The sequence below is a fragment of the Arvicola amphibius genome, chromosome 12 (genome assembly GCF_903992535.2).
Source record: "Arvicola amphibius chromosome 12, mArvAmp1.2, whole genome shotgun sequence".
Taxonomy (NCBI): Eukaryota; Metazoa; Chordata; class Mammalia; order Rodentia; family Cricetidae; genus Arvicola; species Arvicola amphibius.
In genome coordinates this window covers 166,422,050-166,710,407 of record NC_052058.2, presented here as the reverse complement: position 1 = coordinate 166,710,407, position 288,358 = coordinate 166,422,050, and the positions used below count along the sequence as shown (strand labels likewise).

General features: G+C 43.2%; 8 protein-coding genes across 14 annotated transcripts; 2 read left to right on the top strand and 6 right to left on the bottom strand.

The window, feature by feature from the left end:
* Positions 1 to 6,531: 6,531 nt before the first annotated feature.
* Dnajb13 (DnaJ heat shock protein family (Hsp40) member B13) lies at positions 6,532 to 20,231 on the top strand. The gene is made up of 8 exons (XM_038314238.1): positions 6,532 to 6,599; positions 11,658 to 11,761; positions 12,609 to 12,770; positions 15,960 to 16,117; positions 17,145 to 17,258; positions 18,768 to 18,881; positions 19,487 to 19,563; positions 20,078 to 20,231. Exons 1-8 carry the CDS (start codon positions 6,532 to 6,534, stop codon positions 20,229 to 20,231), a joined length of 951 nt encoding a protein of 316 aa, XP_038170166.1.
* A 3,910-nt stretch (positions 20,232 to 24,141) lies between these two features.
* LOC119802732 (mitochondrial uncoupling protein 2) lies at positions 24,142 to 30,634 on the bottom strand. Its single transcript, XM_038313825.2, has 8 exons — positions 30,478 to 30,634; positions 29,606 to 29,767; positions 27,207 to 27,428; positions 26,871 to 27,081; positions 25,906 to 26,100; positions 25,733 to 25,834; positions 25,271 to 25,451; positions 24,142 to 24,528 (listed from the first exon to the last, which is right to left on the bottom strand). The coding sequence occupies exons 3-8, from the start codon at positions 27,330 to 27,332 to the stop codon at positions 24,414 to 24,416; spliced, it is 930 nt and encodes a 309-aa protein (XP_038169753.1). The 5' UTR covers positions 27,333 to 27,428; positions 29,606 to 29,767; positions 30,478 to 30,634; the 3' UTR covers positions 24,142 to 24,413.
* Positions 30,635 to 38,133: 7,499 nt separating this feature from the next.
* On the bottom strand, positions 38,134 to 43,374 carry Ucp3 (uncoupling protein 3). Of its 3 annotated transcripts, XM_038313967.1 has the most exons (6): positions 43,249 to 43,374; positions 42,561 to 42,762; positions 42,191 to 42,391; positions 41,129 to 41,230; positions 40,555 to 40,735; positions 38,134 to 38,248 (listed from the first exon to the last, which is right to left on the bottom strand). In XM_038313967.1, the coding sequence occupies exons 1-6, from the start codon at positions 43,372 to 43,374 to the stop codon at positions 38,134 to 38,136; spliced, it is 927 nt and encodes a 308-aa protein (XP_038169895.1). The 3 variants fall into 3 exon arrangements, with proteins under 3 accessions (XP_038169895.1, XP_038169896.1, XP_038169897.1); XM_038313968.1 differs by lacking the exon at positions 41,129 to 41,230; XM_038313969.1 differs by lacking the exon at positions 42,191 to 42,391.
* A 6,957-nt stretch (positions 43,375 to 50,331) lies between these two features.
* C2cd3 (C2 domain containing 3 centriole elongation regulator) lies at positions 50,332 to 156,563 on the bottom strand. Of its 4 annotated transcripts, none has more exons than XR_005283484.1 (34): positions 156,398 to 156,563; positions 153,776 to 154,045; positions 149,126 to 149,283; positions 140,053 to 140,276; positions 139,038 to 139,285; positions 132,387 to 132,519; positions 131,456 to 131,578; positions 129,179 to 129,326; positions 117,422 to 117,573; positions 116,427 to 116,648; positions 115,655 to 115,767; positions 112,284 to 112,402; positions 108,780 to 108,902; positions 105,164 to 105,652; positions 103,413 to 103,564; positions 100,986 to 101,232; positions 97,909 to 98,089; positions 95,157 to 95,340; positions 93,959 to 94,131; positions 92,576 to 92,699; positions 90,435 to 90,703; positions 89,754 to 89,843; positions 87,816 to 88,418; positions 84,745 to 85,059; positions 81,491 to 81,629; positions 79,413 to 79,477; positions 77,926 to 78,131; positions 77,159 to 77,292; positions 71,352 to 71,513; positions 69,248 to 69,450; positions 65,863 to 66,745; positions 61,171 to 61,282; positions 50,799 to 51,050; positions 50,332 to 50,741 (listed from the first exon to the last, which is right to left on the bottom strand). XR_005283484.1 is itself a non-coding variant. In XM_038313628.1 (34 exons), the coding sequence occupies exons 1-34, from the start codon at positions 156,450 to 156,452 to the stop codon at positions 50,901 to 50,903; spliced, it is 6,969 nt and encodes a 2,322-aa protein (XP_038169556.1). In that variant the 5' UTR covers positions 156,453 to 156,563; the 3' UTR covers positions 50,332 to 50,900. The 4 variants fall into 4 exon arrangements, 3 of the variants coding, with proteins under 3 accessions (XP_038169556.1, XP_038169555.1, XP_038169557.1); XM_038313628.1 differs by adding an exon at positions 61,140 to 61,160 and having other exon boundaries at positions 50,332 to 51,050; positions 61,192 to 61,282; XM_038313627.1 differs by having other exon boundaries at positions 50,332 to 51,050.
* Positions 156,564 to 156,949: 386 nt separating this feature from the next.
* Ppme1 (protein phosphatase methylesterase 1) lies at positions 156,950 to 204,754 on the top strand. Its single transcript, XM_038313777.2, has 14 exons — positions 156,950 to 157,181; positions 178,194 to 178,287; positions 178,658 to 178,750; positions 186,817 to 186,874; positions 187,185 to 187,236; positions 189,447 to 189,601; positions 191,712 to 191,802; positions 193,501 to 193,566; positions 196,642 to 196,765; positions 198,830 to 198,959; positions 200,204 to 200,248; positions 202,218 to 202,282; positions 202,777 to 202,844; positions 203,609 to 204,754. Exons 1-14 carry the CDS (start codon positions 157,081 to 157,083, stop codon positions 203,625 to 203,627), a joined length of 1,161 nt encoding a protein of 386 aa, XP_038169705.1. The 5' UTR covers positions 156,950 to 157,080; the 3' UTR covers positions 203,628 to 204,754.
* LOC119802693 (40S ribosomal protein S26-like) lies at positions 187,493 to 187,747 on the bottom strand. The gene has a single exon (XM_038313778.1). The coding sequence runs from the start codon at positions 187,745 to 187,747 to the stop codon at positions 187,493 to 187,495; it is 255 nt and encodes an 84-aa protein (XP_038169706.1).
* Positions 204,755 to 208,371: 3,617 nt separating the features above from the next.
* P4ha3 (prolyl 4-hydroxylase subunit alpha 3) lies at positions 208,372 to 234,337 on the bottom strand. Of its 2 annotated transcripts, none has more exons than XM_038314026.1 (13): positions 234,138 to 234,337; positions 229,682 to 229,824; positions 229,067 to 229,290; positions 224,754 to 224,903; positions 223,290 to 223,341; positions 220,401 to 220,564; positions 220,013 to 220,189; positions 217,770 to 217,834; positions 215,082 to 215,241; positions 213,407 to 213,469; positions 211,020 to 211,087; positions 209,441 to 209,531; positions 208,372 to 208,773 (listed from the first exon to the last, which is right to left on the bottom strand). In XM_038314026.1, the coding sequence occupies exons 1-13, from the start codon at positions 234,335 to 234,337 to the stop codon at positions 208,597 to 208,599; spliced, it is 1,734 nt and encodes a 577-aa protein (XP_038169954.1). In that variant the 3' UTR covers positions 208,372 to 208,596. The 2 variants fall into 2 exon arrangements, with proteins under 2 accessions (XP_038169954.1, XP_038169955.1); XM_038314027.1 differs by having other exon boundaries at positions 208,601 to 208,773; positions 209,441 to 209,537; positions 211,019 to 211,087.
* A 14,758-nt stretch (positions 234,338 to 249,095) lies between these two features.
* On the bottom strand, positions 249,096 to 284,457 carry Pgm2l1 (phosphoglucomutase 2 like 1). The gene is made up of 14 exons (XM_038313840.1): positions 284,112 to 284,457; positions 269,165 to 269,332; positions 267,996 to 268,102; positions 267,133 to 267,217; positions 264,100 to 264,183; positions 259,035 to 259,228; positions 257,511 to 257,700; positions 257,182 to 257,279; positions 256,260 to 256,437; positions 254,299 to 254,392; positions 253,518 to 253,647; positions 253,110 to 253,299; positions 251,985 to 252,118; positions 249,096 to 249,693 (listed from the first exon to the last, which is right to left on the bottom strand). The coding sequence occupies exons 1-14, from the start codon at positions 284,220 to 284,222 to the stop codon at positions 249,591 to 249,593; spliced, it is 1,866 nt and encodes a 621-aa protein (XP_038169768.1). The 5' UTR covers positions 284,223 to 284,457; the 3' UTR covers positions 249,096 to 249,590.
* Positions 284,458 to 288,358: the final 3,901 nt, after the last annotated feature.

Genomic DNA, 288,358 nt, shown 5'->3' with positions numbered 1-288,358 from the left:
GGCTCTAAAAATTTGAAAGATGTTTTGATCTCCTCAGCCTCTTGGTTCATCGGCAAAGTAAGGCTAAAAATGAGATAATGGACAGGAAAGCTGTTGGTATATCAGTATTTTTGAAATATCAGTAATTATTATTATTGTTGACTCTCAGCTGATTAGAGTAGACAGAGAAAAATGAAAAATCTTGCTGAGACATTGTATTGGTGATTTTAAAAATATCTCATTTAAGCAGTGTTGTCACTCAAGTTATAGGCATTACTATTTTTATTTTTTCTTATAATTTTTAAAACATAGAATCAGTATGTTCATAGCTACAAAAATTGAAACAATACTGAGTTATACAGAATTAAAAGTCTGCTCTAAGAAATTAGGATTAACAGTTTCTTATATCTATTTTTTTAAATTGATTTTACTTTATATATATGGATGCTGTGCCTGCATGTGCATGCCTGGTGCCCTCAGAGGGCATCAGGTCCCCTGGAACTGGAGTCACAGACAGTTGTGAGTTTATATGTGGGTGCTAGGAATCAAACCTGGGTGCTATGGAAGAGAAGCCATTGCTGTTAATCACTGAGCAATCTCTCCAAATTCAGTGGCTTCATATATATCTTTTTTTAAAAGATAAGCTCTCAAATTTACTAACCCCCTGCCTCAGCACACAAATGCTGAGATGAACTACACTTAGTTCTATATATGTATATTTCAGGAAGTTTGTTTTTGTTTTTCAAGACAGGATTTCTTTGTGTAACAGCCCTGGTTATAGTCAGCTGTTTCTTTCCCACCTGTCTATTTCCAACTACCTGGCAGCCCTTCCCAAATGATTGACTCAAAAGCTTAATATTACTTATAAATGCTCAGCCAATAACTCAGGCTTATTACTAACTAGTATTTTGGGGGTTTGTTGTTATTGTTGTTGTTGTTTTGGTTTTTAGAGACATGATTTCTCTGTAGCTTTGGAACCTGTCCTGGAGCTAGTTCTCATAGACTCAGACTCACAGAGATGAACCTGCCTCTGCCTCCCAAGTGCTGGGGTTAAAGGCGTGCGCCACCACTGCCCAGCTACTAACTAACTCTTGCATTTTAAATTAACTATATTCCTTATTTATGCTCTGCCATGGGGGCAGTAACTTTATGAGCATGGCACATTGATCTCCTGCTCCTTTTGCATCTGGCTGGTGACCCCTGACTCTGCCCTTCTCCTTCCCAGAATTCTCAGTTCTCCGCCTAAGTTATTCTGTTCAGCTGCTGGCCAGTCAGCTTGTTTATTAAACCAATCACAGCTACAAATCTTCATGGTGGGACGGGCAGTGGTGGCACATGCCTTTAATCCCAGCACTCAGGAGGCAGAGGCAAGCGGATCTCTGTGAGTTCGAGGCCAACCTGGTCTACAAAAGCTAGTCCCAGCACAGGCTCCAAAGCTACAGAGAAACCTTGTCTTTAAAAAACAAACAAACAAACAAAAATCTTCACGGTGTACAAAGGAATTATTCTACAATACCTGGGTGTCCTGGAATTCACTCTGTAGACCATGCTAACCTCAAACTCACAGAGATCCACCTGCCTCTGCCTCCCAAGTGCTGAAATTAAACATGTGTGCCATCACTGCCTGGCTATATGTGTGTTTTTCATGTTTTTGAAAATTTGCCACCATATGGTCGTGGCACATGCTTTTAATCCTAATACTCAGGAGGCAGAGGCAGGTGGATCTCTGTGAGTTCAAAGCCAGCCTGGTCTACAAGAGCATGTTCCAGGACAGCTAGGACTGTTACACAGAGAAACCCTGTCTCAGAAAGAAAGAAAGGAAGAAAGACAGAAAGGAAGGAAGGAAGGAAGGAAGGAAGGAAGGAAGGAAGAAAGAAAGAAAGAAAGAAAGAAAGAAAGAAAGAAAGAAAGAAAGAAAGAAAGAAAGAAGAAAACTTGTGCTTGCATCTGTGTACTTATTCATTTACATAAACAATGTAGCTTTATCTTGGCCTATGTTATACATAATTGGGTCCATTCTATGTTTGTCGCCCTCTGGTTTATCCATTTTCACTTAATATCTTGGAGTTTTCCCAAGGTAAATGCACACAGATATGTTTTATAACTCATGCATAATGTTCTATATCTATTCCTGCATGTAGGGGTGTAGCCCTCCCCTTTAAGCTCAGTAACATAGTCCAAGTCTTACTGAACTAACATATCATTCAGTTTTATAAAGGAGGAAGCTGAGACCCAAAGGATCAAGGAAGTCACCATAGGTAAAAATACTACTTCATGACAGTATAAATGAGATTGTTTTATTTTTATGGTACTAGTGGTTCTACCTTTCGTTGAGAAATTAATAAAATGCTCCTCAGAGGAAAAAGCATACAGTCAGAACTTTATGCATACAACTTAAAGATTCAGAGAGACAAAGCCTACTGATGTGTGTGCCCCCTCACTTCCCCAGGAGCTGACTCTGCACTGAGCCATGGACAAGAATAGCTGGTTTCATTCCCCTTGTGATAGTCAGGCCCTCTGTTCTCTTCCATAAGAGCACCATTGATATTGGTCAGAGGTGCTGTAAACATGTATTGATGATGGCCCCTCTCTTATTCTCTTACTCTTCAGGTCAATAAATTTCTCAGACTCAGGTTTGGCATGGTGGTGCACAACTGTACTCCCTGCACACAGAAAGATCAAGTCATCCTCAGCTACAGAGTAAGTTTGAGGTCACCTTGGATGTAAAACCTTATCCCCAAATAATCCCTTGGATTAATGAAGGTTAATAGCAGGGTTCTACGTTTTATTTATTTATTTATTTATTTATTTATTATGTATACAATATTCTGTCTGTGTGTATGCCTGCAGGCCAGAAGAGGGCACCAGACCTCATTACAGATGGTTGTGAGCCACCATGCGGTTGCTGGGAATTGAACTCAGGAAGAGCAGGCAACGCTCTTAACCGCTGAGCCATCTCTCCAGTCCAGGGTTCTACTTTTTAAATTGCTTTTTATTTTTGTTTAAGATTTATTTTTATTTCTGTGTGTTTGTATGTCACCTGTGTGGGTGCCTGTAGAGGTCAGAAGAGAGCACTGGATCCCCTGAAGTTGAAATTACAGGCATTTGTGAGCTGCCCAGCATGGCCCTCTGCAAGACAGCAAGCGCCCTTAACCAACAAGTTATCCCTATAGTCCAGGGTCCCATTGTCTGAGACGAAAGAATACTAGACTTCCTTTGAACTGTTGCCACATGGAAGAATCAGATTTGCATGTGCTGTTCAGACAGCCTGGTATGACATTATCACTTCCAGACCTCTGGTCTCTTAGAAAGAGAAATATTGGTAAAGAATACAGGTCCTGACCAATGGTAAGGGGACACACCATTGATCCTTCTGCCTTATTCATTGGGATAGGGTTCTCACAGAGCAAGCGCTTAAAACCCAAGCCATTTCTATCTCTCCAACTTTCAGATTTCCTTTATAAAACAAAACAATGCCAAGCAATGCTTACACCTTTTGGACCCTCTATAAATATTAACCTATTGGTACAAAAGTAAAATCAATTCATATTTGGTCATCTGGAATTTGTTTTTATTAAAAAAACCAAAAAGACTACTAAATGCAAAATGCTATGTAAATCTGGGAATTTGCTGCCAACTTTAAGGTGTTAATTGAAATATGTTGTAGAAAATCATTTTAAGGTATGTTGATTTTGTTTATGCTGCATTTGTTTAACTCTGTGAAGTTGTGATTCCTTGCCATTCTAAAATGCTTGATGGTCTAATAAAGAGTTGACCGGCCAATGGCGAGGTAGGAGAAAGAATAGGTGGGACTGACAGGAAGGTATTATAAATAGGAGGAGAACTCTGAGAAGAGGAAGGAGGAGCAATGAAAGAGCAAGGGAAGGGCTGGAGAGATGGCTCAGTGGTTAAGAGCATTGCCTGCTCTTCCAAAGGTCCTGAGTTCAATTCCCAGCAACCACATGGTGGCTCACAACCATCTGTAATGAGGTCTGGTGCCCTCTTCTAGCCTTCAGGCATACATGCAGAAAGAATATTGTATATATAATAAATAAATAAATAAATAAAAAAAGAAAGAAAGAGCAAGGGGAGAAGGGCGTCAAGGGCCAGCCACCCACAGAGTAAGAATGAAAGTAGAACACAAAGTAAGCCTCCATGTGTGATTTATTTGGGAGCTGTGTGGCAGTCCCACATGGGGCTAGAGTAGAAGAAAATCCAGCAACAGTTTGGCATACCAAAGTGAGACTCTCATTTTTCCATATAGGGCCTAAGAAAGCTGGGGGAAAGTATACGGCTCTTTTAAGAGTTCATAACAAGTTCCCATGAGATTGTAAAAGAGTGGGGAGTGGTTTCGTCAAGATGGCTCAGTGAGCAAGGGAACTTGCTGTCACACTTACTAACGGGTTGATCCTTAGAGTGTGCATAACAGACAGAGAGAAACGGTCTCTGCTTGTACACCCACACACACTTGTGCATACACTCCAACACAAAGTAAATGTAAAAACATTTTTTAAAAATGGAACTGGAGCAATGGTGAACCAATGAGCAAAGTGCTTGCCACATAAGCATGAGGTACTGAGCTCAGATCTCCAGCACATTGTAAAAAGCTAAGCAGGTCAGCCTGTACCTGGAAGCCAATTGCTGGAAGGTAGAGAGAGGAGGATTTGGGAAACCTGCTGACCAGCCAGGCTAGCCAATCTGTGAACTCCAGGTTTAGTGAGAGACCTTGTCTCAAAAAAAAAAAAATAAGATGGGTTTGTGTGTGTGACTATGTGCAGGTGAGTACAGCTGACCATGGAAGACAGAAGAGGGTGTTGGATTCCCTGGAGCAGAGTTACCAGCTGTGATGAGCTGCCCAATGTGGGTGTTGGGAACTGAGCTCAGATTCTGCACAAGCACAATAGATGCTCTTAACTACCGTGATGTCTCTCCAACCCCAAGAAAATTTACCATTTTAATGTAAAATATTAATAGGGGAAACTCTGTGTAGGGCATATTAGAACATTTTAATCTTACTTGTTTTTCTGAAAATACAAACTATTCTACAATTTTAAAAGCTCAGTCAAATAAATTTGTTTTTGAAAAAAAGAACTTACTACATAGCCAAAGCTAGCTTCCCCCTCACTTTGTAGCCCAGGCTGGTCTCAAACTCAGGGCATTCCTCTTCCTCGGCCTCCAAAGTGTTTAGATCATAGGTGTGAGCTGCCATACTCACCTTTTCTGAAAAAACAAAACAAAATCAAAAACCTAAAACCAAAATAAAAGTGTTTTTTGTTTTTAAAGACAAAGTCTTGCTATCTGGCTCTAGCTGTTCTGGAACTAGTGATGGTGAACATTGTGTTTAGAGGATACTTTACTTGTGCTAGGCTTGTGAAAACAAAATGGTTTTAGCTTGTATAACCCGTGAGGAAGTTGCTCCTATCTCGAATGTTCCCTGTCAGGAGGCTGGAGATGGGCCACTTGCTGGTGCAGTTGGGCTACTCTTAAAAAATTGCTGATTCGCCGGGCGGTGGTGGCGCACGCCTTTAATCCCAGCACTCGGGAGGCAGAGGCAGGCGGATCTCTGAGTTCGAGACCAGCCTGGTCTACAAGAGCTAGCTCCAGGACAGGCTCTAAAGCTGCAGAGAAACCCAGTCTCAAAAAAAAAAAAAAAAATGCTGATTGTTACAAAATATTTCACTGCCTCAGTGCTCCCTACAAGGTAATGGTCACAGGAGTCAACAAATCAGCTGTTAAGTTCTGCTTTTGTTATGAACTTGGGGGCTGAGGAACCTGCTGGACAAAATCAAGCCCTGGGGTGGGGGTGGGGGGCGGTGGGAGATGCACACTTTTAACCCTTTGGGAGGCAGTGGCAGGCAGATATCTAAGAGTTTAAGACCAGCCTGGTCTACAGAGTGAGTTCTAAGATAACCAAGGCTTCACAAAGAAACAGTGTCTCAAAAAGAAGAAGAAAAACCCACAAAAACAAACCACAATCAAGCCTTGCCTGTATCCAGACAGGATCTGAGTTAATTTGGCTCCCCAAAATTATAACTGTGGGTTTTGGCTTTATAATCTTTTGGCTAACAATGACCAGTGCCTTACTTAGGAAACTCTTTGGTTTGGTTCTGGCCAGTCTCTTTTTAATAAAAAGCCTCTAATTTACTAAAACTGAAACTTGAGTCAGATCGGTGGATCTCTGAAGGACTTTAGACCCACAACGAATTAACTGTGTAAATCAGGCTAGCCGCCAGCCCACAGAGACCCAACTGCCCCTGCTGAGTGCTGAAATTAAAGGTGTTGCACCACTACACCCGGCTTTTTCTGAAATTTTAAAAATTCATGGTAGCTGCTGTACTAAAAAATAAACAAAGAAGTGCTCAGGGACTCTAGTTTCTGAGCTGTGTGACCTTTATCGGTTCACAGAACCAACTATGAGCACCCTAGGGCCATTGTTTTGAAACGGAAAGACTACAATTCCCAGAGTGCCCTTCGTGGTTGCCAGGAGCAACCACAGAACGCAGACGAACAGAGGCTGGAGTCGGAGGAAAAACTGATCCACTCCTGTCAGCCATGGGGATGGATTACTATGCTGTGCTCCAGGTCAATCGCAACTCAGAGGATGCCCAGATCAAGAAGGCGTAAGTGGACGGAATCGGAGCCTGGCTCCTGCTGAGACAGCCCCACCCTGATGCCAGCCAGATTGCTTCCCTGTGAAGCTTAGGGCAGGAAAGGGGCACCTCTTTCCTCTTGTATACCACATCCTGGCTTTGAGCTGGTCAGAACACAGACTGGAAATTCAGACACACCTGTAGTGCACCAGTGGGCTCCCCATGCCCAATCCTCCGCCCCACTATGTCCTATTGGGTCATGTTCGAATTCCTAGCTATGAAATGAGGACAACGGATAATTTGGACCTTATCCTGAGTCTCATAGAGATCACAGAACCAGAAATGACTTGAACAAGAGGATGTTACAGTTTCCATTCTGGCCATTATATGGGTTTTTGTCACTGATTGATACTCATCTCTGAAAATCTCTGTCAAGTCTCAGGGACTCTGTGAAAGTCTAGATATGGGTGTGATGGTACCTTCCTGTAATCCCCAAATAGTTGGTGCACAGCCTGAGCTGCATAGGCTGCACAGCAAGACTCTGTTCAAAAAAGAAAAGGGGTGAGTAAGTGTGTTTAGGGGGGCATCCAGGACAGAAGTCAGACTGTATTGTTGAAATTTTTTGATCTTTTAAATTTTTTTCTTTGAAAAAAAGTTTTGGGCAAGAATTTATTGAGCACTAATTTCAGGTTGTGCACAGTGCAGGCCATTGTCATGGAGTATGTATTGTTATAAAAGAAGTACCCGGTGCTGTCTTGAGAGGTGAACGGCTTCTTGGGAAGCTGTCCTGATAATTAAGCCAAAAGACAAGGCTTAAAGGAGGGTTAAGGCTCTGTCATGGGCTGGAGAAGAAGAGGAGAAACTGGAGTTGACAATTGATTGTGCCATTAAAGATATGAAGGAAAAGGAAGCATCAAGGCAACTCGAGGTTTGGGGACGTGCTAGCTGCTTGTACTGGACGTGGAGAAGCTGTTCTGAGAGCTTTCTATCAGTTTTACTTAATCCTCAAGTGACCCTGAGAGGTAAATGCCATTGTTAGCCCAGGAGCTTGTATGTGACGAATGGAATCAAAAATTAGACACCATCCCTACCTCCCTAGGTCAGGTTCCTGTGTGGATTGAAGGGAGTGTCCAGTGGGGATAGAGAAAGATGATAAACTCATTTAAAAATTGAGAACAATTTGGTACAGTGGAAGATGCCGCCCACTGCTCAGGGCTTTCACTGGCCAGTGAAAGGCTCCACTATCAAGTGGAAGGTTTCCATGACAGAAAGCAGGTGGCCAGTGGGACTTATCAAACGAAAAGTTACCAAACAGACAAGCACAGCTTAGTTACTGGAAGACCAACTGCACTGGCTAGTTTTATGTCAACCTAACACAAGCTAGAAACCCTTGAGACACCAAGAATGACATACTCAGCCAAGTCAACCTTTCTGAACCTCAGTTTCTATCTCTAAAAGAAGCAAAAGTGTGGAGAAGGAGACAGACCAAGGAGAAAGGAATATGGCACAGTTGGTAAAATGTTTGCCGTACAAGCTAGAGGACCTGAGCTGGATCCCTAGAACCCACATTAAAAAAAGTTGTGTTTTGCTTGTAACCCTGGCTCATGGGAGGAGGGAAAGGTAATGAATTCCTGAGGTTGCCTAGACAATCAACCTAGCTACTTGGAGAATCCCAGGTCAGTGAGAGACTGTGTTAATAACTAAGGTGGATAGAGGAACAACAGGAGAGGTTGTCCTCTGACCTCCACACGCATGTGCCCACATGTGTACCTGCACAGACGCACACATATGCAAGTCACACACTTCTTAAAGAGCAGGAGTTGTGGTATTAAAATAGGATCAGAAGAGATAATGTGTATGAAAATGCCCAGAAACCTGGCATATGGACTCATGGAGATAAGAGCAATAAAAAGAATTGTATGTTCCCAATGATAGCCCACAACTCTTCTACTATAACTACTTTTAAAGTCTGAGCCTTGTGTATGCTACACTCTCTCATGGGGGTGTCTTGAGACAGGCGGATCCTTAGCACTTGAGAATCAGTAGCTGTAGCAGAATTTATGAGACAGTGAGAGATTATCTCCCCCCAAAAAAGGTAGAAAACTAAAGTTGACCTCTGACCTCCACATACATATGTATGCATACACACACTCACAAAATACTGAGTCTGTATAATAAAGAAAATCTCCATGCTTATTACTGATCATTGAGTTAGCACCTTCTTCAGTATCACGCGTCCAGTCTTTTATTAGCATATATCCATTCTATTGAATACGTGTTTCATTATGACATTTGCATATACTGGGATCAAACACACACACCATTTGTTTGTTTGAGACAAGGTCTGTGTAGCCCTAGCTGGCCTGGAGCTGGCTATGAAGATCAGATTGGCCTCAAACTCACAGAGATCTGCTTGCCTCTGTTCCCAGGTGTATACCACCATACCTGGCTTCATGACACACATTTTGAACCATGACTTCATCCTTTCTCTTCTATTCAAGACAGCTGATGATTGAAGAGGTGTCATTGTATAAAGAAAGTAGGGGAATGAATCTTAGCTTGAGGTGTCTGGATTGTCTGCTGAAGGCAACGGGGAAATGAGTGAAGAGATTCAGTAGGAGAGTAACGTCAGAGTATTTTAGAAGAAAGAAAAGGGGGAGAGGAGAAAGAAAGGAGGGAAGAAGAAAAGGAAGGAAGGAGAGAGTGGAGAAAGAGATACAGGGAGAAACCCATTCACAGCGTGCAATAAGAACTGGAGAGGGCTCTTGTGGTTACAAGAGAAACAGCTCTGACAGTTGGAGGAACGAGAGGCAGGACAACACAGTGTTTAAGAAGAAAAACTGAGGAGATTTGGTGACTAATGGGACAGGAGTCAAAGATTATGCTTAGATTTCCAGCTGTGACACCTGGGGAGAAATGAGGGTCCTGTTTGGTCTGCGGATCTGGCATGCTTGGGAGAAGATAGGGAACAGCAGTGGCAGGGCACAGATGCCTGCAGCTCAGGGAAGCAGGCTGGTAGAGTGAGAGATGAGCTGAGCTCAGCCTGCAGAGTGTGTGAAAGGAGAGGAGATACTACTGAACTCCAGATGGCTGTGTGGGAGGGCTGGGCAAGGACAAGAGCCCTGATCAGACCCAGCAGGGACTGTGTGGGGTCAAAATGGGACTGAGTGACTTGGGCTTCTGGGATCAAGGTTTTCTTTTCGCCCTCCCTGCCAGGCCCTGTAGCAGCAGATTTCCTTGCCCACACACCTCCCCTGCACCTCCTTCTAAAGGGGAGTGAAACAAGAGGAGAGAAATTTCAGTCTTTACCTCACAGCTCTATTCCTGTGGGCACTCTCTATGCTACTCAAATCTCTTAATTGATGGTCTCAGCTCCTGCCAGGCCATGTCCGCAACCTTCAAGGTTTCAGTCCAGTTCCCTACTGTCACTCCTAGAGGTCTGGATGCTCAGCATGTCCTAGCAGGTCCAGGCATGTTGCCAACAATCCCTTATTAAACTCACCACAGAGCATCCACTACATGTCATCAGATACTGCAGGCATCCCGGGACTGAGGGGTGGGATGGCAGATAGTAAATAGGACCAGAACGAGCACAGAGGTGGAAGAGTACCAGGGCCTTATGGGACCTGAGGGCTCATCATACACCTGAGAAGCGTGTGTTAGTTCTGGTCCTCTGTGAAGTAGACACCAAGATAGAATTAGATGTAAACAGTGTATGGCAGGAACCTATTCTGGGAATAAGCAGAAGGAGCCTGCAGACTTCAGCAAAGGTCCAAGACCTGTGGAAAGAAAGGGATGGTGGTTTTTAGGTAGAGAGAGCTAAGTGTGGCTTGCAGGGAAATTGTCAAGCCAAGTTGATAGAGGATGTTGTGTTGAACATGGAGAGTCAGGCTCATATGTTAAAGACTTGACTTCTAGCAAACAACTAGCTCGTGAGGGTATAAACTTCATCATTAATTAATTGATGGGTTAATTTCTTCATAATGGAATAGGCTATCACAAGGCAGGGAGTATTAGAAGCAGCACATCTCTGGAGGCTGGCCTTTGATGTCTTGTCCTTGGACCCTCCCTCACCATGTTTCTCTTTTCTTCTCTCTCCTCTCCCTACTTTTTCTTTCCTTTCCCTTCCCTGTCCAACCCCATTTTCTCTGCTCCCCCTCCCCCTTTTTCCTCTCTTTTCCCTTTCCTCGCTCACCACTTTTCTTTCTGGCTGTTTTTCCTGGCTGTCATTCAGGTAATCAGCTTTGCTCTTGTTACGATGTTCAGCCTGAAAGCAGCAGTGCTAGCCAACCATGAATGAAAACTATTCACCAAAATAAGTTCTTCCTTGATGGAGGACTCTCATTGGTTAATAAAGAAACTGCCTTGGCTTTTTGATAGGGTAGGATTTAGATAGGTAGAGTAGACAGAACAGAATGCTGGAAAGAAGGGAAGTGAGGCAATCACCATGCCTCTCCTCTCTGAGACAGTCGCCATGAAGCCAGCCACCAGGTCAGACATGCTGAATCTTTCCCGGTAAGCCACCGCCTTGTGGTGCTACACACATTACTAAATATGGGTTAAAACAAGATGTGAGAATTAGCAAATAAGAGGCTAAAACTAATGGGCCAGGCAGTGTTTAAATGAATATAGTTTGTGTGTTGTTATTTCGGGCTTTAAGCTAGCCGTGCAGAAACCGAGTGGGATGAAAAGCAGGCCTGCCCACCTCGTCACTACTCTTCCTCTTTTTAGGTGGTTATTCTCAGTTATGTTGTCCCAGTGACACAAAGCTGGCATTGGGGGTGTCCCGTGTCTCACAGGTGAACCATCACTAAATCTTTGCTGCATTAGGTCTCGGCTGTGGGAGCTAAGAGGACAAGCAGACTTTGACAGTCGTCTAGGTGTCAGCTGTCAGGGCTGCTGGCCAGTTGCACTCTCTACCCCAAGATCTCTTCCAAAAGATCCAAGCAGCACACCCCACAGCCACTGATATCTGTACCACTCTCCACGGTTTGTACCAAAGCTAGACAGCAAAAGTCAGCCCTGAGTCATGCTCCAGCCCTCAGAAGCAGGTCAGAGGCAAGGGCTTGCATTTTCTCCCTCATCTAGGTACCGGAAACTTGCCCTGAAGAACCACCCATTGAAGTCAAGTGAGCCATCTGCACCAGAGACATTCAGGCAAATAGCAGAAGCCTACGACGTGCTGAGTGACCGTGAGTGGTGGTGGGGCTGTCACTTGCCGCTCCATTAGGGTCATTCCTCGCGTGTCTAGGCTGTCAGGTTTTCTACAGAGAACAGTAAAGAGTAAGCAGCCATTCTCCCTGCCCAGTATCTAGACAAACTAAGAGCAAACCAGGCCATCAGGTGGGTGGGCTTATTGCTTGCCCTGCTGAGGCAGTTCAGAAGTGGGGCATGTTCCCTTGCCTCCAGCCAGGCAGAGAGGAGCCTACCTGAGGTTCGGAGGAGAATGCTGGCTTCTGGGGCAGAGGGCTGAGGAGGAGCAGGCACTCATTTATCCTTCCCAGACACAGAGAGCCTTAGAGCCATAGGAAATCAGTTGTGCAGGGTTAGGGTGACTCACAACCCAGCAAAGAGCAGCAGCCCAGCAGGCCTCCTTAGGGCTGCTTTGGGGACTGTGATTGTGGCTATTGTTCATGAGAACAGCTAAACTATGACTCCCAGCCCTGACTTTTCAGAACTCTAAAATTTGCAAGTTCAGAATTCTTAGATTCTAAAATTTTAATTCTAGTCTCCCTTCCAAAAATGAACTAGGCCAAACCAGGTACATACCTGAACTTCCAATTCCAAACCAGGCAAATTTTTCTCGTTGCTTTTCTGGGCTGTCTGGCCATACTATAGACTCTATAGGATGGACAAATGACTTGGAAACTCACACAGTGATAATGATACTGAAGCTCTAACTTCTAAACAGTCCCAGGCAGCAGGATGCAGGAGATAAGGCTGTCCTAGCCCATCACCTTCCCCAGCTTGCTCACTAGCTCCCAGCCTCTCCAGCCTCACAAGCCCCATGTCCCTCCTCAAAGTCACATGTATCCACAGCCGTGAAGAGAGGCATCTATGACAAGTTTGGCGAAGAAGGCCTGAAGGGTGGGATTCCTCTGGAGTTTGGATCCCAGACTCCATGGACAACGGGCTACGTCTTCCATGGCAACCCTGAAAAGGTGTTTCACGAGTTTTTTGGAGGAGATAACCCCTTCAGTGGTAAGAATCCCACCCTACCCCTTGCCTCACTGGGAAAGAACACAGCTGTAGAAAATACCTTTCTTGGTGGTTATGTTTGGTTACTTTTTATTTATTTTGTATTGTATTATTATTATTATTATTTATTGAAACATGTATCCCACACCAGCCATGGACTTGCTGTTTAACCAAAGATGACCTTAAACTCCTAAATCCTTGCCGGGCAGTGGTGGTGCACGCCTTTAATCTCAGCACTCAGAAGACAGAGGCAGGTGAATCTCTATGAGTTCAAGGCCAGCCTGGCTACAAGAGCATGTTCCAGGACAGACTTTCCTTGAAAAACAGAGAAATGCTGTCTTGAAAAAACAAAAAATAAAGGGGGGGGGATGGAGAGATGGCTCAGTGGTTAAGAGCACTAACTGCTTTTCCAGAGGACCTGGGTTCAATTCCTAGTACCCACATAGCAGCTCACACCAGTTCATACTTCCTGTTCCAGAGAATCTGATAGTCTCACACAAACGTACATGCAGGCAAAACACCAGTTTAAATAAAATACAATTAAATAAATTGTTAAAAAACAAAACAAAACAAAAAACTCCTGGTCCTCCTGCTTCCCTTAATGCTGGGATTATAGGCATGTGCCACTATACCCAGTTTTCTTTTTTCTTTTTAAAAATTTTATATTTGTTATTTTATGTGTGTGACAGTTTTGCCTGTAGGTATGTGCACATGTGTGTGCTTGGTGCCCAAGGAGGTCAGAATAAAGCAGCAGATCCCTGGAACTGGAATTAGGGATGGTTGTAAATCACCATGTGGGTACTGAGAACTGAATTTGGGTTCTCTGCAAGAGCAAGAAGTGCTCTTTTTGTTTTTGTTTTTTAAAAAAAGTTTTTTGAGACAGGGTTTCTCTGTGTAGCCTTAGCTGTCCTGGAACCAGCTCTGTAGACCAGGTTGGCCTCAGACTCACAGAGATCTGCCTGCCTCTGCCTCCTGAGTGTTGAGATTAAAGGCATGTGCCACAACCGCCTAGCACCAGAAGTGCTCTTAACCACTGAGCCATCTTTGCAGCCTCCTAGGCTTGGTCTCTGTAGTGCATGTAGTTCCAAATTCATTTTGTAGTCTAGCTGGCTCGGTATTCATGGTGATCCTGGATTAGCCACCCAAGTGCTGGGATTACAGGTGTGAGTCACCACATTCAGCCTGGTTTTGTCTCTTTGAGAAATAAACACAGTACGTGGAGGGGAAAAGGATTACTTAATTATCTAAGTCAGGATCACTCTCTGTAGCCCAGGCTGGCCTCAAATTCTTCAGCCTCCCAAATCCTGGATCACACATGTAAACCACCACACCAAAATCAGAATGAAACTTACTGAAAAATATTCTAACCCGCCGGGCGGTGGTGGCGCACGCCTTTAATCCCAGCACTCGGGAGGCAGAGGCAGGTGGATCTCTGTGAGTTCGAGGCCAGCCTGGTCTACAAGAGCTAGTTCCAGGACAGGCTCTAAAGCTGCAGAGAAACCCTGTCTCAAAAAACCAAAAAAAATTCTAACCCTCCATTTCCTTTCCTCTCCTAAATGCAGCTACTTGTCATTAACTTCTCCCATGTCCTTCCAGATATCTGTCTTTAAAAATAGTCTGTGATGCTAAGAATTGAAATTGGGGCCTTGTATAGTCAGAGCAGTGGTTCTCAACCAATGAGTCACAGCCTTTCAACAAGCCTCTAATCCAAAACTATTTACATTACAATTTATAACAGTAGCAAAATTACAAAGAAGCAAAAAAAAAAAAAAAGAAATTTATGGTTGGGGGTCACCACAACATGAGGAACTGTATTAAAGGAAGGATCTCAGCATTAGGAAGGTTGAGAACCACTGCTCTAGGCAAAGACTTTATCATGGAACTACGTTCTTGATCATTTTTTAAAAAGGACTTTTCTTACATTTATTTAGAGAGTGTAAATCAAAGGACCACCCTCAGGAGTCGGTTGTCTGCTTCCACCTCAAGGAATTGGTCACAGTGCCCTTATTTGCTGAGCCGTGACGCAGGCCCCCGGACCATCACATCTTCAGCCACTGCACATTCCCTACTCTTGAACATTCACCATCTAACTTGACACATTCATCCCATGACATTATCATGAGAAACTGGGTACATAGCAGCCACCTCTGCAGAATACAAAGGGCCCTCTCACTCCACTCTACAAAGGGCCCCACATGTAGCAATATATCATAGTGACCAAGGCTACAGATTCTGTGGACAACTGGTCCTGTGGTAGAGGTCCTAACATCATTACTCACTAGCTGTGGAGATGTGAGCATTTTGTTGACCTCTCTGGGCCAATAAGTAAAGAAAGTCACTGGGTACAGAGCCTGATTCACAACAGGCTCACCCAAGGTTAGCTGTTTCTCATCTTAATGGTATAGATAAGGCAAGCATTACCCCATACCAAAGACTAAGGAACTGAGATCCAAAGAATTAGTACTCTACACAGATCAAGAAGGGTATCTCTCTTTTGCTGCATCAGGCTAAAGGCAAGGGCATCAGGCAGGTAGGGGTAGATGAGGCATGCTGGCGATCACTCACTGTTGCCATGGACCATCAAGTCCTTCTTCATATAAACTAGTAACTCTAGAGCACTTGACCCTAGCTTGTCTAGAATATTCATGGGAGAGACAGAGAGGGGCCAGTGGGGTCTAAGGGTAGAGTAGATGGGCAGTTCAAACCTACTTCACCTGAATGGAGTCTTCTCTGCTCTACCAGGATCTCCCCCTTAGAGCGATGTCTCCATGTGTTCACGCAGCAGGAGCTGGCAGCACCTCACTCCGTGGGAGTCCCAGGAAGCACTGGGGCCTGTCAAGCCTGATGCTCACTGGTCTGAAGCTAAGGGTAGCTTCTTAAAGCCAGTGTGGTGGCTCATACCTGTCATTCCAGCATTCAGGAGACTGGGACAGGAGGATTTCTTTGAGTTCAAGGCTAAAACCAAAATGAAATGAAATGAATAGCCCCTTGGTCTGTAGCTCTGAGAAGTGGAAACGTTACACTGAAACTTAGCCCTGGGTCACTGAAGAGGTTGAAGGGAATATGCGTGCAGCGTGTGTGTGTGTGTGTGTGTGTGTGTGTGTGTGTGTGTGTGTACCTGTGTGTCTGTCATCTGTTTGATTTGTGTTTTCAGACATTATTTCTGTTACTCATCTTCCCATCTCCTTTTAGAATTTTTTGATGCAGAAGGAAATGATATAGATTTGAATTTTGGGGGGCTTCGCGGCCGAGGAGTCCAGAAACAAGACCCTCCAATCGAACGAGACCTCTATTTGTCCCTTGAGGACTTATTCTTTGGCTGCACCAAAAAGATTAAGATCTCCCGAAGGGTGCGTATCAGCTTGCTCCTCTTATCAGGCGCCTTCTAACCCTACAAACCTCCCTATCACCTCCCCTTCCCCTAACTGTTGGGAAACTTGGTAATCCTTTCTGACGGAACCATTGGATCTTAGACCAAGAGACTCAGCAATTTTAGATTTTAGATTATAGAATCTGACATTTGAAATGAATAACAGAGAGGATTCACCCTTCCTTCTGGTGCAGAAATCACTTCTACAGCCTCCTCGTGGGGACAGAATCCTTCCCTTTTCAGTCCAGTCCCACCATTTTGGAAAGTGGAGGAGTAGGAGCAGGAGGAATCTCCTACAAGTTCCATTCCTGGACATTTCCAGACCACATTTCCAAGAGTTTGTGTATGGCCACAGGGTGGACATGGAGGTGGGCTGGTACAGTCTCTAAGGTGACAGCTTAGGGAAGAATCTTGTGAATATCTGTTGCAGTATTCATTCAGTCCTTGGCCTGACCATGGTCTGTGGTCCAGCCCTCTTCTTCCCTTTGCTTGGGGGAGATGGCCACTTTGACCATGCTTCCCAAAGGCAGTACTCTGTGCTCATTGGATTGGGGACAGCATGGTAGGATGCTTTGTATGAGGTTCAATAGCTTACCTTCAGAAAGTCTGCTGCACTCTTGTGACCAGCCCCTATTTTCTTCTTATCAAGCAATAATTTAAACTATAAACTGAAGTCTGGGGTCTCTAGTGGGCTTGTACTAGACAGTAAGATGCCATGGAGCCTGGAGAAGGGTTGGGAGAACTCTGAGATAAGGTCAGACTTCTGGGATTTGGAGAGAGGGACCTTTCACTGTGTTCTTGTTGGTGACTGTTGTCTCAGGCCACAGCTTCATCAGTCTGAGGACACGCTTTGCCTTGGAGAGTCACAAGCTCTTAGATCCAGTGGCGGTGGGAGGGGAGTGGGAATGGCTCTGGCAGTTCACCCGCATTGCTATGGGTACCGTCTGAGCACAAACCCCACAGAGACATCCCGAGTCGACTCCTCACTCCCACCTCTATTGCTGCAGGTGCTAAATGAAGATAAATATTCCTCCACCATAAAGGACAAGATTCTGACAATCGATGTGAGGCCTGGGTGGAGGCAGGGCACACGCATCACCTTTGAGAAGGAAGGGGACCAGGTGAGAGGGTGAGGAGCTGGCTGGGGTGAGTCTCCAGGCTCACATGGTGGGAGGACTGAGAGGGTAGGAGACCATGGTTTGTTTGTTTTGTTTTGTTTTGTTTTTCCTGTCCCTACAAGTTCTGGTCTAGTAGAATGAGGTGGTCTCTAGAGTTCCTTCCCAAGGACAGAGCCTCAAAATGCTTCTGTGGATGCAGTTTGGGGTTATTACCATTTTACACAGTGGGAAAACTAGGGCTCCACATGGAAGGGACTTGCTCAACATAAGAACACAGAAAGCACCAGATAGTGGTGGTACACACTGTTAATTCCATCATTCAGGAGGAGGGGCAGGTGGGTCTCTTTGAGTTCGAGGCCAGCCTGGTCTACTAAGTAAGTTCCAGGCAGCCAGAGCTGCACAGAGAAACCCTGACTCAAAAAATACAAAACCAAAAAGAAAATAACACAAAAGCTAAAAGAAGGGTTTGGGGAGGAGGTTCAATACCAGCAAGGATGGAGACCTGGACTTGATCCTCAGCACCACTCCTGTAACCCCAGTGCTGGCAGACAGAGAGACAGAAGGGCCCTCAGCCTCCCCTCCAGTGTTCTTGGGTAGTAATCCCTAAGAAAGCCCAGGAGAGAGGCATTCTGAGCCCAAGGCTCAGAAGCATTCCATTAATAATGATTTGAAATTAAAATACCTATCTGTGGGAAAACATGGAATTACTGTGCTAAGGATGCTGAGATGAACTGAAATAATGGAGCGCTCAGAGCTGAAAGAGATTAATTCCCTTGCCTATACCCACTCTCTTTCTCACCTGCAGAATACCTGCCTCCAACAATCACCCTTCAACATGGTTCACTGGGAGTTGAAGCTACTCAGGAGGCTGAGGCAGGGGGATCATTTGAGCCTAGGAGTTCAAGTTCAGTCTTGACTTGGTGACTGTTTCAACTTGGGCTACAGAGCAAGACCCTGTCACAAGAAAGCAGGCAAACAACAGATACCCAGAGCCAACATCCCCTGCTCTGAGCAGCATTTCCCAATCTCCCCATATGGCCCTAGAGTCTCCTCAGAGCCCAGCCTTTGAGCCTCCCTTTATCCTGGTCTTGAGCTTGCTGAGGAATAACTGTAGGGTTGTTTCTCACACTGGGAGCTGCAGAAATAGCTTTCTTTCTGTCTACAGAAGCCAGAAGAGAGGTTTGAGTTCAGGGTGCCTCGCTGAAGCAGAGAAATAATTTCTGAGTTACTGACCTGCAGAGAAGTTGTCTGGGCCAGCTCAGTGTCCAGCTGTCACACAAGGAAGTCCTTGCCCCATACTGAGTAGGTTTATATGGGCATGCTCAGTAGAGAAGTACTTTGGGAATGGGGAGTGAAACAGGGTAGGCTTCTCTAGGAAGTGGCCCTAGGCCACCCTAAAAACTGGGCATAATTCTCCATTGCACAGGGGAAGACATGGAGGCAAGCAGAGGCTGAAACCTGGCAAAAGCGTGTAAGCAATAAACCTGTTACCCCTTGGCTTTTCCTACGCAGGGCCCCAACATTATCCCTGCTGATATTATCTTCATCGTAAAGGAGAAACTGCATCCTCGCTTCCGCAGGGAGATGGACAACCTCTTCTTTGTCTACCCCATTCCTTTGGGCAAGGTGAGTGGGTACAGTGCAGAAGAAGAGCATGGAGACTCAGAATGAACCCCACTTGTAGCAGCTTAGGCTTCATCTCCACCAACCAACTTCTAGAAATCACAGGGTCTTGTGATTCCCACCACGTGTGTCTCTCTCCTTGGCGCTGGGTGGATCTGTGGAATAGCTCCTCCTTGCTCCCTTCCTCATTTTTCTACACACTGTCCTGACCCTGCCGCTGTCCCCACTGTCTCTTCAAGGTGCCCCGTTGACTTGTTCTTTGAACTTCAGACTTCAGGGTGAGCACTCCTGCCTGGTTGAGACACTTTCATACCTGTCCCCTCACCCTGGAGGCTCTTCAGTTGCTGTTACTGCTGTATGGTCCTCCTCCCACAGAACCTGCCATTACTGCCTCACAAAACCCTTACACTCTGTTATCACCAACCCGACCTACCACACTTCAAACTAGAAGGCAGGTCATGACTCATTCACAAGTAGTTCCTGAACAGCCTTTTGCCTCCCTGGTGTCCAACTCAGGGTTGGAACCCAAGTAGGCTCCTGAATGCCTTTAAAATAGAATGGCTGTGGTGACAATTCTGCATATCTACCTCTCATTCAAACCTCTCCAGGCTCTCACCTGCTGCACTGTGGAGGTGAAGACCCTAGATGACCGTCTGCTCAACATCCCCATTAATGACATTGTCCAGTGAGTATATCCACCTGGTAACAAGAAAGGATGGACTGAGACTTGGAGGGTGGAACTGTGCAGGCTGCAGCCACAGGAGGGCTCCCTCAGGCTGAAACCCAAATCCACCTTTCTCTATGAGCTGTGGGGCTGTGTTCACCATAAAGAAGGAATGCTTTTCTCTAATATGTATGAAGCCCCTGTAGAGGCCCGAGAACCCCACTATCGGTCACTCTCTTGCCTCCATTCTCCAAACTTCTCATCAGAATATGTAGGAGAGGCCACCAAGTGTTTTTCTAAGAAAGGCCCTGACAGGAAAGGTTTGATTCCATCCCCAGAGTCTGCTCTGCTCCCTAGGGAGTGTCGCACAGTTCCTGGGGTCTCTGCTCCCACCCATTCTGGCATGTAAGAGCTGTCCTGTCCATCTACTAGGAAATTGCAATAACAGCCCATTCCTGTGGTCCTGTGAGTTAGGGCGGTGTGGACCCATTGGACACTCTCTCTCTGAGATTTCTACACTTCTTTCCTCTCTCAGTCCCAAGTACTTCAAGATGGTGCCAGGTGAGGGTATGCCACTGCCTGAGGATCCTACCAAGAAGGGGGACCTCTTCATTTTCTTTGACATCCAATTCCCCACCCGCCTCACACCTCAGAAGAAGCAGATGCTGCGCCAGGCATTGCTGACCTAATTCTGGGGCACCTGGACAGTAGCAGGGATGGAGAGGGCTAGCTGGGCCTTACACACTCCACCCCCACAGTGAAGATGGCGAAGTGTGAGACCTTAGGCCAATATAATAAAGATTCCTTTCCTATCCTCTATGACCTGAAGTGTGCTGGAGAGAAGCTTCTTGCTTTGCCTTCCTTTGGACCCTGAAAAACTAGGCACCTGGGGCCCCATTTGTCTTCCTAGGTGTGGACTATTCCCTGAGGGTTTAGAGCCTCTTGCTTCCATCTTGGTACATGGGGCAGGGCTATGTGACTGACCCTGTCGAAGGTCCCTCTGCTCTTGCCATTTCACAAGATATATGTGCAAAAGGAACCTTCTAGGGACTGTGCTGCTTCGGGAAACAGGAAACAGGAAGCACAAAAAGATGGCACTTGTACCTGCACTCCTGTGTCTATGGCTGAGCTGCCATCAGAAACTTAGGCCAATCTGTATAGACTCACAAGCTTCAGTTAAAGTCACACCCAGAACACAATGCCAGAAGAGCTCTGTCTGCCTCTGGCTCTGGTTCCGGGTCTATGAGATGGGTCTCAGGCTGCCTTTGGGCCAGTGTTCTGGGAGGCATGGCACTTGGGCTCTGTCACTAACTTGCTTAGTAGAGCTTACATCCTGCCTACAGGTATGAGAACTGGGTCTTTGGTGTGAAAGCTCTTGGTAGACTCATGGTTAGATTATAGAGAGGGTCACTCCAGGTGGCCTGAAGGAGATCCCAATTCCGGGTGCAGCCAGGGCTGTGTGGCTCACACCAGTACCTTCAAAGTTGACAGCACTGTGTTTCTTTTCCATGCTGGTATTTGAGTTTAGGCTGTGATGAGGTCTAGGCAACAAGCAGATTCAATGACTTCTGAGATGTGAGAAAAAAAAAAACAGATTATCCATATTGCTTAGAATCCTGCCATTCAAAGTGCCATATTAGCTTAAGGATTTGTCCTTTTGACTTTAAAAAAAAAAAAAAATGGTTTTCGAGATACAGTTTCTCTGTGTAGCCCTGGCTGTCCTGGAACTCGGTAGACCTGCCTCTGACTCCTGAGTATTAGGATTAAAAGTATAAACTACCACACCGAGTTTTTGTCCTTTTAAATTTTGAGGCAGGGTTTTCAGGTGGCTGAGGCTGGCTTTGAACCCCTGATCCTCCTGCCTCAGCATTCCACACACTGGATTATAGGCATGTGCCACCATGACCAACTGAAAGATTTTTTGTTGTTGTTGTTCATTGTTAAAAGTGGGTGTTCAGCTCTTGGCAAGCATTTTGTTTTTGAATATGTTCAATCTTGTCCCTGCTGGCCCCAAATCCCAGAGCTTAAGTCATCCTACTGCCTGCAGTCATCTCTGATTCTTTTGTTTTTTAAGACAGGGTTTCTCTGTGTATCCTTGGTGCCTGTCCTGGAACTCATTCTGTAGACCAGGCTGGCCTTGAACTCAGAGATCCACCTGCCTCCCCAGTGCTGGGATTAAAGGTGTGCACCATCGCCACCTGGCTACAGCCATCTTTAAAACACCATGAAGGCAGCAGCAGTTAAATCTTGAAATAGGGGGTTAAGGGTGGTGGCGCACGCCTTTAATCCCAGAATTTAGGAGGCAGAGGCAAGTAGAGTTTAAGACTAGCATGATCTATAGAGCGAGTTCCAGGATAGCCAGGGTTTATACAGAGAAACCTATTTCAAAAAACAAGCAACAACAAAAAAATGAGATCTTGAGATAAAGACTCTGGGACTGGGGCTCCAGGAAGCATCTCAGGATGGCAGTCAAATGTGGGCCTTAAGTCAGATACCAGGGCAGGGCAGGTCACTTCACTTCTCTGGGTCCTTTTGTTGTTGCTTTGTTTTTTGAGATAGAGTTTCATAGTGTAACCCTGGCCGTCCTGGAACTCACTCTGTAGGCCAGACTGGACACAAACTCATAGAGATCCTCCTGCCTCTGCCTCCCAAGTGCTGGGATAAGAGGCATGTGCCACCACCACCAGATGGTCCTTTTTAAAAAATAAAGTCTTTTTGTTGTCTTGAAGTGTTTTTCCTACATTTGTTGGTGTACCATATGCATGCACTACTCTCAGAGGCCAGGAGGGGGCGTCAGATCTCCCTGGAACTGGAGTTACAGATACCGGTACTGGGTCTGCAAGAGTAGCTAGTGTTCTTGACTGCTGAGACATTTCTCTAGTCCTCTGAATCCTTTTACAGTAAGTATCTCAACCCCTTCATAATGACCTTGGAAAGCAGATGGCAAGTGAATCACTGCTCTGTGGAACTGACAACTGACTGTGACTGCCTGCTGTGAGGACAAGCCTCGAGTAGGACTTCGGGCCACTGCTACCCACCCTCCTGAAGGGCTCTGTGGGAAGCCTGGCTTCCACCAGACCTGAATGAGATTCCTGTCACCTCAATAACTGGGATATCTAGGGGGCAAAACAGGGTTTTTCATCCACTCATATGACTGAGGCTTCTGCTACATTTTTAAATTGCCTTCCCCTTTATCAGATCATCTAATAGCATTCTCTATCATAAATCCAGTGGTCTATCCCACATCTATCCCACATGTCAGAACACATGGCTGGCATATTGTGTGCCCTCACATGACCTGTTTGTTAGCTGTTGGTAGACATGCCTAGGGTAGTAACTGTTCCCCGAAGGACTTAATACAATGGCCAGACCTCCATTTGTTGTGTCCTTGTGTGGTGAAGCAAAGAGCCCAGGTTGCACTGCTAACCCACCCTCATTGTGGCTTGTTATCAGGCCTGAGACTGTGGCTGGAGTTATCAGAATCCGAGGACTGGGCACACTGTTCTCTGGGAGTCAGTCTAACATCCTGGCCTCTTGTCCAGCACTGGGAAGGTGCAGCTCTCTAGCTCTGCTCCGCATCCTGCTAGGGAGTGGAGGTTCAGAAGGCGGAGCAACTTTAGGGTGGGAGGACATCCTGTTGTCCAGGCCTGGCTTCACAGTGGCCAGACTCAATTCCCCAAGGAGCCCCAGTACTGTATACCTTGTCCTGGCCCTCATCCGAAACCTGTGTAAGATGGGCCTCGGAGACTTGACACAGTCCAGATCTGGGACCTCACAGTCCCCGCTCCTTGAAAAGAAGCAGCCCTGCCTCGCTCCCCTACCTGAAGACAGCTGGAAAGAGGACGAAGTGAACAACCTAAGCCTTGGCTGGTCGCCAACCTCGGAGAGGGTAAGACTTCCAAAAGAGGGTCCTCAGAAGTCAGTTGTGGTGCTGTAATCCCAGCACTTAGGAAGCTGAGGCACAATCATAATGAGTTTGAGGACAGCCTGGACTACAAAGTGAGTTCCAGGCCAGCCTGGGCTATAGTGTGAAACCCTGTCTCAAACATCAAAACAAAATCACTACAGGCTGAATGTTTGCCAGGGACCCAAGCCCAGTCCTTCAGTGTGTCAGAGCACACCTAAGGGTGTGATTATAGTTAAGGAGAGCCTAACTTGCTCTCAAGAGTCTATGACTTGGGGAGGTAGGTTACGTGTTTTAAAACAAGCCCCTCCAAATGGAAGGTTCTGGAGTTTGTCTACATCTCTCAACAAGCTGATGTTCGGGGACAGGAGTATTTTCACTGTGTGGATCGGCAGGCCTGGCCAGTGGGGGTGAGGATGGCAGCTCTAGAGTGGCCAGGTGCTGAGTGACAGCTTACAGAGCCCCGAGGGAAGGGCAGGTGGGCAAGGGTTCTGCTGTTTCCCTGGACTGTTCCACTGTCCCCTCAATGTAGGCTGGGTCTGGAGGAATGGACTAGATGACCCCATGAACCCTTCCCCTGATGTTACCGTCATCCCCTTTTAAAGTCATTGGCTTCCTCCCCTGTCTGCCAAGGTGCTGAAAAGGCCCATTGGCCCAAGACCTCTAAACACAGTTTATGAGAGATAGAAGACACCAACGTTGAGCTTGCTTTATGGGCGGAGGCTGGCTGAGCTGGGTTGGGAATGAAGGCAAAAATTTGGGTTTAACTGTTAAAATGACTAAGGGCTCAATGACTGGTGCCAGGCCTTCTCACTGTGGGGCCATCAGCACTAGGGCACAGGGAGATGATGTGGGAAGGGAGTAGGGGTGAGGGAAATGAGGGACCGGAAAGGTGTGGGGCTGGGCAGAGGATGGAGGAAAAGGCAGGGCAGAGAGGGAAGCAGGGTCCAGCATCAGTGGAAGAGGCTCAAAAGGGTGCCTCTCGGGATCCGTAGGCAGCCATCAGAGCCCTTTTGAGCTGCTCATAGGTGACAAACATCACTACGTTCCAGGACCCCAAGCGGAGGAAGGAAGGCATGAACCTAGAAAGAGAAAATACAAGTCATGGAGGTACCTTCACCCTCTGCTTCTACCACGGGGCCTAGCCATCCATCCAGCCCATGGACTCTGTCTCAAAGGGCTGAGAGGACCTGGAGAAGAGCCCCACAGCTCTGTGCCCAAGAGCAAGAATCCCCAGCAGCCAACTCACTAGTTTTGCTGTACTGGTGAGTAGAATCCTCAAGCATGCTAGGCAAGCACTCTACCACTGAGCCACTCCCCTTCCCCTTTAAAAAACAGAGGTGAGACCAAGGTCCTCCCAACTCCCCCCAGGTCCAGGAAGGTGATCCACCAAGCTGAGAAGGCTCCCACAGAGCCCGTCCATGAAGAACAATCAGAGCCCAGAGCCATTGTCCTTTGCTTCTCAGTCAGCCCCCGCTGTTGGCCACATTCAGAGAGTGGGAACCCTGATGGCTCCTTGGCCTTGAGAGGGAGGGAGGGGAGGTATGGGTGGAGGGGAGGGGAGGGAAGGGGGAGAAGGAGGGGAGGGAAGGGGGAGGAGGAGGGAAGGGAGGGGGGAGGAGGAGGAAAGGAGATGGAAATTTTTAAATATAAAAAAAATAAACCATGAGGGAAAAAAAAATAAATAAATAAAATAAAAAAAAAAAAAAAAAAAAAACAGAGGTGACCACAACTTTGGGGTGTTTGGCACTTGGCTGCATCTCACTTCCTGGTGGTTCCCTCCCTTCTATGAGGCCTGGAGTTGGGTGGGGATCAGAGGCTCACCCCTTGTAGAAGGCTCGGGGTCCCTCCTTCCGGAGCATGGTAAGGGCACAGTGACCTGCGCTGCGGTACTGGCCCAAGGCAGAGTTCATATATCTCGTCTTGACCACATCGACGGGGGAGGCGATGACCGTGGTGCAGAAGCCCGCCCCGAAGGCGGAAGTGAAGTGGCAAGGGAGGTCATCTGCCAGAGCAGCAGGAAAGGCAGTCAGCTCTCCCCAGCCCCCCCGACCCGTGACTGCAGCAGGAAAGAGTTGTAGGGAGAGGTTTAAAAGACACAGACTGCAGCTAGGATCCCTTAGAAGGATTTAAAAGATTCTTTTGGCCAATCTAGCCTGTTCTAATATGTACAAAGTGAATTTGAATGGTGAGAAATATAAACTATAAGCAAAAGGCAAACAAGATGAGAAGATGTGGTGTTTAGAGAACGATACCTGCCCCCAGCTCTTACCAACCCCAACATACCTGTCATGAGGTTGGCCTTCAGGAGAGTATCCTTGATGAGGTCATAGGTCACTAGCTCAGCACAGTTGACAATGGCATTACGGGCAACATTGGGAGAGGTCCCTGTAGAGGAAGGAGAGTTTTTGTGAGCCCAGGGTGTGAGAGAAAGGAGGGGAGGACAGGAAAGCACACACCTTTCCAGAGGCCCTGGATGCCCTCCTCTCGTGCAATGGTCTTGTAGGCTTCAACGGTGCTCTGGTATCTCCGACCACTGCCAGCCCGGGCCTGAGCCTGGAAGCGGACCTTTACCACATCTGTAGGTTGGGCCACAGCGACAGCTAGGGCACCTGTGGTGCTACCTGCCAGGAGGCGGCTCCCGATGCCTGCATCTGTGGGCACACAAAGGGTCAGTGGTCAGCCAGGCTTGTACTCACGTACACCATACTCCTGCCAAACCACCATGCAACTAGACTACTCTTGCTCTATATAGTCCTCACAGGGGTATAACAAGGAGTAACACAAAACGGAGACAGTACTTTCTCAAATGTGCTCATTTAAGCTACTTTGCAGTCTTGGGAAATCAGTCAGTTCCATCTACCAAATGTGAAACCCAAGACCAAGAGAGGTGACTTCTCCTAGGAGAACTGGAATGGAGACAGGTTCTCGGTGGAGCTCTACCTCTTCCTACAATGTCATCCTGGGAAAAGCATCCTTGCCGTAGGTGCTCAGTTTCCTCACATGTCACATACTTAATGTCAGCACTTGGGAGGCTGAGGCAGGTAGAGATGGCCTGACTCCAGGCCAGCCAGGGCTGTACAGTAAGAGCTTATCTCAACTCCCTACTCTCCAAGGAAAGCTTATTAAGGAAATAAAAGAATACAGGCTATCAGGGCAAAAGGGTGTGGTTGCTGTCCAGTGTGCCTTTGGCCCAGTCCTTCCCCTATTTCAAGCCTCAGGTGACCCAGGAGGTCACCTACTGCCGTGGTGGTTGTGAAGACTCTCATGGGCTCATACCCTGCTCATAGCCTAGACAGCCTTGGTGGGGTCCCTTCCACTTCTCCACTCCTCTGATCCTCCCAGGGGTCTTGGGAAGCCTAAAGGAGCCATTCAGCTAAGCGAACTAAGGTCATAATCGGCTGAGTCCTAGCTGCACACTCACGTTCTGAGCCCTTGGTGTAGAACTGCTTTACAGAGTCGTAGAGGCCAATGCGGACCGAAGCAAAGCTCATCTGGCGTTGCAGGCCGGCGACCAGCCCATTGTAGAGGCTGCGTGGACCCTCGGTGCGCACCATGGTTAGGATGGTGCCCAGCACGCCACGGTACTGGGCGTTGGCTGCAGTGCGCACTAGCCCTTGATTTTCTCCTTGGATCTGAAAGGCCAAGATGGAGTGGCTATAAGCACTGGCGGATGGTTCTGCTGATCTCATGCCAGCTCTAGAATTCTCATCGCCCCTGACGGGTCTGACCCAGGGAGGGAGCTACATTTTATCCTGACCTGCAGCCGGACTTTGGCGGTGTCTAGAGGAAATGTGATGAGATCTGCAATGCAGGCAGCTGTCCCAGCTCCCAGGAACTTTACGGTGGCTGTCGGGGGCACATCTGTGGCCTTGAAACCAACCATGATTCTGGTCTCCTTCTACCTCCCAGAAGATGGAGAAAAATCGGAGAAGTGGGAGCCTTCGATCAGCAAGACGAGACAGAGGAACTCTGCCGGAATCTAAGCCAAAAGAAGAGAAGACCTTGGGTAACAGCGTCCCCCAGCCTCCCTCCCTCTCTCCGCCTACCTACCCCTGCCCACTTTCCCTATAGTACCAAGGAGGTCTCAGGGGTTACAGGAGGGAAACCAGAGGAGAGATCCAAGAGTAGTCAGGCAGGGTCTGGGAAGCAATTCCTGCAAGGAGCTGAGATTCTGTGAAGGGTTCCCTCTTATTTAGTGTAGGGACAATGGCTTCCGGGTCATTCTGAGACTGCCTCACAGCCACCAATGGGCTCCTGATCTGCTGGCACAGACTGCAAAGAGGAGGCCCACATTCCTGTTCTGTGGGTCTATCCCAAGGGCTACAGAAGTAAGGGAAAGTTCTGCCAGAGCAGGACCTGGCAGGTCAAACCCTACAGGGGAGGTTCTGGCTGGTATGTAATTACTGAAGAGACATGTTAATATCATCCTTGCTAGCCCCCACAGCTCAGGTCCTTTGCTTCCACGGGTGTAGGTTTACAGAGGTTCACCATCCACCTCTCCAGGTTTACTGGCAGGCACAGGGGAAAGACGGGAGACCCGGTCCACCAGGAGGCCTGTTTGTTTTCCTCCAGTGGGGGGACATTCTCAGTTCTTTGTGGTGGGATGGGAGGTGCAGGTCACAGCTATGCAGAGGAGATACAGGAAACCAAAAGACCCATTTTGTTCTTAGAGTTGGAACACCACCCTTCTCACTGCCCCAGGAGGAAGTGAGCCCAGCACCCAGTGGGGGAGGGTGACCTTCTTCTTCCCTAATTTCACTTCTCTGATTTCATTGGCGCTACTGTTCTGAGCTCAGCTTGATTGGCTGCCTGTGTTGCTAGGGCTCAGGAGGAGAGCCCTAGCTGGGGGAGGGAGGATGTGGTGGTAGTCACCTGTGAACACAGACAACCATGGAAACAAAACAGCTGGGACAAACAGGGCTATCAGAGCAGCTCACCATGACAACGGGTTCTCCTTGAGTCTCGGGCCCCTGGGGCTTAGTGAGACTAGGAATCAAATGGCAAACTGTAAGGGTGAAGGTGCTCCTAGACTCCAGCAGACACCTCCTGAGAGCAGCCCTCCCTAGCTCATGTCCGCAGGCTCCACAGCTGCTCAGTTTGTTCTGTCTATACTGTAATGCCTCAGTTTTCTCAGTCCCAGGCTCTGAGGGGCCTCTTCACAACAGAAGCCCTTTCACGCCAATCCAACAGTTCTGAGATGCTTTGAGCAAACCTCTTCTCCAGGCATTAGTGGCATGATGCATGCATGAGTGCATTGCACGCATGTCTGCCTGATCTGGAGCTAAATGGTAGCATAGTGGGAAACCCAGGAAGATGAAGTTTCAGTTGCTGTCCAGACAAAAACATGAGGCTCAGCTGCCATTATGAATGCTGTTTCGGGTTTTCCAAAGGTCAGACCCTCAAGGGTTGGTATAGCAGCAAAGATCATCTGTACTAAAGCTATTGCTACAACTAAAACCCAGGCCTAGAAAGTCAATCGTGCTAGGCATGGTGGTGCATGCCATTAGTTCCTGGACTTGGGAGGCAGAGGCAGGCGGATCTCTGGGTTCAAGGCCAGCCTGGCCTACACAGGTCAACCAAAGATGTGTGGTGAGACCCTGATGACCCCCACAAGCAAAACAAAACAAAACAAAAAACCATTTGATAGGACCAGACAAGTGAAACTGTAGGTAGTAAAAACCTAATCTCATTTACAGGGATGGTCATGGGTAAAGGTGGGTAAAGGTGCTTACCACTGACCACTGAGGAACTAAGATTGATGCCTGGGGCCCATACGGTAGGTTTTGTCTTCTGACCTCCATCTACCTGCCCTGGCACCCACATGCCTTCACACACACACACACACACACACACACACACACACACACACACACGGACAAAATACAACAAATACAGAACCAGACGCCCAATAAACTCCTGCCCCCTCTGCTGCTGACTGTGGAGTCCGGTCCTGCTTGGGTTAGGCTTTTCCTTTACACACTGCAGACCGCCATCTTTAAGGGCCAGAAGGCAACCAGGGTGGTGAGAGTACGTACTGAATTATGAAGAGTCACTTGCCAGGGTGGAGAAGGGTAGTTTTGAAGACCTGTTGACTGCAGTCCTGGACTACAGACAGACCTGAGAGAGGACAGCCGGCTTCCTTAGCCTGGCTCTTACCTGGCGCGGAGCTTTGAGGTCTCACACTGAGGCCTCCAGGATCAGGCTTCTCTAAAGGTGTCCCTTTCTTCAAAACTGCCAGTGGCTACCATGGCCTGATCCCCTCGATTTTCCATAGAAAGTGGCTGGGAGACAAAACACTTAAAGATCATACTATGTGTCCTGTGGGTGAGAGGAAAGAAGCCAAGTTTAGAACGGGTTGTTCTCTTTGCAGGAACACAGCCTACAAAGGAAGGGTCACCTGCCACACAAACCCTTTCAGACAGCCTGCTGGGAGGGAGGGACCCAGGGCCTGTTTCACTCAGGGTAGCCACGTCTCCCACACTCTGGCTGAATTCCAAACTTCTTTCCCCCACAGTTGTGCAGATAGGCAGCCTGGCTGTGCTGGGATACAGTCACTTGACTGTTGAGTGGAGAATTGTGTCTCTGTGTGCGACCATGATAAGCGAGCTCAGTCCCTCTGTGAGTCCCTACTCCCACCTCTGGTCTCAGGCAGATTGGAGAGTCTGACAGTGTCCAATTAATTTCTAGGCCTCCTCCAGGCACAAACAACCCCAGAAACCAGAACAGGTTTGAGGGCACATGGCACAGAGCAGTCTGGTGACAGTCATTCTGGTGACCGCTGATGAGGAAGTCCCCTACCCCCACCCCCACAAAGGCAGGCTGTATGCATCGTGGCCAAGGGGAAGGAGTGGACGGATAAAGGCTAACCTACAACCAAATGGACGCCAGAGACACAGAACAAAGGGAAAGAGAAAGAAAGGAACAAGAGAGGGCAAACTAGGCCTCCAGGGAAGGGAAAAAGAAAGAGCAGAGAGAGATGCAGTGGGAGGGAGCAGGTGCGGCCGGCGCAGGGCTGGGGCCACGCTCACCGGACCGCAGGAGAACACGCTAGTGAGGGCGGCGGTGTCCGACGACGACGGGCAAGTGGTGGCTGCCTAGGAAGCGCTCGATCCGAAGGCACTGCGGGCGGGGCTGACAGTGGCTGCGAACCCGCGGCTGAGGAACTTAAGGCTCGCGGGCGTGGTCGGGGCGTGGTGTGGCCGGGGCGGAGCCAAGGCGGCCCACTCCCCCGGTGAGAGGGCGTTTCCAGCTGTGGTCCCCCGGGCGGCCAGGGTCGCCCTTGTTTCCGCGAGGGCAGATAATCTCCCCAGAGGGTCCCGGCCTCTGGGCTCCGCCTCTGTCCCACTGTGCGGACAGCCAGCCAGACTGACCCCACGCCCTGCAAGCCACCTGCGGACCGGGCGGGGCGCGGGCTCCAGGGACCGGAACCAACCCGGGCGCGGCGGCGGGGTGAGGCTGACGTTCCCGCCTTGTGCCGCGCTCCCCGGGGACCCGGGTGCCCAACGGCTGGGGTGGGGCGAGGGCACCCGGCCTCCCCCTCTCCGTGCGCTCCGCAGCCAGGCCGGCGCCCCGCAAGGGAGACGGCAGGGCAGAGCCCAGCCTGCTGCAGTCCCAGCCCGGGAAAGACTCAGCAGGTGGACAGGACCTCAGCTAGATAGTGTCCACGCAGGGGTGACAGACATAAAAATAATACTTGAGCCCTGTGTCCGGACTAACGGGCGTTGTGGGAGGAAGCAGGTCTCAACTTATCTTTGGACTGTGTCCCTGCTTTGGTACGCGCCAGCATTTCTTCTTTTGTTTTCATTCGTGTCTGCCCCAAAGATTCGCTTCAAAGAAGTTAGATCAGGGCGTGGAACTCTTTTTTTTTTTTTTTTTCTTGCCAAGGAGTTAGTTTGGCGCCCTAAGGACAGGAAGCCGGAACTAAGGGCCTGAATATTCTGTAACAGGCTCAAGTAGGTTTGGTTTGCTGTGGAAAGTGCAGTGGGAGGGAGAGTGTTGAGTGAACCCTTGTAGAAAGCAATTGCTGTGCACCAGGTAGGTGTGGACGCCTCATTTAACCCTTCCAGGTTGTTGTTAACCTTTATTTTCCAGAGCAGGAAACTGTAGCAGTCCTCCGACCTTTGTAAGCCCTCAGACCTTAGCACAACTGACTCCATGATGGAAGTGCCATTCAGGCTTTAACAGCACCATCCCAAAATGAAAATAAAGGCCTAATCCATCAAAGTCCACAGTTCTTCAAAAGTCTCTAAAAGCGCTAACCTTGCCTTTTGGCTTCTGTCATTCAGCTTCTAGCTAGTTTTGTAAACTGAAGTACGCCAACTCTGAACCATTTTTGAGCTTAAACGCTCACCCAGAGAATGGTTTTGTGCTGCACTGGGATAGCTACCCAGTGTAATAAAGCTGGGTAGTAATAGGTATGAACCATCTTCTCTAGTGGATATTCCACAACAAAAACAAATCCAGAAAGATTAAATAATTTTCGTAATGCCACACAATGGCGCACTCTGGCTTAAACTTGGCCACTTGGGAACCAGGTATATAATGTGCCGCCCCTCCCCCCAATAAGCTTGAGCTGGGAGGGGCTGGATAACTAGTACTGCAGGGGATAAGGCAGACAATGGTTTCTGTCACTGTGGCTGGAGTCACCTCTAGAGTCACCTGGCTGGAGACACCTGGTGTTCAGCTTTTGCCTTGGGTTCTGACTCCAGCTGTGGTGAAGAGACCCCAGTGTTCTTGGCGAATCTGTGGTGGAGAGGGAGATCCAAAGGGATCCAAAAGACTGCATACCAAGGTCTTGTTCTGCTAGTTAGAAAGAGAGAATTTCAATGCCGAAGATACTCACCCTACTGTCCTTCGGATGGATTCCGAGATTATCTCTTCTTTTTTTTCTTTTATAAAGTTCAAGAGATTGTCAAAACACACAAAAAACAGAGAAAATTGAAAATATACGATAATAAACACCAGCATGAGAAGGTCAAACATTTCCAACGTATCTGGTAATTCTTGTGAAAAATATTGAGTGGATGCTGTCAGTTCCTCTCCTCAACATTATCTGATTCTTTTTCTTCTTCTCCACTACAGCCTGGCAATTGTACTTAAGTCAAGAAAATTTGGTGAATATATACATAAAGTTGCAAAACAAAACAAATAAAAAAAATCTGTTTAAAACCATGTCTCAATATGCAGCCCATGATGTTCCTTAATTTATAGTCATGCTGCCTCAGCCTCCCAAATGCTGCCACCACATCTTGTTTAAAGTTGAATTAATTTTTCTTCCTTATTCTTGCTGTGTAGCCCTAACTGGCCTGGTACGGGCCATGTAGTCCAGGTTAGCCATGAATTTGAGGCAAACATCTTGCCTTGGCTTCCCCATTGCTGGGATTATAAGCATATGCCTCCTGTCTGGCAAAAGTTGGTTTGTTTACAAACTACTAGCTGGGCATTGGTGGTGCACACAACTTTAATTCCAGCACTTGGAGGCAAACGCAGACGGATCTCTGAGTATGAGGCCAGCCTGGTCTACAGAGAGAGTTCGAGGACAGCCAGGGCTGGCTGCACAGGGAGACCCTGTCTTGAACAAAAATTAAAAACAAAATATGTTAGATAATGATGCTAATCTTAAAATATGTCTGCTAGTTTTTGAAGTTTTAAAGCTTTGGGCAATACAATAGAACTCCGACTTCCAGCTGTCACACTGGATAATGATACACAGAGGAACCCAATTAAGATGGACTGGATTCAAAAGGGAAAAGAGCCATGGCAACAAGCAGGAAGCAACTTAGTTTTGTTTTTGGAGGTTTTTAATTTTTAAAAATTACATTATATGTTGTAGGGTGCACAGAGTGTGATATGCCTGCCAAAGTCAAAGCAGGCCATAAGTACATGTACCTGATAAGCCGTCTTGTCAGCTCCAACATGTAACTTTATTAGATCTCTACTGCAGGTTGCAGGGTCTAAATCAAGGAAGCCTCCCTCCACAGTATAGGAGACTTGGGAAAAAAACTGAGTTGTTCTTACTTGTGAAGTTATATTTTTATTATGACGTGGACATGGAATTCTGCTCCTCAAAATCTCTTTGTATTCCATACTTGTCCCTTGCCAGTGTTTTGAAACGTATGAGTTCTTTGTTTAGGAAGCTGCTAAGATACTAAAATTAGAGTTTGACAATTGTTGATGAAAGATTTCCTATCAAAGAGTTGAGCCAAATGGCAAAGCAGCTTGTGGGGACTCACACTTTTAATCAAGCATTTGAGAGGCTGAGGCAAGAAGGTTATACAAAGACTCAGTTTCTGTCTGTCTACTGATCTATCACCTATCTATCTATCTATCTATCTATCATCTATCTATCTATCTATCTATCTATCATCTATCTAACTTTCTGTCTGCCTATCATCTATCTATCTATCTACATCTCTCCTTCTTTGATGCCATGTGCCTCTGCATCACCACCGGCCTCCAGAACACCTGGGCCAAGTGAGTGAGTGGAAGCCTATGAGACACCGTCTCCTAAAGTTGATTTATTCCGGGCATTTTGGGAGAGTGTTGGAAAGATGACTAACAACACTAGTCATTAAGGAAATCCAAACCAAAACCATGATGGGGTGCTACCTCATACTTATCAAGATGGCTATTATTTCAAACCCCCAAAAATAATAAGCTCTTATTAGAATATGGAGAAAATGGAGCCCTTGTGAGCAAGTAGGAGACAGTCAATGGGGGAGGGGGGACTGTTCTCCATCTTTAAATTTTTTTTTTCCGTTTTTGAGACAGGTTCTCACTTCATAGCCCTGACTGGCCTAGAACTTGATATGTAGACCAGTTGGCCTCAGACTCAAAGATCTCCCTGTCCCTGCCTCCCGAGTGCATTAAGGCATGTTCTACTATGTTTGTCTTAGTTTTGAGACAGGGTCTCACTGATTTGACTAGTCAGTCTAGTCATTGAAGACCAGGCATCCTCTTGTGTCTGCCTCCTCGGCATTGAAATTATGCAATTGCAGAAGTGCAGGAGATTCGAACTCAGGTCTCCATGATTTTGTCACAGAGCACTTTACTGACTGACCCATCTCATCACCGCGTACTTCTTTTAGAGACAGGGTTTTACATAGCCTGGGTTTGACTGGAACTAAGAAGCAGAGACTGTAGTTGAGCCACCAGTTTGGTTCTCTTCTTCTAATGGCTGAAGCTACAGGGGGCAGGCATTCAGCTACTTGATCAATAGCTGCCAAACCCTTCTCCTATGTTGGCTGTAGTGGTAGTGACCTCAGAGCAAACCCTACATCTTCCCCAAAGAAGGCAGAGATCAGAGCCCAGTTGGAATTATTCTGCTGTTCCCACGTCCAGTAGACATGTGAGCCATGTTGCTGTTACTCTTGAAGTTAAGCAGTTGGTAATGGTGTGTGTAGGGTGTGTGTGTGGGGTGAGTGGGTATATGTGTAGGGTATGTGTGTGTGTGTGGGACACACAACTGCTTTGACCCAACCATTTTTGTGGAGACTGTAGGAGCTGTCAGTTATACAAATACTCCCAGGACTCCTCCAGATGCTGTCATGGGAACCTTGGCTGCTTTTAATATCCCATAGGTACCCAGAAAGACCTTGATTCATCTTCAAATGCCCAGTTGTTTATATACACAATAGAGCTTAACTTCCAGTGTGTGTGTGTGTGTGTGTGTGTGTGTGTGTGTGCCTGGATGCGTGTTTGTGCGTGTGGGGTGGAGGGATGGGTGGGTGGGGTAGCAATAAGATATAAAGGAGAAACCAGACCATGACAGGAGAAAAGGTTTAAGGAAGGGATGTGGGGAGCTGGGCAATCAAATCAGGTGACATGGTGGTGGTAAAGGGGCCTGAGCAGAGTGTAGGGAAAACATGGAGAGAAGAGCAGGGGAGGAGGAGCAAACCAAGTGTATATGAAAGATCCCAGCACAGAGGAAGGTGGACCTCTGTGAGTGTGTGTGTGTGTGCAGTGCACAGAGGAAGGTGGACCTTTGTGAGTGTGTGTGTGTGTGTGTGCAGTGCCAGAGGAAGGTGGACCTCTGTGAGTGTGTGTGTGTGTGTGTGTGTGTGTGTGTGCAGTGCACAGAGGAAGGTGGACCTCTGTGAGTGTGTGTGTGTGCAGTGCACAGAGGAAGATGGACCTTTGTGAGTGTGTGTGTGTGTGTGCAGTGCCAGAGGAAGGTGGACCTCTGTGAGTGTGTGTGTGTGTGTGTGTGTGCAGTGCACAGAGGAAGGTGGACCTCTGTGAGTGTGTATGTGTGCAGTGCCAGAGGAAGGTGGACCTCTGTGAGTGTGTGTGTGTGTGTGTGTATGCAGTGCCAGAGGAAGCTGGACCTCTGTGAGCATGTGTGTGTGTGTGTACAGTGCACAGAGGAAGGTGGACCTCTGTGAGTATGTGTGTGTGTTGTGTGTGTGTGTGTGTGTGTGTGTGCAGTGCCAGAGTAGGACGGGGCGGGGTGTCAGTTCCTTTGGACCCAGAGTTACAGGCATTTATGAGCTGCCTGCCATGTGAGTGTTAGGAACTCTGATCCTCTGCAAGAGCAACTTGTGCTCTTAATTGCTGAGCCATCTTTCTGTTCTCCTCCCCTGCAAGGTGTTTCTAGTGGGGCAGGGGTGTCACTGACAGTTCTCCGGGAGGACACTGAGAAGCAAAGGTTCTCTGTGGCTAGGTGGCTAGTCCAGTGAGGGAAGATGAGGCTTGGAGACTGATTCTGCTCTTTCTTTTTTCTTTTCCAGACCAGGTCTCACAGGTCTCAGGGTGACCTTGAACTCCTGATCCATGCCTTCCTCTACCTCTTGTGTGCTGGGATCACGGGAGAGTGTCACCACGTCTGGTTTATGTGGTGCTGAGGGTCACACTCTGGGATATGCATGCTAGGAAAGTGCTCTAACAGGTGAGTCCATCTCCAGCCTGGAGCTCCTGACTTCCATCAGAGCCAACAAAGCTCCGGAGAAGCAAGATGAGACATTATATATCACATGTGTAACAGTGTAAAACAGCTTAAAAGATGTGCACTGTCTTAGTTACTTTTCTATGGCTGTGATAAGACACCATGACCAAGGCAGTTGCTTAGAGAAGGAAGTTTTATTTGGGGCTGACAGTTCCAGAGAGAAAGCGTCCGTCTTGGCAAGGAGGTCTGGCAGCAGGCACAGGGGCTGGAGCAGCCACTGAGAACTCACATGTCAAACCAAAAACAGGAAATAGAAAAACTGGGAATGGCACAAGTCTTTGGATTCTCAAAGCCAGTTCCCATTGACACACTTCTTCCAGAAAGGCCCCATCTTCTAAACTTCCCCAAACAGCCACTAACAACTGGGGACCAAGTATTCAAATGCCTGAGGCATCTGGGGGACCTCCTTCAAACTGCCATGTGCAGTTAAACTTTCTTTCTACTCATTCCTCTGTTTGTTGTGTTTGTACATATGTACATCACATGCATGTATGGGTGCTCGGGTGGTGGCCAGATGACAACTTGCAAGAGTGAGTTCTCTCCTTCCACCACTGAACCGTTTTTGTTGCCAGATGCACAGTCTTAAGCTTGGAAATTGGTCCTGTACTCAGCCATCCCTTTTGTAGATGGAAGGCTGAAGGCTTATCAGGTACAACATTGTCTCTGCAGGCAAAGGCAGTGGGAGAAGAAGGAAGTCTAGGAGGGTGGAATTGGGTCTGTTGCTACCCTGACAAGCAGGACTTGAGAAAATCTGTCAGGGAGAGAAAGCTGGAAAACAGTCCTTATTTTCCTTAAGGTGGGAATTCTTTTTATTGAGGCATAACAATTTTATAAAGATTGTGGGTCCTGACGCTTTGGACTGACGGACAGGCAGCCCTCTGAGGTCACCAGACAGCAGGTTCCCATGGCTTCCGTCATTTGTGGTCCTCACCATGCTGGTGTGGACGGCCTTACCACAACAAGCGCATTTCCTCAGGCTTCCTCTTTGGACAGAACCTCTCCTAAACCATTGTCTTCACTTTACATCTGCAGACGAGCATTGTTTGTATAAAGTGCTTCCATGCCCTGCTTCTCTCTAGATCTTCCCAACACCCTGAGGTAGATAGGGAGGGGCTGTGATCCACCGTACATCTTCAGTCCTCTAGTGTCCTGGGTGGGCCGTCAGCCTCGCTTGTATGGGCTCAATGTTTTCTTCTTCCTTTCTCATTTTCCCCCGCATCTTACTGGAGTCCACTTGGCAGATTCCGTACGGAAGGGCAGATGTCCCTGGGTGACTGCGAAGGCTGCCGTCACAGCTTTGTAGTGAAGTACAGCTATCCCTGGGGTATCCAGTGAGCTGATCTTCCCAAAGCTTGCAACCTTTCCTGTTTTTTTTTATTTATTGTCTAATCCTACATTTCAGGGAAGCTGGCAAATCTTCCTTTTGTCCAAAGGAATCTGATGTTCTTTTTTTTTTTTTCTCTTGCCTAAATGTTAGGCATCAGACCGGAAGGGTTTTAAAAATTAATATAATTTAATTCCCATCAGGCCAGTGAAAAACAGAGGTGTTTTAGGACAAAACACGAAAGGCTAAAACTTGCCTCCTCTTTTAGTTCAGTTTCTCAAGTCAGCAAGGAGCACAGAGTTCTGTGTGGGCCAGGATCCCCTGAGTCCGCTGGGTCCACCGGGCAGAGAGCTGCAGTTTGATTCTATTCTAGGTAGCCTCGTATGAGGAAAGTAACAAGTGGCCCACTTGCCTTGTTCAAAATGGAGATTCTCGCAATACCTGAACTTTCATCAAGGCCCGTTTCAGCTGCTCGTAGGTTACAAACATCATCACATTCCAGGCTCCCAAACGCAGAAAGGAGGGCATAAATCTGAGGAGAGAAAAAACTACCACATGAAGAGGATCAGGCTAGGAGGCACAGGCACACCTACCTGTGATGTCTCCATGCTATCTGAAGGCTGCTTGTCACAATTCTTTTCTGAGACCCGTTTTGGCTTTGATGTCACTGCTGAGGGGATTTAGGCAGGAGTTGGAATCAGAAAAGGAACAATAGCTCTTTGAGGCAGGTTACCGTGTTTGGAAGTTAATTCTCAGAGGTCTGTGAGCTCACTCTGCTGGCTGCTGGCCCTTTGTTAGAAACTGAGGCCAGAGAGGCTGAAGCCCTCAAACCACAAAGTTGGTAAGTAGCACTGTAGGGTTGAGACACACTGTCTGACCCAACTCATCCTGATGCTAGGAGCTTTAGGCTCATTTACATCCAGATTTTCACCCAGAGAAAGCCCAGGCTAGGACATCAAGAAGTGGATGTGGGGCAGGGTGGAGGGACCATGGCACCAGAAATCAGCTCGTCTCCAGAAAGCTCTGCTCAGCCACTACCTGGGGGAGAGGTTCATCTGACCCTGCTTCTCAGAGGCTGGGAGGATCCTGGCCTCTGGTCCCTCAGCTCAGTCACTGTCCAATTGCTCCCTCTTGGTCCCCCTGGGTTCTGTGGGATCAAGTTATCATGTCCTGGGTATGCCAGGCCCTCTTCTGTCCCCTCGGTTTGGATTGTCTTTCCAGTCTGAAGGGCTGCTCTTTGTGCTGTAGGATTCATTTGGGCATGGCAACCAAGTACCATGGCATTTCCTTTGTTGGGAAGGGTATGGGAAGGCTTTGTTATGTAGTTCTGGCTGGACTTGAACTCAAGGCAACCCCTGCTTTAACCATTGTACCCAGCTTGTCATGGCTGTTCTTGAACCTTCATGTAAGGATTATATCACTGTGGCAATATTATCTACACACCAGAGTCAAGCCAAACCTGGGCTAAAATCCTAGCTGCTCCAACTTCAGGTGCCTTGTCTTGGAAGTAAAGACAGTAAATCTGGGTGTGCCAGCGCCTTGTCTATGATTCTCCGAGGAAGGCATAGAGCAGATCCTGACGCACACACAATGTTCAATAAATGTTTGTCAAGTGAAAGAATAAACTGAGTCACAAGCTGAAAATACTCAGATGAACAGTGTCGGGTAACAGGTTGAGTATGCCATTTCCAGACATGAGAACCTCTGTGGCTTCTGCTGGTCTGCTGCGTTCAACTAAACATCACACACCAGAAAATACTAGCTGAAGGCAACGATGTGGGAGCCAAGCAAAGACCTTACCAGTGGGATAGGGTGTGGCCTTGGTGTTGGGGCTCTGCCATTTTGTGATCTTGGGTAGCTTACCATTTTGAAGCGCATTGTGGGGACTACTACCCAGTTCAGAATGCTGTAGCAAAACCCTACATAAAGTACCTCATAAGAGGCTCAACGTAGGGACTTGGCTTTCAGGATGATGGTGAGCAACCCACACTATTGAATAACTGCTCTGTGTTTGGATTTTCAGATGATTAAAAATGGATGAGTCACTAGCCTCAGCTCCAAGGAGCTCATGCACAAGCATGAAGATGAATTTAATTTTGTAGGAGGTAAAATTACACTAGAAGTAGATCAAATAGTACTACTGAGGTTCAGGGAGAGGAGGGAAACACGTGTGAGGGAGGAGGTGGCATTTGGACTAGTTGGCAAGAGTGGCTGGGATTAGATTATACAGATGTTGAAGGAAGGCATCCCCATGGGTGAAGGTGCTGTGCACACGAATGCACACCCTTGGACTGAGTTTGAACTCTGGAACCCATGTAAAGGTAAAAGGAGGGCACCAACTTCACGACACACACACACCACACACACACACACATACCACACATAACATGATTATAGTGATAATGATAATCCTTCCATGCAAGCACAGGAAGCCTGAGTGTTGGTGTGGAAGAATGGCACTCACGTTGCCATGACTGTGGTGGTGAATGGTCAGGGCAGCAGGGGTGGAAAATCTCCCCTGCCCAAAGCATTCGGAGACAATAATTTTATCTAGTCATGGCCTACTTTTTCTTAGGCTTCTGGGATAAGAAACCCCCCAAAACCAGGTGTGGTGGTATAACCCCTGCACCAGGTGTGTATGCAGGGTTCAGAGGTGGAGCCAGGGGGATTGAAATGTCAAGGTCATTGTTGGCTAAATTCTAGGTTGGTCTGGAATTCACGAGACTCAATCAGAGGAAAAAAGGGAGAAAAGGACAAAGAAGAGAAGACAGAGAGAGAGGAAGAGAGAGAGCCCAAGTTTTCTGGAAAGAGTGGTAGAGGCAGAAGGTGGCAGCTTACCCTTTGTAGAAGGCTGTGGGGCCCTCCTGCGCCACCATCTTCAGCATACAGTGTAGCGGGCTGCGGTACCTGCCTGGGGGAGCATTCATGTATCTGGTCTTTACCACATCCACTGGGGAGGCCACCACGGTGGCACAAAAGCCAGCTCCAAAGGCAGAGACAAAGTGACAGGGGAAGTTGTCTGTAGAAGGGGAGGGAAGAGCAAATTCCAGGAATGGAGTAGGTTGTAAGCTTTGCAGAGGGAGCACTGGACACCTCCCGCGCAACCTTGACCCGGAGCACAGTACTCAGCTCTTGGTTAGTCTTCACAAGCTAGAACCTAGCATCTCTCATTTCTGAGTAAGAAAGCTGTGTAGTTTTTTTTTCTTCTTCTAGGAAACTGAAGTCAGAGAAGGCAAGTGACTGTCACAAATACACTGAGTATGGTGCTGGCCCTGGAACCCAGGGCTCTGGCCTCTAGCCTAGGCCTCTTTCCTCATCACAATCCTGAACTGGGTACTGCTCCTTGCACTGTTTTTCTGGATCCCTGATGCCTCTGAGTGGTACCCACTCCTGTCTCTCTACCCACTCTCACCAGTGAACAGGTGAGAGTCCAGCAGCTTCTCCTTGATGATGTCATAGGTCACCATCTCAGCACAGTTGACAATGGCGTTTCTCGTGATGTTGGGCCAAGTCCCTGTTAGGAAGGCAGGGAGGACGGATGAATACAATGCTCCAGCTTGGGTACTGAGCTCTATAGCAGTGGACTTGGCCAGAGGACCACACCTCAGCCAAGTAGATCCCACTTTCCTTCTGTAGTTATCAGCTATCAAACTCCTGTACCTTCACAGATGCCCATTGCTTGGCGGGCATAATTTGCACTCTGTCAACATTTCAACATGCCTCCCGGAGACCCAGAGCAGTCAGGAAAGGAAATTTTTCATGGAAGAGGGAAGCTGAGTCCCTAGGACAGTGACAGAATGAATGACAGGACCCTGGGAGGCAAGATTCACCCAGGAGAGGACAGCCTTGGCATGTGTGGGACACCAGCAAGAGAGTGCACTGGCAGCACTGTGACTGGGGTGTCCTACTCTCAAACACCACAGGGCCATTTTTCTCCTGCAAAGATTCATGGGAATGGTGGTCCAAGTGCAGGAGGGATTCTGGCATTTGCCAAGGGTTAAACACAGGGGACTCTACAGTCTTCATTCCCAAGGAAGTCCCTCACTCATCTCACTGCAGCTCCACAGCTGTGCTCCTCCATGCTTCTGTTTCTGCTCTGTCCTCTGAAGGCTTTCCCCTTCTGTCCCTACATCTTGGCCTTTGAAACCAAGTGATTTTTGGATCCAGCTTAGCCTCTTCCACCTCTGGCCTGCCTCCTGGTCCCCTGCCTGTGATATAAGCTGCACCTTGGCCTCCTTAGTTCCTCTGCAGTAAACCCAGGAGGAGGGGACACCCTGTGTTCATTTCTGTCTCTCTCAGGCTGGCCTACGCAGGGGAGGACTGGTAAGGTGAACAATATTTGAGGTCCTGTGGCAGGTGGGGTATTGTATTTGGGTGTTCTTTGGGAGAACTATGTTTTGGGAGTTCCTGCTTGCTGGGTTCCCTGTCTCAGTCCTCAGGATAGGAAAGCTCTGCCCAAGGGTATCATGTTTACCTTTCCACAGGCCTCTGACTCCTTCCTCCCTGGCAATGGTTCTGTAGGCATCCATAGTCCCTCTGTATTTCCTCTCGCCTCCAGTTCCCAGGCGTATCATGGCTTGAAATCGAACCTTCACCACATCTGTAGGCTGGGCACAGGTCACTGCCATGGCTCCCGTGGTACAGCCTGCTAAAATCCTGATGGCGATGCTGGAGTCTGGAGATGGCAGAGAGAACCGTGAGTCCTTAACACCGTCAAAATCCTGCCAGTGTCTATCACCAGTTTCCCCGCGTCCAGCTCTCCTTGTTGGACCACTCCATGTCCTTGATCCACAGGTCAGCTGAGCTCCCACGCACCCCTGGGTGTCCCTGGTGCTGGCACTCACGGTCCTCTCCTTTGGGAGTGTAGAACTGTTTGACAGAGTCGTAGAGGCCAATTCGAATGGAGGCAAAACTCATCTGACGATGCAGGCCAGCAACCAACCCGCTGTAGGGGCTGCGGGGACCCTCAGTGCGCACCATGGTCAGGATGGTTCCCAGCACGCCGCGGTACTGTACACTCTGCGCCCCTGGGTTCTCCCCCTGGATCTGAGGGACAAGTGCAGGGCCTGAGGAGCTGATGGGTGACTGGGGAAGGAGGGGTGTGTGTGCAGAACCCCTGCAGGGTCCGAGAACTAACGTAATTACCACACCAGGGTCAAAATGGCTGCGTGTGCAGCACGGTGCAGTTCACAAAGCCGCTCCCACTGATGTATCTCCTTGGCACACCGGAGCGGTTGGTTTGCCTTCCATCTTATAGTAGATTGATAGTACTCACCCAAGCCCACACCATTACTGCCTTACTTTTATGTTACCCTTTACAGTTTACAAAGCAGGGGTAGGTAAGCTGTAAAGAGCCACATCATATCTAGGTATTTGGATTATTTTGGTCCTGAGGGTTGGTGGTGGGGACCAAAGCAGTGTGTGGAGTGGCCTTCCCCTGACTCTGTGTGAGGAAGTTGGCATCTGGCTGATGCTGCACAGAAGCAGCCCCTCCTTCCTCATGAATCACAATCACTGGCCAAAGGCACCCACCTGCAGGCGGACCTTGGCAGTGTCCAGGGGGAAGGTGAGGAGATCAGCAAAACAGGCTGCAGCGCCAGCCCCTAGGAACTTCACAACAGTTGTCGGAGGCACTTCTGAAGGCTGAAGCCCAACCATGATCTTGAGTGGCTGGGCCTGGTTCCTTTGGTGCCTATGGAGGTTCAAGGAGCAGGGTTGCCTGGCAATCCTTCAGTTCCCGGAGGCAGCTGCAGGAGATAAAGCAGAGAACACACGTTGTCTGGGCTGTCTGACTCTGTCCTGCTCCCAGGGATCTCACAACACTGTAAAGGGGCTTTTCAAAGTGAGAAGACTGGGTACTGCCACACTTAAGCTGCCTGAACTTGGCCCATAAAAATCCCGTCGTTCACACCAAACAATCCCTGTCACAGAGGATTAAGGGGATAGCAGACAGGGCCATTGGTATCATCACTGAATGGCTGAGGAAACTGAGGTCTGGCAGGCAGCATGTCTGGTTCTGACTCCACAGGCACCGTGTTCTCACAGTGTCTTGCTGCTTCCTCACTGGTCAAGTTTTCTGAGGTGTCTCATGCCTCTTTCCCAAACAGGGCCTAGTGTAAGGTGAACCCTCTACCAATGAAATGCCTCCCTAGCACTCTCCTGTTATTTTTTAATTATTTATATTTTATGTATGAGTGCTCTGTATATATATACCTGCATGCTAGAAGAGGACATCAGATCCTATTACAGATGGTTGTGAACCACCATGTGGGTGCTGGGAATTGAACTCAGGACCTCTGTTGAGCTATCGCTCCAGCCCTCATATGTATGTATGTACGTACGTACATATGTATTTGAGGCAAAAGTTTCACTAAATTTTCCAGGCTAGTCTTGAATCTGAGATCATACATACACTTGAGGTTCTCAAATGCTGGGATTCTATCCCTGCGCTGCCGTGTTTGGCCTGGATATACCTCTCTCTATAAAAGAATCATCCTCGGTTTTTGTTGCTCCCCTCTGTAGGGTTTCATGACTGGCCTGTTGGTGGAACTGGGCCTCAGGTACTTGCTGTTGAGCCCTCTCTTTCCCAATGGCTGAGGGGCAGTGGTCTCACACCACTTGAGCTGCATTCGTTTGGAATACAGTTCTCTCAGACACCTGCAGACTACCTCTTCACTTCCTTCACGTTTCTCCTAAGATGTCACCTCTAAAGAGGACCTTTCCTGAACTCAAATGCTAACTCAGTATCACTTTCAACCATCTCATGGCACCAGTCACCCCTCAACCTCATCTGCTGCTGTATCATCCCCCTAGGATGCACCGTCTCCAGAACAGGGGCCTCGCCCATCTAGGGGTGCTGTATTTGTTGAGAAAACAGATGGCGACATCATTGGGAGCCCCCCTCTCATATCTGTCCAATCCCATCCTCACCTCATATCCCTGAGCTACTCCAGGGATTCAGCTTGTAAAGGCCAGCACACATAAAGGGACCCACCCATAGGGCTTGGTTTCCCAGAATAAAAACCCATGCCTGTGAGCTGCCTGTGGAGCATTGTCGCCAGACCATAAGGGCTGGTTTAGACAGTGCCCACAAATAACTGTAGTGCACGCTGAACTGTGGTCAGTATAGATGGGGAGGAGCTATGGAGGAGAGTCTCAGAGGAGGAAGACTGTCCTTTTGCTTGTAAGGGGTACAGGAGGATTAATGTGAGCCAGGCTTGAAAAGTGGTTTTGGCAGCTACAAAAATGAAAAGGATGGTCTAGGAGAGTCCTGGACCTGTAGGGCAGTGGCTCTCATCTTTCCTAATGCTACTACCCTTTCATACAGTTCCTCAACCGTAAGATTATTTTGTTGCTACTTCATAAGTGCAATTTTACTGCCGTTATGAATCATAAGGTGAATACCTGATACGCAGGATATCTGATATGGGGTGATGTTGAGCCCTTAGATTGAGAATCATTGCTGTAGGGAAGCTCAGAGCAGGAGGAGCTGACTGCTGGCCCTGCAGTGGGAGTTTTCCACATACATGTCATCTCCCTCAATTTTCAGCTCCTGTTAGGAAGGGCAGCAGAGGCTTGGAGACATTAGCTTGCTCAGTGTACACAGCTCCTGGTGTCCAAGCCTGTGTTCAGACTGTTTCAGGTTTAAAATCACTTTGGAAAAAGCAGGGCAGTACTTAAATTCAGTTTACAGATGAGAAAATAGAGGCTTAAGATGGGAAGAGGTTGGCTGACCGCTGGTCACAGAACTCCGAGCCACCGGTTGTCATTGCTACACAACCCATGGTCTCGTCAACACGGTCATCTGTCTTTGGTTAAGCATTCAAGGCAGTCACTGAGTGCTTCATAAAACCAAATATACATGTCTGGAGAAGGCTGGGTTAATACTAAGGTCCACTAATCAGATGAAAGTCATGGGCCCCGAGAGGCTAAAGTCTATGTGGGTGGGTATAGTCAAACCTTGGCTCTCCAGGCTTTTCTTTCAGCCCATCTTCTTGTCTGTCTGAGTTGTAAATTGAGATAAGCCCAAGGAGGGGGTTCTTTGGAGAGTGAGGCCTGAGGCCTGGGCCCTTGAAGCCAACTTGGCTGGGAACCAGCAGTGCAGGCACGTTAAGGAAACACCATCCACTTGCTCAGGCCTCATTCCCCTTTGCCCTACAGAAGGGCAGCCAGGCCTGGCTCCTTCCCAGCAGGGAGGTACTGGATTCCCTGCCCAGGCCTGGCATGTACTGTGGGAGCAGCTGACTCTCTTGATGGCATCTGGTGGCCTCTTCTTTGCCCCCAGCCTTGGATTTGCCTGGAGAGCTAGGCTGCTGGGTGACTTGCAATCACAAATCTGAGGCTCACACAGAGGTGGGGAGGCCCCTGGGATGAGCCTGTATCGGGACCACTCAGGTGCTGGCAGAAAAAAACCCTGTGTTCTGCTCTGCTTTGTAGAGAAACACAGAGGTGAGTCAGGCAAAGGACCCGTGTATGGCCACTGTCACACCGTGAGTGACTCCAGGGCACTTTCTGCTGGAGGGAACAGCAGGTGGTGCTGGTGCTGAGCCAGGTCCTGCAGAGTTTTCTCCTTTCTGAGGCCAGGTGCGCCTCTGCAGTTTTTGCTTCCCTGTCAACCAGGGCTTCCCTTCTCAACTCACTTTGTCCTCTGCTACTTTTGACCCTGCTGTCTTGTAGCACTGCCTCACAACCTGTTTTCTAGGTCCATAGGAGCCTCCAAAGCAGGGAAAAGATCAACTTTCCCTCCTTCTCTGTGAAGACAGTCCAAGGAGGGCCAGCTGCCCAAAATTTATTCTTACCAAAATGAGGAGACAGGAAATGAGGTCAGAGATGACCTCAGGGCCCTTTGGTAGAGGGCTGCAAATGCCAAGGTTAGACTTAGTCTAGTGGAGAATGAGGAGGGGCTGGGGGGTTGGAGCATGCAGGTGCAGGCATCAAAGACAGACCAGTGAGGATGTTGTTGGAAAAGTGCTCACAAGAGACTAAAGCCTGAACTTGGTCAAGAGCTTGCAATTGGGTGCACCAAGTCTTTGAAGGAGTATCCCTGAGCCATGCATCAGAAATAGAAAGGATGGGCAGACATACTTGAGTACGTGGGCAAGGTCAAAAAGGCAGAAACAGTAGGACCCTCCCTGAGGTCAGAGCTCCCCAGTCTCTTCCTTGTGGTGCCTCAGCTGTTATGTGAAATCCTGGTGGGCAGCAGACCTTTGCAACCATCTGGAGGTGCAAGTTCTGAGCAATCCTCATCCTGTGGCTCAGGTAGGGCACACAAAGCATGGGATGCTCTACTCTACAGGACCCATTTATGTTTGCTGAGTGCGTCCTGCGTTCAGCTCAACCTGTCCTCTCTGGTAAAGCATTTGCATCTGCACTGAGGACGGCAGTGGGTAGAGTGAGGACAGGCTTTAGAAATGTCTGCCACACCTGGACCAGAGGTGCCCTCATCATCTCCAAGTGCTGGAGAGGGCTTTGTCCTCTGGGCGGGAATCCTGAGCCAAAGGAGGACACCACCCATCTGTGATCTGTAAGATTCTAAGAGAGGGGCCAGTAGCACAAAGGGGAGTCCTGGGGAGTCGCACAGATATTGGGAGCTTCCCTAGGGCTGCACTTCCTTCATCTTGACCAGGTGGGGCTAGACTGAATCACTCCTGGCTGTGAGCATCTGTGGAAGGGAGAGCAGGCAGAGGGGGCAAGGGGAGCTGAGGCAAGGTATGGGGTCTCACCTATGAGTCTAGCCAAGGTAGGGTAGTGCAGGTGCTCCCTGGGGCTCCATTCCAGTGGTGGCAGCAGGATCCGATGGCCCCTCCTCACCATTCACTGTTGCCTCTCTTGCCTCTGGCTCGGTACTGGCCTTAGGCACCAGCTGACCTGAAACCTAATTCTGAGAAGCTAGTTGACAGCCCGATCACTTGACAAGAGGCGGGCTGCTGTGCGGCAGGGCGGGGAGGGGACCAGGGAGTTCCAGATCTGGTTTAGCTTCTGGGGCTCTTTAACATGGCTCTTTTGGGTTTTTAAGAGGAGTGCTACCTTGGTGATCAGGGGATATGGGGTGTGGTGTGTGCATTGTCACTTTTGAGAGCCCAAAGGCCAGGCCTCTTAGGACAGGGGTTCTCTGGGGTCTCTTCTTCCCAACAGCAATGATGATAAGCACCCTTTCTTGGTGACCGTCAGGTGCTTGGTATTTTAGACACATTTCTATTTCCCTTACCCCCAAAGAAACAATTATTATCAGGATCCTAAATTTAAAAACAAACTAAAAAACCTTGCTTTGAAATGTAGTTTACTTAGCATTCAATTTGTCCACTTAGAGCACACAATTCAAATACTTTTTTGTAGAGTCAGGTTGAGCAACTACTATAATCTAGTTCAGAACATTCTCATTACAGCTCAAAAATACGAGTGACCCCTTCCTCCCCACACCCCAGCTTCAGGCAACCACTCATCTTTTTGTTTTGTAATTTGCTTGCCCGAGATGTTTTGTTTGAGTAGGGTCATAGAGTGAATGGCTTCTCGTGGCTGGCTACTTTGACTTGCACAGTGGTGTTACACACCGAAGCGTGTATCAGTACTTCACTCCTTTACTGTGTGTAGAACCCTCATGAGTCAATGCTTACTTTACACAGAAAACTGAACCTCAAGGACAGTGGCTTCCCAAGTACACAGTTAGGATACCGCCCATAACACATATAACACACATTGGGTCTATCTGCTGTAACCACTGTCCTCCACGACATGTCATCTGCAGGCACTGAGGTTGGATATAGCTGACACAGAAGGGAGACAAAAAGGAGAGGGGGCAGGAGAAGATAGGTAGGGAAGAGAAGATAGAGGCCATTTTGAAGCTCGAGCATAGAGCCCTGGTCCCAGGGTGAGCAGTGTGACGTCTAGTGTGGTCCATGCCCTGCCCTTATGCTTGCGGGTTGTTTGGAACTATTACTCTGAAGCTGGGCAGGACTGAGAGCTATATGCGGGGGGGGGGGGGGGGCAGGTGGTACAAGGAGGAGTCAGACTGGAGGCAGCAGGTCCAGGAAAAACCCGAGGGAGGAGAGCTCAGGTGACTCTGGCCTCCCACTTCCTGCAGGTGGATCTGCCTGGGCTTCTAGCTAGAGTTAGGCCTCTGCTAGAAGATCTGAGGTTGCCTGCTACACTCTCTGGCTCACCGGAAACCATCTGTTTTCAGGCTTCTGTGGAGGGGTTGTGTATGTGGAAGTCAGGGAGACACTGGTTCATTCTAGTAACAGTGACAAACAGTCACCTCGGAGCTACTGGTCACTAACACACCGTCTGTGTGGTCAGTGTCAATGTTTACCTTTTCCTTGTCACCAGAGGCTGTCTGCAACCTGGGGCAAGAGCAGCCCAAGTCGGCCTGTGTCCCTGTCCTCACTTGACCCCATCAGGTTATTTACAGGATGAGCAGGGTTTGGCAGGGATCTTCTTCACCTGAGGCTTTACCCCTTAGGCCTGGAACCTGGAGTTTCTTGTTCCCTGAGAGATGTGGAACTCCAGGTATGGAAGCTCTCTCCATTCTGCCTGAGTGTGAGGCCTGTGGCTGAGGCCAGCCCTGGCTGGGGAGGGGGTGGGTTTGCAGGGTGAAGTTCAAGGAGCAGAAATAAATATACGGGCAAGCTGGACTGAGGGTACATGGCCCATAAAGGGAGGCTGGGTACTGGCGCTCTTACCTCTAATTCACTCCAGGAGCTTGGGAAGAGGGGGGCGGGGCTGACATTTCCTAAGCTTACATTCTGTGCCAAATGCCAGCCAAGTATTTTCAGAAATATCCCATTTGATCTTCACAGCAATCCTATGAAGCCAGGGTCTAAAGGTGTCTGTGCCTTCCAGATGAGGCCAGAGGCACAGACACTGCCAGGCTGGACTCTGGTACGGCCAGAACATCCTTCTGGTTCTATCTGCAGATGTCTGTGGCCTGGCCATTCTCTGGGTTTACCCCAGCATTGGACGTAGCAGCCTGGGGCTGCCCAGATTCAGAGCCCTTACTGGCTGCCCTCCGCTTTGGTCGTCGAGCCCTTATCTCTGGACGCACTTTCTATTTATTCAGAGGCAAAGCATTTGACTTCCTTGACCTTGAGTTTAACTGTAGAGGGACATTACGGTGTCTATCTAGGGTGTAGAGTTGTTCTGAAGATTCAGTGAAATGACAAACGCTTAGGGGTGACAAGCAGGGTCCTCTGGTAGGAACCTTCCAGCCTCGTCACCCAGCTGGTGCTATACACCTGTGTCCCTTCAGTCATCCCCATAGGGCTTTATCAACGGTATCTGCCCAAGTGGCTGTGTTCTGACAGAGACGCCCTTCTGAGACCCAGGGGACTCTGAGGGACTGGGTAATAGACTTTCACTGTGCTGAGAGATTTCAAGGATCATCAGAGGAAAAGACAAAACCAAGAACAAACAAGCAAAACCCAACAACAGGGGATACTGGTGTCACTCCAGTGTGGGCCAATCCGACACCAGGGAGAACTCAGAAGCCTCACGGTGACTCTGGTCCCTTGTTCCAAATGGCTGAGGAATGGTTGTCAACCTTTGTTTTTGCAGCAAAGACTACAAATGAATTCCAGCACCTTTTTCCAGTGACCAACCCAGAAAATACTTGTGCACAAATACAAATACCAGAGTTTTATTAAAACAAAGGCAAAAACAATTAATTTCAGAGCTGAGTAAAAAACAAACATTAAGTTAAAAACATGGTTAGGTTTCAGACAATCAAACACAGTTTAAAGGAGGTGATCCCCCCTGCGCTATTGATTAATTCACTAAATCATAAAAATAATTTATGTCTACAGACACATTCCCAAATAAACAAGCTGGAAAGGGCCTTGGAATTTTCTCAGCTATGCATGCACTTACTGCTCCCACCAATATTTAAAGCAAAAATAGAGTGGCTATGGTCAGCAAGAGGCTGTGTCAAGGATACTGGTTTCTCTGCTCAGAGGTGCCTCCTTAGGCCACAGTCAGAAGATGGATGGGCGGGCCACTTGGGTGCTGGAGTCCTAGTAGGCAGAAGTTAGTGGGTCCAGACATCTCTCTAGTCTTAGCTAATTAGGTCTCAAGATGCCCATGGAATAGGGTGGTGGTCGTGGCCTCAGGATGCCGAGGGAAACAGACCTCGTGCCTCTTGTAAGTTAAACAAAGATGAGGGAGGTTGGCTGGTAGCCCCTCCCCTCAGTCCCTTAGGCTTCATGAGGTTTCTGGGAATACTTGGAAGAAAATATCCGTGCGATTCTGCGAGTCTCTTCCTCAGGAAGGTTGGGAGGGAAAGAGTTAGGTCTGGGGCGACAAGGCCTGTGGGCAAGGGCTCCCCTGGTGGCTTCACTCTTGTCCTGGAGAGAAAGACATCAGTTAGGTTAGCACTGAGGGAACAGCGTTGCCAGTGGCTGATTCTCGCCCCTCATGCTCTGGTTCTCGGGCTAACATTAATGCAGAGGTGCCTGGTGTGCAAACCATCAAATATGCCTTGTTTTGTTGAACCCTTGCCACAGCATCTCAAGGGACAACTTTCTCCCCACAGTTCAGGTGAAATTAGTTCAAGGTCATGCAGTTCTGAGTGGCAGAGCTGAGGTGGGAATCCCACCTGAGCAGCTACCATAGACAAAGCCATGTGACCACTCACCTTTGCCTTTTTTGGCATACTCTTGCCAGGTTTCTGCCCTGAAGCTCAGATCTGTAGAATAAAGCCTGGGCAAGCTGGCTGAGGTCCCCAGGGGAGGAGGGCAGGTAGCAAAGAGGCAATACTGAATAGAGATGGAGGCTGTCACCACAGGCAAATGTGCCTGGCTTCACAGCACACAGCCTGCCCTATGGAAAGATCTCTTTCCTGGCCCCAAATTCTTGAGCCTTTCCACATTACCTTACCCCCCACCCCCACCCCCAGACACTGGGACAGCAGTGTGTGCAGAGCCTGGAGACTGGGACTCGCTTGTACCATGTAAGACTAACAGGAAACAGGTCTAGCTAGAGAGGCTTCAGGATGAGTACACTCAGAAATCCCATCTTTTCTTTCGTAAGGGCAATACATGTCAAATGGAGGCAGAGATGAACAGAACAGTTCCTGCTTCATAGCACAGTTAAACAGGTGAGACACAGTGATCTACCCGAAGAATGAGAGCAGCAGCTGGAGTGAGAGAGGAGCAGTAGAGTTGGGTATCTTCTTTACTGCTTGGGTGAACAAGGGGACTGGGCAAATAATGAGGACGGTCCCTGCCAGTCCAGGACGCTGAGCACTGAGGGAAGGTGAACAAGCAGGCCTGCAGGCTTCGGTGAGTGCTGGATTTAAGACAGGCTGAGTTTCAAGGAAACTAGGGAGTAAGGACACTCAAGAGGAAAAAGAGCACACACAGAGACCTACAGCTGCTGCTGGATCCTCTCGCCCTCAGAGCTAAACCTAAGGTGGTTCGTTCAGCCAACCTTCTAGCATCCACACCCAGACCCAGTGACCCAGGAGACCTTATCTACATGGCCCAGGCCTTGGCCCCATGTGCAGGGAAGAGGGGTGGGGATACATATACTCAGCATCAACTGTTGACTTTAATAAACATGATTAGTAAGTGCTAAAGAATCTCTTTATTATACTTGCTATTGCAAAACACATAACCCCGAAGGCCTGGGCAGAAAGAGGGTGTCTAAGTGTGGTCACCATTCCTCTACACACTGCCATGCTCCTGCCTAGGGGAGCTACACAGCAAACAAGCAAGCAGGTGCACACCAGCCTCTAGCATCCACACTCCTGAGGAGGCATGAGAAGCCCAAATGGAAGGGGATCATCAAACTTTAGGGATTGCAGAGCCTTTGTGTCTGGACAGAGGGGCCATATGTGGAGTGGAGTCCCTAGGGGGGACTTCAAAAAAACATAGAGGTGAGGGGAGAATATTTTTCTCTTTGTCCAGGTCCCTGTTTGGTCAGCAATGTGGTCTGATCCCAATTCCCGGCCCCTTCATTATACCTCTAGATGTTCCTCATCCAGGTTATGCGCTCCTAGGGAGTGGTGGGTGCAGGTGCTGTTCCAGCCTTTACACAGAGGGGAGGTAGTGGGATGGAGGGAATATTGGTCTGTGGTATAGATGACTTCTCTCGCTTAAGACTGAGATCCTTTCTGTTTGTGGTCTCGGTGCTCACTGCCGAGTGCAGGTAGTAACTGGTTTTCTTTCTCTGGTCTACTGTGAAACTCAGAATTCAGATCTGTATGAGGCTCAGCCAGGTATATCATGCAGAACACAGGGCTATTCCAGAGCTAGGGCTGACCCTGCCTCAGACACTAGAGCAAAAGCAAAGCTTTTATTATCATCTCAGGCAAGAAGTCAGGCCTCACAGGCTCTGAGCAGAACTAGGATCTGGCACCTCCCCCAAGTATGCTTAGTGCTTGACCAGGCAATTGTTCTACAACTGCCCCAGCCCCAAGTGATCCTCTGGACTGGGTTCATGACCCAAACTATTCTTTTTAGAGCAGTTTCCTTAAGTGATGAGAAACAACACTGCACAGAGAAAAACAAAGTGAATGGCTGCCCTGCTCAGCCAGGCTGCCTGGGCTGCTGCTTCAGAGGCCGTGTGAGGACGCCACACAGCTGCCACCTTGTTCAACTCTCACCCCCTTGGCTGGCTGCCTTCCACTTTCCTTTCCTAAGGTAGTGACAAGGACTTCCCTGACACTAAAGACAGGAGAGAACTTAGCAGCCACAGCTAGTAGGGAGAAGTAGGGACAGACACTCAGACCAGAGTCCTAGCCCTGAGCTACAGTATGGCTGGCCTGCTCAGCTGACTCAATTCCCGTTAGCACTCTACTCACTGGGCTCTTGCCCAAGTTCTCCTCTGGGCCTTACCACCTAGCTCCTCTGTCCTTTGGAGAAGCCATTCCTAAGAGGCCCAACCTCAGTTTCCACAATGAAGGGCCCAGGAGAGCCAGACTAACCACAGTCCAGACTCCAGAGAACAGTGGGTTAGAGAATCAGTCCTGGAAGAGTTCCTGGGTCCTGCTATACACCAGCCTGCTTGCAGCTCAGGTCTAGACTTGAGCACAGCACATGCCAACAGGTCCACAGGCCTTTCTGGGGAGGTACTTACCAACTTGCCATCTATGTCAGGCTAGGTACCAGACAGTTCTAGCTTCTTCCCCTGTCTCCTGTATATTCTTGGCCGGGTTGCTCTTCTCCTTCTACAAGTTTTAGGTAGCCATGATAAGAGCCTCTGTGACCTTTAGGTCTTTTTTTTTTTTTTTTTGAACTTTGTAGAGAGCTAGAGATTTGGAGGCTCAAAGAAGGAGACAGCAGGTCAAGACCTCTTGCTAAACAAGAGGGGCAGCTCAGCCATAAAGTCTGGGCCTCAGTCTGAGACAAGAGGGCCCTGGACTCTGGAAGTTCCCTTGGCCCTGACTTCTTTCTGGTATGATCTGGTCACTGTGGGGGACTGTGAATCTTTCTGGTGTCACTGGGCTTAGGAGGAGCAAGCAAGGGAAGAATTCTTTGGCTCTAGGGAGAGCAGAACCTACAGCCTTAGCAGTGACTGTTGCGGCTAGGAACATAACCTTGGTTTGTGCTGTATGCTGGTCCGGTCTCTAACTCTGTCTGAATTGGGTCCAGCCTGCTCTCTAAACTTCTGGAGCTGCCCAGCACCTTCCTACTGCTCTCCTGGCCCCCAGCTTTGGATCATGACTCTCCCTCCCAACACTTCTGCCCTACCATTGCCTCCCTCCTCTCCACACATGCCAGAATGGAATAGGTTATAAGAGAAGACATCTAGATAATAATGACAGTAAAATAAGACAGTTAATACTTAATAATGGCACTTAATGTGTTAGGGGCAAGAACTGTTCGAAACACACTATATATCTGAGTGTGTCACTCCACAAGCAACTCTAGGTGGCAGGTTCTCTTATGCCCTTTTTTTGGATAATAAAAGCACACAGGAGTCAGATAACCTGTCCCAGGTTATGTCTATAGGCAGTGGCAAAGCTGCACTTTAAACTTTGGTTGTCTGGATTCAGAGGTCATGTTTCTATAAAAAGAAATCAAGTCAGCACTGCCTCTCTAGACCCTAGAAAGTCAGCAGCAGATCTCTGTCTGGTGAGTCTCAGCTCACCTGCTTGGCTCAACAATGATGGAAGCAGGCACCTCCAGGCCTTCAGGGTAGTCATTTCTGGTCTTGTCTTCTACTTCCTGCCTCTTACACTCACTGTTTACGGAGAAAGGTGTCCGGCCCCAAGTCTGTGGTTAAAACCCAAGGCTCACCTCATGGGAAGAACCAGTCTGAAGGCAGAGAGGACAGGTTGCTTCTTGCTCTTTAATTCCGAGCCTGCTGACTGCTTTAGCTCGGGCCCCTCTCTCTTAACTCCTCTTGGGCACAAACTGTTGGCGCCATCTGGGTCAGGTGATTCCCTAAGGTTTCTTCTCTCGAGTCGCACAACTCTCAAAGCCTTTCCTTCATCTTTGCTGACTTTTCCTCTGCTTTGCTAAAAACCATCAGATAACATTCCTAAGGCTGCCACCAAGTCTGTTCCCTTATTTAGTCACTTTCTCCTCCCGAGGCTGACTACCAAAGTCCAGCTATCAAAAGCCCCCTTTGGCTCACCTAATTAACAAGCCCAATTAAAATTAAACACCTCATTCAAACACGGGGTTTCCTCCTTTACCTTTATAAGCTGCCATTTTCCTATGTGCCACGTCTGTCTCCCCTCTATTCAGAGGCAGTCCTTTGTCCCTCGGGACAAATTCCTTTCTCCTTCCTCTTCTCCCTTCCTCTTCTCCCTTGTCCCCTATCTCCTCTACCGCCACATTCTAGCCCATCCTAACATAGACTTTCCCTTCTTCTCCACTTAAAAACTGCACCTGCAAGTCATTTTCGCTTGAGTCAGAAAGCAGCCACTTTACTTTTCTTCCTTGCTTAATAAAGGATCTCTCGGTGAAAACAGGTGTTTAGGTGTGGTTTGTGCCTAACCCAGGGTCCAGGAGGAAGCCCCCGTTGTGCAGGGGTACCTCTCCTCTCCCTCTCTCCTCTTTCTCTTTGTGCTGCAGATTGCTTGGAATATTACTGAGAAATTACATGTTTCCATCAGACAGGCAATTCTATCACCAAACCATAGCTTCTGCCTGCTTTTGCACACTTCTTTCTTCCCATTGCTGGGTGGGGCTTTTCTCCTCTCAAGGCCAGACCTGTGCTTTGGATTCCATGCCTCTGACCCAGGGACGGCCCTGTCCCTCTGCAGCGGTATCTCCACCTGCAGCTCTCTAGAGGCTCTGCAGTTCTCAGATTCGTAGAAGCCTTCCCTGGGGGCTGAGAATACTGACTGGCTGCTCCTACAGACGACAGGTTTGGTTCCCAGTAGCCACATGGTGACTCACATCACACGTGATTCTGGTTATAAGGAATCGGATGCCCTATTCTGACCTCCATGGGTACCATACACACATGTAGACAATGCACTCATCTCAAGAAAGTAAAAATGCTTTCCCTTAATTTCATGTGTTATCCCAGCCACTGTCCTATTTCTCTGCTTTAAACTCAGTCATTTTATCATTAAAATTTTAATTACATAAGATTTTATGAATATCACATACCAACGGATCTACACAAGTAAATAATGCAGCACAATACAAATTAACTCTATAAAGCCACAACCCAGCCTAAGAGCTACAATGTTGTTAGTATTGTTTATGACCAGCAAGTTCTTCCCTGCCTCTCCTGCCTCTGCAACTAGGAACACTGTAGCTACACTGATCAGAAGCCAAGACAGAGGTTTTTTTTTTTTTTTTTTTTTTTTTTTTTTTGAGACAGGGTTTCTCTGTGTAGCTTTGGCTGTCCTGGAACTCACTCTGTAGACCAGGCTGGCCTCAAACTCAGAGATCTGCCTGCTTCTGCCTCGAGTGCTGGGATAAAGGTGTGCGCCACCACTGCCCAGAGAGAGATCTTAAAGGCCACATAACTCTCAAGAGAACAATAACATCAGAAACAACTGAAGACTAAAGATGGGGATTTTATTTTTTGCCCAGAGTCTCAGAGGTTATCTTGACCTTGTGATTTTGCTGTCTCTGCCTCCCAAGTGCTTGGATTACAGGCCTGCACCACCATGTTCAGTTTAGGTGGTGCTGGGGCTTGAACTAGGTAAGCACTCTGACAGCTGATGTACATCCTAGTGAGGCATCTCTAAAATGCTAAAAGAAACAATAGTCTAAGTTGGAATTCCATAGCCAATGACTATCAGTTTCAAAATAAAGCTACATGAGAGTTCTGATTACCAGCAGGTCCACATGGTGTGAAACCTCAGGGGAAGTTCTTCAGGCTGCAGGGAAACTACCCCAGCAAGAACCAGGATGCGGCACTCGCAAGGCAGAGGCAGGCGGATCTCTGTGAGTTCAAGGCCAGCCTGGTCTACAAGAGCTAGTTCCAGGACAGCTAGGGCTGTTACACAGAGAAACCCTGTCTCAGAAAACAAAACAAATAAACAGGTTGTGAATGAAGCACACGAGCATAAAAATATGTGGGTAAATAGCAAACACTATTATTATTTTTTTGTTAAATTTTTTCAAAGTGAGGACCTGTGTGTATGTTTGCAGGTGCCTGTGTCTGTGTGTGCCAGAAGTTGAGGCAGGGCATCTTCCTCTATTGGCCTCTGTTCTATTTTTTGAGACAGAGCCTCTCCCTGAGCCTGGAACTCGTGCTTGGCTAGACGGGTGAACCAGCAAGCTCCTAACAGCCTCCTGCTTCCTCCCTCCAATGTTTACCACCACAGCTTTCGTGTGGTGCTGGGGATCTGAACTAAGTTCTCAGGCTTGTGTAGCAAGCACTTTCTCATTGAGGCTCTTTTTAAGACTTTCAGAAACTCCAAATTTTGAGATGATTATGGCATCCCTGCCCAAATGTATTTCTCAATTAACTCTAAAGTAAACATCATGGAAATTATTTCAGTGCTTTTTAAAAATGAATTTGAAAACACACATTTCTCTGAACTTTAGTACCTGTATTATCAGTGCCAATGACATAACAGTGGTGCAAAGAATGACGGTATTTATTTGGGACTAAGCAGGAAGCACTGCAATGTGGAACACGCATGCCACGAACCATGGCATGCCCCAAGGGAATGGGTGGAGGGAAGTATTAGGTTCAGAGCAGGCTCCCCATAGTGGCAGTGCCATTGACAATGTCATAAATGATATCAAGGGCTCAGCTCAGAGGACTCTGACCTGGGAAACAGAAGAATTGCTAGTGGATAAGCAAATGCTAAAATCAGCATTCCTCAGAAACTTGTGAAGTGGGTCTCTTCGGAAAAGGCTACAGCCAAGTACTTCCGGACAATAGGGCATCTAGTTCCCTATTAACACATAGCAAAGTCCTACACACAGCTCCTAGGCTCTTCTAGAAAGCACCCCTTCCCCCCAACTCTAACTCCTAGGCTGTTCCTGCTTACATGCTCCCTCCCTTTGCAAACATAGCTCCTTAAAGCTGACAAGGCCTTCCCTGCTTTTTGCAAGTCTGTTCTGTCCCGAGAGACAGCTTTGGCAGTTTGAATAAACCTTTCTTTTCACCTGTGGACCTGTCCAGTTTGTTGGTTTCAATGTATACTCACTTATAGGGGACTTCTAAAGGCCATAAAGAAGACATAAGTTCATTCAAAACAACAATTCTGGCTACAAGGACTACTAACAAAAGGCAGTCCAAGGACAGCACCAGTCCAAGGCCGAGTCAACAGTGCTGGGCAGACAGCCCACAGGAGTGCCTTCTGTGGAAGGCTGCAGTCAGTGCCTTTGTTATCATTTGTGATAGTTCTTAATACCAGGCACACAAGCATAAGGTCCCCTTCTTTATATTTTTCCATTTTATTATTAACATTGCCGGAATAAGACATGGCAACTCTGTTTTGGTTTTGTTTAGGTTTCATACTAGTACCTTAAACACACGGGCGATCTGACTTTCAGTACCAGCAGGCTTCCAGCCCAAATCCCTCTCCTGGGGTTTCCTGGTCTGAGACCTTCCAGTGCTGAAACTGGGCAAACTGTGATGACACTGGTTATCCTAACTGGGGCCATGACTCAAGTCCTAAGTAGAGAAGTGGTCCCAAGGGCAGCAGGCAGGGAACTGTCTGTAGCTCATCTTCCTGAAACCCAGTGTGCCCTTTAAGGAACAGGAGATTCTCATCTCTTCTTTCTCCCACGCTGTCTCAAAGATCAAGACAGTCTGTCCCGGCAGGGAGGAAGCCATCACAGAGGCACAAACACACAAACAGTGGCTTGCAGAAGTCTTCCTGTGCTGCATGACTCACTGACCCTTCACCCACTTGGCCCGGAGGGCGGCAGGGAGCATTCAAGTGTGCCTACTAATTCTCACCCCCATCCTGCTAACCACTCACTACTAGCTCCATGTTACTTAGAACAAAACTGAGACCCAGAGAGGTCAAGCCACAGGCCCCAGATCCTTTGGTTACTCACGAGAAGCAGGTCCAGTGTTGTTCCATAAATGTCATGCTCCAAGCTGGGGCTCAGTGCCTGGACACAGCCCCCAAAGCCTAAAGCAGATGCTTTGGCCATGTGTGTGAAATGTCAGAAGAGGTGCAGAGCAAGAAGGTGAGCCAGGGTAGGAATCAGGACCACAACAGCCCACAGGTTCCTTGAGAGAAAACATTTCTGCCCCTGGAGGGAATCTATTAAGATACACAGGACCTCAGATTGACCTATCTGACAAACAGATGTTTTGGAAACATGTTGGGGAGGTTGGAGAGAAGGAGAAGAAAGTCACTGAATTGTTCAAACATCTTAATTCTTCTCTTGAGAACCATCACACAGCTGTCTCTTGGCCTATTAGCCATTACCGAGTATAGAACTCTACCACTGGGCTCTCGGGACCAGTCTGAACTGACTCTATCCCTTATTAACATGGCCTCTGGGGAGGCATGTGAAATGTTTACATTGTTAACGGCTAAATAAAGTCTATTTAAACCAAGGCAGATGGGCTAGGAAAACATTTTCATGTGCTGGGTGTGGTGGTACACTGTAATTTCAGTACCCACACAAGCACATGCACACGCACGCAACAAAAGCAGCGGTGTCAGGATTTCAGGTGGAAAGAAGAGGGCAGGTTGGAGACACAGAGTCACTTGACTCTCCAAAGTTTCCAGTTCTCTGACAAGAGACTCGGTCTTTATCCGTCAGTTTCTTCCTGTATAGACATTCTAATGCCTTGCAGATGTGGGCAGGAAGCTCTGAGCCTCAGCTTCCTTGATGTCATGGTTTGGATATTAAGTGTTCCTTCAAAAGTCTCATGTAGTGAAGGTTGGATCTCTAGCAGGTGGCTCTGTTTTAGGAGACTGTGGGAGGTTCTGGAGGGGCCAGGCTGGAGGTTGATGAGCCTCTGGTGGTTACATACAGTCTGCTCACTGGTCCTCTGTTTACTTGCTTCCTGTGTGTCTTGAGGTGCCACAACCAGTGCAGCCAAGGACTACGAACAGAGATCTCTGAAGCAAGCCTTTCTCCTTTATGTTGCTTCTGTCTGATAGCCTGCCACAGTGCCAACTCTGATGTACTCATTTACTAAGGGGGATAATCTGGCTATCCCATTCAGTTGCTGAAGGGCTAAAACAGTCTGACCATAGGGTACTTAGAACAAAGTCCAAGTCAAAGAAATATTGAAGGGGCTTTTGCCACATTGAACAAGCAAGCACATTTTTCTTATAACTTTTATCTGTCTAAAAATGTTCTGAAAGTTCTGGGGAGGTTGCTTTGTGTCTGCTACATGGCACCAGTTCCTGGCTCCTTTCTCCCCTATTATGTGTCTCCGCCTCTCCCCACAAATGTGGCATTCTATGTATTTGTTAAAATATACATTAGGCCACATTCTTCCAGAGGGAATCCAAGTGGCTCTGGGGACATGGCAAGGTAGCCCGGGGCAGGGTAACAGGTATGACCGGTCCTTGGACCACTCCTTTCTTCTTAAAAAAAAGATGAACTGTTTCTATTTCACCAAAGGCTGGAGTCACAGGCCTCTGACACCACACCTGGCTGGCTTTTTGTTAGTTTGTTTAGGACCTGTATTACACAAAGCCAGATAATTTATCTATATAATCCCTATCTATGAATTATACATACACACACACACATATTCAGAATATTATGATTATTAGTTTTGCAATGAAGACCAGGCACTATGTCAGAGCAGAGAAGTGGAGAGCAGGGGTCTGGACGTGTGTCCCGGCTGCCTGAGACGAATGATGCAGGGTTATAAAGGTGTTTTGTAGGTAGCACCAGGCACATTGCTTTTGTTGCTCTGCTCTTCATCTGGATCTGACTGGACTGTCCCATCCCCTAGGGATGTACCTCTTATTTGTGGGGACACAGCTTCTTCAGGGAGATGACCCAAGGGCAGCTCTGGGTGTTATATGTGTTTAGGGAAGAGATGCTGACTGGACAGGAGAGGAGACCAGAGGCTGCCCTTACCTGGTCAGCCGTGGCTGGTGGCTGCCCTTACCTGGTCAGTTGTGGCTGGTGGTGGCAGAGCTGGAGAGTGGGAGATCATGCGCAGAGAGGCCTCCAGTTGTTGGGGAGGCAAAAAGAAGTTGGGCACCACAATAGGTTCCGGGCTGCAATGGTAGTTAAGGGACAGAAGTGCTGAGATGTCTGCCTCCGTGCCAGACCTCAACCACACCGTGATTCGTGTTTTCCTCACCTTATTCTTCCTGTCCACGAATCCTTGGCAGAAGTGGTTCCACTGCTGGAAGACCCGGCCCTCTCCTAACGTCCTTCCTCCTTCCCTTCCTCCTTCTCTAGTCCACATCCCAGCTGCCCCAGGAAGACCTTTCCTAGTCTCAGCCACATGGTCCCTCCTCCTCTGCTCCCGAAAGTAGTAACACAGAAGAATGCTCAATTATTATAAGACTTTTTTTCAAATTATTATTGTATATGTATGGGTGTTTTCTCTGCGTGTATGTCTGTGCACCACATGCAGGCCTGGTGCTGAAGGAGGCTGGAAGAGGGCACCAGAGTTCGTAGAACTGGAGTTACAGCTGTGAGCCAGCGTGGATGCTGTGAACTGAGCCTATTCTTCTGAAGATCAGCCAGGGCTTAGCTACCGAGCATCTCTCCAGTCTGTATTTTCAAGTTTCTCAACACAATTTCCTTCGGTTCCCCAACCTGCCTAGGGCTTGCAGGAGGCTAGCATGGCAGCAAGAGTTGAAAGTGATGTTCAGACACAGGGAGGGTGGCAAGGGGCCCTAGGGCAATGCCCTTGACCAGGACGGATGTGACTGGTACTGGGGGGTGGGAGGCGTGGCATACCTGCAGATGAGACCTATAAAGGTGAGCTATAGCTCAGACTTCTCTGTACCTCATAAGCTGCTGTTAGAAGCACACCGCTCTACAAAAACCTATTGAATCACAGCACTGACTCAGAATGCCTTACTTTTGAGGGAGACAGGACTGTTGTGGTGCATTTTTGGGGGGTTTCTGTTTAAACAGCTAAGTATGGCTCTGAGTTAATTTATTTACCTAGCTTTCCATTTTATTGTTTTCCTTTTATGATAGAGTAGCCTCGAGAGGGAAGAGAAGATGTCATTTTCACAGTCCTATTCCTAGTACCTAGCATAGTGCCTGGGACAGAATAAATGTTCAGTGAAAGTCTCCTGAATGGACCATGTGCACCCACGTAAACAAGCCTCTGATTTTCCTAGTCAGGTGAGGTGGTACAGAGGTCCCAAAGGAGGACCCTTTGACCCAGGCTGTCTCCGGAGCTGGGCCTGTTTGCTGGTGCTGCTCTTACTACTTTTAGCCACAGTCAGCTGGGGTTATGGGGAAGGAGCAGCATTCCTGGGAGATGTCGGCTGGACCCTAACACAGCTCTCCTTAGCTTGTCACCTTCTGCTTGCTCTTGTCTACTTATTCCTCAGTTTATGAAAGTGTACAAGGGTCTCACATTTAGAAAAGGACTAACACTGTGCCCATCCCACCCCATCATGAACCCCCTTGTAAGTTATCTCAGTTGACAATCAGGAGGATTAAGAGCTTATATAGAAAATGTGCTTAGGATGGCACTTTTCATCATAAACCTGTGCTCTTGTTGCTGCCGTGTGGAGGGGGCAGGTGCCCACTGTAGCTGTCCTGGCCTCTAATTCCCTCAGCCACAGACATGGGTCTCCTCCCACCATTGCATGGCCCTTCCTACCACATTTCACTTCCTGTTGCCTGTGAATCAAGATATAGGACTCTTAAGCTTTTTCTCCAGCACCAGGTTTGTCTGCGTGCACACTGCCCACCATGATGGTAATAGGCTAAAACTCTAAAACTGTAAGCTGTCACTTCAATTAAATGTGTTCCTTTCTAAGAGTTGCTGTGGTCATGGTGTCTCTTCACAGCAGCAGAAACCCTCACTAAGACAGCATTCACAGTGCCTCATAGCTCTACTGCTGTCTTCATGTCTGAGATGCTCACTCGATCCTCTGTCCGTAATCAAGGACTATTTCCTCCTGGATACCCCTAGGCACTTGCCCAACATGGAAATATCTTTCTCCAAGACCATCTCTATGTGCTTCCCTATCTAGTAAAGACAATGCCAACTTATGTCAGTCATGCTTCAGGTTTTCTTCATCCCCACCCTTCTGCTTGATCCTGTATCTTGTTTCCTCTTCCAACATTCTATGCTTTCGACCAGATGGTCTCCATCTCTTGTTGGTACAGTGTCCTAAGTGGTCTGCTGATGTTTGCTTGCTTTCTTCTTTTCTGAGACATTATCTTTCCCAGGCCGTGAACTCCTCTCCTGCCTGCTCTGCCCCAGCCTCTGACTGCTGGCATAGCAGGTATGCCCTACCACACCAGCAGGCCCATTCCTCACATCTCTTTTCATACTTCTGAGCAGCCTAAAGCAGCCCGTCTTTTGCTCCTGGAACATGCCTGTACCTGACTTTCACCAGGCAATGGAAGTGGAGTTTAGTAAAGGCACTTGGTGTATGGTCTGGCAAGAATGGAAGGTCAAGCAGCTTGAGGGGCTGGGCACATATGGCAGCTCTTTCCCTGACAACCATCTGACCATAACTACACTGACCACGACAGCAGCAATGTCAGGAGTGCTGCTCAATGTAAGCCTGGGGAGCAGCTTTACCCAGAAGTGGCCTGTTGAGAGGGCCTAGTCCCCAGCCATAGGCTTTTCCTGATCCCTATAACCCTGTATCATGAATGGCCTATGTGTGGGGCTCAGGGTAAGGCTCAGTTGGTACTCGCCATTCAGGACACAAGTCTGGATCCCCAGCACCCATATAAAAAGTCATGTATGGTGACACATGCTTGTAATCCCAGTGCTAGTAAGATCCCTGGAGCACAGTAGCCACCCGCTAGCTTTGCTGAATTGGCGAATTCCAGGTTCAGTGAGAGATTGTAAAGAAAAATGGAGATTGTTCTGGCCTCTCCATGTACTAGCACACACACATAGTGATCATATGTACATATGCATATACATGGGCACATACATATGAACATACCACATGCACACGGATTAACGGTTTATACAAATATTTCTACTCATCTGATTTTATCTATTTTATATAAATGTGACAGTTCAGTTTACTGATTTCTACTCTGCAGTGCTAGGTGAGGCTGAGCATGGGGGAAGAAAAGGACACAGACCTGAGGCTTGTAAGTGTGGTCAGGTGGAGATCCTGAGTTCATACCAGTAATAAGAAGTAAGGTCTGGAGGGTCAAAGTCAGGCCCTCTGATTTCTAGGATGGGAAGATTTCTTATCATAAAGCAGCCTACTTCACTGGTCAGCGTGACTTATGAGATCAGTCAGACAGAAGCAAACAGGAAGGCTATAGATGGTGCTAAGTGGTTTACTTTCCCTAGGAAAAGGAGGGACGGGGAGTATAAGGTACCACATCTTTCCATCAGTAATGACATTCTGGAAGCCTGGGCAAGTCTACCCCAATGACACCTACTGCTTACTTCTGTCACTGTTTTCTTTTTTTCTCCCCCCCCCACCCCCCTTTAGTTAGGGTTTCTCTGTGTAGCCCTGGCTGTCCTAAAATTCACTCTGTAGATCAGGTTGGCCTTGAACTTAGAGATCCGCCTGCCTCTGCTCCTGAATGCTGGGATTAAAGGTTTATGCCACTACCACCTGGCTCACTCTTTTTTTTTTTTTTTTTTTTTTGGTTTTTCGAGACAGGGTTTCTCTGTAGCTTTGGAGCCTGTCCTGGAACTAGCTCTTGTAGACCAGGCTGGCCTCGAACTCACAGAGATCTGCCTGCCTCTGCCTCCCGAGTGCTGGGATTAAAGGCGTGCGCCACCACTGCCCGGCTTTCACTTTTTTTTTTTAAGTTAATTCTTGGGAGCTGGAAAAATGCTTCAGTGGTTAAGAGCACTGGTTGCTAGTTTAGAGGATCTAGGTTCTATTCCCAGCATTCACATGGCTGTTCACAATGGTAAGCTCCAGTTCTAGGGGATCCAGCACCCTCTTCTGGCATCCAAGTGTACTGCATGCACATGGTACACAGACATGTATGCAGGCAAAATACTCCCCTCCCCCCGCCCCACAATACCCATACATATAAAATGAATCTTAAAAAAAGTCACTGAGTCTGTTTCCTCACATGTGGAGTAAAAGACACTCATCTGAAATACTTGTGGTGACAAACAGACCAAGTTCCTAGCATACAGTAAGTGCTAATCAATAAACAGCAATACTCTACTTTCTGTGGTTCTGCAGATAGGACCAAAGGGTAGGCAAGGGTTCCACCATGGAGGTAGGAAACGGCAGTGTATAAACTGAGGCTGTCAGAAGTTTACTGTGAATGTGCTACCAACACCCACTCTCCCTCAGTGCTTTACACGGAAGGGGCTGGTATCAATGGGAGATCTTTTTGTTTTGTTTTTGGACAAGGTCTTGCTTTGTAGCCTAGACTGACCTAGAGCTCCCAGTTCTCCTACCACAGTCCCGCGCCCTCAGAGCTGAGATTAAAGGCATGGGCCACCAAGCCTGGCTTCAGTGGTGGGTGGTGGCCTTTTAACACTAGTCACACAGGTGAGCCTTCTGAAGGAAGAGCCTTCCCATGTCCTACACCCTCCAGTGCATTCCACAAGGACCACTGGTCACGCCCACTCTCTTAGCCTGGCACCAGCATCCAAAGTGCCCAGGGATGGATGGCCTAAGTACCCACTTGTGGGAACACCAAAGGATACAGGAGATTCTGCCTTGTGGACACCTCTGGTCCAGCTGCTACCTGCTTCTGCCTCACAGCAGGAAAGTCTGTGGGTGGTTCCTTGTGGTTTTCCCTTTTGCTTTGGGAGGGCAGGTGTAGAGGACTCTCCGAAGAGTCACTGAACTCACTGGAGATGGCTTCACTCTCAGCCAGGATCTTTGGCATGGGCCTCCTGTCCTCATTTATATGTGGTGAGCTCCATCCAACAGAATCACTGCTCTCTTGGTCCTCTGAGAATGTTAGGCCTGGGACAAGCCGAGGCTTGGTTGAGGCAGAATCTTCAACTGTGGTCTTACAGGCTCCACCCTCACTAGGCCTTTGGCTAGGGGAGTCCTGTACAGATTGGGGGCTGACTACCTTTTGTGGGCTGGACATTGAGCTACTTCTGACCTTAAGTTCCTCTCTGGGGAAAGGTCCTTCCCTCGGTATCTCACTGGGTCGAGGGCTGAAGACCTCACTCATGTCTGACATGAAACTGGACCAGGGACTAGTTTTGTCGGTCACTGTGGTGATTTCATTTAGGGTCCTGGGCTCAATGATGTCTTCCTCATAGTCTTCTTCACTGAGGTCTGAGTCCACCTCAGTGCCTTCACCGCTGCGGACCCTCATGACAGGTAGTGTGTGCTCCACCGACTCACGGAGCGCTCCTCCTCCTCCCTCTGAAGTCTCTTCAAGAACAGGGGCAGGCAGGGAATTTGTGCTTGTCTCTCCAACTCCTGCCACTGTCTCCTCTGGAGTGGGGCTTCGTCCTCGCATGGCCTTTGTGTCCTGAGCATCTGGGAGGGTGGTGATTGCTCTGCTTCTACTCCTGGCTTGGCGAGAAGTCAAAGCTGCTTGTGAATCTCTGGTGATCGTCTGCAGATCTGAACAGCAACAGACAGCAGTCTCACTATGTGCAGGCTACAGACCACGCAGCCCTCCCCACCTCTATCTTCACAAGCGTCCTTGTGAACAGACTTTAGACAAACCCAGGAGTCAGTGAAACTATGTTCACAGCAGTATGGTTTCTAGTACTTTATTCTACGATTAGAGGCTGAGATCTAATCTATTTGTAGCTGTGGAGACACCTGTGGAGTGCTCATGCTCAGATCTGTCGGGAGCTGAGGTCCTGACGGGCATGCTCATGCTTCCATCTACTTCAGTAATCACCTACATTAAAACCAAAACGAGAATCCACTCATTTACCCATTCGATGACAATTATTAAAACTATCTATTTTACTTGGAAAATAAAAGCAAGGAAATCTTATCAATGCACAACAAAAGAAAAGAACAGAGGCAGCAGGGCATTGGGAAGAGTGCAGTCAAGTTTGTGATCATGAGCAAATTGTCCCTTCTGGGCCTGTTTTCTTTCTAATGTGACCAATACCAGCCACTTCACAGGCTTGATACTCTATGAGAAAAATGACTATACCTTGCATGGCGCATGTACAGACACTTGATAAGGAGGAAGTACCAGTCAACTCAAATTTTTGGGTAAAATGAGGGTATAAAGTTAATAAATAAGTTGGCATAATGGTATATGCCTTTGGCTTTAGCTATTCTGAAAGTCAAGGCAATAGGATTGCTTTAGAATAGGAGTTTTGAACAAGCCTGGGCAACATACCAAGATCTCATCTCAAATAAGAAATAGCAAAACAACAAAAACAGTAAATGGCATGTTCTTTTAGAGTAAAAGTCAGAAGCTAGTAGTGGATTTGATTTTCAGGGCTAAGGGCTATACCTGCTCACTGCTAGAGGGTAAACTGATAGGAAAGGCTTGTTAGTATGGCCATAAGGTTCAGACATCAGGAGAGTCTGTCTATGTGAGCGTACCCCTAAACAAAACAGACTTATTTGGTCCTAGTCTTTTGGTCTTAATTACTGCCTTGGAGCAATTCCCTTTTTTATAAACCAATTTATCTCCCAATGCCTATTACATTTCCTCCAGGAAGTCTACCCAGCTGCACCAGCTGAAGGGCTTTATTCTGGCCATGTTCCATAAGGAAGCGCCAGAACACACGAGAACATACTAGCCGGGTAAAGCTGTTTCCCACATCAGCTTGTGAGTGGCCCACACATCTGGTTCATGTTGTCTCAAGGACCACACAGATGTAGCATGAATGAGACCTCATCTGTGACCCCTCAGACCCAGAAAAGAGCACTGAAGCATTGTGTGGTCACAGAGCAGGCTTTTGTTACTTCTGGACTGTTTCCCTGATGTAGAGAATCCTATCTTCTCAAATCCACAGTCTGTGAGAAAATACGTTCTTATCCTGTTATTTCCTTACCAACAACTCCCTTTTCTTCTTCCCCTTTCTGTCTGAGGCACTATGATGGAGTCCAGGGCTTTGCATGTATTTGGGCACTGGCTTGCATCCTTATTTTCTCTCTGGGTAAGCATTAAACCTCTAAATTTGACCTCAAGGCCAGCTTTAATCCTTCTATTCTTTTTCTATACTCCTGTAAGGGGATTCCCCTATCTGCAGCCACTTGTATCCTGATAAGTTCTCTCTTGTTTCATCTTAATGCTCTTTCTTAGGAGAAGCATCTTTGGCTCACAACAGAGTATAAGATTGTGTCTGGTCTGTCTGATGGTGACGAAGATGGAGTGAGTGGAAGTTCACTAAAGGGCACACAGTGTGTTACCCTTCCATACCTCTCAACACCGATATGGAGGGAGGATAAGGATTGCTCTAAAGGACCTTTTGGAATGGTAAACCATAGATAGATCTTTACATGCAGATCTTTTACAGTGATTTTTTTTTTCTTTCTGAGACAGGGTTTTCTCTGTGTAGCTCTACAGTCTGTCCTGGAACTCTGTAGACCAGGCTGGCCTTGAACTCACAGAGATCACCTGCTGGGATTAAAGGGGCGTGTCACCACAGCCTGCAGGAAGATTATTGTGAATCTGAGGCCAGCCTGAACTACACAGTGAGATCCTGCCTCAAAGCCAGCTAACCAACCAACCAACCAAACAAACAAACAAAAAAACCCTTGCACACTTCTGGACTCTGGGAATAGCTAAGGTTCTCCCCTGAAAGATAGTGGTGCAGACAAGTTCAAGAACATCATCTAATCCATGACTGTCACTTTTGGTTAGGAGAATGAAAGGTCAAGAAAGGAAAGAGCATGCCCAGTGTCAATAGCAAGTTGATGCCAGATGCCATGATCTGGGTCTTTTGCCTCTCATCCCAGTGCTCTTTCCATTGCTACATGCTCCTGTTCACACCACTATCCTTTCCTTAAAAAGGAAAATGGCAAAGGAAGAAAAAAGATGTGAAAACTGTTTGCATTTGTGGTGGAGGCCTATCTGAGGGTACTCAGGTGGCCTCTAACTGGGCACCCAGTGACCAACGTTGTAGCAGAAACAGCTCTGAATCATACCTGAGATTAGGGAACTGACTTGCAACACCAGGTTACTGGATTTCTCCAGGATGCACTGGTTCTCGGGGTCTCTGCTGCTGGCTCCTGGGCTCTCCTGGCTCTTTGAGAGAGCAGGAGAACTGGGAGAGCTGAAGGGCGGGAAAGGCTTGTTGAGCTTCTGGGTGAAGTACTTCTGGATCTCATCAAGCTCACTCAGATTCTTCCTGGGGAAGAGGGGGAAGGTGACAAAGAGGCCACTCAGTGATTACAGGAATCTCCGTGACACAAGGCAGGACTTCAATACTGCTTACTTGGCTTAGTGCTACAGAGAGCCTACTATCCTCTTCAACCCACCCTTTTCCCTTCACCTTCCATTGCCAGAGATAATTTTCTCCCCTGCCCCCTCTCTGACTAATAATGGTTCTTCTTCTGCTATCTAGCAAAAAACACAACTTTCTCATAAGGAACTATTATTTTTGTTAGCTTGTTTTGTTTCACTGAGACAAGTCTTCATATATAGCCCAGGCTGGCCTGGAACTTGCAACAGTCTGGAACTTGCATCATCTGAGATTACAGGTAAGTATCATAAATATGGTGTACAAACACCATTCTTGGCCCTCATCATGGCGGTCCTCACTTCGTCTCACTCCTGTTACCTCAGTCTAGCCAGGGTGGGTCCAGGACTCCATCTCAGTTTCCCTTGCATTTCTCAATCACTGTGACTCAGTGACGATTCCTTACATCTACCACATCCATGCACAGCACAGCGCCTGGCACAGAACTGACGACTGAGGAAGTTAACACAGCTGAGACTTAGAAACACGCGTTTTCATTCTCACTGCTCTCCACTGACCTTTGAAAATTCTCAGCCAACCACTTGAAATCAGTAATGGTTACTTTGCAAATAAACAATTTCTGGTTCAGAAAATGTAAGTGATTTGTCTAGGATAAGAAGCAGTGTGTGGCTATTCAGATTCCGGGACTCCAAGTCTAGGCTTTTTCGGGGACATCAGATGGGCTCTGTTCCAAACTCACACTTTTCACACTTATGCAGATTATAAAACCTGAGATCATGCCACTTTCTACTTTGTTTCTTCTTTCCATTCATCTTTTAAGGTTGCTGCTCATGACTTTTTGAAGTCTACTATCTGAAATCTCTGGGTCCCCTGCTCCCCTAAATTCCTCCACTCTCAGCTTCCACTTCCAGTCTTGCCATTTTTCAGTATTTGGTATTTATTGCTTTCCTCTGACGAGGCCATGGGTATCCTGGAACAGACAGTCTGGGAAGCATGTCTACTGCCCCGATACGCCCAGGGGCTTCCCTTGGAAAGGAGGGAATAGGGCTCGTCTTTGTTCTAACACTAGAGGATTCAGTTTATCAAATGGTGGCAGTGTCACCAGGCCACGCAGGTGTCCACATCCTGTGGATGAAAGCCTACAGCAGGAAAATGCAAGCATGAGCTAGGAAATCTGCACTTCCAGGGGTGCCATCAGACATTCTGGCACAGAATCAGGGCCTACACACTTGCTGACACCATACTGTGTCCTCTCACCAGTGACACAGGTGCATCAGCACTTGCTCTACGGGTCACACATGGCTCCCCAGTCGCCAAGAACCTTCATGAGCTAACTCCTAAAGAATTGCCCTGTTCCTTGCACTTAAATTTTATTTATTCAATTTAGTGTGTGTGTGTGTGTACTGAAGACAACTCTAGGGAGTTGTTTCTCTTCTGTTGCTGTATGAGATCCTGGGACTGAATTCAGGATCTGAGGCCTGTGTACAAGTGCCTCTACCCACTGAGCCATCTTGCTGGCCGACCTCTTGCACCTTTAGCTGATTTTTTTCAACTGTGCAGTCAGTATTTCCCTAATCTTTATATACACTATGCTTCTGGGGTTTGGAGATAATCTTTCTGCACAGAATAGACTTCACATTTATTAGCCTCTTCTTTCAAAGCCCACATGTGCTGACTTTAACTCTTTCCGTGTTCACCTTTCTAGATTACTCATTTCTCTGTCCTCTCTGGGACGGGAACTACATCCCTCACCACCTTTCACTGCAGTTACCTGGCCATGGCTATCTCCTGCACGGGGCCCTGTGCTTCTCCCCCCTGCAGGTCCTCACCTGAGAGAAGTCAGAATGGAGGTGTGGGAGGACAAAGGCCCTGTGGTCAGCTTCTCATCACCTGCCGAGACTGCCTCCCCATGCTGCAGGGACTCGTGGAATCGGCGGATGTTCTGCACATGCTCCTCATGGCGCGCCGCCTGGCTTCTGATGGCACCATTCCTGTCGGGGAAACTGGGAGTGAAGCAAATCCCTAACCAGGGAGAGGACTCCCAGCGTGGAGGACACCACAGACCAGCCCCAGCACAGCAGCCACTTCTGGCTTGCTCACGCTTGCTTGGCTCACACAGGTTTCCCAAATAAACTGACTTTCAGTCCTACCCACTCTGCTATACTTGTTCTCCACATGAGAGCCCAGGTGACTGTTCTAAAACACAGACCTGAGACAAGAGAAACGGCAACACATTCGAAGCCTTCATCACGATGGCAGTCGTAGGATTTGTTCGGGTTTAATCTACTCATATTACCGTTCCTTTCTAGCTCTGCCTCTTTTAATCTTTAGAACAAATCTTTTCATTCTGAAGCATGGTATTCAAGAATGTGACTGTGACAATCTTCTTTCTCTTTTAATAAGGCAGCCTTATTGAGATGTAATTCATACAGCATTCAGTTAACCCAATTAAAATATACAATCCAGTGATTTTTTTTAGTATATTCAGAGTTATCTACTCCTTTTCAAAAATCAGTTTTAGAACATTTTATCACCCCTAAAAACAAATTCCACATCTGTTAGCAATCATTTCATATCTTTCTGAAACCCTAAGCTGAGGCAACTACTCATTTACCTTCTGTCTTTATCATTTGTCTACTTGTATTTCATACAAATGGGATCATACAACATACTTTTAAGTCTCTTTTATGTTATAATATATGGTACTCACATTAAGATATAAATTTAAGCCAGTACTTTTTCTTTTAATTAAAATTTCCATTTGTATTCAGAATTTTAAAAAGCATTATTTACTTGCTTATTTTTTCGTATGTACATGTATGCTTGAGTGTGGAGTGTGTCTGATCCCTTGGAGCTGGAGTTACAGGCAGCTGTGAGCTGCCTGCTGTGGATGCTGGAACTGAGCTCAGGTCCCTGAGGGAGCAGCCCTTCACTGCTGACACATCTCTCCAGTCCCTATATTTAAACTTTGTTTTGCAAAGCAGCTAGACAACTTTATATCTCTCCACCATGCTCTTTCTAACACTTGTGGTATTGTCTTTTTTAATAGTTATTGCTGTGGGTATGAAGCTACATCTCATTTTGGTTTTGATTTACATCTTTTCATGGCTCAGTGGCCACTTGCACATCTTCTCTGGAGAACTTTCTATCCAGCTACTTTGTTTTAAAATGTGTTCCTCTGCCAGAGCTGGGGAATTAAATCAGACACAAGTGCTTCTCATAATGAAGTACATCAAATGGGATATCTGCTCATATTACTGCTAGAGCTCTGTTGACAGTCACAAATCCCTATTAGAGCTAGGTTTGACTCGTTCTTCTACAGGCTTTCTTTTTGCTTTCTATTTTTAGATTTTCTTCAAAAAGTATTATTTTATTAGTATGTGTGTGTGAAAGTATGTCATGTACGTGGTACCTGTGGAGCTCAGAAGAGGGTGTTGTATTCCTTGGAAGTGGACTTACAAGTGGCCACGAGCCCCAAGATGTGGGTGCTGGGAACTGAACTTGTGTCCTCAAGAATCATTCTGAACTGCCGAGCATCTTCCCACCTCCCCTTTATATTCCTTCTTCCTTTCTTTCTCTCTCTTTTCTTTCTTTTTCTTTTTTCTTTTTTTTTGTTTTTCGAGACAGGGTTTCTCTGTGTAACAGCTCTAGATGTCCTGGAACTCGCTGAATAGACCAGGCTGGCCTCGTACTCACAGAGATCCACCTGCCTCTGCCTCTTGAGTGCTGGGATTAAAGGGGTGCGCCACCACCACCCAGCCCCTTTTACTTTTCTGATGATATCATCTACAGCATTCAGGTTCTTACTTTGTTCTGTGTGTAACCCTGGGAGGCCTGACCGGCATGTGCTGTGAACCAAGCTGCTCAGCACTGCTCAGAACCTGCTCTTCCCTCACTGCACAGCTTTGGCACACTTGCTAAAGTTCAGCTGACATATTTTACCTTTGGATTATTTTATTTCATTGACCTGTATTTCTAGCTTGTGTTTTACTTATTGTAGCTTTGTAGAAATGGAACCTTGTTTCTTTTTAAAAGATTGTTTTATCTATTCTGCATTTCTCAAATTTCTATATGAATTTTAGAATCAACTTATTTATTTATAAACAGAAGCTAACAGGAATTTTGATATGTATTATGTTGAACCTATAGAATAATTTTGGAAGTACAATTTTAAAATGCTAAATTCATGAATAGGAACACGTGACATCATCCCATTTACTTAGATCTTTACCATCTTTTAACAATATACTGATAGTTTTCAGAAAATATCTGTATCCATTAATATTTATTCTATCTGATATTATTGCAAATTAATTGTTTTCACAATTTTATTTTTGATTCCTCATTGCCAGTGTACAGAAATAAAATTGACTTTGTATGTTTAAACTTTTTCTCAATTTAAATGTGCAATATGATAGAATTGTTAAGATATAATCCATATAAACAAATCCCTGTGGACTCACCAAATAATTATGATTTGGGACAGCCTCACTATGTAGGCTCAACTGGCTTGAATTCACTATGAACAAACTCACAAAGATTTGCTGGCCTCTGCCTTTCACGTGCTGGGATAAGGTGTGAGCACCACACCTGGCCTGGGTAGTCACCTTTTTTTTTAAAGATCTATATCTATCTCCTCTCTCTCCTCTCTCCTCTCTCCTCTCTCTCTCTCTCTCTCTCTCTCTCTCTCTCTCTCTCTCTCTCTCTCTCTCTCTCTCTCTCTCTCTCTCTTATACAGTGTTCTGACTGCATGTATGCTGCACACCAGAAGAGGGCACCAGATCTCACTATTGATGGTTGTGAGCCACCCATGTGGTTGCTGGGAATTGAACTCAGGACCTCTGGAAGAGCAGCCAGTGCTCTTAACCTCTGAGTCATCTCTCCAGCCGGGGTAGTCACTTTTAATAGTACAAAAGAGTTCCTAAGTGGAAAGTTTAAGAACCATTGTTTTACTAAGATGTAACCAATACCCAAAACACTTAACATTTAAATTATACAATTTGATGAGTTTTCACATATGCCTTCATTCAAGAATGTCATTACAAGACAACATATCCATGTGTTCTACAGAGTCTTCCTATTTGAATTCCTTCCTCTTGCTTCTTACTTGTCTTACCTTATGGCTAGGTCGCTGCTAATTTGCTCTCCGCCACTACAGATTAGCAGGCATTTTCTAGAAATGTATACAAATGGAATTTTTATAATATACTCTTATTCTAGCTTTATTTCTCAGTGTAACTATTTTGAGATTCAGTTTTTATATTAATAACATACTTCTTTTTGTGCTACACTCTATTTTCTACCAAATATACCACAACTTGGCAACCAGTTCACCTAGTTGTTGATGGCTAACTAAGCTCTTTAGTTTCCACTTATAGCAAACAGACAAAAACATTTAGAAAATGTTGTTCCAGACATTAGTCATGTATTATTAGGAATTAAACTTCTTGTTTAAGATTGATGTGAAAACAATCAGATGACATATATAAAGTATATTAAAATGAGTTTATTTCAATCCTCATTTACTCTTTATAACAATCCTTGAGGTAATATATTATTTTTCTTGAGTAAATAAGAAAGCTAAGGCTCAAAGAACCAAAGTAGGGGCTGGAGAAATGGCTCAGCAGTTAAGAGCTCTGGCTTCTCTTCCATAGGAGACTAAACTCCCAGCATGCACGTAAGTGACTTACAACTGTTTGTAATTCTAGTTCCAGAGGACCCACACTGTCTTTTGGACTCTAAGGGCACAAGCACTCAGGTGATACACAAACATGCAGACAAACCATCCATACAACTAAATAAAATTTAAAAAAGAACCAAAGTAATTAGCATTAGATAATATATAGGTAGTCCAGGCTAAAGCTAGGACTCCACCACCCATTCTTGGAGGGAGGCAGGCTCAGAAACAGCTGGAGGTGGACAGGGAGAAAATGGAACCCATCCTGCAACAGATTTTTGAGTTAGAATAAGGATATGCCAGTATGGCTTTTCTGATTTAACTGGGACATTTTTATGTGGATAAAAAGCAAATCACTAAATTCTTAGCTTTAAAGTTAAATAGTGGTCACTTAGAAACAATCCCCTCAGCCATATTTTATTGATGGGCTATGGCCAAAGCAACACTGAACCTAGCTAGGAATTGAAACACAAAGCTTCTTCTACACGTGGAGCCTGGAATACTGAACACAGGAATTGAAACACAAGGCTTCTTCTACACGTGGAGCCTGGAATACTGAACACAGGAATTGAAACACAAGGCTTCTTTTACACGTGGAGCCTGGAATACTGAACACAGGAATTGAAACACAAGGCTTCTTCTACATGTGGAGCCTAGAACATTGAACACAGGAATTGAAACACAAGCTTCTTCTACATGTGGAGCCTGGAATACTGAACACAGGAATTGAAACACAAGGCTTCTTTTACATGTGGAGCCTGGAATACTGAACACAGGAATTGAAACACAAAGCTTCTCATATACAGAAAATTATCTTCACAGGTGACCAAGGGAAAACTAGAAAGCACTAAATAGACCATAGAGGGGAAAGCAGCAGGGAGAGTCTGTCTGTCTGTCTACTTAGTAACAGCCACAGCAGGGGCAGCTGCATGAAAGCAGGTTCTTGTTTAGGACAGGGTTCTACTCTGCAGGGACCGGCCTGGAGCTCCTTATGTAGACCATGCTGGTCTTGAACTCACAGAGATCTGCCTGCCTCTGCCTCCTGTATGCTGAGATTAAAAGCATGTGTCCTGTAAGAGAATATTTTTCGTCTTTTTGTTGCAGTGGTGAGGAAGATGTGGGAAAAACCTTTGTCGGAGGGGACCAAGGTCTGAAAGGGAGAGGCAGAAGGAACAAATTTACTTTTGGTTCTGTTCTCTAACAAGATGGGACATACTCTAGTCCAGAAATCCAGACATACTGTTCATGGCTAGCTTAGTGAACATAATGAGTCAACCATGTATATGGATTTTTTAAAATTTATTTTTAGTTTTTAGACAGAGTCTTTTGTAGCGTAGCTTGCCTTCAAACTCACAATGAGGAGGAGGAGGATGGCCTGGATACCCTCTTGCCTCTACATTCCAAGTGCTGAGATCACAGGTATGCACCACCACCACAGCTGGGTTTTGCGGTGCACGCTAGGCAAGCATTCTATCAACTGATCTACACCCCACACCCCCGCCCTTGAAACAAGTTTTTTTTTTTTTTTTGGTTTTTAGAGACAGGGTTTCCCTGTAGTTTCTAGAGCCTGTCCTGGAACTAGCTCTTGTAGACCTGGCTGGCCGCGAACTCAGAGATCCGCCTGCCTCTGCCTCCCGAGTGCTGGGATTAAAGGCATGCGCCACCACCACCCAGCCTGAAACAAGTGTTTTAAACAAAACCCAACACAGTTCTTTTTTTCTTTGGTGGGGGATAATATAATTTTCATAAAAGGTTAAAGGGATCTCAGGACAAGAGTGCTCCTTCTCTCAATGGCAGTAAAAATACTCTAGTTTCTATCTTACACAGTTGTTTCCAGAGATCTTGAAAATTAGTTTGTCTGTGTATGAATTTTTTCCCTGAATTCGGTTTCTTCCTCTAGTAAAGGAGACAAGACAGTTCGTAGCCTCCTTTAAATTATCTCTTACCATCAACAATTACCTTGCAGGAGAGGAGAAATCAACCTCCTTTGAAGAAGTGTGGGCAAATTGGTCTTGGGTGTGCCTTGCAATGGGCCCAGGGAATGTGTCACATAGAGAAGAGGCAGGGAATGGAAAGGGGCTGAACAATGGTATCTGCAGCAGCAATGAGAAAAATGGTGCACTGGTTACCACTAATCCCTTCAGAGCAAAGCTGTACATAAATTTATGAATTCGCTTGGTATAACTTACTCTCTCTGTGCTGAACAGTTATGAGCAATATACACTGCCTCATTTAAGCTTAATCATCACCCTATGAAATAGGTACTGTTATGTTATAGACCATGCCCTCAGGCTGCCTTTCAGTTGCTTTTCTCATATTTATGTTCTTACTCTTTTAGGTACTGGATAGGACATGATTTTATAGTCATACATAAGGATAAGGCTGTGATACTCTTATCCCCTGACCACTAGAACTGACCAGAAGACTTCTTACAAATGGACCACTGAACTCTTGGTCACTCCCTCATGAAGTCACTCATTCAATACTGACTGATTCCTTGGCTGTGCCAGGCAAATATAAGAGGTGAAGAAAATCTATTATAGCAATACAGTTCCCCTCTCTGGAACAGTCTGAAAAATCCGCCCCCCCTGCTTTTTTACACCCCCACCCCAAAGCCAGGAAGTTGTTGTCTATATAAAACGTGGGCTTTAAGATGGAAGTAGCAAAAAGTATAAAGGATCTTCTTACAGTAGAACCTGCGACTAGGTGCGAACAAGGAAACCTACCAGCGATCCTGGGGCCACTGTCCCTCGTCTTGCTTGTCTTTCTTCTTTTAAGTGCATCAGACTCTCCAAAGGGGAAACGGCAACTTTGATTTGCCCTTGGCACTCTCCACTGAAGTCTGTAATATTGTACCAGCCACAGATAAACTGAAAGCCAGACAATAGTGGGGAGAGGTCCACCGAGGCAAAGCCAACCACCCTCTCCTCATCTGTGGGGAAAGAGAAGAGCGGGGTAGAGTGGCTGGCCATGCCTTCCTCCTGTTGATATTCTATTAGGGACTACATGGAGAAGCTGGCTCGGATAACTAGAGTCTGACACTGAGGCTGAGAGGCTGGGTCAGAGCCTGTTAGGAAGCCCTTTCCTGTTCTGTGGTTATCCCCGACCTCATTTTCTTTTTTGAGCAAGGTTCAAGTACCCAAGGCTGATCTTAAACTTGCTATGTAGTCAGAGAAAGTTGAACTTCTGATCTTTCTGCCTCCATCTGAGTGCTAGGGATACAGGTATGCGTGTGAATTACAGCTGTGTCACTACGCTGTGTTTATGTGGCACTGGGGATCGAACACAGACTTCACACGTGCTAGGCAAGCATCCACAAACTGAGCTATATCTGGCCCCTGTTTTAGTGCACCAGAGAAGAGCTATGTTTTGTATTCTTCATATAAGTAACTAGAAAAAATTCTAAACCTATATACTACTTTTCTATAGACTTTGCATGTCTCTGTGATTTTTCTCAGGGGTGCTGTGTGTACGTGCACATGCACACACACCTATACAGGAGAGAGTATTTTTGAAATTATGTGATTTTGAGAATTTTTACTTTTTAATTTATAGTTGCCTATATTTCCTAAGATGTACATATGTATTATAGTTAATTAAGAACAAAGTAAATCAGTCCCTGACTCAAAACGAGCAAAAAATCCATAGTAGCTACATAAAAATAGGTTCAAGCCGGGCGGCAGTGGCGCACGCCTCTAATCCCAGCACTCCGGAGGCAGAGGCAGGCGGATCTCTGAGTTCAAGGCCAGCCTGGTCTACAAGAGCTAGTTCCAGGACAGGCTCTAGAAACTACAGGGAAACCCTGTCTCGAAAAACCAAAAAAAAAAAAAGGTTCAAGTACCAAGATGTCGGCACTCTCTCTTAGGAAGGCTTTTAAAATAAGGAAGGATAAGCTGTTACTATGGCTTTGTATATTACTGGTCTTGCTTGACAAGCTAGAACCAACAGAAGGCCTAATATTATATAAAGTGGAGGAAACTGCTTGTATGTGTCCTGCACATTCTGGTTAAAGACAGAACTGGAAAGGCTCAAATGTCGGATTCCTACATTATACAGATAGTCCAAAAAATATGACTCCTAAGTACTTAAATTCCACAAGAGTATAATGGAGCCTTCTGTATGATTCTCCTCTACAGATACCTGTGTTCTCAGGGTCATCAGTACCATGGCTTTGCTTATCTGGAAAAGATGATCACAAGAATAGCACTCATACCTCCTTTATGCCACACTTTAAAAACCAGGGTTTGATGTGGGTCCAGAAGCAGCTCTTTTGATAACCTGTGGGGAAACCGTCAATCACCATGAGTTAACTGTAGGAACATTTCACAGTATGGAATTTAGTATGGTACATCAGATTGGAGGCATTTTCTTTAGACGTTCTCAAGAAGAAACCCAAGAAATTTTAGAAGAAGCAAAGAAAATTTTGTAAGGAGAAATTATGTCTTAAAATCCAGACTGGCATTCATTAAGTGGGTGTGAGACAATCTGATAGATCAACTGGATGGGAAATTTGGCCACAATATAAACTGATGTGGGATTCCCCTCTGTTTGCTGTGAATACCACTGGTTAATAAAGAATCTGTTTTGAGTCTATAGCAGAGCAGGGCAGAACAGAGCTATGTGGGGAACTAAACTGAATGCTGGGAGAAAAAAGGCCATGGAGCCACACTGGAGACAGATACTGGAACTTTACCCGGTAAGCCACAGCCTCGTGGTGATACACAGATTAATGGACATGGGTTAATTTAAGATATGAGTTACCCATAAATGTACTTAAGCTGTTGGCCAAACAATATTGCAAATAATAGTTTCTGTGTGATTGTTTCGGGTGTCTGGGCAGCTGGGAAACGAAACGCAGCTTCCAACAACAGATTGACAAGCAGCCTCTAACAACAATAAACCTTGAAGCCGATGAAAGGCAAACATTTCTAATACTTAAAAAAGCCTGTTAAATAAACCTGAATATAAATGATGATTTTCTTTCTTCAAATGACATGAAAAATTTCACTCCCTACCGTGTGTGTGTGTGTGTGTTTTAGTCTTACTATGTATCCCTGGCTAGCCTAAAACTTGCTGTGGCCTCAAATGCACAGAGCTTCACCTGCCTCTGCTTCATCAGTCCTGGGATTAAAGGTATGTAACACCAGGACTGGCAACTTTATATTTTAAAAGACAGTATTCATGTATGTATTTTATATAATAATTACATTAACCTTAGGTGATTTATGTCTCTGTTATTAAAACTGGTTAAATCTTCAAAAAACCTCATCTAATTTAGATTTTAAAGTTACCTATAAAATTATATCTACCCTACAATGAGGAATGTGATGTTTCACACAGCGAGTATATGTCAGGTCTGTGGTTGGATGCAGATGCAAACTTTTTCTGGTTTCAAAGACTAGGTTCTTTCTATTGCACTAAAGGTCTTTCCCTTTACTGAGATTAATTCTCTACCTGGCTTCTTCATGTAAGTAATCTACGTATGCACTCTTCGCCTGGAGTTCTGTTTCTGAGGCACTCTCACTTCCACAGTGGCCTCAGCCTCTTGTCCCGAGCCATCCGTCTGTCTACCAGCATCCATCTCACTTCTTTGACATCACGGTCAAACCTGAGCACAGCCTCTAATGTCTGTGCTTCTTCCCAGGATGATCACGATTTAACGGTAGAGAGAATGTTACTCCCCGTCCACCCGCAGCAAGGCAGGGCATATCTCCTGTCTCTCCCTGACTATTTTTTGAGCAATAATCAGAGCTAAAAGCACTGAAACAAGGGGCTGGCTGGAGAGATTGGCTCGGTGGTTCTCACAGAAGACCTCAGTTCAATCCCCTGCACCCACATGGTACTTCACAACCATCTGTAACCCCAGTTCTAGCAGAACCAACATCTTCTGACAGGGACACATACATACACATACATGCAGGCAAAACATTCAAATACATAAACATTAAACAAACACTGAGACAAGGCAAGCAAGTGGCTCAGCAGGTAAGAGCACATGCCTCCAAACCTGGTAACTCAAGTTGGCCCTGGTACCCACAAGGGAAAGAGGGAACCAATTCCCACAATTTGTCCTATGCCCTCCATGCACTTGCCATGGTATGTACACACAAATACATGCAATACATTTTTTAAGAAACAAACACTGCAATACACTTGTAGCCATGAATTTATAAACATGAGGTCTAAATAAATTTCTGTTCAAACATTATTATATCTCATATTCTGCTCTGAGTTTGTCTCTTGGAACCAAAAGCTGATTCTAAACAGTGATAAATATCAGAAAATACAAACCTTGACTGCTGTTGAAAATTCCAAATGGGTGAGTCGGTGTTTTCAACCACATGGGTATATATAGGAGATGGCTCAGTGGCTGTTGCAAAGGATACACAACAACTGGGCACGGATACTTTCCGCTCCGTCAAGGGGCTCCCTGAAAGAAAAGAGTGGGGGTAATTGTATTTTAGGGCAGGACTTCTCAAACTATCTACTTAGGACCACTTTTTATCTGAGAAATTTGACTTGAGTGGGCGGACATATAAATTAAAAAAAGACACAGAAATCAATATTTACTCAGAGAAAATTCTAAAAAGTTCATTTAAAAATAATTCTTATAAAATACCTGAAAAATCAGGTAAGATAAGCGTCACAAAGCAAGCCAGGAGGCAGGGAAGCCAATGGCTGGCCTATCACACTTCTGGTGAGTTAGTAAGTAGATCAGCCATGATTGGCTGACTCCTCCACGGCTTCCCATCTAATAGTTCTAATTCATTCCATTTAGTTAAGAGAAAGCTTGCTCTCTTAATATGAGCCAGTGAAAACCTTACAAAGGCCAGTTTTGTGTGTTAAAAATATTTAGTTCAGAGATGAAGAGATGGCTCAGCAGACGCAGGAGTATCGTAGGTACTCACTGAAAGCGGAGACATGCAGCTATAACTCAGCACTTCCCCAGTGAGATGGGAGCCAGAGCCAGAGTTGCTGGGAAGTTCATGGGCCAGCTAGCCTGGAGCACATCACAGAGCAGCACCGAAACAAGGAGACACCCTGCCTCACTTACCTCCCTCAACACGGTGGGAGGTGAGACCCACTTCCCCAAAGTCCTCTGACCTCCACATGTGCACTGTGGCATGTGTATACATGCAGGGATACACACAACACAAAAAGTTAAAAATAAAAAATAGTATGGTTCTATGAATTTAGCATTAATTGACATTTCTGTGCCAAATGTGCACAACCTGAGTCAGATCTGGTTTGATCTGAGGAGAGAGACAGACAATGCAGAACATCTGTTCTCCAGTTGTAGTACACATTGCCTCAAAGCACTTCACCTTTGTTCTTCAGCTGCCTCGTGTCTTGAATAATATAAGAGCATAAATAAGATTATCGAGGCTGACTTTCTCTTCCTTTCCTTGCTATGTTGATCACGTGGCTCTGAACTCCTGGAATCAAGCAATTCTCCTGCCTCAGCCTCCTGAGTAGCTATGACTAAAGGCATGGGCTACTGAATTGGTCTCAAAGCTGCTACGTTTTGTTTTTTGAGACAGAGTTTCACTGTGTAACTCTGGCTGTCCTGGAATTCACTTTGTAGACCAGGCTGGTCTCAAACTCACAGAGATCCACCTGCTTCTGCCTCCTGAGTGCTGGGATTAAAGGCGTGTGCCACCACTGCTGGGCTCAAAGCTACTTCGTAAAGGAGGGCTCCCCAGAGATTCTGTAACAAATGCGCTTGTATTTTTGGAACCATGACTACAGTGGGGACCATGGTAAATGTAGCTGTCCCACATTCAAGCTCTAGGGTTGTCTGTAAATCATCAGCATGACACTTTTTACAAAGAAACCATTCATTCCATTCCAAGGCTCAAGCTCAGGCACAATGAGAATGCTGTTGGAGGCAGGAGCAAATCCAATGTGACGCTGAAGCTTGACAAAGTGTGCTAGTGTACAGAGAACACATACCCCTCAGCCCCATGCTCTTAGAAGACAGAAGTAGAGAAGGCTCTCTGATGAACTCATATGATCATGTTTGACAGTTGAGCAAATGAGAAGTGGGTTCGCTCAAGGTCACAAGCCAGTTACAACTCAGTCCTCCACTTCCCATTCTGGAGCCCTATCATGCACTTCCCCGACCTGGCAGGTGCACACGCTTATGATGGAAAGACTACGTGGAATAACACAATACAAAGGCAATCTCTGAAAGTCAAGTGTCTACACTGAGGTGCCATTACCTGGCTGTTACAAGAGGCCAAGTAACAAGTGATTACAAGTTAACTCAGTCAGTCATGTGAGAGGCTGTGCCTCATAGTCACAGAGCAGACTATATATGTTAGCTGTATCAAGAGGATCAGGAAATGAGGACACAGAAAAAAAGTGACATACTCCCTGACCCAAGGACTAGAACCAGAGACAGTATTAAGTACAAAATAGTGTGACTCAGTGTGAGAATGTGGCGTGTTACAGGACATCTTTGGGTGCACAGAGGCAGGCTTATTGCTAATGGGTGTGACAGGGGAAGCTTCAAAGTGTGGCATCACGTTAGCCTGCTCTAAGGAGCTGCTGAATGTGAGTGAACGTGGCAAGAAATGAAGCTGGCAAGGCTGCTGAGGCCAGATGGGCAAGATTTTGTGTGCTATGTCACCAGGGTGGTAAGTGATAGAAAACCAACCAAGTATTTTAACCAATGGAGAGACAAGGTCAGATTTGCTGGCCAGACATACAGCCTAAAGAGGGAAGGTAACAGCAAAGCAAAAATCTTAGTGGCAATGCCAGGCTAACGAAAGTAGGGAGGAGGTTGTTTTCCTTTGCAGTCTGGTAAAGTGTTTGGACTTCTTTGTTTAATAGTGTTTCTTTAAAAATGCATAATGCAAAACGCCTAGGACTATAAAGAAATCTAAGTATACTTGTAGCTATCAAAACTTAGAACTCAGTGATATAAAAGTACACATTTTATTAGTAAGACCTAGATGTAGCCCATAAGTGCTATAAGTTCAAATAACTGGTGAGAATAAAACAATATTCTAAGATCCTACAATGACACACAATGTTTGTGATTTCTGTGGCTGTCAACATTGTAGGCATTGCTCTTAATACAATTTTTTTTCTATCTAGTGTCACCAACTCCCAGTTTTCCTTATAAATCTCCTGGGGACATAGTGCTAGTAACCCCTAGTCATTGTCCTAGTGCTAAGAACCCACTGAGGACCTAAGTGGGTAGAATGGAGGAGGAGGAAGAGGTTGTGAGACATTTAAAGAAGAGAACTATTTATTTGATGTGGACAGAGGATGGTGGGTAAGGAAGAGAGAGCACTGAGGGTGACATCTGGATTGCTGGACAGCAGTTTATGATCTGCAGCATTTATACAATTGGCAAAGTTTGCTTTAACCTCAGAAAGGCTTTCTTGTTACTTCAACCTTTAGGCTTGTAAAATATAATTATCGACGAAGAAGATTAACCATCCTTGTAGGTCCTGGCATAATCTGAAAGTTCTGTGAAGACAGAGAGCACCGCGGGAAACTGGACGCCTGCTTTTGGGTAAGTCTGAAGAGCATACCTTTCAAGCTCAAGTGCATGGCTCTCTCCACCAAGATGCTGACTGCAAAAGTCCCCTCCAACTCGGAAGGGCCCTCCTGGGCAGGGCACACCTCAGCTGTGGAGGCCGGAGTCTTCTGGAGGACACAGGGTGGAGACAGCTGGAGCTCATCGCTCTTTCTGGGGAGTTGCTCAGACTCACTGTGGCTGCTGCAGTCCATGGAGTCCAGATCACGAGTGGGCTCAGTGAGAGGGGAAAGAGGGGAGAGAACCACGTGAATTCGCAAGGCAGCTCCAGAGAGGTCAGAAGCATTTCTTCCAAACAGAGGATACACGCCTGCAAGAGAATGGAGGCAAGTAAGCCTGGGTGGCAGAAAATATCTCTCGGAGGCTGCTTATGGGACTCTTTCCTGAAATAGGACCACAGGTCTCAACACACCAATTTCCCAAAAGAATCTGAAGTTGGTATATGTAAAAATTTTGTCTTCACCCCTACAATGTCCAGTTACACCCAATATTACATGGTGACATTTCTGATTTGAAGCCAGAACCAAATACTTTGCAGTCAGGCAGCATTGCTATGGAGAGAATTCACACCAAGGGGCACCAGGTAAGGACAAGAGGAGCCCATCTTCTCTTCTGCATGCACACAGGCTTCCACTCTTAGATCTCTCCCCATTGGGAAGCTATCCAGTGCTCACATCAGCCTCTTTACCATCTGAGTACGATCTGGCAACACCCCCCAGGGTTCACTGAGGGGAGGCTAAGGGTACTAACAGCTGTGTCTTTTCTGTGCTAGAATTTCAGAGGGGTCAAGGGAGCTGCCAGCATCGTTCTCCCGATAATCAGTGGATTTCAACTTCATTGGCTTGCTGGATCTTAAACTAAGATTTTACTTAGAGTAGAAGGCATCAATAATTCCTTCTGAATCTTTTTGCTAGATTCATTCCTATTCAAGGAAAAAGATGTTACTGTCATAGATGGCAGTAAGACAACTTTTTTTTTCTCTTTATAGCCTCTTTTCGTCCTATACAAATTACAATGACTCTTGCAAGCAGAAAATGACAGTCATTATGAGAGGAAAAATGCCCACATACAACCCAGTTCATTCTTACCCTCATATGGAAACAGGCTGGATAGCTGAGTGATGGGGATGACACATTTAACAAACACATTAAATGTATAAGGCTCTTGTTTAAGTGGATACAAACCTTACAGTAGTGGAATATGGAATATGACAGACACAGACAATCTGAGAAGTTTCATAGTCTCTTTGGAAACTTAATAAAAAAAGGAGTATTTGTGATGAAATTCTGGCCCTTGACCTATATTCTGTCTTCCAGATTTATTTTCTTCAGTAGTGAAGTTAAAAGTCTATCTAAAAAAAAAAGTTAGATCAAGTGAGCCTTGCTCACTTCAAAAACCTTTTCTGTAGCTTCTATGAAGTGGCCTGAACTGGGCTAGATAAAATAGGTCATGTAGCATTTGAAGAGATACTTCATAGGGCCAGACATACATCTACTGGGTCCAAAAGGAACCCAAGAATTTGGACAATCGCCCAGACTCACTCATTTCTTATTTTTTTAGGTTGGGCCGTCTGTCCAACACAGGTTAGAACCTCAGGCCTATAATCCCAGCACCTGGGAAGCTGAAGGAGGACTGAGTTCAAGGCCAGTCTGAGATACATCACAAATTCTGCTCCAACATAGAATATATCTTAAAACCTTGTTTCTAAAACACCAAGCAAGCAAGCAAACAAAAAACCCCCACCCAAACCAAAACCACATACCAACAGCAAAATAAAACAAAACAAACCCCCCAAGGATCAGAGGAGCAGAAGCCAAGCTGAAGAAAACAGAGTCAAGCCCTCATTTCTTTAACTCTACAGAGCAGGGAAATAACCAGCTTTACAGGAGTGTTAAACTGAGTAATGTCTGAACAGAAGCTAGTCAGGGGCTGCTGTGAGCTCCACAGGTAGAGTGCTTACTAGGCTCACAAGAGACCCCGGGTTTGATCCCCAACACCACATGAACAAGATGTGGTGGTCCTTGGCTACACAGTGAATTTAAGAACTTAGCTGGCTACCTTCAACTCATGCCACGTCATAGTCACTACACCCACTTTTCTAGAATGCAAAGCTCTATGACTTCTCTATCCAAAGTCACCGTAATGACCTTTCACAGTTCTTAGAAGAAACACCAAATGCTTCTGCTTTGATGAGACTAGTTCTCCTGACCACTGTTCTGATCGCAGTGCTTTGTAACCTGTCCAGGTTACTTACAACATCTGCCATGTACCTAACTGCTTCACACCTCTGTATCTTCAGAAAATCTTTCTTAGCCAGGCATGCTGGCACACGCCTTTAATCCCAGCACTCTGGAGGCAGAGGCAGGTGAATCTTTGTGAGTTTGGGGCCAGCCTGGTCTACAGAGTGAATTCCAGGACAGTCAGGGCTATGTATAGAGACCTCGTCTCAAACAAAAGCACTGTTCTTTTCCCCTTCTCCTGGCTTGCTCCTAAATCCTAAGTCATTTCGGCTGAGATTCTGTTCTTTGATCAACTTTAAGGACCACGAACACTCACAGTCCCACCAAACCACTGAGAACACCCTCCTTTAGTTCTTATACTTCAGGGTTATTGTTTACGGTTGTAGTCTTTATTAGAATATAAACACAATTAGGCTAGGAACTAATTCTTACTCATATCTGAGTTCCCAGGGCTAATATATATGCAGTAAGCACCAATGAATGCTTGAAACAAAAGGACACAGTGCATTCCATTTGTAAAATGTAACTTTTCCTCTCTGCCTTACGAACCAGTTTAGAACCATGCAGTTCTCTTTACAGTTCCAATATGTGCTCACCAGAGAGGATGAATATTCTGAGAAACATCCTGAGAAAAGAATATCCTCGGCAGGTATTCTTTCCAATTAGGAGCTAAACCATCACCTTAATGATCACACAGGCTCTTCTTTCTACACATGGTAACTGAGTGCTTATGATAATATAGGTACTACAGTACATGTTCAGATGTGATGAACTTACGCTGAGAGAAGGTACCCAAACAAAGAGTTAGCCCTGAATGTTCACTCACCACTGACAGTTAGTGTCCTTGGTGATTTTTCCCCAAGTCTGGACAGGTCTACATAGGCTGAGCCGATCCAGCTGTCAGTCTGGTGTGGCCTCTCTAAACTGTCATTGCCATAAGCTCGCCACACTTGGATCTCTAACTTTTCTTCCCTGAAGTACCAAAGCAGTGACTGGCTCCGAGTCACTTCTGCTCTTTTGGATGCCTTGAAAGTGATCAGGACCTGGTTTCTGTTTGTAGATTCCTTAGGCTTCCGGAGAGGGGTCCAAAAGGCTTCTTGAGTGTACAGTTTGTAGCGAAGGTAGCAGTATGTATTCTTATGAATGTTCTTGTGGCCAGCGAGCAGCACACAGTGGACAGGAAGCCAGAGTCGTGGGGTGGAGATGGTGACAGTGGCTGGCACCTCTTCTTCCATCTTGACAAGATCCTTCAGGCTGTTGTTAAAGGTCCAGCCCAACAGCTCAGCAGCTTCCAACACCCGCTCTCTATCTCCAGGATGCGTGAAGGAAACAGAAAGCTCCAGGCCTCCTACAATCTTCTGCATATACTCCAGGTTCTGAGGCAGGCCTTCATCTTCTGGCAAAATGACAGGATACCATCCTGTGATCCCTTATTGGGAAAAGGAAAAGACTTTTAATCCTTGTCTTCAAAGAGAAAACACACATCCTCTTTATAATTCAAATTCCCCCTATACCCCGGCCCAATGCTGAATAGAAAACATACCCACATGAGTTGGGAACAAGTCTTTCTCTCATCACTGAGAGGCAATGCGATCAGATAGGAAAGATAAGGCAGGAATTGAAAGATCTGAGTTCTTTCTTTGATTGAGACCCCAAACTAGTGGTTTATGTAGTGAGGAGCTGCTGGCCGCATTCCCGCCGCCAGGCTCCTGGTCACCTGGCTAGCTTTACCCTGAAATAATTACACGGAAACTGTATTCTTTTAAATACTGCCTGGCCCATTATTTTCTGCCTCTTACTCACATCTTGACTAACCCATATCTAATAATCTTTGTAACACCACGAATGGTGTCTTACCGGGAAAGATTCAGCATGTCTGAACTGGCGGCTAGCTTCATCGCATCTGTCTCCCTGAGCAGAGGCATGGCAGTCTGTCTAACTTAGGAGAGGCGTAGCATCTGACTGAGCCATCTACCTTACTTCCTTCTTCCTGTTCGGTCTACTCCGCCCACCTAAGGGCTGGCCAATCAAATGGGCCAGGCAGTTTCTTTATTAGCCAATGAGAGTCCTCCATCAGTTTATTCTGCATAAATCATTAATCTCTCTTCTCATTTCTATATGGTACACATGGGTAAATTCACACTGATCTTATTTACCGAAGTTGTTATAATTGCTGAATGAAACAATGGTTAAAGTGCTATAGAAAAATTAAATGTTATCATGGCATTGCTAGTGCGAAGGAAAAGGAATGGGACAGAAAATCAGGTGCTCTGGGGTCTAGTTCCTGAACAAATAGCTGTATGTATTTGTCCACGCCTTTATATGGTTTTCTTCATTCCATCGGTAGTGGAGGACAGGACAGTGAGAATAACCAGTGAATGCTGACGACATTTCAAGTTCTGCTACTCAACAGCTGTGTGGTTTTGGCAAATCCACTTCTTTGAGTCTTTTGTTTGTTAAATGTATCCTGCTAGAGGTTTGCCGTGAGGCTCAAAAAAACCTGAGGAAATATGTTTATGTCACAACATGCTATATGCTGAGGTAGGGCCACTGCCGCCATCACCAGCACCATCTTTCCTAGAGTAGGGTGAGTTTGACCTCTGCAGTGTTTGGGACAGACCTTCCGATGCCTGATAGAACTCTGAGGACCTGGGTGCATTCATAGCATGTCTCTGGGGCAGGCTTCCTTGTGTATTTTGCATGGGAGGTGGACAGGATTACCTCATCAAGGCAGCATCAGCATGTGATTTCTCAGGATCCTTACCAGATCTCTTGACCAGTAAGTCTTTTGTTGGAACTTTTACTACTCCAAGCAGATAATCCTTGCACGACTGGATACTGGCTATATCACTGACTGTTAAGTGAAGCAAAAATAAATAATTATTGGTGGGCTACTGAGGCCTGTTTACAGTATACTCCTAGAAAACCTCATTTCTACACACGAATCAGTGCTGAACTGATACATCAGAGATTATTTTGCTTACATCCTAGTCAGAGTCTGACTTTCCTTATGCAGGCATACGGGAAAGGTATGCAAACCTCAACAAGCACACGTCTACTCTTAGATTCACCCATCAACATCTGAACACACTTGCTGTTTCTTTCTAATTCTTGTATATATTTCAAATGCTTTTTTTCACTATGCCCTTTAGAAGTTGTAAATATTATGCTGGGCGGTGGTGCACACCTTTAATCCCAGCACTCGGGAGACAGAGGCAGGGGGATCTCTGTGAGTTTGAGGCCAGCCTGGTCTATAGAGTGAGTCCCAAGACAGCCAGGGATATTAAACTGAGAAAACTGTCTCAAAAAACAACCAACCAAAAAAACGAACAAACAAAGATTATGACCCCACTTTTCAGTTTTTCAGGGTATCGCCTAGGAAGGAACACGCCATCCACAGCAGGGCCTCATTTGATTCTGAAAGTGATAGCCATTCAGTGCTTACCCGACGTGGTATTTTCATGATAGATTGCAAAAATAATTTCTGCATATTCCAATAGCTCTGCCAGGAAACAGGCTTCTCCACTACAGTGCTGAGTCACCAGGTTACAGGGAAACTCAATGTGATGGGAGAACTCAGGGCAGAAGGAACAGGCCACAGGGCGGGTTCGGCGCTGCTCCCCCTTGGGCAGGAAGGAGAGGTGCGTGGTAACAGAAGCATTGACCCCGACGGTGGCACTAAACTGTACAGCAGGCTCCTGCTCAGCCAAAGCCCTGCAGGAGGCAAGGGAGGAGTGAGGAGGGGACACTACAACATTATCAGAAATCAGCTTGCACGCCAGGAAATAGCTCTACTACTTTCACAAGATCCGAGCATGCTTAACAACACTTGTCCATCTAGGCTCGTCTATCTTGGCCATGCCACAAGGAGCTTTCATAGTAACCTTGGTATGACAGGATATTCGCATAAAGTGGCCCTAAAGAGGAATATACACTGAGGAGGTTCATGGGGTAACAATGTGGACATTGGAAAAAATACTAAAACTTGTTATCATATATACTAAAATTTCCTTATATTTAATAATGTATTTAGCATATCAATACAGAAGTACTTAGAGATAATTTATACATAAATAAGCATACCCTAACTTGAAGATATGCTAACTTTTAAATTTAAATGCTCAATTAAAATTGCTTAGACCACTGCTACTGATACTGGGAAATTCAAAAGTTTTAATGTAAGAAGTAACCTGATTAAAAACTGCCCCGAGGGGCTGGGATAAGGTTACTCTGTCACCACGATAAAGTGAGGAAAAAACTAGACTTCTCTGTAATCTTATCTAAGAACACACCAAAGGCAAGGTCACTCTGTAAACCTAACACTCCTGGCTCACACTGCCTAAAATGGATGTCCCTTGTAACTTAACAAGCTCAAATGTGACTCTAGTCTTGCCTTCCATCCTTCTAGATAAAACGAAGAAAACCAGTACAGCAAAGTCTTGCTCCTTTGAGTCCTTTCCTAAATCAGCAAATCCCAGATGGATGGCATCCTTTGTGGCATTTTCTCAACTAAGATGCCTTCCACTTCTCCATGGGGCTTTCTGACATTGTGATGAGCAGTAGACCCAACTTTGGAATATTCCTTTACACTGTGTGAATATGTCACTGTGATTGGCTTAATAAAAAAACTTGACTGGCCAATAGCTGGACAGGTAGAGGTTAGGTGGGCCTGGCAGACAAAAGGAGAGCATAAAGAAGAGGAAGAGTCTTGGGAGTCTTAAGGAGATATAGAGGAAGCAGAATAGATGAAAGAAAAGGGACACCAGTAGGGGAAATGTGCTTAATGTGTTCAGAAGCAAGAAGCAGACCAGTGGCTGGAACTTCGGAGGAAGCCAAGGATTTCAAAGATAACAGATATGGACCCTTACAAAGCTGCAAGGACTGTGGCTATTTTTTAATAGACATATGGTCAAGGTTGGAGTTAGTTTTAGCAGGACATTGGTCACTATGCTGAGAAGAGAAGCAAGCACACAGCATGGTTTGAGGGTGCAGAGGATAACCATGGCAGGAGGGGGCTAAGGAGGGCAGAACACAAAGTTGTTACAAAGTGAGGAAATGGATTTGCAGTAACAGTACCAAGAGTCTTCATGTAATTTCCTGAAATTCTGAAATGTTTTCTTAACAGAAAGTCATAGTGAAATGAAAATTTTTCACAAGACGTCAGTCACTCAGGTGGGAGCAGGCACTGGACAGGAAGGTCTCAGTCAGTCACCCAGGTGGGAGCAGGCACTGGACAGGAAGGTCTCAATCAGTCACCCAGGTGGGAGCGGGCACTGGACAGGAAGGTCTCAGTCAGTCACCCAGGTGGGAGCATCACACTGGACAGACTGTACCACAGGAAGGTCTCAGTCACCCAGGTGGGAGCATGCACTGGACAGACTGCACCACAGGAAGGTCTCAGTCAGTCACCCAGGTGGGAGCATGCACTGGACAGACTGCACCACAGGAAGGTCTCAGTCACCCAGGTGGGAGCATGCACTGGACAGACTGCACCACAGGAAGGTCTCAGTCACCCAGGTGGGAGCAGGCACTGGATGGACTGCACCACAGAGAGGTTTAAGAAGCACTTTTCTAAGGTGGACTTACTTGGCTGCTGCCTGCAGACCACAGGCTCTGATAATCTGGACTGAGATGGAGACAGTTCGGGCAGCAAGAATTCCCTCTGTTGTTCTTGGGCTACGTCGGTACCTCAAACCCACATCCAGCAAACCTGACGAATGAGAGCAGGAAGAAAAAACCTACCAGGTTGGCTAAAAGGATTTCTGTTCTCATAAACCATTAGCACCTAGCCGGGAGGCAGAAGGACGATGGCCACAATCACAGTGAGTGACAGAAGAGATCTGTCCATGTGGTATACTGTACTTCACGAAATCATATACTTTTTTTTTTTCAAAGTCTTCCATGCTATAGCCTCATTCCAGAGATAGCTTTAAAGAAGAACTCAACAAGTTTAATCACGGGGGCTCAGGAGGAACAACTTAATCTTAATAAGGCAAGATAAAAACCTTTGGATTTAGCAGATACTCTTTAACAAGTATCACACAGTAACTTGACTTAGAAAGTTAATTCTGACAATTTTGCAGTTTGAATTGCCTTTCTGGAAACTGTCAGTTTGTAATACTATTTAAACACCAAATTCTTGTTAAGCTCTTTCAAGTTTTATCTGTCTGTCTGTCTGTTTGTCTGTGGTGGGAGTCAGAGGACAACATGTGGGAGCTGGCTTTCTCCTTTCATCACGTGGGTCCTGGAACTGACTAGGTTATCAGCGTTGGCAGCAGGGGCTGAGTCATCCTGCTGGCCTTAATTTAATGTTAATCTTCTCCTGTGGCTGAAGAGATGGTTCAACAGTAAGAGCATTTGTTGCTCTTGCAGAGTTCTTAGAGCCATGTGGAGGCTTCAAACTGCCTATAATTCTAGTTTCAAAGGATCTGACGTCCTCTTCTGACCTCTGAGGGTACTTCATGCATTAGGTTCACATACACACGGACAGGCAAATACCTATACACATAAAATAGAATAATTGTAACTTCTACATATGTTCCATGGCAGGTGGGCCTTTGCACATAAGTATGTACACATACACCAAAGAAAGTTTTTAAATCTCCCTCAGAGTCAGTTTCCAATCCAAGCTAATCACATCCAGAGTCCCACTTCCACTCATGTTGGCTTAGAATAATTTTGTAGGGTACCTATAAATTACTTAGCATTTATGTTATGAAGGCTTTTTAAATGCTTAAGTGTTCAAGGTAAAATGAGACAAGCATCATTTATACAGAGTCCACAGAACTATGAGTTTTCAAAATTACATGCAAAATTTGGAATATATATTCTACACTCATCTTTCTAAGAGAGGGTGAAACCACAGCTCTCATCAGAGACTCAAAAGCATAAATACCCCAAGTGAAGAATAATTAATTCAACAAGAAAAAGGATATTTATATACAATGACTTTGAAAAGTCTTCAATTACCTGATGACTGGTTCTTCAATTCTTTACTGTTCTCAAATCTGGAGGTTAATGGAAGATTAAAGTTCTGCATCCCCACATCTTCACGGTGCTGCATGGTTACCATGGCACAGATCCTTGATAATGGCAAGGTTCCTTTGGCAACCATCTGGTCCCTTACATTAGGATAATAGTATCTGAAATCCACAAAAGCACAAAATGCCAGCTGGAATAATTAGGTGGATGAATAGCGCAGCTGCTCCAGTGATCAGTTTTCAGGAGCTAGTTACCTTTGGAACCCAGCTGTTTGGACTGGTGGTATACGGTGGTGGCTGGACTGGCAGGATATACTGCCTATTACACAGAAACAACCTTATAAATCTTGCCCTCAGCTCAGGATGACCTACAGTTTTCTGCATGAGGATCTGCATATGCCTTGGGTCCTCTCAAAACATCCACCCTAGAGCAGCACAGGTGGCTCTAGGAGAGACAGTCTCTCTCTTTCCCATGACTCACCTGTGTTTCTAGGCCTATGACAGTCTATTTGCACTAGGATGAGAACCTGCTAGAACCCACGCTATTTTCTTTTCATGTCAAACTAATCCATTCCTACATCATAGAGCTGTACCATCAGAGCTAGGTGGTTTTAAAGATCTATTTTTTCCTGATTGCAGAAAGTATTTCTGTCATGTGACAGTACTGTTTATGATCCTATTTTTCCTTCCTTTACATTTCTTTGTATTCTCTTAGTCATTTTAGTAGGCTTCCTAGAGGTGCAGATGCGCGGGCGAGGTTGACATCTACAATCAGGCCAGCATTCTTTCTGGAAATCTACCAGCGATTGTAGCATTAAGTGGATTCACGATTTGTAAAGACTATTTTTCTAATGGTGGGAAGAAGTGAGTTTAGAAGTGGGAGAACAGCTGGAAGGTTGTTACAGTAGTTAGGCCTCATATAATAAAGACCTGAAGTAAACCAAATGGTAAGAGAATACCAAAAATGGTGAATGCACTGCATAAAGGACAGTAGGGAATAACACTAATGCAATTTTACTCTTTGCTCAGGAGAGCCTAACATATAAAGCCCAGACACAAGCTACTGTTAAATATAAAGAACACAAAGCAAGGAAGGGTGTCCTACTTAGCTTCTTATAACAGTTACACCCGACCAAGGACAGGGCATTTCCTTCCTAAGCAAGGGGACTGGGATGTCCATACTGTACCTGCACCAGACTTCAAACTGGACTCCACCTCCAGGCACAAGCCCCTGGGAGGAGAAGGCACTTAGCAGGAGCCTTTGCACTGGAACTTCAGTTGGCAACAGGAGAGAGTGACGGTGCTCGCTATTAAAGATGGGATCTGGGACACACAGTGTGGTTGAAGTTCTAAAGGGCTTCAGAGTAATTCCTTCGGGAAAGAAAAGCAGTTGAGAATATCTAACACAGAAACAGCTGCATTTGCAGCTCACTGACCTACAGACACTGTGTTTCATTCTATCCTTATGATGGTTCCGTGAGAACAGATGAAGATATGGGTGCCTTGTAGGTATTAAAGATAGTAGCTTCCAGATTTGCTACAACCTGCATCTTCGAGCTGGGTTACTCCTAGCATTTCTGTGGTTATGGTACAGTAAGTACCATGGTAATACTGGACAGATCCCTTTTCTGGTGAACAGCATATGAATATTCAAATTTTCCATGTCCTTTCAAACAGTTACTAGTCTCTTAAACAATTATACCTGTCTCTATGGGTAAGAGTTTTCATGAAGGTTTAGATTTGCATTCTCTAAGAGACTGATGATGCCAAATGTATGGCTATAATTTGTCTCAAGTTTCAAGTGCTGGAGACTCAGTCCACAGTGTGGCTGTCTTATGAGGTGGTGGAACCTTTGGGAGGCAGGATTTGGAGAGAAGTGCTTAGGCCACGGATGGTACTTCTCTCAGGAGGGTTAATGCTCGTCTTCTGGACTAAGTTCTTCCAAGAATAAGTTTGTATAAAGTAATGCCATTCCATGGGCTTGGCCCTTCTCGCCTTCTGATTTGGCTTATCCATCATTCTGACACAGCCAAGTGGGTCCTCAGTAGAGGCCAAATCAATGTCACCTCCAAAATGGAGCTAAATTGATCTTGTTTATTTTCTGAAAGTCCCAGCCTCAGACATTTTGTTATATCACCAGAAGAGACTAATAGAGTTGTGTGGTTTTTTTTTTTTTTTTGTGGTAAAGGAGTTAATCTTAGGACTTTATATATGCTAGGTCTAGCACAACTACTGAGCTACAAGACCAGATTGTTTATTTTGAGACGGTCTCACACCAAGTTGTCCAGACTGACCATAAACATGATCCTCCTGCCTCATTTTTACTTTATTTTTGAACTAGGGCTCAAGTAGTATAGGCTTATCCTCAAACTTGCTCTGCAGCCAAGGACGACTTTGATCTTCTGATCCCTCTGCTTCAACCTCCCAAATGCTGAGGTTTCAGGTGAGCATCACCATGTCTGACTTATGTGGTGCTGAGGATCAAACTCAGGGCTCTGTACATGCTAGGCAGGCACTCTACCAACTGAGCTACATTCCGAGTCCTGATTTTTTTTTTAATATATATTCTGTACGTAAGTCCCTTCTTTGAACACTTGAGTAATACTGAATCTGCTAGTCACACATGCAGAATGATGAACATTGCTTCCTATCACATGAGAACAAACAAGGCAAACCCCTGAATTCTTGTGTTAGTTCTTGGAGATGATCAGAAGCTGGAGATAGAAAGGGTAAGGCAGTATAGTCAAAGACACTCTGGCTCTTGGTCTAGAGATCTTTTCTTCCCCTTTCATTCTTTCTTTCATGAGATGGGATCTCATAAGGTATCCCAGGCTGGCCTTAAACTCTCAATCCTCCTGACTCAGACTCCCAAGTGCTGAGATTAACAGGTGTGTACCACCATGCTTGACCAGGGTTGGAATACTATATTTGGCAGTTGTTAATGAGTTGGTTCCATGAAAGTCACTTAATGCTTCTGAAGATTGTTTTCTCTTTTGCAGAAGAACAGAACAGAATCTACCTAGAAAAGTAGTTTGGCTGGGCGGCGGTGGCGCATGCCTTTAATACCAGCACTCGGGAGGCAGAGGCAAATGGATCTCTGTGAGTTCGAGGCCCACCTGGTCTACAAGAGCTAGTTCCAGGACAGGCTTCAAAGCTACAGAGAAACCCTGTCTTGAAAAACCAAATAAATAAGTAAATAAGTAAATAAGTAAATAAATAAATAAATAGTAGTTTGTAGGGTTTAAGATTATGATCTACATGAGATAGTTATGTGGACATTTTCCCCTCAGGAACAATAGTCCAGCATCTTCAATTCCCTAAAGTATTCATATTGACTTTACAAAGCATGACTACTACAAAATATCAACACACATGTACACACACACACACACACGAGTAAGCATGTAAATAAGGACTAATATGTAAACGACTGATAGATTTAAGCAAAGGATACACAGAAATTCTTTGTACTATTTTTATAAGTATTCTTTAAATCTAAATCATATCAAAATAAAGATTATATGAATCCATGTTTTGTTATTTGTTTCTACCATAGAAGTACCAAAACAATGGTCAGAAGACACCTGAAAGACACTTTGCTTGAGAAACCTTGTTGAAACCTTCCAAAATCAGAGATTAGGGAAACCCTGGCATATTTTCTAACTCAACACAAACAACAAATGGAATGTTACTCCATGTTATTAATGTACATGAAAACATACTATGAATACTATGACCATGTCAAAAAAAGTAGTTAGTTAAAAAGCAAAATGAAAATTTAGGCCATATTTTATGTTACATGTCCACATAACTTTATCCCTAGGTATGATTGGGAAAAACTAACAAAACAGACAACTCTACTCAGGAAAAAACACAGTTCCTAAGTACGTTCAAAGAAAGAGCCAAGCATGATTGAGATGATGTGGTCTCCCAGCCTACCATTTTCAAGGAAGTCAGGTCCTTGGAGCACACTGGGTTGGGAGTCTTGGAATGGAAAGTGGTACTGGACGTAACAATCTGCTTCTCCCCAGACTGTTGTCTGAAGGGGCACGAGCCCTCTGACCATCACCACATGCAACTCAAAGTGGTGCTCCATCAGTCGGTTTCCTTGGCCTTCTGGCTACGAAATGAAACAGATACTGGTGAGCTTTAAAGACGAGCCTGTTTAGAATACCCTTGCTTGCCTATGAAGAAACCTAACAGAAATCTATGTATAGCTCCCATGACTGCTCAGTGTAAGCAGAACAAGCAGGATTTACCCTACAACGTAAGACAATGTCAGGAAGTCCATGAATAAGACTCGGTGCATGAGTGAAGCAGGAAGATGGTCTCACTCTCAACAAATGATGAGAATGAAGGTGATAAAATTCAGCATCTGTTGTTGATAAAAGCTCTCAGAACACGGGATAGGGCATTACTTTCTTAATAGGAAAAAGAATATGTGTTTGAAGCACCAGGTATTATTACTTCTTCTTTTTTTTTTTTTTTTTTTTTTTTTTTTTTTTTTTTTTTTTTTTTTTTTGGTTTTTCGAGACAGGGTTTCTCTGCAGCTTTTTTGGAGCCTGTCCTGGAACTAGCTCTTGTAGACCAGGCTGGCCTCGAATTCACAGAGATCCGCCTGCCTCTGCCTCCCGAGTGCTGGGATTAAAGGCGTGCGCCACCACCGCCCAGCATTACTTCTAAATAAGTTGGGGATAATGGTGAGACTTGGGGAGGTAGTGAACACATGGTTGCTAAGGGTATTATTTCATAACCACTACTGGTGTGCTTATTGAGTGTTTACCATGAGCCAGGTACTCTAAGCACTTCCCTGACCCTGCAGCCAGTGCTCTTCAGCTCTGCCTTACACAGCCTCAGCAGACACTAGCAACCAGTTAACAAAATTTTTCAAAGGATGAATTCAGTGTTCAGCTAAGAGTGGGACTACTGGTTTTAAATAACACCTAACTACAAATCAAATAAATCTAGAGAAGATTGCATTAAGTATTTGTTATGAAACCCAAAAACATATGTAAGCAATACTGGTTCAAAAAGCTTCCTTTGGGAAATAGAAAACTTATAATTTGATCCCTGGAAGAAAAAAAGTGGCAGAGAGCACTCTTAAGAGTCATGGCAGCTGTTAATTTTGGCCATATGGCACTAGAGCAACTTAACGATTGATCCTGCAGATGGAGAACTGGATGAGAGACAGTGTAAGAGGGAAATAGGAGTGTAGATATTCAGCCATAAAGGCAAAACATCTCCCAGGGATTTCCACTGTGGATGTACCCTAAAAATCATGTTCTAACTTTCAGTATGAATTTAATAATTTCTGAGTCTATATTGCAAGCTGAGGAACAACACCACTTGAAAAGACTTGGGAATATTATAGATTATTCTTTATCTGTGCTTTCCATGTAATTTTCAGTTAGCAACTTATGACTCCTGAAAATCAATACAGTGACTTTGATTCCGTTTCACCACCTACTAAAAAAATGTCAAAACTAACGGTACACAGATATTATAAAACTAAACATGGAAATGTAGGCCGGTATACCTTCTCAATTGTGCAGCAATGTATAAAATAAATTACTGCTTGGTTATTAGTGAAATAATAACAGGGATTTCACTGTTACTACACCAACTTCGTCAACACACAGGGATTTTACAGTCTTTTACTTGGGTCTCTCTATCTCTCTCATAAGACTAAAGATTTAGCACACTGGAGGATTAACACCTGGTTGTCCAAACAGTTCTTCTACTTCTTTTTTTTTTTGGGGGGGGGGTACTGAGACCAAAACCAGAGTCTTTACACATTAGGTAAGTTATTAAAGATTTGTTTATATTTTATGTGTATGTTTGTGTATCTAAGTATATGTATGTACACCACATGTCTACAGTGTGTTGGATCCCCTAGAAATGGAGTTATGGGAGTAATGAGCTGTCTGATGTACATGCTGGGAACTGAACCTGGGACTTCTGCAAGAGCAGCAAGTGCTCTTAACCACTGAACAATCTCTCTGGTTCCAAGTCTTCAGTGTGTGTGTGTGTGTGTGTGTGTGTGTGTGTCTGTGTTTTAAGACAAATGTTCATGCAGCCCATGTTGGCCTTGAACTTACTCAGAGATAGCCAAGGATATCTCTGAGTGTTTGAGTCTCCTGCCTTTACCTTCCAAGTGCTGGGATGATGGATACTTGGCTTTGTGCAGTCCTGGTGACAAAACACAGGGTTCATGAATGCTAGGCAAGCACTCTATCAATTGAGCTACATACTCAGCATACTAGGTTAGTTCTTTATCAATGAACAGTATTTCTAATCCTAGGTTTTGTTTATAAATTCAATGAGCTAAGAGTGATATAAAGACCATTTAAAATATAAGAGAAGAATACCAATGACTCTTCTGATTTAAAACAAGCACTTGTGGGACTGAGGAAAGGGCTTAGTGTGGTGGGCTGTGGTTGTAACCCAAGTGCTAAAGAGGCAGAGAGGGCTGGAATGATGGCTCAGTAGTTAGGAGAAGTGGATGCTCTTCCAGAGTTTGATCTGCACACCCTTACAACAGCTCACAATATCTGTAACTCCAGCTCAAGTCTGATGCCCTTTTCTGGCACCAGGCACAAACACATGGTACATAAATGTATATGTATATACAATTGAAACATCTTACATATAAGATGAAAATATTATTAAAAATTAAGACAGAGCAATAGAGAACAGTCAGTGCTGGCCTCTGGCCCCCACCTGCACACACATGTGCACATACCCAAATACATATATACCACACACACACACGCCTGAAAGGAGGGCTCCTGAAGAATGACACCTGAGTTTAAGTACTGGCACTTACACACATGCACTTACACAAATAATGTGAGCATGCACACACATACCTTCCCCATACAAAATTAAGTACAAGTAAGTATAAAGTAAGTGCAAGTTATACTGTTTACTGGAGCCTTTTACTGGGTAATGGTTTCACTAAAATGTGTATGAGAAAATGAGACAGTTTTCTATGAACCATAATGTTAGGTCATTACCATAGGAACAGATGCTACAGGTGGTTGGTCCAGGAAATGGGCTGGCCTAGGGCTGAAGGGAGGGAATGTTCCTTCTTCATTCTTTAATCTTTGTAGCATCATTATCTGATCTGAAGAACCCATGGCTAAAAAGACTCGAAGGCTCCCATTTTGGTGGCCTGAGAACACATCAATCACAGGCATATAGTTGTCGACAGCAACAACTGGGTACCTGGCATCAAGCAGCAGGCGAGAAATCTTGGGATCTCTAGGGAGTAAGACATTGTGAATGAACAAATAGCAACTATCAGTCATGTCATACTTGCTTATTGGCTCATTTTCTCAGTTTGTCAGAAATGGATTGATAACCAGAAAAATAAATTAGTGCTTTAAAAAATATGATTCTGTTAGTAACCAAACTAAAATTACAAGGCAGGAAAATTCGGTCTGCAGTAAATACAGTGCTAGGAATTAATCCAGGTTATCTTTGTGCCATGGTGGTGCCAAGTCCACCGTCTGCAATGGAACAGTACTTCAGAGGGAACTTGCTGAATTTTCACTATTTTATATATTTTATACAGTCCATGTGGTCAACTAAGAAAGGTAGATCTCACAGTCTGAAAGGTAAGATCTGGATAACAGTACCAATGATATCTACTAATCATTAACCACACAGAAGCATTAAGCATTTCATAGTGTTTTTAACCCATTTACACTGCAAAAGTTGGTATTAACCATTATTAACAAGTAAGAAAATCTTATTCAAAAGGTTAAGTAACTTAGCTAAGGCTACACAGCCAGCAGGGATTCAAGTTGAACTGGGATTCAACTACTGACTCTTCTGATTATTTTTTGGTTTTAGCTAATTTATGTATGTGCACATGTAGCTTGGGAGCGTGCACATATGTCTGTATGTGCACATGGAACTGGAGATTGTTGTCAAGTTTTTCCTTGATTGATATTATTTTGAGATAAGGTCGCTTACTGAACCTGAAGCACCAATCCGGCAAAGAATGCCGGAAGCTCCAGGAAGCTCCAGGATTCTCCTGCTTCTACCCACACAGTGCTGGGTTTACAGACGCATGCAATGGTACTGGGAATAGAATTCAGGTCCTCATGCCTTTGCAGCAAGCACTGTGCCAGCTGAGTTACCTCCCAAGCCCCTTATTTATTATCACACTGTTCTACCACTGAGTTATACCTCCAGTCCTGAACTATCTGATTCTAAACCCAAATAATTTTCTTTTACCAGGCTGGCTCTTGGTGCTGTCACTTACTTGCTATATAGGCTTAAATCAGCAATTTAACTTTTTACAGCCAGATTTCTTATTTGTAAAATATAGGCTATGAGACTTCTATAAAAGAGTTGTTAGGACTAAACTGAGACAACTCATAAAAAGTCAACTAAGGTACTTGGTACACCGTAAATGCTCAGTAATTGGTAGCTACTACTGTTTTGTACTTGATCAGCAAAGGATGGTATCTACTGGGATAAGAAGGGAAGCGAAGGGAGGATAACAGATCAGATGAATTTCACAACAAAAAGAGGTGATGTGTGTGTGTGTGTGTGTGTGTGTGTGTGTGTATTAGCAGTGGTCGTAGAGAGCTGAAAGGCTAGAACAGATACTGACACCCTTGGTTTCAGCGGTATTCCTCAGCCTTGTTATGTTCAAAGTTACCATCATAAATACTTATCTATTCCTGCAAGGCAAATGCATGCATTTTCTCACAAGATCCTCACGACTGCTCCTCAAGTGAGAAAGTGGACCCAGTATCACACTCATTTTAGAGATGAGGGAAAAGAAGCCAGAGACAATGAACTCTCAAAGTTACAGGACAACTTTCTTCACTTGTAAAATAAGGACCATGATAATACTTCATGAGGTTACCCTGAAGCTCGTGTGAGATACTGCACATGAAAGTGTCAACTGTAAAATTTACAACAGAGCCATGCTTAGTGCTAGAGCAATTAAAAATCTGCCCTTTGAATCAAACAGAAAAGGAAGTTTGTAGATTAAAAATAACCAAGTTAATCAGGGTTTTACTAGTTATTAAAAAGATATACATATAGTTAGCAAATCTCAACTTGTTAACTTGTTACAGAAATCTTGAGAACAGTTGCTACGAACCACATTGACATTTCAGGATGGAGAAGTCAACTATTAGCTGGAAGGCTAACTCTGGCAGTAGAGCTTTTGAGTAGAGTGGACCCTAGGGCCAGGCTATCTAGTTATAAGCCTGGTTCTACTCTTACAATGTATGTAACACATAATTCCTCTGAATTTCTAGTCACTCTTTACACATGCATCAGAGGTTGCTATGAAGTCAAATGCTTTAAAGTCCTAAGGCTCTTAACAAACTCCCGAACGGGAGAGAAGTAGGATCTGTGTGTCAGCTTTACAGTCTATATGAAGTTAGAGATGAAGAATAAAGAGTACTCCTATTTACTTGAATGACATGTAAAACTGATGGAGAGGGAGTTTCACCAGCCCGAGCAGCTTGTCCTGTCCTGGGCTCCGCACCTTGTTCCAAGTTTCAATTATCATCACATTGTTCTTAAGTCTTTCCAGGTATCTGGAAGACAGTGAAACCGGAATCACCTGGGGAGAACAATCAGGAAAAAGAATTTCCATCACTGAAACAATTAATTAGTACTTTTACTCAACAAGTGTTGACTGAAAGCCCATGAGCACACACAGTACTATGCTGAAGATATTAAAATACAATCCAGTCTGTATCCTCACAGAAACACAGTCTACTGTAAGAGGCTAACACATACAAAAGACAGCTACCAACCAGTAGGGGTTCTCTCTGATGTCAGGGTCCATGAAGGGACACAGAACAAGTTTGTCAGGCATGTCAAATATGGTGCCTACCAAACTCACCCAACCTTTCCTCAGGTAAAGCGATCACTTTTAAATCCTGCTGGAAGACATGTTATTTTTAATTAAGTGCATGTGTGTATTGTCGGTGTTTGGGTATATGCATGGAGGCTGGAGGCCTGGAAGTTATAGGCTATTGTGAGCTGCCTAATGTGGGTGCCGGGAACCAAACTCAGATCCTCTGCAAGAAAACTGCACGTTCTTATCAAGAGTACCAAAGGGTTGCCAATCCAGTGCCTAGACAACACTTAACAAATAAAAACCCAAAAACCTCCTCTGTTTAACATGTGTCATAACAAATAGCAAAGCCAGCTATTCATCTGGATTTTTCATTTAAAATTATTCTAGATAAAGCTAGCCGGTAGTTGAACTATGGATTAACAGTTAAGAGTAGCTCCATTAAATTAACAGTAACGGCAAGAGGCCACCAATTTGAAGGATCCCAAGTGATAGGACATCTTTGAATTCTTATTTGCACATTCTTACAGAATATCTGATACAGGCTAGGCAATGCTAGTGTAAAGGTGCTATAGACACACCCAGGTGCTGATGTCCAGCCAACAATCAGAGAGCTGACCCTGGAGGGAAATGTCTGACTTACACAGAAGTATCGATTTGGAAGTTACCTTCACAGAATGAAGATGAAGCTGTGGGAATCCATGTGTCCATAGGAGAACAGAGAGACTAGAATTCTAATTGTGGAAGCCTAATACTTAAAGCTAGAGAAGAAGAAAGGGGAGTGTGCTGCAGCCTCCACCTTTTCCCAATGGAGGGCTGCCTGCCAAAGGTACTCAACCCTTCCCAAGGAAGGTAAGCTAGGTTTTCTCTTGGTCTTAAGACTGAAAGTGATCAGCTGTTAAGTCAGGAAAAAAACCAGAGTGCCTTGCTGTGAGTGTAGCTCAGTGGTGTAGGACTTGCCTAACATGCACAAGGTCTTAGGTTCAATCATTAGTGTCATTAAAAAAAAAGGCATCAGCACTAAAGAACTAAATTATACAGAAGAATCAAGAGATGGATATTAAAATAGAGAATAAATGAGAGGAAATACATAACTAAAAAACTGAAGAACTTAGAGACATGAGAAAGCTGGGGAGTTGAGGATTTTACCTGATACTTTTAAAAGAAGCAGAGAGGAAGAGAATCTAGAACTTGGGCAAACAGAGACAACAGAAACAAGCAGAGATCAAAACTTTGGGCAACAACACTCCTACATACCAGACAGCTACCAAAGCTTCTTCCAGTATGCAGAGTACACTTAAGAGACATCTGTCTCCTGCCCCCACAAACCACAAATGGACAGGAAACATACAAAGCTACCTGAGAAAAATTAAAGATAGGCTGTGCCGTGCCCCACGAGATAGCAGACGTGGTGACTTCCTCTGTGCGGAAGAGCTTGCACTTTAAGTACACATTGCACGGTAGTGGTTTTTCCGGCTCTCCAGAAACAAAGCCTTTCCCATCTGGCACCATCAACAGCACATGTAATAGTAAGGCACTTTCTTTGCTTGACCCACTGGTTTGATGTACTAAACTGTGGTGCGGCACAGTCATGATGTCTGGACAATTTGAGGATACAGGGTTTGCTGACTTCGGGTTGGGGAGCACTAAATTTTGTGTTTTACTTGCAGTTTCCTCATGAATTTGATTTGAGTTTTGTGGGTTTTGGGTGCGGGTTGTATCCTGGAGTGTTTTTCGTGCCGTATCTGGACTTGTAGCAGCAGAAAGTGGAGTATGTTGGGTGCTGCTGCTTAACTTAGCACTGACACCAGTGAAATCCTTGTTGCCTAAAACAAGCTCCATGGTGACCTAGAAGACAAAAGGAGAAGAGTCAGTGAGAATGTCTCGTAGGATTAGAATCGGAACTCTGGAGCTGACAGCAAACTTAAGAATACATTCATCCATCCTCAAACACTAACACACATATATGTCAACCTCCCAGACTAAGAGGAGCCAGACAGATTATTTACCAATATATGATGACCTGTAAAATCATTTTGTAAGAGAAATAAGGAAATGCTAAGAAAAGGATGGAGACACGTATAATTGGCACAGACCCCAGCTGAAGAAGCTCCTATTGGCCAAGTCAGAATTAGTAACAGCAACAGATCATATAACCTAGTGAATAAGGTAAGAATCTGTCCGCTCACACTAATGCAAAATTAACCTGGTAAGGGACTATAACTCCTCTTTACCATTATACAGAATATGTCAATCAATAAATGCTCAGAGCTGGATAGCTCTGTGGTAGAGTAAGTACATAATGGGCATAAAGCTCCAAGTTTCACACTTTTTCCCCCCCAAAACTGGATAAAATAAAAATATAAAGCACAAGGAACATGAAGCCAGAAATCACCATTTTATGCCAGGTGTTGTGGCATACCCTTTTAGGCCCAGCACTTGAGAAGCAGAGGCAGGCAGACCCCTTGTGAGTTCGAGGTCAGCCTAGTCTACATAGTGAGTTCCAGGACAACCAGGCCTATATAGTGAGACCCTATCTCAAAAACAACAGAAAAGAAACTGCCATTTTATAATTATCTTAAAACCATGAATGAGGCGCTGAGTTAGTTAGAGCACACCTGTCATTCCTGGACTTGGGAAGGCTGAAGTAAAGGATAGAGAATTTCAGACTATATAATGAAGGCCTCTTTCAAAAAATGAAACAAAATAAAAAATATTTAGGTAAACCAGTAGAGGGGCAGTCTACAGAATAAATAACTGGCTTATCTTAAAAATTACTAAAATATTAAAATAGGAAGGGCTAAAGAACTTTCAGTTCAAAAGGAATTGGAAAGAAATAAAAACGTTAGAAAACTACTATAAAGGAAAAAAGTATTGACACAAATGGTAAAATTAGTATAGATTGTAGATAGAATATATCACTCATGTTAAGCTGATTTTTTTAAACTCAAATACTATGTATGATATGATATTCTTTTCAGGAAATACATGGAATCCACATGAAGGGACTTAGATAGGAACAGGTTTGATGTAACTTATTCTCAAATAGTTCAGAAAGCCTGGCGGTGGTGGCGCACGCCTTTAATCCCAGCACTCGGGAGGCAGAGGCAGGCGGATCTCTGAGTTCGAGGCCAGCCTGGTCTACAAGAGCTAGTTCCAGGACAGGCTCTAGAAACTACAGGGAAACCCTGTCTCGAAAAACCAAAAAAAAAAAAAAAAAAAAAAAAAAAAGCTCAGAAAATGTTCATGTGTGTACATTTACACTACATATTTATGCAGGTATGGAGGGAGAAGAGAAAGTGGGGGGGGGGGGGTGAGTGAGTTCCAAGCCAGCTACAATGAGACCCTGCCTCCCAAAAAAAAAAAAAACAAGCAGAGGCAGCAGGATAAGAAATGATTGGGAAGAACAGAAGTGGTCACTAGTTAATAGAAGAATGAATTGCATATTGCTTTTCTCTGAAATTTGTTTTCCATAGCCAAGCTCTTTCTCTTTGTCAAGTGTCAATCTTGTCTAATACTTCTCAGTTCCCACCATGTACTGCAGTGGTTCTCAACCCTCCCTTTAACACAGTTCCTCATGGTGTGGTGGCCCTACACCATAAATTATTTTCATTGCTACTTCATAACTGTAATTTTGCTACTGTTATGAACTGTAATGTAAATATCTGATATGCAGGATATATATGTGATCTGTGACCTCTGTGAAGGGGTCATGATCCACAGGTTGAGAATCACTGGTGTAGGGCAAGGACAGAAACAATTTCAAGCTCACTGATCCGATTTATTATCCTTTGAAGACTTTGAACTTGTATCCGAGAATGGACCAAGCAGGATGAGGATGATCAGCTCCAGGTCGACCTGAGCTACATGGGCAGCGCTGTCTCAGAAACAAGGTGGGGTGGCACGAACCAGCGAGGCACTTCAGTGATTCATGTCCAACCTTTCCCCAACACCACGGGGTTGTCATCTATAGGATCATGACTGAGAATCATACAGAGGAGTAACAGACACAATGCAAACACAAACAACAGACAAACAGAGCCTCCCATGTTTAAGTTTACTAATGTTTTAAGGAAGTTTATCGTTTTGTGTTGGATCCTGTACTTGTTGGGCATGGGCTAGATATGCCTGTATTGGATTTGACTGACTTGGCTCCTGGCAGTGAGGCACGAAGAAGGTAATACACTGAAGCCTTGGTCTTTATCCTTTGGGCCATTAGGAACAAAGAGAATATTTTAGGGCGTGAGTATGGAAATTTCAAAATCTGAAAAACTAGAGTTGGGAATGGTGGTCAGTGTTTAGGAGGCCAACAGGCAGGAGGACGCAGGTTTGAATGGAGGCTTGTACTACATAGTGAGCTCCAGGCCAGCCTGGGCTACACAGTCAGAAGAGCTAATGTGATACCATACAAAGCTGTATGGAATTCACATATTCAAATCCTGCTACCCGAGACATCTTTAAACTGCTAACACTGGGCAAGGACCCTTTCTCACGCCAGCAGGCACCCAGCGTCTTCTCAGAGCCAATGCTGCAGTGTTTTTATTTCCCTGTCACTCCCTACATAGCAATATTTTAAATGAAAATAAGATGTCATTCTCATGTTTTGGCATCTTTTCCTGGGGTCACAAGGCCAAAATTTAAACCCTGCCTTGACCTAAAAGGATCTGAATTTCATTCTTAGCAGTGTGTATAACTCTATTTTCTACCATTTGACTCTTGCTTGCTATCCCACGGCAACAACCCTTAGGGCTTTTATATGTGCTTTTACTTTCTTCTCTTTTTCTTCAGCTATCACCTCAGACATCGGCGCCTCAGAGAGGGCTCGTCTGCCCATCTCCTGCTTCCTCCCAGGCATTACTGTACTACTTACTGCCTTCCAGGCACTCTTGCTCTTCAACAGAAGCCCCCTTTCCCTGTTTGCAGCTACATTGTGCTCAGGAGACAGCCGTGTCTTTCTGTATGTACACCCACATACCTGGAGGGGGCCAAGTGCAGACGAGCCATGGTCCTGCTGCACTGGAAGCTGGTTACTGAAAGAAAGCAGCTCCGACTGAATGACAGCTCGCAAAGGAAGAGATGCAGATCCAACGGCTTCTGGCTGATAGGATAAGGAAAGAAAAAGCTTAAGAAGGAGCCATGGGGGACTTTAACTGAAGTGACAGCTTATGGTGGCTTGTGAGAGAATAGTGCTTTATGAAGCACAAAGCTCCACTGTGATGTGACCAATAATGCTACCATATTGCTGGGGACAATGGTCTTTGATCCTATCACTTGTACTATTTTTCATTAAGATGCTGCTTGCTAGGCAGGAAGTATAGGCGGGACAACCAGAGAGGAAGTAGAGGCAGGGCAATGAGTACAGGAAAATTCTGGAAAAAGCAAAGCTCAGTCTGCAGACACAGAGGACGCCAGACACAGAGCAAGTAAGACGTGACAGCCTCGCTGAAAAAGGTACCAAGGCATGTAGCTAACACAGGCAAGAATTAAGGGCTAATATAAGTTATACGACTTAATAAGAAGCCTGTGCTAATAGGCCAGTTTATAATTAACGTAGACATCTGTGTGATTCTTTGGGACTTAACGGCTGTGGGACTGGGCGGGACAGAAACCTCAGTCAACACCATATCCTGCCAGTTTTTACTTTCCCTTTTGGATTTTATTAATTTCCCCTAGAAAATACAGATTACAGATGATTTTATAAGCCACAAAAAGCATCTTTCTCTATTAAAATTTAGTTTTTGTACAATAAGATTCTTTGACTAATGTTGTAAGACTGAGGAAGTCACACACAATATGCTATTGAGACAAAGCTGTCATATGAACAGGCTGGAAAATAAACCGTCAACATGTTTTCATACAGGAGATTGGGCAGTTACTATGAGGAGCTTTGTATTTTTTGCTCCAGTGATTCCATTTCTGGAATTTACACTAGAAAAATAACAACATATTAAAAACTATACACAAATTGCATGTGTTAAAAGTAGTTAATAACTAGAAACAACTAAATATCTAATGCAGTGGTTCTCAACCTGTAGGTCACGACCCATTGCGGGGTGGGTGTCACATACCAAATATTTACATTACAATTCCTAACAGTAGCAAAATCACAGTTTTGAAGTAATAATGAAATAATTTTACGGCAAGGGTCACCACAACACTGTACTAAAGGTCACAGCATTAGGAAGGTTGATAACCACTGGCCTAACATATAACAAGTTAATTTTAGTACAGCCATTAGCTGTATGACAGGCCCACCAAAGAGCTATCAGCTCACAGATGATTTTATTTTGCTGTTTTTAGATAGGGTCTGTCCTGGACTTGCCTCTGCCTCCCATCTGCTGGGATCACAGGCATGTGCCACCATTGCCAGCTCACTAAAAGCTTACAGTAATACGAGCAACACTTGTTATGTTTGTTAAAAGTTGAATAATAAATTTGAAGGTCTTGAATAAATTTTAGATATACCCAGAGGGAACACTCCCTTACTGGCTTGGGTAACAGCTGCATGGAGGCAGGCTGTCCCCACACTTGATCGAACTCAGCTCAAAACACAAGGGCAATGGAAAATATGAAAGAAGCAACATTTACTGTAACAGCCCAACACCACCGATGTCTCCGCTGCGTCCCAGCATGGGGAAAATCCTAATTAAGGGCTCCCCTCCATATTCAAGAACGCCATTTACATCCACTCTGGCCTACTGTTATAAAGTGTTGGAGAAGCTATGGGCTAGAACTGTAGATAATTTCTCTCCAGTCTAATTACAGGATCGAACCAATCCAGCACTATGGAAAAACTCACATAAAAGGTGGCGTTTTTTAGGCAGTCACTGGGCAAGACCACAGCCCAGACCCAACCCTCCATTTTTTCAGTAATCAGGGATATAAGACCACTTGGAAGAGGAGATCAGACACCCATAAGACAGCCCCATGGAGGCTTATATAAATATGAACATATAATTCCCTAAACATAAAATTATGTGGGAAACTATTTTATTAAAAGAAAAATAAATTTTTTAAAAAAACCCATGACACAATATTAAAAAAAACCCAACAAACAAAAGATACATTCAACATTTTGTAACATATCGGGCTCAGTTGGAAGTCACATCAGCAGGGTCTGTAATCGCAGCTATTTAAGAGGCTGAGGAAGAACAGAAAGCTCAGTGTCTCCCTGGACCACAGTGAGTTCAAGGCCAGCCTGGTAATCTGATCAAGATAAAAAGTAAAAAGATGTCTGGGGCTCAGTTATAGAGAATTTGGCAACCATTTTTGAGGTCTTAGGTTCAATCCTCAGTAACACACACACACACTAAAAATAATGAAAAGTAAAACACAAATGTTAAATGTAAAACACACAAACACACAAACACACACAACTTGCTTCAGAGCCAGGCTGACTCTGAACTCCCAGGATCCCATCTGCTTCTATCTCGGGAGTGTTGGAATTAAAGACATGAACCACCGTGCCAGGTTATAAGTAAATTTTGCCTTCTTGGTGGGTGGTATTCAAATGGAAAAATATTTTTAAAATTTTTAAAAATAATTCAAACTTCTTTTATAATTAGAAAAAAGCCATTAACTAGGTTTAGGGAAATGCAATATAAATATATTAAAATGTAACCGAGGTTGTGTTGAAGTTTTCTCATGGCTGAACAATTTTGTGATTTCTTTTTACCCCCCTCTCTTTTTCCTGTTTTACTATTTTTCTAAGAGGTTGTACTGTTTATATTCTGGGGTGCGGGAATCACCACAGCAAAAGAAAAGTGTACTCACCCTATTCACACCAAAGATGGAGTTACACCATCCGGGCTGCTCGTCACTGCAGGAGCAATCAAGCTCCCACTATGTCACTCATCTCCGAGGAGTCTCTTACAAGTGAACTTTATAAACCGGAACTATTTCATCAGACACTACCTACAATCTTCTTAATTTGGGTGTGGGCTGGGCACTCTAGATACTCTGCCCATAACAAGGAAAGAGGACTTCAAATTGAGGCTCATATAAAACAACCCATCCTGATTCTGCCACCACGCTACTGCAGTTTATAAGCACAGTCAGGAGGTCGAGGACATGGGCTCTGGCAGTTGTGGTTAGCACACCCCTGTAATCCTAGCACTTAGAAGGCTGAGGTGGGAGGGCCACAAGTTCAAGATCAGCCTGGGTTACATAAATGAAACCCTGTCTCAAAAATAAAAAAGAAAATCAAACAAAAAACAAAACCAGAGCAAACCAGAGCAGACCACGAACTTGCATGCTGCTCTGGCTCTGCTTGTTAGAGTGGGAATCTCAGACACGTCACTGAACTTAGCTGCTTCTAGGAAACAAAGGTGGTAAAATACTGAATTCACAGAGCTGGTGTAATTGTTAGATGTGACAGTGTATTGGCAGAGAGTATTTGGCATAGTAACATTTGTATTATTTGAACCCAGAAATCTCGTTTATCTAGGAAAATGCCTGGTATAAAGCTCAAATAAATTACCTTTTTCTGTGGGGCTTTCTTTGCATAAATTTGGAAGGTGAGGTTAGAATTCCACCAGTGCTCTATCATCGGGCCACCAAACTCTATTGGACACACAAATCGCTGCTGGAATTTCACCACTGTGAAAGAGAACAGGTAAACAGTCACATGTCACACAACCAACCACAGCCACCATTAACACATGCTTTGACTCCACCTGCCCTTCTCAAGTTCATTCAGGAATTCAGTGTGACTTTATAAAATCAAAGGCTGTAGGGAGAGACAAGAAAAAAAAGCTGGGTATAGCAGCAGAAGATAAACGGGTTCTACTGTTCAGATCTGCTATGAGAAAGGATCATCAAACGTGAACCAGGATATAAAAGGAGACTTACCCATATATCTCACTGTGGCCAAGACACTGTGATTTTTAAAATGTTTATTTATTTTGAGATTAGGTCTTACTATTGTAGTCTTGGCTGTCTTGGATTGCACAGGGATCTGCTTGCTTGATGTATGCTACTATGGCCTAGCAAACATGACTGTTTTTGAAAATCAGGTAGGTAAGTGGCTCAACAGAAAAAGGAGATTAACTAAAGGGAAGATGAGAGGAAAATGAATTTATAGAAGAACGATATTTAAAATTCCAATAATAAAAGTAAGCAAATTTTCTGGCTAACGGACAAAACATTCAGGCTGTCATTCAGAATGAGTATCAACTAATGCTAGTTAGTCGTATCCGGTGGAGTTGAGGCCTTCTGAATAGCCAGGAATCTCTACTGTAAACAGGATGAAGTGACAGTTGTATTTAGTTTGTGGTCATTGGTAATGGAGCTTCATCTAGGAAATAAGAAATCTGAGCATCAAATCAAAGATGAGCTCACTTCAGTCCTATTACTTCAGTTACAGGTCATTCACTTCTGAGCATCTTTAATAGGTTTGCAGAACACTCACCAACAGCCGAGTTATGTAGAGAATCTGGTACTGAACATTCATTCATTCAAATCACCAGATCTGACCTACTTCTCTGTTCATTCCCGGCAGTCTCAGTCCTTGACTCTTGCCTTCTTATTACTCTTGGGCAGAATGTGGGTCTTCACCCACACACGTCAAAAGGATAACACTTATACCTCTGCTGGGCACTAGGAAGTCAACTGAGGGGCAAATAGACTCTGGGTACAGTAGTAGTTCTTAATGAACAGACTGAATTCTACTACAATCTGTGTTAAGATTGCTCCTTCCTACCTAAGCACATTTCCTCACAGCTATTGTATCAATCACATAGTTCTGCTTCTTAAGCCTTGATTGGTGCTAAGAGAATGAATGTAATAATGGAGAAATATGTATAAATTGTCAACCATGCCTTTCAGAAAGGTTTTTAGCGTTGAAAGATATCATAACTGATTTGGGATTCCCCTCTGTATGCTGTGAATACCATTGGTGAATAAAGAAACTGCCTTGGCCTGTTGATAGGGCAGAACTTAGAAGGGGAAAACTAAACTGAATGCTGGGAGAAAGGAAGAGGAGTTGGAGAGAAGGTATGTATCCCCACCGGAGCAGGACAGAACTTTAGCAGGTAAGTCACTGCCCTGTGGTGATACACAAATTAATGGAGATGGGTTAAACTAATGTGTAAGAGTTAGCCAATAAGAAGCTAGAGCTAGGGGGCTGGAGAGATGGCTCAGTGGTTAAGAGCATTGCCTGCTCTTCCAAAGGTCCTGAGTTCAATTCCCAGCAACCACATGGTGGCTCACAACCATCTGTAATGGGGTCTGGTGCCCTCTTCTGGCGTGCAGGCATACACACAGACAGAATATTGTATACATAATAAATAAATATTTAAAAAAAAAAAAAAAAAAAAAGAAGCTAGAGCTAATGGGCCAAGCAGTGTTGTAAATAATATAGTTTCTATGTGATTATTTTGGGTCTGAGCTGCTCAGCAGCCAGGAATAAACTAGTGGCCTCCTTTACAACAATGAGCTACATAGTCTAATCAATATTATTAGTAAGGGAGGCCTAAAGACAAAAAGTGATTTGCTAAGATCATACAATTAGTGAAGTGTTTGATAGGATCAAAATGAGGACCCACTCTTCAAAGCAGCTGCTGGGCGAGCAGACGGCTCAGAGGGTCTGGAGCCCACACCAGAAGGAGAGAGTCGACTCCTAACAGTTGCGCTGGATTTCCATTCCCGCTGCTGCCCCTCACTTCCACCTTCCCATACAACATTAAATTTCCAAAAAATGTAATTAAAAAAAGTTAAAAGCACTGGGCCGTGGTGGCACACGCCTTTAATCCCAGCACTCGGGAGGCAGAGGCAGGCGGATCTCTGAGTTCGAGGCCAGCCTGGTCTACAAGAGCTAGTTCCAGGACAGGCTCTAGAAACTACAGGGAAACCCTGTCTCAAAAAAACCAAAAAAAAAAAAAAAAAAAAAAAATAAAAGCATCTATAATATTAGGCTACAGTAACATGTTTTTGGTGTTTGAATATTTACAACAAAAATAAAATAAAAGACAATATCAAAAGTACATGCAACAAAAGAAAAAATAAGCCGGGCGGTGGTGGCGCACGCCTTTAATCCCAATAGAAGCAGGCAGATCTCTGTGAGTTCAAGGACAGCCCGGTCTACAAGAGCTAGTTTCAGGATAGGTCCCAAAAGTTACAGAGAAACCCTGTCTCAAAAAAAACAAAAAACAAAAAAACCCAAAATAAAACAAAAAACCAAAAAAAAATTAGAAAAATTAGATAAAATCAACTACATAAAAAACAAAACATTTTACACTTGTGCTGACTAGTTTTATGTCAACTTAATATAAGTTATAGTCACTGGACAGGAGGGACCCTTAACTGAGAAGGTACTCAGTACGACAGGGCTGTAACAGGCAGGCCTGTAAGTCATTTCTTAATTAGTGAATGATGGGGCAAGCCCAGTCCATTGTAGGTGGGTTCCCTCCTGGCAGGTGGTCCTCAGCTCTACAAAAAGGCAGGCTGAGCAAGCCTTGGGGAGCAAGCCACCTCTGCATGAGCTCCTTTCCAGGTTCCTGCCCAGTTTGAGTTCCTGTCCTGACTTCCTTTGACGATGGACTAAGATGTAGACATATAAGCCAAATAAACCCTTTCCCCACAACTTCTTTTGGTCATGGTGTTTTATCACAGCAATAGTAATCCTAAGACATTACTATAAACAGTGCCTTCTACAGCTAGGCATGTGGCACACTCCTGAAATCCCAGCACTTGGGAAGCGACGGTAGGATGACTTAAAGTTTCAGGTCAGTCTAGTCTACATAGTGAGACCATTGTAAAAGCAAAAACCAAGCCATGGGTGGCAGCACACACTTCTAATTCTAGCAGTCTGGTCAGAGGCAGCGATCAGCAGAAAACTAGCTCATGTTTTACCTCCATCTGCGACTTTACTGGAGGCAAGTCGCACGACCTCAGTGATCAAAGCTGTCTTTCCCAGTCCACTTCTGGAAAAGCCCACAGGAAAGTGATACTCCACAAAGAAAGTGCTAGAAGAAAAAAAAAACTGATTAAAAACAAACAAAATAAGGGCTAGAAAGGTGGCTCAGCAGTTAAGAGAATCTGTTGCTCTTGCAGTGGACCCAGCTTAGGTTCCCAGCACCCACAGGAGTCCAGTGCCAGGGAATCCAGTGCTCTCCTCCCTTCTGACCTCCCTGAGCACCACACATACATGTGGTACACATACAGGCAAATCACCCATATACATAAAAAGGAAAAAAATCTAAAACCAAACCAAACAAAAAGTAGATTTATTTTCTGCCTCTCTATCTTTGAAGTTCCTATTCCAGGACTGCATGGCTTCAGAGGTCGCTCAGAGCTCACTCTTCGAGTCTTCTACCACCTGCCAGGAGGGATGGAGCTTGTTTCTGAGAGCGCCCACAGTGCTTCCAACGTAAATGATCTCTCTGGCCTCTGAGGTGTTATGCTACAGATAACCATCTTAGGTGCTCTTTTGCTGTAACTGTAAGGGCTGAAAAAATGTCATCTACCCCAGCTTTCTTTAATCTAAATTTACCCTCATTCTTGGGAACTTCGAATCAATTTATCGATTGAAAATGTACATGAAAAGAAATCGTAAGCAGTTACACCCTTCCTATTATCAGCCACATTTCCCCCAAGAACCATTTAGCTTTCTTATTTAGATTACCGCTTTCTTGCTGCTGCTGTTGCTGCTGCTGGCTTTGGTGGTTTCCCGGCAAAGCTTTTTCTGTTTGGTGTCACATGGGGACTATCTGGAGGGACGCCCATTGTTTCAATGATGATTCGGACGGAATGTATTCTACCCAGAAGTGCCAGTCTGTCCACACTCAGTGACGTCGCTGGGGTATGTCCTGGAATTCTTGAGAGCACTTGTTCGTCAACCACACTTCTGTAAGTTCACAGACAGGTAGGCATAAGTAAGAGACCCACTGGGAACAATCCAGTTGCACAGGAGGAAGGAGGTCAAGCAGTGAGTATTCTTTCCAAAGATAAGTAGGAACAGCTCTACGTTTTACTCTGAGACAATATCTCACTATGTAGTCCACGCTGGCCTGAACACTGTCCCCCCATGTCTCACTATGTAGTCCACGCTGGCCTGAACACTGTCTCCCCCATTCTCCTGCCTCTAACTTCCATGCTGGGATTGGAAACAGCATTTATGATCAGATCTGGTTCTCATCTAAAATTATGTAAAAATATTCTTTAACTGAAAGATTTATATCCATACAAGTATAGGAATGGGTGTTACAGAATTAGATTTTTCTAGAAGGGAAGCGTAACTTCTAGTTTACCCACTACTCTAACCTCATTACCATGTAATTTTGTGTGCTCTCCACATTTTCCAAACAGGGATGACCACAGCAGACATACCACCACCCGCTATTCCTCTTTCTTCATAACTCATCTTGTCAAGCATCACCTTTTATTGTTTTATTTATTTATTTTTAATTTTTGAGACAGGGTTTCTCTATGTAGTTCTGGGTATCCTAGGACTCAATACGTAGACCTGGTTGGCTTTGAACTCACAGAAATCCACCTGTCTCTGCCTGCTGAGCTGCCATAACTTAAGCACATCTGCAGGCTTGGCCAAATCCAGGCTATTTCCCTTGCGACAATGCTCCTGCTCCGCTTTAGCCTGCGTTCAGCATTCATGAGGCTCACCTGCTTTTCTTTTCAGCTGCCATCGTCTTCAGCTTGCGCTCACTTGACCCTACCACCTTAGATCTGCCAGAGGCTTTTGACTGGTTCACTGTTTTAGAAGGTCCCATGCTCTCATCTTCACTGAGGAAGTCACTGGCGCTGACTTCAGATTTCTAGGGGAAGATAAACAGAAGGCATGGCATTGAAAGACACTAACTTCAGGGGAAGCAGTTACACTGTTTCTCCCAAAGCAAGCAGTAATTTCTTTTCAAAAACACCATTCTGTTAAAGAGATAAATGGCAGCAGGGATATATTCCATCTTGATCCTGGCTATACAAGAACAATCTGCAGTTCAAAGATAAGCTCTAAATCCATTCTGGGTAAACAAGAAGACAGGAAAGTGCTCAGGGAGACCACTGCACTAACTGTTGGCTGTGTTCAGCATTGTGTTAGGAGTTGCACATGTAGCTAAGTAGCATGTTCCTACCGGGTGCCTTGTCTTGTCTTTACAGGTAGAAAACACCAGGAAGTCTGTTTGTGATTTCCAGCTATAAGGGGGGGGGGGACCTACATTTTGATTTCCATGATTTTTGAAGTCTGTCTTTCTACCATAGTTTGAGGCAGAATGGTTGTTACAATGTTACCTAGCTGGGTGCAAAGACTGTCACTGACCCCATTATCCATGCACTAAATTATTCATTCTGTTTTTAAATTTGCTTTGAAAAATTAATGACTATTTCACAAATTGCCTTCAAAAAGAAATCAGTTGAAAAACCCCCTTAATTTTATTTTCGAGAAAAGGCATCTACTGTAACTGATTAAATTGGCCTCTTGTATTACAAAATGCAAAGTAAACAGAGGAGGTGGCATTATGACTATGTGGCTTCCGACTGTAAAGGGTACACAGTATCTAACACACAATGTGTTCACAATGTGTTACTCAAGTCTGTCTCCTCCCATTCCATCTTCAGCATTTTTAGGTAGATAGTTTGTTGACCCATGATAAGGAGGACAAAGGAGGACAAATTTACTCAAAGATCAAAGTAGAAAGCTTTTTGATCATAGGTTTTCCTTTGATGGCTACTTTTCAAAATTAATACAGAAGCCGGGCATAGTAAAAGACACCTTTCTAGCACTTGGGAGGCAAAGGTAGGTGGATCTCAAGGCCAGGCTGGTCTATATAGTGAGTTTCAGGCCAGCCAGGGATACACAATAGGATTCTGACTCAAAACAAAACAAACATTATAAAAATGGTCAGATAAAAGACAACCAAAATCTGGTGTGGGAAGTCCTTTTGTCTATGTGTTGCTTTTATTGGTTAATGAATAAATCTGTTTTGGCCAGTGGCTTAGCAGAATAGAGCTAGGTGGGGGGGTGGGGGCACGCCTCTGCAGCCTACCAAAACTTTGTTGGTAGGTCACGACCTCGTGGTGATGCATAGATTAATGGAGATAAGCTAGTTTAGAATATAAGAATAGCTAGCAATATGCTGAAGTTATTGGCAAAACAGTATTATAAATAATACAGTTTCTGTGTGATTATTTCAGGAGTCTGGGAAGCCAGGAAACGAACAAGTGGCTCCCAACAACACAAAATCTAAGTAGATTTATAGGTTAAAATAAATTAGGGCAAATACAAATTGGGTTGTTAAATTGGGCTTGGAATTCCAGGAATCCGAACCAAAGAACAATAACGCTGCATGCATTTCTAAGCGGTGATGATTTACTACTCAATATCAGAATGTCAAACATTGTCTTTGGAGCAGAACATGAAGATCCCTGATCTTCTTGATGATTCACAATCAACTGGTTCACTGTCTGCATCAACACTTTCTGAAGTTATTCTGCTCACATACCATGGGGGGATTATTTAGTGCCCTTCGAACATTCATTTATTCATTGTCTTTGCTGTATGGTTAATAACAATGGTACACACACCTGTTTATGAAGAATTGCACCAAAGAAGCACAATAAAGGTCATGTATAGGACATTCTTCTTGGGAGAGTCAGGATGGTTTCCTCATAGATGGCCTTTGAAGAATGCAGCTTACTAGGTGGCTAAAAACAGTTCCACATTCACACAGAAGGATCAGAAGGAGGAAGTAAGGAGGTGCAAGAGCAGCTGAGGTGTTGGGGAGGGGGAGGAGGGGGTGAAATGCCAGCGTGGAGAGCCGGTGAGTAAAGGCCAAACAGGAAGACGAGCGAGGGAAGCCGGGTGGAGTTCAAAGAACGGGACAGCAAAAGAACACAGGTATGCTGCCAGAAGGTCCGGGCAAGGGTTCCAGTTCTGCCACTCAATAGTTTACAATATTTTTACTTTTAAAGCCGAGCCTGGCCGGGCGGTGGTGGCGCACGCCTTTAATCCCAGCACTCGGGAGGCAGAGGCAGGCGGATCTCTGTGAGTTCGAGACCCAGCCTGGTCTACAAGAGCTAGCTCCAGGACAGGCTCTAAAGCTGTAGAGAAACCCCGTCTCAAAAAATCAAAAAAAAAAAAAAAAAAAAAAAAAAAAAAGCCGAGCCTGACTATGCAGCCTTGAATTTGCTTTTTAACCAGGCAGGCCTAGAACCTGGATCCTGCCGCAGACTCCCAAGTGCTGGGATTACAGGTGTGTATCACCACAGGCCAGCTTCCTTGTATTTAACTTCTAAGTATTTAAATTCCTTGTATTTAACTATTTAAGCCGTTTTTCATGGTATGTAAGACAGAGAAAATACTGTTTCATGGGTCTAGTTAAAGAATTAAACTGAAGTAATGAACTGAAAACATCTGGCACAGTTCAAGATTAATGGAAGAACAACATGTAAAGGCTTTAGCACACAGGACACTGGTTAAGTAAGTGTGAAGCAGAGAGACCCTTTCTTCCTCATCCCACATGGAACGCATTACCTGCGATGACGGCTGAGGCAGGAAGTGCTGGGATCCTAACAGCTAGACTCTCTTTCTCTTGATGCTACATCCACCTTTTACTGTTTCTCTCTCCTCTCTCAAGACCTCAGAAGCTTTGTTTCTGCTCTGGATTGCTTGCCCTCTAATTCTGCTCCCCATTGGTTAAAACCTGTCATTTTCACCTCTCAGTCTGGCCACAGTGTGCCAGTCTATTCTACAAACTAATTTTCCTCCCAGTGTTGGGGCTCAAACTCAAGGCCTTGCATACATTAGGCCAGTGCTAAATTCCCTATTCTCTCGAAATTCTCATTTACTTAATTGGGTTCCTTGCAGTACTTAAACACACTTTTCTCGGACTTGGACTATAGCACTTGCCTCACACACACAAAGCCCTAGGTTTAATCACCAGCACCTCACAGGAAAAAAAAGTCTATTTCCAATATCCATTTTGTTTCCTACAAAGGCCCTTTCTATACTCATGTGCTGGTCAGTTCTTCTATGATTGGCCTATGGGGCATTTTCCTGATTAATGATTGAAGTGGGAGGGCTCAGGCCACCCCTTGAAGGTGGTTCTAGGTTGTATAAAAAGGCAGGCTGAAGGAACCATGAGAAACAAGCCAGGAAGTGGTATTCCTCCATCGTCCCTGTTTGAGTTCCTGCCCTGATGTCCCTCAGTGACAGAAGATGTAAGTTGTGAGCTGTAAGCTGAAATAAGTCTTTTCCTCACCAAGTTGCTTTAAAGACAGCCCATTTCTCTGCCTTTCAAAACTCTCAAGTATCTTAAGACCTTTTATGCCTGCTTATGCTCCTGCTTGACAATATCATGTAATTTTCCCCATTTTGTCTCAACTTTGGCATCCCTCCCCAACTTACTACTGTAGAACTCTACATTTCTGACAACTCTGAGGCCAATTTTGAGGTCTCTCAGCAGTAGTGCTCCCTCCTCCCCTGGGAACCAAGGACCTAACAACTACACTTGCATGTACTAAAATGTTGGGAACTTCCCATCCCCATGAGTCCTTGTGAATGTTCTCCAAATAGAACTCAAATTATTGAATAGGGGCAAGATAGCCCTTAGGTGTTGACTCAGTTCCTGGTGTTTTGATTCAGTCCCTGAGAAAGGGGCAAGGTGACCCTCAGATGTTTCCTCTTAACTCATCTGATCTGGCAACTGCTCTCCAGCCAATTATTGGTAACAGTCCTTTTGAATAAGCCAATCATAATAGTTAAAGAACAACCCCCAGACTCCTCCCTTGTTTCTGTGGCTTTTTCCTTTAAAAATCGCTTGTACCAGTCATTCTGGGTTTTTCTGGCCTCTCGAATCCTGAAAGACCCTGTCATGACAGAATTAATAAAATCCTCATGCGTGGTCCCTTCCCAGCTTGCACCCAGAACCCCCTACCCCGCCTCATCCTCCCATCTTTGGGGCCACAAAATCCCACAGCTCAGCCTGTTTGGACGCCGGGGTCCTGGAATTGAGTGCACCCAGGCCGGTGGGAGGTCCCCTCCTTCATTAGCCTGCCCCCAGCAAGGCAGGCCCTTTGTCAGCGAGCCACTTGGCCTGCAAGGAGACCTGACAGTCTGCCAGAGGATCCATCATTCATTGGGGTGAGTGAATTGAATTCATTGGGGGGAATTGAACTTCTCAAAGAAGACCCAAAGGGGATTATTCAGAGGAAGAAATGGGCAGGCGCCAATGCAAGAATTCCTCCAACAATCTGAAAAACAATATGAAAGCACCAGAACCCAACGAAGTTATAACAGGAGGACTTGAACACACTAATCAAGAAGAAGTAGAAAAAATTGACTTTATGAAAGTAATAGAGTCCCTTAAACAGGAGGTGAAAAACTCCCTTAAGGAAATGGACGAGAAGAATAACAAAAAGTTTGAAGAATTGAGTAAATCCGTAAATGATATCCTAGGAAACCAAGAAAAAACAATCAAACAGATAAGGGAAACAGTGCAAGACTTGAAAACTGAAATGGAGGCAAGGAAGAAAACACAATCCGAGGGCCAGTCGGATATGGAAAATCTATGTAAACGAACAGAGACTACAGAAACAAGCATAACCAACAGAATACAAGAGATAGAAGAAAGAATCTCAGATTCTGAAGATACCATAGAGAAAGTAAACGCAATGATCAAAGAAAACAGCAAATCCAACAAATTCTCATCACAAAACATTCAGGAAATCTGGGACACAATAAAAAGACCAAACCTAAGAATAATAGGCATAGAAGAAGGAGAAGAATTACAGCTCAATGGCCCAGAAAATATATTTAATAAAATTATAGAAGAAAACTTCCCAAACCTAAAGAAAGATATTCCTATTAAGGTTCAAGAAGCTTACAGAACACCAAATAGACTGGATCAAAAAAAAAAAAATCCCCCCGCCATATTATAATCAAAACACAAAACATACAGAATAAAGAAAGAATATTAAGAGCTGCAAAGGAAAAAGGTCAAGTAACATATAAAGGAAAACCTATCAGACTAACACCTGACTTCTCTATGGAAACCATGAAAGCCAGAAGGTCCTGGATAGATGTTTTGCAGAAACTAAGAGACCATGGATGCAAGCCCAGATTACTATACCCAGCCAAGCTTTCATTCACTATAAATGGAGAAAACAAAATATTCCAGGATAAAAACAAATTTAAACAATACATAGCCACAAATCCAGCCTTACAGAAAGTAATAGAAGGAAATTCACAATCAAAGGAGTCCAACATTGCCCAAAATAACTCAGACATCTAGTGACCCTTCACCAGCACATCTCAAAGAAAGGAAACACACAATCTCTACTACCAAATAAAAAATGACAACCGGAGTTAACATCCACTGGTCATTAATATCACTTAATATCAATGGACTCAATTCACCTATAAAAAGGCACCGGCTAAGAGATTGGATACAAAAACAGGATCCAACATTCTGCTGTTTACAAGAAACACACCTCGACCACAAAGACAGACATCTACTCAGAGTAAAGGGTTGGGAAAAGGTCTATCAAGCAAATGGACCTAAGAAACAAGCGGGTGTGGCCATACTGATTTCTAACAAAGTTGACTTCAAAGTAAAATCAATCAGAAGAGATGGAAAGGGACACTTTATACTCATTACAGGAAAAATCTATCAGAATGAAGTCTCAATCCTGAATATCTATGCCCCTAATACAAAAGCACCCACTTATATAAAAGAAACATTACTAGAACTCAAGGCAGCCATCAAACCAAACACACTGATAGTGGGAGACTTCAACACTCCTCTTTCACCAATGGACAGGTCAATTCGACAGAAACCTAACAGAGAATTAAGAGACTTAATAGAGGTAATGAACCAAATGGACTTAACAGACATCTATAGAACATTCCACCCAAACAGGAAAGAATATACCTTCTTCTCTGCGGCTCATGGAACCTTTTCGAAAATTGACCACATACTCGGTAACAAAGCAAACTTCCACAGTTACAAAAACATATCAGTAACCACCTGCATCTTATCGGATCACCATGGATTAAAATTAGAATTCAACAACAATGCTACCCCCAGAAAGCCTACAAACTCATGGAAACTGAACAGTCAACTACTGAACCACACCTGGGTCAAGGAAGAAATAAAGAAAGAAATTAAAGTCTTTCTTGAATATAATGAAAATAAAGACACAACATACTCAAACTTATGGGACACTATGAAAGCAGTGCTAAGAGGAAAATTCATAGCACTAAGTGCCCACTTAAAAAAAACGGAGAAAGCACACATTGGAGACTTAACAGCACACCTGAAAGCTTTAGAAAAGAAAGAAGCAGACTCACCTAGGAGGAGTAGAAGACTGGAAATTATCAAACTGAGGGCAGAAATCAACAAAATAGAAACACAGAAAACAATCCAAAGAATCAATGAAACAAAAAGCTGGTTCTTGGAGAAAATCAACAAGATTGACAAACCCCTAGCCAAACTAATCAAACGGCAGAGAGAGAACACACAAATTAATAAGATCAGAAATGAAAAAGGGGACATAACCACAGACACAGAGGAAATTCAGAGAATCATTAGATCTTACTACAAAAGCCTGTATGCCACAAAACTGGAAAATGTAAAAGAAATGGACACTTTTTTAGATAAGTACCATATACCAAAGTTAAACCAGGACCAGGTAAATGCTCTAAATAGTCCTGTTAGTCGCGAAGAATTAGAAACTGTTATCAGAAACCTCTCTACCAAAAAGAGCCCAGGACCTGATGGGTTCAATGCAGAATTCTACCAGAACTTCCAAGAAGACCTAATACCTATACTCCTTAAGGTGTTTCATAATATAGAAACAGAACAGTCATTGCCAAATTCCTTTTATGAAGCTACAATTACCCTGATACCTAAACCACACAAAGACTCAACCAAGAAAGAGAATTACAGGCCAATCTCACTTATGAACATCGATGCAAAAATTCTCAATAAAATACTGGCAAACAGAATCCAAGAACACATTAGAAAAATTATCCACTATGATCAAGTAGGCTTCATCCCAGAGATGCAGGGCTGGTTCAACATACGAAAATCTATCAATGTAATCCATCATATAAATAAACTGAAGGATAAAAACCATATGATCATCTCATTAGATGCAGAAAAAGCATTTGACAAAATTCAGCACCCCTTTATGATAAAGGTCTTGGAGAGATTAGAGATACGGGAGTCATTCCTAAATATAATAAAGGCTATTTACAGCAAGCCGACAGCTAACATCAAATTAAATGGAGAGAAACTCAAGGCCATACCACTAAATTCAGGAACGCGACAAGGCTGTCCACTCTCTCCTTATCTCTTCAATATAGTACTTGAAGTTCTAGCAATAGCAATAAGACAAAACAAGGGGATCAAGGGGATTCGAATTGGAAAGGAAGAAGTTAAACTTTCATTATTTGCTGATGATATGATAGTGTACATAAGCGACCCGAAAAACTCCACCAAAGAACTCCTACAGCTGATAAACTCCTTTAGTAGTGTGGCAGGATACAATATCAACTCCAAAAAATCAGTCGCCCTCCTATATACAAAGGATAAGGAAGCAGAGAAAGAAATCAGAGAAGCGTCACCATTCACGATAGCCACAAATAGCATAAAATATCTTGGGGTAACTCTAACCAAGGAAGTGAAAGACCTATTTGACAAGAACTTTAAGTCTTTGAAGAAAGAAATTGAAGAGGACACCAGAAAATGGAAGGATCTCCCTTGCTCTTGGATTGGGAGGATCAACATAGTAAAAATGGCAATACTACCAAAGGCAATCTATAGATTTAATGCAATCCCCTTAAAGATCCCATCAAAATCCTTCACAGATCTTGAGAAGACAATAATCAACTTTATATGGAAGAACAAGAAACCCAGGATAGCCAAAACAATCTTATACAATAAAGGAACTTCTGGAGGCATTACCATCCCTGACTTCAAACTCTATTACAGAGCTACAGTATTGAAAACAGCTTGGTATTGGCATAAAAATAGAGAAGTCGACCAATGGAATCGAATAGAAGACCCAGATCTTAACCCACAAATCTATGAACACCTGATTTTTGATAAAGGAGCTAAAAGCACACAATGGAAGAAAGAAAGCATCTTCAACAAATGGTGCTGGCATAACTGGATGTCAACCTGTAGAAGAATGAAAGCAGATCCGTGTCTATCACCATGCACAAAACTCAAGTCCAAATGGATTAAAGACCTCAATATCAATCTGAACACACTGAACCTGTTAGAGGAGAAAGTGGGAAGTACTCTACAACATCTGGGCACAGGAGACCGCTTCCTACGTATAGCCCCAGCAGCACAGACATTAAGGGCAACATTGAATAAATGGGACCTCCTGAAGCTGAGCAGCTTCTGTAAAGCAAAGGACACTGTCACTAAGACAAAAAGGCAGCCTACTGACTGGGAAAAGATCTTCACCAACCCCGCAACAGACAAAGGCCTGATCTCCAAAATATATAAGGAACTCAAGAGACTAGACTTTAAAATGTTAATTAACCCAATTAAAAAATGGGGCACTGAACTGAACAGAGAATTCTCAACAGAAGAAGTTCGAATGGCCAAAAGACACTTAAGGGCATGCTCAACCTCCTTAGCAATCAGGGAAATGCAAATCAAAACAACACTGAGATACCATGTTACACCTGTCAGATTGGCTAAAATCAAAAACACCAATGATAGCCTTTGCTGGAGAGGATGTGGAGTAAGGGGTACACTCATCCATTGCTGGTGGGAATGCAAACTTGTGCAACCGCTTTGGAAAGCAGTGTGGAGGTTTCTCAGGAAATTTGGGATCAACCTACCCCAGGACCCAGCAATCCCACTATTGGGAATTTACCCAAGAGATGCCCAATCATATTACAAAAGCATTTGTTCAACTATGCTTATAGCAGCATTATTTGTAATAGCCAGAACCTGGAAACAACCTAGATGCCCTTCAGTGGAAGAATGGATGAAGAAAGTGTGGAATATATACATATTAGAGTACTACTCGGCGGTAAAAAACAATGACATCTTGAATTTTGCATGCAAATGGATGGAAATAGAAATCACCATTCTGAGCGAGGTAACCCAGGCCCAAAAAGATGAACATGGGATGTACTCACTCATAATTGGTTTCTAGCCATAAATAAAGGACATCGAGCCTATAATTCATAAAAAATCCTAGAGAAGCTATATAAGAAGGTGAACCCAAAGAAAAACATATAGTTATCCTCCTGGATATTGGAAGTAGACAAGATTGCCGGACAAAAAATGGGAATATGGGGGTGGGGGGGATGGAGGGATGGGGGGATGGGGAGAGAAAAGTGTGAAGTGGAGGATGGGAAGAGCTTGGGGGAATAGGATGGTTGGGATATAGGAAGGGTGGATATGGGAACAAGGAATTATATATCTTAGTTAAGGGAGCCATTCTAGGGTTGGCAGAGACTTGACTCTAGAGGGGTTCCCAGGTGTCCAGGAAGACACCCCCAGCTAGTTCCTTGGGCAGCTGAGGAGAGGGTGCCAGAAATGTCCAGATCCTATTGTCATACTCATGAATATCTTGCATATCACCATAGAACCTTCACCTGGCATTGGATGGAGAAAATGACAGAGCCCCACATAGGAGCACCAGACTGAGCTCTCAAGGTCCTGATGAGGAGCAAAAGGAGGGAGATCATGAGCAAGGAAGCCAGGACCACGAGGAGTGCTTTTACCCATTGAGACGGTGGGACAGATCTAACGGGAGACCACCAAGTCCAGTCGGAGTGGGACTGATGGAACAGGGGACCAAACCGGACTCTCTGAATGTGGCTGACGGTGGAGGAGGACTGAGAAACCAAGGACAATGGCAATGAACATGAACTCTACAGCATGGACGGGCTCACTGTGAGCCTTGTCAGTTTGGTTGCTCACCTTCCTGGACTTAGGGGGAGCTGGGAGGACCTTGGACTGAACATGGTGAAGGGAACCCTGATGGCTCTTTGTCTTTGGAGAGAGGTGGAGTGGGGGTGTGGGTGGAGGGGAGGGGAGGGAGGGGGGAGGAGAAGGGGAGGAGATGGAAATCTTGAATAAAAAAATGAGGAAAAAAAAATAAAAAAAAAATAAAATACCAGAAAACAAAACAAAACAACAAAAAAAATCCTCATGCTTTTACCTCAACTGTGGTGTGAGAGATGGTCTCTTGGGGCAACTCCTCCTTGGTGACTGGACTCCAGGGTCCAGCACTACCAGGCCAGAATAAACTACCTTGTGTTTCAGTCACTTTTTTTCCTGGCATAGAAAAAGGGAAAATCTGAAGTGTGATGGTCTGAACACGATTAGAGAGTGTCCCTAAAAGCTTTTTATGTTGAAAGCTTGGCTCTCAGTGACCACTAAGATGTCAGGCCTCATGGAAAGAGATCCTCAGTTCTGTTAGGAAAAGTTCTTACGAAGGAATGATGATGGGACCTCAGTCCCCATGACTTCCTGTTTGGTGATGTGATCCCTCTTTCATACATGCCATGAGATAGTGTAGCCACAGGGATCTTTATCAGAGCTTTGAGAGTGCTGTTTAGACTTTCCACCTTCTGAACTGTGAGCTATATAAATCTCTCTTCTCTATAAAGTTAGCTTACCTCAGGTATTTTTTATGGTAACAAACAATTATTTGAGGAGCATAATTAACAATCTCCAGGATTACTTGTGGAAAGCGATTAACTCTCTATTTATAGCATCTAGAACAGTGGTTCCTAATTCCATGACCCTTTAATAAAGTTCTTCATGTTGTGGTGACCCCCACCATAAAATTATTTTCATTGCTACTTCATAACTGTAACTTTGCTACTGTTATAATGTAAATATCTGCTATGACCCCTGCTACTTCATAACTGTAACTTGCTACTGTTATAATGTAAATATCTGCTATGACCCCCAAAGAGGCTGCAAGCCACAGGCTGAGAACCACTGGTCTAGAAGATGCTAAGCCAGCAACTCCACATACAGCTTGACATAAAAAGGTTGGAATAAAGCAGAACTGCCCTAAAAGAATTCCCTGTTTTACAACCCAAAGAGGGTTCTGTCACCTGTGAGTAGAAATGTTTCTGGACTTTTCTGAATAGACACTGAGTGGGCTCTGAAGCATGCCCGTATTAGCTCCAACAAAGCCATATGACACACTGCAACACAGGTTCTGGACGCGGCTGAATCTGAATCTGGCTATGACACTTGCTACGTATTCTTGGGACAAAACAAAGTGTCACTAGGCATGTCTCTTTTCTGTAAAATGATACCTTCTTCTCTGGCTGTCATCATTATTAAATAAGCTGTATGTAAAATGAACAGCTTCCTGCGAGTACTGCGAGGACTGCGGCTGCTAATGTTGTGTTCCCCGATTTTTAGAACTTACAGGTGCTGTGTAAAACAAGTTCTCCAGGAGACTCTGGTCATACTGAGGGTCATTCAGGTCACTGCTGCAGTACACATCACTTCCAGGAGATGGGGAGTCTGGAGGAGAGCCTAATCCATTCCAGAAACGACCCTGGGATAATTCAGCACTGGAGACAAGAAAAACAAAGGCACACTCAGCACTATTTCTTTATTTTTCTTAAACATGATTTCTGAAATTATAGTTATTTAGATGTTGAATACACTGACAATGTTCTTAACTTTAAACCTTATTTTCATATTTTCTCTTTTTGCTAAATATTCCAGAACTGTCCCACCTCTGTTTCTCTTCTAAATGTTCTCCTGACTCTTGTTTTCTGTGTACACGTTGGAGGCATCCTCATGTCTTCAAGTCCAGGCCCTGAAATGTTGACTAGAAGTTCAAAACACAAGTTGAGCCAGGAAGGCCTTGATAACTGGCTTCATCATAAAACAACTGGGCAGAGCTCGGTGTTTTGAGTAAGTTCTGTTGTAGAATATTGTTTTAAGGTGTGTTATGTTTCTTTATGCTCTAGAACATTTGTTTAACCATGTAAAGATGTGTTGCTTTTGTTGGTGCTGCATTTGTTTAACTCTGTGAAGCTGTAATTCTTTGCCTGTCTAAAAGACCTGATGGTCTAATAAAGAGGTGAATGGCCAATAGCGAGGCAGGAGAAAGGACAGGAGGCTGGCCAGAAGGGAGTATAAATACAAGGAGAACCAAGGAAGAAGTAAGAGAACAAAGAGGGGAGGACGCAAGGGGCCAGCCAACCAGCCAGCCACTGAGCAAGTGAAAGTAAGATATACAGGAGAAAAGGAAAAAGTCCAGAGGCAATTGGTAAACAGGATAATTTAAGTAGATCTGGCTACAAACAAGCCAAGCTAAGGCTGGGGATTCATAAGTAAGATTAAGCCTCCATGTGGATTTTGGGTACTGGGTGGTGGGCCCCCCAAAAGAGTAAAGAACCAAAAAGCCAAAAGAGTAAAATAAACAATGTTTTGGTGTTCCTACACGTGACCAGAGTAAAAGAAAATCAAACAACAAAGTTCCAGCATTGCCTTACATTTAAACAAGGATTTATATTTCGGTCAAGAAGGAAAAAGGGGCTTGAGGTTAGAGGGGCAGTTCATCATCCCATGGACTTATTTTATCTTCTTTCTTGACTCCTAAGCACACTGACAGCCACACCACCTCCCAGGCCAGGCAGCAGTCATTACAGCCAAGTAAAAGAGGTTAAAACACCACAAACTGGAACTTTGATGTTTGGCTTTTTGAGACTGGGTTTCCCTGTAGCTTTGGAGCCTGTCCTGGAACTAGCTCTTGTAGACCAGGCTGGCCTCGAACTCACAGAGATCCACCTGCCTCTGCCTCCCGAGTGCTGGGATTAAAGGTGTGCACCACCACCACCTGGCTCTCTACCTTTTTCTACAACTGATATAGAAGCCTGTTATTCTAACTTTAATTTCTTCTCTTCCCACCTCCACTGGGAGGAAATGCTTTCCAATTTCTTAGTGTTAGCAGGTTGATCTTTCTACTCTTCCACTCAGAATATTTTGGTATCCACCCCATTTTTAGATTTTTAGTATGAAGTTCAAGTTCTTTAATGTAATAGTCAAAGTCCTATTGGTGATACAAGGACCAAAAGGTGATATCTCTTGCCACTTTCTTATAAGTTTAAATTTTAACCAAATTAAACTAAGTGCAAAAGCCAGGCATTGTGGTGCATGCCTACACCGACAGCACTCGGGAGGCGGTGGCAGGAGGACCAGGGCTCAACATCATTCTCATACATAGCACATAGCAAGCTCAAGGCTACCTTGAGCTACATTAGACACTCTCTTAACATGTGTGACATATCAAGACAGTACTGTTTACAGTAGTTCCTCAAGAGACAATACATGATGAGTCTGGCTTTAGTGCACATGTTAACAACATTCACAATTATTAATTAACCAAACTTCTATGTGCTAACACCATGCTAACTTCTTTATATAAAGGATTTCTCAACCTCACTCTAGTTAAAAGTCATGCTCGCTTCATCACAGCAGCTAACACAGATATGAAGAGAATGGGGAGACATGGACAGAGAGTGACCATTCTGTGAGCAAAACTAGAAGGAAAGGCTGTACACTGGCTTTTTACTTAATAGGCAAACAGTCCTAGTTTAAGGATAAGGGAAGGACTCAGGCCAAGGAAGTATTACTAACAAAGTACTCAATGAATTGAAAGAAGTTTTAAATGGAAGAAAGCTAGACTTACCTGCCTAACAGCAGCTGTATGGCTCTGGTGTCAACTTTCATGTCATCTTTACAAAACATGTTTTCAGTCAAGGGGAGGAGGTGGTCACCACTGTGGTCTTTAAATTGATTTCTAGATGAATTCCTGGTTCCAAGGTGTGAAAAGTACTGTCATGAATGGCTAACAGATGGGAAAAATTTAAATCCTAATCAAACTAAAAAAGAGAAGGTACTAGTCTGACTTAGAAAATTTGACAGTTTTTGGCTTCTCTGCCTTAAATGTATATAAAACTTTACACTGTGCAAATTTCTTCCCGACACCAGAATCCCATTTCATTTCTGAAGTGAGGGAAAAATATATTCATTTTATATATAAGCATTCCAGTTTAGAGAGTGAAAAATTTGTCCATTTATATATTTAGCAAGCACCAATGTTAGGTGTTAGATTCTAAGTACCTTCTACTGTAGGCTCACCACATTAAGAATTATTTACTGAGAGGCTGGAGAGATGGTTCAGCAGTACTTGCTGCTCTTCCAAAGGATCCAAGTTCAAGTTCCAGCACCCACATGGCAGCTCAAAACTGTAACTCCAGTTCAAGGGGAATCAGACATTCTCATACAGACATACAAACAGGGAAAACACCAATTCAAATGAAATAAAAATAAATTTAAAGAAAAAGAATTATTATTAATGTTTTTTGAGAAAGGATTTCTCTGTGTAGCCCTAGATATCCTGGAACTCATTCTGTAGACCAGGCTGGCCTCAAACTCAGACTGCCTCTGCCTCTCCAGTGCTGGGATTAAAGATGTCCACCACCACCACCCACGTTTAAAAAAAAAAAAAAAGATTGGCTGAACATTTCCAAGATTATCCCATTCATAATAACAAAAAGCAAGGTAAGTCAACAACTGAAGAAATGAGCTACAGGGGTGTGTGTTTGTTGCTAACTTACGGCATTGAGGATCTGAAAGCATCTTCCAGCATAGGAGGAGGAGATTTGTCCAGCAGCATGCTAGTATCTGGGCTCGAGTTCATTGCAGAAATCAACATGGCATTCCTCAGTTTATTGCCTTGTTCTAACAGAGCTGAAGGCAGTAGAAACAGAAAATGAAAGCATCTGAAATCCAGCAGGAAGGGTTCCAGTATTCACAGTACCTGTCCTCCTATGGGTGACCTGCCACAAGGTTCTGCAGTAGCCTTTGGGTCCCTTCTTCTGTAGGTCGGAAAATTCCTTGAGGAAGTTCACTTAACAACTGTTGTTTACTGGGCTTCTACTGTGTGCTTAGATGTTACATCAATGAGTGAACGCTCTATCCCAGAGAGACTGATCTTACTGTGGAAGTGCTGTCTGCCCATAATAAGGTTAATGATGCCTATGACTCATTTTCATATCCAGATACCTTATTCTGACTCTCTTATTTATAAGAGTTTCAATATTTCTACCTCCAAAACACTGGCAACTACACTGCTACCTAAATTTCTGAAAACCAGTCACACCTATAACAATCTATTCTAAATTTATACTTTTATGAATGAAAAATGTCAAACTGAAGTCCATGACTCATCTAAGGTCCCACAGAAGAATAATGGGAAAGCAGATGAAACCCAAGGCTTCCAATTTTTTGATAAGTAAAAGTTGCCCCATCCCTTAGGTAATAACAGAAGTGACAACAGCAATGGGCATTTATTAAGCCCTAACCATATGCCAGGCATTGCTCTCACTATTTTATGTGTATTAACTCATCGGATCCTCCCAACATTCCTGGGAAGACGAGTAACATGTTCAAGACACACGTATGACCCTAGCACTGCACTGTAAGTGACCTCTTGTCAGCGGTGTATGACCCTAGCACTGCACTCTAAGTGACCTCTTGTCAGCGGTTTTGCTTTCTGAAATATCAGTCAAAAACATTAAATGGAGAATATATACTCCCTACGTTTTAATTTGTGTGCTATTCTGAATAGTGTGATGAAATCCTAATCTACTCTGCTCTGTTCTGAACATGAAACAGCCCTTTGTCTACTGTTGACCACACTGCATATTCTACTGCTTGACTCACAACTGCCATTTCATATCTTAGATTTACCACTGTGATAAGTTACAAGTGACCCTTTACCTAATAAAGGCCCCAACGCATGAGAACAGTGGTAACGACAACTTTAATATACCAAATCATAATTATTTCATTAGTTATTAATACCTTACTGTACCTTCTGACTTCCCCCGATTCCCCTTATTTTCACTTTCTGATACTTGAATTGAGCTTATTTTTTCTTCTGTGAGAATAAAAATTTCTCTGAGAATGCCAACATTTCAAGAATAATTTACTCAGTCACAGATACCTGGATGATAGTGGTTACCAACATACTTTCCTGAGGTGGGTTATAAAAAGGAAATAAACGTAAGGGTAAACTAGGAAGAGGAATCAGAGCTCAAATTCTTCACGTATTGGCCTCGAACTGGCTTCACTGTGGAAAAAGTCACCCTGTGAAAAATGGTCTCAAAGCTTCTGACTTGACAATAGGAATGTCTTGAGCTATTAAGAAGCTGGTCCCAACAACTGCCTGTACTTCACCTTAAGGACTCTTTCCCACACTAACATGGCACTCAGGACAACGTTCCTGTACTGATTTCCTAGATGCCATGGGCACAGACCTGTTAAAGTAGCAATTCTCAACCTGTGGGATCAACACCTTTAGGGGTCAAATGATCCTTTAAAAAAGGTCACCTATGACCATCAGGATACACATAGATTTACATTATGGCTCATAACAGTAGCAAAATTACAGTTATGAAGTTGCAATGAAAATAATTTTGTGGTTTGGGTAGTCACCACGCCACGAGGACTGCATTAAAGGGTCACACACAGTATTAGGAAAATTGAGATCCATTGTGTTAAAGGACTATATAGAGCTTTTGGTGTTTCCCAACTCTCTTTGATTCATTTTAAAGTTTTCTTAGGTACAAGGTGTAGTTGGTGTTTCAGAAACCCCAGCTGGCTGACTGACTCGGCTCTACACACCCTCTTTGCTGGTATAACACAGTACGGCAAAAACTGGAAGGATCGTTATTTAGTGACATCAATCCAGACTTGACATTTAGTCTCTCAGAAGGCTGAAAGGGACTTTAAGGACCACATCCATGCCATGTGTGGTGGCATGTCTATAATCTAAGGGAGGTGAACCAAGTATGCAAGATCATTCTTAGCTACATAGTAAGTCTGAGGCCAGCCTCGGCTATGAAGCCCTATTAAAAAAATCATATACAACTGTGTATTTGATCACTGAATCAAATACATTAGAGGACTATCAGAAGGGATCTAGTCCATTCCTGGCAATTTCCAGTTGCAGCAGTGAATTTACAACCTGCGGAAGGGTTCCTTTCCTATTACTATACACTGGACAGTAATAGTACACTGAGCCACACTTTGTCTTATTTCTTCTACTTTGCTCTTCTTATTCCTCTTCCTCTCCCAGACAGGGTCTCACATGTAGCTCTGGTTATACTGGAATCCAGCCTGGCCTTCAAACTACAAAAGATCCAACCGCCTCTGCCTTCTGAGTGCTGGGATTATAGGCATGCGCAACACCACCTAGCTTTATTTCATCTTTAAATCCATTTATCCTAGTAACTCTTATGGAAAGGAACATACTACCAATCTATGCCATGGGTTGTGGCTGGTATATTTTGCTTGGCTTGAATAGTTGTTTAACATAGTCTTAACTTAAAAAAAAAAAACACAGGTAGGCCTACAAAGATAATAACCCATAGTAAGATGAAGCAGAGGGTTTGTTTTTTTTTTATTGATTTTTATTGAGCTCTACATTTTTCTCTGCGCCCCTCCCTGAAGCAGAGGGTCTTAGCCTTAAAGCCTAAGACAGTAATGAACTGAGGCTGAGAGGAGTCTGCCATTTTTGACAGGGCAGGAGTTCCTTAACTATTCATGTTTTTATTTTAAAATGAGGCTGGCCCAGTGGAAAGGGTACTTGATGAGCTACCTAACAATCTGAGTTTGATCCCCAAAACAAACATGGTTGGAAGACAGAACCAACTCTTACAAGTTGTTTTCTGTCCTTCACACATGTGCCATAGCATTCGTGTGCCTGCACGCACAAATCACACGAACATAAATAAATACATGCAAAAAATATTAAGTGAGGTTAACCATCTCTACCTTATGTGATAAAATTCTGTGTAAAATACTTGGCAAGGAATATGTAACTTAGTGACACTCAGTGGGTGGCAGCTGTTTCCTTCAGGCTAATTTTTTCCTGGTGTTCCTTTTTCCTGGGACTCTCCTAGAAGGAACTTGCTGCATCCTTTTGTTTTCTTTCTTGTGGTGCTTGTGGGGCTTCACATATGCTAGGCAACTGTCCTACTACTGAACTATGCTTCCAGACCCCTTTAGATCCTTCCTTCCTTCCTTCCTTCCTTCCTTCCTTCCTTCCTTCCTTCCTATTTTTCTTTATCTTCCTTCCTTCTTTCCTTTTTTCTTTTCTCCTTCCCTCCCTCATTCATGTATATTGTATGCTGCCAGCATGTATGCCTAAATGCCAGAAGACGGTAACAGATCTCACTATTGATGGTTGTAAGCCACCATGTGGTTGTTGGGAACCAAACTTAGAACTTCTGGAAGAGCAGCCAGTGCTTTTAACCTCTGAGCCATCTTTCCAGCACCATTTGTTACTTTCTTAACGAGATCTTACTTTGCCAATTTATGCAAAACTAGCATCCTCCCTCTCATCTCCCTTTCTTAATTTACCTCCACTGCCATTACTACCCTCTAACATAGAGTACTTATTTATCCAGTTTGTCTTCCCATCTAGAATAGCAGGTTCCTAAGACAGACTCTTTTTAAAGAAAATTTTAAACTGCTACATCCCTGATACATAAAAAAGCACCAGACATTTGGTAGGTGTTGGATAAATACGTTCCTCAAAGTCTGAGGCACAAGTACATACAAGAGTCCAGGCAGAAGCTGATGAAGTATTAAGTGTTGTAGACAATTTTCTTCCTTGTCAATAGACTCTTTAAATTAAAAAACTAAAGTCAATGGCTCATAATCTTGGAGTGATGTGGGAGGGTCTTCTGTTTTGTGTTGATTTCATTGGTTAATAAAGAAACTGCCTTGGCCATCTGATAGGCCAGCCCTTAGGTGGGTGGAGCAGACAGAACAGAATGCTGGGAGGAAGAGGGAAGTGAGGCAATCGCCATGCCTCTCCTCTCTGAGACAGACGCCATGGAGCCAGCTGCCAGGTCAGACATGCCAAATCTTTCCTGGTAAGCCACCACCTTGTGGTGCTATACACATTATTAAATATGGGTTAAAGCAAGATGTGAGAATTAGCTAATAAGAGGCTGAAACTAATGGGCCAGGCAGTGTTTAAATGAATACAGTTTGTGTGTTGTTATTTCTGGGGCTAAGATAGCTATGCGGGAGCCGGGCGGGATGAAAAGCAGGCCTGCCCGCCACACCTTCTACATTGGAGTGTGTATGCATGTGTGTGTGTGTGCATGTGGGTATAATGTATTTATTATTATTGTGTGTATACATGTGGTGCATATGTGTGAGTGCAGACCATGGTTGCAATGGTGAGCATGTGGAGCTCAGGGGCAAGTTAGTTCTCTCCTTCCACCTTGATGTGAGTTTCAGGGATTGAACTTAGATACACACAAAGACAGACAAACACACATATATTTTTGTTTGTTTTTTGGTTTTTTTTTCAACTCAGGGTTCCCCTGTATATCCCTGGCTGTCCTGGAACTCACTCTGTAGACTAGGCTGGCCTTGAACTCACAGATACCTACCTGCCTTTCCACCTGAGTGCTGAAATTAAAGGCATGTGCTATCACAGTCTGGCCCTAGAGTATATTTTTAAAAACTGGGATTCCTAAGACATTTCAGATAAAAGATATGAACAACATAGCTCATTAGTAGAGTGTATGTCACGTATGCAGAAGGCCCTGGGTCTAATCCCTATCATCGCAAAATATACAAGACCACATAATAACATAAAACAAGTAGTGTTTTTATAATATATAATATATTATATATATGTATATAATAAATGGTACAGATACCTCCTTTGAAAATATTAGTGGAAGTGGATATACATTCCTGTCATTTTCCTGATGTCACAGAAATAATAATGGCATAGCGTTCCCTGATCTGAGGCAATAAATATAGGCTGCACCCACTTGCCTTTTATCGTGGTTTGAATGTGAATGTCTCCCAAAGGCTTGCCCATGTGCTTGAACACTTGGTCACCAGCTGGTGGCACTGTTTTCGAAGGTTGTGGAATTTGGAATGGAGCCTTCCTTGCTAGACAAAGTGGATCACTAAGGGCAGGTCTTGACCTTCTATATTCTATAGCCTTGACCCCACTTCCTGTTGCAGAACCCAGTGCAATCTACTGTTTCGTGCTCCTAGTGCCATGATGGACAGTCTTCATTCTTAAACCATAATCTAATACAAACCTTATCAGGTATACTTGATCACAGAACTGAGAAAAGTAACATACAAATGAGCAGACTTCTACTTTTATGTATTCTATAGTACTGTAAATATTAAAATAGAATTTAACTCCCAGTCTTAAGTAATAAAGATGCGTTATGCTATCACACTAAATGTCCCCATGAAGAATAACAGTTTTTAGAATGTGAAATGAATTAGGTACTACTCTAGCTGCCTTAAATTATTTGGGGACAGATAAGGACTAATACATTTCTATAAGAATAGCTTTACCCTCATATCCAAACACGCAATGTAACTATCTAATTTACCAGTTCTTAGGTGCACATGAACAAATGTGTTCCTGGAGGACACCATTAAGGGAAATAAAGCACAGAAAGACAAATTTCCTATCATCTGCTTGTGGAAGCTTGAAAGATGATTCCTAAATAGACAATACAAGAAAGATTAACAAAAATGGGGAATGGTGGGGAGGGGGGAAGGGAAAGGAATGGCCGGTAGGGACAGGGGTACAGCTGATAAGAAGGAATAATTTCTAGTGTTCTCTAGCATCATAGAATAATTGTGACTGACAACTGAATGTTGCAGAATAGCTAATAAAGGACACTGTGTTTTGAAAATTACATTACTATTGTGAGTGTATATGTGTGTGTGTGTGTGTGTGTGTGTGCATGCAGAGGTGTGGGAGGTCAGTACATGTCACCTGTATGTGTGGAAGTCAGAGGACAACTGGCAGGAGTCAATTCTTTCACCATGTGGATTGCGGGGAATCACACTCAGCACAGCAAGGCTTGGCGGGAGAAGCTGAGCTATCTTACCAAATCCGTAAAGGACATTTTAAATGTTTCTAACACAAAAGATAAGTGTCTGAGATGATAGATGTAACCTGATATGATCATTACCTACTGTATATGCACACTGAAATATACTATACCCTACAAACACAACTGCCATATACTAATTTAAAGTAAAAACATCTAATTAGTAGTCCTTTACATGAGACTCTGGATGACACTTTTAATTTGGCTATTCAATTCACTGAGAAGTCTTGCTTTCCTTTGTGGGCAGGCTAACAAGCAGAGTAATCCCAATAAATACAGTGAAGCCTCAGGTCACAAACAGATACATACCTGAAAGAAGGTCCTTTGTAGGGGGGTTGTTTGAAGACAGGATGAATGAGTCACTGTGACTCTTGGTGACTGTACAAATTTGTGGCTGAAATTCAGAACTGTTAAGGAGGGACATCTGCTTCTGTGGGGCTTTGCCTCTCAGCAATACAGTCTCTAAACTTGGCTCTGAATTAAGGTGATGCTGTAGTCCACACAAAGAACTCTTTACTGCATCGGGGTTCTCTGCAAAGTACAAGTGGTCCTTCCCCCTGTTAGAAAGAAAGAGCCAGCAGATCATACCCTGTCTTGGAAATATTTCACCTTGTCAGAGCTAGGAGATCCACGAGGGCACTGTAGCCGGGGCCTTGTGAGAAGTTTTTTGGTTTTTGGGGTTTTTTTGTTGTTGTTGTTTTTGTTTTTTTTTTTGCATTGTGATTTTATATATCTGCTTTTAATCTCCTCAATTAAAGGAATAATAGACCTTTACCACAGTTGTGGGTTATACTTTAAGTGATACAAAACAGAGATTACCACACAGGGAAAGGGAGTGTGTGTGTCTACACAGTTTCATACAATGCAGATTACTTCACAAGTAATCAAGACAAAAATCTGTTTCTCATACTCCATTCCATTTCACACACACAAAAAAATGCCCTTTCTCTTCCCATGTATCACGACATCTGTAAACTTTAGTTGTATGTGCACATTGGCTTCTCTACTGGACTGTGAGCAGTCCTTAAAAACAGGACTTGTAGGGGTTTTGTGACTGCTGTAATTTGGGGCACACTAAGACTGCATTCTACCACTGAGCTACCTCTTCAGCCCCAGGAATTGTGTCTTGATTATTTCTGTGCCAATGTCTGGTTTCTGAGCAGCAGTGGGTACGTAAGAGCTGGCTGCTGAATAAATAACTGTGTTTCACTGAGCAGCAGTGGGTACGTAAGAGCTGGCTGCTGAATAAATAACTGTGTTTCACTGTTCAGTGTTCAAAAGGACAGTGAGAGCAGACGCAGAAACTTGGAGACGTGAGTGTTACCTTGGTGTGGCTGATCTACTGCTGGTCCCTGCTAATTCTTTTCCTTCAGTTTTGATGGCAGGTTCCCCACAAGAACTTGATGGAATCATAGATAGAGCGTTGCTGGATTCAGTATTCTCTCGGAGTCCTCGCTCAGATAAAAGCACATTTTCTGTCATGTCAGTGGTAGGAAGAGGCTTATAGCTGTCGTAAGTATCTGACAGAGGTTCCAGGGCAAGTGAAACCTGAAAGCACATGAAACAGAATAGATTTTCTTCAGCCTCCAGTAACTAACTGTAAGAAATCCCTGCCTGATAAAAGTTAATGTCTACCTGTTCCTCACAAGAATAGGTCTAGCTTTCTGCTGACTTCAAAAACCTCTCACTATGCTTCATCCCTTTCTGTGAGACAGAACAATGCCCTATATTCACAGCTTTGCCCCTTTACTCTGGCCTTGATTCTCTTATGTATAGATAAGATATCAAAGTCATTGCCTTCTTCATGATGCCCCTGACTCTGTCTACCCATCACTATAATCACTACTTACTGATCACTTTACTACAGGCCAGGAATGTGCTGTATTCCCCATTCAGATCACTGCAGTGATGACACAACTCTGTCAGGAATTTATATTCTCATAACTGTGAGATTAAGGAAAAAGCAGAGGCCAGATGTGGTGATGTATGCCTAATAATACCAGCACTAAGGGTGCGAAGCCAGGAAATTATGATTCCCCAGTCAGTCTAGGCTACCTGGTGAGTCTATCTCCAGAAAAAGCCAAGGTTTAGAGAACATATTTGCATCCCTTACTTATCACACAAACATATTATGAATCCCTTGAAGGCACAAATCACATTCTTTAGTTTTTTATAGACTGGGTAGTATGGTTCTGCTAGATGAATGACATAGTATTTTATGACACATTCTTAGGTTTGTTGTCTGGGACAAAAAAAAGTCCTTATTGTCATGCTGGACATAAAATATGACAAACACTATGAGGAGAAACTAAGTTTCTGCTGGTTGAGATGAGCTCTTGCTTGTTGTAGTCCAGCTCTGGGGCAGGAGGGAGCAAGGCAGGAGGGAGCCTTTGAGTCTTGGACTTGGTGGACTTATACAGCAAGACCTGGTCTCCAAAGAGAAGACAAAGTTCTCTATAATTTCACTCCTGTGAGTGAAGTACACTATTAAAAACTTTCTTCAGTACCAGTGAGAAGATTCAGTGGGGAAAGGCACTTGCTGAGCAGCCAGCCTGGAAGCCAGAGAGAGGTAGAAGGAGAGAACTGACTCAGCTCTCAAGAGTTGTCTTCTGATCTTCATACACACTGTGGTGTGCATGCCCGTACACACACACACACACACACACACACACACACACACACACACACACACCCCGACATGTCCCTCTGTCCCTACGGCTTCCTCTTAAAAAAATTGCTGGGCATTGGTGGCACATGCCTTTAATCCCAGTACTCGGGAGGCAGAAGCAGGCGGATGAGGTCAGCCTGGTCTACAAGAGCTAGTTCCAGGACAGGTTACAAAGCTACAGAGAAACCCTGTCTCAAAGAAACAAAACAAAACAAAAAATTATCCACTCCTCTGAAAAGTCCAACTAGGAAAAACCTAATAGGGTAATGAAACAGAACTAAAGAATATAACCTCAGAAGGGGAAAAATAACATTACTGAAAAGTTTAGCTTCAATGACAGAACGAGAAGGAGAAACTGTTTAAGCAGTCACAGACAATCAATGATGAATGACCTAACACAGAAATGAAAAAAGAGTTTTTCAGATATCTTTTAAAGGTCAATGAATATTTTGTGTAGAGAAACTGCCAATCCATGAACTCAAACCAAACCTAGATCTTATAAGAATTCTGACCATGAACCAAATCCAGACTTTCCCACAAGTAAACACCATGTGATCACTGTAACAGTGTCACCTACAATCTGAGCTGCCCCAGTTGTCACTTACCAAAGACGGCCACTGCATTTCAGAAGCAGAGAAAGCACTGGAATAAAAGTACCCCGGCCTTAGTTTGGACTTGCTGAATCGCCAGTGAGGCTTGCTTTTCCCTAAGCAGAGTTGAACTAGTAAAGTCCAACTTAGAAGCCTGCTCATACTTTCAATAGTGGAGAAAGGCTCAGAGGAAAACCTTGCATTTTCTGCCTAAAACTTAGGGCTAGCCTAATCCATCTGCTGAGACCAGCATTATGCTAACTGCTGCGGCAGAGCAAGGACGAAAACAGACTCTGTTCCAGTAGATCACAGGTCTTACAGGGAACCCAGAATGTGTACTGGGTGATGTGGGAATCCCAGGGAGAGAACCAAGCTCAGAAAAGAGGGGATGAAGGAGTGCAGGGACGACTCTCCAGAAGTGGAACACAATGACTAAGCAGAAAATACTAGGCATGAAGTCAGATGAAGCTAAGTGGGCTGAGGTAAATAAAATATTGCAGACTAAGGAAAAACATCTAAATTTGGACACATAAAACACATTAACCAATCAACTGGTTACCTCTGGGCTTGATTCCTAAGCCCTCCGTCTCTCAGTGTTCTTAACCCAGCACTGCATACATCTGTACTTCCACTCTGCCCCCCCCCAATTATGTCCTCTCTGCTCACTTCTCCGCTAGTGGCATTAATGAGTCACTCGCCTGCCTGCCTGTCTCCCATGCTGGGAGCTGAATATGGGTCTCATGCATGTAAAGCACACGCTATATTCCCAACCAGATTTTTTTATGTTATACAAACTATTTTACTTTTTAAGCTGGAGATTTCTCCCTTAAAATGTCTTCATGTACACAAAGTTTTATCCAATGAAAACAATTTTCATTAGTCAGGATAAGGGAACTAACAGTATTTTTTGCTATTGTTGTTCTATCTCCAGATCACATTCTGCCATCTAAATATATCACTATCCATATATACCACAACTATACCATATGTGTTTCCCATGTATAACAGAGCAAAGCGAAGGATGCCCATCTGCCTTCCAGCAATGACTCAGGGTCTCTGGTACTAAGTTGCCCACAGGTTTCTACTTATATCTGTGGCATCTAACGTATAATTTTCAGACTTATGCTAGGCCACACAGCATTTAAACAATGAGTAATCAATGCTTTAAAATTAATTTTCTTATACAAATTTGTATCTCTGGCTTCTCTTGAAAAATAAGAAAATCCACGAAAGCTGAGTCCCCATTCTAATGTGGCAAAAATGAACTAGATTAGACCAGTGACTTGGTCAGGAATATGCATTCAGTTGCTACACCTGGGGCTATTAATTTGCTTAATTTTTTAAATTTCCTTATAGTAAAATGACAATTTTCCAGCTGTAATTTCATGACTAAACACACACACACACACACACACACACACACACACACACACACACACACAGCCACCATAGTCAAGAAAGGGAACATGTCCATCATCCAAACAGTTGCCTTATCCTTCTGTAGTGACGCCCTCCTCACTGCCCTCCCCGACCATCCGCTCATGACAGTACGCCGTCATCTAGTGCAGAAGCTCTGCAGAGTCTTCCACTGTGGTGGTGCTCAAGTGTGTTTTACTGGTTGGCACACCACGAGTGATGTCTTTCCACACTGGCTACTTAATAAATACTGAAGCAGCTTTGCATTGCTGGGGAAAACTCTTGGGGACAGGATTATTCTTCCTGTACAGTGCTGGCCCCAGCTTGCTGGTATTTTCTTGGGAATTTTGAGGTCTAGGTTCATGAGGGATACTGTTCTGTAGTTTTCCCTCTCTAGTTTAGGTATCAAAGTGTTACATGCCTCAGAATAATGTTTTCTCCTTTTCAATTTTTCTGAAAGATACAATAAGATTGGTGGTATTTTTTTTTTCTTCCTTAAATGTTTAGAACAATTTGCTGATAAAGTGATCTAGGCCTAGAGCTTTCTCTTCTGGCAGTTCTGAAACTGCAAATTCAATTTTTACAAATAGTACCAGGTCTATTCAGGCTATTTCTTCTTCTTCTTCTTCAGGGAGTTCTTGTAGTTCAGTTTGAGAAGAATCAGGCCATTTCATCTAGGTTGTCAAAATTCAACATGTAGGGTTACTTGTGGCATTCCGTTAATGTCTGTCGGTTCTGAAACCTGCTGTCTTTCTTACAGTAGAGACATGAGGAAAGTGTTTCTTTTTCACATACTCATTGTACACAGTGATGGTTTTCTTTTTCTTTTTTCTTTTAAAGATTTATTTATTTATTATGTATACAGTATTCTCAGTGCTCTGCCTGCAGGCCAGAAGAGGGCACCAGATCTCATTATAGATGGTAGTGAGCCACCATGTGGTTGCTGGGAATTGAACTCAGGACCTTTGGAAGAGCAGGCGGTGCTCTTAACCACTGAGCCATCTCTCTAGCCCCTTAGTGATAGTTTTCATAATGACATTTTAAATCATCTTTGTGTGCCTTGAGTGTTTGTGTGTGAGAGAGGCATGGGTGTGCGTGGTGGGGTGCTGCATTGAAGTCAGAGGACAATCTTGGGTTCTGGTCTTTCTTTCCACCTTGTTTTGGAAAGTCTCTTGTTCACCAGTGTGCAGACAGGCTAGCTGGTCTCTGCCTCCCACCTTGCTTTAGAAACACTGACTGTAGACATGCACTACCAAGCCCAGCTTTACATGGGTTCTTTGGATCTGAACGCAGGTTCTCACACTTGCACAGCATGCACTTTGCCCACTGAGATGTTCCCACAGCCCTGATAATAACACTTGAATTCAAATATATTATGTACTTTATGACAATATCCCCCACAGACTCCTGTTCCCCTTCCTCCTCCTACTAGATCCCTTCCTCTTCCAAAACAGCCCTGATTCTATTTTTATGTCATATATAAATGTGTGTATGCAAAGAAAGTGGAATATTTTTCTGTGTCCATGAAGGAAGAAAAAGAAACTTGAGAAATTTAAAATAATAGTGGGTAATATATGGACAAAATGTGGTATCAAACCATTATGTCAATACGATCATAAAACCAACTACAGCCATTCTGTAGAAAAAATGCATGATGAAAATGGAACAAATCCAATTGAGGATGGCAAAATTTTGAAAAGGACTCCCACCAAATGCAGCTGGATCTGTGTGTAGTAAACACATTTAGATGCGTAAGGATGGTAAGTGGTAATGTTCTATGTGCCCATAAGAAAGTACCCCCATTAAATTCTCTTCAAAATCTTACTGGCTCAATTAATTATCTTATTTTCCATCTCCTATTGCTTTCTTCTTTGAACACACCAGGCCCCCTACAATATTTTGCATAATCTTCTTTTACATTTGAATATATAAGAAGCCTTTGTAGCTCAAACTCTAGATGGAAACCACTGGGCAATATGTTAACCCTTTTCTGTCATAAATTAAAACTTCTCAATTCTGTTACTCACTGTGCCTAGAGCCTTTCAAATGCATGTGGTTTGCTTTGCTGCTACTGTAGGCTAGCCCAACACAGAGTGTTTCTGTAGTTTCTTCTCATTTAATGCTGGCAACAATGCCTTAGGGCCATCTACAAATGGGGTACCAAAGCTCAGTAACTATAAATTATATCTAGTAATCATGAAAATTCTTTTGGTAACCAAGTTCTTTTTTCTGCATCTAGTTGCTTGTGATTGAGTATGTGTGTACGTGTGTCCAGGCTAAGACTGATAGAGGGATGTCTTCCTCAATCACTTTTTAAAAACCATATCCTTGTCTCGAAAAACCAAAAAAAAAAAAAAAAAAAAAAAAAAAAAAAAAAAAAAAAAAAAACCATATTCTTTTGAGAATCAATCACTGAATGTGGTGCGCTCCATTTCCGCAGGACTGGCTGGGATCTGCCTGACTCCATCCCAGTCCTGGGGTTCCAGGTGTGCAGTCTTGTCTGGGTTTTCACATCGGCCCCTCATGTTTACACAGCAGGTACTTTACTGAGTAATCTCTCCAGCTGTATATTCTCCATTATATCCTACTACACCCTTCCTTCGCAGTCGCTTATCAGGAAAAAAGAAATTTTTTTAAAAATACTTTTTTTAAATGTATCTCTTTGTTATAAAGTTTTATTTAAAACTGTGTGTGTGTGTGTGTGTGTGTGTGTGTGTGTGTAGTTATGTGATTGTGAATGCAAGTGCCTGTAGATGTCAGAGGTGTTGTATTCTCTGGAGCTACAGTCATAGGCAGTTATGAGCTGCCCAACATGGGTGCTGGAAACTAAATTCTAGTCCTCTGGAAAACAGCAAGCACTGTTAACCACTGAGCCACATTCCCAGTCCTGGAGAAAAGGAAATTCTAATTGCTGCTTCTACTTCACTGCAATTGCTCCTTATTACCAAACTCCTTATCTTCAGTCTCAATTCCTTACCTTCTATTTTCTATTAAAACACAATTCAAATCCAATGACCTTTACATCTGAAAATCTTATTACATAAATTACATTTAAATATGGTCAAAAATGTACAGCTATTTTGGAAAACTTTAGTAGTTCCTCAAAAAGCTAAACAGAGTGCCATATCACCCACCAACCCTACTCCCACGTATGTGCCCAAGGGAACTGAGGGCCCATGTTCATGAAAAACTTCCAGTTGCTCACAGAAGCTAAGAAATCCAATGCCCATGAACCAAAAATCATAAACAAAATGATGTCTATCTATACAATCAAATATTTCACCCACAAAAAGGAATATATGCTATAATATATTTAAATCTTAAAAACATTATGCTAAGTGAAAGAAGACAGTTTCAAAAAAGCATACACTATTCTATATATTTGAAATGTCAAGAACAGAAAGTAGCCTGATATGCCAGGGGTGGGGATGTCCGGGATCATGGAAGAATGGCTGATAATGAGTACAGTACTGAGTTTGGAATGAAAGAAATGTCCTGAAATTAGAAAGTAGTAAAGCTTGTATAATCTGGTGACTATACTTAAAAAACAAACAAGGCAAAACAAAAACGGAACTACAACTACATACTTTAAAAGGGTAGATTTCATATTTTCAAGTTATATTTTGGAGTCAGACGCGCTACCATTGCGCCACGAGGTCACTCAAGTTATATTTTGATCATAAAAATAAAACCACGAGGCCTAGAGGGATGGCTCAGCCGTTAAAGGCTAGGCTCACAACCAAAAATATAAGAGTTTAGTTCCCAGCACCCACGGCTGTCCCTCCAAATATTAAAAAAAAAAAAAAATGAAAAAAATAATAAAACCACGACCACAAAAGGCCACATAGAATCCTATATTCCAACTGCTATTATCATTCCTTATTTTTCCCTAGGTATCAATCACATGCATACATGTAGTACCACCTGATTTTCCCCTAGGCATCAATCACATGCATACATGTAGTACCATCTGATTTTCCCTAGGCATCAATCACATGCATACATGTAGTACCATCTGATTTTCCCTAGGCATCAATCACATGCATACATGTAGTACCATCTGAATTCGCTTTTGTCATCATCAAACTACAATTAATTCTGTTGAACAACCTGTCTTCATTTCTCTAGTACTGGGAAGACACTGCCATAACTAGCCCCAAGGATGCAGAGCTTTCTCTCTTTTTTGGAGTATCCGTAAGATTGAGGTATACAAAGCTGAGCACTGCTGAAGGCTTAAACACTATTGGCTGAGGGAGCAGAATGTGCTCCCACAGGAGTGCCTTTATGGCTTTTGAAACATAAGATTAGCATTTTGCAGGCTTGATGCAAAATCCTACAGCAGCAGAAACCCATGAGTAAATAAGCCTCTCTTCACCATACAGACATCAACGGAAGGCAGCACTGCTTTCTGAATAAAATCCGACAGCAGCAGAAACCCGTGAGTAAATAAGCCTCTCTTCACCATTCAGGTCCCACTGTTCGGCCTGGCTGCTCCTACTGACTCCACCATTATAATGTGGGAACAACACACATGGCTTCTTTAAAGTGATACTTTCCAGATATGTGGTGGCTTTTTAAACACGCACACTCTTGATGGCCTGGGTCATCAAGTGAACATGAAGATTTGAACATTATGATTTGCATTTCTTTTCTTTTTTTTAGGGCTTTCTGAGTCAAGAGAATAAAGAACCATCTTTACAGGTCATCTTATGCTTACAGGAAGAAGCATAAGGCTCCTGAAAGACTTCATTTGTTACTTGAATTTGTAAAGTGTGAATGTTAAGTGATCATTCTGATGCTCTTCCAGAGTCTCCTCAGAAAAGGAATCTATGGTCTTCACAGAACCCTCTCATACCTACAGTATAGTATATATCATACTGTGTTCTAAAAACTGCACGAGAGAGCTGTGTCTTATCTCTGCATTAGTGGTACATAAAAGTGCATCAGAAATACAAATTGGCGGGAGACGGTAGAAGAGGAGGAGGAAGGGAGGGAGGGGAGCACAGAAAAATGTACAGCTCAATAAAAACAATAAAAAATATACACATAAAAATACAACTGGATCAACGAGTGACAATATTAAAGAGAGCACTTACACGGCTGAAACAAAGGCTTCTGGGCACTATATTAGGAACTGGCAGAAAACAAAGAAAATATAGTCTCATACTTTAGGAGTATTTAGGGGATCCCACCAATAAGCAATTCTGGTTACTGCACTAGCACAACGAAGACGTAATTAATCCTATGAATTCGGCACAGTGCAGAGACTAGCACAACAGGAGTGTGAAAGTCAAAGGAAACAAGGACAAGGAAGGACTCTGCATGAGACATGGGACTCACTCTCGAAGACTCAACTCCCGCCCCCAGAGTTTATTCTTTGCAGTCAAACATGAAATGTTCCCCACAGGCTCCTGTGTTTGAACACTTGGTCCCCAGCTGGTGAGGCTGTTTTGGAAAGTTGAGGAACCTATAGGAGTGGGGCCTCACTAGTAGAAGTGAAGCATGGGGTGGGGTTGAGGTTCATAGGCTCCTGTCCTATCTTTGCTTTCTAATCTTCCTAGATGTGAGCAAGCAGCCTCAAGCACCTGCTGCCATGTCTTCCCTACAAGTAACTGTACCCTCAATCAGGAATCAAAATAAAGCCTTAAGTGGCTTCATACCAGATATCTGGTCACAATAATGAGAGAATGATAAGAGAGCAGTAAAGATTAGAACATTTTTACCTGAAGTTCTCCAAGTTTCTTAGAGACTGGTGAAACAATGGTAAAAAATCCATTGATTTGATGGGTTGGAGACAGCTGGGCAAGTCCACTGATCTGAACTCTGCCAACCGGAAGATGATCAAGTTTGGTGATGACTTCCAACACCAGCACAGCCATATCTAATCAGAAACAATTACAACATATTCAGATAGTTTCCACTATTTTGGTTTTGGAAATAGGTCAAATGGGTATACAATGAAAAACTTAAAATTTGAAGTAAGCCAGGCACTTCCTTACTATACCTTATGAGGAAGGATAAGCGAGCCCAACACCAACAGAACAGGCGTTTTAGAGAGGAATGACAAGTACTGTATAGTACAGGGGGTTATACTGAATATTTAGCTTATAAGCTCAAGGATCTGGGTCCAATTCCCAGAATCCATATAAAAATGTTAGACAAGGTGGTATGTACTTGCAATCCCAGCATGGAGTGGAGACAGGTAGATACCTGGAGTTTGCTGGCTAGTCTCTCTCCTCTCTCTCTCTCTCTCCTCTCTCTCTCTCTCTCTCTCTCTCTCACACACACACACACACACACACAACTTTAAAAGTACTAGTAAATGTATTCAGCCAGGTACATAAACCTTCAATCTCAGCGCTATAGAGATAGAGACAGAGTGATTGATTTCTATGAGCTGGAAGCCAGCCAGGTCTACACAGTAAATTCCAGGCTAGCCAAAGCCACACAGTGGGACCCTGCCTCATAAAAAAAAAAAAAAAAAAAAAAAAAAAAAAAAAAAAAAAAAAAAAAAGTACTAGTAAATTTATTTGCCAAGAACTGAAGCAGTAGTCCTAAAATACTTGAAATATAAATGCAACAGCTCTTAGTAACTTCATTCTCATTCTTTCAGTATTGACTTAGAGAAAGGGCTACTCTGCATGACTATAGGGGTTTGTCTTGACCTCCCACAATCTCATTGCTTGTTTTAGAATACTGAGAACCCAAATCACTTGAAACCAAGACAAACAGAAATATACACCTTAACTACATTCTACAATTTATCTCTCATTCTTTCAGGATCTTAAATCATAGAAAGAGAATAAAATGCACACAAATGGAATCTAGTATCATGTCAGGACAGTACAAACTCTGAATATTTTCTTATCGAAGCTAAGTAATGGTTCATTATTACTATTTGTTCAATACTTAAATGGAAACTATGTAGGACTTTGAGAAGGTCCATGTGGGTTTTTCTTTGCTTTATAGTCAGAAGCTGTTTTGGTGGAACCATCTATAAAATAGGCATCTTAACATCTGTGTGGGGGAACTGAGGATACTGTATATAGATTACACAGGACAGTGTCTTCCCACATAGCAGTTACTGAACTGAGTGATTATTATATGATTTTAAACAAATTACTTAACAGACCATAACCCTTTTCCTGGTGCTTACCTCAAAAAATAAAGTATTCTGTAGGCTGCAAATGATACACACATGTGGAAAAAGAAATGGATCAACATCTATTGGTTACTTACTAACAGCTAGATTCTTACAAGCCTCATTATTCTCTTTATAATTCATTTTTAAATTACATTTTCATTTATTTTTGTGTTGTGTATGAAGCGTATCACAGCACATAGGTGGAGGTCACAGGACAACTTGCAGAAATAGGTTCTCTCCTCCCACCATGTGGAGTCTGGGGATAAAACTCAGGTCACAGACTTGGTGGCAGGTGTCTTTACACAATGCATCACTTCATTGGGCTTTATTTTTCCAGAGCAAAGAACCAAACCCAAGGCTTTGTGCCAAGCACTCTACCACTAAGCTAAATCCCTGGCCCTTGTCCCTCCTTTACAATTCTCCGATATAAGTGTTCTAACTCTAGGTTGGGGGTTAAACAAGATCAGAGAGGCCATGTAACATTCCTAGGCTCAGTAAGTTTTAAAGTCATCAAAATGGGCTAAAACTTAGTTCCTTCCAATTCTAAAGTTGAGTCTACCATGTTACCTTACTATATGTTGCCCAAAGAAGAAAATGCTTCAGTCTTAACAAATTTATGATCTTTATTCTTCCCTCATTTTTGCTGTACTATCATTCAGTATTATTCACATTCCCACTGTCACTCATTCCAACTGAGTCTTCTCTGATCACCACAGTGGTGATGACGGAATGGTCGAGGGTCACTGAAGTGTGTTTTGGAATATTTATGGACACTACTTCTGGCAAAAGAGTAAAGAGTAAAGAAAAAAGACAAAAAAGAAGCTATGAGGTGTTATCAAGTATTCGATGCTTAAAAAAAATGTATGTGTATGGGAGTTTGCCCACATGTATGTCTATGTACCACTTTTGTGCCTGGTATCCTTTGGAGGACAGAAGGCCTTGGACCCATTGGAACTGGTGGTATAACCAGTTGACAGCTGTCATGTGTGTGCTGGGAACCAAAGCCAGTCTTCTGGAATAGTAGACAGTACTCTGAGCTACCTCTCCAACTCCAAGCTCTCTACCTTGCATGAAAGAGTAGAAATATTAGTGAACCTGGAGCTAATAGTCTTCCTAAAATTAGGGCTAGAGTTAAGGTGATCTTGGGTTAATCATTTTTAATTCTTTGAATGTCAAACCCACCATCTAGAAAATAAGCCTACTTACCCACAGCAAATGGGCAGGGCCTCAGGGCATGCATTCTAGGACACCCCAGAGGCTTCAACTTAATCCTTCAATTGTATTTTCACTTTCCTTCAACAAAAAGGCTATAATGTTTAACAACTGTACCAACATCTTTTCTGAGTAAGATAAAAGAAATTAAGGGACTAAATAAGCAATCACCTCACTACACCATAGGATTGCTTTTATAAGATGACAGACTTGAAAGTATTTCACAACTATCAAACATGCTATGGCTCCCTGTGTTTTTGTTTTATCTGAACTCACTGGCTTGCTACTTCTATTTACCCTGGACTCTTTGTTTTGTGCCAATCTATAAACTACTCATTAGCTTACCTTTTGCATCTTAAGTGTGGTATGCAAGAAAGGGATACAGAAGAAAGGGGTACAGAAAAGAATTCAGAAATAGTCATACTTTCCCCAAGTTTTCAGTTATAGTAGACATTGATATGAAGGGATTATATAGACCTCTTGGTTTCTCATTTCTTTTTGTCTATTTCATTTGTTTATTTGTTGAAGGGTACACTGTCATGGTGCACAAGTAGCAGTCAGAGGACCACTTGCAGGACTCAGCTTTCTCCTCTACCATGTGGGACCTTTGGTCCAAAATCTGGTGGTCAGGCTCTGTGGCAAGTGCCTTTGAGCCATTTCACCGTCCCAAATTGGCTATCTACTTTCTAGAGAACACATCATGGTTATGTTGACAGCTGGCTCTTCTCTTACAAGGTTCACCCCCATCTGTGTCCTATTCAAACACTGCCTTTCCCATTTCTTTTCTAACTAGAAAATGAAATTTGGGCATGAACATATTATTTTGTGTTAGGCTCCTTCAAATTATTATTAGGAAAATTAAAGTCCAGAAAGATGAAAAGGTTCAATATAAAGCAGAAAGAGTAAAAAGCAGAAGTAGGATTCTGGTTTCCTAGTAATTTACACAATTGTCCGTTAATGACAACCTAGAATAGTCACAATTTTCCATGCATGAGTAATTGCATATTTACTCACTTACTGCTTGGCATCACTCATTAATGCTTTGTGTCAGTTCTAGGTAGGTACAATATTTTAAAACTTTGTCCCCCAGTTCCTCAGAAAATATTTGTGTAGACCTTACACCTACAATGTAGTAGGCACTGAACTGGTCACTTTACTTTTTCAATTAAGTTCCCTGATAATTCCTAATAAGAACATATTGCTCTCCTCACAACAGAAAACTGAGACTCTGTTCTTAAGAAACCTCCTAGCCTGACTGTAGTGGTTCACACCTTCAATTCCAGCACTCAGGAGGCAGAAGGAGAGGATCTCTGGGTTGGAGGCCAGCCTGGTCTACAGAGTGAGTTCCAGTTCAGCCAGGGCTACACAGAGAAATCTTATCTTGAAAAACCAAAAAAACCAAACCAAACTCAAACAAAAACCTCCTAGCATTACACAACAATCCCAAATCTGAATCTAGAGTTCAAACTTACCTGTCTAGACTTCAAATCTGTGTCCTTTCAACTCAACCAGGTTGCTTCTTCATGAAAACACCCAGACAGTCAAAGGGTAGCTGTCTGATCTTACTTCATAGCAAAGGAAACAGGGCCAGAAATGTGAAGGCACTTTCCTCAACTCCTACAGTTCCTAACACCAACTTAAATGTTCAGATGAAGTATAGCTAAATCACAGGATGTACAAATAAGTGTATGACTGTTGATTCCTGTATTAAAGGACACCCTTTTTTTTTCTTACTGACCTGCTAACCCTTCTCATTTGAGGATTTAAGTGTTACAAATAAATATCATTTTCATTTAGATTTATCATCTTTCTGAAATCTGATTAAGATTCAAAGTTAGTATTATGAACCCAGCACTAAAAAGTAGTGGCAAAATCTAAAGCTATTAGTCTCCGTCCCTGACTGTATGATTGTGGCAGGTAAGACACTTTAAAGACAGTCTTTGCTGAAATAAGACCGCTGACAGTACACGGGTTTCATACCAGGTTTGCAGTTAAGACAAAACACAAGCATACCTACCTGTTAGATATGAGGTGAACTGCTTTGGACCACAACGGATAGCATAACGGGTAGTTGTTCTCACAACTTTTGGTTCAGTCTGCAATGCATCCCTGGGACAAAAGAGGGTTCCATCTGACGTTTCTCCCCACCATCTTACTCGGACAAGTACAGAAGTAGGAGGCTTCGCAATCTTCCAAACGACTTTATTAATAGTAAGTTTGAGAAAGCAGCGCAACTGCCCTTCAACCAGAGGTGGCAGGCTTGTTGATGGTGAGATGTCACTCAAACCTATGAAGAACACAACAAAACTGAGTTAAAATCTAGACTAACTGTGGAAAATGGATTGGTTTTTTTTCTTTGTTTTCTTTTGAGACAGGATCTCATTAGATAGTCCTGTGTAGCATGAATATGAAAAACCCAGAGATGAATATTGGGGTTCAACCCAACAACCAGAAAAGCAAAGCAGTCAAGCCACTAGAGAAGTCTTAACCCTATCAAGGCTTGGCGAAACAGACTAAGCCCCTCTCTCTCCTTTCATTTTATATTCCCTGTAGTGCTGGGATTAAGGTTGTGTGACTCCCTAGTACTGGGATTAAAGGTTTAGGCCACTACCACCTGGATGGGTATTTTGTGTAGCCCAGGATGGCCTTGAACTTACAGAGATCTGTCTGCCTTTGTCTCCTGAATACTGGAATTAAAGGTGTGTGCCACCATGGCCTGACTGACCTCTTGTGGCTTCGCTTTGGCCTTTTGATCTTTAGGCAAGCTTTATTTATTAAAACATAAGTAAAATACCACTATAGTCCTAGCTACAACTATAGACTAGGCTGGCCTCAAGCTCACAGAGATCCACCTACCTCTGCATCCTGAGAGCTGGGGTACACCACCACATCGTAATATGCTCTTCGAATGAAAAGTAAAACTACTTAGTGTCTACAGAGAAGGCTTTTCCTACCTGTTCTAATACTGAGAAGTCACTAAAAAACCAGCTTACCTGATCACCTATATGAGCTGGACACCTTAAGAGGATTTAGGTTGCATTCGTGTTTTTCTAAGTAAGGACAGTCCACGTAAGGCTGTCAGTCCAAACTTTGCTTTAATTGAAAAGTACTATTTGAAAAACACAAACATGATTATTCAAGTGGACAGAGTTTTTAAATCTCAGTAGTTGGAAGTTTTGTTAAATACTTGGCAATTCCACAGTTAGGATATATTATCTCATTCTTATTTTAAAACCGTCATTGAGCGTGAAACAGTAGTTTCCTTGACACACAATTTAGTGTGTATCAACACAACTTAGAATTTCAGCAAAAACCATCTTAAATTGTCTTTGCTGTTAAGATCATACAATTAAGGACAGAGACTATATCTTTAGATTTGCTATTTCTTAGTTCTGGGCTCATAACTTTTATTAACTTTGAATTTTACTAAGATTTCAAAGAGATGATGAATCAAAATGTGAATAAACAAATAAATACAACCCTGGTTTTCCTTTCAGTCAGCACCTATTCTGAAAGATTTAGAGAAGACTTTAAAAAAAAAATACTTGAGAGGCTATGGCAGGAGGACCTCAAGTACAATGTGAACCTGCTTGAGGTCTACAGGGAGATCCTGTCTCAGAACAATAAAACCATTTATGTATACACCTTTCCATCTCTCATTTTCCCTTGGGAAGAAATCATATGTCATAAGAAAAAAAAACTGAAATCTATCTGATCAGAAATCAATAAAAACAGTTCTTTCAAGTAAAACAAATAATTTGTGCTGTGGATAGTGGAGAAAAGAAAACAGGGATAATCTGTTGAAAGGTAAGTTTACGCATACAGCTGCATGTAATAAATGTACATATTACATATATACGCATATGTCACATCAAGGTCATTCAATACTTCTGTATTTCTACTTTGACTTTGTTCTCATCACCTGACGCTTGACTGGTTTGACACAGGGAACACCAGCACTGGACATCTTTCTTCTCAGAACCTCCATCATTCCTGGCAGGAAAGGCATGACCTCAAAATTGCCTTGTTGATCTTTAGATAGCTTGCACAGATTCCTTCCTAGACTGTGGCTTGAGTTCAGTCCCCAACCTGATGTCTAATATACCATCAATGTTCTTAACAGCACCATCCCCACTAAGAGACAACTGTAATTTCAAAAAGTCAGGGTCGCCCAATGTGACGCGTTGAAGGTAGCACATATTTAATTTTCAGTTTCACGATCTGCTTTGAGTTCCTAGAGTAACTGCGGTCACTCCGGCTAACAATCCCTATTCTTCTGATCAGCGTGGGTCACTGATTTAACGAAGTCCTGGACTACCCTTTCATCATTTCGGGTTCTTCGTTCGGGATATATGTACATCCTTTCCTCCTACTCCAAATCCTACTACCACACATAATTTATCGTTACCATAAAAGACACACTTAATTTTGTTGTTCTCCTATCCTTGACTCATTTATGAACCCACGAGCACTATTTCCTTTCCATTCTTCAAAAAAAAAAAAATTCTCTCTTTTAACTTTCTAGTCCCCTGAATATTCCGTTCCGTCCTCTTTTGTTTTGTTTATCCGGTGCGGATGTAGGTCTCAGAAGTCCTTTCGCCCTTTTATGCTTTCCTCAACCTTGGACAGATAAAGTTACCTCTCTTCTTGCGACCACGGCCGCCCCCAGGTCCTTGGCCTTTCCGTTGTTTCATGCTGAGTCCGGGCCCTTCGAGACCAACTCAACGCAGGTGCCAGCTCCTAAACTGTAAGCTCCCGCCATGACTTCCCAGGGCGCCTGCGTTCCCCGGCAACGGGCGCCGCTGGGAAGCCTGGGACGCAGGAAGAAGCAACTCTTTCTCCAACAGTTCCCGGAAAGCGGTGCCAAGGGAAAGCGCCAATATGCTGCTTTCCAGCGAGTAGACTACAACACCCAGAATGCTTTGCTTCCCTACCTTTGCGAGGGTGCGCCGGGGCGCCGGCAGCTGCGCAAGCGTAAAGAGATGCACAATTTGAGGACTTCATTGTCCAGCATGCATTGCCTTCAGGAGGACTCCTTTTTCCGGCGAGGGTTGTCGAGTTCTCTGATAGGACTCTAAGGGAACCGCAGACTCCGTTACCCAGTTTCCTTTGTGCGAAGGCTGTTGCGCACTTCCGGTGGAAGCGCCGAGGCGAGGGGGCGGGGTTTACCGATCCAGTGGGCGGTAGGCGGCGCTGCCGGCGTCTGGGTGCTGTCCAAAGGCGACTAGGCGTCGTTAGAGGAGTGAGCTGTGACCGGTTGTGCTGCACGTATCGTGGGACAGAGAGCTTCGGACACTGTTGTCGACGTGTGGTCTCCCCTTGATGTCGGCCCTCGAAAAAAGCATGCACCTCGGCCGCCTACCCTCTCGCCCTCCTCTGCCCGGCAGCGGGGGCAGTCAGAGCGGAGCCAAGATGCGGATGGGGTACGTGACTTGTACCTCTCTCTCAGGAGACCAGGCCCAGGCCATTGGAGAATGGTGTCTCGGCGTTCGGAGTACCGTGGGAAGGGACGCTGTGAATTGGAGGAAATGCTGGCGTTGGCCTGGAGATGCTTAGATGGAGTAGAAGGTAGATTTGGGGACTAGGTGAGGCGCTAAGGGAATAGACATTGGAGGACGGATAACATTGTTGCAGAGAGAGAGAGGTATAAGGACAAGGTTGAGAAAGATGAAAGGATAATTTAAGAGATAACGGGCAGCAACTCCAGAAGTGATGAGATTGGAGATAGAGTGAAATCTACCGTAGTTGAGGAGAATAGGGAACGACTGAGAGAAAAGTTGAGGGGAACTGGTGGGTCAAGTAAGTTGTCCAGGAGTAAGAAGACTTTCACCTGAGGGGTATAGAAAATGTCTGAGGTAGAAACGAAGGGGTGGAAGGTTCTAGAAAAAGTTCCCAGAAGTGTGAGAGTCGGATTCAGAGAATGAGGGGGGTGAACTAGGGAGCTTGGGGAATAGGCCTAAAGAGAGTTAGAAAAGGAGACTGTTAAAGGGAGTGAGCCAAGAAGCTAGCGAAATAGGTGGGGTATGATGAAAAGGGCATCTGAATTTGGAACAGTGACCATTGATATCAAGAGACTGAGAAAGGGAGTAACTAGGATTAGGGTTGTTAAATGGAAGCACTGGGGAGGTAGAATCTGGGAAGCTTCAAGAGAAAGATTTGGGCACTTGTTTGTTTTTTTCTAAGCAAATGGAACCTGAGGGAAACTATGAGGGAAGCGCTGGGTGTAGCCACTTAAGAATATTATTGGGGGGCAGTTTGTTGGAAAAGGGAGTAGCGTGTGAGAGAGATTTTAAAAAACATTTATTCCTGTTTGTGGTTTTGAGGATGGAACCCACAACTAGACAGATGCCACATCACTGAGCTACACTCCCGTCTTAACAGCTGAGTTCATGAGAGAAGCTTTGGAAATTTAGGTCCTTGGCAGGCCTGTGCCAAGTTACAGGAAACTTGGCTGCTGGAGAAAGCATGATAGTTGAACATACTAAAGAGAGTTGCTAGAAAGTAGAGAGAATTGAATAGCCATTGGGTCATTTACAGGATTACTGATTATAAAAGGAAAAGAGGTATGTGTTGTACTTAATTCAAGTGACAAACTGGTAGATTTTCCTGGGGAAAGGATTACCAAAGAGATACATTCAGTTCCAAAGAAATAGTGTGTTCAAAAACTGCTCAAAAGATAACAGGGGTAGAGGTACTGTGAAGGTTGTTTTTTTTTTGTTTTGTTTTGTTTTGGTTTGGTTTTTTTGTTTCAGAATGGAAAGAGAATTCTGCAAAGTGTGTGTGTGTGTGTGTGTGTGAGAGAGAGAGAGAGAGAGAGAGAGAGAGAGAGAGAGAGAGAGAGAGAGAAAATGGTTGGGAAAGTCAGAATCAAGAGACCTATAATAAAAAAAGAAAACACTTTTGACTGAAGATAGAATAAGGGAAGCACACTAGAAGGGGAAATGAAAGGCTTGTTACAAGGTAAAGTAAAGGTTGGTCATGAAAAGACAAAGATTGAGCTTTTAACATGAATAAAGGAATTTGGAAGCTGACCTACACCATTATTTTGGGAATTATCCTTAAAATTAATATAAAATTAATGTAATAAATTATTCTTGGTGGGTTTTTTTTTGGCATGGTCTCAATGTATAGCCAAGCCTAACTTTTAATTCATGATTGTCCTGCCACACCTGGCTTAATGTCTGTTTTCCTAACTACAATTCCATCTTTTAGTATACTGGTCTTCATCTGTACAAATATATCTAAATGCTAGTTTATAAACACAGTTTTATGTGCTTCAGGTAAGTGTAAGTAGACCTCAGCTCCTTGCTTTATCAAAATAAATTTTCTGAAAATTAAGAATTGGTGGACAATACCAAGAGAAAAATCTGTTCATTAAAGGATTTTATCCCTTTTCTTCTTTTCTTTTCTTTTCTTTTTTTTTTTTTTTTCGAGACAGAGGTTTTTTTTTGTAGCTTTGGAGCCTGTCTTGGAACTAGCTCTTATAGACCACGCTGGCCTCAAACTCAAAGAGATCCACCTGCCTCTGCCTCCCAAGTGCTAGGATTAAAGGTGTGTGCCACCACCGCCTGGCCACTTTATCCTTTTTAAATCGATGCTTTGGTTTTATTGATTTAGGTCATTGCTTATTCCAGAAAACATAATGCTTTAGAAAGATTCTCATTCATATTCTCTCTCTCTTTCTCTCTCTCTCTCTCTCTCGATGGTTTTGCTCATAGCCCAGGTTGGCCTGGAATTGATCCTCCTTCCTCGACCACCTATGTACTAAGATTACAGGTGTATGCCACCAAACCCCTGCAGAACAATGCTTTGTGGTCATAGTGTTAGGAAGAAAAGAACAGATGTTGATGAATTGTATGTGGTCCTCAAGTACTATTTTCTTTTTCTGCTTCCTTGTCGGTACATAACATTTTAATAGTAAAGGAGACTCTTTATCTTAGAATCATAAAGCTGAAAGAAAACTTAGAAACTGCTCCATTTCACCACTGTGTCTTGTGGATAAGGGACCTGAGAGTTCTGGAAATCTGTATTTCTGCTGTAAAGTAGACTCAAAGGCAGAGGAAGTATTTTATTTAAAGTAAATGTGGAAACCAAGATTCAACTATTCCTGTTACTAAATAAGGTGCACTTAAAAGTTAATTGATAGGACTCTAGGTCGTACGATTAGGTGTCTAGACAGAGACCTATTGATTTGATTCATGGTTATCACCCAGCTTGTGCTTAATTTGTGTATGTTGTCACTCTAGGATTCCTCTTTATTAGTCCTCATTTGGCAAAACTCATTTCTGTCCGTTTCAAAGCATCCTTTTTTATTTTTCCTTCTACTTGCTTTTTACTTAGCACTTCTCTCTGCCTTGGTTTGACGGACACAGGGTCTTACTGGGTAGTCCTGGCTGGCCTGGAACGCACTATTTGTAGACCAGGCTGATCTTGAACTTGAAGGATCCTCCTGCATTTGCCACCACCCCAAGTGCTAGGATTGTAAACATTGACCCCCACACCTAACTGGTTTTTGTTTGTTTTTGTTTTTTGCAACAGGGTCTCAGGCTGGCTCAAATTCTAGGCAGTCCTCTTTCTTTAGCTCCCTAGTTCTGGGATTAGAAGTGTTTACCATAACTCTCTTGCCTCATTTTCACTAAACTTTATGTACCATTTGTTCTGCTTTTGTGAATTACAAGTTTATGAACTTTCTTGAGTTTCCATCATTTGGTTTTTAAAATTGTACTTGGAAGTTCCAGTATATTAATGGATATTATAGTAATAACAGTTAATTTAAAAAATGTTTTGCATTGTCATCGCAACTTTTTTATGTTATTTGGTTTAATCTATTTATAACCCTACAAAATAGACCCTCCCCCACTTATGGCTAAGAGAATTTGTATCAGATCAAAAGTCACCCCACTAGCATGTGGTAGAACTAGCTTCAGCTGTTAGGATCCATTCGTTTTTCAAGTACAGCAGTGTTGCTCTTGGGTGAGGACTGAAATCCTGGTGGTATACTTCCTAAATAGATGCTCTTGGGTAACACAGTCATGTAGTTTGAATTTATTACAGCTTTTGAAGCTACTCTCATTAAATTGGATTGGGTCCTTACTTGCCTTGCAACCCTGTTATACTTTGATAAAACTGCTGGAGTGCACACCATTTCCATCAGAAAAACTATAGGTAGCAAAGCTATTCATTATTCAACTTGTTTATGGTTTATCAATGGTTCTGCTTTTAAAATATTAAGTGGATGTGATGAATGCAAGACCCGGTGGTGGCACAAGAGGGCTTCAGATCCCCTAGAGCTCGAGTTACAAGTGGTTGTAGGCTACCCAGTGTGGATGCTGGGGTCTGAACTCCGGTCTGTCGCAAGAGCAAGAAGTGCTCTTACCTGCTAAGCCATCTCTCCAGCCCCAGTACATTTTTTTTTAAAGTATCTTATGTTTCTATAACGATTTAAAAGTATATAGCAATCAGTGCTTTTTTCTGTTCAGTGAATTAAACTAGGGCAAGGTGCAGGCTTAATTTGCTTTTTTCCTCCATGCCCACTCTTTCTTTCTGATACAGTGTGTTATAAACCCCTAATTCTCCTGACAAAGCAGTGAGATTTCAGTCACACATCACATGCTCAGGTAACATTTTCCTTTAACAAATGTCCATTCACTTACATAATACCACAGAATCAGTGGTAGAAACAGTATTTAAACCCAGAACTCCAGATTTTTTAGTTCATTGATCTTCTTAGATCAAAGAGTGTGGTGTTCAGAATAAGACAAAGTCACAGCCCAGGTTGAGCATTTAGCCTGTACATCAGTCAAGCCACTTGTTTTTGTTTGTTTGTTTTGTTCTGTTTTTCAAGACGGGGTTTCCCAGTAACTATGGAGCCAGCCGTGGAACTTGCTCTGTAGACCAGACTAGTCTAAAACCACAGAGATCTCCTGCCTCTGCCTCCCAAGTGCTGGGATTAAAGGCGTGCACCACCACCACCCAGTGCTATTTGTCTTCTTAGATTCTGCTTTCTTGTCTAAAATTGAAAGTACTTCTGCTGACTTTAGACTGCTGCGAGAATGGGATAGAACCTGAGGAAACATGCCGAGTCCCTGACCTATAAGCTCCTGATAGCTTGTAGATGTGACACTTTGCAAACTGTGGAAAGGGCCTTTAACTTTGTGAAATAAATGTTTTTACATTATTGGCTTTCTTGTTTTTCTGCAGTAGGGTCTCACGGGTTCAGGCCAGTCACCAACTTCTGGTCTTTAGGTATGCTCTTACCTTTGGTAACTGAGGCTATGACTATGTGAGATACTTTCCTCTCGAGCTATGTGTTCATTCATTTCTGGTAGTCTCTCATCCAACTTTGAAAATGCTCTGGATACCAGGTGTCTTAGAAAGGTTTTAATCCAGCCAGAAGGAGAGAGAGTACTATGAAGTAACTTGCTGGAAGTCACAGGTTGAGTTACTAAAAAACTAAATCCCTCTTGTTTCTGGTTTGTTACTTTCTAAATTAAATCATAATGTCATATTAAATAAAATAGATTATATACATATATAGTTTATTTTAATATAAGTTATATTAAGTTAGATTTTATATATATGGTTGTTTTTTGAGACAGGGTTTCTCTGTGTACCCTGGCTGTCCTGGAATCAGGTTTTCCTCAAACTCAGATCCACCTGCCTTTGCCTCCTGAGTCATGGGATTAAAAGTATGTGCAACCAGTGCCCAGCAGAAATTATGTTTTAATAATACAGAATTCATACTTTTAATGTGTACAGTTCGGGCTAGTGATAGAGGTTGCTGGTAGACTATGTGTTCAGTACACTGGAGACCCAGGGTTTGATCCCCAGTACCACAATGAATAAAGAAATGAAATTAATTGGTTTTATTCTGTCGACCAAGCTGGACAATGATCACCATTAATTCTAAGCCGTTTTCATTGTGCACAAAGAAACTACCTAGAGCTGTCATTCTTTCAACTCCTGGCAACTACTAATCTACTTTTGTTTCTATGAATTTACCCATTCTGGACATTGTGATCTTTGGTAACTAGGTTCTTTCACTTAGCACGATGTTTTCAAGATACATCCATGTATAAATACTTCATTTCTTTCAATGACTCAGTTTATTCTTCTGTGTGGATTTATGCCTCTCTTTCAATCAGTTGATTTATTACTTTTATTACTGGGTTGTTTTATTACTTTTAGGAATAATGGTGTCACAAATATCTACATAGAGATCTTTGTGTAGAGATGTGTTTACATGTATCCTGTGTAGATACCTAAGAGTGGGATTGTAAGGTCATATGTAAATTAGGTTGAACTTTTGAAGAAATTGCCAAGCACTTTGCTAATAGTTCTTTAAAGCTTTTCATGTGTTAGGGGTATTTTCTCGTTATTGGTATCAGAAATATTTTCCCATTTGCCCTTTTATTTTGCATGTCTTTTTCCCATGTGAAAAGGTTGTTTTAAAATTATTTTGACATATCTATTTGGAATGTCTTGCTTTTGCATTAAAAGTCACATAAAAGGCCCTTTCTCTTATATGTAAAGAATTCCTGTATGTTCTTTTCCTATTGCCTTGGGCTTGTTTTACATCTGTGTTAAATTTACTGTGTTGTGTTAAGTGAGGAACAGGTCTAGTTTTGGCTGTCTACAGCTTGCCTAGTTTTTGTAATACTGTTTCTTCAGTCTTTTTCCCCATTGTGTAAATTTCACACTAGTTAAAAAATCCTTTCCTCATTGATTACAATGACATCTTTATTATGTGACACATTTCCATATAGACTTGTGTTTTTAATGAGGTTTTTCCCCTTTTCTGTTGGCTTATTTGTGTCATTGCTATATTTTTAATGAGAGATTTAGTAATCTATTTTAATAGATGGAAAAGGTAGCTTTTCCCTCATTCAAATTTACCTGGCTCTTCTTATTTAACTCTTAAAAAATAAACTTTTGATCCTGAGACCTGATCTTACCTATGTAGTTTAGACTAACCTTCAGCACCCTAAATATTAGGATTGTAGGTGTGTGCTACTACACCTGATGTGGATTTTATTATTTGTAGAACGGTCCAGAGCAATGCCCTTGTTATGTCCCCAAACTGTGAATCTTTTCTTTTGCTATCCTTAAAACGGCAGCTTTCCCTCTCTGCTTGTTAACAGTGTGGCTGTAATGGTTGGTGCAGTTCTGCTTGTTCCATCTTTATTTTTACAAATCATTGGCATAGGAATTCGATTATTATGACTTGTTCAGACCAATTCTGCTGCATTGCTAAAGAGCTGTGCAATTAGACTTGTCTATGTGGCAATCATGACTCCTACCCCAAGTCCCAAAGTTATAAGAGCCTGAATTTTGTGTGTGTGGGGGGGGCCTCAGGGTCCTGGAACTTACTCTGTAAACCAGGCTGGCCTTGAACTCACTCAAAGAGATCCACCTGCCTCTGCCTCTTGAGTGCTGGGATTAAAGGTATGTACCACCACCACCCAGCTTGAATTTTTTTCTTTTAAATTACAAATTCCCTCTTCTCTTCTTTGCACCATGGGTAAAGGAAGTGATTCCTGTTACCATCCTCTTATACCACATTTAAGGCACTTAAAATTCACCTGTGATCTTCTGACCAAAGATCTGTTGTTGCCTACTGTCAGCAAACCTACTTTTAATATCTCCAAAAGAGTAATTAGCTTTTATTTTTAAACCTAGTGAGCTCTCCCTAACTTGAGTGGTAGTTTTAACTTGATAATGATAGTGATATCTTGAGGGCAGATTTGGGAGGAATGGCCAAAGAAAAAGCTTTTCATCCTATGAAATAGTTTCTTTTAGAAGAGAAACTTTTTTGTACTTTTTCTTTCTTTTTTAATTTAATTTTATTTTATATGAATTGGTGTTTTGACTGCATGTATATCTGTATAAGGGTGTTGGAGTCCCTAGAATTGGAGTTACTGTTACAGCCATGTGGATGCTGGGAATTGAACTTGGGTCCTGGAAGAGCAGGCAGTGCTCTTAACAGCTGAGCAATCTCTCAGCCCCCAAAAGTAACTTTTTAATAGTACTTTAGTTCTGGGTGTTCCACAGTGTACACGTGGAGGTCAGAGGTCAGCTTTCAAGAGTGGTTCGTTCCTTCCACCGTGTGAGTCTAGGATCAAATGCAGGTTTTCAGGCTTGGTGGCAGCCATTTACCTGCTGATCTACTTTCAGTCCCAAGAAGTTGTTCATTAATAGAGCCGTTTAAAGGTTAGGTGCCACACTTGGATGTTCCAAATGCAGTGTTGACTACTGTCTCTAGCACATGCCACCAAAATATTTTGAAGATTGACTAAGAACCTGTGTAGGAAATTCCAGCCATTTCAAACCCCACCAGAAAAAGTGTTGTTGCTTCCTGTCAAGTCTTTTTACGACATGTACCTGTATATATCCTCAACCATTGCCCTTTAGGGGTATCAGTAGAAATCTGCCATTAGATAGCCATGTAGCTCTGGTCAGTTTTTTTTTCTCCCCCCTCTGGCTGAATCTCAACTATCATGGTATCATAGAAGGAATGTTTTGGCACCAGGTATACTTGAGTATAAATCCAAATTCAATCTCCAGTGTTACCAAAAGAAGCGTCTCTGAGCCGTCCTTAAAATGGAAATACGATTATTGCAGAATTTAAAATCTTGATGGCTACATAACAGAAGCTACTTGGTTTCCTCCTTAATGCAAGATTTGAGTTAGATAATTTTTAATGGTGTGATTCAGATTGTGTATAGTTTTCAGATTGCAACATCTACTGTAAGAGCATGTCCTTTTCACTAGTAATGGGCACTCCAACCCTACTACAACTCCCAGTCAGCCATCTGGTTGCTTTTTTCTGTTCTCTTTCAAGTACTGCTAATGAGGGCATCTGAAAAGCAACACTGCCTTGATTGAAGTGGCTGACTGCAATTAAACTTCAGTGTTAGCCTCTGCTGCAAAATTCCTTGTCAAGTTTGTGAAGTTCGTGCCTCATCAGTAACTCCAACAGATCTTCAAGTCTATTAAGCCTATTTATATTTGAGACATTAGCTTAAAATTTGAAACTTATGTTTCCTTTTTATTCTCTCAGGATAGAAGTTTTCTCCCTCCCCTCTTGCCTTGGTTGACTGTATAATTTTCTTCATTTGGTTATCTCCTGGTAGGAACCACACATTGTGGCTGTTTGGCTATTGTAGATATAACACTTACCCATTATCTGACATAACCATTACTAATCTACTTCTTCCTCAAGAACTTCTTTAGGGTAGATTTTTTTTCAGAGTTTGCTATGATACCTTTTAAAAATAACTTCTTATTTATTTATTTAGTTTATATATGCATACACATGTGGAAGGTTAGAGAACCACTTACAAGACTCCCCTTCCATACTGTGGGTCCTGGGAAAGAGCTCAGGTCAGCAGACTGAGGAGAAGGTACTTTCCCCGGTGAGCCATCACCAGCCCTCTCTGATAATTTAAGTGATGGGCATTGATAGAGAGACCTCGTCCTAAGAATAATCTTCCTTCCCCACTGGTACCTTGAAGATGGTGTAACCAGAGCTGAATTTTCTTTTCTTTCTTTGAAAGTTTGTTAAACTTCATGGAGTAATAGAATTTGTACTTTAGTTCACCAGATTGTAGGTACAGTAGGAGTGTCTATAAAACACTCTCTAAGATCTATAAGTATAAGCTCATGCTTGTTACTGTTCGGTCTCTTTAGTATAAGAATCCACTCCTGATTATCTTTTTTTAAATTAATATTTATTTATTTTGAGATAGAGTTTCTCTGTGTAGCCTTGGGTGTTCTAGAACTGGCTCTGTAAAATCAGTCTGGCCTCACCTCAATCTTAGAGATCTGCCTGCCGAGTATCTTTTCTTCTTTAATTCCCCTAACCCAAAAGCAAGTCCATACAGGATAGTACTTATCTATTAGCAGTTACCTCTACACTAGCTTCACTTTATAGTACTATTAGTTATCTCTGCACCGGCTTCACTTTATAGTACTATTAGTTATCTCTGCACTAGGATATAGTATAGGATCACTTTTTTCTGTCCTTACCTTGTTCATCTCTTGTTCTCTGACTGAAAACTATTTTGTAAGGAGGTGCCACCTACACACTGGTGACTCTGCCAAGTTTAGCGACTAGATCAAGCTGTTCACTTTTAAATGGAAGCATCAGAAGCTCTTCATGATTATCTCAGGCAATGGCATTAGCACTTTATTTATTGGTTGATGGTGAGTATTGAAGTCATGCTGCATGCATTCCAATTAAGTTCCTTTCCTCTGAGCTACACGACCAGTCCACTGAAGGTGTTTGCATGTGCCAACTGCTACCTTTATTTTGCTTGTGGTCTCTTTTCCTTCACTTTATGAAGTCCTCCTCTTGTGAAGCTCCTTGAGACTACTCCAGCACGTTGTTTTTCTCTCCCTCCACTTGAGCACCTATAACATGGTTGTCATTTCCACTCACTTGCTAATTTGTGTTAGTAGTTGATTTTGTTCTTTTTCATTGTTACTGTGTCAACCTTGTGTGTGGTAAATTAATGCAAGTTGATTGTTAACGCTTGTAAAATTCAAACTCCTGGAGTGCAAAGGGTTTTCTTTCCTTCCATAGTAGCAAGTTAAATAAATACTTTTATAAATTTGGTGAATGCATAACATTCATATCAAATGAATCCAAAGGTTTTGCTGATCAGTGCAGCTTCCTATTCTGTCCTGCTGCCTGCTGCCTTGTGGGGTCAGCAATTTTTCCATGAAGGGCCTCAGAATGTCTCTCACAGACCTTGAGCTCCTCTGATGTAGGGTGAAAGAAACCATTCAGTGCATGGATTTGTGCACCAATTAATACTTTATTTGTAGACAATGCGGTTTGAGTATCAACTGCTGTTCTTTGCTCTTGTTACTTTTAAACAACTGAATTGGAATCCAAAGCAACTTCCAACCTTGACCATAGGCAGTGGTGGTGCCTACCTTTAATCCCAGCACTAAGGAGGCAGAAACAGCCAGATCTCTGTGTTCGAGGCCAGCCTGGTCTATAAGAGCTAGTTCCAGGACAGTCAGGGCTGTTACACAGAGAAACCCTGTCATGAAAAACAAAAAACAAATGAGTGGACTCCCGACCTTGACCATAAAATTTTCATATGCATTAAGCAGTATCTCTCTCTCTCTTCCTATCTTTCGGGTGTCACTCACAGCTCAACTTGCCCACAAACTTGGTTCTCAACTCTATTTCAGCACCATTAGTTCAGTACTAATCTTGTAGAAGAAAGAAGATAGATTTCAAAAAGCAAAATAGGATTCCTTTCTTGGCTTCACTAATTAGCAATAATTAGAGCGATCTTCACTTTGTTTTCTTAAATTGTATAAAACTAGTTTTACTCAGTTTTGAGGAGAAGATCAGATTCTGTAAGTGCAGACTCACTATTTAAGGTGTAACAGTTTAATAGAACTTTGTTGTTTACTATTGATCCTCCTGCCTCAGCCGCCCCAGTGCTGTAATCACAGGTGTGCGCCATAACGTCTGGTTCAGTAACCACAGTTTTAAGTCTCACTTCTGTTATGTCTGTTGCCCTTTCTCCCATTTAAATTCAGAGTGGACAGAGCTAAACTGTTGGAGAAAATGCCATGTTTTCATTGTCTCTGTGTTGCTCGTTTCACCAGCAAATGTGAGTTCCAACTACATAACCATTTTGAAGCAAGTAAGTAAAATACAAAGGGAGTTTATACTTAAATAAGCAAATCAATCACAATTTTGTTGTTAGGAGAATAAAGAAAATATTGTATATACAAAGCCCAATCAGTTGTCAAATGAACCTTTAAGATAAAGGGCTACCAATGAAATAGTGTCAATAATACTTTATCACTTAGAATTCATTTTCTATTTGGGAATAAAAATTTCATACTTTGTCAGCTCTGTTGGAGTGATCATATTTCACTTGTGAGTGCATGCAGAAAGGGAAAGGGGAGCAAAATAAAACACAGTGCTTCTGACACATTTTCATATTTAGTCTTCACTCTTGTGAATCACTCTGACCAATATAGTTCTCTGTGCCTCACAGGAACATTGGTCATGGAGCATTTCTTAAAACCAGACAGCAGCCCACACACCAGCATCATACTTATGTAAAATCATCTTACCTTTGACATCTTTTGCTGACCTCATTTGACTGCACAGTCAGCCTTCAAAGCATTCAGTTCTCAGGGTTAGAAAAGCATTTCACATTAGTCTCCAGGATTTTCTCCCAAGCTCTCAACACCTATCTTGAAATTCCTGGTTTGCTGTTCACTCTCAATAGGCAGTCCCAATCCAGTTAGGACTGTTCCTCGGCTGCCTTCATTATTAAAACATTGCTATCTTAAATATGAAAAATAATGTTCCAGAATTGTTGGAGTAAAGACGTTTCTGTTAGATTGCACTATACTGTTTATAGTGATTCTACATGTAAGCCACCTGTCTTAGTTAGGGTTTTTATTGATATGGAGAGGCACCACAACCACAGCAACTTTTATAAAGAAAATATTTAATTGAGGTTGGCTTGCTTACAGTTTCAGAAGTTTAGTCTATTATCATCATGGTGGGGAACATGGCAGCATGTAGGCATACATGGTGCTGGAGCAGAGAGTCTTGCATCTTGCAGGCCAAAGAAAGTTGACTGAGACACTGGATGGTATCCTGAGCATAGGAAACCTCAAAGCCCACCCCCATAGTGGCACACTTCTCAAACAAGTGTTTCACTTACTGTGACGTACCTGCTCCAACAAAGCCACACTTCTTGATAGTGCCACCCCCTCTGAGATTATGGGGCCAGTTACATTCTAACTACCACATTCCATTCCCTGACCCCATAAGCTTATAACAGTATCATAATGTAAAATGCATTTAGTCCAACATCAAAAGTCTCCATAGTCTATCACAGTCTCAGTGATGTTTAAAAGTTCAAAGTTTCTTCTGAGGTTCATGCAGTCTCTTAACTGTAAGCCCCTGTAAAATAATTTTTTTAAAAGTTCACATATAATGGCACTGGATATTACAATTCCAAAATTAGGGAAGGGAGCACAGTGACTAAATACTGGACCACAGCAAGACCAAAACCAACTAGGCAAACTCCATTCTGCATCTTCATGTTTGATTTTGAAATGTTCTTCAGATCTCCAACTTTTTTTTTCAATTTTGTTAACTGCAACACACTTCTTTCTCTTTGACTGGTTCCGCTCCTTGTTATCAGCTCTCATCAGCAGGTACTCAAAGTCTCTGTCATCTCTAACATCTTGGGGTAATTACTCCAAGGTAATCCAGGCTTCATAACTTCATGCAATGGCCTTTCTAGGCCTCACACCCCTGACTTATGCCTGGGCTCAGCAGCTTTATTCCATCATTCCTTTCTTCCGTCCTCAACTCTAAATCCAGGACCATGTGACCAAAAGCTGCCAAATTTGGCTGCTTGCTGAGGCTGGAAGGTGGTTCCCTTGCTTAATTACATCTTCAGCTTTCTGTTTTCCTTCACTGCCTAAGCTTGGATGTCCTTGAATTTGCTCTGTAGACCAGGCTGGCCTCAAATTCCGAGATCCTCCAGCCTCTGTCTTCCCAGTGCTGGGATTAAAGGTGTGCCCCACCCACCCATCCAGCTCTAAATTTTTCTTTAGTTCCTTTTCACAAGTTGGAAATTCAGCTGGGTGGGATCTTGCTCTGAGGTCACCACGCTCTTTATTCTATTTCTTAATCTGTTTATATCTTTGAACACAGGATTTAACTCTATTCTACTTCCTGGTGCTCTTTTTCTCCTCAAAATTTACATTGTGTAGTTTACACTGCTCAGTTTGTGTTTTTTCATTACAAATCTTTTTTCTTTTTTTTGGTTTTTCGAGACAGGGTTTCTCTGCAGCTTTTTTAGAGCCTGTCCTGGAACTAGCTCTTGTAGACCAGGCTGGCCTCGAACTCACAGAGATCCGCCTGCCTCTGCCTCCCGAGTGCTGGGATTAAAGGCGTGCGCCACCACCGCCCGGCTCATTACAAATCTTTATTAGAGTAACCACTAACATCTACGTAACAGAGTCTATACTAGACTGTTTTAAGATTTCTTCTGCCACCGGGTAGTGGTACAGTAGTGGCCCACACCTTTAATCCCAGCATTAGAGGCAGAGGCAGACAGATTTCTGTGAGTTCAAGGCCAGCTTAGTCTACAGAGCGAGTTCCAGGACAGGGTCCAAAGCTACACACAAACCCTGTGTCAGAAAACCAACCAAACAAACAGATGGATAAATAAATAAAATTTCTTCTGGCAGTGGAATTAATCCAAAACTCTTCACTTTGGCCTCAGCAGACTCTTTGGACAAGGACAAAAAGCAGCCACTTTCTTCACCAAAATATCACAAGATCAGTCTCTAGGCCAACATACTAACATTCTTCTCCTGAAATCTCTTGTTCCCCACAGTTCATCAAATCTTCCGGGATCCTACTAGCATGGCCCATTAAGCAGCACTTAAAGCATCCCACTGCTTTCCTAACCCAAACTCCCAAAGTTCTTATTACTCCAAACAAAGCATAGTCAGGCCTATCACAACAGTACTCCACTCCTGGTACCAGCTTCTGTCTTAGGGTTTTTTTTTTTATCCTACACTACCTCTAAACAGTATGAGGCTGGCCTTCTACAGTGTAAGAAAACAGCCACAGTTATGCCAGTAATGTAGTGAGGCCACATAGGTCATTCTAGTTCATTGAAAATATATGTTTCATCCTTTTAAATTATGGGTAAAAGTAGATAGTGACTATGTTTTCCTCATGTTTGGTGCCTAGTGAAACAAATATAAGCCTTTTCCCCTAAATTAAAGTGGAAGTCTTGATTATCAAACATATGAAGTCTGACTCATCAGGCTGGAATTTCTGTTTATTAAGTGTCTTATGTGAAAATGGTTTTCAGTACAGTTTCACTTACTTGCTTGAAGCCACAATATTTAAGTACTCCTGTTGTACATACCCTGTGTTGTCTAAATGCAAGACTATGTATAAAGCACTGTTATTTCCACTTTTGAGCTCCACAATGCGTGGTATCTGTATAATTTAATATTCTCATCAACAACAACACAGAATTAAGAATAGGACTTAGGATTTTCACAGGTGCAGTATATCAGTATTTGTGATGGAATTCTTTTAAAGTGCCCCTATGTTCTCTTTCTGGGAGTAGCCGTAGGTAAGCCAGAGAGGGAGGGAGGGAGGAAGGGAGGGAGTGAGACCCTTCTTCCTTCTTGCTTCATTCTCCTGCTCTGTCTCTCCATTATCATTTCAGTCACAAACCTTCGCTCTCTATCTTGAGCCTTGCTGAAAGGTACTCTGCGTCCTGCTACCCTTCCTTCCCTACAGTAGGGACAGGTTCTCTTACGTCTTCCTGAGGGGTTCTGGGCTTTATTGCCAGCTTTGATGGTTTCAAGAATAGAGAGCCTAATATTATTTCGAGGACAGTGTGGAGACCTGAGAGTCCAGCTCACCTGCTTCCTGTGGTTCTAGACAAGGTGTCTAACTTCCTTTTGTCTTAGTTTATTTGGAGGACAGTGTGGAGACCTGAGAGTCCAGCTCATCTGCTTCCTGTGCTCTAGACAAGGTGTTTCTTCCTGTGCTCTAGACAAGGTGTTTCTTCCTTTTGTCTTAGTTTATTTGGAGGACAGTGTGGAGACCTGAGAGTCCAGCTCATCTGCTTCCTGTGGCTCTAGACAAGGTGTTTCTTCCTTTGTCTTAGTTTTGTCAGTTTTAAAGTAAGAAAGTTGTTGTATGTGAAATCTTTATTGATTTGTTTCCTCGTGTGTTTCGTGCTTTTTTTGTTGGATTTGGCAGTTTCCCTCTGGTTCTGGTTCTGGATCCAGATTGAAGGTTACCTGTAATCACTTCTCAGAGCTTGTACCTGAGGAAATTGTGACTAAAAATCTTTTAATTATTGGAAATGAAATGTAAACTAAGATAACCAGACTTCAGAGCCATGCTATTGTCCATGAAATGTACTTAACTATCCACTCTGAAAGTAGCAGTTGTGTGGAAACTTCTTATAGGTGTTCAGTAATCACAGCGTCTATGGGAAAGACTGTTCTGACCTCTGTTGTTTTGAGAAGTCAGGTAATGTTTGTTTCTGTACTGAGTTGATTCTTTTCCTTACTCTTGTTCTACAGGCTAGGTTAGGTTAGTTTAGTTTTGTAGTGTCCCATTTTCTCTACTGGAAACCTTACAAGGTTTAAGTAAAGGAGATTGTATTTATTAGCCTCCAAGCCATTTAATAGTAGTAATAATGGGTATGTACTTAGACACCATTAGCCTCCAAGCCATTTAATAGTAGTAATAATGGGTATGTGCTTAGACACCAAGCTCAGTGTTACCTCCACTTTGGCTCATTTCATTGTGTCAACAGATGGTGATTATTGATGTGTCAGGTTCTGTGAATGCATGGGGATGTTCTTCCTCTCAGGGATCTCACATTGGTGCCAAGTTGGACTAACTGGAGAACTATGGCAAATATAGAACTAAAATATTTTTAGAAAATGTATAAATAGAGCAAGCTAGTTTGAGAGTAATGAGTAGTAAGAAGACTGTAATCCTCATACCAGCCTGTGTACAGCCCCATCAGACATGAAAAGGCTTGGCTTGTAGAAATTAAATGATACATTTAATGTCACACAGGAAACACAGAAATAAATCTGTTAGGTAACAAATGAAAAATGATTACAGGTTTAACAAATTATACATATATATAATTATAATGTATATAGATACTTTTTTGTTTTGTTTTTTGAGACAGGGTTTCTCGGTAGCTTTCCTGGAACTAGCTCTTGTAGACCAGGCTGGCCTCGAACTCACAGAGATCCGTCTGCCTCTGCCTCCCCAGTGCTGGGATTAAAGGCGTGCGCCACCACCGCCTGGCTTTAACAAATATTTTTTAAAACTACATTATTTTGTCATTTTTTTCTCTCTTCTCATCTATGGCTCTCGATACAATTGCAGATAGGTTTGCTGGAGCAGTAGGATTGCACATGCATTGGACCTGCATTGTGATTTTCATGGAGAGTCCCTAGTGCTTATCAGATCTGAATGTCCATGAATTAGGCAGAAGCCAGATTTGCTTTGTGTCTTAGACTACAGTTTGTTCCTCTCTACCAAGAGAATAGCAGGAAATAGAAATTATTTATTCATTTTGTTAGGTTTCAAATACATTTCATTTTGACGTAAAATAATTTGCACACTGACCTATCAAAGTAGTTATTTTAAAATAAGACTTAATAATTCAGCTTTAGGATTGATTCTGATTCTGTCAGCAATTCCTCATATTGCATACATTCGTCAGTTTTGTTGGTAACCTTTTCAAAGGTCAATTTTTCTTTTTAATTCCATTGCTGATCAAGGCTCTTGTCCCTTCCTAACAAGGTAGTTATAAACATACTTTCTTCCAGAATTAATTTCACCTTACACTTTTGTCATATGGAGTTTTATCTGTATATTGTATTTGTCTCTCACTTTCTATTCTGTCCAACACCTCTTAGACTTTTGGAATCCCACCAAGAAGCACTTAGACAGATAACTGTCCACAGATGCAGATACACATACACCCCACCAAGAACATACGTACATTCTCTACCTTATTATAACCAACCTTCTTTCTTCCTCCCAGTATATTCTTAGAATTGTATTGGCTTCTTTTATTTTTCCAAAACTGTGGTAGCTATTCCCACTAATTCCCAGTTACCTTTTTTTTTTCCTCCAGTGTCTCCTGCTGCAAACTCTGTCAGTGGTGGCTCTTATTTCTGTTTACCTGCAGTGCCTTGCTCACTCCTTTCCCTGATCCACATTCTGCCCTTCAATTCCTTAAGAGTAGTTTTTCTTTGAAACCTGTCTTTTATTTCCCAATGTGTAAATAATTTACACTTTTGCTGTACTCTTAGGGGTTTTTTTTTTTAAGCTCTTATTATGTTGTAGTAGATACTTAAGTACTCTGTACTTTCTTAAGGACAGAGACATGGTTTCTGATTTTCAAACTATCCCAGTATTTCCCTACACCTCACTTCAGACCCAACTTCATAAATATGGGTCTTGACAAATTTTTATTGAATAAATACATTTTATTTTAAAGTATAATTTAACCCTTTTATACTTTTGAAAACCTTTGTTACTTCATAATTCTCAATTGATTCATTGAAAAACTCAGCAGTTTAAAAATTAGTACTAAAAAGGCCTGTATGGGTTGTAATGGCATAATCCATAAAATAAGAATCTAAAACTGTGTGTGCCTGCACATATGTGTGTAAGCCAGAGATCAGTGTCAAGTGTCTTCCTTAACTTCTCTCCACCTTATTCTTGGAGACAATGTTTCTTACTAAACCTGGAACTCACTGTTTCAGTTTTTGGTTGGCTGGTGGGTCCTTATGATCCACCTATTACCACCCCACTGTTGCTGGGGTTTCAGACATGTACTGCTGCTCCAGCCTTTACATGAAATCAGGTCAGCATGCTTGCCCAGCAAGCAGTTTACCCATTGAACCATGTCCCCAGACCTACAACTTTTCTAAAAAAAAAAAAAAACCAAATTACATCTCAAATGGAAAGTGTTCTGGCCTAACTAGAAAAAAAAAGATTAAAACACGTTTCTTGTTACCTATTTCATGTCTAATATTGTCTACTAAACCTGGAGCATATAAATCACCATGTGTTAAAAGGCAGCTGGCAGAGATGTGCTAGGAAGTCTCCATGGGTGAGAGCAGCCTTTAGCAGTCTAGAACCGCTGACTCCACAGGCAGGTAGGCTCGTGTGTGTAGTTGGTATAGCATGGAACCTTGCTTTGTGTTTGACTTTTGTAAATAGAGAAAATTAGGAGTGAAGAATCTCTAGAACCACTGACTCCATAGCCAGGTAGGCTCGTGTATGTAGTTGGTATAACATGGAACCTTGCTTTGTGTTAGGCTCTTGTATGTAGTTGGTATAACATGGAACCTTGCTTTGTGTTTGACTTTTGTAAATAGAGGAAATTAGGATGAAGAATCCTAGAATAACTTTTAATTTTACAAAGTAATTTCTCTTTAACTGATGCCTGGCATCGGCACAACTGGTCATATTTAGACTCTGAGAATGAAGCCTCTGATAATGTGCAATAAGACCGTGTAAGTGTAAATGAGAATAGAGATCAGATAGCTGAGAGAGAGAGAGAGAGAGAGAGAGAGAGAGAGAGAGAGAGAGAGAGAGAGAGGAGAGAGAGAGCATGGGGTGACTTGAAGAGCGTTGGAGAATAAACTGGACTTTAATCCTGTCACTGTTACTTTCTAACCATGTGACCTTGGTCACTTTACATCTCTAAATCTTTTTTGAGCCCTGAAATGGGATAAGAACAATTACGTTTTGTAAGGATTAAAAAGAATCATTCCAGTAAAGAATTTGGCTTGGTGACTCACCATTGTGCACAGTAAAAACATTGGGTGCTTTCACTACAAAGGTAGTGGCTTTTACTACTTTTAGTACAGGTATCACAGCTAACACTTGGAACGGTAGACTCTGTTACCTGTGATATGTTTGGCAGGTCATGTTGTGGTTGTGAAGTTAGCATAAGCATCCTTGTGTTTTTGAGAGATTAAGGAGTTAGATATTCTGCCTCTAGGGTTCCCATGGGAATGCCTACATAACTCCAAATAAAACAAACTGGCCAGGACTGAAGTTACAACTTCAACAAAGGACCTCTTACAATTAGAAGATAGACCTGTCCATTTGATCAGCAACTGCCAGCTGCTGGATATGTAAGGAGCTGTTGGCTGTTGATGTCTGCTGAGAGAGGGAGAGCCACTTTTCTTGAAGGATGTGATACCAATTGAGTTGACCCTACTCTGGTGAAATGGGCAGCACCAGTTGTACTCATGGGTTTAAGGAAAGGTGGTGGTGGGGGGATAGATAGAAGTTGGGTGAGTTAGGGAAGTGGGAGAGAATTAGGAGGAGTGGGGAGGAGTGAAAATTCTCAGAGAACTAATAAAAATATTTATTATTTTTCTTAGTCACTACAGCACAAGACAGAAAGAGCTTGATAATTTGACGTTTTACACGAGTGGTAGAAGGTATATGATGCTTGTCTTGGTTTTTGTTGTTGTTTCTGAGATAGGGCCTCATGTAGCCAACAAAAACCTTGAGCTCCTCTTGGTCCTCTTGCCTTCACCTCTCAAGTCTGGGATTACAAACTTGCACCATCACACTTGATACTTGGAGATATTATATATCCACGTATAAACAATTTTGTTATTAAGGACTGCCCTTTTTAGAATTAAGTATTATTTTTGTCTGCTGGTGCGGGAGAACTGTCTGTAATCATGTTTTAAATAAACGCTGATTGGTCAATAGCCAGGCAGGAAGTAATGGCGGGAAAACCAGACAGGAAGTAGAGGTGGGGCAATGAGAACAGGAGTATTCTGGGAAGGAGAAAGCCTATTCCTCTGCAGTCCTGCCCAGACCATGGAAGAAGCAAGATGTGACCTGTCCTGTGAGCCATGTGGCTAACATAGATAAAAATAATGGGTTAATATAAGTTATAAGAGCTAATACAAAGCCTGAGCTAATGGGCCAATCAGTTTATAACTTATGGAGACCTCTGTGTGATTTTCTTTGGTAATTGCCAGCTGTGGGAACTGGGCAGGACAGAAACCCCAACGAGCAGGCCCTCATGTTACAGTTTGCCGTAAATTAATCCCCTATTGATAGATATTATCAGTTAGGTAATAAGTTATAGATATTTAGGTTCTTTCCAGCTCTTCTCTGTTATGATGAGTATTCCATGACTAGATGAATCATTTCACTGTTTGTGCAAACTTTCCTAGAAGTTCTAGACACGGAGTCATCAGTTTGTCTCCTCTTGGTTGCCTTTGGCTTACTGGGAAATGAAAAGGAACATGAAAAAGTGTGAGATTAGAGATGTGGAAAAACAATAGTGACTAAGAATAATTAGAATAGGAGTGAGCCTATATATTAGGGTCAATGATGAAAGTAGATTTCATGGTATACATAGGTAGCCAGGGTTTATCTATAATTAAAATTCAATAATGATTTTGTTGTTTAAAATATTTTGTGGGTTTTTTGTCGTTGTTTTGTTTTGTTTGAGATAGGGTCTTACTATGTAGCTCTGGCTATCCTGGAACTCACTATGTAGAGTAGGCTGGCCTCGAACTAATACATCTGCTTGCCTCCGCCTCCCAAATGCTGTAGGAGGAGGCCACTTGTTCATCCCAGCCATCTAGAACCAAAATAACCACACTTGGCATTGTATAAAATCTTAATGTTTCTTAATCTATTTGGACTTACTTAAATATTATATATGGTGCTTTCTGAATTCCATGTGTCTTTATGAGAAAACACTCGCTATTTTCAGTTTGGATTTACAGTTAACTATCTGTTGACCAAGGTTTGCCTTCTTATCCATAATAACTGTTATTTTAAACAGCTCTCTCTCTTTTCTTCCTCTCCTTAGCCCTGGACGGAAGCGGGACTTTTCCCCTGTCCCATGGAGTCAGTACTTTGAGTCAATGGAAGATGTGGAAGTGGAAAATGAAACTGGCAAGGATATATCCTCTCAGAGAGACTGCCTCGGTACAGGGGCGAGGTGCTGAGTCAGACGTGGGTAGCTCCTAAGTGTTCTTTGTTCTGCTGTTTCCATCTATCTCCACCAGTCCTTTACATAGCATGAAATGTTACCTGTAAGCCTTTGCAGTTGTCTGACACATAGGAAGGGATTTAAGATTAAATTCCTGAACATAATACTCTGAGTCTAGCAAACTGAAGTGATGGAGTTTCTAGAAACCAAGTACTGAGCCCTCTTGAGGAAAAAAGAAGGCATACTTACAGCAGGCTTCAAAACAGCCTTGATACCTCAGAAACATCCACTTAAGTTTTTTTAAGTCTGTAGTTTGCACTGTTATCTTTAACTGTTCATACACTTTTCGAGTTTACAAGAGTGGTTCCGAGGGTCCAGTCCTGCTGCTTCTCCATGGAGGAGGCCATTCTGCCCTTTCCTGGGCAGTGTTCACGGTAAGTTTTTGGTATTAGAAGCTGGTGTATTGTGTGATTGTTTTCTCTCAGGTAGACTTGACTAGTTCTTCCCATGCTCATTTATTGCTTCAGAAGAAGATTAGGAGAGAATAGTTTACAGAGCTTTAGCATTGTATGCTCAGGATCCCCTGTTCTTTAAGTCAGAAGTTCTCGTAATATTTTGTATATATATATGCACTTGGGCCAGAGGTATGGAATTTGTACCCTGTCAACAGTGGGGAGTCTTTATCTCAGTAATTTACATATTAGATGAGCAGACATTTTATTTCAGATGCCTTAGAATTATGTCTCTCACTTTGTTTTCTTCAGTGCCCCCATGGTAACCTTGCCCATGGAAATATTTTGATTGTTTGATAATTTCATACATGAGTGCAGTGTATCTTGGTTATATCCAACCTAAATCCCTCCTTTTATTCTTTAAACCCTTCCAATACTTCCATCTTCATGTCTTCTTATTTAATTTATTTATTTATTACAGTATTCTTTCAGCATGTATGCCTGCAGGCCAGAAGTGGGCACGAGATCTCATTATAAATGGTTGTAAGCTACTCATGTGGTTGCTGGGAATTGAACTCAGGACCTCTGTAAGAGCAACCATTGCTCTTAACCTCTGAGCCTCCATCTTCTGACTTTTTTAAGTAACCCATTGAGTCTAGTTAGTGTAGTTTGTGTGTGCATGGAACTGGGACCATCTACAGGAACATACATAACCTAGTAATGGCCACATCCCGGACAAAAAATGACTCCCCTCCCCTAAAAGCCATCAGTAGCCAATAGCTCCTTAGCTTGGGGGTGAATCCTCATGAGCCCCATCCACGTTGGAATATTAACTGTCTTTTTAAAGTATGCTTTATTTTATTTTACTTTTAAAAAAAATTCTGTGTATGTGTGTATGCACAGTTGCATGCACGTCAAAATTTAGGAAATAGCACTTGGCTTGAGTACTCGGGTCTATAGCACACGATATGGGCTAATATGAATACTGCCCTTTGTAAATCTTGCACACATCTTTGACTGGAGAATAAGGCAGCCCACATGCAAGGAGACTTCTAAGAAACATACTAGCAACACCTTTGTATAAAATGAAGTGATCTCCTTGTGTGTTGAGCAAATATACACACTTCTCTGTTTGCCACTAAAAGAAACGAGGTACCTAGAGCCACAGGGTCACTAGTTACAACCCTACGTGATTCACTTTGTTCCCAAAGGCAGCAATAATTGGGATTCAGTATTAAATCCTTGGCACTAAAGGATTTGACTTTAGTTTGCTGTTTCCTTCTCTTACTTGTAAGCTATACTTGTGATTTGCTTGATGGAACCAAGCTTTCTTATGTCTCTAGACCAGTGCTGCCAAGTAGATCTAATGTAAATAATTTTTCCTAGTAGATATATTGCATAGGTTTAAAAGCATAGGTGAAATCATTTTAAATAATTTTTTGTTTGAATCGTATTCAAAATGATATATCTTGATCATCTTAACAGGTAATCAATATAAAAATTATTGACATGGATTAGTTCTTTTTTCTTATCACCATAACAAAGTACCACATATGAGGTGATTTATAAAAGTTTGGTTCATAATTATTTTATCGGGGGGGGGGGGTTCTTTTTTAATTGAAAATTTTTTCTTGTTTAATATACTTGTGATCATGTTTTTTACTTCTCCCAATTATTCTCAGATCCTCCCTACCTCCCTATCAATCCAATTTTATGTTCTTTTTCTTTCTCTCTTTCAAAAGCAAAAATATGGAATAAAAACAAAACGAGAACTCACAAAAATGAAAAATCAAAACAAACAAACAAAATATCAATAAGTCAAAAAATGTCCTAACAAAACAAAATTATACAAAAATACCATTGAGTTTGGTTTATGTTGGCTAACTATTCCTGGGCATGGAGCCTGCCCTGAAGTATGGTTGATATACCTTGTGAGATTCAACTGGAGAAAATTGATTTTTCCCTTTGCCAGAGGGTATCAATTACAGATAGCTTCTTGGATAGATGTGGGACCCCATGTTTACCTCCCCTCTCAGTGCTGGAACCCCATCTGTGCAGTCCTGTGTATGCTGCCATGGTCTCTGTGAGTTCATATGTGCATCACCTGTTTGCTTACCTCCTCGTTAGGAGGCTTTGATGAAGATATCCCATTTAGAACTGAGTGTTCTCATCTACTGCAAAACAGCTCTATGGGTATGGCAATATGCTGTTGGGAGTCATTTTATTGCTGTGTTCCTTTAGCAGAATAATAGTAATAGGTTTTTCACTAGGCCCGAGGCCTTTCTGGCTCCTGGCCAGTGTCAGATATAGGTTCCATTTTATGGAGTGGACCTTAGATACAATCAGAAAGTGGTTGGTTACTTCTGTAAAATTTGTGCTACTATTGTACCAGTATATCTTGTAAGTGGCTCACTGTTATAGGTCACAGGGTTTTTAACTGCGAGATACTGATGATTATCTGTTTCCTCTGGTATTGTGCGGAGAGCACCTTCCAGTACTATGAATGCTAGTCAGTAGGAAAGAAGCTTCTAATTAGGCACAAGCTCAGCTTGTCTGTGTTCAATGATAAGTGTTGTCTTCAGCAATAGGGCCTTATTATCATCAGATTGTGAAGAACAGCCAGTAGCCTTTGGGAGTTTCCATGGGGCAACTTTGGCCAACGACTTAACAGAATGTAACCCATTCCTGGCACTGGAGGCTTTACTGGGTGGCATAAGATGTCTAGTTGGGATATTGTCTTCCCCTATTATTTGGTGACTCCATTTAGATTTTTTTTCACATGTGTACATATTTTAGGAAATTTCTACAGTGGTAGGTTCCCATATGACTCTTCAGATGGCCTTGAGTGTTAGTTGTCCCTTTTCACATTCTCTCCTTTACCCTTCTCCCCCATTTCCTCCATAGCTTTTCCTCCCGTTTCCCTGTCTCTCTGTAACGTTATTGTCTGTTTCCTCTTCCTTGGAGATCCTCTCCTCCTGCCTGGTCCTTTACTAAGTACCTAACCTCTGTGGTTATTTGGATTGTAGCATGCATATCAAAAGCTTAAAATTTAACATTCACACATAAAAGAAAACATACTATTTGTCTTTTTGGATCTGGTTATCTCACTCATGGGGACCCCTCCCCACAAAGATCTATCCATTTACCTGTGAATTTTTTTTTTCTTTTGAGACAGGGTTTCTCTGTGTAGCCCTGGCTGTCCTGGAACTAGCATTGTAGATCAGTCTGGCCTCAAACTCAGAGATCTTCTTACCTCTGCCTCCTGAGTGCTGGGATTAAAAGTGTATGCCATTACCGCCCAGCTACCTGTGAATTTCATAATTTCATTTTTCTTAGCAGTTAACTAATATTCCATTATGCAAATGTGCCACATTGTCATTATCCATCCATCTGTTGACGAACATCTAGGCTGTTTCCAGTTTCTGGCAATTATGAATAGAGCAGCAGTGAACATGGTTGAGAAGTATCTCTGTAATAAAATGTAGAGTACTTTGGATATAAGCCAAGATTAATATATAATATAGCTGAATCTTGAGGTAGATCAATTCCCACCTTCCTGTAAAACTGCCACACTGATTTCCATAGAGGTTATGTTTTCAATAGCAATTAAGTATTCCCTTTCCCTCATCCTCATCAGCATATGCTGTCATTTGTTTTATTTATCTTGGCTAGTCTGACTAATGTAAGATGAAGTCTCAAAGTTGTAATTTACACTTCTGAAGACTGAGGATGTTGAACATTAAGTGTTCTCAGCCATTAGTGTTTCATCTTTTGAGAACTGTTTGCTGCTTAGTCTGTACCCTGTTTTAAAATGTGGTGTTTGTTTTCTTGAAGTTCAGGTATTTTAGTTGTAGGTGCTAATCCTGTCAGATGTATAATTGGTAAAGACCTTTACCCATCCTGTGGCTGCTACTTTGTCTGAATGATAGTGTTCTCAGCTTCGTGAGGTCCCATTCATTAATTGTCTTAGCGTGAGAACACTGTTGATGTTATGTTCAAAAAGTCCTTTCCTGTGGCAGTGAGTTCAAGCCTATTTCCCACTTCCTCTTCTATCAGATTCAGGGTATCTGGCTTTATGTTGATGGCCTTGATCCATTTGTACTTGAGTTTTGTGCAGGGTGATAAATATGGATCTATTTACATTCTTCTACGTGCAGAAATCCAGTTTGACCTGTACCATTTGTTGAAGGTACTGTCTTTTCTCCAGTGTGTATTTTTGGCTTCAAAAAAATTAAGTATTCACAGGAACTTGTGTCTGGGACTTCAGTTTGATTCCATTCATCAGTATGTCTGCTTTTTATGCCAGTGCCATGCTATTTTTATTACTGTAGCTTTATAAATACAACCAGAGGATCATGAGTTTGAGAGCCTTGTTTACTTAGCAAGACTGTCTCTTCCAAATAAATAAAGCTATCATATAATTCAATCATCAGCCTCCTCCCTCAAGATCCTTTCCTTACCAGTTTCTAAGGGATGTGTCCCTAAACACTATCGATAGATTAAGTTTTAGCCTAATTCTTCATTATAGAGATTAAAATTTGACTTGTGAAGCTTTGTGGGGAAGGGAACCCTCAAACCACATCTGAGCCATAGCAATATGTGTTACGTTCCTTGTTATACTATCTTATAAATCCAGTATGTAGTTTACAGAGCACACCTCACTGGAGGCGAAGATCATAGCTTATTTATGTCTGGCATATTATGCATACTTAAGGAATGTTTTGTTCTTGAGTTAGTAAAAGCACTGGTGTGTTGTAATGCAGCTGCACAGGTATGATTAGTATGTGTCATCAATAATTAGGTGATAGGATTCTGGAGAACAGACATTCCTTTGTTATTCTGGATGTCTTTGTATAATGTCTGTCATAGAGTTGATGTTTAGTACTCCTTCTTTGAATATGTTGGTATCATTCTCAAACAGTTGAGAAGAAGTTAAATGTTAGTTGCTATATTCTATTTAAAAAAGCAGGAAGCTATATCTTTTTGTTCATTTTAATATTGTTTTCAAGACAAGGTCTTACTATGTAGTCACTGGCCTAAAACTCATTATTTAGATCAGGCTGGCCTCATATTCACAGAAATCTGCCTGCCTCTGCCTCCCATGTGCTGTGGTTAAAGGCCTGCATCACCATGTCTAGCCCCTATGTCTTCATTAAGTAAGTCATTTATATATAGCTGATAAAGAAGTTGCATAATGTGGTTAGAAAAATCCCACGCTTTAGGACACATGGCAGTGGACACAGGGGCAGAGGAAGGGGTGAATGCTGTGATGGGGTGTGCTGCTGACTCTTAGGTCCTGGAACACAGACAGCCTTCTTCAACCTTCCACTGTCTAGGAAAATTACTTCACAAAGCTGTATCATAGCCTGCCTCATGGATATAGCCTGTTTGATTACGTACCTTCAATTCTCTCCTGTGAAGTGCTTGCGTCTATTTCCGCTATTTACTATAGTTCCTGTTCACTTTTAACTATGTTTATATTCACAGTGTGCTCTAAAGCTTGAGGAATTTGACCTTTGGAGTCAAGTCAATTGCTAGAGTACTGGCTTTCACGTGGCCATTTTTATTTAGATGCTAAGATTGTTTGTTTTAGACAGTGGCTTTTCCTCATCCTAGGACCTCTAAATGTACGATTTCTTTGTTAAATGGTAGATATATTTTGATAATTCAGTTAGTGCAAAAGTGTTCTATTGATTTATAACACCAACAGTGTTTTTAAATGTCTAGTATTTTGCTAAATATAAGGCATTTTGGGGAAGACAGTACTAATCTGACAGGCAAGAATGATACTTTTAATGAATCACACTGACTCCTAATGAAGATATTTCCCCATTGTAGTAAGGAGGTTGCTTGTTTGGTTCCCATCCCCCCAGCTAGCTTAGACCCCAAAAAATCACACAGAAACTGTATTAAATCACTGCTTAGCCAATTAGCTCTAGCTTCTTATTGGCTAACTCTTACGTATTAATTTAACCCATCTCCATTAATCTGTGTATCACCATGAGGTCATGGCCTACCAGCAAAGTTTCAGTGCGCCTATCTCTGGCGTGATGTCTCTCTGACTCCACCCTCTTTCTCCCAGCATTCAGCCTAGCTTTCCCTGCTTACCTAAGTTCTGCCTTGCTATAGGTGCAAAGCAGTTTCTTTATTCACTAATGGGGACTCCCACATCACCCCATGGGTTTGTTCTCTGTCATATTGTTTTATGTCACTTTCACATGCCTTCTAGAATGTGGGACCAGTGCACTACAGGGGTCAACCACAATAAGGAAAATAAGCAGCCACCTCTCCCTAGATATTTGCCTTGTGCTGGATACCTGCTCAGTGCCTAGGTGACTGCATGGTCTTGTTTCATTTTTCTGTGGTCCTTTCAGTATAGGCAGGTGAAGATACTGAAATTTAGAGAAATCCAAAAGCTGTGACAGCAACGAAGCACAAGTGTACCTCTCTCTGAATCTAGACAAAAAATTACTGTTAGGAGGACTGTACATTCGTGAGAATAGTTATTTCTCTGCATCTTCAATATTTGTCAGTTACAAATACTGTACCATATTTTTTCAGCCTGCTTCTCAAGGCTGAAATTATCTGAGGTAATTTATAGGATATCAAAGTGATCTGATTCCCTCACACACACCCTAGAGACTAGGTCTTGCTGTTTACTCAGGTTGGCCTTGAACTCTAGATCCTCCTGCTTCAGCCTCCCCATTGCTGGAATTCCCATACGTGCTGCCATCCCTACTCTGCTCAGATCTTCCAATCTTGTCTCTAATTCTCTATACCTTAGACTACCACAGAGTTCCAAAACTTAATAATTTAAACAAGCTTGTTCCTCTGGTTCACTTAAATCAGAATTGCTAGTACTGTACTTTATACTGTACTTTTAGTATCCCTCAGAACTCCTTAGGTACTTTATTAGACGGGCAAGCTTGAGGACTGCTGTGGCTCTGCTGTTTACTGGATCTTTGGCCCGGTGAGATACTTAACTCCTTGTAAAATCTTGTCACCTATAAAGTGATAAGAATTGTGTCTCAAGAGTTCTGAGGAGTCAGATAATGCATTTAAAGCACTTAGAGGTGATTGATAACCTCAGAAGATTTGGCAAATATTATTACTGTTGATACAAGTGTTAATAGCACAAATCCCACTGAGGAAATGGTTGGGTGAGTCTGGTTCTCGCTGCTTTTTTCTTACTTCATAAATTACAAAATTGTGCTGTTTGAAAGAAGACCAGAAGTCACTAGCAGACATGATCTCACACTTTATCTAAAAAGTGTGTAGGATTCTATGAATTGGCCTTGCACGCATTTATTTTTCTCATCTGTTTTTAAACAGATACAGAAGTAGCAGGAGTGCAGGGGCATTGTCTGTGCTGTTCGCTGCTGTAACCCTGTTACTCAATGTGGCAGCTTTTAGATGTCATTTAGAAAGATTTATTTAAATAAACAAGAAATTGCTTTTAATATTTTTGTCATAGTTTCCTGATGGGCACCTAATGATTATAAATCATTGACTTTAGCCCAAAGACTGAATTTGACAGTTACTGACCTTAGATCTATCTTTTACTTGTTTGTAATAACTTTAAAATGTGGAATAATTAAGCAGATTTGACAGAATTTTGTTTCATAACTTTATAGTCAAACTATAGATTAGTTTTTGGCCTGGAAGGTTTTACTACCACCACAGTGCAATCAGTAATTCCCATAACTAGCAAACACCTCCCAGGGATAAACAGCAGGGGATTCAGCCTCTAAAATAAAAGCTGTCCAGGGTGTGGATGAACCAGTAGGCCAGCATCTGGAAGTGTTAGGAATAATGACAATTTAAGGAGGGCTTAGGATAAGTTTATTCTTAAGTTGGAGACAGACTACAGTGTATATAGAAAAACAGGGAAGCATTGTTCTTTTATTGTACTTAAAAGGAAACCTGTGGGATAAGACAAGTTTTCTTTTAGTTTTCTTGGTACCTTGAATTATGATTGTGGTTCATTTAACAAACTGTTTGTAACTGAGCAAAACCCATACCTTCCCTCTTTGTTCTTTTCCTTCCAGGCAGCAATCATCAGTAGAGTACAGTGTAGGATTGTAGCTCTCGATCTCCGAAGTCATGGTGAGTACAGCTCCTCGTGGCCACCAACCCAGCGCAGTTACCCAGCCCCTTAATAAGCCCAAATGGTTGCAATGTTAGCTGACACAAATGAACCTACTGTACCCCATTTGGGTCTTTGGTGAGGAATCCTAGCGTGTAGGTAGACTACCATAATTATCCTTTTCAGAATAGCTAACCATAAAGATTTGTCTGGAATTTAGAACGTCCTTGCTAAATCTATCCTTAAAATATATAAAGTCCCCATTCCATTACTCCTGGTGTTGTGATTCCTATCACCGAAAATTGTATCTTAAAATTATTTTATTTTTAGGAGAAACTAAAGTCAAGAATTCTGAAGACCTGTCAGCAGAAACAATGGCAAAGTAAGGAAGCAAACACTGATTGATTACCATCTATCCAGCCCCAGTTGTTATGTATTTTAGACCCTGTCTTCCTTCATACACTAACAACTTTCATAGAGAGTATCTAACTCAGTTAATGTGTGTGTGTGTGTGTGTGTGTGTATTTTTAAAAAGTATAAGTCCCATTTTATTTTTCCAAGGTGTTTTCTTCTGTCTTTATGAAGCCGCCTCTTTACAAGGGCTCTTGTGGAGGTCAGGTGGTGCAGCACCAGCAGGTCTAAATTCGGTCCTTCCGAGCTTCACAAGATCGATTCCTGACTACCTTGCTTTGAATAGCACAGCTCACATAGTAATGCAGCTTGACATAGAGTTTGGGGAGCACATAAGCATTGAAGACACGTGCTTCGAATATGTCCCTGGTGGCAGTTGCCTCTATAATGTTCCAAATGATAAACTTCTTAATGGCCTTGTCATTGGGCATGCAGCTCGTGCAGCAAATTATGTATGCCACGGCCCTTTTTGGCACAACCATTGTTTCTCCTTCTTTTGGTCATCTTGGAGCCAAGTCCCAAAAGAGCAATGTATATTTTAAGGTGTGGAATTTGATGCCTTCCAGAATATTTTATTTTATTTTATTCATTTTATCCTTACCTACTAAAATTTTGTAAGAATTGTAAATTATTCTGGAAATTATATATTGATATTGGTTTTAAATTTTAACCTTTTTTAAAAAAATATTTACCCCCAAATAAAAGAGTCATAACCCCATGGCTTGAGATTAATTAATTGAACCTCTAGTCCATGTCTATCTGTGTGTAAGTACACACACATCTTTACCTAGGAAGGAGCCTGCAGTATTTTTTCCTGTTTGTCATATTGATAGAGAAATACTACTTGATTTTACTTTTCCGAAACTCTGTATAAATCTCCTACATTACTTTTTAAATTATTTTTACTTTGGTGGAAGCACAGTGACATTTGGTAGACCCAGTGAGTTTAACTGACTTGGCTGTATTTACAGTTGGTAAATATGTCTGAGTTTCTCACTTGTAGAATTGTAGTAAGGCCCTTTCAGACAAGGTGGTTGAAGAATCGCATTAGATGACACAGAAAGCTCATAGGGCATGATGGATACTTGCCTTCCATTGCTGCATCACTGGAACCACAAATTTGGTGGATTCATAAAGAATAGTTGTTTACTTAGGCTCAGAGTTCTAGAGACTGGAAAGTCTAGAGCCTAATACTAGTCTTGGATTATAGTATAGTGGATTATTTCACATGGAAGACAGCTATGTGCCAGAGAGAGCACTCTTTCTACCAGGTGCTTCACTCATTAATCTGTGCAGGGTTAATCCACTCATGAGGAAAGCCCCTAATGACCCAGTCACTTTTGTAAGTTCTACCGTTGACTACTACTAATTAGAACAAAAGCAGTAAGAATGAACACTTGATATCATTTAAGTTGTGAGCGCAATACTTAACTTTTATCAATGTTTGGTCTTCTAACAGATACACTACAAACTTGCAAATAATAATATCTCATAATTAATATGAATTTGAGAGAGAGATTCAGTGATCCTAGAAACACTATTCGAATTGTAGTTTTTGCTCCCACTGCTGTCACTTTGCCTTCCCAGGGTGTCTTGTCTATAGAAGCAATGCTGCGGTGAAGGAAGCTTTGATTTTTTTTTTCTGAGTCTTTTGAACAGTCCTTTAACTTTTGGATAACTGTTTCACATAACTTCTCACTCATTGCTTAAAGTATCTCTTGCAAATTGTCCTCTGACTTTCATATGTGCCGTGATGTGTGTGTGTGCGTGCTCACACACATGCACACACGGACAAATGTAAAATACACAAACTGAGGCTGACAGTAATCTTATTATCTTAAACCTCATTGCATTATACATGGGAAAACAGAGGCTTCGAGTAAATTATTTCTCCAGAATGCCAAACTTAGGGTGACATATGTTTATGTGAATGTACTAGATGTGTAGGATGATAAAAGGATGATATAAAGATGATCAGAAATCTGGGGTTCTTAGTCCTTAACTGCCAATTATCTGGAGAACTGGGTGTGTGGCTCTGCATGGATACCAGGAGCCATGTAAGCAGGCTCACATGGATGTGTTTGCAGAGTGCTCCACGGATCTTTTCAACCCAGAGAAAGACCTGGGAGAGAAAGCTATCCTTGGTCCTCCTCCAGCACTCTAAGATTTCTCTCTTTGCAGAGATGTTGGCAATGTGGTTGAAGCCATGTATGGGGACCTCCCTCCTCCAGTCATGCTGATCGGGCACAGCATGGGTGGTGCCATTGCAGTGCACACAGCATCAGCCAACCTTGTGCCAAGCCTCTTGGGCCTCTGTATGATTGATGTCGTTGAAGGTAAGTTTTCTAAATACTGACCAAATCGAATTCAGGAATTTATGAGACATCCTGGTCCATTATTACTGCCTGTCCATATTTATTCTCAGTTTTACTCGTCTTAAAGTATGAGCGTGTCTTTGTACCTTTATAGAATTATACAACCGTTTTCTCTTACCAGAAACTTTCAGTAACACCTTTTTATGATTGTATAATATTTCTAATCGTATGTGTTTCTTTTAGTTTTTAACAATTTAGAAACAAACTGCTTTTTCTGACTTACCCTGAGAATCTCACTGCTACTTGTACAGGTAGCCATCCTGTTCACTGGGTGCCACATGTGAAGTAAATACCGTAGTCAGGAATTACTGAGCGCCGTAGTGGAAGCTGGCTGTGTTGCTCTTCAGAATGTTCTTAAACTCTGTCTTTATTTTACCCAAGCATCACTGAATTCTATTACCAGAAGCAGATAATGGAGAGTTGACTCGGTGTGTTAGTTTTTGCCACTGTGACAAAATATCTGAGATAAGCAATTTAAAGGTGGAAAGATTCATTCTGGCCCACGGTGTCAGAGGTTTTGGTCCATGGTTGACTGGTCCATTGCTTTCAGAATATGGTGAGTCAGAGCATCACACAGAGGGAGACTAAGGAACAAATTGTTCTATCAGAGCTTGCCCCCAGTTACCTGCTTCCTCTAAGTAGGCCATGCCTCCAAACAGCCTATTCCATATGCATTCAACAGTGGATTAATCTGTTGATGAAGTTAATGTCTTTATTACCCAACCATCTCTCGATGGTGCAACCAGCTGAGGGCCAAACCTTTCAGGGAGGAGTCTTCCTGTGTAAGCAATGCCATTCCGTCATTGTGGATGTGAGAGTAACATGAGTACTGTTCTTTTGGTGATACAGGCATAGGCAAGGGTTTGTAAGGACTCCAATGACACAGGAAATCATCTGAAAATTAGCTGCCAGAATTCCACAAAGCTAGGAAGCTTCTGTATAGAAAAAAGAAACTATCACCAGGGTGAAGAAGAGATGACCTTCAGAATGGGAAAGGATCTCTGAAAGCTAGTTCATACTGGGGATTCATATCTTATGTGTGTGTGTTTATGGGTATGTTTGTGTGCATACGTGTGTGCAAAATTTAACACCAAAAAGTAGTATCATCAAATCAGTGAATGGATGAGAAAAGTTCTCAAAAGAAGAAATACAAATTGCCGATAAAGAATTTTAAAAGTGTTCCATATTCTTACCCACTAAGGAATTGCAAATTAAAGCTGTTTCAAGATTCCACTCACTCCAGTCAGGGGTGATGTCTGTCATTAATAAAACAATTGATTACATGCTGTTAAGAATATAGGAAAAGAGGGACTCTTTTCTGACTGGAATGTAAATTTGTGTAGCCACACTGAAAGTCAGTATGAGGTTCCTTAAAAATTTGGGACTAGAACTATCATAACCTAGCTCTGCCTTGTGGATATATATATACCTGAAGGACTCCAGTCAGCAGCCCAGAGACACTTGCACATCCATATTTTTAGCTAGTTCTGTGGAATTATCCTAGATGTGCATAATACATGATAGATAAAGAAAATGTGGCACATATGCACAATGAAATTTTATTCAATCTTAAGAAAAATGAAATAATGACATTTGCAGGAAAATAGATGTAACTGGAAATCATGTTAATCAAAATAAGCCAGATTCAGAGAAATACCACATTTTCCCTCATACGTGGAAACGAAATTTAAAATTGTGTGTGTGTGTGTGTGTGTGTGTGTGTGTGTGTGAGAGAGAGAGGGGGGGGGAACAGGGAGAGAGGAGAGAGAGATCTAGCTGTAAAGAGATCCTCAGGAGAGGAGAGGAGAGGACGCTGTCTTGGGGTGAGAGAGGGTAACTGGGATTATATGTGATGGGAAGCAGAAGAGTGTACTTGACTGGGAAGAAAGAGAAGTGAGGCATGGAAGGAATCGTCAGGGAGGGAGCAAGAGAGAACAAGGAATAATGACATATACACGATGAAACCCAGTATCTTGTACAGTAACCTAAAAGGAAAAATAAGTACTAAGTAGAATTGCAAAGCAAGAAAACAAAGTTTATTGATGTGGTTAACATTTTTGTTTAACATCAGGTACAGCCATGGATGCACTTAACAGCATGCAGAATTTTTTGCGTGGTCGTCCTAAAACCTTCAAGTCTCTGGAGAATGCTATTGAATGGAGGTAACCCACAAATCTAAGCTGTCTCAATTTCAGATGTTATGTTTTAGCCTCCCCCCCACCCCACAAGTACTGAGAAGCAGAAGGTGACTTTCCAAGCCTTTCTGTGATAGTGTGTAAGGAGATAGCTTTGAAGCAGAGTGTTTTTCAGTGTTCCTAAGCCTCAGTCACCTGCAAAGTGTACCTTGCTAATACAGCATCTCCTAGGATATTAGTAATTACAGGCCGTCTGCTGTCCAGCTGGTCTGCCCTGAAGGTGAGAACTTGCATCAGGTGGTCTCCAAAGCTTCCTCTATCCCTGAAGCTCCATGGTTCCAGACTCGCTTTCTGTGTCTTACAATGGTGAAGAAATGGCAGGTGCAGGTTCTGTTCTCCAGAACAGTAGGGCAGGTGTTCTGTTCACTAGAATTATTTGGATTTGTGAGGACAACAAAACAAACAAAAAAACTTAAGTAGTTTTTATAAAAAATTGCTGGCAGAATTGCTTATGGCTTCTGTTGAAGGGTCTCATCATTGAATATAACTATTAGTCCAACTGATAATTTTGTAAGTCGGTGTGAAACTTACTTCATGCTAAAGGATGAAGATTCAAAGATGAGAAGAACACTGCTGCCCTCTGCAGAAATAAGTCTTAGGACTCACTGAGCCACTCTTCAGCCTCAAACCTACTTTATAGCAAACCTCCTTTTTTTTAAATTTACGTGTGTGTGGGAGAGAGAGAGAGAGAGAGAGAGAGAGAGAGAGAGAGAGAGAGAGAGAGAGAGAGAGGAGAGAATTGCCAATAAGGAACTGTGTGTGGGTACCCGCAGAGACCAGAAGAGAGAGGGATCTGATCCCCTGGAGCTAGAGTTAAACATGGGTATCAGCTGCCTGACATGGGTGCTTTGGTCCCTTGGAGGGCAGCAAGCACTGTTTAACCTCTGAGCCATCCCTCCAGCCCAGCAAACTGATTTTTGATAAAGATCTTAACCTGTTCCTAAAGGAAGAGCCTAAGCTGATGATATCTTTTTTTGTTTATTTGTTTGGGTTTTTTTTGTTTTGTTTTTCGAGACAGGGTTTCTTCTGTAGCTTTTTGGAGACTGTCCCGGAACTAGCTCTTACAGCCCAGGTTGGCCTCGAACTCACAGAGATCCGCCTGCCTCTGCATCCCGAGTGCTGGATTAAAGGCGTGCGCCACCACCGCCAGGCTAAGCTGATGATATCTTAAAGGCCCCACCTCTACTGTTGCAATGAGAATCCAGTTTCTAGGGAATGAGCTTTGGGCTCCCATTCCAAGTAGAGCAGCATATAAGGCCATGGAAGCTGTCGTTTGCCACCAGCCCGGCACTGCCACAGTCCTCCTACTGACTCACTCCCCAGGGCCTTCAGCTCCACAATGAGCCAGCTGTCCAGCTCTCCGCTGTGCTCTGCTGTGCCCTCTTTTTGTGGCTGACTTCTCCCATTCAGTCCTCAGTGCAGTAGAACATGGACAGACTTCTCAGCTTCCTCATTGGAAATAAAGCACTTCTCTGAACATGTTCTCTCATATCAGTGTTATCCGTGTGCTTCTGTGCTTCCCATGTACCCACACCGGTAATAGGTGAAGTCTGTTCAGTAGCACATGGTGGCTGCAGCTTTGTTAGAGCCCATGGAACCTACACTACTCTTCCCTGGTATTGTGCTGTGCTAAGTACTGAATAACCTCTCTCCTTTCTCTCCTAGTGTCAAGAGCGGCCAGATTCGAAACCTAGAGTCTGCTCGAGTCTCAATGGTCGGTCAAGTCAAACAGTAAGTCTTTCATCTCTTTGCCTGGCTAGAGGATGAAAAACAGGAGAGAATTAGGGCTCCTTTGTTCCTGCACTTATTCTGCCATACTGCTAAATGCCTTCATTATTTTAGATAAAATTACAGGTGAGTTCTGTTTGTCTAGCATGGAGATGGTTTTTCTAGTTGTTTTTCTGTTTGGCTTTTAGAAACTCCAAAGCCCAGTAGTGTCTTCTTTAACTCCTAGATTAAATTAGCACATCTCCTGTTGTTAGAGTGGGCATTCCAGTGAGTACACATTTAAACTAAGTGTCCACACCAGTGTTCCTGTGTTAGTGTCTATTTGTCACTGAGCCAAACCCAGTATGAAACCCAAACCCAAGTATGAAATTCTGGCAGAGTTAGAATAAAAGCCAGATTCAAAGGCTGAGAGCTGAAATTACTCAACCTAATTGATCTTTCTTGGTGGATTTGCATGTGTCCTTTGTAAAATAACTACAAAATAAACTTTAATTGAAAAAACATCATCCACTAGGCCAGACAGGAGTGTAGGAGTTGGAAAAACGGCAGTGGCGTCGCGGAACGCTCATCATCACTAGGGACTGTGTATTGTGTTTAATGTGCAGTCTTGTTGGTAAGATCTTGAATTTCTGAAAAACTATGTCTTCGTGTAATTTAAGGAACCCTAATGTGATCAGTGCCCATTTTTAGTGCTTTAACTCATGACCAGTCTTGTTCAGTTTACATGCCTGTTAACTTCCCCTAACCTCAAATATTGTGAAGCAAACTCCCCCCAAATCTGAGTCTTTCTGTAAGAATTTATTATGCTCTGGAGAAATAATAATAACATTATTACACCTAAAAAAATTAGAATTTAATAGCATCAATTAATCTAAGCAGTAGTATTTTCTTGTTTCAAATTTTTCTAAATGTTTTGATTTACAGATAATAATTTGTATGTGCATATGTACTTGGGTGTTGTATAATACTATTTCAATATTATGTATATTTTATAATGATTAATTCAGGGTAACCAGCATATCTATAACCTTGAATAATTATTTCATGATGAAATCTCTCAAAATCTTCTTTTCTGGCCTTTTTGAAATATGCACTACATTATTGTTAGACTTAGTTGGCCTGCTATTTAATTCGTAACTTGAAAGTGAAAATCGAGATAAACACAAACAGTCTGCTGATGCCCTCTTGAGGGTCTGCTTTCTCTTCCTCTGCCACACTACCTGGTAGATTTTTTTTTCTTTTTTTTTTTTTTCTTTTTTTGGTTTTTCGAGACAGGGTTTCTCTGCAGCTTTTTTTAGAGCCTGTCCTGGAACTAGCTCTTGTAGACCAGGCTGGCCTCGAACTCAGAGATCCGCCTGCCTCTGCCTCCCGAGTGCTGGGATTAAAGGCGTGCGCCACCACCGCCCGGCTTACCTGGTAGATTTTTGAGGAAGCTAGTTTGCCATGCCTCTAGCTGCCTCCAGGCCTTAGAACCCATAATAACACCTGTCTATATATTTTTCCACTGAGTTTTCTCTAAAAGGAACCATGGGACCAGCTATTCATATAATAGCAATTTTTCTATCTAATTATATGGTAAAGAGGTTCCATTTGTGTCATTGTTGGCTTAATTTCTTTTAGATTTGACAGTTTGGTACATGTATATAAAGATTATTCACCCTTTTTCACCCACTCTCATTCCCTCCTACTGAAATTTTTTTTGCCAGCAAGTCTCCCTTCTGCTGTTGTTGTAGGAGGCCACTTGTTTGTTTCCCGACTGCCACAGGCTCTAGGGCCACGGGGTGGGAGCCATCCTCACCACCTCAACTCTGGGTAGCACTGTGCAGCTTATAAACCCCTAAATCTGCCATGCTTTCCTGCCTGTGCATGATGAGCAGACTCCATCTGGCAGTCTGCCCAGGTAGGGGTGCTAAGCCCTGGGTATGGTCTCAGCTACTTTCCTCCCAACCTCTGGTGGGCACATAAGCATCCGTACCCAAAGTGGGTAGCGGGCATCAACCCCAGAAAAGAGCCAGAGTTTATGCTGGCAGCACGGACCAGGAAGCCATTTAACCATGTGGGTTTTTTTGTTTGTTTTTTGTTTTGTTTTGTTTTGTTTTGTTTTGCTACTGCTGAATCAGGAAGCTCTCTTAAGGGAGTTACAGTGTGCCGCCGGCAAGCATAGCCCCTCTGAAAAAAATGCGGCTGAACTTTGTATTTTAGTGTCTAGAATTCCTTTCCAAGCCCTCTCAAGTTTTATGTAGATTTAATCAGCCACGTTGGTGTGCTTGTAGAGTCCGTTTTTTATTTCCCGGCCACCCAGACTCCCGAAATAACCACACAGAAACTATTAATTAAATCACTGCTTGGCCTATTAGCTCTAACTTCTTATTGGCTAGCTCTTACATCTTAATTTAACCCATTTCCATTATTTTATACTATACCACAAGGTTTGTGGCCTACCGACAAGGTTCGAGCTGATGGCTTGCATCTGTTTCTGGCAGGGGATCCATGGCTTCTCCCTGACTCCACCTTCTTTCTCCCAGCATTCAGTTTAGTTTTCCCTGCATGTATGTCTGGGTGAGGGTGTCAGGTCTCCTAGAACTGGATGGAGCTACAAACAGTTGTGAGCCACTATGTGGGTGCTGAGAATTGAACCCAGGTCCTCTGGAAGAGCAGTCAGTGCTCTTAACCTCTGAACCATCTCTCCAGCCCCTCGGATGCCATTTTTAAGAAGAAGAAAAGATATTGTTTGGATTGGATGTTCAAATGTGCAGGGTTCTACTGGCAATGGTCATTGTATTTGCCAGTGTCTATATGGTAGCTATTAACACAGGACTTGTTGGGGGCGGGGCTTGTTCTGATGTAAGTAAGGAGCTTCTTTGCTTTGGAGTTTGCTGGGACTGAATTTGCATTTAGCCTTACACACTTATAACGTTTGTCTTAATTCTTCAGGACTACTTCATAGAATATAAAAATACCAATAAAATCTCCATCACCATGTCCCAGAAAATGACCATTACCTTTTTATGGGTTCTTTCTGGTAAAAGAGTAAGATATTTGACAAGACATTCATCCAGTATTTTTTTTCCGATCTAGGTGTGAAGGAATTACAAGTCCAGAAGGCTCTAAGTCCATAGTAGAAGGAATCATAGAGGAGGAGGAAGAAGATGAAGAAGGAAGCGAGTCAGTAAACAAGAGGAAAAAGGAAGATGACATGGAAGTGAGTAAAGACGGGGAGGAGAGAAGACAGCGCTGCCATTCTTGTCAGATTACAGACTCAGGGGCAGAGGGCACTAAGGCTGGGCTCCAGTTAGAACCCTACGGGTTCCCATCAGATTGCGTCCTCACCAGGCTCCGCCTCTCCTCTGTAAAGGTGCTCCTGTGGGTTCTCTAAGGGGGAAAAAGATCTCAGTTCCAGCCTGTATCCATCTTCTCAGGCTTATCTCCTAGAACAGGCTTTCTGGCCCCAGTGTCTGTCAGTCCGTCTGTGTTTTCGTCTTGGTTACACGATGCAGTGTAACACTTGGGGTTGTGCATTTAAGTCCTGTAATTGAGCCACATTTGAAGATGCTGTGGATGCCTGGCTCTCAGTGCTGACGCCTGCTGTCCTCTAATTACATAGAAATCATTTCCCACATAAACATTATGTTCAGCTCATGTCAGTACTGCCTGGCTTTTAAAGTATTTTTTTTTTTTATCTTCCTGCCATCCTTGAGATCAATGGTCAGAATAGAATTTACAAATATATAAATAAGTTTTCATCTCCTTGGGCCTTGTAACACATTGTAAGGTAAAAGAAGAGTTTTCTCTCATATTACAGCATAGTAGCATCTTAACTCCTAAATTAGAGGCAGAGGAATCACAGCTCAAGGGCCACTTGGACTGCAGAACTACGGGCCGATGGCACCACACTGAGCTCGTGGTTACAAATTGTCTGTTGCCGTTGGGCATCTTCTCATTGCTCATTGCCCAGCTGGGTATGCATTCTCCTTTATGTGACTGTGTGTTTAATTATCTCAGCACTGTTAAAGAGGCTGTGTGTTCCCTGCCAATTCTCTTGATACTCTCAGCAGAGTTCATTTGACCGTGTGTCTCAGTGTTCATTTCTGGGACCTGTGTTTCCGCTGTGTATCTTTAATGGCAATATCAAACTTCCTTGGTTTTGTGGTTCTTAAGGCCTCACACATGCTAAACCTCTGCCACTGAGTGATACCCCTAAGTCCCAAACTTTTAATTACTGCAGCTTGTAACAGTTTTGAAGTTAAGAAGTATGAGTTCTCCAGTTTTTTTCCTCTTTTGCAAAGTTGATTGTTTACTGAAAATCATATGTAATCTTAGACAGTTTTAGGATCATTAAAAATGTCTTTACATTTATTAAATGTTAAAAATAACATTTAAACCCACATAGGGATTTCACTGACTCTGTGGTCACTTTGGGTGATGCGGACACCTTGGTCACCACCGATCTTCAGTCTACTGTGTCATCGAATGTCCACACCCAGGTTTTGGTGTCCCATTCGATGCAGCATCCTAATCACTTATTTCAGTTACAATATCTAACCTGTTTCCATGACACAGGAAAGCATGGGTACACTTACTAGCTCACTAATATTTGATAATACATTGTATGCCCATCCCATTGTCAAGGGAAGACAGATGTTGACATTTTTCCTATTTGTCATATTGCCTTAGAATTACCTTTACTAGTCATCATCATAAATCTGGACTGAGATAAAGTACTCTTTTCACACACACATCAGTTTGTTCTTTCCTGTAGTCTGTCATATTTGTCTGAGGGTGATCCTAGATTGGATGCCAGTTTCTGCTTTTTCTTTCATTTAGGTTTTTTTTTTCTTTTGTTTTACTAGAGTGTGGTTTTTGTCCATGTTCTTTTGTTGATATGTCCTTTTTACTCACTGGTATAAGAAAAGTTCTGACTTGGATCAATAATTAACTGCCTTTTTGATCTTAAGAAGATTTCCTAAATTTACTTAAATAATAGAAGCTGTTGGGTATGTTGGACTGTGTCTGGAATACCAGCCAGTTGGGAGGTTGAGGCAAGAGGCTCATGTGAGCCAGAAGAAAACAAACAGTGAAAAAGAAAACTTCAGACATCCCAAAGTAGAGGCTACAGCAGCCTGCAGCACTGTATGAAGGGTTAGTCTACCTTCAGCTTTAGGTCAGTGGGCTCTTGATAAATGCTGGTTCCTCCTTCCTTCCCACAGACCTGCTTTCTACCCTGCTCCCCAGGGCTTGTCCTCACCCTTTGCTTTTATTCCTGCAGACCAAGAAGGACCATCCGTACACCTGGAGAATTGAACTGGCAAAAACAGAAAAGTATTGGGATGGCTGGTTCCGGGGCTTGTCCAATCTCTTTCTTAGTTGTCCTATTCCTAAATTGCTGCTCTTGGCTGGTAAGTGTGTGTGTGTGTGTGTGTGTGTGTGTGTGTGTGTGTGTGTGTGTGTGCACTGTTTGCTTGGCTGAAATAATCAAATACTATAGATTGGATGGCTTAAAGAACTGAAACCTGTTTTCTCACAGTCTGGGGGCTAAAAGTGTAAGATCAGAGTACAGTCAGGCTAAGTTCTCAGAAATCTCTTCCTATTCGCAGACCTTCTCTCTATGCTTTCATATGGCTGAGAGAAAAAGAGACAGTTTTCCTTGTGTCTTTTACAAGGACACTAATCTTACTGTCTCAGAGACCCCCACCCTTACAACCTCATTTTGCCTTTTTGTAGACCCATCTTCAAATACACTGTGGACTGGGGGTTCATCATGAATGGTGGGGACAGTTCAGTCCATAGAAGTGTGAGTACTACCATCTAGATGTGAGCTCATTAAAACTATTAATATTAACAAATTGGGAGTGACTTAAAGTGGAGAACCATCCTTGTCCCCTAGCTTCCCCATATGCAGGCCTGAACCTAACCGGGTATGAAAGCTCTCCAGTGGTACATGACATTGACCTGGCCTTTGTGCCTGGTGAGCCCGACTCCTGGAGCTACAGACAGTGCTGTAAAACACTCTGAGTACTGTGAGAACTGAGACGGTAAAATCTTGTTGTCATATAAACATCTTTAAATGAGCATGATTGGGGCTGGGGTTAAGAATATTTGTTATTCTTGGAGAGAACCCGAATTTGGTTCACACAACCCACATTGTGGCTCACAACCATTTGTAACTCCAATTCTAGGATATCCAGCACCCTTTTCTGACCTCTACAGGGCCAGGCACATATGTGGTACACATATATACATGCAGGCAAAATACTCACATACAGAAATAAAGTAAACCACAAAACAACAACAACAACAAAACCATAATTACCCAGAAATTGGAAACTGAAAAATCTTATCTGGTGAGAATGTGCCCGTGGGAATCAGGATTGAAGGTGTAGTGGGCAACCAGGACCGTGTGCATCTGGATTGAGGTTGCGGTGGGAATCAGGACCCTGTGCATCTGGATTGAGGGCACAGTGGGGAATCAGGGCTATGTGCGTCTGGATTGAGGTTGCCGTGGGAATCAGGACCCTGTGCATCTGGATTGAGGGTGCAATGGTGCGTATAACTCTGAGGCAGTTATACTCAGTGCTCAGTAAAACCTATTTCCAAGGCATTTTCTAGGGAGTTACTCACAGATTCTCCTGTTTTGTTCCAGGTGTTGATAGACTGGATAAAGATCTGACCATAGGCCAGATGCAAGGTAAGTCATCCAGAATTTGTGCCTGTGGATCCTTTTCTGAGGGTGGGGAAATGGGCATTCATATGAAAATGATGTTCTGAGATAGTGTGGTACAGTGGGGAGAGTGTGAGCACTAGAGTCACCGCCACTGAACCGCCACTGCCGGGTGATTGTGGGCGAGCATCTTCCCTTTTCTGAAGAGCCATTGTCACCCAACTAAAAATGAGAGTCAAGCATTGTTTCCAGGATGAAAGAAATCAAATGAGGTGATGCCTTGGGAATTACTATTACACGGGCACCTAACATTGTGAACAGACATAATTTCCTGGTGTTTTCTTATGTTCAGAGTTTTCAGAAAAGAGAAACAGTATAGGTACCAAGTGGTATAAAGTCTGTTAGAAGACATGATGGTAAGGAGGGAGAAGAGGGAGCTTCCTGAGGGGTGGGGGATTTAGACACTGCTCACCTAGTAATCTGTTTTAGCTGGAATGGTCTTTTTAAAAAAAAAAAATTTATTTATTATGTATACAATATTCTGTCTGTGTGTATGTCTGCAGGCCAGAAGAGGGCACCAGACCCCATTACAGATGGTTGTGAGCCACCATGTGGTTGCTGGGGGAATTGAACTCAGGACCTTTGGAAGAGCAGGCCGTGCTCTTCACCTCTGAGCCATCTCTCCAGCCCCCTGGAATGCTCTTAAGTGTGTAAACTGAGAGTGTTGATACCAGGCTTAAGAAGATGACAAAGTATAGTGGGTCTGAGCACCACACGTGAGCCCAGATGGGAAGACTGCAGCAGGGGTGCAGCAGGGCCCAGTTTTTTCCTCTATGTTAGAATCATATGCACTAATAATATAATAGATCTGAAGGCGACACAGCCTCCTGCAAGAGGAAGACCATTAATAGACTTAATGGTGTGGCCTAGTTCCTGCACTAATTACACAGCCTTGGACGAGATACTGCCCCAATCACAGCTCGCTTCCTTACTCTGTGATTGTAGAACCGTCTTCAACAGTGCGTACACTGGTACGCTGAAAACATGGACTGCTGTGCAGCTTCAATGAGAACCACAAAGACGTCTCCAACTTTCTTACTTTGTAAATGGAAATACTGGGCTCAGAGTTAATCAGCTCCCCACCCGACCCTGTATTTAGCATTGAGCAGGAACGCACCTGCCCCTCGTGCTGTAGCCCAGCCCAGCTCAGCTCTAGTCACTCCTTCGTTTGTTGTTGTCAGTGCTGGATACCAAGCCCTTGGACCAACACACCCAGGAAAGCTACATGCCCAACTGCTGTTCACTCTTAATACTTGTCACATTAGGGTTTGGAATGTAACTCAGTGGTAGAGTTTAAGTAGCTTGGAGCCCTACTTTCAATCCCAGGTTACCCCCTCCCCCCAAATTACCATAAGTTGTGAGTTTGCAGTGTACTGTAAGGCAGGTGAGAAAGCACATCTTACATTGCCTAGCGCACTGTTTAATACTCATCTGCTGTATTTTGCAGTAATCCATTTCAGTATTCCTAACATAGCTTACAGAGTTCCAAATGGCCCCCGGTTTTCCAGCCCAGTCTCATTGCCAGCCACTCAAATCAGCACCATGCCAAGCTTCTTTATTTCCATGGCCGTCATTTCAAGCCTTCCCTTCTGTAGGTGGGCCATTCTTTCTGTGCAGAACCTGTCTGGGTACCTTTACCATCCTTGGGACTACATCTGCATTAGCGCTGTGTTTTACTCTCCAACTAGACTGACTCCTCTGAGCACAGGATCCGAGTTTTCTGTCTGAAGTAAATTTACACCAAGTAGGAAAGAAGGAAAGGATGAAAAGTGAAGGGACCCTGAACAGGAGTGCAGTTACACTCAGCAGACTTGGCAGCTATGTCCAGAGTGTCCTGAGGGAAGGTCTTCCTGGGATGCCCAGTGACCTTGGAGGCATAGGAGTGGTTTGGGGAGGGCTTTCTATCCCTGAGGTTGCCTGTTTGTCTCCTCTCCAGGGAAGTTCCAGATGCAGGTTTTACCGCAGTGTGGTCATGCAGTCCATGAGGATGCCCCTGACAAGGTGTGTCTGGTGTCCAATGACTTGAGAGGACAACTGGGGGATGTGGGATTTCACAGAAAATTGGATAAACCTGTGTCTCAGGGTTTATCTGCCAGCTCCCCAAGTCCCGGCCTTGTGAGCACCTGTGGTCTTGGCTTTGTATGTCTGGCCTGAGGAGCCACAGGCACCTTCTTTTATTCCAGGGCCCTGTGGCTAAGATCTACTTCTTTGTTAACATCTAAAACCAGGCACTGCACCCTAAATTCCAGTTATATTCAGAGATTAATCGGGGCTCCTTCTGGGAGAAAATAGTGTTTGTAAGTCTTCTGGGAGTAAAAGATTCTTGTTCCCCTTCCCCTCTCTGGAGCCATCTTATAAGGAGTCCCCTGGTCCAGGTCCTTTGCTCTTAAGCTACCCAGACAGTAGTAAGTACCTCCAAAGACCGCAGTGGCCGAACCTTCAGCAGAAGCCCAGCACTTCCCTCCACGGGGCCTAGAATGCCTCTTCTTTTCCAGGTAGCTGAAGCTGTTGCCACCTTCCTGATCCGGCACAGGTTTGCAGAGCCCATCGGAGGATTCCAGTGGTAAGTACATAAAGGCATATGAGTCTAGCTGGATGGCCCACCTCAAAACTTAAGAATCTTGGGACTATGGATATCATGCCTTAGCCCTGTCTGGTCTGTATTACCGAAGTGGTCTGTGTTTTTCTTGGTTATATGTAGGTCCAGTGGGGTCTCGCTGAGCTATGTTGCATGCCTCATTTCCTGCAGTGTGATCAACCTTTGCCAGAAATGTCTGTGTTCTGCCTCCTGCTGAGCAGAGCTGGGCAGGCCATGGAGGTTGTGTTGAAGTCTAGATTGGGAATTTAAATCCTGCACCGCTGGCATTTAGAGGAAGTGATTCTTTGTTTGGGTCAGGGGGTGTCCTATGCAACATAGCCGCACCCTGGCCTCTGCCCACTGTCTTCCAGGAACATAATCCTAAACATAATTCTGCCAACCGTAAATGCTTCCAGATGGTTCCATATATCAAGGGAGACAGAAGTGAGACAATGGCTTGTCTAGAGGGAGAGTGAGCAAGCCATCCATGGACCCTAGGAATCAATATGAAGACTTAATTTCTCAATAAAGTGTTTGGGGGCTTCTGACCTTCAGTGTCTTGGTCGAATGAACCATCTATTTAGGGCAGCACCCCTGTCTAGCTCCACATGGGGCTGTGAAGAGATGGGTCATGCCTGCAGGGGCTTTGGTGGTCACCTGGGAGGGGAAGGTTCCCTGGAGAAAGGGATGAGCTGGGTAAAAGTTTGTAATTGTTACATTTGTAACATTTCCCCCTTTCTACCCGACAGTGTGTTTCCTGGCTGTTAGTGACCTGATGTCCACCCCTCTCTCTACCTTGAGCTCTGTTGTAAATACATCGCACCAGAGGCCACTGTGATGCCGCTGCCTCCTCCTCACCACCCCACCCAGCCATGTGACACTGGCTCCCTGTAGAGGGGCATCCCAAGATGTACAAACCCTTTCTGTATACCTGTCAAAACCATTGTTTTCCAGGGCCCTTGTCCAACAGTGGCCTGTGCAGTCTGGGGTTCCCAGCTCTTCCCCTCCCCTGTGCTCCCTGCCTTGCCTAGGGTGAGCCACCAGAGCTGTTCCTGGGGCCCCTGTTCCTGGTATCCGGCAGTGTACCTGGGTCATATGTCTCCCCAGGCTCAGGGATCTCCATTCCTTGAGAATGTTCTTGGCATGGTCCTGCCCTACCTCATGGGATGGGCAATGCACACACTGGCCCTTATTTTTCCCTTTCAAATAAAACACCAGTCAGGTCCTTTATCCCAGTCTTAACTGTTCCAAGTCTGGAAGAACCAGAGTGACCAAGGTTCCAGCCTTAGTTCAGGGAGAGGTAATAGATAGGAAGCATCCCAAGAAACGTGCCTGTAAGCCAGGTCCAGCCAGTCCAAGCACATGGCTTCCCGTCTGGGTGAGCCTACCGTCCCACTCCCACATGCCTGGGCACCTGCCCTGGGCTGAGGCCAGGCTGCTCCAAGGGTCTCATGAGCCCTCATCTGCCACAGAGCAGCCCAGGTGAAACACAGCCCACGCACAAAGCCACAGGCTAAATCCTGTGGAATTGTTTTTAATGATGGAATTTAACCATTTTCATAGCTGGTTCCTGAAGGTGTGCCAAGTGCCGCTTGCCTCTTCTAGACCCACAGTTCCTCGCTCCACTTGTGTTACTATGTAGAAACATCATGGACTAGCATCCCCATCTGCCCTCATCATAGCACTGCGGCCCCCCCTGCTGCCCAGGCACGCCGTTTCCACAGGCAGGGAGGGGCATCTTTCTGTGACTGTTGTAGGTGACGTGTAGCCCTCCTCACCTTTCACCCAACAACTTCCTACCCCTGTCCTGCTGCACGGTCCAGAGTCTGGGACTGACTTTGTTTCTTTGTTATTTATGATCCGGTTTAAAGAAAATAAATATCTCCCAACCTTTATTCATCTGAGGAGTTGTTCTTATTTTTGCTGATCTGGCTAGGAACAGTTCGTTAGATTTAGTTGCCATCAGACTCCAAAAGCCTCTTTCTCCACAGTCTGTCAGTGCCAGTAGCCAGTGCTCCTGTGAGCAGATTATCACCTGTGTTCCTTTGAAGACTCCCTAATGAAACTCTGGGATGGACACACACAGTGGGGTGCTAGGAAGAGGATTGTCAGGCAAGGGGGACAAGGGAGGCAAGAAACTGCTAGACTGTCTTTGTCCACAGCACGTCAGAATCTTCCCCAGATCCGATCCCGGAAGACGGACAGAACCTGTCTACTGCAGCCCAGAGAATCTGCATTATAGTCTCATCTCAGCTGGTGGAAAAGAGGACAGTCTGCCTCCGTCACTTCCGTTACACCTGGTCGTTTCCCAAGCTCTAGACACGCCCATCTGTTCTGAGGGTCCCTCCCAGATGACCAGGAGTCACTTCATTGTGAACTTCCTGGACAGGTGCTCTTGAGTACATGGTTCCAGCTCAGTGTGCAGTAGGAGCAAGCAGGTGCCAGTTGTCCAAACCATAGTTAGAATTCTGGCCTCTTCCCTTTATTCTCATACCACTTGCTGCCACGCCCTGTGCCTGCCTTCTTTATACCCCTCTTTCCCATCCCAGCTATTCCCTGACCTGGGCCTCATCATCTCTCCTAAATTACTACCTTACCTTTGTTGGTGTCCTGCTGCCGCCCCTTCCCCGGGATCGCTCTCCTCACACCTACCTTAAAGGCTTCCGTTTCCTCATCTGCAAACTGTAGTAAATTGTATACCCACAGGACATGAGGACCACGCGTGTTAGAGTAGATCAGCAGACAGAGCTCCAGGACTGACAACTACCCCACGGGACATGGAGGACCACGCGTGTTAGAGTAGATCAGCAGACAGCTCTGGGACTGACACAATTTAGCCTCGGTTCCTGAGCCACTAGTGCCAGCCTTGCCTGGAGGTTTGGGCAGGTTTTGTCTTCTTCCATTCTTGTGTTGAGTCAGAACTTATCTGCATTTTTCAAGTACATCCATGCTGGAGAAGCTAGAGATTATGACCAGATAAAGCAGGGGCACCTCTGCAGAGAAGAGTCCACATTCTGCAACCCATCTTTTGGTATTGCCTTTGGGGTGCATGCCCTATTGCCTGCAGGGGGCAGCATGGTCACTATGGTTTTGTTCACCAGGCAGAGCCACGATTACCAATTTCAAGCATCATCAAATTTACTTGACATCGAATCTTCAGAAGAACCTGTAGGATAGTTACTGTTACGTTCATTTTACAGGTGTGGAGACACTTGAATGTTTATTGGGCTAACTTATAGAGCATGAGTGAAGAGTTACTGACGGGAACGTGGGTGGCCCCAAAGCAGCCACACTGGAGAATCTTCATCAATCATGGATGCTGGTACTCGGGTGAGCATCCAGTGTCTTCCTAGCTCTTCCCATGGGGAGACGTCAGTCAACAAGCCCAGCTGTGGTGATCATTTGCAAACAAGCCCAGCTGGTCTGACAGTGACAGCTGTTTTGCTCAGAGGAACCTCAGCCCCAGAACAGGAGGGTGAGCAAAGAAACGAGGCCAGGTTGTCTTGCGGATAGAGGCTGAGAATGAAATGTTGATTGAACTTTGTTAAGGACTGTGCATCAAGAATGGGTGTGTTTGTTGTATGTCGTCATCAAATGTAGGCATCCTCTCCAGTTAAAGGTAAGGTGACTGAGGTTTAGAGATGGGTAATGGTTTGCCCACAGCCACAACTAGGGTGAGCATCTGTGCCTTCTAGTTCTAAGGATTGTATGTCCACTCCTGATGTCTAGTGAGCACCTACCCAGCATAGCCTATAGACAAGAAGGAGATTCCAGTGCCTTTGAGTGAGAGATTGTGGTAGGGTCAAAAACAGCATATTTGAGTCAAACCAAATGTTGTTCTATCCCTCAAGAAAATGGGCAGGTGCCGGGCGGTGGTGGCGCACGCCTTTAATCCCAGCACTCGGGAGGCAGAGGCAGGCGGATCTCTGTGAGTTCGAGGCCAGCCTGGTGTACAAGAGCTAGTTCCAGGACAGGCTCTAAAAAAAAGCTGCAGAGAAACCCTGTCTCGAAAACCAAAAAAAAAAAAAAAAAGAAAAGAAAAAGAAAATGGGCAGGGGAACTGAAATAGGGAGCTGACTTACTCGGCAAAGTGCTTGCCATGCAAACATGAAGACTTAAGTTCAGATTCCCAGCATCCATGTAAGAAGTCGGGCACAAGACAAAAATAGGTCTTTTATTCCCCCGAAGAAAAGTAACCTGTGTAGATGTGTGAGTAGGCCCCAGACTAGAGGTGTGCCTGTCAGTAAAGAGGCAGCTGTAGGATAAAATAACAGGAAGATGTCTGAGAAAGTCATAAGGAATAATGCTACTAACCATTTACAAAAAAACCAGAACAACCTAATAACCTGTGCTGACTAGTCATTTCATCTTGACACAGCTAGGGTTGTCTGAAAGAAGGGCACTCAATTGAGAAAACGCCTCCAAACGATGAACCTGTAGGGTATTTTCTTAATTGGTAATTGATGGGGGAGAACCCAGCCTACTATGGGTGATACCTTCCTTGGCTTGTGGTTCTGAGTTCTATAAGAAAGCAGGCTGAGCCAGCTATGAAAACCAAGCCAATAAGCAGTTCTCCTTCATGGCCTCTACATGAGCTCCTGCATCCAGATTCCTGCCCTGTTTGTGTTCTTATCCTGACTTCCTTCGATGGTGAGCAGGCATGTGGTAGTCTAAGCCAAATAAACCCTTTCCTCCCCAAGTTGCTTTGGTCATGGTGTTTCCTTACAGCAATAGAAACGACAGATACACCTAACCCTAAGTCTGTGCGCAAATATACATATATAGTTTAAATGAACTCTTCTGGGCTGACAGCATTCCCACCAAGAGCCAAAGACCATGTACCAAAAACCCCAACATCACGTATGAGAAGCCCTGTTTTGAATGGTTGGTCAGGGTTATCCAAAAGATTCCCAAAACATACAGGCTGTTGCTATTGCCTTTCCTTGCCTCACAGAGTACAAGGTAAGTCCCTATTGCTGAAGACACCATGTACTTCAGAACTAAGGCTCAGAGACCTCTGAGCTGGAACTGATCTGAATGCCCCCTCTCCATGGTACCAGAAGGCATCATACAAGTTTCCAAAGGAAGGCGGCAACCTATAGCCTTGCTAGCTATGCCTATGAACCATAACCAAAGTTGAGCAAGTCCAGAACAGGGCAATGGAAGTGGGGAGTGGGGGCTGGGCTAAAAATAATAATAATAAAAATAATAATAAAAACGGATAGCATTACTTTGGTTTTTCTCATTCAACATCATGGAAGAATATTCTGTTAGAAGAGGTGATTTAAAAACATTTTAATGACAGTCAGAACTCATAAAAAGAAAACAAATTGCTTTCCACCTTAAAAAAAAAAAAAGGAATACCCACTGATGATGGGGGTGGAGACCTCAGAGTCAGACGCTCCAGCAGGAGCAGCCCAATAGTTTTCCAGATGGTATGTGTGTGCGTTTGTATGTGTGGTGTGTGTGTGTGTGTGTGTGTGTGTGTGTGTGTGTGTGTGTGTGTGTAGCATGTGTTCAGTGCTAGTGAACAGAACCCAGGTAGGTATTTGCACATGCTAAACAAGTGTTCTATACTGAGTTCATCTGTTTCATTCCCAAGGGCTTCTGAGCACTAAAAACATCTCAGACCTCTTTGTATCGTCCATTCTAAGTCTCACAGCTGGAGTAGAACCAAATGCAAATTCTGGGGCAGTGTCGGGGAGCATTCCTGGTAGAAGCATCTCTTAGCTTCCACTCATAAGGCCTTGCCACGAGGCCTTCCTTCAGGAAGCTGCGCTCCTCTCTGCCCGTGGCTTGGTCTCCTGGCTTCTCTGACTGACAAGCTGCCATCTGCCAATGCTTCAGTCTTCAGGGTTGGTGCTGCAGGGTCTTCGGAATTCCTGTCCATACTCGTGTATCCACTTGTTGGCCACTGGAGGGGGGCAGAGAGGAAGAGGGAGCTCTACAAGGAGATGGCCACAGGGCTGTCTGTGCCTGCCATTTTTGCCTAGCCTGGTCCTGGCCCAACTGTGCACAGTCTGCTGCTTCCAGCACCACGCGTATATCGTCCTCCAGAAATCCTCTAGCAGATCTTGCTAAAGGACGACTGATTTTCACACATGTGGCACTCGGGTCATTCACCATTCTAAAAGCCCCGGTGAAACTGAAGCCACTCCTGGGCAAAAGGGAGTGCGTCTCCTGGTGTCCCTGCCAATGTGACAGTCATTTCCACTCTCCTCTCTAGCTTCAGAGTGAGGTGCTCTCGGACACGTGCCAACAAACATGTCCGTCCACCACGAAGGGGTCCACCCATCCTCTGCTGCTGTTATTATGGCTTCTTACCTAACCACTCCAGAGACAAATGGCAGCAGCAGGTTTGATAGTGTTTCCCTTGATGCAGAGGGAGGGAAGGCATTCCTCGCCTCCTGACTAGGCCTATTACCCTTTGCCGACACCTGCTCTTCACAGACCCACAAACTCTGCAGGGACACCTGACTGCCAATCTGTCATGTCCCTGGTGATCAGAAGGGAGGCTCTGCTGTCTCCACCCACTCTATGGCTTCTCGGCCCATTCTCTCACCCACAAAGACAGGCCTTACCCCACTTATCTCCCACCAGGACAGGACAGCCAGCATGAAGTGTGTCATCATCTCCCTCCCCACTCCTGTGCAGGTTCCACCAAAACAGTGCAGCGTTCTGAAAATGAGAGGACCAGCCCCAGGAAGGGGGTGGGGGTAAGTCCAGAGTCCTGGACTTTCAGTAGACATGTGAATAAGGACACAGAACTTAAACCATTAAATAAGGAAACTCTTTTACCTCCATGCAGTTGGAGCAAGCAGGCATTGAAAAGCACAAGAGGGTGAAACTTGGCACTCAGGTGTGGGTCACTGCCTCACAGCCTGCTCTGCTCCAGGCCTGGGCATGTGGAGACAAGCCACATCCAGCTCTGCTCTTGGGAAGCCCAAACAAGACAGAGATGAAAGAGCAGAACAGGGTAATGTGGCAAATGCTAGGAGCCAGGCAAGCACAGGCTCGTAGGGTCACTGCAAACAGACACCCCACTAGACCCACTGGGTCGAAGACATCCCACACACAGCTGAAAGCAAGCACAACACAGTCCTCCTCCCACTGAGACCTTGACATCAAGTCCCTGTGCTCTGACCCCATAGCCTATGTTCTCCCATGCACTGTTTCCTCAGTTACCCCCTAAAGTCCCTTTAGCCATGGCCGTTAGACTAGACTGAGCCTGGTCAAGGTACTGGAAATGAGGCCACACCCTGGGCGTTCCTCATTTGCTTACGCTTATGGGTGCTCAGGATGCACCACATGCTCAGGGCTTTAGATTCGGCCTCTCTAATTCATTTCCTTCCCAAACTACTAATGGCATGTTTGGTCCTTCTGAAACATGGAAGAAATGATCACCCACCAAACTTCTCAGCACTGGCTCTCTGGAGAGCCACAGCAGTCACTGCTGTGTGTCCTCATGGCTGTTATTCTCTGTGAGCTCTAGGGACAGGGTGCTGAGCCATGCTCTGAGTCCTTAGTGCCTTAGCTCTGTGGGGACCTAGTTACTGTGGAGAATCTGAGGGTGACTCTGAGTTCTTAACCTCTGAAGGCCCACAGTGACAAGGAAGACTGGCCCGTCATCATCTACTTGCAACAGACATGGAAATAAAACAACAGATAGGATCACAAACACATGTAGCGATAGGGTTTGTGGTGATTTGAAAGAAAATGGCCCCCAAAGGGAGCAGCACTATTAGGAGGTGTGGCCTTGTTGGAGTGGGCATGGCCTTGTTGGAGTGGGTGTGGCCTTAGAGGAAGTGTATCACTGTGGAGGCAGGTATATATACTCAAGCCACAACCAGTAAAACAGAGCACTTCCTCTTGCCTATGGACCAAAATTTAGAACTCTCAGCTCCTTCTCCAGTACCATGTCTGTTTGTACAGCACCATGTCCCACTGTAAGCCATGCCATTAAATCTTTTCCTTTGTAAGAGCTGCCATGATCATGGTGTCTCTTCACAGCAATAGAAACCCTAACTGTGACAGAATGGGAGATTGTCTTTGGGATTCCAGAACGAGATCTCCCCAGGCATCAGCTTGCAGGAGAGGGGTAAGTGCTTCGTCATCACACAACATTACAGCCACATCCTCTAGGGCCAGGCCCTGCTCACCTTAACCACAGGAACACTGAAGTTGGCATAGATGAAGGCCGTGGCTCCTCCAGCTTCTACTGCGCTCAGCTATCATGCAAGAGGAAGAAGCCAGAGTTAAGAGGCTGATAGTCCTCTGTCATGTGCTTGTGAACTTAGATGTCATTTCTGCACAGACTGTGTGCATGGCTCCCTTGTTTCAGTTATGGGAGAAATCCTAAGAAGACACTCACCCAACTTCCAAATTTAGTGAACCACTAGACGAGATTCTGGAATTTCTCCCTTCTTTTTGTTTCTGGCTAGCATCTTGTTGGAGGGCTATAATAAGTAAATTCAAACTTTTATTTACTTTTAAAAAATCACATGTAGGGGTTGGTGAGATAGCTCAGCGGTTCAGAGCACCTGTTCCTGCTGAAGGCCAGGTTTGGTTCCCAGCACCCATTTGGTAGTTAACAATCACTTTTAGCCGGGCGGTGGTGGCGCACGCCTTTAATCCCAGCACTCGGGAGGCAGAGGCAGGCGGATCTCTGTGAGTTCGAGACCAGCCTGGTCTACAAGAGCTAGTTCCAGGACAGGCTCTAAAGCTGCAGAGAAACCCTGTCTTGAAAAAAACAAACAAACAAAAAAAAAATCACTTTTAACCACAGTTCTTAGGTCTCCAAAAGCCAACCTCAGGGGTCAATTCTCAGACACTGTCCACCTTGTTTTTGAAGCAAGTTCTCTCTCTGACCTGGAACTTGCCCAGGGGGCTAGGCCAGCTAGCCCCTGAGCCCCATGGATCTGCCTATCTCTGTCTCCCCAGCACTGGTCTCTAAGCCTAGATTTTTACATAGGTTCTGCCATAGTTTTGTGCAAGGCAAACATTCTACTGACAGAACAATCTCAGTTCTGGATGTATTTCCTTAATATAAAGGGATTTTTTTATTACTGTCAAATAATAATATAAACATTTTAATATGTAAAAGTATTAAAAATAACAGCCCCCATCATCTTAACACATACAGTCACAGATCACATTGATAAATAGTTGGCGTTTATGGCAGGCTTTATACTAAGTCTCTACAAGTATATGGTCTCACTTGGTTCTGATCAGAGTCCTATGATTAAAACTGTCATATCTGACATGATCATACGTCCAGTCTGAGTAGAAAAATCACTAGCCAGTTGGCTTTCTACTCAGTCCTCCTCTTTCTTCACTTCTTAAAGGTTATTCTCTCCCCGCTGTATTGCTTGTGTTTTCTACAAACCTTGACAACTGTCTTGGGAAACTACTGACATCTATATCAAGGTAAAGATGCAGGGGCTGGGCATAACTGGGCCTATTTTAGCTCCTGCAACACTGATTGGCCTCATACATTCTTTCCCATACTTGCTTGGTAGGAAACAGTGACAGGCACAGAGTTCTATAACACTTTCTAGATGACATTCTCTTGCTACAGGAAGTATGCAACTGGGCCCCTGGGAAACACATTCAAATCATTAACATGGAGATAATATTGAATGCCAGCCTTTCCTGGCTGTGCTGTGGAGATCAGAACCAGCCTTCGGGGAAGAGAGCTTGCCCAGAGAGTGTCTCTTCTTACGAGGAGCCTGAAGACAGGCCTTCGTCTTGGGGTGCTATTCAGAACCCTTGTAGTTAGCATGTTGACCCTTCCACTGATAGTAGTGAGTCTCATTTACGCTTGATTTTAGCCAAAGACCAAGAAGCATTAATAAAACTCCCCAATAAATGACTGCTTCTAATAGTCTCTTCTAAGTGACAGATGATTAGAATATAATGAGTTTGTGTAGATAAAGCTAAACTTCATCATCTGAAGGATAATAAGGTTGATGAAGGCTGGGACTGAATCCTGTGGGACCAGGGTATGGACTTAGAGAAGATGCCAACTGATCACTTTTAGTGTTTAATTTAAGGATGTGGACTCTACAGGAGACAGGAGGAAGATTTCCACTGCTTATCAGAGGTACTTACAGACTTTCTATCTCCCCACTCTCCCCTCTTGGAGTCTAAACTGCTCTTTTGTCTGCTCTTTCTCCTACAGATCCACAGGCTCATGGATTGATCCATACTTTTCACTACCAACTAGGCTTAGAGACCTTAAGGTGGGAGACAGCTGTATCCTTTTCCTGTGTTGTGAAAGCCCCATGGTCTCCTGGCTTTCCCTACCCTGATCCACCGCCTAGGCAAGGTCATATTTTGACCTTCGCACTGCAAGCTCTTGAAGGGTAGAAATCTGTCTAGTATCCCTTATGTCTACGCCTAACAAAATAATGCTGTCTGAAGTTTAGAAAATTCCTGGAGATTTTTGTGTTCAGTACCAGATGAAATCACTTTGAAAATTCATATGATAAAATAGTCCACTTAACCACATAAGTAAGAAGCCCTGATTCTCTTAGAGCGAGACTCACATAGATCATAAATGTTGCAACTCGATTCCCAGACTTCATCCTGTACAGGGGGCTGCTTGGCGACTGAGGCAGAAATAGAGCAGATGTTGGTTATTTTGTGTAAATGATACCAGAGGGAAAGCCAAGATTTGCCATTAGCACAGACAATGGGATAAAATGAGGGTGCCTAGGACAGCATATAGCCCTCAACCACACCAGCTAGAGTGTGTATTCACCTTTGCTGCCAACTAGTCAATATACTGTTTAATTGGACATTAATTTTTTTGGATATGCACATGAATGAATTTTATACAAATCAAACAAATAATTGTCAAGGTGAAAAATTAGACAAGAGGGTCTGTGCTTTAGGTTCTCTGTAAAACAAAGAAAATATATTATAGAAGATGATTATCTTAGAGAAATATTGAATCATAAGATTGGTGTTCCAGAGAGTTTGCCCAAGGTACACACTCATTCTTTAATCAAGGAACAATCTGAAATATAACTTACATACCAAAGAATTCATTCACTGTAAATACTATTAGTTGAATTTTAGCAAATTTTAACAGTTGCCTATCCTTGCCCATAGTCTAGTTTTAGAAATTTCCACCTGCAAATAATGGTTTATAATCAACCATGTCCCCACAAAACCTGGTTATCTACTTTCTGTCTCTGTGTTTTTTCTTTTCTAGAAATTTATGTAAATAGAATCATAAAATATGAAGTCTTTTGTGAATGGCTTCCTTCTTTGTGTACTCATTTCTCTCTCTCTCATGTGTGTGTGTGTACATGTATGAAGTGTGTGCATGTGTGTATTTGTGCCTAAGTGTAAACCACAGTGCACAAGTGGCGGTCAGAGGACAATCTTGGTCATAGGTTCTCCTTTTCCATCTTGTTTGAGACACGATCTTTGTTGTTTGCCTGCTGAATATGCTAGACTAGCTGCACAAAGTCTTCCAGGATTCTCCTGTCTCTACCTCCCATTCGTCCTAAAAGTACTGGGATTACGGATTTGTTCTACTATGGCTTGATTGCTTTTTATTGTGGTTTATAGGGATTTGAAAGCAAGGTCCACATGCTTGCACGGCATACACGATCCCTGAACCGTCTTCCCAGTCACTTGAATACTACTTTTAAAGTTCCTGGAATCTTGATAAAGTTGGAGCTATGAATCAGTTGCAGGGAGGTCTTTTTCCCCATGATGTTGTGAATCTTTTCATTTGTTTATTGGTCACCTGTATATCTCATGTGCTTTCCTCATTTTAAAAATATCAACGTATTAATTGTATTCATAGGTTTCATTGTGCTATTTCCATGATTTGACTATGAAGCCCTCTTGGGGAGGTTCTTTTATTCCTCAAACATATTTGCTACTGGCAATATGGTGAGTTGTTGAGATTATAAAGAAAGGAGAGGGATTTGAGGACAATCCTCATGAAAAAGTCCCCAAGGGAAGTAGGAGATTTTATTACAGCCTGTATTCTTTCTCCACTCAAATTCTGGAGGAGAGGAAGGTGGTGGCAGACAGTGTATGCAGTAATCAGGTGAAACCAAGGCTTTCAAATATCCTGGAAACCAAAGCCTTTGTGCTAGGCTCTTCCTTAGTATTTTTCTGAGAGCCCCTCCAGATCTCTGCACTGAAGAAGAACACACTGGCTCCCTACCCCAGAAGACTGGCCATTGATCCCATCGTTACCGTGGCGTGGTCAAAGTGAGGCTCATAATGCCCCCCGATTCCATAGTTCACCACCTGGAGGTACTCTGCGTAGGGAGGCTGGATGTCGAGGCCTGTGAGGGCAGCAATGCGGCGGTCGAGGGTCACCAGCATTGGGTCAACCGTATCCTTCAGCCAGGCGCTAAAACACAGCAAGGATTGGACAACAGTCTTCTGGTGCTGGGCATGACCACATGACGTCTGTGACTGAATAGATGGTGTGGTGGTTTGAAAGAAAATACCTCCCAAAGGGAGTGGCACTATTAGGAGGGGTGGCCTTGTTGGAGGAAGTGTGTCACTGTGGGGGTGGGCTTTGAGGTCTGCTTTGCTCAAGTTACGCTCAGTGTGGTACACAGTTCACTTTCTGTTGCCCATGGGGCAAGATGTAGAACTCTCAACTCCTCCAACACCATGTCTGTCTGCATGCTTCCATGTCCCACCATGCTAATTGACTAAACCTCTGAAACTGTAATCCACCCCAATTAAATCTTTTCCTTTATAAGAGTTGCCGTGGTCATGGTGTCTCTTCACAGCAATATAAACCCTGAGACAGATGGATAGACACATGGATGAACGAATGTATGAATAAACAAATAAATCAAGTCAGTTAGGGGGAAGTAGCCACGAATGTCTAATCGCTTACTCATCCCTCATGTTGAGTCAGACCAGTGTGCGTGGCCTCCTATTTCGACATTAACACAGCTAACATTCTCTGAGGCGAGAACTGAGCTGAGCCCAGTGAAAGCTCACAGAACTCAGGACTGTGACTCAGAGCTGAAGATAACAAAGCCTTAGCCTTAAAACTAATGTACTGTGAAGACGGCTCCAACAGAGGAAGCAGAGTACCATGAGAACAGCGGAGACTTAAAGCATTGACTTCTGGGTGTGGTGGTGTGCACCGGCTCCCAGAAAGGTGGGCTTTCTGAGGTGGGACAGTGGGAAGGTGGCTTAAGTCCAGGAGTTCAAAAGCAGCCTGGGAAACACAGCAAGACCCTGATACCTCGACCAAAGGAAGTGGGGGATAAGGAAGGAAAGGAGAAGTGGGGGAGGAAGAAACTAAAGTAGTAATAACAGTTCTTCATCTCTGCAAGGTGCTGTCAATACTTAACCTCTAACCTCTCCAAGGGCCAGTGTGCCCCTCTATCAATGGGAGTGATTATTACATCTACTTCTATATTTTAGAAATCTGTGGGAGAAACACTCATGGAGATATTCTGTAAGGTGTGTTGGTGACAGATATTGTACTCAGGGGAGTTTCAACTTTGGGCAAGCCAGAACAGGTCAAAGCCCAGTTCAGACACTTCCTGAACATCTTGTTGATGTTTTTACAATGTAAAAGAAATAGAATCAGAATCGAGGCCCCTAGGAAAATGAGGCCATGTTCTCTAAGCACAGCCAGTGACACCCTGACAGGTTAATTTGTTCCACATACTTTTGTGCTCAGATTACTTATTAAACTATATGCTCCTAGATTTGCAAAGATACCCAGGAAAAATTAGACACTACTTTCAAAGAAGAAAGGCACAGAGGCTGGAGAGATGGCTCACTGGTTGGGCAACTCACAACTGTCTGTAACTTCCGGGGAGTACCATACCTTCTTCTGGCTTCTGGGTTTAATGTATGCACACACAGTGCACATACAGCTAGGCAGATATTCCAGGGCTTAGAGAACTGCTTTTTCAAATGTCCCTGCAGAATGCTCCCCACGGGTGCATGTATTTAAACACTTGGTCTCCAGATGGTAATGCTGTTTTGTGAGGTGGGTCTTGAGGATCATACCCCAGCCCCCCTTCCAGCCCCAGCCTCTATCTCTGCTCCACAGAGATGTAAGAAGGTTAAGAGGTTCCACTCCCCATTCCTGCCACCTTGGAACCACCAACCACCAAGTCCTTCCTGGACACAAAGGATTGTATCCTCTCCAGCTAGTCACCAAAACCCAACCCTTCTCTTCAGTTGTTTCTTGCTGGGATTTTGCTCACAGCAATATGTAGCACACACAGTCTCTAAATGTACCAGACAAAATAAATTAAGCGAACCAAAGTTTTTGTCTCTCATGTCCCCTCCCAGAGGACAAGGACACGAGCCTAGAGGTCTAGCCTTTCTCTGGGAGGTTGATGCCACTTTCTCATGTGGCTGTGATGGACATTCCTTCTCTCACTCTCTCTCCAGCCCTGTACTCAATGTGCAAATACACAGCTGAGGGTAGGAACGGAGGGAAGGAATAGGGAAGATAGGACTGGGTGCCAATTGGAACCTACTCCTAGAGAAGCCAGCAGGCTCAAGGAGTCCATTCTTGCCCGTGGCCTACACGTTGCTCAGAAAGCTTTGTCTAGGAGTCAGGAGGTGGAGTGGAGTCTGCAGAGTCAAATTACAGATGTGTGTAGGAACACACATTACAGGTGTGTGTAGGAACGCACTCTGGGAAGTAGTGCCAGACGTGAGTTTTCTGCTCTGAGGTGGAGTTTTTTCCAAGCCTTTTCCTAGTGACTTCTTAGTTATTCTCCAAACAATACAGCATTTTGGTGAAGGCACTGGGGTGGCAGGGTGCAACTGTCTCTCGTAATAGTTTCCTACAACATGAACTACAGGCTCGCTAGCCGTCCCAAGAAAGGTTGCTGCTGACCTAGCAGTCAGCTGTGCCCTCAGCCCCAGGCCACTGGGCCTTCCTACCTTTTGCTGATGCGGTACTCCACTGGTAACTGCTTTTCCCCCGAAGCCACCACGGATCTCTGGAGCTGGTAGGAAGCACAGAGAAAGACCAGGTGGTTCTGGGGCAAAGGGGTGGCTCACTGCGCCCACAGACGTGCCTCTCTCTAGAGCATAACCATCACCAGCCCCTTACTCCTTAGAGTGTATTCCATGTGTGACACAAAAATGCACCTCAGAATTGCTTTTGTACCTGTGGGGAAGAGCACAGCCATTTCTTGTTTCGACTCGTATCACCATATCAGTTCTGGAGCTTGCACAGAGTAAACTTAATGTCTCTCAAAATAAACAAACACATCCAACCACAAAAGTGTGCACTCGGGGGGACCCTGCTCCTTCTGAAGAGTCCTAAGCAAAGCCCTACCCTATAGAGCTCACTGTTAAGCTGCAACCGCCAGGCTTATGAAAAAAAATCACAGGCTTGAGGTCACTAATTTAACTGTTTCTATTTTGTGTTGAATTCATCTGTATATAGCATTTATATGCCATCTTTAAAAAAGTATCTCCTTATTGCAAACTCTTAGTTCTAGGGACAGAGAAATGAGTTCTCGAGGCTGTGTCTGCTTCTGTCTCTGGCATCTGAGTCAGCCTCTGCAGGGCCAGGACATCCTGGCAGGGAGAGGTGCTCAGAAATGGTTAAAGGGACAATTGAGAGAATGAAGCCAAGTCCTCCAGCTCCCCCATTCTCCCCTGTCTCTGAGAAGTTAAGATGAGGTGGAGCAATAAATTGTGTACAACCAAAACCCTTCCTCGTGAACCACATGCAACCGAAACCCTTTGCTCCGTGAACTGCATATAGCCAAGCCCTTTTCCTTTGCAGACGTAGCAGCCCCCCTCCCCCCAGCACCCTCCCCTGCTGCTAACCCAGGCAGACTTCTTGGAAAAGTCTGTTCTGTTTCGCAGACTCATTTCCTCATCTATAGGCACATCACAGCAATGGACTCTCAGGAGCTCTTCTATTCTAGGACGAATCAATGTTTTTAAAAAGTCTACCCCGTTACAGAATTACTTTGTACCTAATTCTTTCACAGTCCTTTCATTGTCTACAAACAAATCATTCATTTTTAAAGCAAGGCCCTGTGTTACAAAGTCTCTGTTCACAGACTGATGGCGTTGTAATGGCAAACCTGGGCTGCTATGGATGTACAGAGGTAGGTCTCCAGCCCCTTCTTCTGAGCAGCCTGAAGCCTTCCCAGAATGCCCACATTCATGCTGCAATCATACAGATTGAAACAAGTCAAGAGTAGAATGTTCCACACATTCCAGACAGAAAGAACAGAGAGAAGGGAGAAGGGAAATACATACATAAGGATAGATAGGTAGATAGATAGATAGATAGATAGATAGATAGATAGATAGATAGATAGATAGATAGATAGATAGATGAGAGGGAGAGAGAGAAAGGGAGGGAGGGAAGGAGGGAGAGAAAGGGAAGGAGGGAGGGAGGGAGAGAGAGAGGTCTGTTTACAGAAAAGACAAGCAGCTGGATTGTCAAGGGAAAGGGGGAGATACAGTGGAAGGATTCAGCAACAGTCAAGCTACAGAGCTGTGTCAATTCTCAAGAGTTTAAGCAAGGGATTTAGGAAGTCAGTTCTAACTTTCAAAGATTAGTTCAAGCAGGCAAAGTGTGGGCACTTGCTTGCTTATAGACTCAACATTCAAGAGGCTGAGATGGAGGATCCCCTGAAACCAGGAATTTGAGGCCAGTTAGGGCAACACAACAAAACCTTTCTCAAAGTATAAAAATAAGGGGTTAGGAGATAGCTCAGTTGGTAAAGAGCCTGTTGTGTGAGCAGGAGGACATGCCTGCGGATCTCCGGCATTCCTATAAAAAGCCAGGTGTGGAGCTGAGTCTGTAATCCCTGTGGGGACGGAGGTGGAGACAGGCCGAGCCTTGTAGCTCATTGGCTAGATTGTGAGCTTAGCTTGATATCTAATGATACATCCAGGTCTCAAGCACACTCCTGACTGGATTTTGACAGCTGTTTATAGCTACATATCTTACATCCCTAAGAAGATATTGCCAGCACGCCGCTAGCATGGCATCCTTTCCCACTAGAGATGAGTACAGCCATGGTTTTCCCCGCTGCTGACTGGCCTTACAGAATGGTTGGCATTTTGAACTCCTGGCCTAAGAAAGAGTCTTGCCATACCAGCTATCTGTTCTCCAGGCATGTGGGGATACAAAGGGTATTGAGGATGCTCACCCAGGGATCGGCAAGCTCTCGGATTTTCTGAGCTTCCGCATCACTAACAAAGTCATGGTAGAGAGCCACAAAGGGCCGCAGGTGAATGACCTCCTTGCGGGCGGGCTGGAGCAGCAGGTAGGGGCTGGAGTTGGTCTCGTAGGAGCAGTAGAGGCTGGGGATTTGGTAGTGTGTGGGCTGGAAGGAAAGAGTAAGAGTCGATGCAAAAAAAAGAAAGGTCAAGACTCCTGGGAGCCACGGCACAAAAACTGGAATTGGGGGGTAATCGAAAATTGAGTCCCTTGGAAGTTGTTTGGTAAGTTGTATTGCCTTTAAGGCACCAGTTTTCCCCTCAAATTATCCCAACTCTACCCAATCAGCCCCTTTCCCTTTCTCTGAGGGATCCCACCTGGGAGCCCAGGGTCTGGCATAGCTCCTCGTACGTGTCTCTGGTTTGCAGGTGGGGCACGTTGGGCCTCTGAATGACAACTCCAGTCGCCTCCTGATGAGTGCTCTCTGCCAAGAGTCTTTCATATTTCAACACGTTCCTGGCCATCCTCTTATTACCTGGATCTGGGGGAGAGATGAACAAATAGTGGCTCCAGAAAGAATGCTCAAGAGCTCCTGCTGCAGGGTGTGCTGGCAAGTCTTTAACCACCTTTCAAGAGGCAGAGGCAGGAGGCCAGCCACGGCTTTCTTCTGTCTCTGTACCCACCCTTTCCAAGCCCAGCTCTGGTGTTACAGGCAGGGTGTGTGTGTGGGGGGGTGTTGTGGGTCATGCCCAGTTTTTACATGGCTGCCGAGGATCCAAACTCAGGAACTCATGCTTGTGCAGCAGACGCTCTTACCAGGGCCATCTCCCCAGCTCCCTGTCTTTTGGAGAACTGGAAGCATATCCATTCTCAGCTCCACTAGATCTCTGGGAATGATCCTCAGAATTCCTCCCAGGGGGCTGAAGGATGGCTCAGTTAAGAGTGCTTTCTACTCTTTCAGAGGACCACAGATCAGTACCCATCGCCCGCATCAGGCAGCTCACAACCACCTGTAACTCCAGTTCCAGGGCAGCTGATACCCTCTTCTGGACGCCTCTGGCACACACACACACACAAACACATGCACACACACATATGCACATGCACACGCACGTGCACACACATGCACGCGTGCACAACACACATGCCTGCACGCACACACACACACGCACATGCACACACACACACACACACACACACGGAAGGATGCACCTGCATTAGAGGCTTGACACTATTGTCAAGAATCATCCTCCATTGCTCCTCCACCTTATTCATTGAGGCAGGGTCTCTCAATTGAACCCAGAGCTACTGGATTTATATAGTTTTGCTAGTAACCTTGTTCTGGAGATCTCTTGTTTCCCTGCTGCCTCTGAAGGCTGGAATTACAAGTCCGCCATCACACACACTCAGCATCTTATGTGGGGTTCAGTCAGTCCGAACTCTGGTCCTTACGCTTGCAAGCTAAGTGCTTCAATAAGAGTCACCACTCCAGCCGCTTAATTTCTTTATACTACTAATTACTCTTGTGTTTCCAGGTCACTGAGTAACTTCCATATCCTGTTCTTTGTCAAGGTATCAGAAAGGAAAAATGTTAGAGCTCTCTCTCGGCGGATGATTCCAGGATCTCTTTAGCTCCCCAAATCCACAGATGTTCAAATCCTGTTTATAAAATAGTATAGTGTTTGCAGAAACTAATGCACACCACTAACATACTTTAAATCATCTCTATTTATAATACCTAACATAATGTAAATGCTAAGTAAGGAGATCATTGTTGCACTGCATGGCTTATGGAACAATAATGACAGAAAAGACTATTGTTTTTGACCAGACAGTATTTTTTATACAAAGTTGATTAAATTCATGGATACAGAACCCAGAAATGTAGGGCCGAACACACTAGGTGGATTCATTTAAAAGTTACGAATATTTGCAGTTTAAAAGCACTCCACCAGGGCTTGTGCATGTGGGTCCCGTTACTAGCACCCACATGGTAGCTCACAACCATCTGTAACTCCAGTTCCAGAGGACCTGACACCTTCTTCTGGTCTCCATGAGCACCAAGCATGCACATGGTGCACAGTCATACATGCAGGCAAAACACTCACACACATAAAATATAAAATAAAAATTTAAAAAGAAGCCCTTAAACATTTGGTGATAATAGTGACTTTACATCTTATTTGAGTAGCTAAATACTTAAAGGAAAATCTAGAAATCCATCTGTCATCAAAATTTTATGCAAAAGTCTTGAAGCTGAGCTTCTCAGCATCTCCTCCTTTTGCTGTTGACATAAAGCATCCCCTGAAGGGGCTGAAGCTGGACTGGGCAGGATGCCTGCATAGCCAAGTGAGCTCTGGCTTTAGGGGAAGAACTGATAGCTCTCAGTAAACAGCCGAAAAAGTGAACAGCCCTCTGATTCACTCCCTTCCCACAGACACAGTGCACATTGACTTTATTCATTCCTGGGTTTCCTTCCAAAACCCGGGTCTCCAAACCGCCACTGAAGAACCTGGCTCTAAACTTGTTCCCGTCAAAAGAACAAGTTGGAAAGGGGCAGGTTGACATCTCCTAAACATTTTTCCAACTAACTCATGAATTTCCCCCTTTCAATGATCTGTGTATAAATAAAACGAGATTGGAATAATAAAAAGAACGCTGGGGCCTGGGCCGGGGCTCACAGAGCGCTCGCGGTGAAAGCAAGGGAGCCTGAGTTCAGGTACCCGGCACCAGATGGCCACCCAGACCGATCGTGGGAGCTCAGGAGGCTGCTAGCCAGACAGCTTAGACAAAGCCGTGGACTTCAGGTTCAATCAAAGGTAGAGGAATTGCAGGGACGGCTCAGCGGTTAAGAGCCTTATTTTTCTCCTGGAGAATCTGGGTTCGATTCCACCCATACAGCAGCTCACAACTGTCTGTAATCCTAGCTCCAGAGAATCTGATGTCTTCTGACTTTCTCAGGAATCAGGCATGCAAGTGGTTCACAGACAGACAGACAAAATACTCCTACATATAAAAATACTCATAAAGCAAAAAGAAAACTAAATTTAAAAAAGAGACATCAATAAAGGAAGATACCCAGTGTCCTCCTCTGGTCTCGGCATGCATGAACATGGGCATGTGCACTGACACACACATACACACACATGCGTGCACACACACGTGCACACAAAAACACACACACACACAAACTATACTTCACTTGCAAGAAGAATTAAAGGTTGGGCAGAAGTGAGATGGGTAATGTATTCCTTAGTGTTACTTACTGTAGAGAAGGAACTCTCGGGAGAGCTTAAGGGCACACGAAACATTTCCTGCCTTATTAAAAAAAGAAAAGAAAGAAAATGTCAACCGAAATGAAGATAGTTTCTCTTCAAATCACTGACTAGTTTTAAAAACTATGAAATATTCTTACCGCAGTAGATAACAAGGTTCCCTGAAATAGGCAAGGGGCTAGAAATGCGGGTTGTGTGCGGGTTGTGCTGTTGCTGTTTTTGCGGCCCTGTTACAAATCAAATCTCCTTATTAACCAATATGTTATTACCACCCTCACCAGCAAGGGAGAAAGAAAACTCAGGGTGAGTGTGGCTGGGTTGCTGCATAGCTTGGTGGTGAATTGCTTGTTGAGTATGTGCCTGAATTTAATCCACAGTACCACCAAAAGGAAAAAAAGAACGAGGAGAGGAGGAGGGGAAGAAGGAGGAGGAGGAAGAGGAAAAAGAGGAGCAGTTGAGAAATTCTAGCAAAATACAGTTTATTCTTATTCTCCAGGATTAGTACTTCCCAGAGTCTAGACAGTGGGAGGAAAGCAAAAGAAAAACTAAAATGAATATGGCCAGATGTGTAGGAACTAGCTGTCTCTAGCCATTCAGCCTCATCATGGTTGAGGTACCTAAGTCTGAGGAAGCGAATCCCACATAGGAAGACGGCATTCTGCTGCAGAAAACTGACCAGCTGACAGGAACATACAGAAACGGAATTCCTTAAACTTTTAGCATGCTAAAATGTCATTCTAATGATAAAAGCAATAATAATCGCACTGTAAAATATATGAGATTTTAAAAAAAAAAAAAAACCACACCACCAAAACCCACCCGCTTCAAGCACTTTCGAGGCTGTACGATTGGTGAGAAATGAGGTTAGTCATGCAGAAAGATGGAAGCTGCGATACTTAGGGCAGGGACGTCCATGTGTGACGCAGCAGGCAGCAGATCAACAGTACCCAGGGAAGATGGGAGCTGCAGGAGGCCTCAGGTTGGTACAATGGAATGAAGATGTCAACTCTGCAGCCAATGACCGCGTCACAGCTGGATTCAGTGTCAGGTGGGAGAGGATAATCAAACTCCTCCCTTCGTGGCAACGTTATGGTATGTTATCAGCGATGAGCCACGAGTTAGTGAGAGGGCAGGGTGTCCTCCATCGACTGGGCCCCCCTCAAACACCTATGTGCTGCCGCTATAATAAGTAAGTGAGAGATGAAGACCACAAAGTGGTCCATGCGTTGGTTAGCACTCTAGACTTAGATTCAGACGTGGATTCTAAGCCCACCTCTATGAGCGCCCTGGTACTTTAAGAATTTTTTAGGAGCTTGATTTACTTACATTAAATCTATGGTGATAATAAAATAATGGCCTTACATTTGGTACCCCCCCGGGAAGATGAAACAAACCAGAAAGTGATGTAGAACATTGTACTGCCTGTGGTAAAAATGAGTTTCATCACCCCACTACCTGGAAACAGGCAAAAGCCAGGTAATCCAGGGCGTCATCCAGACTGGCCTCATCCTCTGTCTTCCATTGTCCGTAAGATGTTCGGAAAAGACTAACAGCTTCCTCCAGCCACGGGATGGCGTGGTAGTAGTCCCCCATGTCGTAGGCCACCTGCAGGGACGCAGCCACCACAGCTTTAGTCCACAGTCAGAAAATAAATCACCTGATTGTTCATAGGATGAGGCCTCTGGACCCCCACAAGGCTAACTTTACTTTCTAATTAATTTTGATCCCGTTTAATATCTGTTATCTAGTAATAGTATATGGCATTGTACTTATGGAGAGATAATGGGGTTCTTGCATTTGAGAAATTTATGATCTAGAAGACAGACAGATGAACTCAAGTGTGTGCATTGTGGGACAGAATGGTGCCAGGGCTTTAAGGACAATGCCGAATGCACTGTGGAGGCATAGAGAAGGAAGGAACTTGGGGTCTCAGCAGATTTACAGAGTAGCACCTTACACAGACCTTTCTCAAAGAAGGAAAAGGAGACCAGTGAGCAGAGGTTGTGAGGAAGTGCCTTTTAAGACGAGAGAACGGCAAAACCTTCTGTTTACATAATCCACTGGGGGCTAGCATGAACGGCGGTCTAGAATGTGTTCTTAGAAGGATATCATTGGAAGCTCTGTGAGGAATCAAATTCATGTAATTGATTCAATATTTTCTGGTCACTGAGCATGTGGGCTTCTTCACCTGAGAGCCCTGAATCCATGGAGGCTATGAACACACCAATCACTACAACAAAGCACATCGGCCACTGTAATGAGGGCGGACATTGGAATGCTGTGGTGGCTGAACAGGTCAGTTCCGATTAAATGCTGGAGCTCAGCAAAACATGGCAGCCTGTACCAGACCCAGCTCCTGTCTCCCTACCAGCTTACAGCTAAGTAGAACATCAGACCTTTGGGGAGAACTTCCTGGAAGTCAATACTGAAGCAACATGGAATTAGAAGGTCGCCAACTTGGAACAACTCTTACAAAATGATCTCACTGAGGTGTGACTGCCAATCAGGGCAGGACCTAGAGATGCCGCCAATGTGCAGGCCGAACAATAGAGCGGTTCCCTTCTCAAGTCTGCCTTTAGCCTGGGGTGTTGTCTTGTTGGTCCTTTACACATTTCTTATTTGTACAAAATAAGAAAAAGGTTGAATTGAATAATAATAATATTAACAACAGTAACCTAACTTTTTCCCTGTCAAATTAACTGCATGTTGTGTGAATATGTACATGTGTAGGGTATGTATGGTATGTGTATTTATATCCCTGTGTGTGATGTATGTATGCATGTGTATGCATGGCATATGTATTCATATGTGTGTGGTATGTATATGTGTATATGTGGTATGTGTGGTATATAGTGTGGATATGTGGTATGTGTATATATATATGGTGTGTGTATATATGGTTTGTGCATATGTGGTGTGTGCATATGTGGTGTGTGTATGGAATGTGCATGCAGTGTGTGATGTTTATGTATGTGGGGACAGTGTATATGGTATGTGTGTATGTAGTATGTGTGTGTAATATGTATATGTGTATATGTAGTATGTGTGGTATATTTGTGCATATATGTGGTATGTGTGTATAGTATGTATATGTGTATTTGTGATGTATGTGGTATATATGGATATATGTGTGTGGTATGTAAGTATGTGGTATATACGTGTATGTGTGTGGTATGTATGTATATGTGTGTGATGCTGGAGATTAAACCCAGAGTTTCATGTATGCTAGGGACCTACATCCCAGTCCTAATCATTTTGCTGATATTTTCATGGGGATTTTCAAGTTCTAACAATATTGTAGGTTGACATAACTGGAATTCTTTCAAACATTTCAAAATGTCTAGTAAGTAAATATTCAGAAATTTTAAACAAAATACAAAAAGCATGAGGTTACATGTTTTCAAAGAAAAAAATTTAAATGCCAGGTGGCAGAAACAAAAACCTAGCTGAAAAATTTAAGCACTGAGCACATTAGCAGATGCTTATATCATGCAGAATGTGGGAAGCTGAGGCCAGCCTGGGCTACAGAGTGAGACAAAAAGGAAAATTAACAATAAAATAGGTAGCCCAGGACACAAAAAGAATGCTAATAGCAGCTTCCTCATGGCAGCCCAGACAGGAAGCAGTCTGAGTATATACCGACAGGAGCCTAAATAAACAGTTTGCAATTTATCCACACCATAGATCAATGATAATGAACTACAGGCTGGAGAGATGGCTCAGCAGTTAAGAACACAGGCTTCTTTTGAAGAGGACCTGGGTTAGATCCCCATTATTCATATGGAGACTCAGAACCATCTGTAACTCCAGTTCCAGGGGATCTGATGCCCTCTTCTGACCTCGGAAGGCACCTGGCATGCACGTGGTGCACAGAAATGCATCTGACCAAGACACTTATACACACAAAATAAAGTAAATAAATCCTTCTAAATGAACTACTAATACACACAACATCCCAAAGCGTAAGCTGCAGAGTGAAGAAGCCAACCTCAGGTCAGTTCCTGCTTGGTGAAGGACACTGGTGACCGGAGAGCAGTAAGGTGTAGGAAGGAGAGGGAAAAACTGGTAAACAAATATAACCAAATTTGAAAATGTATTCCACCTCATTTATAACTATAACTGCTTTTGGTGTTGTTCGATATACCACCCTTACTTTTGAAATGCATTGTCTTTCAAATAAATACAGAAATAAGGATTTCTAGCAAGACTTTCAGGAAGTTGGCTTACTAAATTTTCAGTATATGACTTAAAGTTTTCAACATATGGTCAAGAGGTTTCATTAGCAAGCATTTACTGGTACTGTGCACCCAGCTGCTTGAACTAGCCATGCGCACGACTGGGCTGTGGTTCTGCTCAGGACCACACAGAGAGAAACAGAAAGCAGAGAGCTTTATTGTGTGTAGATCCGTGAGACTAATTCCCCAAGCTTGGAACTGGGACCCAAGAAGTCCACTGTTAAATCTGCTAATGAACTTGGTGTGGGCAGGCAGGAAGAAACACTTTTCATCAGGAAGCATCTTCGAAAGGAAAACAAAAACATTAATTAAGCTGGGCGGTGGTGGGGCACACCTTTAATCCCAGCATTTGGGAGGCAAAGACAGGTGGATCTCTGTGAGGTTGAGCCCAGCCTGGTCTACAAGAGCTATTTTCATGATAATCAGGACTGTTATACAGAGAAACCCTGTCTCGAAAAACCAAAATAATAATAATAATAATAATAATAATAATAATAATAATAATTTACCTCAATCATTTTGAAGGCTAAGGCTGCCAAAGAGTATATTATAAAACAACTCAGTATGACCAAAAATTAACTAAATACACCTATGCGAGATTCCTGAGGTCTAATTTCCTCAAGTAATAACAATGTGTACAGCCTAGGTTGCTGTAGGATAACGCTCTTGTACACTGTAAATATTTATAGCTCATATTGGTTTAATAAAATGCTAATTGGCCAGTAACCAGGTAAGAAGTATAGGTGGAGCAACCAGACTAAGAGAATTCTGGGATGAGGAAAGGCAGAGTCAGTCACCAGTCAGATGCAGAGGAAGTAAGATGAGAATGCCTTACTGAGAAAAGGTACCAAGCCACATGGCTAAACATAGACAAGAATTATGGTTATTTAAGTTGTAAGAGCTAGTTAATAATAAGCCTGAGCTAATAGGCCAAACAATTTATAAGTAATATAAACCTCTGTATGTTTCTGTGGGACTGAACAACTGCGGGACTGGGCAGGACAGAAACTTTTTCTGTATCATGTAACTTATGTCCAACATCCTGACATGTTTAATTAAACCACTTCATATGTGAAGGATGTAGCTCAGTTAGCAGAGTGCTTGACTAGCATGCATGAGACCCTGGGTTTGATTCCCAGAACTGCCGAAACTGGGCGTGGTGTGAGCTCAACATTGGAGAGGTAGAGGCAGGAAGACACTGGCAAGCTTAACACTGGCCTGGGATACTTGATACCTTTTTAGAAATAGAAAAAAACATGCTCAAGAATGTCTTAATATCTGATGATTTCTCTTTCCCATGGCAAGAGCATGGGGTTTAGAGGTAAAAGACGAGGCTCAAATTTGGTTCTGTTACTTTGTGTTATGCAGTCTTAGTGATCTACCCTGTCTGAACCTTGGTTTCCTCTTCTGAAAAAAGGAGCCATATCAAATTTTCAAGGTTTACCACAAGCATAGGGAATACACAAAGACAGCTGAGACACAGTTCATCCGTAAGAAGGTAGACCTGAGCAGTTGGTCCTCTTTGCATGTCACCTTGCCTACGTGGAAGCAGTCATCCGCTGTGAGGGAGAAGAGTTGCCTGGGACTGTACAGGTCAGTGATGGAGGAGCCCGTGACCCTCTGGAAGACACCCTGGGCCAGGCCCTTCACGTTGAGCATGTACACATCCTGCAGGCGCATTAGGGCTCTCGCTGCTCCCTCAAGGTCCTCAAAAGCAGGAAGGTCTTGCTCCACCTTCTCATAACCATCCTTCAGGGCTGTAAAAGTAGTAAGACTGTATCCCAGCCTCCAAACTATTTAAAAGTTTAAAGTAGAAACTACTAGAAGGCCACAACTTTCTACACATAAATACATACATACATATATACATACATTCATACATACATACATACATACACATACATAACTGGGTAGATACACACTTCTTTACTTGACTGCAGTGGAGATCAAGTGAGGTAACAGATGTGAAGACATTTTCCAATCTAAAATCATGAAGTTATACGTAAGGGGACCAACTTTATAGACTTTAAAGGACTTAAAAACACAAATAATCCCTAGTCACTCCTCATTGTAACTCAGCAGAATCTCTCTCCTTACGCTGAGTCAGGAGCTAGAAGCTTCTCCACACTTCGCAACCCTCCTCGTTACCTCGGATGTTCTCAGCAGCCTCCAGACTGTGCACCACGTTCCTCCAGTCAGACTGCAGACGTTTGATGAGAGCAAAGGCAAGCAGAGGGTTCACGACAGGGACTGTCGCGTCCTCGTGCAAAGAAAGCACCTTGTCGTAAAATCTGAAAGAAACAATAAAGGATTATCTCGCCTCTAGACCCAACCTTTACATCCCAGAAAAGCTGGCATGGGATCAGCTAAAATTAAGAGCTGGGTACAGCTGTTCCTGCCTGTAGTCCTCACTTCTTTAGACATGGGGAGGTGGTGGTGTGGAAATGGAAATGCTGAACCTCTTGCAACCCATGTAAATGGTTCAACTAAAAAATTCTGGCAAGCATAAACGACGTGAAAGCTGTAAGTACATAAAAGTCATTCATTTATTTACTGGCTGAGTCCGTGTACACTGTTTAGTGACAATATATCTGGCACTATGCTAAATAGGTACCTGTGTATGTATGGATACACAGGTAAGACACGGTCCAGTTCAAAGAGTTTACAGGAACAAAGTTCTCTTCTTCCTTTATTGCCCTATGCACAATACTTAGTGTCTGGAAGGGACGCAAAAGCATGAAACAAATAGCAATCAATGTGATTATGCTAAGAAAGCCGTGAACACACAAAGCTGTGACGTCAGAGGTGAGGGGTAGGTTCCTGGAAGAGGCACCTGATCTGCTTCTTGAAAGGTGTTTAAATATTTTGATGACTACTGGATGCTTACAATGTACTTGCTCTGAAGCTTCCAGAAAGTCCAACGGTCAGCACAAACTAACAAGAATCTGGACCTGGGCGACCCAAGCAAGACACAGAAGCCTGTCAAGTCCCACGGTGTCTCCTATCGCAAAGATGGGGCTGCTCATGAGCTGCCTCTCTGGGGTTCCAAATCCCAACCAGCCTCCAAGGTGCTGGGATAGTTTTACTGCCCGTTCTTTCCCGCTTGGGCTCCATATGGAACCACTTAGCGAACTGCTAGACAGAAAAAAAGTGTACAAGTGTGAGTCCGAGCCAAGTCCAGCCTGAAAAGTCAAGAGTCCAGGAGCAACTGAGGCTGAGCACAGAGTCATTTTTACAAGATAGCTGGACACGGAGGAGCTGGGAGGCGCCCTAAGACTTATTCCGACCCAGCCGCCAACCAACTCTCTGTCCTGGGAGGTGACAACGCTGCTCTATTCCAGAGGACCTCTTCAGGTCTTCCCACTTTACACCTGCTATTTCCTCCCATCGCCTTTTCCACTGTGGAATAAACAGACTCCCCGTTAGGGTCTATAGACTGCCTATTAGGACAAATGTTTAATAGGCACCCAAACTAACAGAGGCCCAAAGGGAAAGAAGTGTGGCACAGGAGTGGCTATTACTCCACGTTAATCATCTTATCAAAGTGCTGTCTACACCTTGTCTTCCTCGCATCCCACGTCTCATTCTGGTTTGTTTTAGACCAGGGGTTTGTTCTTCACTGCAGCACATCAAGCAATGCAGTGGTCAAATATTGACTTTTTTTTCCCCTTCCACACAGGAAAGAAAGGAAAAAAAATCTATAGACTGATATCTGAGGCTGGCTAGGAATGCAAAACTTGGCTGTACGCCCAGCCTCTGAGCAAATAGCTCCTTTTCAGAGACTGAGTTACGGGATGCCGACAGCAAACCTCAGACTTTCCCAAATGGCTTTTTGCTTTAACAAATGCTGCCGAGAGTGGAAAATCAGATTCCTTCCTTCACGAATCTGCACATAAAATTTGCAGCCCAATCCCTGCAATAAGCATCCTGGGTAGGCTATTTAACCGCAGTACATGGGCTCTATCAACTCCATGTTTCTCATTTGAGATTGAGAAATGGCTTTTTCATCGTTCTTCCGAGACACTCTGAAGGCTTCATTCTGAGCCCAGAAATAATTCCACTCTTTGTAGTTTTTAAATGGTAGGAACACAAATATGCTGGAGACGGGCTACATTCATGCTGACTGTGAGCCCTGCTTGTACAGTGACAGGGACCCTAACTAACACACTTTCCCTGCATTAGCAGGTAGGGGCAGCTCCAGCAGCCAAATCCACTTCATTTCCTGATTTGGAAATGCAAAAAAAAAAAAAAAAAACAAAACAAAACAAAAAAAAACCCCACAAGCTGAGGACCTTAGAAATAACATTTCAACTTATATAAAATCATCAGCTTGAGACTATAGAAAAATGAGCTGAAACTGCCTGAATTCTCATTTTTAAAAGCAAACATTTTTGCTGGGCTTTAGAGCAAGACTTGGACAGAATCATAGCCTCTAATACATCAAATTGAGTTTGACAAAATTAAACGTTCATAATAATCTGAGAAAAGAATTTAGAAGTTTTTAAAATTCTTTTTTAATCTGTTAGAATGTCAGTTAGTGGAGAAGGCTGACAGGATAGCAGTTTCAAAAGCATTATTTGAGACCGGGTCTCACTGTGGTCTAGCCTGGCCTCAAATTCACAGTAGTCTTCCTTCCTTAGTCTCCCCAGGGCTGGGATTATACCTATCTCATTTGTTTGTTTATTTTATTTTATTTTTTTTTGAGACAGGGTTTCTCTGTGCACCTTGGCTGTTCTGGAACTCGACCTGTAGACCAGGCTGGCCTAGAACTGACAGTGATCCTCCTGCCTCTGCCTCCTGAGTGTTGGGATTAAAGGCATGCACCACCATCGCCTGCTGATCAGCCAGTCTTAAACAGACATAAAAGTTAACATTTGTCCAGCAATCTTCTATATGCTAAGCACAATGATAAATAACTTTACTTGGAACTCAATCATTCCAAGAACCATGTGGGAATAAGTGCTACTTTTTAAAAATCACATCATTGTATATAGATCAGGAAACTAAAGCTTAAACATGTAATAAGGATAGAGTCAAGAATTCAGACAGAGGCCTGTTGAGTTCCTGCATCTAGACTCTGAACCACTCTTTACACCGGCCCCTGACAGAGTGGTTGTGGGCTCTGTTTAGTTCCTGACATATCAGAGGATGCAAGCGTGGGTGGGCATCAGAACGTAACAGAATGGACACTGGGAATTAATCAAAACAACCTCCTTCATTGTAGACAGGCCTCTTTTGTTAGCTTTTTGCAAGCCTGCGTCATGTTTCTAGAGTTTTTTTTTTTTTTTCTTAGTGTAAGAATGTGACCAACCAATTTAGATGATGCCATCCAGACAAATGCTTGTTCACACATCAGTACCACCGACGGCTTTGAAGTGCAGACTACGGGACTAAGCCAACTCTTAGGAAACTGACCGTCCCGAACGACCATTTCTTATAAACATCAGTTTGAGTAGAGCAGGGAGGGTTCCGGTGTTGGCATGGCGGGGGGGGGGATTTGACGTTTAAACCTACAGCTAGAAATCAAATGGTCTGCCTGCGCTCTGTCTAGACAAGCTGTAGGGCCGATTGGATTCATGTGGAAACCACTGCCTCTCATAGTCTGGGGGCTTCTCAGTGTCTGAAGCAGAGAAAGCACACAGCATGTGACATCACATACAAGCATTCCTTTTTGTCTTTGACACTGATTAGCATCCTGCGCCCCACTTTTTTGTTGTTATTGTTAGTTTTTTGTTTTCGAGATTTGGGTTTCTCTGTGTAGCCTTGGCTGTCCTGGAACTTGCTCTGTAGCCCAGGCTGGCCTCCAAATCACAGTTATCCACCTGCCTCTACCTCCTGAGTGTGGGATTAAAGGTGTGTGCCACATCTTACACAGTTTACAACCTAATGTTTGGCACTACTTTACTGACAGCATAGAAAATAACATTAGCTGTGTTCTGTGCACGCTACCCTCGGTATTACCTAGCCTGAAACGGCTTTTTGCCATGTTGGAGTCAGATATTGTCACACACATATAACCTCTTAGCTCCAACTTACATTCAGAGACCTTTTACCTGTGGAAAGAGAAAGAAGAGCCGAAATGGTCGCCTCACCGTCCTACTGTGTCTGCGGTAAAGTGACAGGAAGCCTGGGGTCACTCACAACTTGCCACAGCATTTGTGAGATTCAGCTGGATTCCATGATCACCAAGTACGCTTTTTCACAGTGTACCAGCTTGGACAACTTGGGCATGTTGGGGTGGCACACCCCGGTTTGTGTGTGTGTGTGTGTGTATGTGTGTTTGTGTGTGTGTGTGTGTGTGAGAGAGAGAGAGAGAGAGAGAGAGAGAGAGGGAGAGAGAGAGAGGGAGGAGGGAGGGAGGGAGGGAGGAGGGGGGGGGGAGGTGAGGAGGGAGGTTTGGGAGGGAGGGAGGGAGGGAGGGAGGGAGGGTGGGAGGGAGAGAGAGAGAGAGAGAGAGTAGAGACGAGAGAGCGAAGAGAGAGAGAGCGCTCTCACGAGGTATCCCCCCCCCCCGCACCGTGACTGCATAGAACAGAACGCGGGTCTGGAAGTCACACTGGGTCTCAGCCCATGCTGATAGCCCGGGTCCCCGCGCTGCCCTCACCTGGTCAGGTCGCGCAGCCGCGCCTCCTCCCCGCGCAGGTAGCGCCTCAGTGTCCCCAGCAGCCGGCGCTCGGGCGCCAGGGCGCGCGCCACGCTGGTCAGCGCGGAGAAGGTGTCCTCCCGCGCGGTGGCCGCCGCGGGGTCCTCTGCCCCGAGGGCCAGCAGCGCCAGCAGCGCCGCCAGCCTCGCCCCGGGGCCCATCGCGGGGTCGCGCGTCCCTCCGCGCTCCCGCCCGGCACCGCCCTGGCCGGCCCGCCCGCCCGCCCGCAGTCTGCGTCGCCCTCCCCCGGCCGCCTCCTGCCCCTCCACTGCCGGCCGCCGACACCACACCGATCCCGCCAAGCCTGTCACGCTTGGGGAAACTGAGGCAGAGGGCATGAGCGGTGAATTCTCTAGTTACGACCGTGGGAATACCTCGTGGGGGCAGGCGCGAAAACCACAAGAAGCCACTGGATCCTGAAGGGAACAGAAGTGCGGTAGCAGGAGGGAAGGAAACCACAGAAGACAGGGCGGGAGGGCTCGAAAGAAGGCTTAAAGAAGCTGAAACTCTGGGATTGTCACACAAAAGTATAGTCATTATATTTTACTAGGTTGTTTGTTTCTTTGCCCCTGGTACTCATTTGCCGTTGACTCATTCATTCAAGTGGGTAAGTGCAGATGCAGCCCTCGCCTCACAAGGGGAGATGGGAATGTAAACCGCCACAAACACAGGGTCCGGTTCTGTAATCACTGTGCACTGGGTGAGAGCACCAAGGAGGGGACCCTCCTGTCGTGTGTTGATGGGCAGAGGGCTTCATGAGCTAAGGTGTGCTATTCTAACAGGATCTTTGGATCATCCTGGATTACCCTGGAGGTCTCAATACAATTATTTTATTATTTATTTTATTATTTAACTTTATTTCATGTGGATTGGTGTGAAGGTATCAGAACCCCAGAACCTGGAATTACAGAGAGTTGTTAGCTGTCATGTGGGTGCTGGGAATTGAACCCGGGTCCTCTGGAAGAACAGCCACCTCTCCAGCCCCGCCATGGTCCTTTTAAAAAGTCAGAAAGATACAGGATGACGAAAGCAAACTCGGACATATTAGAAGATGCTGTGTTGCTGGCTTTGGAAACGGATAAATGGTCTGTGAGAAACAGATTGTAGGAAGTTTCTAGAAAGGTTAGAAGGTTGGAGGAATCTTTTCCAGTCTGCAGAAGGAACGGGTACCTGCTGACACCTTAATTTTAGTTCAGTGACACCTTCCTCTTATTTCTTGTGGTTTGAATATGAAATGTACCCCCACTGGCTCATTCTCTTGAGTGCTTGGTTGAAAGTGAGCCGTGGAGCTTTGGGGAAGCAGGGCTTACATAGTCCACTAGGGTAGGCTTTAAATTACAGCTTCTGGCCTGACCTGTCTGCTGGGTGATGTGATGTTTGTCACATGTTCAAGCCACCACCATGGAGCAGGTCTTGCCACCACACCTTCCCTTTCATGATGGGCCCCATGGGCCAAAATAAATCTTTTCTCCCTTACATTGTATCTGTCACAGATACCCGGTCACAGTGATGGAAAAGAATCTAATACATCACTCCAGATGCCTGAATTCTGAGACAGTAGGATAACACATTCGAGTTATTATAAGCCAAGAGTTTGTTTATTATAGAGTTTGTGATAATTTGTTTACGCGATAGGAAACTGTAGCTGGTACTGCTCTTGCCGAAGACCTGAGTTTGGTTTTCTGCACCCTGGTCACTGTCAGGCGGCTCACAAACACCTCTAACTTCAGTTCCAGGGGACCCGACTAAGGAGACTGTGTGGTTTTATTTCTTGTTTTCTTAATACGGTGTGTTGTAGAAATTGGTTATTGCATGTTAAACCAACCTTGCATGCTAAGATAAATCCTCTTTGATCACGATGCACACTCTTACTGACATGTTGCTGGATTTTGTTTGCTAGTATTTTGTCGCATTATAAGAGAAGCTAGTCTATAGTTTTTCGAATTATTTTTGTCTGGTCTTCATATCAATGTGATACTAGTTTCAGAGTATGCACTGAGAAGAATTTCCTCCTTTCCTACATTTTAGAGGAGTTTGTAAAGGATTGAAATTTGTTCTTTCAGTATTTGTAAGAATTAATCATTAAAGTCAGTTAATTCTAAGCTTTCTTCTGAGAAAATTTTTTGATTTTTGATTCAATCCTTATAGCAATTGTCTTAGAGCAAGTTGGATGGCAACGCTCACTTCAGCTAAGCATGTTTTATTTTAGAGGTTCGTCTTCCTTAGCTATAAACCTCCATGTTAACATCTCTGTCCTTACAGCACTAAAATTTCCTGTCCTCTCTAAACTCTGGCTATTTCAGTCATTGTTATAAGTGATACGTTGCTTCCTCTGGTTTCAAAACAGTTTCTTTGTCATATTTTCTTCGTTCTTATTTTTCAAGCAGTTTAATGGATAAGCATAGGTTGCTTTGAGTTTGTCCTGTTTAGAGGTCACTATATTTCTTACTTCTGCCAAATTTGGGGACGAGTCCTACATTATTTCTTTTTTTCTGAATTTTCTTGACATGAATTTGATATTTCCTACCAGGTTTCTGAGGCTCAGATCATTTTTTTTAAAATCTATTTTCCTCTCATTAGTATTACATAATTTCTAAGAATCAGGGTTTAAATCCACCAATCCCCTGTCATCTCTACTCTGACACAAATTCCAACATGCCCATTTGGCTCACCTCTTCATTCACTTCTAGAAAGCTCACTCTTGCTTCGTAGAGCATTTTCTAACATTCTGTCTTCACTAACATCAACATTTGTGCTTTGTCTTCATCAATATGTATCAGTTGCCTTTTCTGGTTTATTTTTACTTTTATTGCCTTTTTATGCTAATTGAGATTGTCCTTACTCTTTGTATGCTCAGTCATCTTGGATTAAACACTAGACAACTGGGATTTGATGTCCTAAATGTCTAGCTCCTCTTTCTACTTGGCATGCCATTGGTCTAACTGGATTGAGGTCAGATGTGCTGACTTGCCTTCGGGGCTGCAGCACCAATGTTAGCTCAGCTGCAATGACGTTCAGATGCATCCAAGCTGTGTACACGACTGGCCAGTCTGGGATGTGGACAGTAGTCTACTCACATCTATGCCATGCTCTTAAGCATAAATCCATAACCTTACAGCTTAACAGTGGGCCCAGGAATTACAGAACTTCGCTCTTGAGGCCTTTGCCAAAACTGTGATCTGATATTCTCCCTTGAGCTCCTAGCCATGGCCACGGCCACTGCCACGGCCACCGCCACGGCCACTGCCACCGCCTCTGCCACTGCCACGGCCACTGCCACTGCCATGGCCACAGCCACTGCCACCGCCTCTGCCACCACCTTTTTGTAGTTGGAAGCCTAGGCTTTAGTTAACTCAGTGCCATTTATTTCCTAGAACTGGATACATCCTAGGCCAAGGATTAGGAGTCCAAAGTCCTCAAACACCCCTGCTTTATGCATTTTGTTCAAGTTTTTAATAGCCACACACAATGGACAAGACAGAGTAAACCACTTGGTTCATCTTTCCTACCAAAACTTCCTATAGCAAAGGAATTCATTTTAGTTCCTTTATTAGGGAAGATTTTCTGAAGTCACGCTAAGTGACAACAGAAGCCCCAGATCCACTACAGCCAAAGCAAACTAAACTTAACTAAAATATGCTACAAGTACAAGCATTATGTGGTGTTGGAAGAGGTATAACAATACCTCTGGGCTATTTTCCTGTTCCCTCCCTCTCCTTTTGCCTGCAGATTAATGGGATCTCTCAGCATCCAGCTACAGCCACCACGCTGCTCCTCTGTCACCATGAACTCATTCTTCTGGAGCTGTAAGCCTGAATAAACCCCTTTATTTGTTAAAAAAAAATACCTCTGGGCCTCATGGTACATGTCTCATGGTAAACACCTCATGGTACACACTTCCAATACATACCTCATGGTACACACCTCTTGGTACACAGCTCTTGGTATATACCTCACGGTACACACCTCACAATACACACCTCACAGTGCACACCTCATGGTGCACATCTCACAGTGCACACCTCATGGTGCACACCTCACCATACACACCTCCCGGTACATGCCTCACAGTACACACCTCACGGTACATACTTCACAATACATACCAATTACATACACCTCACGGTACATACCAATTACAGCAATCAGGAGGTAGGAGCAGAAGATCAGCTCAAAGCAGTCTTGGTTACAAAAGCCAGCCTGATCTATATGAGACCTTATCTTAAAAAATAAAATAAAAAGGCATTTTCCAAGCACAGATAAGTTCTTAGGGCTCGGGCTCTAATTTGGTATTTAGCAGGCTGGTGGGTTTCTCATTTGGACTTCATTTTGTGGAACTGTATTGTTAGGCCGTTCCTATTTTTGAAGGTCAAAAAGTGAAAAGTGCTTTTAGCTTTGAAGAAATGTTACTACAGTTGGGCTTTTTAGAAAAAAAAAGGAAAAATTGAGATAGAAACAAAAGGATTGAGGAAAGGTCAAGATTTTCAAGCATCTGAAGGCAGGAAAAGGGAGTGGTGTCTTCAAAAGCAGCCACCTCTGCGCTTGTCTTGGGCCCCTCCCAGTGTGCTGTCATTTCTGGCTCCAGCCACACTCTTTGCTGACGCATGGGCAATTTCTGACTCCTTTCCCTCCCTTGAGTCATCTCCCCAGGAACATTTTGTCTGCAGGCTAAGTTAAAGTCCCCATAGTACTCAAAACATGCCCTGGATTTTCCACTAGAAGAATTTATTGCAATCAAACATTTCTTATTTATGCGAGAGAAGTAGCTGCCTGCCACAAGCTTCAGGTGGGCAGGGTTGTACCTAACTGCAATCAGCATACACTCAAAAGGGAAGCCTAGAGCAGGAAAGCCGTTCAGAACAGTCCCATCCTCTCTCTCCTCATGAAAGGCTCACTATCCCAGTCTTCTGCCACACCTTAGAATACTTACCTCCATTTTCTTACAACAAATCCATGAAGGATATTAGTTAACTGTTTCAATGCTGCAACAAAATACATGAAAAAAAGCAATTTAATAAGGAAAGATGCTTACAGTTTCAGGGGATACATACAGTCTGTCATGGCCAGTCTACCGTACCTTCTCTGAAGCCACCACCATCCACCAGGGCTCAGCTCATTTTCTTCTTTTTATTTAGAGCCCTGGTACCACCCAGAGTTAATATGGATCTTCCTGACTCATTTGACATAATCTAGGTAATCCCTTACAGACCTGTGAGTTTTGCTTCCATGGTGACTCTAGGTTAACCATCACTGGGCTGGAGAAATGGCCCAGCCATTAAGAGCACTTGTAGCTCTTCCAGAAGAGCTCAGTTTGATTTCCATTAAATCATTTTGTGTGTATGGGTATCATGCCCGGGTGTATGAACATAGGTACCTGGTACCCTTGGAGGCAGACGATAGATCCTCTGGAAATGGAGCTAGATTGTAATCTGCGATGTGGGTGTGGGTATTGATCTCAGATTCTCTGATTGACTGGTGCCATATCTCCGGTCCCAGAGATGTTATTATTTTAATGTGTATTAGTGTTTTTGCCTGCATGTATGTGTATGCACCACACGCATACCCAGTGCCCATACAGGCCAGAAGAGGGTTCAGATCCCTTGGAACTGAAGTTACAGGTGATTGGTGTTGGGAACTGAACCTAGGTTAGTTGGAAGAGCAGGCAGTGCTCTTAACTGCTGAACCATCTCTCCAGCCCTCATTTTTTTTAAGATTTTGTTGGCCAGAAGAGGGCACCAGATCTCATTACAGATGGTTTGCGCCACCATGTGGTTGCTGGGAATTGAACTCAGGTCCGCTGGAAGAACAGTCAGTGCTCTTAACCACTGAGCCATCTCTCCAGCCCCCAGCCCTCATTTCTTTAGGTTGCTCCTTAGCTCATGAGTTAGCCTCTCTTATATATCCAAGGAGAGTTTCTGAGAACTGACCTCAACTCACATGTTTCTTCTCTACATTAAAAAAGGAAACAAAATCTCTATCCAGAGGCCAATACAGGAAAGTCAGTCCCCTTGTGAAAGCTCTCAGGATCAAAAACTAGGGTTTGATTAGATTTGAATCTTAGGATACAAAGTTGAGGAACTGCTACAGGAGAAAGTGGATACTGTCGGGCTAACTCAGTCTTTTGGACTTGCAGGCGGGTCAGATAAAGCTCTCTCTAGAAACTGAACAGTCAGTATATGAAAACATAATATGGAACAGCAACCAACAAACCTCAAGGCACATTTCCGTTCAAAGTAGACAGGATTTTCCCAAAGTAGTTTATGAGGACAGAGACATTCTCACACTGCCCCCTAGTGGGACTTAGGAGCCAATACACATGCACCACCCTTGGTAAGCATTGGCTATTAACTTAGCAAAAAAGATTAATTTCTTTTTGTAGAGCCAGACTTCCAAGTCCTTGAGGTTCACACCTGCAGCTCCCAGAGTATTGGAAACAATGAAGAAAATGTGGTTTCATTTATAGAAGCTAATGAATCTACAATGGCCCCAGACAAGTCCCTGACCGCTTGAGGGCACATGTAAAAGTGTCACGAGGGTACAGAACACACTGGGGTGGCAGTCTGTTCACTATAGATCGGTTTACAAGCTTGGGGAAACGGATCAGTCAGGAAGGTGCCTGCTGCACAAGCACGAGGATCAGTTTGGACCCCAGAACCCACGTAAACCAGGTGCAGGAGGGTGGAGGAGAGAGGAGGGGAGAGACAGGTGGATCCCTGAAGCTCATTGGCCATCCAGTTTAACTAAACAGATGAGCTTTCAAGTTCAGTTAGTGATGCTGTCTCCAAAATAAAGCTGGGAAAGACAGAGAATGACCGAGAAAAGACACCCAATGTTAACCTCTGACCTCCACACATAAAGACATGCAATGAGCAACCCTGCCCAGTCATGCACATGACACACTAGTAAATACATATACATCACAAACATAAAACACAATACACAAATTTTACCAAATTAGGTGTGACATATGAAATTTATATACTAACAATTATATCACATTAAAACTTTAACTTTTAAAAAAGAAGTGGAGTCTATTTCCTGTCCCCTGGTATCTGGGAAGGCCTTATGAACTTTCTTGGCAAGTGTGTTGCAACAGAAAGCATAGATAGCAATTCTGAACACAGGCTTTTAGGAGTTATGTTTGGTGTGTCTTCAGACCATGCCCAGATGCACACTGAATAGGCCTTGGTTAGCCTGCTACAATATGAGAGCTGAAGTCATCCTAAAAAACTGAAATTAAACTGCCAAATTGACCTGAATATAGGAGCTTGGCCAGGACCTGAAGAACCACCTACCTGACATTGGGTAAAACTGCCTGTCCATACAACTGTAAGATAGAGCTATTTTAAACCACCAAAGTTTTCAGGTGCTTGTTTTGTTAAGAGTTTACTCAATCAGCTGGGCGGCGGTGGCATGGGCCTTTGATACCAGCACCTGAACACAGAAACAGGCAGATCTCTGAGTCCGAGGCCAACCTGGTCTACAGAGCGATTTCCAGGACAGCCAAGGCTTTACAGTGAAATCCTGTCTCAAAAAAGAAAAGTTGACTGAATCAGAAATTGGTGCCTAAAAGCAAAATGGTACCTTTAACAAAACCCTAAAATTCACGGCATTTGGATCAGGCACATTGCAAGCAGTGGAGTTTAGAAGCATGAGGAAATTATTTCAAGAGGCAGAGAGAGAGAGAATGGAAACTGTTGAAACAGTTTATGAAAGCATGTGAAAACAATGGACAAACCTATTTCCCGTGGTGACTTGGAAGAGGGGAGAAAGTCATTTTAAAGACTCAGTCTAAGCTCTCTAGACAGAACGACGGGTGTCCCATGGGTGCCCCTGGCTGTACATGACAACTTCATAATAATAACAACGGGAGCCGGCAAACACTAGACTGCAGAAAAGCTCGCCTGTCTGCAAGAGGAATTCAGAGAGAGTAGCCAGGGAGGCAGGATTTACTAGGTTAAAAAAATAAACGTTGGGCTGGGGGGGGGATGGCTGAGGTTCAGTGCTTGCTCTACGAGTATAAGGACCTGAATTTGGATCCACAGCACACATGCAAAAAGCTGCACGGAGTGCCTGTAACTGCAGCACTGGAAGTGGGGAGACGGGGATCATTAGGGTTTGGTTAGTGTAGTGTAGTGGGAGGAAAGAAGGGTGTTGCAAACCATAATCTCTAGGTTTATTGAGACTCCATCTCTACGGAACAAGGTAGAGAGTGATAGTGAATATCCAATGACTTCCTTTGACCTTACACACACACACACACACACACACACACACACACACACACACCCCACAGTTTAAAGGAATCTGAGCATCAGTCCCAGTTCCCTTTGTGACCTGTGAGTGCTCACTTACCTCAGTGCTTTCCTACATACAAGGAGGGAGGGTGCCCATCTGCCTGGAGGACTCCCATTCATTGAACAAATTTTGGATAGCTATTCTCCGGTCCCTGGTGGAGTGTATTACTTTCCTGTTGTAATAAAGTACCCCGACAAAAGCAATTTAAGGAAGGAAGGGCTTATGCTGGGTTACAGCTCCAAGGAATATACTCCATCACAGCGGGGAAGACATGGTGGCAGGACGGTCACTGGCAGTCAAGATGTGGGTGGAACTGAAGTGGCCTGCTCTCCATGACCCTTTCCTTCAGCGAAGGCTGTCTACCTCAAAAGGGCTCCACAGCCTCTCACAGAGCCATCAGGTGGGGGCCAAGTGTTTAAACACACGAGTCCATGGGGGGACATTTCACATTCGAACCACAACAGGGAGGAAGCAGCAGAGTAAGATGCCTTGGTCCCATCACTGTACTCAAGGGGGTCCCTGAGCTGTCCAGAGGCTTCCCTGACTGTACAGAGAAATGCTAGGACTCAATTTGGGCTCCTATCCCCAGACTCAAAGGCCTTTGTTCACCAGTGGGAAGCATTCACACATGGGAGGAGTAGACAACTGGAAAATCTCCTCCACTCAGTTGAACTTCATCTCCTCCCTCTGCACCCACGCCCCAGGTTCCCCTGCAGCCTCAGGCTATTATTTTAATATGAGTCCTCAACCCCTGGGACTTCCAGATGAGCCAATCGAGAAATAATCCGAGTGCTGAATCAAAATATTTTGCGTGCAGACTCTAGGATAAATTATGCCCATATTTTAGGAACATCAGTTTGGACAGCAAACTTTATCAACTATACAGTATCTGAGACAATAAAAATTACATAGACACTCATGCCTATGGAGACCTGTTTATTACTGAGGATGTCTCATTTTGATTAAAACCACAGAAATCCACACACCAACACATAAAGTGCAAATTCTCACAGGCTCACAATATACTCTTGTTATTTTCACAGGGGAAGATGGGATATTGACAGAAACTGTTAAAACAAGGGCATGATTATGAGCTATTAGAAAATTAATCCATTCTTAATTCTGATTTATCTGTCACAGTCAATGATGTATTCCAAGAGCTTACTGTAGCCTACAACAAGGACTCACCATATAGACAGATATCTCCACTCCCCCCTTATTTTTGCCTGAGTGACTCAATAACACACATGATGAATCCTAATATTCGACAAAATGTGTCAAGTATCAAATCAGATGACTCACTTACAAGGTGGGGTTATGAGTCCAAAAAAATGGCATCCAGATCAGTGATACTCAACCCATGTAAGATACATTCGTAGCTATCTTGGCTAACCCTTGTTTTGTGAGAAAATATATGTTATAGTTTTCATGAGGAAAGATGCTTTGCGTTCCCCAAAGAAACTGAGTGTGCTGCATAGGTTTATGTCAACTTGACACCAGCTAGTCTTTCAGAAGAGGGGACCTCGACTGAGAAAATGCCTCCACCGACTGGGCTGGTGGTCCTGGACGCGATCAGAAAGCAGGAAAGCCATCGGGAGCAAGCCAGTAAGCAGGAATCCTCCACGGTCTCTGCTTCAGCTCCAGTCAGGCTCTTGCCCTGACTTCCCTCACTGATGGACGTCTAAGCTCTGAGATGAAATAAACCCTTTTCTTCCCAAGTTGCTTTTGGTCATGTTTATCACAAGAGAGACCCTAACTAAGACATTGAGTGTCTTAGGTTAAGGGTGTGCATGCTTAGTAAACCTCGCTTACTGCCTAGTTCAGTAATAATGCGTATCTTTAAAATGTAATTGGAAAACTGTTTTGTTACCTTTTAAATTTTACTTTAAAATAAAACCTCTTAACTATTATCACCGGTTAAATACTGCAAAACAGGATACTGAATTAAGCAGAGTAGATATTAAAAACAAATCATGACCTTTGCTCTCAGGCAGCTGACTGGTGTGTCAAGGAGTGTCAGTGAATTAAACAGAATAAATTGGCTAATACCTCAGACAATCTTATATGGCTCAAAATAACCTGGCATTACTACTTTGGAAGTATAGGTTAGGGAGGCAGAGAGTATCCTAGGATCTATTAAATTAAGATCATTATGTGTCCTTCCAGGAAAAAAAATAGCAATTGCAGGTTGGGAGATGGGGCTGGGAATTGAGGAACACATGACAAATTTGTGTTTCTGGTTTTTTCTTTTTTGTGGTGCTGGGATATTGCTATCTAGGATCCTTTGGCATGTCAGGAAAGCCCTCCACAGCTGAGCTCCCCAGCCCCGTGTGAAGGTCACCTTTATATTATACTTTACTGTAGATGATTCAGAATCCCCTGGTGACTCAGAGCCAGAACAGGGACTCTCATGTCAATGGTGGGCTTCTCTGGGTTTTGCTCACGGGCCCCATTACACATCCTTTTCACACTCCTCTGATTTAGAGTTCTACTGATGGAAAATTTAGGATGCAAACTCTGGTTACTTTGCCCTCTTTTAAGATTAAGTATAGGTAGCTCTCAACAGAGGGGAGATGACTTGTTGGGTGTGCTAATCCAATGAACACTGAAAAATAACACTGATTTTGCTTTGTTTCTGACTGGTACTAAACCAGCGCTTTGTGACGAGTCAGGCAATATATCATTCTCTTCTATTTTAGGCTTTTTTTTTGTCTTTTGTTTGGTTTTGAGACAGGTTTCTCTGTGAAACAGTTCTGGCTGTCACTCTGTAGACCAGGCTGTCCTCAACCTCACAGAGATCTGCCTGCCTCTGCCTCCTGAGTGCTGGGATGAAGGTGTGCACCATCTTTTATTTTGCTTTATTTTTGGTCTGGAGCTCTCCATGCAGTCTAAGCTGACTTTGAACTCACAGCAATTCTCCTGCCTTAGTCTCTCCAGGGCTGGGATTAGACACCCAGCTCTCTCTTCAGACTTCTTTCAGTTTAGGATAAAATGCTTTGGACAGATGTGAAAAATAATCTCGACGTTTTTTATGCTCTGACTGCTCAAAGCCAGGGACCTGCCCCCACACCAAATAAAATTCTAGACCAACTGAACGATTTGGACAATATAACTGTTTCCTCATCAGTTTCAAGAACAAATTCACAAAATAAATGCATTGCAAAAGGCCACAGCAACACCATCTATGGCAAGCAGAAACGGGCACTAAAAGACATTAAAGTTACATTATACAGTGCATCTCAAATATTCTGGCAACAGTAGAACAACAATCTGTAAACAGTCACGACGGAGTTTAAAGCATCCGAATGAACACAGTTAATATTCTGACCAGTGAGGTAAGTAGTGTTTCATAGTAACAGAAGGTAGAGGATGCCATGGGGAGAGGGAGGTAGAGCAAGAAAGGTGTGAAATCAAATGTATCCAACTGGAATTTGTCTTTTTCAAGCTTTGGAAACACCAGTGGAAAAGTCTGGAAATAGCAGCATTTGTTGAACTTCTTGAGGAGACTCCCACTTAACGTTTTTGTTGAGTTCCAGAAGCATCTTGATGAAGAAATGGGGGGGGGGGTCTATTTGTTGTATGCAGACATCACAAAGTATCCATTCTCTTGGAATCTGTCTTAAGTTTCTATAGCCAAATACTGATACTTTTATATTTGCAATAGATCTCAAATATCTTATAAAGCCATGCGTTCTCCTAGATGAACATGAGTGTGTTCAAATCTCATAGTCTGCAAATTAAAAAGAACACCCATATTGTTGTGTTCATGCACCTACCATTCAAAATATACACAAGATTTTTGTGAGCCAAACTCTAGATATGGGGTGAACACAACTCACCGTTAGTGCTCTATACAGAAGTCTTGTTCCAACCTGATTCTTAAAAGTGTGTATGAAGGAATCTTTAAATAAGGTTTCAATATCACTCCTCCCCCCAAAATTCTTACCTCTTAAACATTTCACGTTGTCTACTCATTTATTTCTGACAATTACATATGTGTATAAAATGCATTTCTATCACTGCCACCCCATCACCTTCTCTTAACCCCTCCTACTCCCGCTGACTCCCTTTCCAACTAGTCCCCTTCTACCCACCATGTCTTCTTTTCTTGTTTTTATCACAAGTCTTTCCTATTCATTTTACGTCCTTATTCCCTGTGGTGTCTTCACTACAGATCGTCAGGATGCCATTAGTGTTCTTTACTTTGATACCTTCAGTAAAACCCCAATGAATAACTTAAGATTTAGTTAATGAGCTCAACAACTTTCAGTCTCAGAGTTGGACGATCTTAATTTCTTGAACTTTTTCTTAGGTTATGCTTTACAATCCTTAGTTTTATTTCTTTTACTTTTGTTCTTTCTCGTCTCTCGTTCTCATGTGATTCTGAAAGAACATCCCAGGAGGAATGGGATCCATAATAAAAGAGTTTTTTTCCTCTCCTCCTAGAACGGGGCTTCTCTTCAGTGGTAACGACTGAAGGAAAATGGTAGACTTGCTGTCTGCTCACAAACACAAGTGGACGGCCACTGTTCACTTACAGTTCACCCCACCGTTAATAGCACTTGGATTATGGTTCACAAGAAGCATTTCTCATGCTGCCATTGCTGGCTTTTATATATTGCCTGTCAATCTCTACTCTGATTTTTGCCCATCAATGACAACCTTCTCCCGTGTGTCCCCCACCCCCACCCCCGCATTGCCAGAGATCAACCGCAAGCCTGGCAGCTATCTTTGCTTTATCTGCATGCTAGAAAAGTGCTTTACCACTGGGCTCCGTCCCAGCCAAATTCTTCTCCCTAATGCTCCAGAAAACACCTGTTCTGATTTATTCGCTCAAAGGAAATGTTCATTCTCATACTATTGTTGAAAAAAGAAAAGAAATGAACAAATGTAGCGTGAAAGCTGAGACCCACTGGCTGACATCCCTTTCCTGTTAGGGACCTATGCACCCACTATGCCAAGTTTATGTTAAACATGTTCAGACACAGTCAAGAATTTGGACAAAATCAAATAGTTTCCTCAACTTATACACTTTGGGAACCTGTACACATAACTGGAATTTAGCCCTTCAAGGTAAGAGCTCAAATGTTGGTAACTTCACTTTAAGATGACATTATCTTGTATATGCTACAGCATTCAAACAAAAATGTTCTCATGACCTGGCTTTTGTGATTATGAATAGCTATCACATTACTTTAATTTCATTTTGTTCTTGGATCACTGGAACACAGACATTGAAATTAATGTGCATGTTTTCCATATGTACAGCTTTGTAGAATACACGCCATTTCCCATTACACTTATACTCCTAACAGCCAATAAACAAAAATGTTTTATACATTTTAAGAACATTCTATATACTTCTTCTCTAATGCAAAGCCTTTAAAATAAACCCATACAGAAAAATGGCACTGTACACTAATAGCTATTATCTACAATCATAAAGGACCCAGCTCTAAGAGAGCAAGGAAGGAACAAATTAACAATAGTGGCAACATAATTTGAAAACTGTGTTTGGATTACACAAGCTCAACCAAAATTAGCTCAAGTCTGTAAAAAAAAAAAAAACCGTAATTTAATTAACATTCTAATCTGTTTAGGCAATATATTACTATTTTTAGGAAATAAATTAGTATCAGTGCTGTATCATATAGGCAACTTTGTTTAAGCGATTACACCCCAAGGCCTTGTTACTGTTACCCTAACTATAGCATGTATTCTGTAAACTATTTAAGGAGATACACAATTCGGAAAGCTTAGACAATATTTCTCTATTAGGGCTTTTCAGAGTGCTAGAGACTCAACCACAAATGACTCTCCTGAAAACTGTTTTCTCATGGAAAACGAAGGGTATTTATAGTATCAGAAATTCCAAAGCCAGCAACACACTAAAATAAATTGACCTTAGTCTTAAACAGAACTTCCAGTGTTTCGTAATACCTAAATTTCCCACCCAAGCACCAACCATGCTTAGCCTTGTATAGCTTCTGAGATCAAATGAGACTGGGTATTGAATCAAGGTGGCAGAAAATACTTTTGTCTTGATGTTCCATTTCTTGGTAAGATTAGCATTACTTTTCAGATAAAAGAATACATCTACTTATTATAAAAATGTAATTCAATAAGACTGTCAAATGCCAAATTCATACCACAGTAGGTTTTTTTTTCCACATACAAGCTATGATAACTGTATCCTTGCACGAAAACTCAACTATAGTTACCTTGAGCCAGATTTTATTACGATCTTTTTTTCTACAACCATTTTTAGAGCCAACAAACCTGCTTTCTATATAGGAAGCACCTATACAGTTGGGAAGATTTCCCTTAACCATCAGAAAATGGACTGATGTAATTATATCCAATGCAGGAACACTGTTTCATTCACACCGTACCCTGAGAACGCACTGAAGAATTAGACAAGAACAAAGCCACCGGGAGTGCTGCCACTATTGTTTATGTTCAGTAAACATCAGTCTTAAATACATACAGGAAATATACACCATAGCAAGGGCACCTGAGACAGAGGTGCAAAGCCACAGAATGTGACATCTGTCCTAAGTCAGAAAACCTAAAAAAAAAAAAAAACTATAAACTTTTTTTTGAGACAATTTTTCTGTGCAACCTAGGCTGGCCATAAACTAATGATCCTCCTGCCTCAGCCTCCTGAGGGCTGTAATTACAGGAATGTGCCACCAAGCAGGGTTTCTAACTTGAAAGTCAATACCTACATCATGACAATGATGCTTTTCCACAATGGGTGTGGACACCCCAGCAGCACACACACCTTAAAGAGATAATTCCTTAACTAACCCTATATTACATAATGTTTCTCTTAAACCATGCTATACACAATTACATCATATAACTAAGCTTAACCACAGTTTAATAAGAAAACTCACTTTTGTACTGTGTGATACAGGAGGAATGGAGGGCCACTGAACACTTTCAACGTAATGGCTGTCATTTAAGAATTTCAAATGTATATAATCTATTTAGCCAGCTGAACAAAGGAAAGAGAAGGGGAAAGATAACTTGGCAGATGAGAGAATTCCAACACAAGTTTCACTAGAGTTCTTCGTTCCACGTCAGTGCAAAGTCGTAATGTTCTGAGGTGCCCTATACAGAACGCCAGATCAGGCCGTTCTTACTAGGCTCAAGAAAATTCTCTATCAGAGCGTCAATGAGCTTCTTTAATTCTTCTTCCAGTAAGGCAGTGTCACTGGGGGGAAAAGAAAGAACTTTAAAAATTCTTATTTTCATAGCCTTAACATTTATTTATTTTCACTTTTAGGAAGGGCATATATCGAATGGAATAGTTAAATAATTGGCAAGCAAAAAAAAATTCACCCAGTTAAACTAAAACAAGACTCTCTCAAAAAATTCATATACAAAACAATAGCCATAAACTAGGTATCTTCTGACCCATGATAAAGTATGAGTTAATTATGATAAATTAACTCTCCTAGGCTAGGCAACTGAATAGCTCTGAATGCTAATACCAAGTATTATTACGGAATGGCTTCCTGGGTACTGAAGGATATTCAATCCAGGCGACAGGGACAACAGGTAGCAGAGAGCAGTCCCAGCACACACTGGGGAGACAGAGGCGTGTGATCTCTGTGAGTTTGAGGCCAGCCTGGTCTACATAAACAGTTCCAGGCCAGCCAAGGCTACACAGTGAGAGTCTGTCTCAAAAGAAAGTAGAAAAAATAATAAAATGTTTATTAAAAAATAACTATACACTTGCTGGGCGGTGGAGGTGCACACCTTTAGTCCCACTCTGGAGGCAGAGGCAGGGGGATCTCTGTGAGTTCGAGGCCAGCCTGGTCTAGAAAGTGAATTCCAGGTCAGCCAGGGCTGCTACACAGAGAAACCCTGTCTTGAAAAATCAAACCAAACCAAACCAAACCAAACCAAAAACAAAAACAAAAACTATACACTTACAAGCAATTCCCTCTGAGTCATCATGGGAGCTGCTCCAGCTCAAAACCTTTCTGGAGCAGCTTCCAGTGATTGCTTTCAGCCACTGACAAGCTAGGTGATATCACCTTATCACTTTAATGATTATTCATTTTAGCCTAAAATCACCTTATCTGGGTAACTATAAACTTTGCTCTGAACATAGAGGACATTTTCTTCTCCAGCGGAAATGCAGTGTTCGTACAAGGGCATGGTCTGAAGACAATGAAAAAACAAAATCTCCTTCCCCCAAATCCACTGGTCAATGAATGACATAATCAAAAGGAATACTTTTATTACTTTAAAATAACGTTTGATGTGTTTACTGACAACTCATATCTTCAGAAAATGAATTGGGCAGATTATGCAAAACCATGACAGATAGAGAAAACAAGTATTTGGTAATATACAGAGCAAGTACTGATCATTGCTCTATACTAAATCTCAGGGTCTTTCCAAGAACAACAACAAAAAAAAACCCTACAATTTTGAAATTTAATTCTCAATGATAAAGTTTTTTTTGGGGGGGTGTCTTTTTTTTTTTGGAAAGAGTCCGGCAGTCTCTCAAGAGGTAAAAGATACCTTAGGACCCAGCAATCCTACTCCTTCATATATATCCAAGAAAAATGAAATTGCATCCAAAACTCATCCAAAAATGCTCACTTGTGACAGCTTAAATGATGTAAATAGTTTGAATGTCCATGGATGAGTGGATTTAAGAACATGGTACATATTCATACAATGGAATATTTGGGAGCTAAGGATGATTTCAGCCACTAAGGACCACATACTGTATTTATTTATATAAAATGTCCTGTTATACGTTGAATCTGAAATGTGCCTCGCTGACTCAGGTATTATAGTATCATAAATCTTTGTCTTCAGATATTGGTGCTATGTGGGGTAGAAAGAACCTGAAGGAAATCGGCCACTGGGCTGTGCTTTTGGAGGTTTTATTGATCCCTTCCTCCTTCACATCATGTTCATCCTTGCCTTACATCCAAAGAAATAGATCCTGCAACCAAGAGCTGAAACCTCAAAAAGCATGACCCAAATAAAAGCTTCCTCTTTTTTTAAAACTTTTTAAAAATTTATTATTATATATGCAGTATTCTACCTATATTCTGCCTGCAGACCAGAAGAGGGCACCAGACCTCATTACAGATGGTTGTGAGCTCCATGTGGTAGCTGGGAATTGAACTCAGGACCTCTGGAAGAGCAGTCAGTGCTCTTAACCTCTGAGCCATCTCTCCAGTGCCCCCCGCTTTTTGTGCAAGTATTGAAAACAAGAAAAAGTGTAACCCATGTCTGCTGTAAGTAAATCTATAGAAAAGGACAGCAGATTAGTGATCGCTTGGGCTGTGAAGGGCATGCAGAGGCTTCCTTTTGGAGTTATGAAAATGTTCTGAAGTTGATTATAGTGATGGTTACACAGCTCTTGATGTACTACTAAAAACTACTCAATTTACACTGGTATGTGTGAATTTTATGGTATATAAGTTATATACCAATAAAGCCTTTATGTATATATCTAAAAGAGTCAGTTCTTACCTCTGGCCAGGTGATGCACACATCTCTGCATAATACTTTATCTTTGGTTCTGTCCCACTTGTTCGAAGAGTGGCAACACAGCCATTTTGAAAAGTAAATGTGATCATTTGGCTGTTTTTACTCACAGGCAGTACCTATGCAAAAGGCAACAGTTTACACCTGATCTATATTTTCAAGAACTATAAACTACATTGCACTTACATGGAGCATCTAAGGTAGTCTAATTCATAGAAATAAAGTATATTGGTGGTGGCCAAGAGTTGGGAGATGGAGGTGGAAAGTTGTTTAATGAGTACAGTTTCAATTTATCAAGGCTAAAACATTCTGGGAATCTGTTGTGCACTAATATAAACATACTTATCATTACAGAACTGAATGTTCGAAAACTGGTAAGATTTAAAAAGAGAGCCGGGTGGTGGTGGCGCACGCCTTTAATCCCAGCACTCGAGAGGCAGAGGCAGGCGGATCTCTGTGAGTTCGAGACCAGCCTGGTCTACAAGAGCTAGCTCCAGGACAGGCTCTAAAGCTGCAGAGAAACCCTGTCTCGAAAAAACAAAAAACAAAACAAAAAAAAAGATTTAAAAAGAGAACATGAAATCCTGAGGGAGATGGGTTGGTGAATCCCAGAGGGACTTGGAGGGAGGTAGTGAGGATGTCTAAGATCAAAATATATTAAACACATGTATATAATCTTCAGAGAATAAAAGATACTAAAACTGGGTAAGATACAAACATGTTAAATACATTATTAGAATACTAAAACAACATCTTTTAAATAGTACAAGATCTTGAATATTATAAATGAAGACTTAAGCCAAGTTATCATAACAAGAGAACAAATATAAAAATTTATCACACCTAAGTACCCAATGAGCACCTACCACAGAGGTAGGAGCTTTGAGAGGCATAGAGGAAGTGGACCTACCACATGCAATGATAACATAAGTAGGTGTCAACAAAGACACTATCACAAAACCCATGGGACCTGGAGTCATAAGGAGGACTTGCCTTAGGTCTCAAGTCTCACGCATTCTAGGTAAGTACCCTATCACCATCAGCCCTTGCCGTAAGCCTTAAATAATGGTGAGGTATGAACCTACCGCAGAAAGAAGAAAAGGTACTTACTGACTTCTTACTGGGCTGGCTGCTGTCATATCCAGTGGTTATGTCTCGTACGTGCAAGATAGCAAAGGTCCCACAGAACTTTGGGTACTCCCCTGGAGACTCAAAATTGCGAATCCTTTCAAATATAGTTTTGATGGTAGGTGGGTCATAACACAAGAAATATGAAGTTTTGGACATGTGATAACCGTATCTGTGCAAAGATTTAAAGCTGAAGTCAGATTCGAGGTAACTTTTGGGACATGTACATGTTAAAGATAAGCCAACACAATATCTCATAGAAAAGATAATTTTAATAGTAAAGAAATCTTAACTATTCTTCAAAAACAAAACAAGAAAAGGACTAAATCAAACAAACAAACAAAAAGGCAAGCAAGGAATATCTGGCACGAGATTCACACGAGAACTTACTTTTCATAAACTTTGGCCAGCTGCTCTGTCAGGGTTACCTTCCTGGTTTCCAGGAAAGAGGCCATCTCGGCAACAACCACAGCTGCGCTCACCCCATCTTTATCCAGCACTGAGGTTCCACACAGAAAGCCTGAGGGTTACACGGTGTCTTAGAAAAGGGGGAGACTTCGGCCTACAACTACCACAGTCTTATATTTCCCCGCTGACCAGCACTGAAGAGTGTAGTCTCAGGCCAGGTGTGGTAATGTATGACTACACCTCAGCACCCAAGGGGCTTAATTGGGAGTTCAAGGCCAGGCCAGGATGTAATAGCTAACATCTTGTCTCAAAATAAAAACAACAAACAAAAAACTTATCATTATCAACAAAATACAGTGACGACAATAATAAAACACTTATCTCCATAGGAGTCTAGTGACGGAGTACTCAGGGACCTCTAGGTTCTTCTCTGAAGGAAAATGCACCTACGTATTTGACTTAGCCTTCTTAGGGAAGCAAAGCCTTTGAGGTTTTAAACAATGCCATGTAAGCACACCACATGCTTAAATTTCCCATAACACCGCGGCCTACATAAAGCCTCTATCAAGTCCTTCTTTGTAATCAGATTTGAGAGTCTTTCATCTCATGAGCCACTGTTCACTTGAAAGAGACTGCTAGGCAGGCATCTCTGCATTTTCACATCTCAGTTACAGCTGGGAGGTAAATGTCTCCTCTCTATAGAATTACCATAGTTTTGACTGTTTTCAACCAAAAGAAAAGATTATTAGTATTTACTACATACCAATAGACTCTTCAAATGCAAAAAGGACTTCTTTCCCGTGTCCTACGAGGTCTTTTATCCTACTTCCAATCCACTTAAAGCCTGGTAATGTTTCCTGAAATGTAGAGGAAGCCCCTCCAGTTAAGCAACTCTGATTAAGTGAACACACATTAAAGAGCTTATTTCTGAATGTGAGTTCCTGTCCAGGTCCTTGGTCCACAGAGGTTTATAAAGTGGTAGATATATAGTCACAAACTACCACAGCCACCCACCACACACAGGCACAACTGATGACCCACCAGCAGAGAAACAGTGACTTACATCAACTACAGTACGTTTATGTGATGAGGAATATAAATGCAGAGATGTGTGTATCTACATATGCTGCAGCCATCCACTTCTTGTCAAGGACTGTAATGGGTGTTTCACATCATCCTTTCTAAAGCTCGCAAACATTGCTGCCATAGTAGAGGCTCAGAGATTACCGTTCCCAAGACTGCACATGAGGGATGGAGGCAGAGTTGAATTATATTGCTTTCCTGAAACTGTCTTTTAAACACTCATGGAGGATGTATTTAGCCTTCTCAGGTAATCAAAGCCTTTAGGTTTTTAGTGACGCATCATAAGCACACCACATGCTTGAACTGTGTGTCGTTCCACAATGCTGTAGCATATATGATGCCTTTACCAAGCCCTTCTTGAAATCAGAATTGAGGGCTTTTCATCTGATAAGCTACTGTCCACATTAAAGACGTTTTAGTGTTAACAGAGAGAGGTTACTGATTCTAGAGTTTACCATCACTACTCTGTTTCCTAATTCACTTTTTTACTCTCTTAAAAAAAAATAGAAAAGTCAACACTACCCTCAGTAAAAACAAACAAATTTATAATATTGCTTTTTAGAATCAAGTTTCTCTTTTATGTTTAGGATATATTCTTTGCCATAAATGGAGAAAATGTTAACATCATAATTCAGAATCTTAGGCTTGAATAAAATTTTATTATCTTCTAATTTTTTGTACATAACAAGCACAATATTCATTTTTCTCTTTTTTGTTTTTTAATGATGGGTGTGTATGTACACACACATGTTCACATGAAGGAGAGCATACGTGTGCCAGTCCACAAGTGGACTTTAAAGGACAACCTTGGGAGTTGGTCCAAACTTACTGAAAACAGGGTCTCTTCATTGTTTGCTACTGCATTCAACAGGTGATGTGTCTATGGGCTTCAGAAGCATCCCTGCATCTCATCTTAACATAGGACATTAGAATTACATGTATGCAATACTGCATCCAACTTTACATGGGTTTTGGAGATTTAAATTCCAGTCCTCAAGAGAGCAAGGCAAAACTTTACTCACTAAGCAGCTCCCCAGCCCATAATATTCTTTTACATATCCAATTAGTATTAAGATCCACAGCTTGATGATGATTCAAGAAAAATGTCCACTTTTACTGATACCTGGCAAAGATGACAGAGACATCTTAACTGACAGTCCACGTAGATATAAAAAGGGTCACTACCTGCCCAAGGTTCACAAAAATTAATGATCCAGCGTGGAGTCACTACTAATTTTCTGGATATAGAGTCACTGGATCTTAGTTTGCAATTTAGAGCTACATTTTGGGTAACAAGTCATAATTCTGCATTTGATACGTATAAGCAAAGATTCAATGAGACCTGTAATTCTCTGAAGCCTGTGTCACTGATAAATCAGATTTTTCCCAGTCTAAAATGTTCTATGTTCTCACATGACATCCCCGGACACTCCATACGTGGAATAAGAAGCACTGTTGTAGTGTCTGGAAGAACATGTCCCCTTGGAAATTCACACAGTAGATGACTTCAGCTCGGGTGTGTAGTTACCAAACATTTTAAGCAATGTAAACAGTTAGATAATGAATGAGATCAATGAAAGTCGGTTTAGTGCGGAGCTGAAGTTCCATGCAGACTTCAAATGATGCCCACTTCATTCTTACCTCAAAGTGGAATCCTTCTTTTAGTGCAAGTGCCTTCAGAATTTTAGAAGAGACAGTGGTGGCTAGCATGTAAACATTCTTCACATCAGCGTCCAATTTGCTCTTCTTCCAGCAATCAAACATCCACCACCCAAACAAAGCTGCCAACTCATTCCCTGTGAAAACTTTCCAGCGACCACTGCAGAAAGAATGAAACTTCAAAGTCAAGACCTCGGTAGCTTCTCAAGAAAACTCTCCAGCTCAGACCTTTAAATCAGTGTCCCCACCCTGTCCCCCCTTGTCTTGGAAACCCTGAAAGTTATTATATGACAAAACATTTATTCCTTCTTTTTGGTGTGTTGTGTACAACACGTGTGTACCTACTTGTGTGTACATGTGTGTGCGTATGTAGGGAGGCCAGAAGTGAACACTGAGTACTTCCTCTATTACTCTTCACCTTATTTTTAAATATAGTTCTAATTTAATTCATGTGCATGTGTGCACACTTGTCGGCCTGTATGTGCGTATGTATGTAATGCCTGTGGAGACCAGAAGAGGGTGGTGGGTCCCCTGGAACTGGAATACAGGCAGCTGTGAGCCACCTGATGCGAGTGTTGGAAACCACACCCAGGACGTCAGAAAGAGAAGCAAGTGCTCTTAATCACTAAGCCATCTCTCCAGTTTGCCACCTTACTTTTGGCAACAAGGTCTCTCATGGAACCTGGAGCTCATCAATTCAGCTAGAATGACTAGGCGATGAACTCCATGAGCCTCCTGTCTCTGTCCCTGCCAGTGTTGTGAGTTCATATGCGCAGCTGACCGGCTGTGTCCTGAAAACACAGCTGGCTCTCAGAATCTTTACATACCCGGGATAATCCTTGATCCTTGGGAGGAGGAGGTGATGTGGAAGTCCCATTTTAGGGCTGAAGCTCAAACTACTTACTTCTCCTGAAGTTCCGCTACTGCCAGTCGGTCTGCATCAGGATCTGTGGCTAGCACTATCCGGGCATTTTCTTTCTCTGCCAGTCTTAGGGAGAGTTCCTAAACAGGAAATCCAAAAAGGCTACATTGTACTAAAGAACCCAAATCCAATGTAGGCACTGTCAGTGACATGAATTTCAGAAAGCATGCAGTCTGGATGGACAGAACGAGGGCCACTTTCTGCAGAGATTCCAAACATATCCGTCCGGTGCTTGTGGCAGGGCACAGGGGAAGCATGTGTGTCATCTAGTACAATGGGTGAAAATCTAAGAATAATATTAAAAACAATACCAGCACAGATTCTCCTTCTTCAGGGTTTGGGCATTTAACAGTAGAGAACTCTGGATCTGGATCTTTCTGTTCTGGGACCGGAATTGGAGGCTTAAAACCGAATACTTGAAAAGCCAACTGCACATAGTCATGCCCAACTCCGTGAAAGGAGGTATGCACAAATTTCAAGGTGGTCTTTGAATTTAAGTCCCTGTTTAAAAAAAAAAAAACCCACATATCCTTACTCGTCATTTACTAACCACTTCCTGTAGTAAACAAGATTTATAAAATAAATTTTATAATAAGTTTCAAAATAGACATAAAGAGAACACCCATATATACCTGGCACTTTGTTTCAACATCTATAAATCAGCCTGGCTTTATTTCTTCACAACATATTATTTTGTACAAAATACTTTAGGATTTAAAAACACAAACATAATCCCATTGTCACATCCAACAAACTGAACAATAACTTTTTAATGTTGTTTAATATCCATGTTCACATTTTCTCCAAGTGTCTAAATCATAACATCTGGTTGCTATGCCTTTCAAGTCTTTGATTTGTAAATGTTCTTTCTGTATGTTTCCAATGCTTGTTTTCTCCCAGAGAATGCATCTTGGTATTATACATCCTTTTCATTTTGTTTTCCTTTTCCTCCTTCCCACCTCTTTCTGTTTGAGACAAAACCTCGTAAATGTCTCCAGCTGGCTTCAAACTCACCATGTAGCTGAGGGTGACCACTAACTTCTGATCCTCCTGCCTCAGTGTCCCAAGCACTGGGATTATACGTGTATGTCACTGTGTCCAGTTTGTGTGTTACTGGGATTCAACTCAGGGAAGGCTCTGCTCACACAAGGCAAGCTCTCTATTGGGCTACATCTCAGCCCTTGTTTACATTAGTATGTTTCTCTGATCTGTTTCTACAATGTATGGGTCATTTAATCTAGGAGCAACATGAGATTCAATTCCAATTCTTTTGGCAAGAACAGAAGCTGTGCATTTTCTACCCAGCCAAAGAGGAGGTCCATCATGCCAACTTCACAGCTAGTGTTTATTAGTGCTCTGTCATCCTCATCCACCCGTCTGCAAGCTCCTACCAATTTATTGCCTATTATAAGCGTTGAGCATGGCTGCTAAGGTTCATTATCGAGATCACAAAATTGTGATGTTTTAATTCTACTCTTCTTTCTGCATTTAATAGTTGAATTTGGGGAGGTCAGATCAGTGGTAGAGTGCTGCCTAGCATGTATAAAGCCCAGAGTTCAATCTCTACCACAAGAAAAAAAAAGTGGATTTTTCATTTTGAAGACTTTCTAGTCTTTGGCCAGTGGCAGGCCCTCATGTTGATTCTTTTATGCTTTCAATATGACCTAAGTATCTCCTAGTATGTTAGAGGGAAAGAGGGGAAAGAGGGGGGAGAGAGGGAGAGCGGAGAGAGAGAGCTTAACTTAATGATTCTGATACCAAGCTCATTTAGGACATTTCCGTACCAGGCCTGGATATATGCTATTCTAAGGTTATCCTACAGTCCCACTGGATACCTGTAAAAACAGATCTTTTTCAGATCTTCCATGTATCTCTTGCAGATGTCCTGGAGAGGATCTTTCTTCAGAGGGCTGGTGTCCACTAAATTATCATTCCAGGAACCATTCCATGGTTCCACACACTCTTCTATACACTTCAGAATTTCCTTATCATGAGGAGATGTGATCTGAGCGCCAGTTTCCCAATACACCTATGTGATACATAAATACAGCCATAATTAGTTAAGATGCTTGTAGGCTCTTTCTTAGCTATAGTAGAGCTCTGACTTTTTGAAGAAGAATATCAAATTAAGTATAAAATTATCAGGATTAGGCTAATTTACTAACACTAAAGTACATTGATGGTAATGATTTCACAGAGACTTATTACAATAAAACAATCATGTATTATAGCTTATCTCAAATCAACAGCAGTAACAAGCTAATATGAGGAATTAATATAACCACCTTATAATATATGCATATGCTAGTATAAAATTATATTTTTAGATTTATAACTATTTCTAAAGATAATATAAAAAACACGAAATGGGGCTGAAAAGATGGCTCAGCAGTTAAGAGCACTGGGGCTCCTCTAGCGGAGAACCCAGGATGGTTCCGACAAGGTGGCTCAGAACCATCTGTAACTCCAGTCTCAGTTTTCAGGGCTCTGACACCCTCTTACAGCATTGCATTGAGTACTGCATGCATGCGGAGTACAGACATACATGCGGGCAAAACATTCACACACTTGAAAAATAAATAGATCTTTAAAAACTAAAAAAAAAACCATGAAGTATCCACAAAAACTATTAAACTCAGTATTGTTTAATGTAACAGAATAAATCACCTCCATTGTAGATTAGAGTTTATATAATATCAAAATATGTATCAGAAAATAAAAATAGTATGTTAAGTACATTTCAACCAGTTTTCAATTTCTCTAGTAGTTTAATCAATAGGCACTAAGAATAATTACACACACCCCAAAACAAAAGCAATCAAAAAGGTAATTCTAAGACTTCACAGGGTTTCAAAGCTCGAAGGGACATTGCTTAAAAAATATTTATGCCGATTCTATCACAGATATGGAATGGATCCTTGCTGTTCCGTTCTAAATGAAAGACATTTGACTGCATATACTATGTATTAAACGCTGTCAAAATGTGACAAATTATTCAATTTAAAAATTCGTATATCAACAACAGAAACAGGAAATATACAAATTCATAGAAATCAACTCAAAAGAATCAAAATCAGGTCAAGACAAAAATCAAGAAGAAAATTAAAACTTTTTAGAACTGAATAAAAATGAAAGCACAACATACCCAACCTATGGGACACAATGAAGGCAGTTCTAAGAGGCAAGTTCATAGCACTAGTGCCTACACAAAAAACAGAAACAAAAGGAACTGGAGAGATTTCACATTAGCAACCTACTGACAGATCCAAGTACTCCAAAGCAAGAAGAAATAACACCCAAAGAGTAGACGGGAAGAAATAGTCAGATTTGAGGCTGAAATCAATAAGAAGAACAACAACAAAAACAGTATAAAGCATCGGTGAAATGAAGAATTGGTTCTTTGACGAAAAAAGACCAGCGAGATTGAGAAACTATTAGCCAAATTAACCAAAATACGAAGAGAGAAAATCCAAATTAGAGATGAAAAGGATAACCTTAAAACAAACACTGAGGAAATTCAGAGAATAAGAACATACTTTAAAAAAATCTGTATTCCACCAAACTGGATAACCAAAAGAAATGGATGAATTTCTTGACATATATGACCCACCACAGTTAAATCAAGATCAAATAAGCAATTTAAACAAATCCATAACCTCTCGTAAAATAGAAGCAGTAATTGAGATATTTGTGTACACCCACCACCTGTGTGCCTGTCACCCACGGTGGCCACAAGAGGGCGCTGGAGTCCCTGGGACCAGAGTTACAGACGGTTGTGCGTGTGGTTCCTGAGAGACAAGCCAGGGTCCTCTGGAAGAGCAGCAGTGCTCCGAAGTGCTGTCCCCTGCTAACCCTCGCTCTTGCTCTCTTTGCGTATTCCTTTGGACCAGAAGTTTTACTTTTAAAATTTTATCTTATGATAAAAATTTAACTTCTCCCACAGGAAAATGAAAAGAAGGAGGTAATTTCAATTTTTCTAGCAGCCACATCAAACAGATTCAGAGTAGCTGGGCGGTGGTGACATATGCTTTTAATCCCAGCAGCACTCAGGAAGCAGAGGCAGGAGAATCTCTGTGAATTCAAAGCCAGCCCGGTTTATACAGCGAGTTCCAGGACAGCCATGGCTACATAAAGAAACCCTGTTTTGGAAATACCCACCCCCCCCCCCGTTAAAAAAAGGTTCAGGAGGTGAATTATATGTTCCTCTTACAATTAAAATTTTAAGCACTCGGGTGGCAGAGGCAGACGGATCTCTGAGTTCGAGGCCAGCCTGGTCTACAAGAGCTAGTTCCAGGACAGGCTCTAGAAACTACAGGGAAACCCTGTCTCGAAAAAAAACAAAAAATAATTTTAAAATAAATAGATGAAAATAAAACAGATTAAAAATATTAAATGAATTTTAATATACATTCTATAACTCAATGTATTAAAATATTATAACTCCAAGATACAATGTAATTAAAATTATTAGAATGTTTTACATTTTTTTCATACCAAGTCATTAAAATCAGCTACTATTCTGCATTTCTAACTTCTTAATCCAGCCTAGTCATACTTTAAGTGCTTAGTAGCCATCAGTGGCTACATTATACGGAGAAGCTGCTGATACTGAGAATAAACAGCTAACATTTACTGAGAGCGTGTCAGAGTCAGACACTGTGGTAGGAATTATGACTTTTGACCTTCACCTTCACGCTATATCATATTGGTTCTATAATTATCCTCGATAAAACTAAAGCAGAGTAGACCAGCCTGCCCCACATCACAAAGCTTCTGAGCGGCAGAGGTCAGTGTCGAACCAAACTGAAACTCTTAGTAGTCTATACCGTCTCAAAAGCGGCACAGGTACACCTCAAGTACAAAGCAGAAGGTCGGGACCAAACAGAATGTCCATCGACAGAGAACTGGCTTCGTACGTCAGAACTGGGAGCGCTAACAGAGAATTAGAAGCCAACGAAGAACTTCAACCAAACAAGTTTTTGCTGGCCTTTTGTTTGTTCTGAGATTAGGAACTTGCTATGTTACACGTGGCTGGCTTTAAACTCCTAGGCTCAAGCAACCCTCCTCCCCCAAATGAAACTATAGGCTTGGGTCACCACACATGATTTGGATATGTATATATTTTAAACGGTCACCTAACTGGTTTTGTGAAGTAAAGTTTGTGGGGTAACCATGAAAGCAGAGATGAGATCAGCTAGTAACTCTGGTTTGTGTAACAGGGTCCCCAGACCTTTATAACTGGCTCCATGATGGAAGAAACACTCAGGCCATAAACTCAGCAGGAAGACCGAACTGCTTGCCAGAATGAAAACAAAGACCTAATCCATCAACACCCATAGTTGTGGGAAAGTCTCTAAATGCACTAACCTTGCTTTTTGGCTTTTGCAGTTCTGCTTCTGGCTAACTGCTCTTGTTACCTGAAGCATGCCAATCCAGAACATAGTTTTTGTGCTTAAAAAGCTCACACTGAGAAAGGCTTGGTGCTACATTGGGATCCTGAACACATAGTGTGGTCAGCGGCTGGCTAATAAAGACTTTCTGTTGGTTAAGATCCTGTCTAAGCAGTCCTCTCTGGTGGATACCCCACAACATTTCAGATGGAGGGCAATGAACAGTGGAGGATCTAAGCAGATGGTAAACACAGTTTACATAAATTTTATGTGAATTTGTTAGCAGATTAAATATTAGGGAAAGGAAGCAGTCAAGAACAGGTTTTCACTTCTGTTTAGGTGTGTGGTAACACTAATTGACAGAGAAGGGAAGATCAAGGGAGGACTAACTTGGGGTCTCTGAGGCAGCGGTGGGGAATTAAGAACTCTGTTAAAGAGACACTAGTTCTGAAATGTCTCCCAGACATCCCAACAGATTATACCTGGATACAGAAATCTGATGCTTTGCTCTTATTGACAGCTGCCTTCTAACCCTTGCAACTCTCTAAGTCTTTTAGGCTTTAATGGATTAACTTCTTCCAGCTTTTCTCCCATCTCTAGTATCTTTTTTCCTTTCCATTCATTTCCCTTAAAGTTAATATTCCCTAGGATCCGTTCTTGACTTTTCCTTCTACCTTATCTTTTGGCTGTACATCCAAGTCAAGAACTTCCAAACAACCCTATTCTAACAGATATGGTACCCCTAAGTCCTGTAACTTCAGCCCATATTTCTTGAGTTACAGGTCTCCACATCCAACTGCTCACAGCACATCTGCTTACCTGGTTAACTCACAGAACCTGGAACTTACATGTCCTAAACTGAATTAATTATGCTTCTTCCCTGACTCTAAGAATGGACCAGGCTCCAAATCTTAAAATCCATATTAAATATTTCCCCTACTTAAAATGGAACTTAGTGCGTCTGGAGTCCTCTCAAGAAGAAAAATGCAAGAACATGGGTCTATCTCCAAGAAGCCTGAAACACGGCTCAGTACTGGGCTATGTATCTTCTGTGTGCACCTCTCAAGTTGCTGTTCACCTCTGTCACTGTACTGTCATCTTGTCAGAGGGGCTCATGCAGCAAATGGACCCTGTGGCCACTGAGAAGCCTGGGCAGATCAGAGGGTGGGGACAGTGAGGTCAAGGTACTATTTCCCTGACTCTCAGCATTCATTCTTCGTATTCTTGATACACAACATGACGATTTCTGAAATTATAGAGGGGATATATTGGGAAAGGATGGAGAAATCAAAGAAAACAGAAGTAAAGCCCCAATGAAGAGGCCATTGTAACATGCACACTCTGGGAACCAATAAACACCACTGCAGGTATACATTCTGGGAGGGCCAGAGTTCTCAATCTGTTTTCAATGCCTGGCTTTGTTCCTCAGTGTTGAGAACATACCAAGCACATATTATTCAAATAAAATAAAACATATAAAATAGGCAAAGATTAGGCGTCCAAGGCTTACCTTATATCCATTGTCCTCTTTACGATTGTGAGATGCAGTAATCATCACACCTGCAACTGCTTTGAGCTCCTGGACTGCATATGGCTGGAAAAGTAAAAAAATATACCAGAGCAGCATTATTCCACTTTATTTGCTAGATATTTATACATTTTACATGAACGTTACTTGGTTAAATAATGCAGGAGGATACTTAGATATCAATAATTTAAGGTCTTATCAGCTCCAGGTTTGATGGGTAATACATGCAGCTCAACAACCACCCAGTTATCACCTTGAATGGTCTTCCCTAACAATCTCATTTTGCTTATGGGTATAACAATTTCCTATTCTTTTGTTATACAATAATATTTAGTAAATACTATATGACAGATACTTTATTGAAATGGAGATATAAACGGAAAATATAATCATAAATAGTTGGAGATGGAAATAAATTTAGCAACTATCTCTCCATCACATTTCACTGAGTTTTACCTGACATCACACAGTCATTAGGTAGAAGATTTAAAAGTCTAACACAAGTCTTTTGCTTTTTTTTTTTTTTTTTTTTTTTTTCGAGACAGGGTTTCTCTGTGGCTTTGGAGCCTGTCCTGGAACTCAGTCTTGTAGACCAGGCTGGTCTCGAACTCACAGAGATCCGCCTGCCTCTGCCTCCCGAGTGCTGGGATTAAAGGCGTGCGCCACCTCCGCCCGGCCAGTCTTTTGCTTTCTAATGTGAAGATCCTCACGTACACTCTGTGCCTCCATGTCACGGGCCAACTCACCCTTCTCTCTCCCAGGCTGTGTGTTTCTCTTTCTCTCTATAGTAACTACTGTTTCTCTTCCTCGGATGCTTCCCTACAGCTTCCACCGTCATACTGACTGCTCTCCACCACCACAGAAGGAAGGTAGGGGTGCGAGGGGAGGGGAAGGGTGTGCATAGACATTTCAGGTCGGATCACGCTAGTCTAATTCCTTGAAACAACTCCAGAAACTGTTTAAGCTCACACCTGACCAGAGATATTCTGGCTACACTTAGTAGCCAGAAGACAACCTTTGATTTGGAGCCATGGTGACTAAAGGGTGTGACTCTGAGACTGATCTCTAAAAACACCGTCCTCATCAACTACCGCACATCTACCTGTGGTAAGACAGGAAAACCAATGTACTGGGACTGATGTGAGTGGGAACTGGCAACTCGATGATACAGTCTGACATTTCTGAATACTCAGCCACTGGAGTTGATGGGTGCACGTGAGACAAACACCCTACCAGCGAGCTGAAGCTCTAGCTCCTGTCTAGTGTTTTTATTCTCTGGTGCTAACTTTATTGATATTCTTTAGAGTAAAAAAGCAATTCCTTCAATTCTTTAAGTTGCTCAATAAATTTCTAAAATCTCAACAGAATAATCTATAGATATTCATTTCTTAATGATTTGATAAAGCTTGCACATAAAACCGTCTAGACTTGTTATTTTAAATTTGAGAATATTTTAAAAAATACAAATTCAACTTATTGGACAATTATAGTTATTCAGGTTTACTATTTCTTGTAAGTTGATGTATCAACTGTTATTCCAAGAAATCGGCTAATTCATCTAAATTTGCACGTTTACTTAAATTACACAGTTAAAAAAATTCTGATTATCTTTGTTCCTATTGTATTTATTACACACTCATTTTGTTTGTGTTATAGTGGCATTTCATTTTGTATTTTAATAAATAAAGCTTGCCTGAAGGTCAAAAAAGTAAAACGGTCACAATGGCCAGCCTTACAGACCAGGCAGCAATGACACACACCTTTTAATCCCAGTAGCCACACTAGCTTGTCATAGAAACCAGGCGGTAGTGGTGCACGCCCTTAATCCCAGCACTAGAGAGGAGTATAAGATGGGAGGAGACAGCTCTCAGTCTCAGTCTCATTCTGAGATTTCTGGAGACAGAATCGCCATTTTGGACTGAGGTAGAGGTAAGAGTCAGTGGCTGGCTGTTTTACTTTTCTGATCTTCGGGGAAGCTTTATTTATTAAAATACAAGTGAAATACCACTACACTGTGTCTTATATCTTTAGCACTTATTCCACAGTTTTCTTAATAAATTTTTTATTATATTTATTTATTTATTTGGTTGTGGGGCATTCGTGCCATGGCCTATGCGTGGTGGCAGAGGACAACTTGCAGGACTCGGCTTTCCACTTCTACCATGTGGGCTCCAGGGACTGACCTCACGTTGTCAAGCTTGGCATCTGGAGCCATCTCTCTAGGCCAGCTTCGTCCTGTTACTATTTTAAGTACTTAGTTCTTTCTCATACTTTTATGATTTCGTTATTTTTACTCTACTTTTGCACAAATATATAATGATAGCACAAGCTCAGTATCTTAACTTTTTTTTTTTTTGCTAATGCATTCATCAAACTTACAAATTGCCCTCCCTAAAAGTAGGGCTTAGTTCTACCTCCGAAGTTTTATTTTTTTTCTTGTTTTCATTTCTGTTCAGGTTCTCTGCTTTGCACTGTCAATATGCTCACAATCCACTACCACATTTCTGTCGATAGCACCGGTCTCCTAACGTGTTCAAATGTGAGGCCGTGAACATCAGTTATAACTGTAACATAGTAACTAGGACGTCGTCGATATGTAATGTGGTTGGTGGATCTTTAGTCCAAATCACTGTGTATATAATAATTCATCAGATCAGTGGCCAGTGGCCAATCACATCAGTCTTTCAAAGTCTGTCGGTGACTGGTCACTGTCTGTTTTTCAGCTCTCACACAGAAATGCACACAAAACCCACCTCAATCTATTAGTAGTGTGTTCAAATCTCTCTGTCATTATTGTCCTGATGAATCAATTTCTGGTTAAAAGCATCTCATCATGAGCAGCTTGTATAGATCAAGCTCAAAGGAAAAACCATCTTCCTTCCTTTGGCTGGACTTTCATTGGATTGGACATTCAATACTTAGAACCATATGTATGGCAAAGATTTGACTCCTGATTGTCTTAAGAAACCCCCAGAAGGGCAGCCAGATGATTAATCACTATCACAACATACTTACTACGAAAGGTGTAGGAACGTATCTCGAGAAAAGGTAAACAGGAACATCTTTAGCAAGCAACACTGCAGCAGTGAGTTTAGCAAGCCTAAAACAAACAAATTTCACTTAGTCCTTCCCATAATTTTAATGAGCCAACCTTTCACATAACAAACGTCTCATAATGGAATTATTCTGAATTTTGAAACAAGATCTTCAGCAGTAGCCAAAGCTGGTTGTTGCCTAGCCTCGCCTCAAACTGCCTCCCTTATGTGCCACCACGACCACCCAACCTGCTCTTACCACCACTGATTATTCAAGCTTAATGCTCCAACTGGAAACTGTTAAGTAAGGTTTGTCTGTTTGCTTAAGAGGCTAGAGATGTTGCTTAGTGGTAGCACACTGGCTTAGTGTGTACAAGGCCCTAGCTTCATCCCCAGACATACATACACAAAAATAAAAACCCTGACAAGACTGGAGTACAGTGAAGCAAATAAACTCCATATGTACAATTATCCTCCTTAAAGAAGTACCAAGACTATCCATTTATAAAAAGATACTAAGGCAGGATTATAAGAGAACAGAAACTTCATAATTACTCCTACTCAATACCTATACAAAAATGTATTAACTGACATTCTGTGAAACTGATTTTGCAATGTTTTAAGGTTATTTTTATACTTCTATAAAATCTAAAGCTTATCTCTGAAGTGCATTTTTTCTTCTATTTCAGCTAAAATTGTTCTCAGGCTTCAGAAATACACAAGCATTAGTGTGAGATCACATTTCTGCATGAAGGTCTCTTATTTCAGAACTCTCGTCACTAGAAAAAAGTTAAGTATTTTACCCTTATTCCAATGCGACCTTTGCAATAATTAACACTGTACCTCTGGCTGCTGCAGCTGCTGGTTACTTGACCCCGAGTGTCATACCCAACAACAAAGCCTCGCTGCTTGAAGTCTGAAAAACACCTCTCCAGGTATTTGTACATCCCCTGCAGCAAACAAACAGAAGATTAACTCCTCTTACAAAGTTCCACTGTAAGTGTCCCCCACCCTGCCCACCCACACCCCCTTTCCACGCTGAGGATGAGCTGAGGGTTCAAACAGGCAAGTGCATTACCACTGAGCTGCATCCCAGCCCCCATGTCTGCATTTTACAACTTAAAAGTCTCCTGTTTTTATGTTTCGTGTGCTGCTAATAGATCAGAACAGACTCTGGTACTTATAGCTATGATTACTAATGTGGGATCAATACTGCTCAATCCACAAATGTGAGATGACAATCATTTCTCAGATTTTCAAACACATTGAATACTACAGAAATGCCAACTTAGTAACCACAACTCCAATACAATACATAACACATGAGGGAAAGGGGAAAGGCAGGAAAAGAGGGTCAGTGTGGGAAGCGGGGTGTGCCAGAGAGAACGTTCTGAGTCAGGGAGACTTGTATTTCAAGGCTCCAGAGAACAGAATTTTTACCACCTCACTTTGTAGTCCTGGCTGGCCTGGAACTTGCTATGTAGCCCAGGTTGGCCTCAGACCCAGACAGTTCCATCAGCTCCAGTCTCCCCCTCCCCTGAAGGCTGAAACTACAGGTGTGCACCACACCCAGCCAAAAGAACTCTTCAGGAGAAGGGTTGTGACCTTGTAGATCAGTGGTTCTCAACCTTCCCGATGCTGCAACCCCCAGCATAACCCCCAGCCATAAAATTATTTTCATCGCTACTTCATGACTGTAATTTTGCTACTGTTATGAACTGTACTATAAATATCTGATATGCAGGTTATCTGATATGTGACCCCTGTGAAGGGTTGTTTGACCCCCAAAGGGGTCGATGAACCACGGGTTGAAAACTGCTGTTGTAGATTAAAATGCTTTCCAATGTAACTCCTGGGCAAAACAAAAGATCAAAACTGGTCTGCCCTTTATATGCTTAGAAGAGGACCTTCCTGAACAAAATAGTTCTTTTTTAAAAGAAGGGTACTACCTTATTTATAAAGTAAAATAACAAAGTGAGAAAAGTACATATATAATAGTTTGTAATACTTGCCTGCGTTGACTGTATTACTGTAAGGTCATTAATGTAGCAAAACCCTGCCCCCATGGCAGATCGAAGTCCTGCCGTCCCAAAAGTCATCCGGCAACAAAGACGGTCACGCAGTTCCTTGTTCATCCCATTCCGCAAGAGATTTTCAATCTGCTCTTTCGTTTTGGGATTCTGTTTTTAAAAAAAAAGAAAAAAGCAGACCTAATTAGGAATATAATATGCTAATACTAAGCCTGTCTGAGGGCTCAAAATGTAGACTCGTATTAACTATACTAATATATATATGTATATTTATATATTTTTAAATGGTATATACTATTTATTAAAAATTCTTCCAATAACTGAGTTCCCAGAAGAGTCAGGCCCTACTAATGGTGATTTACATATGCCTACTTTTCTATAATCTTAATTTTTCTTTTCTTTTTTGATTTTTTTGAGACAGGGTCTCTGTGTAGCCCTAGCTGTCCTGAAACTCACTCTGTAGACCAGGCTGGCCTTGAACTCACAGATATCTGCCTGTCTCTGCCTTCTGAGTGCTGGGATTAAAGGTGTGTGCCCCTATTTTCCAGTTTATAATCTTAAATTTAAGAGCTATGAATAAAATGTCAAGGAACATCTCTGTCAGGATACCTCTGCTTTCCTGACTGTGGGTGCAATACAGACACTTCCTTCTCCTGCCTCCATGCCTTCTCTGCCATGATGAATGGTCCCCTCAAACTGTAACCTAAAATAAAAGTCTTCCTTAAGTTGCTACTTGTCAGGTATTTTGTCACAGCAATGAGGAAAGTAATTAGTATATTGCCTATTTTATAATTCCTATACAGCTTGAATCTACTAAAGAATATTCTAGTAGTAGACCTAACAGCTTGGGAACAACCTTAACCATGCACTGCATCATTCATAAGATGAGAAAAATATATATTAAAGAACATAGTATCAAAATTAACAACCCCAAATCCTGCTATCGCTACTCATTAAAGGGAGCCCACGCACAAAATCCTTCCATAATTCAGTACATCTAAAGTTACAAAACTTTAAATGCTATTCTTAAACATTAGTCAGAGATTTGTGCTTGAACGACAAATGCCAGGTTAATAAACCAATAAGGAATTTTTAAGTTTACATCTGAACAGAAGTTGAAATAGGAAACTGCCATCTGAAAACTTGAAGGGTGAACACGCTGACATTTACTTCTGAGGGTCAGCCAGCATGGAGATACATTTCCAGAGTCCTGGAGCAGAGCAGGGATCCAGTCAGATGACTTCTTATTAGCTTCAAATTATAATCATGTTTAAGGAGCATTTCCCTATGTAAAGAATCCATGTATAATTCTAAGCTTAATTTACCCATCTTTAAAAAAAATTCACTCAAATTAGCATTATTAAGTTGACTTAGATAAAAAGTTAGATGGCTATATTCATCATATGAAACAAAATTTATTTGAAAAAGTTACCAGAAGAAATAAATCCAAGAAATGAAAATGTTAACTAAACCAAGACTAGAAATTTAAGTTCTGAAATACAACTTTTGTTATCACTTAGGCATAATATTGGGTAGGGAAAGATGTAAGCCTTCTGGGCTTAAGTAGCTCACTGCAGGGTGCTTGCTTAGTGCACAGGTCCCAGGTTTGATCCCTACCAGTGTAAAAAGCAAGAATGGGGCTAGAGAGATGGTTCAGCGGTTAAGAGTACTGGTTGCTCTTGCAGAAGACCCAGGTTCAATTCCCAGCATCCACATGGCAGCTCACAACCATCTGTAACTCCAGTTCCAGGGCATCTGGTGTCCTCTTCTGGCCTTCTTGGACACCAGGTATGCTTGTGGCACATAGACATTTATGTAGGTAAAACAGCCATACACATAAAATAGCAAAATAATTAAAACTAACCATAAAAATTATCAAGCACATACTGTGTGCCACACATAGAAAAGACTATTGGTAGTTTGAGGATTTTACAAAGTTTAACATGCAGTGCAGTAGAAAGGTAAGCAAAAGGGAGACTATGCACAGGTCCTGGGTGTTGTAGCCATATATGGCCTGTTATTAAGCTAGGGTAAACTGAGGAGAGAGAACTAATGGAAATAATATCCAATCTGATAAGTGAACTGAATTGTTGGAGGAGGAGGAAAGGAGGAGGGAAGAAGAAGGGGAAGGAGGGGGATGGGGAACAAGCCGGGAGTACAAACATAACAATTTCAGTATTGGATTTCCTGAGTTTGAAGTGATAGCCATGCTCAGCACATCACCCCCACTGTCTACCTACTAGACTGGCTCTTCACAGTAACTCAGGAAATGCAATTAAATCAAGATAGCATTTCCATCTGGAGATGAAAATGGTTTCTTGATTGAATTTTAAGAGTTTTTAAAAGCAGTGCTAGGGAGGAAGAATGAATTTACGATGGCTGGATAATAACTGACTCCAACTGAAAGGCCCAAACCAATCATCATTTATTGTCCTTCAGCTTCTATGGGCAGAAGTGTGAGGCTTCTGTTGAAAGACTCAAAGATCTGGCTGCTGGAATCACCTCCAGGCTTGCCTGCCAAGTGTTTGGCAGTGATGCTATGCTGGCTGGGACTCCGTAGGCTGTCACATGGACAGGCACTCCTTGTAGCCTGGGCTTCCTCACAAGCCTGGGTTCTAGGGCAAGTGTACTAAAAGCCAGCCAGGTAGCAGCTGTCCTACCTTTCCTGTCTAGACCTGGAAATCAAGCAGCTTTGCTTCCACTGTTCCTGTTAGTTCCTGGGGCTGTGACAGACTCATGACAAAAACTCACCTAGGTTCTAGGAGAGGGAACACAGATCTTAACTTTTAACCAAGGAGTGTCAAAGTCATGCAGAAAATCAAAGAATGTGACATAAAGTAAATTACTCCAGCTACTATTGATAGATACAACTTCACAAAGGAACTATAAAACCCCCAAACTTAAAAATCTGAAATATTGCTTATCCAAGAATTTGGGGTAAAATATTATCTTTAATATTAAATATTAGCTCAAATATTAAATAGTCTTGATCCATATCTTAGTTAGGGTTTCTGTTTCTGTTGCTGTGAAGAGACACCATGACCATGGCAACTCTTATGAAGGAAAACATTTCATTGGGTGGCTCACAGTTTCAGAGGTTTAGTTCATTATTATAGTAGTGGGATGCAGGCAGATATGCATTATTTTCACTTCTCTGCCTAATTTTTAATTTTCTCCTTTTGATCTCTAAGAATTGGCAATCTGTTAAAGTCTGCATATCATAATTTACAATAAGTACCTCTACATGTCAGTTCATAGTACATTTGTTTCTGTGGATACTGTTTATGTTGACCTGTTTCTTTACAGGCCTGGTTAACTGACTCTACACTGGATATTATATTTGCAATGTTATTAATAGGAACAAATTGAGGCCTGTAAGGAAGGCATTTCCTACTGAAGCCAAGTACTGCAGCTGCAACCCAAGCACATGGAAGATACAGACATTCAGAATGATCAGCAATTCAAGGTCATTTCTGGCCTAGTGTCTCTTTCTCTAGTTATGTGCTGAGGTGTAGTAAGTTCTCATCTACGGTTCTGGAACCATTCATGCCTGCTTCCATTAAGGTCGCTGACTCTAATCCTGTAATCCCACATTAAACACTTTATAAATTACCTCCCAGGCATCCCATGGCAGGTAATGCATGCACGTGTGTATAGCTGTATTAAGCAGTGATCCTCTCTCTCCTCTGAGCAGCCCAAATATGTCTCTTGTCCACTCACCTGCTGATACTACAGTTCTGGCTCCAATAAAGCCTCATCTGACTACTGCTGCCTACTTCTGATCTGTATCAAGGCTGAGCTTCTAATAGGAAGAGCAGACAACTCTTGGGCTCTCAGTCCCACACACACCCAGCAGCAGCAGCTAAGAGATACCTGAAGACTACTGAGTTGAGACTAACTGCAGAAGAGCTAAGAAGGCAAGAAACGGTTAAGAGCTGAGACCGCAGAAGGTCAAGGACTGTGAAGAGTCAAGCCCAGAGGAGAACTGCAAGACCCAAACACTAGAAAAGTTGTAGAAGTGACTAGCCCTGACCGCCAAGGAGATAAACATTAGGACACTGAGAATACCAAAGCACTAAGCTCAAGGTGAAAGCACCAACTGTTGGGTTCTTGGCTACTTAGGAGCCAAGGCCAGTGGTTCTCAACCTTTCTAATGCTGCAACCCTTTAATACAGTTCCTCATGTTATGGTGGCCTCCAGCCATAAAATTATTTTTGTTGCTACTTCATAACTGTAATTTTGTTAGTGGTATAATGTAAATATCTGATATGTGATGCCCAAGGGGTCACAATTCACAGGTTGAGAGTCTCTGGCCTAGAACTATAACCCTGAGAGCAAATGATCTAAGAGTAGCAACACACTATCTCAGAGTTTCTAGCTCTAATTATACCGATTTCCATTTGAAGCAAAACATCTCTTAGCTAACTGGCAACAATACAGCCCATAATTAAAAACTAAAAACAAAGATAACCTAGAGTGGCCAAATCCAAGATATTCAAATGTTAGCATTAGCATACTAACATGGATTTTAATTTAGCTTATATTATCACTCTTTGACATAAGAGGAACCATCTCAGAAGAGAAACAGACAATACAAAAAAAGAACTTAATGTTAATTTTCCAAGTTTTAATCTACCCAAGGGATGCTTGAGGTAGATACTCTTGATTTTAAAATTCCTTTTAACCTATATACAAATTCAGACTCCGTATTCTGAGCCAGTATTTTGAATCCAAAATAGGCTTGAATTGTTGTGCCTTTTAGGAGCCAATCCCTCTTCTCTAATCATGATTTAGCTGGAATTACACTCGATTTACTGTTGATTCTTGGCTGATTAATTTGCTCCGCTGTGTAATAATGATGAAAAAAAGACAGGAGCTGTGATGGGTAGTCAGTCCTGAGACTCAAAGGTGGATGTCAAACTTTTACATTAAGATGCTTATGGAACTTTGTAGAAAAATCAAACCATGAGATTAACATACTTATTTCTCTCTGCTTTTAAAAGTAGACAGAAAACCTTGCTGAACTATAAGATCTTGTTAAATTTAAACCAGATCTTATTAAATAAAACAAATTACAGATGCATTTTAAATGCATATTCTGATCATATTCAATACTTTATTCCAGTACATATTTAGGAAGAGTAGGATTTTCTCTGAATTTCCTTAGTTAAATGTTTGCTGTTGTTTTAACTTAAAAGTAATCCAATTCCTTTTTAAAAAATCATTTTAGGGCTGGAGACATGGCTCTTCCAGAGGTCCTGAGCTCAATTTCTAACAACCACAAGGTGGCTCACAACCATCTATAATGAGATCTGGTGCCCTCTTCTGGTGTGTGTATACATAATAAATAAAGAAATCTCAAAAAAAATCATTTAAAATTATTTCAATGCCAGAAAACAAATCAAAACAAAGTATTACATTTCTAATGTAAGTGATTAATATATAATTTTTAAAAATGTGGATGCCTATTATCTGAACTCTAATACAGCACACAAGATTTTCAGAAGTTATAATTCCTTCACAAAATACAAGTCAATAACAAAATATAGAAAATAGAGCTTTATTATGTTCTCCAAGTAGTTATACTTTGAGTCATTACAACTGTAATTTCTTTTTTAAAAAATATTTATTATGTATACAATATTCTGTCTGTGTGTATGCCTGAAGGCCAGAAGAGGGCACCAGACCTCATTACAGATGGTTGTGAGCCAATGTGTGGTTGCTGGGAATTGAACTCAGGACCTTTGGAAGAGCAGGCAATGTTCTTAACTGCTGAGCCATCTCTCCAGGCCCTACAACTGTAATTTCTATAAAATTTGATTTGTATTTATATAAAATAAGTTATCTAAACTTGTCTCCCCAAATATCAAAGAACTATTACAAAATCATAAGCAAAAATTTTCAAGTAAGAGAGCTAACAGTGTACTAATTCATATAAACATGAATTCACTATGATCTGGTGCTGGGAACTGAATCTGGGGCTCTGTGCATGCTAAATTAATGGGCTCTACACTGAGCTATGCTCCCAGCACACAATCTATTTTTGTATTTGCATGCCATGGGAAATATGCTTTATAAAGCCACTGAGAATGCAGGCATTTTCTAAGTATTGAAACTTTAATATTGTTATATTTTCCAAATGTTTTATAATGGACTTTGTCCTTTTAAGGGTTCAATTTAAACAAATATATAAAGTCACACAACCAATACTAGACTTAGTGTAGTGCCAGCAAGTAGCAATACTGTATTGATCACAAAATATACAACTGTCATAAAACTCACTTTAAAAGTCTTTGGCACAACAAAGTTGAAAAAAATAACTTAGATGTATACACCAATGTATTTATATCTTTATGCAGAGGTCCTTTTAAAAGATGTAAATTTGTGCTATTCTCTACAAAGTTAGCCACTATCCTATTGTGATGGTTTGAAAGAAATGTCCCTCAAAGGAGTGGCACTATTAGGAGGTGTGGCCTTGTTGGAGGAAGTGTGTCACTGTGGGGCAGGCTTTGAGATCTCTTTTTTTCAAGCTTCCCTCAGTGTGACTGTCAACTTCTTGCTGCCTTCTGGTCAAGACATAACCAGCACCATGTCTGCCTACATGCCACCATGTTCCCCGTCATGATGATAATGGACTGAACCTCTGAAACTGTAAACCACCACCTCAATTAAAAGTTTTCTTTGTAAGAAGTGCTATAGTTATAGTGTCTGTCCATAGCAATAATGATAATAAAAAAAAATCCCAACTAAGATATCTACTGCGGGATTGTAAAAGTATAAAATTTGAATACCCTCTAAAGGTCTATGTGCTCAAGGCTTGGTCTCCAAAATGGCACTTTTGAGAAGTTGTACAAACGTTAAGAGATGGAGCCTACTGAGAGGTCTTTGGGTCACTGAGGTTTTCCTTTGGAGAGGGGCTCTGCCCCCTCTTTGTTTTGCCTCTTGTCCATGAGGTGAGCAGTTCTGCTCCATCTGCTGCCTTACCATAGGCCCAATGAAGAAAGGCTAAATAATTGTAAACTAGATCTCTGTGGTAGTTTGAATGTAATTGGTCCCCATAAGCTCATAGGAAGTAACACTGTGAGGAGGTGTAATCTTGCTGGAACAGGTGAGGTCTTGTGGGAGGAAGTGTGTCACTGTGGAGGTGGGCTATGAGGTCTCAAATATGCTTAAGCCACGCCAGTGGGGAGTCCACTTCCTGTTGTCTTCATATCCAGAGGTAGCTAGTACCATGTATGCATGCATGCTGCCATGCTCCCTGCCATGGTGATAATGGACTAAACCTCTGAAACTGTAAGCCACCACCTCAATTAAATGTTTCCTTCATTAGGAAACACTGCCATGGTCATGGTGTCTCCTCACAGCAATAGGAACCCTAACTAAGACAATCTCCAAAACTGTGAGCCCAAATAAATCCTTTTGTCTTTATAAGATGAGCAACCACAGTAATTTGTTATTGTGATGTAAAACTGACTAGCACAATTGACATTCAGAGTTTTAAATCTTTTACTGCATAAAAATGAAATATTTCAAAGAGAAAAATGATATGAGAAAATTTTGTAGCAGGGGAAAACACATCAAGAGACTTTTCTAACAAGGTAAGTTCTGGTTAGCTGAAAACCAAAATGCTTTAGTATCTGAGAAAATATTTTTCATTTACAATATTAGTCTCTGTACTCTTTGGGGCATTAAAATTTGGCCATTTTCATACTTTGGTAAGATACAGCACTGTGATATCTAATCTTGACAACTTGGGTTTGGGATTACCTAGAAAACACATCTTTGTGTCTGTTGGGCATTTCCTGAGAGATTTAACTAAGGAGGGAAGACCCTTCATTCTGAATGTGGACATCACCCACGGGCTGAAGTTCAAGACTAAATGAAAAGGAAGAGACACGGGCATTCATCTGGGTACAAACGTGATGTGCCAGCTGCCTCGTTCCTGCTGTCTCCCTTGTCATGGAGAAATGTCATAATAAGCTCTATTTCCTCAAGTTCCTTTAGTCATAATCTTGTCATAACAATGGAAAAAGTAACTAATACAAATGCTTATTCAATTATTCAGTTGAAAAGATCCTATACAGGATTGGTGGCAAAGCTCATGCTGAATTCTGGCTCTTTTGCACCAGAATAAATCACTTTCTATTAACACCCAACACCAGAGGGCAGCAGCCTCAGTACAAACTGGCAATTTCAATAGCTATTAGGAAGGCAGAAAGGATCATGAATCAAAGTACATAGGTCAAAACCCAAAATCATTGTATGACCTCTTGATGTGTAACAGTTTTCTCTGAGAGTGAAACATCCCACCCTGTAGGGAAACTCCTTAAGCAGGTGGGTAAAAAAAAATTAAGAACATTCCCTGAAACTGACCAGATTCCCTAGGCCCCTCCCTGCCACAGTAAGCAGTCTAGTGGCAAAGACTTTCCCACGAAGACTCTGAGACCAGACCAACTGACTGGAAGAAGCAGAAACCAGCCAAGCTGCCTGGAAGAGGTTTAGATCAACTGAGGCCCCCAGAAGGAATGCTCTCCAACAGGGGATCTGCAGGTTGCAGGCTGTGCGGTGTGCTTCAGGTTCCCAGACTTGTGAGCTGGGATGGGCTTGGGGATGCAGCTGTCTTTTGAATCATTTCTGCTTCTTTCTGTAAGTAACCCCAATAAAACTCATTGGTTCACCAAGTTGGACTTTGGTGGTATCCGAACTTTGGTCTGTCATAGGGGTCCTACCTGGGGTGAGTATACCTCAAATACCCTAGATAGGGGTCTACTCTAAACCTTGTATGTTTTATCTCTCAAGAAGTTTTGCCACACAGCACCTCTACATTTTGTTGTGCCATCAAAATTAAATCCTATCCACAACATGGATGAATAACGTGCTGATATGTCAGTCACAAAAGACAAATACTGTATAGCTCTGTTAATATAAGGTACCTAGTCGTCAAATTATAGAAACAGAGAGTGGTGGTTTTTAGGGGAAAGAGGAAGGAAGAAACAAGTTATTTAATAGGCATAGAGTGTCAGCCTAGCAAGATGAAAAATTCTGAAGGTCTGTTCTACAAGAATGTGAATATTTTTATAAAAACTAATGAACTATAGACATCCTTAAAAATGATCAAGATGGTTACTTGTATGCGTTTTCCACCATAATTAAAAAAAATTAAATACTATGTTCTATCTTCTGGTTGACCATCAAAAGAGAATATAATTACTAGGTTAGATGCTCTGAATAGTATTTAGACTCTTGACACACCCCTGTGCTACCTGAAAAGAACTCAGTTTCTTACTTAAGCTTCATCAATTAATTATTGAAAATCAGGTCATGTTTTAATGTGGTTCATTTTTGGTCAATAATTTAGGTTTTTTTTTTAGCTCAGGGTGGCAAGCCTGCTAGGCAAGCACTATACCATTAAGCTACACCCTCAGCCCTACTTCCTTCCTTCTTGCTTTTGGCAGCCTAACCACTCTGCCTCCTTCCCTTCCTTCCTTTCTTCACAGGTGACTGCTTAATTGCTTTTCTGATGTTGATAGAAATGACATGCCATCTTTATCACACCACCAATACCTTAAAAAAACAAAAACCACTAAGACACAAACAATACATTCTATTTACTTCTTGATGAACGCCGTGGATCTAGCCCTAACCTAGCAGCCAGGATTTCTTGTTCCATGTCAAACATTTCTCTTATTTCTTCAACTTTAACGTCTCTGTGTGTGTGTTGTGTATGTGTGTGTGTGTTGTGTGTTGTGTGTGTGTGTTGTGTGTGTGTTGTGTATGTGTGTGTGTTGTGTGTGTGTTGTGTGTGTGTGCTGTGTGTGTTGTGTATGTGTGTGTGTTGTGTGTGTGTTGTGTGTTGTGTGTGCTGTGTGTGTTGTGTATGTGTGTGTGTGTTGTGTGTTGTGTATGTGTGTGTGTGTTGTGTGTGTTGTGTGTTGTGTGTGTTGTGTGTGTGTGCTGTGTGTGTTGTGTATGTGTGTGTTGTGTGTGTGTGTTGTGTATGTGTGTGTGTTGTGTATGTGTGTGTGTTGTATGTGTGTGTGTGTTTGGTAGAGGGGGATCACTTTTTTCCTTTCATTTCCTAGAGCTCATTCTTGTTTTCAGTTGATTTTTCACACTATCTTTTCTTATTTGTTGATGAAATAATTCTCTATTTTTAGTTTATAATTTTGAGGTTCCTATGTTCTCCACTGTATCTTTTTTTATATATGTACTTACTGCTTTATCTTGTTGTTCATACAAACTATTTTCTTCATATAGATTGATACTTAGTTATTAAAGACCACAGATTTTCCTGGGAAGTTGGCATGAGCTTTCTCTGTTTTGTATACACAATATGTTTTCTGCCAATATCTTCTTAACTAGAATGGTCAGTTGGGATTTCTATGTCTGAAAGTTACTGTTCTGCGGATTTTATTTACACAGTTTTAATTTTTCAAAAGAATAACTATAGAACTATTAATATAATTTTGGAAATTATATTAATATTTTGGAAAATGCTATAGTCTAACTGTGGTCTATACCCCAAGGCTTCCCATATCAAAGGCTTGCTCCTCAGTGTGGAGGTACTGAGGTAGTAGAACCTTTTAAGAGTTGTGTCCTAGTGGGAGGTAACAGGGTCACCACTGGAGACATTTCCTTAGGGGTTTGTGGATGAGTTCTAACAAGAATAAGCTGTAATTTGCAGAAGAGAAGAGGTTAAGAGAATTCTAAAAGCAAGGCTTACCCCTCCCTGCTCTCTGGCATCCTGACTCACTGTAATCTTTTTACATATGCTGTCAGGATTCCATCAGCCATGAAACAAACGTGGCTACTGATCTCATACAAACTGAGCTAAGTAAACCTTTCTTTAAACTTTACCCAGGCTCAGGTACTTACTAAAGCAATGCAAACCGACTAACCAAGGAGGTATGGGGAATTCATTCGCAGCCTTTTTGTTTTGGTCAATTTGTTAAAAAAAAAAAAAAAAAAAAAAAAAGTCTATTCTTAAGCATCTGAAAATCGCTGGCTTAGATTGATGCCCTTTATTTCCTTTTCCAGGCTCTTTATAAGCCTAACCTATCTTCAACTTCATATTCTACTCTTTCTTTATACAGATCTACATTCTGAGACCAATGCTGTACTTACTGTTTCTTCAGCTGCCATGGTAAATTCCTGCCTCCACTCTGGTGTCAACATATATGACCTTTGCTGTTGCTGTTATAATCAGCAGAGCTGCTCTGCCCTGTGTCCCCGTTCCCCTTCCCTATCTACCCATCCAGGCTTTAACAGAGCTTAGTATCTTATATATGATTGTTTACAGAGAGTTAAATTCACACCGGAACAGAATCGACAGACAGTTGTGAGGCTAAAGAACCTGGACTTGAGGCGAGAACTGCTGGTCTGTAATTTGACAAGGCATGACAGCACCCAATGAAGGAAACAGGAAGGAGGTGTGCCTTACCTAGAGCAGAGGAGGGCATGCTGTGGTAGAGTTATCTGTGCACAACTGACAGGAGGGACTCCTTGACCCCTGGACTCACTGGGTTGTAGTAGAAGCACAGCCCCATACAGAGATGGATGCATTTACATGTTACAAGCTGATGTGGTTACATGTTATATATTTGACTCCCTGTGATTTGGCTTCATGATGGCCAAAAATCTTTGAATTTGGTTTCCCTATGGTGTATCTACCAAATGCCTGGATTAGAAACAAATCTATTTGATTATTGCATCTATAATATAAACCATAAGTTAATAAAATAGTGTTCTTAAATCAATCACCAATATCTATGACCCTGATGTTAGTGAACTCATTTTGAGACTAGGGAAGCTAACATACTAAACAAAAGTCTGAATACAAGTAGGAGGTCAGATCCAAGTCCCTACTGAAGCTACACAAGAAAGAGTACAAACCAAGAGTCTCAACTCACTCTGTTTAGGCTGACATGATAATCATTATGCAGCCCAGGCTGGTCTCAAACTCTTAATTGACCCTCCTGGGTCAGCCTCCTAAGTGCTGAGATTATAGGTAAGAATCACCATGCTGGGGTCTATCTTCTTGCACTATTTCTTTTTCTTTTTTTTCCAAACATGTCATGATTTTAATTAGCAGTATGCTATGTATTAGAAATTATTTTAAGAACAGCAATCATCTTTCTCATGTAGCATTTTTTAAAAATGAATTCTTTCTCTTCATGCCAAATTACTTTGATGAAATTTCAATACTTATTTTTATGTGAATATTGTTATTGGTCACAATTATATGGCTAATTTTGCTACTCATAAGTAGAAACTGGGTATTCAGGACCCTGAGAACAAATGATTCTCATGTAACTTATGGTAATGCATTATTACATACACCCTTACTTGCTGAAGGCCATTAAAGATATACTAAAGCTCTTCTTCACACACCTTTCCACAGACTTCTAGGTACCCTAAGCTCTGGCAGACACCAATGAGTTAACTACATACATTCAAGTTTCCATCTTTCCAATTCTTAAGTCTTCCTTCTCCATCTCAGCAAATCTGAATGTTAACTAAAAGCTCAACATGAATAACATCTTTTTTTTCTTTTTTATCGAGACTTTTCAATGTACACCAAGCCACCAAGACTAAAATTGATAATGTTGGTGACTATGGCAAATAGCATATTACCCTGAGACCAATTTATAACTTATCAGCCTTCCAGAATCAGCAGCATTATCAGGGCTTGTAGTGAGGAGCTGTGCGGGCAGGCCTGCTTTTATCATCACTACAAGGGCTTTTTAATTGTATTAATCAGGAGTTGAGTTCAGAATCTCTGCATTGAAAGGCTACATGTATTAAGGTACAATGAAATACTTGATTTCATTTTGTACTCTAAATTTCAGTGGCCTAGGACTTAGCCTAGCTTACCTAAGTATCAATCTACAGAAGATAAACATTTGTTTCTCCGATAAAAGCATTATCTCCCATTAAGAGAGATCAATAGTATATAATTACTAAAATTATTTAAGTCTGTTCTTCTATTAAGTACTTATTACTTGCCCTTTATATTTTGTTTGGGAGCCTTTGTCTTACTTCCTTTTAGTTCATTGAGGTCTACATTTATTTCATCTTTCTCCTGCAGGCTTCCCTGTTCTTTTCATGTGCATCCCATGATCTCATAAAGTCTTCTTTGAAGCCAGGAGGAGGTGGTGGTGCACACCTTTAATTCCAGCACTCAGGAGGCAGAGGCAGGCGGATCTCTGTGAGTTTGAGGTCAGTCTGTGCTACAAGAGCTAGGACAGCCAGGGCTACACAGAGAAATCCTGTCATGGAAAAAAAAAAGTCTTCTTTGACTGCCCCACACCACAGATTACTCTCACTTTTGAACTCCCATAAGAACTGAATGCCTGCAGCCTCTTTTATTGCTGCTGTAACTGTTGTATCATTTTTATATGCATTTAACAGTTCTTAAGTATTTCTGTATCTCAGCACTACCTGGGCATAGCTCAGATAATAAGTATTAATTCATTCAACCAGGACATTCATTAGGGAAAACATTGTCAAAGCTGATACTGAAAGAGAAAAGAGTCTATTTTAGTGTGGTCCACAGATCAGCCACACTGAGATCAATCCCCTGGAAGCTCACTAAGGCTGCCTGTCAGGCCCCACCCTAGTCTCCTCAGAAACTGCCTTTTAGGATTCCCAGGTGATCTGTTAGCACTGTTCAGGTTTGAGAAACACTTGCTCAGACTTTACAAGAATGAGTAGAAAATTTTAAGATGTAACACCAAATAGCTTCATTGTAATTGCTTGTTTGTTGGGCTTCCTTATCTACTAACTGAAGGCTTGCTGAGCACAAGAACTCTTCTATCTTTCTCACCACCAGCATTTCCTGACCAGCCTAGACATTCAGCATTTTTCCTCCTTCTTGAATGCATAAATGACTGGAAGAAAAAAAAATAAAATGAACTGTTTCAGAAAGCTAATTTAGGTAGTTCTTTTGTATAACACAATCTCACATATTGCCATACAAACCCCTTAATCCAATTATTAACCAGTTTTAAGATGTGCAGCTTTCTCCATTTTAGCAGCTGTATCACATGAACTTGATAAAGCAAACACCTGATTATCCTCCTGCTCTCCGAGAGCGCCTCCAGGGGCCTCTTTTACAAGTGAAAAGGCTGCATTTTAATTCCAGCTTTCACCAATTTGCCCTACGTGCCCGCACAAGGAGAGGGAGAGGGCAGTAAAAAAAAAAAAATGGTATGGCAGGGCAATTCTGAATTTCTAAATCTATGGTCAGAATCTGCCTTTTAAGATTCCCAGACGATCTGTTGGAACATTTTGGGAAGTAATGGTGTAGACTCTAGAAGCATAATTAGGCTATTCAAGATGTATATGACCACGATTCGTTGAACAGAACAGACTTCAGGAAATAACTACCAGCAGAGGAATTAAATGAGAGCCCTTGTCATTTTCAAGAGCAAACGGTGATACCAGAAACAGAACAGCGATTTCCCAGCGACAGAGGGTGGCAACACACCACCAGACCAGCACCAAAGCAGATAGTGGTTAGTAACGTCCAAGAAACGTATCAGGAGCCACTTTCAGGTTCTGCAAAGAAGGAAGTCAAGGGAGAAAGGGGAAAGGAAATGGATGCAGAGTAACAACGATGAGGATGATGCGGATGAAGTATTTTTGAGAATGAGAGCTGACACACACTAGAAGAAGGTGGTAAGGAAGCAGGATGCAGTGAAGCCCTTTTGCAAAAGAAAGCTACTGCAGATGTCCCTGCCCAGTCCAGACCTCCCGAGGGAGGCAGCCCCTGCACAGGTGAGAGGCATCGCCCAAGTCCGCTAGCCCTGCGGTGGCCGGAGCCACCGCTCGTGGAGTCTGCAAAGCCCTGGGTGGGTGCCGGAAAGGGCGGACTGTGAGAGGGTGGGCAGGAAACGGGAGACGGATGCTCGGGTGACCAGGTACCCACCTTGTCCCACCGCAGCCACTGCCCGATGGCGGTGTCTAGCTCGGGGTCCCCGGTGTGGTAGGGGGCGTGGAGCAGGTTGGAGTTCAGGTCACCATCTGCATTCTCAGCCATGGCAGACACACGGGCGTGCGGGCCCGAGGGGCGGGTGAAGACACCGAGTCGTGGGAGCTCCGGGTGCGCTCACCAGGGTCCAGACGCCCCCTCCTCGCCGAAGGGCATCGGAGACCAACCGCGAGGCGTTCGGTCAGCGCCAGCCCCTGCCGCAGCTCCAGCGAACCGGGAGAGAAGGCGGAGACTGTCACCCGCCTCCCCGGCAGAGCAGCTCCGGATCTCAGCTCGAACTGACTGAGGCGGGCGTGAGGCGAGAGAACAACAACAGTCCCAGATGTCTGGGTCGCCGCCTTCGCCCGCGCCGCCTTAGGCCCCGCCCCCGCGCCGCCGGCCCCGCCCCCGCCCGCTCCCGCCGCTCCGAGTGCCCGAGGCATGGGGCGCGCGCCCGGAGCCTCCGCGGCGGCGTGGACTGCCCGCCGAGGAGACGGTGCACAGCTGGCTTTATTTTTTTAACGCCGTTCCCAGCTGTCTCTCCCGTGTTACCCGCCCCACACTCGCACGTGTGTCTCCACCTGGTGTCCCTGTCGCCTCTAGCAGCCCGCCTCCGCGCTCCCTAGGAGATCCCCCGGCGCGCGCAGGCCCCACCCTCTTCGCCTGGGGGGCTCAGTCTTGCTGGGGGTGGGGGGGTGGAAACGGAGGTGGCGCACGTGAAGCCTCACGGGAGTTGTAGTCTTTCCCCTTTCCCCGAGCTCGGAACCCCCGACGCTTCCCTTGGCTTCTTGGGCTGCGTGGCTGTAGTTCCCTGCATTAAGGTAAACAAGGAATGTGAGGAACAACTTGTATGTATTTGGTGCATGACAGTTGACGAGTTGTTTTCTGTCATTTCATCCATCCTGTGAGCTAGGTGGTAGGTATAGTCCATTCCACTTTACACAGAGGACGCCAAGAGGCAAACCGAATTTTCTAAGCAATAGCGTTCCGGAGAAAAGAGTGAGGTTCCAACCTGTCACAGCACCTCAGATGGCAGTTGCTTTTGGTCGTATGCAACAGCAGAGTGAAAGTGGGAAGAACAAAATGTCTGGAAAATAGGAATGTAGTCAGAAGGACGAACAAACATCATAAAATGCATAAACCTCTGGGCGGTGGTGGTGCACGCCTTAAATCCCAGCACTAGGGAGGCAGAAGCAGGCAGATCTCCGTGAGTTCGAGGCCAGCCTGGTCTAGAGCTAGTTCCAGGACCTGGGAAATAACCGTGTGTCCAAGAAAGAAATTAGTTGTCCACTATAATCAGAATTAGTATCCATAACAAATATTAAACATCCACTGTATGTTAATAATTATGATAGTTGGGCTAAAATGATGGCTCAGCTGTTAAAGGCCAGGCCCCAAAATCAACAAGACAAGAATTATTGTAGGAGTTGATGCTACAAGAATGTAAATAATTATTTGATTCAAGAAATAAGAACTGGGGTCAGAGCAATGTTTCAGCTGTTAAAGCTAGGTTCACAACCAAAATGCCAAAAACTAAAATCTAGAGAGATAGGATATGTGCAAGATGTTTAGTTCATGATCAAGAGCAAATGCTTGCTGTGAAGAGTGGAAGTGAATTTGTCTGAAGTAATCAATACAAGAATCAAGCAGGGGGGACCTGCACTGAGATTTCAAGAACAGAAAATAAATAAGTCAAGAAAAAAAGCAGAGGGCATTTCAACCCCATTGATCGGTGATTCTCAAGTCCTACTCGGAGACTGTTTGAAATATACATTATACTAATGGACATAATTCCCAGAGATTCTGAATTTGGGTAAGGTCTTGATAGCACCATAAAAATGTCTATTGGTGTGACAAAGATGGTCATGATTATTAGGACATATGTGTTGGCATTCTCTGGGAGCTCATTAAGAAATGCAAATCTTCAGTCCTCAATGAAGTTCTACTAGTGCATATGTGAATTTTAAGAAGTCATATTTAAATATTGTAAGTAGTAGCTCTTCTGAAACAATTCTTTTTAAATACCAAGTAATAGTGCCAAACCAACAGCTTTCAAGAGATGGAATTATATAGGATATGTGGTAAGGACAGGAGGAGTACAGGCTTTAATTTAATAATTTAATTTAATAATTTAATTTTCTAACCACCTTCCCTTACTTTCATCAACAAAATCCTAACAGCTATTAACTGGCTGCATGAATCTTACCCAGCAGGTCAGGCTTATTGTTTAGACACTGAATGGCTACGAGGGAGGCCTTAACCCATCAACTCTAAGAACATTAAGTGTGTCCAGAAGAGGGAGTTGGGAAAAGCTCAGAAGCTTTCGTTTCTATTGCTGTTTATCCAAAGCATCCTGTATCTTTACTGTATTTTTATTTGGTAAGTTAGTCAACCCTGTGATTATGAAAGTGGGTTCTTGGTTGGAATTGTTAGGCAATTTTATCATTAGGTGACCATTACAGAGTGGCTGTAACGTCCCTATGTGAAGAAATTGTATGGGACTATTATTATTTAGGAGTCCTCCTTTGACACAAACCAGACATTGTACATAACTGTATAATATAATCAGTATGTATACATTTTGATTATATTGTATGTATATATCAATTGTATGTGTTATCATACATAATTATGGTTGTCATTAAGTTACTCAGCCTTTCATTACTGTGATAAAATGCCTAAAATAAATCAACTTAACAGAAAGAAAGGTTGGCCTTCAATTTCATAGCCTTCAGTCTATGGTCATTTGGCTGTGTTGTTTTCAGACATGTGAAACAGCAGTGAGTGTCGCAGCAGGGAGAGCAACGTAGAGCAAAGCTGCTCACCTCATGGTGGCCAGGAACTAAGAGCTAGGAAAAGGCTCGGGGGTCTCAGCATGCCCTTCAAGAACTTGTCCCAGGGACCTTGTTTTCCAACAATAGGCTGCATCTCCTCAAGGTTTCACCACCTACAACAGGGTGGAGTCTTTGGAGAATGTTAAATCTAAATTATAATATTTATTTATTTATTAGCATATGTTGTATAGCCACATGTATGTAGTAGGTCACAACATGTAAGTATATAAAACTACCCTTAAGAGCCAGATATGGTGAATACATAATCACTGCACTTGGAAGGTGGAGACAAGAGGATTTGAAATTTATGGTAATCCTTGGCTATATACAGTGCCAGTCTAGACTACATGAGACATTCATTTCTTCCCTGTCTCAAAAAAAAAACAAAAAAAAACAAAAACCTAAAAGGATCAAAAAATACTGTGTGTATACATACATACATTTTTTTTTTTGTTGTTTTTTGAGACAGGGTTTCTCTGGAGCTTTGAAGCCTATCCTGGAACTAGCTCTTGTAGACCAGGCTGGCCTCGAACTCACAGAGATCCGCCTGCCTCTGCCTCCTGAGTGCTGGGATTAAAGGCGTGCGCCACCACCGCCCGGCCATACATTTTATATATATATATATGAATTCATATAGATGAATACCTTATAATTAGGCAAATAGTAAATGATAAACCAAATGGATAAAATCTTACTAATAAATCTAGGTAAAGCAAATATGGTATTCTTTGAGCTGTTTTTATGACTTTTCAATTATTTCTAAATAAAAAAATCAAGTGTAAAAGAAATGTACTTCCTTGTAATTTTGGAAAATCAAAATACCGGAAGCTCTCATTCTGTGAAGGTAGCAAGAAATTAAATTTGGGGGCTAAAGGGTATAATTCAGCAGTAGAGTATGTTACCTAGTGCATGTGAAGCCCTGGATCAAATAACTACCAATACATGAATAGAGTAAGTTTTATCAGAATCAGAATGTTCCCTTTCCCCAGTTTTATGTGTGCTTGGGTGGGGGAGACACAGAGGCTATAGCTGTAGTTCCTCGAGGTGTCTGCTGACATACGCACTGTCTAGAGCCACACTGGTTATTGACAACACTGGAGGTTTCTCCTGACTACTCTTCATCAACAGTTGCCAGAGGTCTGGTTGTGGTCATGAACACCATAGCCTCCATCTGGGTTTGCCACATGGCCATGTGTTGGTCAGGATTTTTTAAAGAAATAGAACTGACAGAATGAATATTTATTAATTTTACTTATCTATTTATTAGACTGGCCTACAGGATGCACCCCCGACTGTTCAACACTGGAGGTTTGACACTAGAGAAGCAGAGGGTCCTATAGTTGCTCCGTTTGTGCAACTGAGTGTCTCAGC

Coding starts and splice junctions, on each gene's coding strand:
- Dnajb13 (XM_038314238.1), top strand. CDS start 6,532: ATGGGGATGGATTACTATGCTGTGCTCCAGGTCAATCGCAACTCAGAG. Junction 16,118..17,144: donor AGATTAAGATCTCCCGAAGG/GTGCGTATCAGC, acceptor CTATTGCTGCAG/GTGCTAAATGAAGATAAATA. Junction 18,882..19,486: donor ACCCCATTCCTTTGGGCAAG/GTGAGTGGGTAC, acceptor AAACCTCTCCAG/GCTCTCACCTGCTGCACTGT.
- LOC119802732 (XM_038313825.2), bottom strand. CDS start 27,332: ATGGTTGGTTTCAAGGCCACAGATGTGCCCCCGACAGCCACCGTAAAG. Junction 26,101..26,870: donor CTACACCAAGGGCTCAGAAC/GTGAGTGTGCAG, acceptor GTGTGCCCACAG/ATGCAGGCATCGGGAGCCGC. Junction 25,835..25,905: donor CATCCAGGGCCTCTGGAAAG/GTGTGTGCTTTC, acceptor CTTCCTCTACAG/GGACCTCTCCCAATGTTGCC.
- Ucp3 (XM_038313967.1), bottom strand. CDS start 43,374: ATGGTTGGGCTTCAGCCTTCAGAAGTGCCTCCGACAACTGTTGTGAAG. Junction 40,736..41,128: donor GGACTCTCACCTGTTCACTG/GTGAGAGTGGGT, acceptor CCCCTTCTACAG/ACAACTTCCCCTGTCACTTT. Junction 38,249..40,554: donor CCCACAGCCTTCTACAAAGG/GTAAGCTGCCAC, acceptor TTCTCTCCTCAG/ATTTATGCCCTCCTTTCTGC.
- C2cd3 (XM_038313627.1), bottom strand. CDS start 156,452: ATGAAACAACGGAAAGGCCAAGGACCTGGGGGCGGCCGTGGTCGCAAG. Junction 132,520..139,037: donor TACAAAGGACCTTCTTTCAG/GTATGTATCTGT, acceptor TACTGCCTTCAG/CTCTGTTAGAACAAGGCAAT. Junction 116,649..117,421: donor GCAGCTGAAAAGAAAAGCAG/GTGAGCCTCATG, acceptor GTGAACTTACAG/AAGTGTGGTTGACGAACAAG.
- Ppme1 (XM_038313777.2), top strand. CDS start 157,081: ATGTCGGCCCTCGAAAAAAGCATGCACCTCGGCCGCCTACCCTCTCGC. Junction 178,751..186,816: donor TTTCCTGGGCAGTGTTCACG/GTAAGTTTTTGG, acceptor TTTTCCTTCCAG/GCAGCAATCATCAGTAGAGT. Junction 196,766..198,829: donor AAAAGGAAGATGACATGGAA/GTGAGTAAAGAC, acceptor TTATTCCTGCAG/ACCAAGAAGGACCATCCGTA.
- LOC119802693 (XM_038313778.1), bottom strand. CDS start 187,747: ATGGTTGTGCCAAAAAGGGCCGTGGCATACATAATTTGCTGCACGAGC.
- P4ha3 (XM_038314026.1), bottom strand. CDS start 234,337: ATGGGCCCCGGGGCGAGGCTGGCGGCGCTGCTGGCGCTGCTGGCCCTC. Junction 229,291..229,681: donor GGCTGCTGAGAACATCCGAG/GTAACGAGGAGG, acceptor CTACTTTTACAG/CCCTGAAGGATGGTTATGAG. Junction 217,835..220,012: donor GAGAGCTTGCCGATCCCTGG/GTGAGCATCCTC, acceptor GCTTCCTACCAG/CTCCAGAGATCCGTGGTGGC.
- Pgm2l1 (XM_038313840.1), bottom strand. CDS start 284,222: ATGGCTGAGAATGCAGATGGTGACCTGAACTCCAACCTGCTCCACGCC. Junction 268,103..269,164: donor CAGTAATACAGTCAACGCAG/GCAAGTATTACA, acceptor TGTTTGCTGCAG/GGGATGTACAAATACCTGGA. Junction 259,229..264,099: donor AAGAGGACAATGGATATAAG/GTAAGCCTTGGA, acceptor TGTATCACATAG/GTGTATTGGGAAACTGGCGC.